This window comes from Somniosus microcephalus, chromosome 26, assembly GCF_052327205.1.
Source record: "Somniosus microcephalus isolate GS21.2 chromosome 26, FLI_Smic_1.0, whole genome shotgun sequence".
NCBI lineage: Eukaryota > Metazoa > Chordata > Chondrichthyes > Squaliformes > Somniosidae > Somniosus > Somniosus microcephalus.
Window position 1 is genome coordinate 7,210,186 of NC_141012.1, and position 260,557 is coordinate 7,470,742.

The 260,557-nt window shown below is 48.6% G+C and overlaps 5 protein-coding genes across 12 annotated transcripts in view; all 5 read left to right on the plus strand.

The window, feature by feature from the left end:
• Positions 1-41,078, plus strand: part of nlrx1 (NLR family member X1) — a 50,515-nt gene extending 9,437 nt beyond the window's left edge. For 2 of the 3 annotated variants that reach the window (XM_085967733.1, XM_085967732.1), the window contains exons 2-8: positions 21,388-21,516; positions 24,456-24,540; positions 25,776-25,867; positions 27,196-29,206; positions 34,808-34,894; positions 36,532-36,783; positions 40,121-41,078. In XM_085967733.1, coding sequence (XP_085823859.1) covers positions 21,429-21,516; positions 24,456-24,540; positions 25,776-25,867; positions 27,196-29,206; positions 34,808-34,894; positions 36,532-36,783; positions 40,121-40,433 — 2,928 coding nt within the window. In that variant the 5' untranslated portion in view covers positions 21,388-21,428 and the 3' untranslated portion in view covers positions 40,434-41,078. Of the gene's footprint in view, positions 1-7,506; positions 7,704-21,387; positions 21,517-24,455; positions 24,541-25,775; positions 25,868-27,195; positions 29,207-34,807; positions 34,895-36,531; positions 36,784-40,120 lie in introns of those variants that run through there. The other variant, XM_085967735.1, reaches the window with a different exon arrangement.
• A 56,846-nt stretch (positions 41,079-97,924) lies between these two features.
• Positions 97,925-160,137, plus strand: nherf4b (NHERF family PDZ scaffold protein 4b). The gene is given in 13 exon segments (XM_085967736.1): positions 97,925-98,291; positions 100,254-100,334; positions 116,095-116,122; positions 127,245-127,309; positions 129,730-129,941; positions 135,882-136,083; positions 141,133-141,269; positions 147,050-147,254; positions 150,763-150,864; positions 150,867-150,958; positions 152,881-153,129; positions 153,978-154,310; positions 158,782-160,137. Coding segments are annotated over 13 exon segments (1,749 nt in total). The 5' UTR covers positions 97,925-98,284; the 3' UTR covers positions 158,818-160,137.
• Positions 160,138-164,872: 4,735 nt separating this feature from the next.
• Positions 164,873-221,475, plus strand: ube4a (ubiquitination factor E4A (UFD2 homolog, yeast)). 2 transcript variants are annotated; one of them, XM_085967737.1, is made up of 20 exons: positions 164,876-165,013; positions 173,833-173,994; positions 176,843-177,025; positions 178,879-178,991; positions 183,601-183,753; positions 184,236-184,395; positions 185,522-185,724; positions 187,823-188,014; positions 191,081-191,414; positions 196,238-196,364; positions 197,428-197,735; positions 199,548-199,680; positions 203,529-203,716; positions 208,733-208,833; positions 210,558-210,671; positions 212,320-212,494; positions 215,037-215,217; positions 216,115-216,262; positions 217,770-217,927; positions 218,083-221,475. In XM_085967737.1, the coding sequence occupies exons 2-20, from the start codon at positions 173,871-173,873 to the stop codon at positions 218,213-218,215; spliced, it is 3,228 nt and encodes a 1,075-aa protein (XP_085823863.1). In that variant the 5' UTR covers positions 164,876-165,013; positions 173,833-173,870; the 3' UTR covers positions 218,216-221,475. The 2 variants fall into 2 exon arrangements, with proteins under 2 accessions (XP_085823864.1, XP_085823863.1); XM_085967738.1 differs by lacking the exons at positions 215,037-215,217; positions 217,770-217,927; positions 218,083-221,475 and having other exon boundaries at positions 164,873-165,013; positions 216,115-216,229.
• Positions 221,476-234,915: 13,440 nt separating this feature from the next.
• Positions 234,916-241,725, plus strand: atp5mg (ATP synthase membrane subunit g). Its single transcript, XM_085967739.1, has 3 exons — positions 234,916-235,039; positions 237,657-237,817; positions 241,542-241,725. The coding sequence occupies exons 1-3, from the start codon at positions 234,976-234,978 to the stop codon at positions 241,638-241,640; spliced, it is 324 nt and encodes a 107-aa protein (XP_085823865.1). The 5' UTR covers positions 234,916-234,975; the 3' UTR covers positions 241,641-241,725.
• A 9,191-nt stretch (positions 241,726-250,916) lies between these two features.
• The window catches only part of kmt2a (lysine (K)-specific methyltransferase 2A), a 187,196-nt gene continuing 177,555 nt past the window's right edge, over positions 250,917-260,557 (plus strand). For all 5 annotated transcript variants that reach the window (XM_085967740.1, XM_085967741.1, XM_085967744.1 and 2 more), the window contains exon 1: positions 250,917-251,152. In XM_085967740.1, the coding sequence (XP_085823866.1) occupies positions 250,970-251,152 (183 nt within the window). In that variant the 5' untranslated portion in view covers positions 250,917-250,969. The remainder of the gene's footprint in view (positions 251,153-260,557) is intronic.

The window sequence follows — 260,557 nt, forward strand, 5'->3', positions numbered from 1 at the left end:
GAGACCAGACACTCCGCTGTTGAGAAGGAGGCCCAGGCGATTGTGGAGGCTGTGCGTCATTGGAGGCACTACCTGGCCGGAAAACGATTTACCCTGCTCACTGACCAGCGTTCAGTTGCTTTTATGTTTAACAACAAGCAGAGGGGCAAAATCAAAAATGACAAGATCTTGAGGTGGAGAATCGAACTTTCCACCTACAACTACGAGATCTTGTACCGGCCCGGGAAGCTAAATGAACCCCCGGATGCGCTATCGCGTGGCACCTGCGCCAGCGCGCAGATCGATAGACTACGGGTCCTCCACAATGACCTCTGCCACCCGGGGGTCACCAGGTTCTTCCACCTCATCAAGGCCCGCAACCTGCCTTACTCTATTGAGGAGGTCAGGACCATGACCAGGAACTGCCAAGTCTGCGCTGAGTGCAAACCACACTTTTATAGACCAGACAGGGCCCACCTGATAAAAGCCACTCGCCCCTTCGAGCGCCTGAGCGTTGATTTTAAAGGGCCTCTCCCCTCCTCCGACCGCAATGTGTACTTCCTCAATATTATTGATGAGTACTCCCGTTTCCCGTTCGCCATCCCCTGCCCGGACATGACCAGTGCCACGGTCATTAAATGTCTGAACAACCTCTTCACCCTGTTCGGCTTCCCCAGCTATATCCATAGCGACCGGGGCTCATCGTTTATGAGCGACGAACTCCGTCAGTACCTGCTAACTAGGGGTATTGCCACAAGCAGGACCACCAGTTACAACCCCCCGGGGGAACGGACAGGTGGAAAGAGAAAATGCGACAGTTTGGAAGGCCGTCCTGCTAGCCTTAAAGTCTAGGGGCCTTCCAACCTCCCGCTGGCAGGATGTGCTCCCCGATGCGCTCCACTCTATTCGGTCACTGCTCTGCCTGCCACTAACGCCACCCCTCATGAGAAAATGTTTGTCTTCCCAAGGAAGTCCACATCAGGGACATCGCTACCGCCATGGCTGACGTCCCCAGGGCCGGTCCTACTGAGAAGACACGTGAGGACCCATAAAACGGACCCCCTGGTCGAGAGGGTCGACCTCCTCCACGCCAACCCCCAGTATGCTTACATCGCATACCCGGACGGGCGGGAGGACACAGTCTCCATAAGAGACCTTGCACCCTCGGGGACCACAGTAACCCACTACCCAATACCACCCCCCCCCCCCCACGATCCGATATCCAGCCCCAGCAGACGGCAGGCCTGGGCCCCGCGACCCGCTCGACATCTACGAGGACGACACGCCTGTGCCACAGCCTACGCTGGACTCGACGCCGGAAGCTTCACTACCCCTGCCGTCGCCACGCCGATCACAGCGGCAGACAAGACCTCCGGAGAGACTCCAATACACTAACTTTTAATACACTTCACCCCGCCGGACTCAATTTTAAACAAGGGGTGAATGTGGTAAACCACTGTTTGTATTCCTGTTTGTCCTGTTTGTATTCCACTGTGTACATGCCTGGACATGCCTCGGCTGACTCCTCCCACAGGTCCTAGTATAAAGGTGACTGTTCCCCAGCCTTTGTATCCTGGACCGGTCGACCACTCGAGGCAGACCTCCATTCTGTTGTTAATAAAAGCCTTTAGTTACTCTTCTAACTCTCAGTCTTTTATGAGTAATTGATAGCGCATCACCCCCCTCTCCTTCCCCCCTCCCCCCCTCTCTCCTCCCCCTCTCCTCCCCCCTCTCCTCCCCCCTCCCCTCCTCCTCTCCTCTCCCCCCTCCCCTCCTCTCCTCCCCCCCTCCTCCCCCCCTCCCCCCCCTCCCTCCCCCCTCCTCTCCTCCCCCTCCTCTCCTCCCCCCCCCTCCTCCCCCCCTCTCCTCCCCTCTCCTCCCCCCCCTCTCCCCCCCCTCTCCCCCCCCTCTCCCCCCCTCTTCCTCCCCCATCCCCCCCTCTCTCCCCCCTTCCCCCTCCCCCCCTCTCTCCCCCCCTCTCTCCCCCCCCCTCTCTCCCCCCCCCTCTCTCCCCCCCCTCTCTCCCCCCCCCTCTCTCCCCCCCCCTCTCTCCCCCCCCCTCTCTCCCCCCCTCTCACCCCCCCTCTCTCCCCCCCTCTCTCCCCCCCCTCTCTCCCCCCCCTCCCCCCCCCTCCCCCCCTCTCTCTCCCCCCCCTCTCTCTCCCCCCTCTCTCCCCCCCCCTCTCTCCCCCCCTCTCCCCCCCCCTCTCCCCCCCCCCTCTCCCCCCCCCTCTCTCCCCCCCTCTCCCCTTCCCCCCTCTCCCCTTCCCCCCTCCCCCTTCCCCCCCCCTTTCCCCCCCTCTCTCCCCCCCCTTCCCCCCCTCCCCCCCCTTCCCCCCCTCTCCCCCCCCTCTCCCCCCTCTCTCCCCCCCCCTCTCTCCCCCCCCCTCTCTCCCCCCCCCTCTCTCCCCCCCCCTCTCTCCCCCCCCCTCTCTCTCCCCCCCCTCTCTCCCACCCCCCCTCTCTCCCACCCCCCTCTCTCCCCCCCCTCTCCCCCCCTTTCCCCCCTCCTTCCCCCCCCCTCCTTCCCCCCCCCTCCTTCCCCCCCCTCCTTTTCCCCCCCCCTCCTTTTTCCCCCCCCTCCCCACCCCTCCTCCCCTCCTCCCCTCTCCACCACCTCTATCCCGTTCTCCCCTCCCACCTGTCTCCTCTTCCTTTCTCCTACCTCCCCTTTCCTCTACTTTGCCTCCTATCTCTCCCTGCTCCGAGGCAGGATACGTGGGACTAGCTAGATACGGCTGAAGTCTGCCCCTTGCCTCCATTAGGCCCCTTGTTCCTCGGTGCCTAAGGTTTGAAATTTGAGCATATTGGGCGCTGGTCCAGGTCCAGGTCCAGGTCCTGTCAGTGCAGACGGCTGTTCCCATTTTTTAACGGCCATTGAGGCTGTGTACGTCTTTAAGGCTGAAATTGGATTTCAACCCATTGAACAAACCCAGTTACACTTAAAACACAACAGCAGCTCAAAGGAATTGTATAGAAATAAACAAAACTGCCAATCACTGGCACGATGTTCAATTCATTGCTGAACCTACACAATAGTTAATGTACGGAATGAGTTCCAGGATGTGTGTGGGCACGTTGAGCTGAAGGTACTCACGTCCAGGTAAATAATAGGAACATTGGAATCTCTAGACGATAAAAAGACCACGGTCCATCGAGTTCGCCTTCTAGCGGCCCGGCAGTCGCATGATACAATGATAATGGAGTTGTTGACTAATCACAGCGATCAATCTCTATCAATGAGTCTACAACAGACCCAGACACGAGGTGAGGAAAACCCCCAGTGGTGGAGAGCTTTGGGAACCACAGGTCCACAGTCACCCGTTGCTCCCGAGCCCGCCACACTCCCCACACCTCCAGGGAGCCCGTTCCACAGACTGACCACTCGCTCACTGAAATATTGTTTCCACAGATTAGTGTTGAATTTACCTCCCCCCGCCCCCCCCCCCGCCAGCCCTTCAAGCGCAGGCCGCGTCCTCTATTTCTACTGATCTGAACAAGGTGAAATGTCTCGTCATGGTCGATATCTGGTTATTTTTAGAATCCTAAAAGCAGCGATCGGACCACCTCTTTAGAAAGAAAGACTTACATTTATATACAGTAGCACTTTACAGCCAATGAAGTACTTTTTGAAGTGTAGTCACTGTTGTAATGTAGGAAACGCAGCAGCCAATTTGCGCACAGCAAGCTCCCACAAACACACACCAATGTGATAATGACCAGATAATCTGCTTTTAGTGATGTTGGTTGAGGGATAAATATTGGCCAGAACACCGGGGAGAACTCCCCTGCTCTTCTTGAAATAGTGGCCGTGGGATCTTTTATGTCCCACCTGAGAGCAGGCGGGGCCTTGGTTTAACGTCTCATCCGAAAGACGGCACCTCTGACAGTGCGGGCGCTCCCTCAGTACTGCCCCTCCGACAGTGCGGCGCTCCCTCAGTGCTGCCCCTCCGACAGTGCGGCGCTCCCTCAGCGCTGCCCCTCCGACAGTGCGGCGCTCCCTCAGCGCTGCCCCTCCGACAGTGCGGCGCTCCCTCAGCGCTGCCCCTCCGACAGTGCGGCGCTCCCTCAGCGCTGCCCCTCCGACAGTGCGGCGCTCCCTCAGCGCTGCCCCTCCGACAGTGCGGCGCTCCCTCAGCGCTGCCCCTCCGACAGTGCGGCGCTCCCTCAGCGCTGCCCCTCCGACAGTGCGGCGCTCCCTCAGCGCTGCCCCTCCGACAGTGCGGCGCTCCCTCAGCGCTGCCCCTCCGACAGTGCGGCGCTCCCTCAGCGCTGCCCCTCCGACAGTGCGGCGCTCCCTCAGCGCTGCCCCTCCGACAGTGCGGCGCTCCCTCAGCACTGCACTGGAGTGTCATCTGGAATTATGTGCTCAAGTGTTTGGAGCGGGACTTGAACCCACAAACTTCCAACTGGGAGGAGAGATTTCTACCTACTCCCTTCTTCTTAGGCAGTCCCTCGGAACCGAGGATGACTTGCTTCCACATTAAAACTGAGTTCGCAGGTGACTGATGAGTCCAATGCGGGACCTACAGTCTCTGTCACAGGTTGGGCAGACGGTGGTTGAAGGGGCGGGTGGGTGGGGAGCTTGGGTTGACGTGCTCTCCTTGCGTTGCCTGCGCTTGACTTCCACTTGCTCCCGGCGAAGAGACTCGAGGTGTTCGGCGCCTTCCCGGATGCTTCTCCTCCACTTTGTGCGGTCTTGGGCCAGGGATTCCCAGGTGTCGGTGGGGATGTTACACTTTTTCAAGGAGGCTTTGAGGGTGTCCTTGAAGCTTTTCCTCTGCCCACCTGGGGCTCTCTTGCTGTGCCGGAGCTCCGAGTAGAGCGCTTGTTTTGGGAGTCTCGTATCGGGCATGCGGACAATGTGACCCGTCCATCGGAGCTGATTGAGCGTGGTCAAAGCTTCGATGCTGGGGATGTTGGCCTGAGCAAGAATACTGATGTTGGTGCACCTATCCTGCCAATCGATTTGCAGGATCTTGCGGAGGCAGCGTTGGTGGTACCTCTCCAGTGCTTTGAGGTCGACAGTAGGCACCCGAGGTATGGAAAGTGGTCCATGTACTGAGCCCCGGCTGACACTCAAGAACATGCCCAATTTGCATTATGTTCAATGAGAGGCAGACTGCAAGTTAATTCCTGAATGAAGATCCGCCCCGCTAGAGGTGGAGTGAGTGCTGACACCTCACAGTGCTGTACTAAACCAATAGATGATAAAATCCCAGGTGCAGTTCCTGCTGATCTAGCTGACCTTCGCTAGGGCAGCATCTGGGAGGAGGCTACAGTTATCCTCGGTGCTCCTGGACAAGGGGCGGGGGAAGGATTGGATCTACTTGTTAACACCTGCTGTAAAGTGTGTGTTGGGCGACAACACGACCGAGCTTGACTGGGATGCATGACAGGACCCAGTAACACGCCAACCCTCGCTACCCAGGTGAAGCATCGGCACGTGAGTGAGGTATTCCAGAGAGTCGGGGAACTGTGCCCCAGACACAGGCAGCAGCTTAAAGGGAGTTGGGGACAAGTTTGGAAAAAGACAATTAGATTCGGTTGTGCTAACTTGTAGAAATGCTGCAACTAAAGATCGCTGGTGTATTAATGCTGAACTAGGCTGTGTGCCCAGTGACTGATCCCTTTGTGTCACAAGTGCTATAATGCCGTGTGGAAAACTATTTTTGAAGTTATTTTTAGAACTTTGCCGCTTTTAGAAGAAAACAAACTTCCATACGGCTTTATCACAGTCTCCGGACAGCCCACGGTGCTTAACAACCAATTAACTATATTAGAAAGAAAGAACTTGCATTTCTCGACCTCAGGATGTCCCAAATGAAGTACTGTTGGACGTGTAGTGGCTGTTGGACGTGTAGTGACTGTTGGACGTGTAGTGGCCGTTGGACGTGTAGTGGCTGTTGGACGTGTAGTGGCTGTTGGACGTGTAGTGGCTGTTGGACGTGTAGTGGCCGTTGGACGTGTAGTGGCTGTTGGACGTGTAGTGGCCGTTGGACGTGTAGTGGCCGTTGGACGTGTAGTGGCCGTTGGACGTGTAGTGACCGTTGGACGTGTAGTGACCGTTGGACGTGTAGTGACCGTTGGACGTGTAGTGACCGCTGGACGTGTAGTGACCGTTGGACGTGTAGCCACTGTTGGACGTGTAGTCACTGTTGTAATGTATGAAACACGGCAGCCAGTATGTGCACAGCAAGATCCCGCGAACAGCAATGAGATAGTGATCAGATCATCTGTTTTCGTGATGATGTTTTGAGGGATAAATACTGGCCATGCCATTGGGGATATCTCCCCTGCTCTTCTTCGAATAGTGCCATGGGATCCTTTATGTCTACCTGAGAGAGCAGACGGGGCCTCAGCTTAATGTCTTATCCAAAAGACAGCACCTCCGACAGTGCAGCGCTCCCTCAGTACTGCACTGGGAGTGTCAGCCTGGATTTTATGCTCGTCTCTGGAGTGGGACTCGGAACCCACAACCTTATGACCCAGAGGCGAGGGTGCTACCCACTGAGCAACGGCTGACATATTCACTGTTGCTACAAACGCAGCCACTAGTCTGTGCACAGCAAGATCCCACAAGCAACAAATGAATGGTCAGTTAGTCTGTTTTTGATGGTGTTGGTTAAGGGATGAATGTTGGCCCGGTCATCAGGAGAGCGATGTCCGAACAGTGCCAGGGATCTTTAACGTCCACCTGAACCATTGGAACAGGCAGATGGAGCCTCCGTTTAACATCTCGTATGAAAGACAGCACCTCTGACAATGCAGCACCCCTCAGTACTGCGCTGAAGAGTTGGCCAGATTAGCAACTTAAGTCCTGGAGTGGGGCTTTTTTTTAAAGCGTTCCTGGGATGTGGGCATTGCTGGCAAGGCCAGCATTTATTGCCCATCCCTAATTGCCCTCGAGAAGGTGGTGGTGAGCCGCCTTCTTGAACCGCTGCAGTCCGTGTGGTGAAGGTGCTCCCACAGTGCTGTTAAGGATGGAGTTCCAGGATTTTGACCCAGCCACGATGAAGGAACGGCCGATATATTTCCAAGTCAGGGTGGTGTGTGACTTGGAGGGGAACTTGGAGGTGGTGGTGTTCCCATGCGCCTGCTGCCCTTGTCCTTCTAGGTGGAAGAGGTCGCGGGTTTGGGAGGTGCTGTCGGAGAAGCCTTGGCGAGTTGCTGCAGTGCATCTTGTAGATGGTGCACACTGCAGCCACGGTGCGCCGGTGGTGGAGGGAGTGAATGTTTAAGGTGGTGGATGGGGTGCCAATCAAGCGGGCGGCTTTGTCCTTGGGCCCACAACCTTCTGACTTGGGTGAAGGTGACGCCAACAGAGACAACATAGGCTTGAAGTTACTACCTTGCATTGAAAGAGATCACAAAAAACATTTACAGTGCAGCATATACACTAGATTTTACGGTACTTGCAATGGCATCTGTGGTGAGATAAGTATGCGACAAGCTTGCATTGCAACCAGTTGATGTGCCTGTGTGTTCTGTTACTGGTTGCTGCCAAAATAGAACAGTAGTTGCGAAATGTTTGAACGCAAGAGCTGTAGCCTTTCACGTCACGGATTGTAGCCGAGATTTCGATTCTCGTGCCAGTGATTGTTAGACACAGAGTTGGCACCCTGCTCACTGCTCATCTGACCAGCCCGGAGCAGGGAGCGCTGTCCAATACTGGCTAAAGACCACTCGAGTGGAGGAGTTTGACAGCAACAGCGACATCAAAGGTCGGTCTCTAAATGTGTGATAGTGCGGGACGAAGGCCATGGGCGGATTGGGTGCTGTTTCTTTCTGCAGAGTTGAGGCCGAGACCTTGTGGGAAGTTCGCAAGTGAAAGGGGGTGGGGTGGTCAGTTTGGATTTTCGCCACTGCCTCTGTACTTCTGCTCTGCTTTCATGAACATCTAAAGGTTCAAGTGGTCCTTGAATTGGGGCCCAAACAACAACTTGCATTTATACAGCACCTTTAAACGTAGTAAAACGTCCCAAGGTGCTTCACAGGAGCGATTATCAGACAAAATTTGACACCGAGCCACAAAGAGATATTAGGACAGGTGACCAAAAGCTTGGTCAAAGAGGTAGGTTTTAAGGAGCGTCTTAAAGGGAGGAGAGAGAGGTAGCGAGGTTTAGGGAGGGAGTTCCTGAGCTTAGGGCCTCAGCAACAGAAGGCACGGCCACTGAGGGAACTGGCCAAAAAACAAAATACTGCGGATGCTGGAAATCTGAAATAAAAATGCAAGTGCTGGGAATACTCAGCGGGTCAGGCAGCGACTGTGGAGTGAGGAACAGAGTTAATGTTTCAGGTCGATGACCTTTTATCAGAACTGGAAGATACTCGAGATGAACAGTTTTTAAGCAAGTACAGCGGCAGGGAAAGAACAAAGGGACAAGTCTGTGATAGAGTGGAGGGCAGGGTTGCTTAAATGACAAAAGGGATGATGGTGCAAGGCAAAAGGAGCTGATAATGGGACAATAAAGAAACAAAAGATGGGTCCAGAGGAGGTGTAAATGGTTACAGAATATCCAACAGAACATTGGAGCGTTGACTGAAATCTAAGGATGTTGAGCCCGGGAAGCTGTCAAGTGCCTGGTGGAACGATGAGGTGCTGTTCCTTGAGCTTTATTGGAATAGTGTAGGAGGCCGAGGACAGAGAGAGCAGAGTGGGATAGAGAATTAAATTGGCAGGCAACCAGAAGCTCAGGGTCAAGCTTGCGATCACCCAAGCGGCACGAATTAACCCTTTCATGGCAGTCATCAAAGAATAAATTCGGACAACAAAATCCTGAACAAACATAAGAACATAAGAAATAGGAGCAGGAGTAGGCCATTCGGCCCCTCGAGCCTGCTCCGCCATTCAATGAGATCATGGCTGATCTTCTGCCCCAACTCCATTCACCGGCCCTATCGCCATATCCCTTGGTGCCCTTACTAGTCAGAAATCTATCGACTTCTGTTTTGAATATACCCAATGACTGAGCCTCCACAGCCCTCTGGGGTAGAGAATTCCAAAGATTCACCACTCTGTGAAGAAATTTCTTCTCATCTCAGTCCTGAATGGCCTACCCTTTATCTTGAGGCTGTGGCCCCTGGTTCTAGACTCCCCAGCCAAGGGAAACATTCTCCCAGCATCCACCCTATCAAGCCCTGTAATAATTTTGTATGCATCAATGAGATCCCCTCTCATTCTTCTGAATGCAAGAGAATACAGGCCTAGTTTACTCAATCTCTTCTCATACGACAGTCCCGCCATCTCAGGAATCAATGTCGTGAACCTTCGTTGCACTCCCTCTATGGCAAGTATATCCTTCCTTAGGTAAGGAGACCAAAATTGTACACAGTACTCCAGGTGTGGTCTCACCAAGGCCCTATATAATTGCAGTAAGACTTCTTTACACCTGTACTCAAATCCTCTTGTAATGAAGGCCAGCATACCATTTGCCTTCCTAATGGCTTGCTGCACCTGCACATTCACTTTCAGTGACTCATGTACAAGGACACCCAGGTCCCTTTGAGCATCTGCATTCCCCAATCTTTCACCATTTAGGAAATACTCTGCCTTTCTGTTTTTTCTACCAAAGTGGATAACTTCACATTTATCCACATTATATTCCATCTGCCATGTTCTTGCCCACTCACTGAGCCTGTCAAGATCCCCTTGAAGCCTCTTCACATCCTCTTCACAACTGACACTGCCACCTAGCTTTGTATCATCAGCAAATTTGGAAATGTTACATTTAGTCCCCTCATCCAAATCATTGATATAGATTGTGAATAGCTGGGGCCCAAGCACTGATCCTTGCGGTACCCCACTAGTCACAGCCTGCCATCCTGAAAAATACCCGTTTATCCCTACTTTTTGTTTTCTGTCTGTTAACCAATTCTCAATCCATGCTAGTATATTACCCCCAATTCCATGTGCCCTAATTCTGTTCACCAACCTCTTGTGTGGGAACTTATCGAAGGCCTTCTGAAAATCCAGATACACATCTACCGGTTCCCCTTTGTCTACTCCACTAGTTACATCCTCAAAGAACACCAACAGGTTTGTCAAACAGGATTTCCCTTTCATAAATCCATGTTGACTCTGCCCAATCTTATTAGTTTCTAAGTGCCCAGTTATTGCATCCTTTATAATAGATTCCAGCATTTTCCCAACTACTGATGTGAGGCTAACAGGCCTATAGTTCCCTGTTTTCTCTCTCCCTCCTTTCTTAAATAGCGGGGTTACATTTGCTATCCTCCAATCTGCAGGAACCGTTCCAGAACAATTGTTTATTAACCTTTGAATCATGGTCAACAGCACTTAAACATTGAGTAAATAAATAATATTCACCTTGCGCACGGATTGCAGTCTCTGAGATAGTTTACTGTAGTTCTTTGCCAACAAAGGCTCTCACGCAAGTCTAGTCAAGGCAGGGCATGCTTATGTCTCCCTTAACAAGCCATTTACTAGCTTATTCCAGATCAGAACTCGCTGCGTTTATTAAAAAAAAAAAAAAAAATGTTTCCTCATCTCCCCCTCTGGTTCTTTTGCCAATCACCTTAAATCTCTGTCCTCTGGTTACCCACCTTCCTGCCACTGGAAACAGTACCTTATTTACTCTATTAAAACCGTTCATGATTTTGAACACCTCGATCAAATCTCCTCTCCACCTTCTCTGCTCTAAGGAGAACAACCCCAGCTTCTCCAGTCTCCCCACATGACTGAATTAGTAGTGGAAACTCTGGTAAATGTGTCAATCATGCATGCATACATACATGACAATCACAGACTAAAGACTAAATAATGCCAATACATTCCGATAAATAAGTAACGTAACCAATATAATTCTATAAACAAGGACTGGTGCAGTTAATATACTCCACTCCGGAGTTTGTGTATCTGAATGGAGACCGAATCCAGATATACTGTCGGCTATTAAATGAAAAGGCCAGTTCTCCAGGGTGAACTCTCATATTCCGAAACACATTAAAGAAAGACTTGCATTTCTATAGCACCATTGATGACTACCGGACGTCCCAAAGCGCTTTACAGCCAATGAAGTACATTGGAAGTGTAGTCACTGTTGTAACATAAGAAACGCGGCAGCCAATTTGCGCACAGCAAGCTCCCACAAACAGCAATGTGATAATAATCAGATAATCTGTTTTAGTGATGTTGATTGAAGGATAAATATGGGCCCCAGGACACCGGGGAGAACTCCCCTGCTCTTCTTTGAAATAGTGCCGTGGGATCTTTTACATCCACCTGAGAGAGCAGACGGAGCCTCGGTTTAACGTCTCATCCAAAAGACGGCACCTCCGACAGTGCAGCACTCCCTCAGTACTGACCCTCCGACAGTGCGGCGCTCCCTCAGTACTGCCCCTCCGACAGTGCGGCGCTCCCTCAGTACTGCCCCTCCGACAGTGCAGCACTCCCTCAGTACTGCCCCTCCGACAGTACGGCGCTCCCTCAGTACTGCCCCTCCGACAGTGCAGCACTCCCTCAGTACTGCCCCTCCGACAGTGCAGCGCTCCCTCAGTACTGCCCCTCCGACAGTGTGGCGCTCCCTCAGTACTGCCCCTCTGACAAGTGCGGCGCTCCCTCAGTACTGCCCCTCTGACAAGTGCGGCGCTCCCTCAGTACTGCCCCTCCGACAGTGCAGCGCTCCCTCAGTACTGCCCTTCCGACAGTGCAGCGCTCCCTCAGTACTGCCCCTCCGACAGTGCAGCACTCCCTCAGTACTGCCCCTCCGACAGTGCGGCGCTCCCTCAGTACTGCCCCTCCGACAGTACGGCGCTCCCTCAGTACTGCCCCTCCGACAGTGCGGCGCTCCCTCGGTACTGCCCCTCTGACACTGTGGCGCTCCCTCAGCACTGCACTGGGAGTGTCAACCTAGATTTTTGTGCTCACGTCCCTGGAGTGGGACTTGAACTCGCAACTTTCTGACTCCGAGGTGAGAGCCTTGCCCACTGAGTCATGGCTACATCCATGGTAGTGAAACACTGTGCTCCCGTCTGACTAGTTAAGTTTTGATTCACGTTGGCTGGTGTGACAAGGGGACATGGCGATTCAATTGTCTCTAGTCGACTGTAATTCTCCACTTGGAGTTCTGCTCTTAAACCATGGCCTTAGTTTTTTTAATTCTTTGATGGGATGTGGGCATCACTGGCTGGCTAGGCCTGCATTTAGTGCCCATTCCTAATTGCCCTTGAGAAGATGGTGGTGAGCCGCCTTCTTGAACCGCTGCAGTCCATATGGTGTAGGTACACCCACAATGCTGTTAGGAAGGGAGTTCCAGGATTTTGGCCCAGCGACAGTGAAGGAACGGCGATACAGGTCCAAGTCAGGATGGTGTGTGGCTTGGAGGGGAACTTGTAGGTGGTGATGTTCCCATGCGTCTGCTGCCCTTGTCCTTCTAAGTGGTAGAGGTTGCGGGTTTGGAAGGTGCTGTTGAAGGAGCTTTGGCAAGTTGCTGCAGTGCATCTTGTAGATGGTACACACTGCAGCCACGGTGCGCCGGTGGTGGAGGGAGTGAATGTTGAAGGTGGTGGATGGGGTGCCAATCAAGCGGGCTGCTTTATCCTGAATGGTGTCGAGATTCTTGAGTGTTGTTGGAGCTGCACTCATCCAGGCAAGTGGAGAGTATTCCATCACACTCCTGACTTGTGCCTTGTAGATGGTGGAAAGGCTTTGGGGAGTCAGGAGGTGAGACACTCGCTGCAGAATTCCCAGCCTCTGGCCTGCTCTTGTTGCCACAGTATTTATATGGCTGGTCCAGTTCAGTTTCTGATCAATGGTAACCCCCAGGATGTTGATAGTGGGGGATTCAGCGATGGTAATGCCATTGAATGTCAAGGGGAGATGGTTAGTGTAATGTATATACCTTTAAGGGGGGAACTATGTTTTACAGCTCATGTATACTGCAGTACCGGCAGTGACCACACCTGTATATAGCACTGAGTAGTAATCTGTACAGATCAGTTGCAGTGTGAGCCACGTTGAGTAAACACCTGTTGTACCGTTCTCCACAGTCTGTGTCTTATTATACACGGACGCATCATTGGCGACACGGACGCATCATTGGCGACGAGGCAGGTTCGAACCTACCTGCAACTCTGCATCACCTCCTGGGGATTCGTTCCTGGAGATCAGTGGATTGGAGGTCAAGGCCAGAGACTCGGGCGTCGACCACGGGCAACCGCCCAGTCATCCAGCAGAGACTCGAGAATTTCGGGGGAGGCTGTCGAGAGCCAGGCTTGGCTTTCCAGTCGAGGTGGTCCAGCGAAACGGGCTGGCAACAGGTAGTGCGCAGAACCTTCCCGGACAGCGGCGGGCTAGAGCCCGACCGAGCGGCACAGCAAAGGGCCGAGCAGCGTCGACGGGGGAGAGAGAGGGAGGGCAGAGCGCACAGGGCGCAGCCGGTGTTCAGGGGCCGAGCAGCGTCGGAGAGAGGGAGAGAGAGACGCGCAGAAACCCGCGAGGCGCCGCCATTGCCACGAGGACCGGCGTTGGCAGCAGCGCAGGAGAAGCGCGCGAAACCTACAGGGCGCTGCCATTGCCACGAGAACCGCCGGGAGCGGCGTTGGCAGCAGCGGGGGGGGAAGGAAAGCAAGGGAGATGCCATTTTAAGCCATTGGGAGACGCCATTTTAAACCACACCCAAAATGCCGAAGAGTGGCAGTATCACCGCATTTGACAATGAAGTCGAAGATTGGACTACATATGTCGAACGAATAGAGGTGTACTGCAAGGCAAATGAGGTGTCAGATGACAAGAAAGCGTCGGTATTGTTAAATTTAATGGGTGCAAAGACGTATGGTTTATTACGAAATCTAGTAACCCCAACGAAGCCAATGGAAAAGAGTTTTGAAGACATAGTAACGATACTAAATGAACATTTAAACCCCACACCGCTGCTGATAACAGAAAGATTCAAGTTTCACAAACGGAACCAGCATAAGGATGAAAGCAATGCTGATTATTTAACAGAACTGCGCAAACTATCGAAACACTGCCAGTTTGGAGCGGGACTGGCAGATACCTTGAGGGACAAGTTTGTGTGTGGGCTTCAAAGTGAAGGAACCCAGAAATGGCTTTTATCTGAAAAGGACCTTACGCTGGAAAAGGCTTTCCGCATTGCGGTATCATATGAAGCAGCAGCACGGGGCGCTGCAGAGATACAACAGAGACCGCAAGAATATGGCACAAACGAAATGTCATATGGAACAGAGAAGTGCTATCGCTGCGGCAGAACAACACACGACCAGAATGATTGCTGGTTCAAAGACAAAGTGTGCAGACAGTGTGGAAAAGTAGGACACATAGCACGAGTCTGCAGGTCGGGAAAGAAAACCAGCAATAAGAAACCTACCAAAGGAAAGTACAAGAAGGTACATAAGATGACGGAGAATAGTTCAGACGAACAAAAGAGTGATAACGACTCCGAAAGCAGGGAACTGAGTTGTCTGAAACTACATAACGTGATCACAACGGAGGATCACCGAACCATTTGGGTCACTCTCAAGTTAGCAGGAGTCCAGGTAAAGATGGAACAGGATCAGCCCTAACAGTCATAAACCGACGGGACTACAAAAATTATTTTGAGAGACACAAAAATTATTTTGAAGACGTACACGGGGCAAAAAGTCTACCCCAAAGGAAAAATAAGGGTGACCGTTATATATAACGGTAAGGAAACACCAAAACTAGACCTGTATGTATTGCAAGATGGAGGACCACCATTACTGGGACGTGAATGAATCCGGAAAATACAACTGGATTGGCATTCCATACAGGCACTGACTGTGGCTGACAAAAAGGATAACGACGTCACACCTGGGCGACTGTCAAAGATCCTAACTGACGCGAAAGAAATGTTCCAGCAAGGACTCAGAACACTAAAAGGCATGACAGCGACGGTTAAAATTGAAGAAAACGCAAGCCCAAAATTTTTTAAGGCCAGACCGGTACCTTATGCGATCTGCCCAGCCATCGAAGCAGAGCTGGAGAGTCTGGAACGTTCAGGTGTACTGTCCAAGGTAGACTGGAGCGAGTGGGCTACACCCATCGCCCCTGTGATGAAAAAGTCGTTGAGCAGCACGCCTGGGGAACCAAGGAAGGTTCGCATCTGTGGGGACTTTAAGGTAACAGTGAACCCGGTCCTTCACACCGTACAATATCCACTTCCACGGGTTGAAGATATTTTCGCCTCGCTATCTGGAGGGAAACGCTTCACTAAGATTGATCTGGCCCAGGCGTATCTGCAAATGGAGGTAGAAGAAGCATCAAAAAAATACCTCGCAATCAACGCCCATAAAGGTCTCTACCAATACAACCGGCTGGTATTCGGGGTAGCATCAGCTCCGGCTATTTGGCAGAGGGCAATGGAACAAGTCCTGCAAGGGATCCCAGGGACCCAGTGTTATTTGGACGACATCCTGGTCACGGGCGAAAATGACAGTGATCACTTTGCCAACCTGGAGCAGGTGCTCACTAGATTGCAGGAATATGGGCTCCAAGCTAACCGCCCCAAATGCGAGTTTTTTAGAAAACAGATCTCATATTGTGGCCATGTTATCGATAAAGAGGGGTTACATAAGTCCCCAGAGAAGATTGAGGCAGTAGTCAAGGCTCCAGCACCGGAAAATGTGTCACAACTGAGGTCGTTCCTCGGGCTGGTAAACTACTACCATAAGTTCTTGCCAAATTTGTCTACAATACTACACCCACTGAACACCCTACTGCAAACTAGGGTGCCATGGAAGTGGAGTGACGAATGTAGACGAGCTTTCCAGAAGAGCAAAACACTAATCACATCGAAAGAGGTATTGGCCCATTACAACCCGGCATTACCAATTCGGTTGGCATGTGATGCGTCACCCTACGGCATTGGAGCGGTGCTGTCGCACAAATTCTCGGACGGCTCAGAGAGGCCAATAGCCTTTGCGTCACGATCACTAACCTCAGCCGAGCGTTACTACGCCCAGATTGACAGGGAGGCCCTCAGCTTAGTGTGGGGAGTGAAAAAGTTCAATCACTATCTGCACGGGCAGAAATTCACCTTGCTGACTGACCACCAGCCTCTTGTCTCCATTTTTAATCCGAAGAAGGGCGTTCCGATGATGACTGCGCAACGACTACAAAGATGGTCACTTTTTCTAGGGGCGCACCACTATGAGATTGAATATAAGGGCACGAAACAGCATGGAAATGCTGATGGGCTATCACGCCTGCCACTGCCTACTGCGGAGGAAGCACCAGCAGTGGATCCTGTCGAAATATTCCATTCGACTATAGTTGAATACCTACCGGTAACTAATGCTTGTATCGAAAAGGAAACCCGAAATGACCCGACACTGTCTCGGGTATATGATTTGACGGTGAAGGGATGGCCAGCACATGGCGACTCACTGTTGCCAGCATTCTCGACAAGGAGAGAACAGCTGTCAGTGTGCTGGGGGACGTTGATGTGTGGATCCCGAGTGGTAATTCCACCCAAGTTAAGGGATAGAGTGCTCAATGAGCTTCATGAGGGTAATCTGGGAGGGGTAAAAATGAAAAGCCTAGCTAGGGCTTATGTGTGGTGGCCGGGAATCGATAAACAAATCGAGGACCTGACTAAGAGCTGCTCAGGATGCCAGAAAGTCCAAAATGCACCACCACATGCCCCTCTACACCCATGGGAGTGGCCCTCATCTCCATGGCAACGGGTGCATATTGATTTTGCTGGTCCATTCATGGACTCAATGTTTTTAATAGCCGTGGATGCGCACTCGAAATGGCCTGAGGTCATCAAAATGTCCTCCACCACCACGGAGAAAACTATTGCAGTCCTACGGACCATTTTTGCCAGGAATGGCTTGCCAGAACAGATTTGCTCCGACAACGGACCACAGTTTGTGTCCGAAGAGTTCCGGAGGTTCTTGAAAAAGAATGGGGTAAGGCATTACACATCCGCCCCGTATCATCCAGCCACAAATGGATTGGCTAAGAGGTTCGTACAAACCTTTAAGAAGGCAATAAAGGCTATGTACAATGACAACATTCCGCTGCAGCACAAGGTGGACAATTTCCTGTTCGCCTACCGGAATGCGACACATGCAGTCACCAACCAGGCCCCAGCCATGATGTTCTTTAACTGAAGGTTAAGATCTCGCCTGGATTTGCTCAGACCAAACGTACGAAGAGATGTTGAGAGTAAGCAATTCCAGCACATCCATGAGAAGCCAACAAGGAGCTTCAATGTAGGGCAACCAGTCTTGGCCCGCGACTACCGAACAGAAAAATGGCAGCCAGGAACGATATGCACACGGCAGGGCCCACTAATGTACACAGTGGATGTTGGGGAGAGCATCGTGAGACGCCATGCTGACCAGATCCTAGAGTCACAGGAACAAGTCAACCCCATGCCTTGCCCATATGTACCTGGTGATGAACCCGATGTACAGGTCGCATCTACCCCAGAAACAGTAGCATCGGAAGCTGATGAACCAACCGACGACAGGGGGCCAGAATCGCCTCCGCACCAAGAGCAAGACACTCGGGAAAGGCGCTATCCAGAAAGGATCAGGAAGCCTCCCCAAAGACTGAATATATAAATAGACTATTTTCAGCTGATGTTGCATGTTAAAAGTGTTAATTGTAATTAGTTTGGTATTTAATTGTTAAATGAGTGTTATGGTACTGTTAATCTAAAAGGGGAGGAATTGTAATGTATATACCTTTAAGGGGGGAACTATGTTTTACAGCTCATGTATACTGCAGTACCGGCAGTGACCACACCTGTATATAGCACTGAGTAGTAATCTGTACAGTTCAGTTGCAGTGTGAGCCACGTTGAGTAAACACCTGTTGTACTGTCCTCCGCAGTCTGTGTCTTATTATACACGGACGCAACAGTTAGAGTCTCGCTTGTTGGAGATAGTCATTGCCTGGCACTTGTGTGGTCCGAATGTTACTTGCCACTTGTGTGAATTCCTACTCCTAGTAGGTGTGACCCACCTTCTAGCTCAGCCCAATACATTCAGTGTCAAAAGGGTGATCTTCTTGGCCTTGTGATTGGGAGCCTGAGTGCCTCACTATATCCCTCTCTTTGTTTGCCCTGCTATCTGTCCGGTTGTGCATGATCCCCCTCTGCCACCTGCTGTCTAAAGGAACCTGTGGGGTGGACAGCGCCAGAGACCCGGGTTCGAATCCGGCCTCGGGCGACTGTCTGTGTGGAGTTTGCACATTCTCCCCGTGTTTGCGTGGGTTTTCTCCGGGTGCTCCGGTTTCCTCCCACAGTCCAAAGATGTGCGGGTTAGGTTGATTGGCTATGATAAATTGACCCTTAGTGTTAGGGGGATTCAATACGTGGGGTTACAGGGATAGGGTGGGATATGTGTTGGTGTAGGAGTTACGGGGATCAGGTGGGATATGTGTCGGTGCAGGCTCGATGGGCCGAAATGGCCTCTATCTGCACTGTGGGGTTTCTGTGATTCTGTGATTCTGTGAAATGGAATATATCTCTTCCGGTGAGCTTTGTTTCTCTGATTTAAAGCAATTGTTATGGTGAGTACTGGTCGCCCAAAAGCCTTGGGCTTTCCATGATGATATAATTGGAGGCTACTTCCTCAATATCGAGACTGATCTTGCCCTGTATCTCAGTTAGCAGGTTATTGCAAAACACTTGGGCAATGTTTACATCATCCGTCGGTTGGCATATTCTGTAGACTTGTGCACGCATGTATCGAGATTAAATCAATTTTGCTGTAATCCTGTTTGAAAAAGAGCAGGAAGTTCTCCTGGTGTCCTGGGTAATGTATGGGTAGGTCACATTGTCCGCATGCCCGATATGAGACTCCCAAAACAAGTGCTCTACTCGGAACTCCGACACGGCAAGAGAGCCCCAGGTGGGCAGAGGAAACGCTTCAAGGACACCCTCAAAGCCTCCTTGGAAAAAGTGTAACATCCCCACCGACACCTGGGAATCCCTGGCCCAAGACCACACAAAGTGGAGGAGAAGCATCCGGGAAGGCGGCGAACACCTCGAGTCTTTTCGCCGGGAGCAAGCGGAAGCCAAGCGCAAGGAGCGCACGTCAACCCGAGCACCCCACCCACCCGCCCCTTCAACCACCGTCTGCCCCACCTGTGACAGAGACTAGGTCCCGCATTGGACTCATCAGTCACCTGAGAACTCATTTTTAGTGTGGAAGCAAGTCATCCTCGGTTCAGGGGGACTGCCTAAGAAGAAGAAGGGCCCTCAAACAACATCACGTCCAAAAACATCTATCTCGCTGCTGTTTGTGAGAACTTACTGTGCATAAAGTGGATGATATGTTTGCCAACAAAGCATTGCAAAGTTTCTTGGCTGTGAAGCAGTTTGGGATGTCTTGAGAATGTGAAAGGCCTGAGATACTGACATATCTTTATTTATTAAGTTGCATATATTCCAAGCTGTTGATTCCAACAGATCTTGGGTGTTGTGATTTAGTGCCCGTTCACTAATGAACCAGCACTGTCCTTAGAAACCTACCAAACAATTCAAAGAGGACATCCCAGCAGGTCAACAATAGGCTGCACTGTGGAACCAAGGCAGTGCCAAGTGTTCCACAACAATCCTCTTGCTTTAGACAGACTGAGCAGAAACACCCATTCTAAACCCTGCGATGGGTCGCAGTCTAAGAGTGTCAGGAGTAACAAAGTACAAAGGTCGCGCATCATCTCAACTTTGGAACTTGTATTTAAAGTGGGCGGTTGTTGCGTGAAGAGTCGTGGATTTTATCTGATCCACGTTGCTTCCTTCTTTATATCTTCCGCTGATAAGTAGATTAAAAATTTGCCAGCTCAGAGCGTTTGTGTAAACCTCCACGTCTCCCTCCCCCGAGGAGTCCCGATGTTTGTGGTCTTGGGTGGGGGAGCGGGGAGAGGGCATGAGGATTGCTCAGGCGATATTGGGGTGTGCCTGGCCGGCCTCCCATCTTTCACCCTCCAGAACTTAACCTTATCCAAAACTCTGCCGCCCCGTGTCCTAACTCACACCGAGTCCCGTTCACCCATCACCCCCTGTGCTCACTGACCTACACTGGCTCCCGGCTAAGCAACGCCTCGATTTTAACATTCTCATCCTTGTTTTCAAATACCTCCATGGCCTCGCCCCTCCCTATCGCTGTAATCAAATTCAGTCCCCCGCACCCCCCCCCCCCCCCCAGATCTCTGTGTTCCTCCAATTCTGGCCTCTTGTGCATCCCCGATTTTAATCGCTCCACCATTGGTGGCCGTGCCTTCAATTGCCAAAGCCCTAAGCTCTGGAATTCCCTCCCTAATCCTCTCCGCCTCTCTACCTCTCTTTCCTCCTTTAAGACGCTCTCTAAAACCTACCTCTTTGACCAAGCTATTGGTCACCTGTCCTAATATCTCCTAAAATGTGGCTCGGTGTCAAATCTTATTTGATAATCGCTCCTGTGAAGTGCCATGGGATGTTTTACTATGTTGTAGGTGCTGTATAAATGCAAGTTGTTGTTGTGATTTTGGGGTGTGCCCTTGATGGTAGAATACTTCCCTGGTGCTGAGCTGAGCTGTAATCCAGTCACTCAGCACCACCCAAGACTAAAAAAAATGGATCAAGCTGCACTGCCTCGCGAACTGTTGGGGCTTGCAATGTGCAAAAATAACTATTAACATAGAAGAACAAAGTAGGAAGCTCCATACTTCCTGAATGGACTTCCTACATGCCTGTGCATCTCTATTTTGTGCTGATCCTGATGACTATGCAAATAGACCCGAGCAATATTGTTTCTCGATTAAAGTTTGATGGACTCAGGGTGCCCTTTGAATGTCCCCATGGTGAGTAGTGATGTGACAGTACTCTATGTCACAAGGCCACTTTCCCGACCCCTCTGTGCCCCATGTGAGGTCGAGCGTTGTATTGTTGTGGTTTCAAGATCCTCTTTCTTTCTTGGTAAGCTCAAACAAAGCAAGTTGTTGAATATTTAACTGGGATCGTGTGATGCACCATCACAGCAGAGCATTGTTTCTGGAAGGGGTGTTGGGTTTTCTGGTTCTCTTATTTTCTCCAGCGGGTGCTGCCTGATGCCGGAATGTGGTCCCAATCATCCTCCAGTCCTTGCCAAGTGGCCGTTGCTCTTGTGTGAGCCTTGATTGGTGAGTGTTCGAAGCCAATCAACTATGGAGATCATCATGGCCAATCCAGTCTTGCCTGCACTTTCCACCGGGGTCACTGGATCGTGCATTTCTATAGCGCCTTTCATGACCTCAGGATGTCCCAAAGCGCTTTATAGCCGGGAGATGGAATTGCAGCTAATTCTATTAAGAATTGTTGATGACCTGTTGTGACACTATCACCGGATCTGTCTTGTATTTATTTATTTACTTGCAGGGCCGTTTTGTCTTGTACGCAGAGTGTTGTATGTTCTTGTGTCTCTTTTCAGGTGTTTGGGGGTTCTGTGCGCGGGCCCCTCGCTGTGCCAGAATGCAGTGCCTGAAGCATCTACCCACCGGCGTAAAATGGACCTTAATAAAGCACCGGACATCGAGCACCGCCGTATGTCCTTTCACCGGTAGGTGCTGAATTACCGACAGAATTGTGCACCGTCCAACCGCCAACCCCAAGAGTGCTCCTTCACTGCACTACAGCAAACTGGAGTCTTTAAATGTGATAGAACAAGACGTGGACAGTCTATGCTGCTATTGCGCTGCACATGTTGTGTAACACTAAATGTTAAACCAAACAATGTGTTTCAGGGAACTGGGTAATGTCTGCCTCCATCTTCACTTCTCCATCGCTGCTGTTGAAACCCTTAACCCCACCTCCATCATCTCCAAGTTCAACTTCTCCAACACTGGTTACCCGAGCTCCATCCAACATCAACTCCAACTTGTTCACAGCTCCGCAATCCACATCCTATCCACGCCCTCCCCCACCACGCATTAACTTGAAAACCCGCCTCCTTATTTACCCACTCATCCATGACCTCGCTCCTCCCTCACTTTGCAATCAATTCAATTCAAATCGCTTTATTGGCATGACAAGGTACATCTTATGTTGCCAAAGCATCGAAAAACATTCATGGTTGTACACAAAAATACAGATCTATCCATACATATCTCCTCCAGCCCTATGTCCCACACTCCTCCGCTCTCTGACTCAGACCTACTGTGCTTCCAGTTACCACATCCTCATGGCACTCCAGCATTCTATCTCTAACCCCCTCCAACTATGTGTCTCCACCTTCAAAAACTTCCGGAAAACCCAGCTCTATGACCATGCGTTCGGTCACGTCCCCGAACTCCTCTAGTCTTAATTAGTACCCGTTCCCCCCCGTTGCCTTGAGGACGTGTTGCTCTGTTAAAGGTTCTGTACATGTACAAGTCATTGGGTGGCACTGTCCCTTCACCTGTGCGACACTGAGGCAAATATAGCCCAGAAAAGGTAAATAAAAGTCACTGCTTTCTGTCAGATGTAAAGCTCCTAAGTTTTTGGAAAGTCTCATCCAGTTATTAACTGACAGCAAAGAAACTGCTCAGAATTCATCCCAGTTACCACTGTTGGTGCTCCCAATGAAAGATTTCATAAGAATAAGGAAAGAATTTCCATACCATTCCATGGGCTTCGATAGGGTAGACGTAGAAAAAATGTTTCTGCTTGTGGGGGAACCCAGAACTAGGGGCCGTAAATATAAGATAGCCACTAATAAATCAAATAGGGAATTCAGAAGAAACTTCTTTACCCAGAGAGTGGTGAGAATGTGGAACTTGCTACCACAGGGAGTGGTTGAGGTGAATAGTATCGATGCATTTAAGGGGAAGTGAGATAAACACACCAGGGAGAAAGGAATAGAAGGCTATGTTGCTAGGGTGAGATGTGGAGGGGTGGGAGGGGGCTCGTGTGGAGCATAAACACCGGCACGGACCAGTTGAGCCGAATGGCCTGTTTCTGTGCTGTAAATACTGTGCACTAGCCCAGTAGGGAGTGCGTTAGGGCAGAATTGGGGCGACCTTTAATCTGCATTTAACAGTTGAGCTTATATTCGCTGGAGTTTAGAAGAATGAGAGGGGATCTCATTAAAACTTATAAAATTCTAACAGGACTAGACAGACTAGATGCAGGAAGGATGTTCCCAATGGCGGGGGAGTCCAGAACCAGGGGTCACAGTCTAAAGATAAGGGGTAAGTCATTTAGGACAGAGATGAGGAGGAATTTCTTCACCCAGAGAGTGGTGAACCTGTGGATTTCTCTACCACAGAAGGCAGTTGAGGCCAATTCATTAAATATATTCAAGAAGGAGTTAGATATATTTCTTAAGGCTAAAGGGATCAAGGGATATGGGGAGAAAGCAGGGACAGGGTACTGAATTTGGATGATCAGCCATGATCTCATTAAATGGCGGAGCAGGCTCGAGGGGCCGAATGGCCTACTCCTGCTCCTATCTTCTATGTTTCTATGTTTGTTGCTGCTGGAACATCTACAGATGAAGTTGAGAGAATCCAAGGAGTTGTGGGCTTGATGTTGAACCTATCCAACCCATGCAGAGCAGCAAACAAAATGTAAAACCATTGAATGCTGAACTACAATAACCAACACAGTAGAATGTAGTCACAAGAAGTCATAACAAAATAGTAGCACGCTTTGGACAGACCAGTACTGCGCCCAGTTCTGGTCACCAGGACACAAGGGACACATTCAGCACTGGAGAGAAGAGCCACAAGACTGATCCCTGGTGTAAGAGGTCTGAGAAAAGGCTACGGTACGTTGGGCATTTCATTCTTCAAACGAGGTGGGGGTTGGTTTCATTTATCACACGCATCGGCCGATGGCACTAGCGAGAGACCCCAGTCATGTTTAAGGTCATAAATATAAGATAGCCACCAATAAATCCAATAGGGAGTTCAGGAGAAACATCTCTACCCAGAGAGTGGTGAGAATGTGGAACTTGCTACCACAGGGAGTGGTTGAGGCGAATAGTAGAGATACATTTAAGAGGAAGCTGGATGAACACATGAGGGAGAAAGGAATATGTTGATCGGGTGAGATGACGAGGGGCGGGAGGAGGAGACCCATGTGCAGCATAAAGACCGGCACAGACCAGTGGGACCAAGTGGCCTGTTTCTGGGCCGTAGACTCGATGTAATTCTATACAAGACCGGGCCTCATTTGAATGTGATCGAGGAACAATCAGTGCTGGCAGGCAGCTGGCCAATCGGAGGGTGCAGGGAATCCAGTGGCGCCTCCGCAGAGCCGGAAGTATTCACTTCAAAGGTGGTGGTTGGGGTGAGGAAGCACAGAAGGACTGGTAGGGAGCTAGAGGATTATTGTGGGGGCAGAAGGAGCATTCAACGCGATCTCCTGGTCCCTCAGAAATCATTTTGAAAACTTACCTGCAATGTTGTCATAGCAGCCTTTACTTTAAGTTCACCTTCCGATTTTTTTGAAACTCCTCTGTTTCTGATACCCAGGTGAAGTAAGGTAACCTTTTACTTCATTTGGTTTTTCTTCCAGGTGCAGGTGCGACCAGCTCGGTCGGGTTTCACCGTCGCCACATCCCGAGCTCGATGTGGATCGTTGTCGCGATGATCAGGAACATGTGAGTACTGACGTGGAGCACAGTCTGTTACGACGACGGGTTTAATGTCAGGTGCTTGGGGGTCGCACACATTCATCATATTGCACAATGCTGAACCCCCAGATGTTAAACTTGATGCCTCTCCCGCAGCAGAGTGCGGTCAGTAACTCGCTACGAGGGAACTAGATTGATTGCTGGGACGAGAGGATTGTCCTATGAGGAGAGATTGAGTTTGGAAGAATGAGCGGGGATCTCATTGAAACATATAAGATTCTGAGAGGGATTGACAGGGTAGATGCTGAGAGGTTGTTTCCCCTGGATGGAGAGTCTAGAACCAGGGGTCACAGTCTCAGGATAAGGGGTCGGCCATTTAGGACTGAGATGAGAAATTTCTTCACTCAGAGGGCGGTGAATCTTTGGAATTCTCTACCCCAGAGGGCTGTGGAGGCTCAGTCGTTGAGTATATTCAAGATAGAGATCGATAGAGTTTTGGACTCTAGGGGAATCAAGGAATATGGGGATAGGGCGGGAAAGTGGAGTTGAGGTTGAAGATCCTTAGATGAGCTTAATGATTGGCAGAGCAGGCTCGACAGGCCGAAATGGCCTACTCCTGCTCCTAATTCTTATGTTTCTTAATTACATAGAATTTACAGCCCAGAAACAGGCCATTCGACCCAACTGGTCCCTACCAGTGTTTATGGTCCACACGAGCCTCCTCCCACCCCTCTTAAGATTCCCTCTGCCTGCTCAGTATAATAAAATCTAAAGCCTATTTATAAAGAACTCCGTTACAATTTCACTGCAGCTGCGGCGCATGCTAGGCAAAAGCACCCAGCCCAGCCCAGCACTGTCTGGCATTCTCTGGGGGACCATTGTGTTGAGCTATTGTGCATGATCTAAAACATCTCCAGAAGAATCCTGCTATGAATCTTATGATCCATGAAGAAAGACTCATGAAATAACACTGGACGGCCAGCTGGTGGCACCGTCCAAGGAGTATAAATACTCGGGCGTGAGCCCAGCTTGCCCAGGGAGGGACATTTTGTAAGACAAGGAACTAGTGAAGTACAACTAGACCTCCATGTTTTGAAACAAGTTGATTAAAGCCTTGCTTTATACTCAAACCAAGTGTGTAGTGAGTTTTATTACGTCAATCCCCACTCAGAACCTATGTGCTGTTTCGTGATGGAGCAGTTATTTATCAACAGTGTCATCTGCTAAAGAAAAATTCATCTTTTATTTCCTTTCTCTTCTAGAAGTCCGAATCGCTTTGGGAGGCCTGGATTCTTACAGCATCCTCAGCGCCTGGTCCAGCAGAGCAAGGCTCTGAGCACCAGCTCTACTCAAGGTAGGACTACTCGCAGGAAATAGGAGTTGTTCTCTAGTACAGCTGGTGTGGAAGGATTGAACCTAACACAAACAACAACAAGTTGTATTTATATAGCGCCTTTAACGTAGTAAAACGTCCCAAGGCGCTGCACAGGAGTATTTTTAAGACACAAAATTTGACACTGAGCCACATAAAGAGAAATTAGGGCAGGTGACCAAAAGCTTGGTCAATGAGATAGATTTTAAGGAGCATCTTAAAGGAGGAAAGAGAGGTGGCGAGGTTTAGGGAGGGAATTCCAAAGCTTAGGGCCCAGGCAGCTGAAGGCACGGCCGCCAATGGTGGAGCGATGGAAAGGGGGGGGAGGCGGGGGCGATGGACAAGAGGCCAGAGTTGGAGGAGCACAGACATCTCGGAGGGCTGGAGGAGGTTACAGAGATAGGGAGGGGTGAGGTCATAGTTAACCTGCACTGACAGTATTCTGTGCAATTTTGAGAATCCATTCTAGGAAGGTAGCATAGGTGTACTGGGATGTTACCAGTGACGAGGAGTTACAGTTGTGAAGAGACTTGAGAAGTTAGTGGTGTCTTGACCAACATTGACCCCTCAAGCAACATCACTAAAACAGATTATCTGGTCATTATCACATGGTGTTTGTGGGAGCTTGCTGTGCGCAAATTGGCTGCTGCGTTTCCCACATTACAACAGTGACTGCACTTCAAAAAGTACTTCATTGGCTGTGCAGCGCTTTGGGGCGTCCTGAGGTCGTGAAAGGTGCTATAGAAATGCAAGTTCTTTCTTTTTACTCCATCCTTCTGCTAAATGTATTGTGTCATGGTTTATTTTTGTCTATGGTGAAGTTAGTGTAACCGAACCCGAAATGCGAGGGTACACCTAACGGGAAAGGATGAACAGGCTGGGTCGCTTGTCTCTTGGAAAAAAGACTGAGGGGTGACCTAATAGAGGTCTTTAAAATTATGAAAGGTTTTGATAGAGTAGATACAGAGAGAGTGGGGAAGAGCATAACTAAAGGCCATCAATATAAGATAGTCACCAAGAAATCCAATAGGGAATTCAGAAGAAACTTCTTTACCCAGAGAGTGGTGAGAATGAGGAACTCGCTACCACAGGGAGTGGTTGAGACGAATGGTATAGATGTATTTAAGGGGCGGTTAGATAGCATATGAGGGAGAAGGGAATAGAGGGTTACGCTGAGAGTTAGATGAGGAAAGACTGGAGGAGGCTCGAGTGGAGCATAAACGCCGGCATGGACTGGTTGGGCCAAATGGCCTGTTTCTGTGCCGTATATCCTCTGTAATCCTATGAACCAGTTTCCTTCTATGTTGTAGCAGATCCCATTGAACAGCACAAGAAGAGACTGAGAGATTGGTTCAGTCATATGCCCAATGAGGAGAAACAGTTTGGGTCATTCTCCATGGAAAATTGGCATGTAGATCCAGTGATCGCTGACAGCTCTCCCGAAGAGAACAGGGAACTCACCGCAAGATTGGGAGTCTACAGTCACATCGAACCTAAAAAATCCCAGATCATAAAGGTCGATAAAGTCTTCACAAGTAAGTCCGATGAGTCCCCCATGAAGAACGTGGTTTTGTATGGGATGGTGGGAATGGGGAAGAACACGGTGGTTAGGAAACTCGTCTTGGACTGGTGTGATGGGCGGCTCAATCAGTTCGATATAATCCTGCCGTTCTCCTGTGAAGATTTGTCCTCGCAGAATCAACCCATATCTCTGAATAAATTAATCAGTCGAAAGTATATCCAGCTCAAGTCCATTGTGCCTCAGATTGGGTCGGGAAGACAAGGGAACGTCCTCTTCGTTTTCGCCGGCCTGGAGCAGGTTAAGCTCGACTTTCGTCTCTCAAAGACCGAGCTGTGCAACGATCCAAACGAGCCCCTGCCGCCCAACACCTTGTTGGTCAACCTGCTCCGAAAGTACCTGCTCCCAGATGCCACCATCCTGGTCACCACCCGACCATCGGCCTTGGAGTCAATCCCGACCATATATGTCGACAGGTATGCCCGTATCTGTGGCTTCACCGACGTGGAGCAGCAGTACCTGTACTTCAGGAATCGGCTGGACGTGTCCGGGGATGAAAAACCCCACGAGGATTTGATGAAGATGCTCTACAAGAATTTGCAGAGACAAAGCCAGCTCATGGCCGACTGCTTCTTGCCATCTTACTGCTGGCTCATCTGCGCAACATTGCATTTCCTCCATTTCACCACTGCAAACATGCCCATTCAGACACTGACCGGCCTCTACACCAGCTTCCTCAGGTTAAATTTTGGTGGCCAAATCCTAGATGCCAGCAGTCAGCAAAACATCTCAATCATGCGGTACATTGCCAAAACCGTTGGCAAGGTAGCCTACGAGGGGATAGAAAAGAAGAAGATGTTCTTCAGCGAAGAGGACCTGCAGAAATGCTTTGGATTGGACACGAAAACAGAGGAAGAGTTGAACCAGTTGACTGCATTTCAGGTTGACACGTTGGGGTTTTTTATGTCTCCCACTGCCCAACACAGCTCCGAGCCTCTTCTCCGGTTCACCATACCCGCAATGCAAGAGTACTTGGCTGCCCTGTACGTTGTCTTGGGCGAGAAGAAAAGTGTCTTGGAGCTAGTTGGAAGTGCAGTGTCGGAGACCATCGGAAGAGCGAATGAAGACCTGACTGCCATTCTGTCCATTGTGTCGAAACTGCTGCCATTCAGAATTCTGACATTTGTGAGGCTCATAAATATTTTCCCACGGCTCTTCAGAAAGTTCAGCGGGAAAAGCAAGAAGGGCATCGCCAACACCATGGTCTTTGAAATGTTCAAACAGGAAGATGAGGTCAACAGCGACGTATTGGAGCAGATAAATGCCAGCATTCTTGGTGAAGAGATGAACGGTAACAGCACAGCGATCGGTGGAAGAATAGACACTCAGTGCTTCGAGCTCTTCCCAACTTTCATGGCCGGTTTGCTGGCCCAGAAGAACCGCCACCACCTAGATCAGCTTGGCTGCACGATTAAGAACATAACGGTGCGTGAAATAGCGAACAATTTGAAGAAGCATCTCAACAGCGTGATTAAGAAGCAGTTGCCTCCGTCCGAGCTCATGGACTTTCTGTTCTTCCTGTACGAGTTGCAGAATGATGCCTTTGTAGGGGAGATCAGCAAGTCCTTCAAAAGCTTGAATTTGTCCCAAGTTAAGATGACCTCTTTGAAGTGCTTTGTGATTGCTTCAGTAATAAACACATCCAGCCACTCAATTGAGGAGATGAACTTCAGTTTGTGCAACTTGAATGAAGACTGCTTGAAAATCCTCCGACCAGTTCTACTCAGATGCAAAGATTTAAAGTGAGTTTTCCAATTTTTTGTTTTTCCTTCCTGTCTTTCTCTTCCCCGCCCCCCCCTAAACCGCTCTTGTTCTTCTTGGGCTTACATAAGAACATAAGAAATAGGAGCAGGAGTAGGCCAATCGGCCCCTCGAGCCTGCTCCGCCATTCAATATGATCATGGCTGATCTGATCCTAACCGCCAATCTACTATCACAGAACCATCTCCTGAATCTAACAGAATTAGACACACGAAATAGGAGCAGGATCGGGCTACACGTCCCCTGGGCCTGCTCCGCTACCCACAGGGCCATGTCCGATCCGAACCTAGACTCATGTCCAAATTCCTGCCCGCTCCCCGTAACCCTTAATTCCCTTTACTTCTAGGAAACTGTCTATTTCTGTTTTAAATTTATGTAATGATGTAGCTTCTACAGCTTTTTGGGGCAGCATATTCCATGGACCTACCACCCTGTGAGTGAAGTAGTTCCTCCTCATCTTAGTTTTGAAAGAGCAGCCCCTTATTCTAAGATTATGCCCCCTAGTTCTAGTTTCACCCATCATCGGGAACATCCTCCCCGCATCCACCCGATCCAACCCCTTCACAATCTTATATGTTTCAATAAGATCGCCTCTCATTCTTCTGAACTCCAATGAGTAGAGTCCCAATCTACTCAACCTCTCCTCATATGTCCATCCCCGGGATTAACCGAGTGAACCTTCTTTGTACTGACTCAAGAGCAAGTATGTCCTTTCTTAAGTATGGACACCAAAACTGTACGCAGTATTCCAGGTGCGGTCTCACCAATACCTTGTACAACTGAAGCAATACCTCCCTATTTTTATATTCTATCCCCCTAGCAATGAAAGCCAACATTCCATTGGCCTTCTTAATCACTTGCTGCACCTGCATACTAACCTTTTGAGTTTCGTGCACCAGGACCCCCAGATCCCTTTGTACATCAGTACTTTCCAGTTTCTTGCCATTAAGATAATAACTTGCTCTACGATTTTTCCTGCCAAAGTGCATAACCTCACACTTTCCAGTATTGTATTCCATCTGCCAAATCTCTGCCCACTTACTTAGCCTGTCTATGTCCCCTTGAAGGTTTTTTATGTCCCCCCCATCTTCGTATCATCTGCAAACTTTGATATGTTACACTCGGTCCCCTCCTCCAAATCGTTAATATAGATTGTAAAGAGTTGGGGACCCAGCACTGACCCCTGCGGAACACCACTTGTTACTGAAATAACAACAGAAAATGCTGGAAAAACTCAGCAGGTCAGGCAACATCCGTGGAGAGAAATTTGAGTTGACGTTTCAGGTCGGACCCTTCTTCAAAACTGGAAAGAAAAGAAACTAGATCGAAGGCAGGGCTGCGATCGGACAAAAGAATAAAAGAAACAAAAGAAGTAAAAGAGATTAGAAGCTAGACGAGATGGTAATAGGCTGGGATTAGGTGTAAAGTGTACTGGCAGGGAAGCTCAACGTAAACTCGAGGAACAGCACCTCATCTTCCGATTAGGCACTCTGCAGCCTTCTGGACTCAATATCGAGTTCAACAATTTCAGATCATAAGCTCGGCCCCCATTTCATTTTTTCTTGTAATTGTTCCACTCCTTTCCCCCACCCCCCCTTTCCTTTCCCTCTCACACCTGGCAGCTATCTTTTGCCCTGCCAGTACACTTTACACCTAATCCCAGCCTATTACCATCTCGTCTAGCTTCTAATCTCTTTTACTTCTTCTTTTGTTTCTTTTATTCTTTTGTCCGATCGCAGCCCTGCCTTCGATCTAGTTTCTTTTCTTTCCAGTTTTGAAGAAGGGTCCGACCCGAAACGTCAACTCAAATTTCTCTCCACGGATGTTGCCTGACCTGCTGAGTTTTTCCAGCATTTTCTGTTGTTATTTCGGATTTCCAACATCTGCAGTATTTTGCTATCGTACCACTTGTTACTGATTGCCAGTCTGAGAATGAACCATTTATCCCAACTCTCTGCCTTCTGTTAGATAGCCAATCCTCTATCCATGCCAGAATATTACCCCCAATCCCATGATTTTTTTATCTTAAGCAATAATCTTTTGTGTGGCACCTTGTCAAATGCCTTTTGGAAGTCTAAATACACTACGTCCACTGGTTCCCCTTTATCCACCCTATATGTTACTTCCTCAAAGAACTCCAGCAAATTTGTCAAACATGACTTCCCCTTCATAAAACCATGCTGACTTTGTCCTATTAAATTATGATTATCCAAATGTCCTGTTACTGTCTCCTTAATAATGGACTCCAAAATTTTACCTACCACAGATGTTAGGCTAACCGGTCTATAGTTTCCAGCCTTCTGTCTACTGCCCTTTTTAAATAAGGGTGTTACATTAGCAGTTTTCCAGTCTGCCGGGACCTTTGCCGAGTCCAGGGAGTTTTGGAAAATTATTACCAATGCATCCACAATCCCTACTGCCACTTCCCTGAAGACCCTAGGATGTAAGCCATCAGGTCCAGGTGATTTATCCGCCTTGAGTCCCATTATTTTACCGAGTACCACTTCCTTAGTGATTTTGATCGTGTTTAGCTCCTCCCCCCCCCTTTAGCCCCCTGTTTGTCCGGTGTTGGGATATTCTTAGTGTCTTCTACTGTAAAGACTGATAAAATATTCATTCAGTGTTTTTGCCATCTCCATATTTCCCACCATTAATTTCCCGGTCTCATCCTCTAAGGGACCAACATTTACTTTAGCCACCCTTTTTCTTTTTATATAACTATAAAAACTCTTACTATCTTTTTATATTTTTTGCTAATTTACTTTCATAATCTATCTTCCCTTTCTGAATCAATCTTTTTGTTATTTTTTGCTGTCTTTTAAAGTTTTCCCAACCCTCCATCCTCCCACTAGATTTGGCTACCTTATATGCCCTTGTTTTTATTCGAATACTATCCTTAATTTCTTTACTTAGCCACGGATGGCTGTCTTTTCTTTTACACCCTTTTCTTCTCAGTGGAATATATTTTTTTTGGAAGTTGTAAAATAACTCCTTAAATGTACACCACTGATCATGTATCGTCTTACCCTTTAATCTATTTTCCCAATCCACTCCACTCAATTCCGCTCTCAAACCTTCATAGTCTCCTTTATTCAAGCTTAGCACGCTTGTTTGAGATCCAACCTTCTCACCCTCTAATTGAATATGGAATTCAACCATGTTATGGTCACTCATTCCAAGGGGATCCTTTACTAGGACATTTTTAATTAATCCTGTCTCATTACACAGGACCAGATCTAAGGTTGCTTGCCCCCTGGTCGGTTCAGTTACATTGTGTCCACAGGGACAGCGAAACATACTCAGCGACCATATCCAGTGCAGTTCTTCGGTAACTCATGAGGAGATACACACCTGCTAGCGAGAGATGACTCCCTTTGTCTTTCTCATTGTTCCGTCTTTACTGGGGTGCATTTGAGATGTTGGCCTGGCGGAGGGGAGGGTCAAGCCAGTCATCCACCACTTTGTCGAGCTGGGGCTGCAATCGCCAAATCTATGAAAGCTAGAGGTGGTGGCTGTTGGATAATCCCTCCCTCATCCTTTAAGTAGCTTCGTACAGCTCGAGACAGTAATATGTTTGATAATTCACTTTGTTTGTTATCAACAAAACTTGAATCTTAAACACCCTCACCAAGAAGAGCCCACGTTAGCGACCAAAACTTACTGTGTGCAGATTTAATAAGAAATCGTGAAGATGGCTTCTCCAAGGCTGTTCACACCCCAGGGTGTTGAATGTAGCTTTCTTCTTTCTAACTAAGTAAAACACGTCATCTGTCTTATAGCCTCTCAGTTTATTGTTCTCCGCCTCCCCAATGCAACCTTTACCTCATGATTCACAACGACCCATTTGTTTCAAATAGGTAACCAATTGGAGATGAGAAGCCTCATAACCTTTTCACACCAGACTGTTGCTCCCTATTTATTTCCCCCTCCACCCCGCTAAACCATGACCTTTTGTAAACCATCCTCTGATGTACGCACTCATGGCACGCCCTGCTGTGATAAAAGCATGCCTTTCAAAAGCTTTTCTTATCAGCAATATTGAGAGGGGCTTTTGAGAACTTGGCAGAGAAAAGACTGGCTTTTTCCAGAACATGATTTGAACAAATCTTTTCCAGATTATAGTTTTGTTCTGTTCGAAACAAAAGCAATGTAAAAACATGGCGATATTCTTACAGTGACGCAACATGTTGGTGTGATTATGATTTGCACTGAGCATTGATTTGGGTCGGTGCCTATGATCTCCCCACCTCCTGACCTCGGCCAGCTTGCTGTAGACGGGGACAGGTGTTAAACAGAAAGAAAGAACTCCCATTTCTACAGCACCGTTCACAGCCTGAGGACGTCCCAAAGCACTTTATAGCCAATTAAGTACTTTTTGAAGTGCAGTCACTGTTGTAATGTAGGAAACGTGGCAGCACATTTGCGCACAGCAAGCTCCCACAAACAGCAATGTGATCATGTCCATTTTATTGGTTGAATGATCAATATTGGCCCCAGGACACCGAGGATAATTCCCCCTGCTCTTCTTCATAATAGTTCCATGGGATCTTTTACATCCACCTGAGAGAGCAGACGGGGCCTCGGTTTAACATCTCATCCGAAAGACGGCACCTCCGACGGTGCGGCGCTCCCTCAGTACTGCCCCTCCGACAGTGCGGCGCTCCCTCAGTACTGCCCCTCCGACAGTGCGGCGCTCCCTCAGTACTGCCCCTCCGACAGTGCGACGCTCCTTCAGTACTGCACTGGAAGTGTTGGCCTAGATTTTATGCTCAAGTCTCTGGAGTGAAACTTGAACCCACCCACAACCTTCTGATTCGGGAGTGAGGGAGCGAACAGCTTGGCACTTTAAGATGCTTCAGTGACATGCAAAGGCGGTATAGAAAAACAAGTCGTCTAACATAAGAGGAGAAGGAATTAAAAGGAGCTGATTAAACAATCACTTGTCAGTGCTGCTCTGGTGCTAGGCTATCTAATGGGAGTGCATCCATTTCCCATATTAAAATGCGTCGGGATGGTTCCAGGCTGGTCATGAGATGCTGTTTTTTCCCCCTTGGTCTACGATAGCATTTTAAGAGGAAGTTAGATGAGCCAATGAGGAAGAAAGGAATAGAAGGATATCCTGATAGGGCGGGAGAAGGCTCGTGTGGAGTATAAAGGCTGGCATTGGGCCGAATGGCCTGTTCCTGTGCTGGAGACTCGATGTCGCTTTTCTGTTGCATTCATGTCCCAAGGCAGAGCTGCGTGTTGCTGGGAGGCCCCCGTGGGCAGGCCCGGTATCGGTTTGCCTGTGTCAGCCTCCTCGACCAACTCATTGACCAACACTGACTCTCAGTGGGTGTGGGATAGAGGGTGGGTGTGGACCCTGTGGACCCAGCAAGAGTCAACACATTTAGGAGAGAGGAGGAGGAAATTGGAAAGGAAAAAAGGCAAATTGATGGACTGTGACACCTCCCCCACTCTGGGTAGTTTTCACCCATTGGTTGCACCGATTGAAAGTGCCACGCTGGTGCCAATTTTCTTGGGTTTGAGATTCCACGTTTGAAATGGAATTAAAAATTTCTGTTCTCTTTTTTTTCTTGCAGTTTACAGTTTAACAATCTCGGACTTGGTGCCTGGCAAGAGATTAGCAATCTGTTACTGGATCCTAATTGTGCAGTTGAGAACTTGTGGTAAGGCAAAGTCTTAGTTTAAAAACAAACCTCACCTGTTTGCCTTCTGTGATGCGAGTTTTTTTTTAAAAACAGCTATTGCCAAAACTGAAAAGTTTCCAATGTTTTGTGATCCGCTTGATTGGCACCCATTCACCGTCTTAAACATTCACTCCCTCCACCACCGGCGCACCGTGGCTGCAGTGTGTACCATCTACAAGATGCACTGCAGCAACTCGCCAAGGCTTCTTCGGCAGCACCTCCCAAACCCGCGACCTCTTCCACCTAGAAGGACAAGGGCAGCAGGTGCATGGGAACACCACCCCCTCCAAGTTCCCCTCCAAGTGACACACCATCCTGACTGGAAATATATCGGCCGATCCTTCATCGTCACTGGGTCAAAATCCTGGAACTCCCTCCCTAACAGCACTGTGGGAGTACCTTCACCACACGGACTGCAGTGGTTCAAGAAGGCGGCTCACCACCACCTTCTCAAGGGCAATTAGGGATGGGCAATAAATGCTGGCCTTGCCAGCGACGCCTACTTTCTGAGAATGAATAAAATAAACAGAATGATGGCGCTGTTTTGAATTTCTAGGTTCTTTTCCCTTTAAGGCCTCAAGTCGGACTGATGGACCGTGGTCAAAATATGAAAATCACAGCCTGAGTCCCTGGGCTGTGCTGAGTTAGCTGATAAGTTATTTATTATTATTAGTTTATAGTGAACATAATAAATAGGAGCAGGAGTCGGCCATTCAGCCCCTCGAACCTGCTCCGCCATTCAATAAGATCACGGCTGATCTTCGACCTTAACTCCACTTTCCCGCCCGATCCCCATATCCCTCGATTCCTCTAGAGTCCAAAATAAGATTGGTCCGTGTGATCTCCTGGCCTGGCTTCGATCGCCTGAGGGGGTCGGAGAGGAATTCTCCAAAGTATTTTTTCCCCTTATTGACCCTCAGTTTTTTACTTCGTTTTTTTTTTTTCCTTGTCCGCGAGATTACATGGCTGTGAAGTGGGAGAGGGGAAGAGGGAGGGAGGGAAGGAATGTTTAGTCATGATGCTCGGGCCATCATGAATATGGGGAGGGTTTGATGGACCTGCTGGCCTTTTCCTGCCCGCCAGTTTCGTGTGTTGGTATGACGAGCGTCACGACAAGTAACTAGTGAAATCGGCTAAATTTCCCACTCCTGATCACAGTCCAGTGACACCCGCTGGGAATCCCAGGATCTATTTTACGAGTATGCCCCCCCCCCCCACCCCCGGTACCGAGTCTCAACCTCCGGGAACACATGTTGGGAAACCATGGACGTATGGGGAAAATGGTGGGGAGCGTGCCTGTAGTTTTTAGACACGTGTTCCTGGTGGGTGAGGCTCCACATGGGGAGCACGCATCCAAAAAATGTACCCGCACGTGCGAGGTCGGCATCGGGCTTGACTGCGATGCCCTCCACAATCAAATAGTGGTCCAACCTTCATTGTCTAGGATCACACACGAAGAGGGGCCGAGTACAGGAAGAAAGCGGAAAGTCTCGCTTTTCCTCATTGAGACCATTACCCTTCTTCACCCTGACCAGTCGCAATCCACAGCGTCTCGCGCTCCTCCCAAATCGTTTTGCAGTGTGATAAACTCGCAATTTTTGATGCTTTATTTTCAGGCTTTGTGACAACGCTTTGTCAGAGGCTGCGGTTAACCATATCGGACCCGCCATCGCTCACAACCGATCCGTTTCCCAGTTGTCGCTGCTTAACACGTCCCTTGGAGACAATGGTGTGAGGATGCTTACACCGTACATCAGGGATAACGCTCACCTGAAAGACATCAACCTCGCCAGTAATCGCATCACTGAGGACGCTGCCATGGCCCTTGTGGAGATGGTTAAGAAGCATCCAACATTGGAAAAATGCCAGTGAGTAGCACCAATGTTCTGGGATAGGATCCACCTTCATAGAATCATAGCATGATACATAACAACATCAGAATCAGGAGCAGGAGTTGGCCATACGGCCCCTCGAGCCTGCTCTGCCATTCAATACGATCATGGCTGATCAATCGACCTCAACTCCACTTTCCCGCCCGAGCCCCATATCCCTTGATTCCCTTAATATTAAAAAATCTATCGATCTCGGTCTTGAATATACTCAACGACTGAGCCTCCACAGCCCTCTGGGGTAGAGAATTCCAAAGATTCACCACCCTCTGAGTGAAGAAATTTCTCCTCCTCTCAGTCCTAAATGGCTGACCCCTTATCCTGAGACTGTGACCCCTTGTTCTAGACTCTCCGGCCAGGGGAAACATCCTCGCTGCATCTACCCTGTCAATCCCCCTCTAAAAAATGTTATATGTTTCAATGAGATCACCTCTCATTATTCTAAACTCCAGAGAATATAGACTCAATCTACAGCACAGAAGGAGGCCATTCGGTCCATCGTGTCTGTGCCGGCTCTTTGGTAGAGCGATCCAATGAGCCCCACTCCCCGCCCCCCCCCCCCCCCCACCCTGCTCTTTCCCCATAGTCCTGTCATTTTTTTCCCTTCAAGTATTTATCCAATTCCCTTTTGAAAGTTACTATTGAATCTGCTCCCACCGCCCTTTCAGGCAGCGCAGTCCAGATCACAACAACTCGCTGCATTAAAACCATTTTTTCCCTCATCTCCCCTCTGGTTCTTTTGCCAATCACCTTCAATCTGTGCCCTCTGGTTACTGACCCTTCAGCCACTGGAAACAGTTTCACTTTATTTACTCTATCAAAACCATTGATGATTTTGAACACCCCTATCAAATATCTTAACCTTCTCTGCTCTAAGGAGAACAACCCCAGCTTCTCCAGCCTATCCACATAACTGAAGTCCCTCATCCCTGGTACCATTCTAGTAAATCTCCTCCGCACCCTCTCCAAGGCCGCGACATCCTTCCTAAAGTGCAGTGCCCAGAATTGAACGCAGTACTCCAGCTGTGGCCTACCCAATGATTTATAAAGGTTTAGCATAACCTCCCTGCTTTTGTACTCTCGACCTCTAATAATAAAGCCAAGGATCCCGTATGTCTTTTTAACATCCTTCTCAGCTTGTCCTGCCACCTTCAAAGGTTTGTGTACGTACACTCCCCGATCTCTCTCTTCCTGCACCTCCTACCTTGACCTTAACTTCATCACTAATAATAGTATCACTAGTAATAGTATCATTAGTAAACTCACCAATTATGGCTTATTCACAGAAATCACAGAAACCCCACAGTGCAGATAGAGGCCATTTCGGCCCATCGAGCCTGCACCGACACATATCCCACCCGATCCCCGTAACCCCTACACCAACACATATCCCTCCCTATCCCCGTAACCCCACGTATTTAATCCCCCTAACACTAAGGATCAATTTATCATAGCCAATCAACCTAACCCGCACATCTTTGGACTGTGGGAGGAAACCGGAGCACCCGGAGGAAACCCACGCAAACACGGGGAGAATGTGCAAACTCCACACAGACAGTCACCCGAGGCCGGATTCGATCCCGGGTCCCTGGCGCTGTGAGGCAACAGTGCTAACCACTATTGACGGCGAGTAATTTGCCAGCCTAGGTGTCAGCTTGGCTCAGTGGGCAGCACTCTCACCCCTGAGTCAGAAGGTTGTGGGTTCAAACATCACTACAGACCCTGAGCGCATAATCCAGGCTTCCAGTGCAGTACAGAGGGAGCACCGCACTGTCAGAGGGGCAGTACTGAGGGAGTGCTGCACTGTCGGAGGGTCAGTACTGAGGGCGTGCTGCACTGTCGGAGGGGCAGGACTGAGGGAGTGCCGCACTGTCGGAGGGGCAGTACTGAGGGAGTGCTGTACTGTCGGAGGGGCAGTGCTGAGGGAGTGCTGCACTGTCGGAGGGGCAGTACTGAGGGAGCGCCGCACTGTCGGAGGTGTCGTCTTTCGGACGAGAAGTTAAACCGAGGCCCTATCTGCTCTCTCAGGTGGATGTAAAAGATCCCACGGCGCTATTTTGAAGAAGAGCAGGGGAGTTCTCCCGATATCCTGGCTAATATTTATCCCTCAACTAAAACACATTATCTGGTCATTATCACATTGCTGTTTGTGGGAGCTTGCTGGGCGCAAATTGACTGCCGCGTTTCCCACATTACAACAGTGACTACACCTCAAAAAGTACTTCATTGGTTGTAAAGCGCTTTGAGACTTCCTGAGGTGGTGAAAGGTGCTATATAAATGCAAAACTTTCTTTGTTTGTTCTTTTAAAACTGGTTTCGCAAAAAATTGACAGATGTGTCTTCACAATCCTAAAAGTTGCAAGACAATCCTTTAATTGACAGGTGTGGTGTTAAAATCTCGGTTTGCATTCTTTATGCCCACATCAAGCAATGGTCCTCTGCTTCTGAATTAAAGGTTCTTTGTCCGTGGGTTTACTGCATCAGTGCATGTCTTGTTTGGTCTTGTGTCCCACACCTAGTTATTACCAGTTACAGAACAACAGGTATTAGAGGGTTAGGGTTAGGATTAGGGTTGTTAGAGAGTGACTGCTGCCCGTGTCCTAACTCGCATCAAGTCCCATTCACCCATCACCCCCTGTGCTCGCTGACCTACATTGGCTCCCGGTTAACCAACGACTCGATTTTAAATCCTTGTTTTCAAATATCTCCATGGCCTTGCCCCTTCCCTATCTCTGTAACCTCCTCCAGCCCCACAACCCCCCCCCCCCCCCCGAGATCTCGGCGCTCCTCCAATTCTGGCCTCTTGAGCATCCCCGATTTTAATTCTCCACCATTGGCGGCTGTGCCTTCAGCTGACGAGGCCCCAAGCTCTGTAATTCTCTCCCTGAACCTCTCCGCCTCTCTCCCCTCCTTTTAAGATGCTCCCTAAAACCTATCGCATCTGCCCTAATTTCTCCTTCTGTAGCTTGGTGTCAAATTTTGTCCAATAACGCTCCTGTGAATCGCCTTGTGACGTTTTACTACATTAAAGATGTTATATATGCACAAGTTGTTGTTGTAGCAGATATTTGTAGTGTCCGAGTATCAATAATACACGGACTGCAGGAGAACAATAAAACAGGTATTTACTGAACAGAGGGTAAACGTCAGACTGAAGTACAGAAGCCTGCTAGGGCTTTTTATACAGGTGTGGTCACTGCTGGTACTGCAGTATAAAATCAGTTCTTCTCTTAAAGGTACATACACAATAATATTTTGAGTAAATATCGATTGTTGCACTGAATAATGTTTGTGCGCTGTGGTTTTTTTTCCCCAGCCTGTATTTAAATGAGGTCAGTGACGGCGGGAAGCAGAAGCTGCACATGCTGACACAGGAGCAGGACGGAGTGAAGGTTCTGGTTTCTATCACGGAAGGGTCGAATCTCTCCGTCTACTGGATGCTGATCCTGAAGAACATCGCGCGAAACGTGGCGAACAGGGAAAGTGTCGCGGACTACCTGGCCCTCTTCCAGCGTGAGCTGCACTTCAGCCGGCGGCAGACGGCAAACCCCTGGAAAAAACTGAAACTGCTGCAGGTGCAAAATCGGGTTGAGAACTTGTTGAAACAGATTCAGCAGGAAAAGCAGTAGCGTGGGCTTTGGCTGGCTTTTTCACCCCGTGGGATTGGAAGGAGACGGGTTTGCACTGGTTGCTTTTTTTTGATGCCATTCCACATATGACGTGCTGTCTGCCACGCTATGTGGTGCTGGCGTTACCTGGCTTTAGGGGGAAGCACAGTTCTTGCCTTCTAAGGTTTAGGGTCTGAATTCTTGGCTGCTCTCTTCAGTGGCTGCATCCAATGTTCTGACCTGCCCTCCACTCGTGCACAGAGTGGGGTGGGGGGGGGAGGGTTTCGGAGTCACAGGACAGCCACTGGTTGTGTACCCTCGCCTCCCGATACCCGAACCCACAGTGTAATAAAACCTCACGTAACAGACTGAACCAGTGCAAGATCTGGGGGTAGATTTTCAGCTGGGCGTCCGGGTCTATAACTGACGCTGAATTCCACCTGCCCCTCTATCGATGGAAAGGAGAATCCAGGCGGTTTCTAAAACCGATTCGCAACACAAAGCTGAGAATCTCACCCCCGCTCACACCCACCCACCCTATCAGGTTGCCAACTCTCCAGGATTGCCCTGGAGTCTCCAGCAATTGAAGAGGAATCTCCTGCACACGGCTGGGAGAAAATCACAGGGACATTAAAAATAAATTGTGTTTTTTCTTTTTTCTTTCAACACTTTTTGTTTATTAGTCATAAAAATATTGGAGATGGAGAAAAAAAGTGCTGTTTGACCGGGGCGGGTCATGTGATGAAACCTTCAGGGCTCCATCCAGCCAGAGTTGGCAACCTGAACCCCCGTCTCGCTAGGGTTCAGGGAGCCGAGTGTTTAATAGCAAAATACTGCGGATGTTGGAAATCCGAAATAACAACAGAAAATGCTGGAAAAACTCAGCAGGTCAGGCAACATCCGTGGAGAGAAATTTGAGTTGACGTTTCGGGTTTGCAAAGTCACAAACCGCGCGGTCCCCCCCCCTCAGCCGGGAGCCTCGACAGCACAAGCGAAGAGCATGAATCGGGGGCTCGGGTATTGTCGACCAATCTCCCGGTCCACGCTGGTGTCGAGCGAGGTCCTGGACCAGCAGGCGAGCCGGGCAACTTCAGCCCCTATTGGTTCCCCCTCTGGTGAACTCCCGCACACATACCTGCCCGACTCCAATTCTCTCAGACAATTCCTGCTCGGGACCAGCCCCCTGCACTCTTCCCTTTCCCTGGCTCGTCTCTGGAACCCCACAGCAGGGATTCGAAGCAGAAATCGCGAGTGCTGGTAATCGGTAATAAAGCAGAGCATGCTCGATGTTGTAAGAGCCCTCGCTGGGAAGACGACATGAAAATGGGAGTCAAAATGAATCACGCGGAGATCCTGCTCCTGAAACCTCTCGGGATTCCCTGTCCACGTCGTTTGGTTTGGATTTATTGTCTCCTGTTCCTTTGCATGCTCGTGGTCTCCCTGCTCCTTCAAGACGATGACCCCCCTTGGTGGGGCGACACGCAAGTGACCACTATTGATGCCCGAGCCCCCATCCTTTCCTCCACCGAGGACCCGCACCCACGGGCAATCCAGCGTGCGTCTCCGGGCAGTGAACAGGAGCCCCGGCCGAGATTCCCCTCCAAGTCCAGGGGGGCTGCTGAGACCGATCGAAACGCCCCTTACGGATACCCCTGGGGGGGGGGGGGTGATTGAGGTAGCTCAGACCAGGGGGCTGGCTCCTGGGACCCTCCTAGACTGTGTGGCTCAGCTAGCTGCTGTCTAACGGGGACACTGGCGGAGGACGGCAACTCTGCTTTGGTTTTTGTTATATCCGTGTATCTTAATGTTGTGTCCTTCAATAATCAGACAAAGACTGCAGGGAACGATCAACAGGTGTTTACTGAATAAGGGTTCAAACTGCAACTGACTGTACAGATCACTACTCAGGGTTTATATACAGGTGTGGTCACTGCCGGTACTACAGGATACAGGAGCTGTAAAAAGTAGTTCTCCCCCTTAAAGGTACATACATTACAGTTTTGAGAGGTTTTTGAACAAAAAAAATAATCATCTTGTCCATTTTATATCGCAGGGGTGCTCCCACAAACACGAGACGTGTTAACCCTTTCAAAGCACGCAGACCCCACTCATTAGTATCAAGCACTTTGGAGCGGTTTAAGATTTGCACTAGGATTCCTTGCGGGCCTTTAGTGAGTGTTCGATCGGTAACAGTGGATGTTCTGATGTGTTACACTGCAACACAACTGGGAGCTGATATTGAAGTAAAAAGAAAGAGTTGCATTTCTATAGCGCCTTTCACAACTTCAGGACGTCCCAACGCACTTTTTTGAAGTGTAGTCACTGTTATAATATCAGAAACGCAGCAGCCAATTTTGTGCACAGCAAGCTCTCAGAAACAACAATATGTTAATGACCAGACAATCTATTTTTAGTGATGTTGGTTGAGGGATAAATATTGGCCCCAGGACACCGGGGAGATCGCCCCTGCTCTTCTTTGAAATAGTGGCCATGGGATCATTTACATCCACCTGAGAGAGCTGACAAGCATCACTCAGTCTCCTGTATCTCGCCCAAGGAGCCAGCCTTCATGTCTGAGCCTAGACAATGAGTGACAGCAGGATATTCAACTGTGGAGGGCCTCAGACACGAGCCCAGTCGTGTTCCCAGCTAACAGCCGCACATTGCATTGCACAACAAGGGTCGCTGAATATCAATCTGCAGTGCAACACCTGGCTAATTGTTTTTTTTTAACCCCTCCCCTAGCCCAGGGAGACTGGGGGCATTGGCAGCACCCCTGCTAACCCAGTACAGACTGGGGGTGGGGTCTGGGACCATCTGTGGTTGGTTCATTACCAAACCGACCAGCACAGTTACGCACTAAACCCTTCACATCATTATTGACCAGTATCAAATCGTGTACTGAACGCTCTCTGGCCGGCCCCCCGCATTCCACCCTACATAAACTGGAGCTCATCCAAAACTCTGCTGCCCCGTGTCCCGACTCGCACCAAGCGTGCAATAAGAGCACAGCTGTCATCATAGGTGACTTTAACTTACATATAGATTGGACTAGCCTAATCAGTAAAAATAATGAGGAGGAGGAATTCCTTGAGTGTTTAAGGGATGGTTATCTGGATCAATATGTCGAGGAACCAACTCGGGAACAGGCTATATTGGACTGGGTACTGTGCAATGAGAAGGGACTAATCAGTAATCTTGTTGTACGGGGACCCTTGGGTCAGAGCGATCATAACATGATCGATTTCTCACTCGAAATGGAGAGCGAAGAAATTGACTCAGAGACTAAGGTCCTGAATTTAAACAAGGGGAATTATGATGCCATGAGACGGGAACTGAGTAGGTCTGATTGGACAACGTTCCTGAGAGGACTGGAGGTAGATAAACAATGGCAAACATTTAAAGATAGAATGACAAAATTGCAAAAATTGTTTATACCAATCTGGCATAAAAGGAAATCTAAAAAGGTGACTCAACCGTGGATAACAGGGGAAATTAGAGACAGCATAAAATCCAAAGATAGGGCGTATAAAATAGCCAAAAAAAGCGCCAGAGCGGAAGATTGGGAACAGTTTAAGATAGAGCAAAGGAGGGCAAAGGGCATGATCAAGAGGGGCAAAATAGCTTACGAAAACAAGCTGGCGGAAAATATAAAAACTAACTCCAAAAGCTTTTATAAATATATCAAAAGGAAAAGACTGGTGAAAACCAAAGTTGGTCCATTGCAGTCAGATACGGGGGAATATATAATGGGAAATAAGGAAATGGCAGATCAACTAAATGCATACTTTGGGTCAGTCTTTACGAAGGAAGACACAAAAAACCTCCCTGGGATATCGGGAAAAATAGGGACATTGGCAAAGGAGGAACTGACGCAAATCAATATCTCTAAGGATATGGTGTTAAGGAAGCTAAAGGGATTGAAGGTGGACAAATCCCCAGGGCCTGATAACATGCATCCTAGGGTACTGAAGGAGGTGGCCCTAGAGATAGCGGATGCACTAAGGATGATTTTTCAGAATTCATTAGACTCGGGAACAGTGCCGATGGATTGGAGGGTAGCTAACGTTACCCCACTATTCAAAAAGGGGGGTAGGGAAAAAGCAGGTAATTACAGACCTGTAAGCCTTACATCAGTTGTGGGCAAAATGCTGGAGTCCATCATTAAGGATGAAATAGCGGAGCACTTAGCAAATGGGGACAGGATAGGACAGAGTCAACATGGATTTACAAAGGGTAAATCGTGCTTGACTAATCTATTGGAATTTTTTGAGGGAGTAACTGGTAGAATAGATGGGGGAGAGCCAGTAGATGTGGTGTACCTGGACTTCCAAAAGGCCTTCGATAAGGTCCCACATAAAAGATTAGCATGGAAAATTGAGGCTCATGGGATAAAGGGGAAAGTTTTGGCGTGGATAGGGAACTGGCTGTCAGATAGAAAACAGAGAGTTGGAATAAACGGCTCATTTTCTGAATGGCAGGCAGTAACAAGTGGGGTACCACAGGGATCTGTCCTGGGCCCCCAGCTGTTCACAATTTACATTAATGACCTGGATCAGGGAGTCGGATGCAGCATTTCCAAATTTGCAGACGACACTAAACTAGGAGGTGGGGTGGGCTCAGAGGAAGAGACCAGGAAGCTCCAGAGCGATTTGGACAGACTGGGCGATTGGGCGGATAAATGGCAGATGCACTATAATGTGGACAAGTGCGAAGTTATCCACCTTGGGTGCAGGAACGGGAGGGCAAATTATTATTTAAATGGCAATAGATTGGGAGAGGGGGAAGTACAGAGAGACCTGGGTGTTCTTGTACACCAGTCACTGAAGGCGAGCATGCAGGTGCAACAGGCGGTCAAGAAGGCAAACGGTATGCTGGCCTTCATAGCAAAAGGGTTAGAATACAGGAACAGGGATACCTTGCTGCAGCTGTACAGGGCACTGGTGAGACCACACCTCGAGTACTGTGTACAGTTTTGGTCGCCTCATCTGAGGAAGGATGTTCTTGCCATGGAGGGGGTGCAGCGGCGATTCACCAGGCTGATACCAGGAATGGCGGGAATGACCTATGAGGAGAGACTATGTAGTTTAGGGATGTACACACTGGAGTTTAGAAGATTGAGAGGGGACCTCATAGAAGTGTATAAAATTCTGACAGGTCTAGACAGACTGGATGCAGAAGGAATGTTTCCCTTGGCGGGTGAGAACAGAACTAGAGGACATAATTTAAGGATAAGGGCTAAACCATTTAGGACAGAGATGAGGGGGAATTTCTTCACTCAGAGTGGTGAACCTGTGGAACTCATTGCCACAGAGGGCAGTGTACGCCAGCTCATTAAATATATTTAAGAGGGAATTAGATATATTTCTACGGGCAAAAGGGGTTAAGGGTTACGGAGAGAAGGCGGGGACGGGATACTGAATTAAAGGATCAGCCATGATCTCATTAAATGGCGGAGCAGGCACGAAGGGCCGAATGGCCTACTCCTGCTCCTATCTTCTATGTATCTATGTATCTATGTAAGTCCTGTTCACCCATCACCAATGTTCCCTTTCATTTTTTTTTTGGGTGCACGGCCCATTCAAAATACCACGCATGCGCGGTTTGTCCTATTTAAAAGCCAATGAGCCGCCTATGCGGCCACGCAGCTTGTGGGGAACATCACCCATCACCCCCTGTGCTCGCTGACCTACATTGGCTCCCAGTCCGGCAACACCTCGATTTCAAAATCCTCATCCTTGTTTTCAAATCCCTCCATGGCCTCGCCCCTCCCTATCTCTGTAACCTCCTCCAGCCCCACAACCCCACCCCCCTGAGATCTTTGCGCTCCTCTAATTCTGGCCTCTTGAGCATCCCCCGATTTTAATCGCTCCACCATTGGCGGCCGTGCCTTCAGCTGCCTGGGCCCTAAGCTCTGGAATTCCCTCCCTAAACCTCTCCGCCTCTCTACCCTCCTTTAAGACGCTCCTTAAAACCGGCCTCTTTGACCAAGCTTTTGGTCACCTGTCCTAATATCTCCTTAATAACAACAGAAAACACTGGAAAACTCAGCAGGCCAGGCAGCATCCGCGGAGAGAGAAACGTTTCAGGTCAAAGACCTTTCGTCAGAACTGGAAAAAAACAGGAAAAGGGATAGATTTTAAAGCAAGTTTAGGGGCTGGGAAAAGGGGGAGGGGATGAAAGAACAAAAGGGATGGTCAGTGATAGGATAGAAAGCAGGAGAGATTGAGAGACATTAAGAGATATTCAAGGCGAGAGGAGGTGGTAATAGGATTAATGTCTTTTAATCTCTCCTGCTTTCTATCCTATCACTGACCTTCCCTTTTGTTCTTTCATCCCCTCCGCCTTTTCCCAGCCCCTAAACCTGCTTTCCATTTCCTGCTTTAATCCAGTTCTGACGAAAGGTCATCGACCTGAAACGTTAACTCTGTTTCTCTCTCCACGGATGTTGCCTGACCTGCTGAGTTTTTCCAGCGTTTTCTGTTGTTATTTTGGATTTCCAGCATCCGCAGTATTTTTGCTATCCTAATATCTCCTTATGTGGCTCGGTGTCAAATTTTGTCTCTTTACGCTTCCTGTGAAGCGCCTTGGGACATTTTACTGTGTTAAAGGTGCTATGTTAATGCAAGTTGTTGTTGTAAACTGAATAGCACTTTCAATGAATCAACAGCAAACAGCAGGTGAGAGAACAATGATCATGTATTAATTGTGTGTTAAGAGAACATGGAAATAGCCAACATCCCCCTGGAGCTGGAAGCTAGAATACCACGCGCAGCTGCAAGGAGCTGTTAGCGTTTTGAAAGAGTCAGTGCCTTTTATAACAAATCTCTTATTAAGGTATTAAGGGATATGATGGGGCAAAGACGGGTATATGGAGTTAGGTCGCAGATCAGCCCTGATCTCATTGAATGGCGGAACAGGCTCGAGGGACTGAATGACCTCCTCCTATGTTCCAAAATCTCTTTGTTCATTATTCCTTTCAATGAGCATTTATGCAAAAAAAAATATTGCTGAGCCATTCAGCAAAACAAGAGCACTTTTATAAAGTAATAAAATTCACTCAGGATGAAGGGTTTTGATATTGATGGGGAGAAACTGTTCCCAGTGGCAGGAGGGTCGGTAACCAGAGGACACAGATTTCAGGTGATTGGCAAAAGAACCAGTCAGGAGATGAGAATTTTTTTTGCACAGCAAGTGGTTGTGATCTGGAATGCGCTGCCTGAAAGGGCGGTGGAAGCAGATTCAATAGTAACTTTCAATAGGGAATTGGATAAATACTTGAAGGGGAAAAATTTGCAGGGCTATGGGGAAAGAGCCGCGGGGAGTGGGACTAACTGGAGAGCTCTTTCAAAGAGCCGGTACAGGCACGATGGGCCGAATGGCCTCCTTCTTGTGCTGTGAGATTCTATGTCTTAATTGTTGGCCTTGTCCCATTGCTCATTCTGTACCACAAGATGTGAATTATTTTATTAAGAAAAGGAACGTGTTTTGAGTCCTTGCTAGGGTTCAGTTCCACAGGTGCTGGCGGTACGTGTACTGGGGCTATTTCATATCTGGGGGGGTTTCCCCATTTACACGTGATATATTAACCCTTTCATAACATAGACCCGCGCACACATTAGTATCAAGCACTTTGGAGCGGTTTAAGATTTGCACTAGAATTCCTTGCGGGCCTTTAGTGAGTGTTTGATCGGTAACAATGGGCGTTCCGATGTGTTACGCTGCAACAGGACTGAGAGCTGATTTTCAGGTACAGCGTGTCGCCGGGAGCATTAACCAGCTGGTGTTCCCTCAGTCTATAACGGAGAACTTTGGGTGTTCTTTGTTACTTGTGGAGTAAGTTTTTTTTAAAGGATGTTGCTGGGTATCGGCAGCAGTTCCACTGATGATCGAATGGTTAATTCCATTTAATCGGTGTTATTACAGTCAACGCGAAGAACATTAGTTATTACTGCGCACTTAGAACTTTCTCCAGTTTTTAGCCGTTCACTCCGGAAGGCGCTGGGGTACAATCCCCCCGCCCCCACCCCCCCCCCCTGCCCCCACCCCCCCCCCCCCACCCCTGGGTGCAGACAACCCTCCAGAATCTCACCCGAGTTACTCATGTGGGAGTCGGGGCAGGGAGTGTCGGAAGCTATTTATTTATTGCCCATCCCCTAGCTGTCCCTAGCGGTGGTGAGCCGCCGCCTTGAACCGCTGCAGTCCGTGTGGTGAAGGTACTTCCACAGTGCTGTCAGGGCGGGAGTCCCAGGATTTTGACCCAGCGACGATGAAGGAATGCACGATCTGTGTCCAAGTCAGGCTGGTGTGTGCGACTTGGAGGTGGTGGTGTTCCCTTCCCTTGCCCGCGCTGCCCTTGTCGTTCCAGGTTGGTGGAGATCGCGGGTTCGGGTGATGCTGAGCCTCAGCCTGGCCGTACCCAGCAGCCAGCAGGGGGCACTAAATAGCCATCAGGGGCAGGAATCCTGACAGAATTATTTCCCCTTCCGTTCGGGGGAGATGTGAATTTTATCTCCATCTGTTTTCACAAATTGAAACTGAAGGTAACTCTTTAACCTCAGTGAACTCTTTGTGATGTAATAAAGAACTTACATTTCTATAGCGCCTTTCACAAACTCAGGAAACACTTCTTCACACAAAGGGTGGTGGAAATCTGAAACTCTCTCCCCCAAAAAGCTGTTGAGGCTGGGGGTCAACTGAAAATTTCAAGACTGAGATTGATCGATTTTTGTTGGGTAAGGGTATTAAGGGTTACGGAACCAAGGCGGGTAAATGGAGATAGGATACAGATCAGCCGCAATCTAATTGAATGGCGGATCAGGATCGAGGGGCTGAATGGCCTCCTCCTGTTCCGAAGTTATTCAAAGATTAGGCTTCGCCTGGAACCTGATTTAGCTGCAGTGTGAAAGGGATGCCCCGCGGAGCTTACCATTAGTCCCGCAGATTGCATTGACCAAGAGAGATATTCCTGGGGGTGTTTACAGTCATGTTTGGACATCTCGACCGCCGCCTTCAGGTATGGAATAGCTTAGACTCGCCAACTCGAGTTGGACGTATTCTGGAGGTTTCATCACGTGACCTCCTGCTGCCAACCGCCCCGCCCCCGCACTCCCGCCATTGGTCGCCCGACACGTCCATCCTCGCGGGGGGCCCGCCCCCACACTCCCGCCATTGGTTGCCCGACACGTCCGTCCATCCTCTCGAGACCCCGCCTTCCCACGGCCAATCAGACAGCGAAGACTCTTCATTACCCGATTGGATGGTTCTCGACTGTCGGTCAACCAGAACCTTTTTTTGCCCCGTTTCCAATATTTTTATAACTGATGAACTGAAGTGTTCAAAGAAAATTAAGGAAAAAAACGGTGATGATTTTTCTCCCGGATTCCTGACGCATTAATCTTTCATTCCTGGAGACTCCAGGGCCGCTCTTATTCAGCTGTGAACAATGTTCCCTTGAAGCTAAACGGCCACGCAGCGCTGCAGGGGTTCCGCGCAGCCGGCGAGCCGGTTTTTAAATTGAAAAACCGCGCATGCACAGAATTTTGAATGGACCACGCGGCCCAAAAGAAAAGTACTGTAAACTTTGGCTGTGGCGTGCCTGAGCTGAGCTTCTGTGAGGTCAGGATGCCCGGTTCTTGGTTTTAAACGTATCTTTGTTCTGCTGGTGCCGGTAAACTTCACTCTTTTTTGCTTTTTTAGTTCTAGGAATGTTTTTGTTCTCGAAATCCTTTCTAGTTTTACATGTAGTCTCGTATCTGGACCTTGAGTTTTTAGTCTTGCTGCTTTTGAGGTCTGCGGAATAAGTTTAGTCCGAGGTTCCAGGCTAGGTTTACTGACCTCTGCCCTCTGGGAATTCGGGGTCAGTGGCCCCCCCCTGGGTTTTACTTCCATTTGTTTTAGGAAAACCCTGTGGGATTCATTGACCTCCGCGGTTACGTCAGGTGGTCCGAGGTTTGGGTCGGGGGTCACGCAGTCATAACATTTAAGCTTCAGTCTGATTGCGTTTTTTAGCTTTTAATTTTTAGTTTTAGTCTGGCAGAAACATATTATCACATTCAGTTTTTGTTTTTCCATATTCTCGTCCCGGTCTTTCAGAGACTTTGGGCAGGATTTTCATTGGGCCGTGGAGACGGGATTGGAGGCGTGTGGGGGGTTAAAATCCAGAAATCGGGGGGCACGAACCCATCCCGCCCCCAACCCACCTCCATGCCAGTTTCAAAGGAGGCGGGTACCCGACCTGTGCTGGGACCCGCCTACCCGAGGCGGGAAGGGGATTAGTGCCAATTAACTGCCTGTTAACAGGTAGTTAACAGGCAGTTTTTAGCCTAATCCCTATTTTCATTGGTGAAGTGTGAGATTCCCGACGGCTCCAAACCACGCCAAGTTAGTGAGGCGGGCCGTCTGGCTGAAGGGCTTGGAGGGGTCGAGATGTCCGGTGTTCAGGTGAGTGATGGGTGCATGAGTGCAGAGGTAAGTGTGTTTGGTGTGTGTAAAGTGTTTAAAGAAGTTCTACTTACCTTTACAGCCTTCCTTCCTTCAGGTCTCGGGAGTCCCTCATCTCACCGGCACAGAAAGCAGAATGGCCGCGATCTGTCAAAAATTGCAGCATTCAGCTTTCTGTTCCGGGGAGATCTCTAAATCATCCTGAGAGGAAGGAATTAACCTGGAGTACAGATTGTCAGTGTTTGACAGCTTCAAACAGCTGTGAAACGCTGATATTTCATCTGTCAAAAGGTCTTGACAGATGAAATGTCAATCTGTGACGCCACCTGTTGCCGGGTGGCCCTTAATTGGCCTGCTGAGCCCGCTGGGCAGGCTCAACAAGGTCAATCAAGTCTAAATCGCGTGGGTTGGCTAGAACTCGATGGAGGCGGGACTACAACCCCGAAAGTTGTAGTCCTGCCTCCTCAATGAAAATCCAGCCCTATGGTTCAAAATTTCTGTTCAAAGCGTTGTTTCATTTATCGCATCACTCACAGGACACGAGAAATGTTGAGTAATAATAAACTGGGGCTCTAACGGCAGCGGAAAACTTGCTCCGTCCGATTCACTTCCCAACATGAGTTCCAAATGTCATGGACGACTGACACGTGTTGGTCAAGTCCCAGAAATTACTTCAACTTTCCTTTTAATCTCGTCGCCTTGTTTGGAGTTTTGGAGGGGGAAAATTTGACTTTTGGGGGATTGTGTAAAATGGGCGATACCGGATCAGCCTCCCCGTGACGCATCTCTCACCAATTTCCATTTCCATTTGACTTCAGTAGAAATCCAGTAGGAAGATTTCAGGAGAAACTCCTTTACCCAGGGAGTGGTGTGAATGTGGAACTCGCTCCCACAGGGAGTGGTGTGAATGTGGAACTCGCTCCCACAGGGAGTGGTGAGAATGTGGAACTCGCTCCCACAGGGAGAGGTGAGAATGTGGAACTCGCTCCCACAGGGAGTGGTGAGAATGTGGAACTCGCTCCCACAGGGAGTGGTGTGAATGTGGAACTCGCTGCCACAGGGAGTGGTGAGAATGTGGAACTCGCTCCCACAGGGAGTGGTGTGAATGTGGAACTCGCTCCCACAGGGAGTGGTGAGAATGTGGAACTCGCTCCCACAGGGAGTGGTGAGAATGTGGAACTCGCTCCCACAGGGAGTGGTGTGAATGTGGAACTCGCTCCCACAGGGAGTGGTGAGAATGTGGAACTCGCTCCCACAGGGAGTGGTGAGAATGTGGAACTCGCTCCCACAGGGAGTGGTGTGAATGTGGAACTCGCTCCCACAGGGAGTGGTGAGAATGTGGAACTCGCTACCACAGGGAGTGGTGAGAATGTGGAACTCGCTCCCACAGGGAGTGGTGTGAATGTGGAACTCGCTCCCACAGGGAGTGGTGAGAATGTGGAACTCGCTCCCACAGGGAGTGGTGTGAATGTGGAACTCGCTCCCACAGGGAGTGGTGAGAATGTGGAACTCGCTCCCACAGGGAGTGGTGAGAATGTGGAACTCGCTCCCACAGGGAGTGGTGAGAATGTGGAACTCGCTCCCACAGGGAGTGGTGAGAATGTGGAACTCGCTCCCACAGGGAGTGGTGTGAATGTGGAACTCGCTAACACAGGGAGTGGTGTGAATGTGGAACTCGCTCCCACAGGGAGTGGTGAGAATGTGGAACTCGCTAACACAGGGAGTGGTGAGACTGTGGAACTCGCTCACACAGGGAGTGGTGAGACTGTGGAACTCGCTCCCACAGGGAGTGGTGAGACTGTGGAACTCGCTCCCACAGGGAGTGGTGAGACTGTGGAACTCGCTCCCACAGGGAGTGGTGAGAATGTGGAACTCGCTCCCACAGGGAGTGGTGAGAATGTGGAACTCGCTCCCACAGGGAGTGGTGTGAATGTGGAACTCGCTCCCACAGGGAGTGGTGAGAATGTGGAACTCGCTCCCACAGGGAGTGGTGAGAATGTGGAACTCGCTCCCACAGGGAGTGGTGTGAATGTGGAACTCGCTCCCACAGGGAGTGGTGAGAATGTGGAACTCGCTCCCACAGGGAGTGGTGAGAATGTGGAACTCGCTGCCACAGGGAGTGGCGAGAATGTGGAACTCGCTCCCACAGGGAGTGGCGAGAATGTGGAACTCGCTGCCACAGGGAGTGGTGTGAATGTGGAACTCGCTGCCACAGGGAGTGGTGTGAATGTGGAACTCGCTCCCACAGGGAGTGGTGTGAATGTGGAACTCGCTCCCACAGGGAGTGGTGAGAATGTGGAACTCGCTGCCACAGGGAGTGGTGTGAATGTGGAACTCGCTCCCACAGGGAGTGGTGAGAATGTGGAACTCGCTCCCACAGGGAGTGGTGTGAATGTGGAACTCGCTCCCACAGGGAGTGGTGAGAATGTGGAACTCGCTCCCACAGGGAGTGGTGAGAATGTGGAACTCGCTCCCACAGGGAGTGGTGTGAATGTGGAACTCGCTGCCACAGGGAGTGGTGAGAATGTGGAACTCGCTGCCACAGGGAGTGGTGAGAATGTGGAACTCGCTCCCACAGGGAGTGGTGTGAATGTGGAACTCGCTCCCACAGGGAGTGGTGAGAATGTGGAACTCGCTGCCACAGGGAGTGGTGTGAATGTGGAACTCGCTCCCACAGGGAGTGGTGAGAATGTGGAACTCGCTCCCACAGGGAGTGGTGAGAATGTGGAACTCGCTCCCACAGGGAGTGGTGTGAATGTGGAACTCGCTCCCACAGGGAGTGGTGAGAATGTGGAACTCACTCCCACAGGGAGTGGTGAGAATGTGGAACTCGCTCCCACAGGGAGTGGTGAGAATGTGGAACTCGCTCCCACAGGGAGTGGTGAGAATGTGGAACTCGCTGCCACAGGGAGTGGTCTGAATGTGGAACTCGCTCCCACAGGGAGTGGTGAGAATGTGGAACTCGCTCCCACAGGGAGTGGTGTGAATGTGGAACTCGCTTCCACAGGGAGTGGTGAGAATGTGGAACTCGCTCCCACAGGGAGTGGTGTGAATGTGGAACTCGCTCCCACAGGGAGTGGTGAGAATGTGGAACTCGCTCCCACAGGGAGTGGTGAGAATGTGGAACTCGCTGCCACAGGGAGTGGTGTGAATGTGGAACTCGCTCCCACAGGGAGTGGTGAGAATGTGGAACTCGCTCCCACAGGGAGTGGTGAGAATGTGGAACTCGCTCCCACAGGGAGTGGTGAGAATGTGGAACTCGCTCCCACAGGGAGTGGTGTGAATGTGGAACTCGCTCCCACAGGGTGTGGTGAGAATGTGGAACTCGCTCCCACAGGGAGTGGTGTGAATGTGGAACTCGCTCCCACAGGGAGTGGTGTGAATGTGGAACTCGCTCCCACAGGGAGTGGTGAGAATGTGGAACTCGCTCCCACAGGGAGTGGTGTGAATGTGGAACTCGCTCCCACAGGGAGTGGTGAGAATGTGGAACTCGCTCCCACAGGGAGTGGTGTGAATGTGGAACTCGCTCCCACAGGGAGTGGTGAGAATGTGGAACTCGCTCCCACAGGGAGTGGTGAGAATGTGGAACTCGCTCCCACAGGGAGTGGTGAGAATGTGGAACTCGCTCCCACAGGGAGTGGTGAGAATGTGGAACTCGCTCCCACAGGGAGTGGTGTGAATGTGGAACTCGCTCCCACAGGGAGTGGTGAGACTGTGGAACTCGCTCCCACAGGGAGTGGTGTGAATGTGGAACTCGCTCCCACAGGGAGTGGTGTGAATGTGGAACTCGCTCCCACAGGGAGTGGTGAGAATGTGGAACTCGCTCCCACAGGGAGTGGTGTGAATGTGGAACTCGCTCCCACAGGGAGTGGTGTGAATGTGGAACTCGCTCCCACAGGGAGTGGTGTGAATGTGGAACTCGCTCCCACAGGGAGTGGTGAGAATGTGGAACTCGCTAACACAGGGAGTGGTGAGACTGTGGAACTCGCTCCCACAGGGAGTGGTGAGACTGTGGAACTCGCTCCCACAGGGAGTGGTGAGACTGTGGAACTCGCTCCCACAGGGAGTGGTGAGAATGTGGAACTCGCTCCCACAGGGAGTGGTGAGACTGTGGAACTCGCTCCCACAGGGAGTGGTGAGAATGTGGAACTCGCTCCCACAGGGAGTGGTGAGAATGTGGAACTCGCTCCCACAGGGAGTGGTGTGAATGTGGAACTCGCTCCCACAGGGAGTGGTGAGAATGTGGAACTCGCTCCCACAGGGAGTGGTGAGAATGTGGAACTCGCTCCCACAGTGAGTGGTGTGAATGTGGAACTCGCTCCCACAGGGAGTGGTGAGAATGTGGAACTCGCTCCCACAGGGAGTGGTGAGAATGTGGAACTCGCTGCCACAGGGAGTGGCGAGAATGTGGAACTCGCTCCCACAGGGAGTGGCGAGAATGTGGAACTCGCTGCCACAGGGAGTGGTGTGAATGTGGAACTCGCTGCCACAGGGAGTGGTGTGAATGTGGAACTCGCTCCCACAGGGAGTGGTGTGAATGTGGAACTCGCTCCCACAGGGAGTGGTGAGAATGTGGAACTCGCTGCCACAGGGAGTGGTGTGAATGTGGAACTCGCTCCCACAGGGAGTGGTGAGAATGTGGAACTCGCTCCCACAGGGAGTGGTGAGAATGTGGAACTCGCTCCCACAGGGAGTGGTGTGAATGTGGAACTCGCTCCCACAGGGAGTGGTGAGAATGTGGAACTCGCTCCCACAGGGAGTGGTGAGAATGTGGAACTCGCTCCCACAGGGAGTGGTGAGAATGTGGAACTCACTCCCACAGGGAGTGGTGAGAATGTGGAACTCGCTGCCACAGGGAGTGGTCTGAATGTGGAACTCGCTCCCACAGGGAGTGGTGAGAATGTGGAACTCGCTCCCACAGGGAGTGGTGTGAATGTGGAACTCGCTTCCACAGGGAGTGGTGAGAATGTGGAACTCGCTCCCACAGGGAGTGGTGTGAATGTGGAACTCGCTCCCACAGGGAGTGGTGAGAATGTGGAACTCGCTCCCACAGGGAGTGGTGAGAATGTGGAACTCGCTGCCACAGGGAGTGGTGTGAATGTGGAACTCGCTCCCACAGGGAGTGGTGAGAATGTGGAACTCGCTACCACAGGGAGTGGTGAGAATGTGGAACTCGCTCCCACAGGGAGTGGTGAGAATGTGGAACTCACTCCCACAGGGAGTGGTGAGAATGTGGAACTCGCTCCCACAGGGAGTGGTGTGAATGTGGAACTCGCTCCCACAGGTTGTGGTGAGAATGTGGAACTCGCTCCCACAGGGAGTGGTGTGAATGTGGAACTCGCTCCCACAGGGAGTGGTGTGAATGTGGAACTCGCTCCCACAGGGAGTGGTGAGAATGTGGAACTCGCTCCCACAGGGAGTGGTGTGAATGTGGAACTCGCTCCCACAGGGAGTGGTGAGAATGTGGAACTCGCTCCCACAGGGAGTGGTGTGAATGTGGAACTCGCTCCCACAGGGAGTGGTGAGAATGTGGAACTCGCTCCCACAGGGAGTGGTGAGAATGTGGAACTCGCTCCCACAGGGAGTGGTGAGAATGTGGAACTCGCTCCCACAGGGAGTGGTGAGAATGTGGAACTCGCTCCCACAGGGAGTGGTGTGAATGTGGAACTCGCTCCCACAGGGAGTGGTGAGACTGTGGAACTCGCTCCCACAGGGAGTGGTGTGAATGTGGAACTCGCTCCCACAGGGAGTGGTGTGAATGTGGAACTCGCTCCCACAGGGAGTGGTGAGAATGTGGAACTCGCTCCCACAGGGAGTGGTGTGAATGTGGAACTCGCTCCCACAGGGAGTGGTGTGAATGTGGAACTCGCTCCCACAGGGAGTGGTGAGAATGTGGAACTCGCTCCCACAGGGAGTGGTGTGAATGTGGAACTCGCTCCCACAGGGAGTGGTGTGAATGTGGAACTCGCCACCACAGGGAGTGGTGAGACTGTGGAACTCGCTAACACAGGGAGTGGTGAGACTGTGGAACTCGCTCCCACAGGGAGTGGTGAGACTGTGGAACTCGCTGCCACAGGGAGTGGTGAGAATGTGGAACTCGCTCCCACAGGGAGTGGTGTGAATGTGGAACTCGCTCCCACAGGGAGTGGTGAGACTGTGGAACTCGCTCCCACAGGGAGTGGTGAGACTGTGGAACTCGCTCCCACAGGGAGTGGTGAGAATGTGGAACTCGCTCCCACAGGGAGTGGTGTGAATGTGGAACTCGCTCCCACAGGGAGTGGTGAGAATGTGGAACTCGCTCCCACAGGGAGTGGTGAGAATGTGGAACTCGCTCCCACAGGGAGTGGTGAGACTGTGGAACTCGCCACCACAGGGAGTGGTGAGAATGTGGAACTCGCTACCACAGGGAGTGGTGAGAATGTGGAACTCGCTCCCACAGGGAGTGGTGTGAATGTGGAACTCGCTCCCACAGGGAGTGGTGAGACTGTGGAACTCGCTCCCACAGGGAGTGGTGAGAATGTGGAACTCGCTCCCACAGGGAGTGGTGTGAATGTGGAACTCGCTCCCACAGGGAGTGGTGAGAATGTGGAACTCGCTCCCACATGGAGTGGTGAGAATGTGGAACTCGCTCCCACAGGGAGTGGTGTGAATGTGGAACTCGCTCCCACAGAGAGTGGTGTGAATGTGGAACTCGCTCCCACAGGGAGTGGTGTGAATGTGGAACTCGCTCCCACAGGGAGTGGTGAGAATGTGGAACTCGCTCCCACAGGGAGTGGTGTGAATGTGGAACTCGCTCCCACAGGGAGTGGTGTGAATGTGGAACTCGCTCCCACAGGGAGTGGTGTGAATGTGGAACTCGCTCCCACAGGGAGTGGTGAGAATGTGGAACTCGCTACCACAGGGAGTGGTGAGAATGTGGAACTCGCTCCCACAGGGAGTGGTGAGAATGTGGAACTCGCTCCCACAGGGAGTGGTGAGAATGTGGAACTCGCTCCCACAGGGAGTGGTGTGAATGTGGAACTCGCTCCCACAGGGAGTGGTGTGAATGTGGAACTCGCTCCCACAGGGAGTGGTGAGAATGTGGAACTCGCTAACACAGGGAGTGGTGAGACTGTGGAACTCGCTCCCACAGGGAGTGGTGAGACTGTGGAACTCGCTCCCACAGGGAGTGGTGAGACTGTGGAACTCGCTCCCACAGGGAGTGGTGAGAATGTGGAACTCGCTCCCACAGGGAGTGGTGAGACTGTGGAACTCGCTCCCACAGGGAGTGGTGAGAATGTGGAACTCGCTCCCACAGGGAGTGGTGAGAATGTGGAACTCGCTCCCACAGGGAGTGGTGTGAATGTGGAACTCGCTCCCACAGGGAGTGGTGAGAATGTGGAACTCGCTCCCACAGGGAGTGGTGAGAATGTGGAACTCGCTCCCACAGTGAGTGGTGTGAATGTGGAACTCGCTCCCACAGGGAGTGGTGAGAATGTGGAACTCGCTCCCACAGGGAGTGGTGAGAATGTGGAACTCGCTGCCACAGGGAGTGGCGAGAATGTGGAACTCGCTCCCACAGGGAGTGGCGAGAATTTGGAACTCGCTGCCACAGGGAGTGGTGTGAATGTGGAACTCGCTGCCACAGGGAGTGGTGTGAATGTGGAACTCGCTCCCACAGGGAGTGGTGTGAATGTGGAACTCGCTCCCACAGGGAGTGGTGAGAATGTGGAACTCGCTGCCACAGGGAGTGGTGTGAATGTGGAACTCGCTCCCACAGGGAGTGGTGAGAATGTGGAACTCGCTCCCACAGGGAGTGGTGAGAATGTGGAACTCGCTCCCACAGGGAGTGGTGTGAATGTGGAACTCGCTCCCACAGGGAGTGGTGAGAATGTGGAACTCGCTCCCACAGGGAGTGGTGAGAATGTGGAACTCGCTCCCACAGGGAGTGGTGAGAATGTGGAACTCACTCCCACAGGGAGTGGTGAGAATGTGGAACTCGCTGCCACAGGGAGTGGTCTGAATGTGGAACTCGCTCCCACAGGGAGTGGTGAGAATGTGGAACTCGCTCCCACAGGGAGTGGTGTGAATGTGGAACTCGCTTCCACAGGGAGTGGTGAGAATGTGGAACTCGCTCCCACAGGGAGTGGTGTGAATGTGGAACTCGCTCCCACAGGGAGTGGTGAGAATGTGGAACTCGCTCCCACAGGGAGTGGTGAGAATGTGGAACTCGCTGCCACAGGGAGTGGTGTGAATGTGGAACTCGCTCCCACAGGGAGTGGTGAGAATGTGGAACTCGCTACCACAGGGAGTGGTGAGAATGTGGAACTCGCTCCCACAGGGAGTGGTGAGAATGTGGAACTCACTCCCACAGGGAGTGGTGAGAATGTGGAACTCGCTCCCACAGGGAGTGGTGTGAATGTGGAACTCGCTCCCACAGGGTGTGGTGAGAATGTGGAACTCGCTCCCACAGGGAGTGGTGTGAATGTGGAACTCGCTCCCACAGGGAGTGGTGTGAATGTGGAACTCGCTCCCACAGGGAGTGGTGAGAATGTGGAACTCGCTCCCACAGGGAGTGGTGTGAATGTGGAACTCGCTCCCACAGGGAGTGGTGAGAATGTGGAACTCGCTCCCACAGGGAGTGGTGTGAATGTGGAACTCGCTCCCACAGGGAGTGGTGAGAATGTGGAACTCGCTCCCACAGGGAGTGGTGAGAATGTGGAACTCGCTCCCACAGGGAGTGGTGAGAATGTGGAACTCGCTCCCACAGGGAGTGGTGTGAATGTGGAACTCGCTCCCACAGGGAGTGGTGTGAATGTGGAACTCGCTCCCACAGGGAGTGGTGAGAATGTGGAACTCGCTCCCACAGGGAGTGGTGTGAATGTGGAACTCGCTCCCACAGGGAGTGGTGTGAATGTGGAACTCGCTCCCACAGGGAGTGGTGAGAATGTGGAACTCGCTCCCACAGGGAGTGGTGTGAATGTGGAACTCGCTCCCACAGGGAGTGGTGTGAATGTGGAACTCGCCACCACAGGGAGTGGTGAGACTGTGGAACTCGCTAACACAGGGAGTGGTGAGACTGTGGAACTCGCTCCCACAGGGAGTGGTGAGACTGTGGAACTCGCTGCCACAGGGAGTGGTGAGAATGTGGAACTCGCTCCCACAGGGAGTGGTGTGAATGTGGAACTCGCTCCCACAGGGAGTGGTGAGAATGTGGAACTAGCTCCCACAGGGAGTGGTGAGAATGTGGAACTCGCCCCCACAGGGAGTGGTGTGAATGTGGAACTCGCTCCCACAGGGAGTGGTGAGAATGTGGAACTCGCTCCCACAGGGAGTGGTGAGAATGTGGAACTCGCTGCCACAGGGAGCGGTGTGAATGTGGAACTCGCTCCCACAGGGAGTGGTGAGAATGTGGAACTCGCTCCCACAGGGAGTGGTGTGAATGTGGAACTCGCTCCCACAGGGAGTGGTGAGAATGTGGAACTCGCTCCCACAGGGAGTGGTGAGAATGTGGAACTCGCTACCACAGGGAGTGGTTGAGGCGAATAACACAGGTAAGGGGAAGCTCAAAAAGTGCATGAGGGGGAAAGGAATAGAAGGATTATGCTGATCGGGGTCGATGAAGAGGAGTGAGAGGAGGCTCGTGTGGAGCATAAACACCGGCACGGACCAGTTGGGCCGAATGGCCTGTTTCTGTGCTGTAAATACTTTGTAATTGTATGTAAATGAGGAGAGATGTATAATGAACAGCTGATCCGATACTGTCCTTCACACAATCGCACAAAGTCAAAATTACTCCCTTTAGCATCAGCCTTCCTAAGAAATTTAATCGATGATCCCAACAAGGGGGGAACAACCGTTCCCAGTGAATGTATGTTGGGATGTGACGTGTGCGGAGCCCGGCGATTTTACACCTCGTAAAACTGATGAGTACAAGATCGCGGCCGACGCCACGATCTCCTGAACGGAACTCCCTGTTGGCATCACCCCTTTAAACCTAATTTTGATCTCGCTGACAAAAAATACAATTATATTTGTCGATGAGTATTCAACTAAAATAAGACGGATATCGAAAGGGACAGCACGGTGGGGATTTCCCCAACTGAAAAATTCCGACTTGTTACCTTAAAATTACGGGTGTTATTTCCTGAGGTTGCTGAGCTCATTCTTTCTTGTTGTTTATTTAAGGTACAAAAACCGTTAAAACATTTTTTAAACCACAACAGATTAAAGGACCAATGGCTCTAGATACAGGTGTGGAATCTGTTTTTAATGTATTTTTGTAAAACCCAAAAGTGGGTCTGTAGCAATAATCTAAAGGGCTGGAACTGTGAGTCTAGGCCCGAGCTGACAGAGTTTAGTTTGGGATTTAATGACATAACTTTGGAATTAAGGCACTATTCTGCAATACACGGGAGAGAGAAAAATAAAACAATTAAAATAAAATTCTGTTTATGCGTCAGTTTTCTTTCTCGACCATTTTGTCTCCACTCCAGACTCGCCCTAAATGAATCCACCCAAGAGGGTACTCGTCCCGTGTCAGCCTGGGTGTGGGGGTTATTCCCATTTAGCCGGACTCCATTCCCACACATGCTATTTTCCAGCAGGGACTATAAGAAGCCGGATCCCTGGCTGATTTTTTTCCCCCCTTACCCGAGGCGATACTGCGGCCAAATGTATTCCTATTAAGATTGAAACTCCCTCACCACAAAGTATTTTTTGCCCCTCGCCCTGTCTTCTGGTATCCGGGGATGAGCCTGTCTACTGAAATGGGAAACTATACCAAACTTTGAAATGGCTCTGATCAATTTCTTCCTCAGCACCTCCCAAACCCGCGACCTCTTCCACCTAGAAGGACAAGGACAGCAGGCGCATGGGAACACCACCACCTCCAAGTTCCCCTCCAAGTCACACACACCATCCCCACTTGGAAATATATCGCCATTCCTTCATCGTCGCTGGGTCAAAATCCTGGAACTCCCTCCCTAACAGCACTGTGGGAGCACCTTCACCACACGGACTGCAGCGGTTCAAGAAGGCGGCTCACCACCACCTTCTCAAGGGGCAATTAGGGATGGGTAATAAATACTGGCTTTGCCAGCAACACCCACATTCCTAAAATAACAGCCACTACACGCGACAAGATGTGACGACTTCCCTTCCTTTACATACGCACATACGAATTAGGAGCAGGAGTCGGTCCCTCGAGCCTGCTCCGCCATTCAATAAGATCATGGCTGATCTGATTACTCCACATTCCTGCCTACCCCCGATAACCTTTCACCCCCTCGCTTACCAAGAATCTATCTACCTCTGCCTTAAAAATATTCAAAGACTCTGCTTCCACCGCCCTCGGAGGAAGAGAGTTCCAAAGGCTCACGACCCTCTGTGAGAAAAAATGCCTCCTCATCTCTGTCTTAAATGGGTGACCTTTTATTTTTAAACAGTGACCCCTAGTTCTAGATTCTCCCACAAGAGGAAACATCCTCTCCACATCCACCCTGTCCAGTCCCCTCAGGATCTTATATGTTTCAATCAAGTCACCTCTTATTCTTCTAAACTCCAGTGGATACAAGCCTAGCCTGTCCAACCTTTCCTCATAAGACGACCCGCCCATTCCAGGTGTTAGTCTAGTAAACCTTCTCTGAACTGCTTCCAGTGCATTTACATCCTTCCTTAAATAAGGAGACCAATAACTGTACACAGTACTCCAGATGTGGTCTCACCAATGCCCTGTATAACTGAAGCATAACCTCCCTACTTTTGTATTCAATTTCCCTCGCAATAAACAATAACATTCTATTAGTGTTAAGTCTGTGTGTTATAGTGAGAATTACTACACAGACCACAAGAGTAAATTCAACAGGTCTTTACTGGTTGGAGGTCGGACTATACTGAATACAATATTATTACACTGTGCTTATATACCGGTGTGGTCACCACCGGTATTACGTATACAGCAGCCAAAGAAAGTAGTACCTTTCTTAAGGTGGACCAGGCTTAAGTTCTCTTAAGGTGGAACAGGTTACATACACCACAATCCTCCCTTTTTAGCTTAACAGTCATATCCCCAAATAAACATAACATATATACATATATAACTTCAGGTATAACAGTTCAAAGGTTCAGTCTCTCAGGAGGCTTTCTGATTCGGCTTGGATAACGCCTTTCAGTGGTCTCTGATTCTTGTTGTTGAGGTGCCTCCTCTAGTTGGTTGCCAATGTATTGGGTGTCACCATTATCAAATACATTCTCGGCCGAGGTAGATGCTTCAGGTTCATGAACGTCTTCCACAGCTGTCTCTGTCACAACCATGGGTTCGACCCTTGCTCTCGACTCTACCAGTTGATCTGCATGACGCCTTATCACATTATGACCAATATCTACGGTGTACATCAGAGGTCCTTGTCTGGCCCGGATTGTTCCGGACTGCCATTTGTCATTTCCATAGCCCCTTGCCATCACTGGTTGTCCTACGTCGAAAGTTCGAGTGGTCTTGCTGTTAATATGCCGAAACTGTTTGTTTTCCACTTCCCTCCGCACATTTGGTTTTAACAAGTCCAACTTGGACCGCAACCTCCTGTTATAAAACATCATAGCAGGACTTTGGTTAGTCACGGCATGATCGGCGTTTCTATATGACATCAGGAACTTATCGACCTTGTGTTGCAGCGGAATCTGATCATCATTCATGGCCTTAATAGCCTTTTTGAATGTCTAGACAAACCTTTCAGCCAACCCGTTTGTCGCCGGATGATATGGGGCAGAGGTATAATGTTTAACTCCATTCTTCTTTAAGAATTGTTGGAATTCTTCCGATACAAACTGTGGTCCGTTGTCCGAACAGATCTGTTCTGGCAATCCGTTCCTTGCGAATATTGTTCTTAACACCGCAATTGTCTTTTCTGAAGTAATGGTATTCATCTTGATGACTTCTGGCCATTTGGAATGTGCGTCCACCGCGATTAGGAACATGGAGTCCATGAATGGACCAGCAAAGTCAATGTGTACGCGTTGCCATGGGGCTGAAGGCCATTCCCATAGGTGTAGCGGTGCTATCGGAGGTGCATTTTGCACTTTTTGACACCCAGCGCAGCTTTTCGTTAACTCCTCAATCTGTTGGTCAATACCCGGCCACCATACGTAAGCCCTAGCAAGACTTTTCATTTTAACTCCCCCCAGATGACCTTCATGTAGTTCTTTTAAAACTCTTTCCCTTAACTTGGGAGGAATAATCACTCTTGTCCCGTACATCAAAGTACCATGGCAGACGGACAGCTGGTCTCGCCTTGCCGAGAATGCCGGTAACAGAGGATCACCCCGTGTTGGCCATCCTTTCACTGTCACCTCGTAGACTCTGGACAGTGTCGGGTCGTTCCTGGTTTCTCTTTCAATACTTGCGTTGGTGACAGGTAAACACTCGATAATGGTCGAATGAAATAACTCAACAGGGTCAACTTCCGTCGTGTCTTCATCTTCAGGTAATGGCAGGCGCGACAGGCCATCAGCATTGCCATGCTGTTTCGTACCTTTGAATTCTATCTGATATTGATGTGCCCCTAAGAAAAGAGACCATCTCTGGAGACGCTGTGCTGTCATCACCGAAACACCCTTCTTAGGGTTAAAAATGGACACCAACGGTTGATGGTCCGTCAGAAGTGTGAATTTTTGGCCCTGTAGGTAATGATTAAACTTCTTCACTCCCCATACAAGGCTAAGGGCCTCCCTATCGATCTGCGCATAGTTGCGCTCAGCGGAGGTCAATGATCTGGATGCAAACGCGACTGGCCTTTCCGTGCCATTTGGCAATTTATGTGAGAGTACTGCCCCAATACCATATGGAGAAGCATCACAAGCCAACCGAATAGGCAGTGTCGGGTTGAAGTGAGCCAACACTTCCTCTGAGGTGATCAATTCTTTGCTTTTGCGAAATGCCTTCCTCCAGTTTTCGCCCCAGTCCCATGGTACCCCTTTCTGTAAAAGAGCGTTCAACGGATGCAGCACCGTGGATAGATTTGGCAGAAATTTATGGTAATAGTTAATTAATCCTAGAAACGACCTCAACTGAGAGACATTCTCCGGAGCGGGAGCCTTTACAACTGCCGTTATCTTGTCAGGAGACTTATGAAGCCCCTCCCGGTCAATGACATGACCACAGTACGAGATCCGCTTCTGGAAGAACTCACATTTCTGCCGATTTACTCTAAGTCCATACTCTTTCAGTCTGTTGAGCACCAGTTCCAAGTTAGCGAGATGCTGTTCATCACCATCACCTGTGATCAGAATGTCGTCCAGGTAACATTGTGTGCCTGGAATTCCCTGTAATACCTGCTCCATGGCCCTCTGCCAAATTGCTGGAGCCGATGCCACACCAAAAACCAGCCTATTGTACCGGTACAACCCTCGATGCGTGTTGATCGTGAGGTATTGGCGTGACTCTTCTTCAACCGCCATCTGCAAGTACGCCTGCGCCAGGTCTATCTTGGTGAAGTGTTTCCCACCAGACAGTGAAGCGAAAATATCCTCAATCCGTGGAAGCGGATACTGCACCGTGTGAAGCACCGGATTAACGGTGATCTTGAAATCTCCACAGATGCGAACCTTCCCTGGATCTCCTGGCTTATTGTTCGCAGGACATTTCATAACGGGAACAATGGGCGTAGCCCACTCACTCCAATCTACTTTAGACAGTACCCCTGAACATTCTAGTGCTTCCAGCTCCGCTTCAACCGCAGGTCGTATCGCATAGGGTACCGGTCTGGCTTTAAAAAATTTTGGTTGTGCATGTTCATCAATCTTGATGTTTGCCGTAATTCCTCTCAGTGTTCCCAGTCCCGGCTGGAACACCTCTTTAGCCTCATCCAATATTCTGGACAATCGTTTAGGTTTGACAGCTGTTTCCCCGGAATCTACCGTTAGTGCTTTCAAGGAGTGCCAGTCCATATTCATTTTCCTAATCCACTCCCGTCCTAGTAGTGGTGGACCTCCTTCAGGTAGCACATATAAGTCCATTACTTGGCTTCCTTCGCCCTTGTGGACCACTTCTACCTCTATTTTTCCGATGGGGTACACTCTTTGCCCCGTGTACGTTTTCAATATAATCTCCGTATCCTGTAAGGGAATATGTTGGAATAACCTTCTGTAATCTTTCTTATTCATGACCGTCAATGCCGATCCAGTGTCCAATTCCATTTTTACTTGGACTCCTGCTATCTTAAGAGTGACCCAAATTGTCTGGAGGTCTGTATCCTTACCAACGTTGTGTATTCTTAAGCTATCCAGTTCATTACTGCTAGCGTCTGAATCTGACTTCTGTTCGGTCAAACTGTTCTTTGTCACCTTGTGTACCTTTGCATATTTTCCTTGCGGTGACTTTTTATTGCTGGTCTTCTTTCCTGACCGGCATACTTTAGCTATGTGGCCAAGCCTGCCACACGTTCTGCATTCTTGGTTTTTAAACCAACACTGGTTCTGATCGTGCGTTGTCTTTCCACAACGATAACATTTGACAGAACTCAAACCCAATTTGTTTGTACCGAGTTCCGGTGGCCGTAGCTGCATTACTGCCGTGCCTCTCGCTGCGGCCTCATGTGCTGCTGCCATAGTGACCGCCTTCTCGAGAGACAGCTCATTCTCCTCGAGCAGTCGCCTTTGTGTATCCTGTTTAAATAAACCACACACAAATCTATCTCGAAGTGCCTCTGTCAGTCCCGTTCCAAACTGACAATATTTTGCTAGCTTACATAATTCCATCAAATATTCAGCATTGCTTTCATTTTGCAGCTGTCTTCTATCGTAAAATTTAAATCGTTCCGCTAGCATCAGCGGCGTGGGGCTAAGATGATTTTTTAGGACAGTAACAATCTGTTCGAACGTCTTATCCGCCGGTTCATCTGGTGATAACAGGTGTTTCAATTGCCCGTATGTCTTCGCACCCATTAAGTTTAGTAATGTTAGTGCTTTATCTGCCTCAGGAATTTTATTTGCCTTACAATAGTTTTGTATGCGTTCTACATACATAGCCCAGTCTTCTATATCACTGTCGAAGGCATTAATGTTCCCATGTTTAGGCATCGTAGCAATTTATCGTATTTTTAATGTTATCTAAGATGGCGGCTTCCCGCTCTTGCCGTCGTCCTCCGCCCACAAAATGGCGGTTTTCCCGCGCTTGGCGGTCTTCACCCGTCCCCCGACGCTGTCTCCGCTTCACCGCGGCTCTCGCGCCTTCAGTTTCCCCAGACGCTGCGCCTCTAGCCCGAATGCGGCCCTTATCTCCAGTCGCGATCGATGTCCCGCGCTGCGCCTCTCGCTCGAAAGCGGCCCGGCCCTTATCTCTGGTCGCGATCGACCTCACCGCCCTTATTCCTCCGTCTTCCCAGCCCCGTCTGTACAGCCAACGCGGTTGACTTTCTGTCGCGTCGCTGCCCGGCTTACCCACCACGAGGTAGTAGAAGAAGCTGACAGTCGCTGATGGAGGCTTCGAGGTCAGGATGTCTTCTGCACTCCGGTTGCTCGATGCCTGCCGCTCGACGTGTCTTCTCGTAGGTGATGAGGGTGGAAACCTCTCTTCGACGTCCTGTCTGTGGACGAAGTCGCCGTGGAAATTACTGCAGCAGGGTAAGAATCGGACTCGTCGCCACTGTTAAATCTGTGTGTTATAGTGAGAATTACTACACAGACCACAAGAGTAAATTCAACAGGTCTTTACTGGTTGGAGGTCGGACTATACTGAATACAATATTATTACACTGTGCTTATATACCGGTGTGGTCACCACCGGTATTACGTATACAGCAGCCAAAGAAAGTAGTACCTTTCTTAAGGTGGACCAGGCTTAAGTTCTCTTAAGGTGGAACAGGTTACATACACCACAATTAGCTTTCCTGATTACTTGCTGTACCTGCATAGTAACCTTTTGTGATTCATGCACTAGGACACCCAGATCCCTCTGCACCTCAGAGCTCTGCAATCTCTCACCATTTAGATAATATGCTTTTTTATTCTTCCTGCCAAAATGGACAACTTCACATTTTCCCACATTATACTCCATTTGCCAGATCTTTGCCCACTCACTTAACTTATCTATATCCCTTTGTAGCCTCCTTATGTCCTCTTCACAATTTACTTTCCTACCTATCTTAGTGTCATCAGAAAATTTAGCAACCATACCTTCTGTCCCTTCGTCCAAGTCATTTATATAAATTGTAAAAAGTTGAGGCCCCAGCACTGATCCCTATGGCACACCACCTGTTACATCTTGCCAATCAGAAAATGATCCATTTATGCCTACTCTCTGTTTCCTGTTAGCTAGCCAATCTTCTATCCATGCCAATATGTTACCCCTTACACGATGAGCTTTTATTTTCCACAATAACCTTTGATGTGGCACCTTATCAAATGCCTTCTGGAAATCTAAGTACAGTACATCCACTGGTTCCCCTTTATCAACAGCACATGTTACTTCCTCAAAGAATTCCAATAAATTGGTTAAACATGATTTCCCTTTCACAAAACCATGTTGACTCTGCCTGATTACTTTGAACTTTTCTAAGTACCCTGCTAGAATGTCTTTAATAATAGCTTCTAACATCTTCCCTAGGACAGATGTTAAGCTAACTGGCCTGTAGTTTCTTGCTTTCTGTCTCCCTCCCTTTTTGAATAAAGGAGTTACATTTGCTATTTTCCAATCTAATGGAACCTTCCCTGAATCTAGGGAATTTTGGAAAATTAAAACCAACACATCAACTATCTCACTAGTCACTTCTTTTAAGACCCTAGGGTGAAGTCCATCAGGACCCGAAGACTTGTCAGCCCGCAGCTCCAACAATTTGCTCAGTACCACTTCCCTGGTGATTGTAATTTTCTTGGGTTCCTCCCTCCCTTCCATTTCCTGATTTACAGCTATTTCTGGGATGTTACTTGTATCCTCTATAGTGAAGACCGATGCAAAATACCTGTTCAATTCAACTGCCCTCTCCTTATTTTCCATTATTAATTCCCCAGACTCACTTTTTATAGGACCAACACTCACTTTGTTAACTCTTTTCTTTTTAAAATATCTATAGAAACTCTTACTATCTGTTTTTATATTTCTAGCTAGCTTTCTCTCGTACTCTAATTTTTCTCTCCTTATTAATCTTTTAGCCATTCTTTGCTGTTTTTTATATTCTGTTGTTGTGTCTCAAGGGGTTTTATACCCTTACCTATATAACAATTAAGAAGGACTCCGGGGTGGAGAGTTTAGTTAACGGCCATTTTATTTACAATGTGCTTCTTCACTCAATGCACTACATTTCCCATAGTGCATTGCAAATCACCACTACGGTATCCCATGTGGGACAATTAGAGTCATAGAGTCATAGAGTTATACAGCACAGAAAGAGGCCCTTCGGCCCATCGTGTCTGCGCCGACCATCAATCCCTGTCCAGTCTAATCCCATTTTCCAGCATTTGGTCCATAGCCTTGTATGCAATGGCATTTCAAGTGCTCATCCAAATGCTTCTTGAATGAGGGTTCCTGCCTCTACCACCCTTTCAGGCAGTGAGTTCCAGATTCCAACCACCCTCTGGGTGAAAAAGTTCCTCCTCAAATCCCCTCCAAACCTCCTGCCCCTTACCTTGAATCTATGCCCCCTTGTTATTGACCCCCCTACTAAGGGGAAAAGTTCCTCTTTATCTACCCTATCTATGCCCCTCATCATTTTGTACACCTCAATCAGGTCCCCCCTCAGCCTTCTTTGCTCCAAGGAAAACAACCCCAGCCTGTTTAGTCTTTCTTCATAGCTGAGGCGCTCCATCCCAGGTAACATCCTGGTGAATCTTCTCTGCACCCTCTCCAAAGCAATCACATCCTTCCTATAGTGAGGCGACCAGAACTGCACACAGTACTCCAGCTGTGGCCTCACCAGCGTTTTGTACAGCTCCATCATAACCTCCCTGCTCTTATATTCTATGCCTCGGCTAATGAAGGTAAGTATCCCATATGCCTTTTTAACCACCTTATCTACCTGTTCCGCTGCCTTCAGGGATCTATGTACATGTACACCAAGGTCCCTCTGACCCTCTGTACTTCCTAGGGTCCTACCACTCATTGTGTATTCCCTTGCCTTATTTGTCCGTCCAAAATGCATCACCTCGCACTTTTCAGGGTTAAATTCCATTTGCCACTTTTCCGCCCATCTGACCAACCCGTTTATATCGTCCTGTAGCCTGAGGCTTTCCTCCTCGCAATTTACCACCCCGCCAATTTTCGTGTCATCTGCAAACTTACTGATCATACCTTTTACATTCTCATCCAAATCATTTATGTAGATCACAAACAGCAAGGGTCCCAGCACCGATCCCTGAGGTACCCCACTGGACACAGGCTTCCAGTCACAAAAGCAACCTTCGACCATCACCCTCTGCCTCCTGCCACTCAGCCAGTTTAGGATCCAACGCGCCAAGGCACCCTGGATCCCATGGGCTCTTACCTTCTTGACCAGTCTCCTATGCGGGACTTTGTCAAAAGCTTTACTGAAATCCATGTAAACCACATCCACAGCATTTCCCTCATCCACACACCTAGTCACCCCCTCGAAAAATTCAATCAGATTGGTCAGACATGATTTACCCTTGACAAAGCCATGCTGACTATCCCCGATTAATCCTTGCCTCTCCAAGTGGAGACTAATTTTGTCCCTCAGAATTTTTTCCAATAATTTCCCTACCACAGATGTTAGGCTCACTGGCCTATAATTCCCTGGTTTATCCCTGCTACCCTTCTTGAATAATGGTACTACGTTAGCTGTTCTCCAGTCCTCTGGTACATCCCCTGTGGCCAGAGAGGTTCTGAAAATTTGTGTCAGAGCCCCTGCAATCTCCTCCTTTGCCTCACACAACAGCCTGGGATACATCTCGTCCGGGCCTGGGGATTTATCCACTTTTTGGCCTGCTAAAACCGCTAGTACCTCCTCCCTCTCGATGCTAATATGTTCAAGTATGTCACAGTCCCCTTGCCCGATTTCTATGTCTACATCGTCTTTCTCCATAGTGAACACAGATGCAAAAAATTCATTTAAAACCCCGCCTACATCATCTGGCTCTACACACAGATTGCCACTTTGGTCCCTAATGGGCCCTACCCTTTCCCTGGTTATCCTCTTGCCCTTAATATACTTATAAAACATCTTAGGATTTTCCTTTATTTTGCTCGCCAGTGTTATTTCATGGCCCCTCCTCGCCCTCCTAATTTCTTTTTTAAGTATGCCCCTGCACTTTTTATACTCCTCTAGGGCTTCCTCCGTCTTTAGTCTTTTGTAACTGCCAAAAGCCCCCCTTTTTCTCCTAATGCATTTTTGTATATCCCTTGTCATCCAAGGTTCCCTTTGCTTGTTGGTCCCACCCTTGACCTTTACAGGAACATGTTGGCGTTGTACTCTCTCTATTTCCCTTCTGAAAGTCTCCCACTGCTTTGATGTGGATTTTCCTATAAGTAGCTGCTCCCAGTCCACTTTGGCCAGATCCTGCCTTATCATATTAAAATCAGCCTTTCCCCAATTTAGAACCCTTATTTCCGGGCCGTCTTTGTCTTTTTCCATGACCACCTTAAATCTCACCGAATTATGGTCACTGTCGCCAAAATGCTCTCCTACTGACACTTCCACCACTTGCCCGGCTACATTCCCTAGAATTAGGTCCAGTACCGCCCCCTCTCTTGTAGGACTTTCTACATGTTGGCTCAAAAAGCTCTCCTGGATGCACTTTAAGAATTCTGCACCCTCTAAGCCTTTCACACTCTGACTATCCCAATTAATATTGGGGAAGTTGAAATCCCCCACTATTACTACCCTATTATTTTCGCACTTCTCTGAGATTTGCCTACATATCTGTTCCTCTATCTCCCCCTGACTGTTCGGGGGCCTATAGTACACTCCCAGCAAAGTGCTTGCCCCCTTTTTGTTTTTAAGTTCTACCCATATGGCCTCATTAGAGGAACCCGCTAATATATCATCCCTCCTTACAGCAGTAATTGATTCCTTAATTAATATTGCAACACTCCCTCCCCTTTTACACCCCCCTCTGTCTCGCCTGAAGATTCTATACCCGGAATATTGAGCTGCCAGTCCTGACCCTCCCTCAACCATGTCTCCGTGATAGCAACAATATCGTACTCCCATGTGTTCAGCAACAACTTCAGTTCATCCACCTTATTTGCAAGACTCCTTGCATTAAAATAAATGCCTTCCAGCCTTGCCATATTCCCTTTTGCCTCCACATATTTGCTCTGCCTTCCCAGCTGACTTGTTTTTTCCTCCGTATTTGGCTGTAAATCACCCCCTACTATAGTTCCACTCTGTATCCCATCCCCCTGCCAAGTTAGTTTAAGCCCCCCCCAGCAGTGCTAGCAAACCTCCCCGCAAGGATACTGGTTCCCCTCTGGTTCAGGTGTAAACCGTCCGACTTGTACAAGTCCCACCTTTCCCAGAAGCAGACCCAGTGATCCAGGAAACTAAAGCCCTCCCTCCTGCACCATCCCTTTAGCCACGCATTCATCTGTTCTATCTTCCTATTCCTATACTCACTAGCACGTGGCACCGGGAGTAATACATATTCAAAATACAACATATTTTCTCCCCCTTAAAATAGAATGTCCACAAAACAGAATAACTGAAAATGACTATAACTTTGGAAGAGAGGGTAGACTGCCTCTACATTCCGCTAACCCTAGGGATTATTCTGCCCCATGCACACAGGTTAGCACTAACTGTAACTAAGGCGCTCTGGAGGCTGCCTTTCTCTTTGGGGGTAACGCCTAGTCTCAGGAGCAGGCTCTGGCTGGCTCTCCCGTGACCCTGCAGGTGTGGCTTCCTCCCTCGATGGCACAAGAGTGGATGGTGCCACCGTCTCAGGGTCGGACGACCAGTTCCTGCTGGAGCCCCCAGCAGGTCCTTAATCCTCTGTTTCTTGGGTTACCTGTGGCGACTGTCTTGGCAGTAACTGGTCTACATGCCGTCTCCATGTTCGGTCGTCTCCGCTGCGGACACGGTATGAAACGGGGCCCATCTTTTGAATGACCGTAGCCGGGACCCACCGCTCCGGGGTGGTGTAGTTACGTGCAAGGACTTTGCCCCCCACCACAAAGTGTCGTTCTTTGGACCTCTGAGCTCGTCTGCTGACTTGATCCTGCTGATTGGCATGCACCACTGCTTCTGTGGACGTTGGCCTCAGCAGGTCAAGGCGTGTCCGTAGCTGCCTTCCCATGAGTAGGTAAGCAGGAGATGCTCCAGTCGTAACATGAGGCGTGTTTCGGTATTTCAGCAAGAAAGCATTCAGGCGCTGCTTTAGAGGAGCATCACTTCTTGCCGCTTTCAACGCGCGTTTCAGCGTTCTGACAAATCTCTCCGCTAATCCATTCGTGGATGGATGTTAAGGCGCGGAGAACGTGTGCTGGATTCCATTGCTCTTGAGGAACTCCTCCATCTCCTGGGATGTGAACTGTGTTCCATTGTCGGTTACGATCTGCTCCGGCAGACCAAATCGCCCGAACATCTCTCTCAGAGTCTCGATGGTTTTCTCCGTAGTGGTAGTGGACATTACTGCAAGCTCCGGCCATTTGGAATGGGAGTCCACCGCAACCAGGAATATCGTTCCTTCCACTGGCCCTGCGAAGTCCAGATGGATCCGTTGCCACGGTGTCGCCGGCCATTCCCATGGATGCAGTGGCGCTGCTCTTGGCGTATCCCTGGTTGTCTCGCATGATGGGCATGATTTCGCTTCAACTTCAATTTCATGATCCAGACCGGGCCACCAGAAGTAGCTTCGTGCCAGCTCCTTCATCCAGACAATACCACAATGTCCTGAGTGCAGCTCGTTGAGGACATGTTTCCGCAGCTTTGGTGGTATGATCACTTGCATGCCCCAAAGGAGGCATCCTGACGTGACAGACAGCTCCTTCCCTCTTGACAGGTAAGGTAAGAGCTCAGGTGGTGCGTCTGACACCCGTGATCCGTCTCCTCGCATCACCCGATCCAGCACCTTGGATAGCGTAGGGTCCACTCTGGTCTCTTTCTTGACCTGCCGGGCCGTGACAGGGGCATTGCTCACCATGTCAAAGTAGAAAATCTTCTGCTCACAGCCTCCAGAGGGCACAGGCAGCGGAAGTCTTGACAATCCGTCCACATTGCCATGTGCTGCTGACCTCCGGTATTTGATGTTGTAATTGTGAGCGCTTAACATCAGCGCCCAGCGCTGCACCCTGCACGCTGCCAGGGAGGGTATTCTTGTGTGTGGACCAAAGATCGATGTCAGAGGACAATGATCCGTCAGCAAGGTGAGTTTCCTTCCGCACAAGTAGTGATGGAACTTTTTGATTCCAAAGATGATGCCCAAAGCCTCTTTTTCGATCTGCGGGTATTTCACCTCCGCCTTGCTCAGGGACCTTGACGCGAATGCAATCGGCTTCTCTTTGCCTGAGGGAAAGATGTGGGACATGACTGTGCCGACGCTATAAGGCGACGCGTCACAGGCCAGCTGAATCTGCAACGACGGGTCAAAGTGCGTCAACACTCTGGGGTCAGTCAAAGCTGCTTTGGCTTTCTTGAATGCAGCTTTGCACTCCTTCGTCCACTCCCAGGCCTTGCCCTGACACAGCAATTCATGTAATGGCTTCAACAGTGATGCCAGCTGTGGAATAAACTTTCCGTAATAGTTCAGGAGACCTAAGAATGACCGCAGCTGGCCGACATTTGTAGGTGCAGGAGCGTCGGCAATGGCTTTCACTTTCGACGGTGCTGTGTGTAGGCCGTCGGCGTCGATGACATGGCCTAGGTACTCCACTGATGGCTTGAAAAATTCGCATTTGTCCTTGCGAACGCTTAAGCCATATTCTTAAAGTCTTCCCAGTGTCTTCGTAAGGTTCTGCAGATGCTCATTGTCGTCCTTTCCTGTGACAAGGATATCGTCGAGATAACATTGTACCCCTGGAATGCCGCTTAAGATCTGGTCCATAGCCCGCTGAAACAATGCTGGTGCTGACGTTATACCAAAGGGTAGGCAGCAGTACCTGTAGAGGCCCTTGTGGGTGGTGATGGTGAGATACTTCTGTGAGTCCTCTTCTACATGCATCTGCAAGTAGGCTTGGCATAGATCAATCTTGCTAAACTTCTGACCGCCTGCTAGACCCGCGAAAAGATCTTCAATGATGGGGAGGGGGTACTGTTCAGCTGAGAGCACAGGATTCACTGTTACTTTGAAATCTCCACATAAGCGAACCGCGCCATCACTCTTCATCACTGGTACCACGGGCGTGGCCCACTCACTGTGCGAAACCGGCACCAGGATCCCTATCTTGACCAGACGCTCCAGGTCAGCCTCCACCTTTGGTCTGAGGGCGTAGGGAACGTTCCTGGCCTTCAGGAATCATGGCTAGCTGTCAGGCTTCACCTTGAGTTTGACCATAATCCCCTTCATACTCCCCAATTCTCCGTCAAAGACAGCCACATGCTTTGTCAACACTGTCGCTAGCCCCGCCTCTTCGACTGACACCGCATTCACTTTTTTCCAATCCAGATAAATTTTCTCCAACCATGGCCTGCCCATCAGGAATGGATAGTCACCCTTGACCACGTAAACTGGCAGCATCACGGTTTGTCCATTAAGCTCCACCTTGACCTCCATCTTACCCAGCATTGGGACTGTTTCCCCAGTGTAGGTCTTTAAGATGAGCTTGGCCGGCGTCAGTGATAGGTGGTTTAGCTTTTCTTTGAATAGCTTCTCTGAAATCAAGGAGACAGCGGCCCCCGTATCCAGCTCCATTTTGACCGGTATTCCCTCTAGTAGTGGAGTGACTCCATAGCCTGATGAGCCTCCATTCACCGTTAACACATAGAGATTCAGCTCCCCATCAGAGTCTGTGTCACTGTCTTCCTATTCTTGTTTCACCATGTATAGGTTTTTCTTTTTAGAACGCCAGTTGGATGTGTTTCCTTGTTTGTTTTTGTGTGTCTCTGTGTAGGATTGTTTGCTTTGCCCTTTACACACACGTTCAATGTGTCTTTTCTTTTCACATTTCCGACAGGTCAGGTCTTTACACCAGCAGTCAGGTGGCTGATGACCTGACCTTCCACATCTGTAACACTCTCTGGCGCCCCTTGCATGCTTATCCGGTGTAGCTGCTACCCTGTGCACTCTTGTTGCAGCCCCCAACAGCTGTGCATCTTTAGCTGCTAACTCCATAGACACAGCGAGCTCCACTGCTGATTTAAGCATCAGTTTGTCAGTCGTGAGCAAGTGCTTCTGTGTTGCTTCACATCTTAATCCACACACAAACCTATCACGGACAGTGTCATTTAGAGTTTCACCAAACTCACAATGCTCAGTTAGCTTCTTTAGCACTGCAACATATTCGGCTATGGACTCACCCTCCCCTTGGTTTCGTTTGTGAAACCTGAACCTCTCGGCAATCAGCAGCAGCTTGGGTGCAAAATGTGTTTCCAAAACTTCCACAATCTGATCATATGTCTTAGCGCCGGGCTTATCTGGGTGCATCAAACTCCGTAACAAGCCAAATGTTTTTGCTCCAATCACACTGAGGAACGTCGCCACTTTCACGTCATCTTTAATGCCATTTGCAGTCGCGAAAAATCCAAAACGCTCTGTATAAGCCCTCCATTGCTCCGCCGTTTCATCAAATGGTCCAAACGCTCCGGTTAGCATAGCCATCTTGTTATCTTTTTTTTTCTTTACAGCCCTTTTCCTCCACTTTTTAAAATTTATTTTTACAGTCCTTTTTCCTCCACTTCGTTTCACTGTATCGTTACTCTCCCCCTTCTTATTTGTGTAACACACGAACCGCCACCTTTACGAGGTGATTGCATCAGCACTAAACTGCGGGCGCGCCATTAAGAAAAGACAGGAACTTCTTACTTTAAACATCGCCGATTCCAGTGCAAAGTGATGCGCAAGTCCGTCGTCCTCGTCGCCAGTTTTGTTGTGTCTCAAGGGGTTTTATACCCTTACCTATATAACAATTAAGAAGGACTCCGGGGTGGAGAGTTTAGTTAATGGCCATTTTATTTACAATGTGCTTCTTCACTCAATGCACTACATTTCCCATAGTGCATTGCAAATCACCACTACGGTATCCCATGTGGGACAATTCTAATACACATTCAAAATACACAACATCTGTCCAATCTTCTGACCTGCCACCCATCTTTGCGCAATTATATGCTTTTCCTTTAAGTTTAATACTATCTTTAACTTTTTTACTTAACCACAGATGGTGGGTCCTCCCCTTGGAATTTTTCTTTCTTGTTGGAATGTATATATTCTGTGTATTTTGAAATAGCCCCTTAAATGTCTGCCACTGCATCTCTATTGACCTATCCCTTAACCTAATTTGCCAGTTCACGTTAGCTAGCTCTGCTTTCATGCCCTCATAATTGCCCTTATTTAAGTTTAAAATACTAGTCTCTCAAACTGAATGTAAAATTCAATCATATTATGGTCGCTGCTACCTAGGGGCGCCTTCACTATGAGGTCATTAATTAATCCTATCTCGTTGCACAATACCAGGTCTAGTATAGACTGCTCTCTGGTTGGCTCCAGAACGTGCTGTTGTAAGAAACTATCCTGAAAACATTCCATGAACTCCTTATCTATGCTACCTTTGCCCATCTGATTTTTCCAGTCTATATGCAGATTAAAATCCCCCATGATTATTGCCATACCCTTCTGACAAGCTCCCATTATTTCTTCCTTTATACTCCATCCTACCATGTGGTTACGGTCAGGGGGCCTGTACACCACTCCCACAAGTGACTTCTTGCCTTTATTATTTCTCATTTCTACCCAAACCGCTTCTACATCCTGGTTTCCTGAACTTAGGTCATCCCTCTCTATTGTGCTAATACCATCATTAATTAACAGAGTCACCCCTCCACCTTTTCCCACCTTCCTGTCCTTCCTAAATGTCGTGTACCCTTCAATATTCAGGTCCCAATCTATGTCATCCTGCAGCCATGTTTCTGTAATGGCTATCAGATCGTATTTATGTATTTCTATTTGCGCTATCAGTTCATCTGTTTTGTTTCGAATGCTACGTTCCTTCAAATGCAGAGCCTTTAGTTTTGTCCTTTTATTATTTTTGTAACCTCTAGCCTTATTGATTTACTCTTAGATCTGTACTCTCGATCCCGTCCTGTCACGGTCTGTTTATCATTTCACATATTAATACCTTTCTCTATTGCCTTGTCTCTACTCTTTGATTTACCACATTTTCCCAAATTTGATCCCTTGCCCCCACTATTTAGTTTAAAGCCCTCTCTACCGCCCTAGTTATATGACTCGCCAGAACACTGGTCCCAGCACGGTTCAGGTGAAGACCGTCCCAACAATACAGATCCCACTTTCCCCAGTGTGGTGCCAGTGCCCCAGGAATCGAAACCCATTTCTCCCACACCAGTCTTTGAGCCACGCATTTATCTCTCTAATTTTATTTACCCTATGCCAATTTGCTTGTGGCTCAGGTAATAATGCAGACATTATTACCCTTGAGGTTCTGCTTTTTAATTTAGTCCCTAGCTGCTCATACTCTCTCAGCAGAACTTCTTTCCTAGTTCTATCTATGTCATTGGTACCTACATGGACCATGACCACTGGCTCCTCCCCCTCCCACTGCAAGTTCCTCTCCAGCCCAGAGCAGATGTCCCGAACCCAGGCACCGGGCAGGCAACATAGTCGCCTGGACTCTCGCTCTTGGCCGCAGAGAACAGTATCTATCCCTCGACTATGCTGTCCCCAATTACCACTACATTCCTATTAACTCCCCCCACTTGAATGGCTTCCTGTACCTCGGTGCCATGGTCAGTTTGCTCATCCACCCTGCAGCCACCGCTTTCATCCATACTGGACGCAAAAACCTCAAACCTGTTGGACAATTGCAAAGGCTGAGGCTCCTCCACCTCCTGGGTCCCCATACCTGCCTCATTCACAGTCACATCCTCTTGTCCCTGACCACTGACCAAATCAGAAAACCCTATCCTAAGGGGTGTGACTGCCTCCTGGAATGAAGTGTCCAGGTAACTTTCCCCCTCTCTGATGCATCGCAGAGTCCGCAGCACGGCCTCCAGCTCATCAACTCTGAGCTGAAGCTCCTCGAGCCACAGACACTTACCGCAGATGTGTTTGTCCTGGATCACACTGGCGTCCAGGTGCTCCCACATACTGCAGTCGCAACACATCACCTGCCCTGCCATCTTTATTGAGTCTTAATTAATTAATTTTTATTAATTAATAAACCCTACTACACCTAATAAGATTTATTACTGCTAGTAAACTAGTACTAATGAATCCTTACAATTACTAATAAATTTCCTGGACTTTAAAAGATAAGGGAAGTGAGCAAAATACTCGCCAACCAATCACTTACCCTTTTCCCTGTGATGTCACCTTTTATTTTTCTCCAGATGCGGTTGGGGGGTGTTACAGAACCGAACTCCCGCTGGTTCTCCGTCCCCTCTTGTGCAGCTTTTTAACTCCTGCTCTCCTGGAAGCTGACAAAGATAGAAAAAGAAAGGAACACCTCCCTCCCCAAACTCCCTCACTCACCAAACTCACAGCTTTACACTCTGTTCCAAGCTGCACTCTGTGACAAACTCAACTCTAGTTTGGTTTTGTTCCTTCTCTCCCGGTATGGCGTCTCCTCCAGGCCTTCCTGCAATGACATTCCTGAGATTGGAAGCACACTGCCTGGGGAGTCAAAGGCATCAAGGCAAGTTCTGGTGCTCTGTGGTGTTAGTGTGTTGGCGTGCTGAGTCTGCTGCCTGATGTTAGCGTGTTCGCGTGTTGAGTCTGTGTTCTGTAGTCTTAGCGTGTTGGTGCTGAATCTTTGCTCCCTGGTGCTTTAAACAAGAGCCTAAGGATGAAGAAGGTAAGGTGTGTTCAGTCCACGGGTATTTACTTTACCTACTTTCCCCCGCCCCCTTCCCCCACACCCCGTGTCACGCTCTCCATAGAGTACAGTGTTGTCCAGTGGAAATCACTGACTAACTACAGGTGTGTCTATGACGACACCATTTTAGCCACAAGCCCTAATTGTTGTTAGAAAATGCCTCACATACAGGTAAATGTACTTCACATGGCGTATTCGCTTAACAGACATCCACCACCATTCAGTAACCAAGGAAGTAAAGCTCTCACAACCATCATAAAACAGAGGAAGGAGTTAAGTCAGAAAAAGGGAAGGAGGAAGTGAAAAAGAAAGCAGCAGAAGAAAGAAACGAGTGACCGAGAGAGAGATTTCCCTCCCTAAACCTCTCCACCTCTCTCTCCTCCTTTAATACGCTCTTTAAAACCTGCCCCTCTGACCAGGCTGTCGGTCACCTGCCCTAATATCTCCTTATGTGGCTCGGTGTCAAATTTTTATCTGATAATCGCTCCTGTGAAGCGCCTTGGGACGCTTTACTGCGATGAAGGTGCTGTATAAATGGAAGATGTTGTTGTGTGAGGGGATTGGCTCGCTCTAGGTCAGTTGTGGCGCTGAGATTATTGATAAAATTTCCAAACAGAAGCAAGGAAATGTAAGACGCCCCTTCATTCCCTGTCACACAGTCTGCAGGATGTGAAAAACTTTTAACATGCATCCATTGCTTAATAAAACAGAATCAAAAGATTCATTTTATTTTTTCTGCAGCTGGTATTATGGGATGTGAATGTACAATTTTGTAACGTGTTTTATAAGGAGCTGATAGTCTGTTTCCACTGGCAGGAGGGTCAGTAACAGATTGAAGATAATTAGCAAAAGAACCAGAGGAGAGATGAAGAGAATTTGTTTTTACACAGCGAGTTGTTGTGATCTGGAACGCGCTGCCTGAAAGGGCGGTGGAAGCAGATTCAATAGTAACTTTCAAAAGGGAATTAGATAAATACTTGAAGGGGAAAAATTTGTAGGGCTCTGGGGAAAGAGCGGGGGCGTGGGACAGGCACGATGGGCTGAATGGCCTCCTTCTGTGTTGTATCACTCTATGATTCCCGGTAAAGTATCGGTGTGGCTCATCAAGGATTAAACAGGGGAGGATTGCTCACAGAGTCCGATAGATTGGGAGCTCGCTGGAATTTTCCAGAATCGGCTGGTTCCCAGAACTGACACAGGCTGTAATAAATCTTTCTGCTCGTGTTTTCTACCTGAGACACTTTGAGTACATATTCTGAAAGCTGCTCTCTGGGAGGGTGGCAACATTCACAGCTTAAACCGGCGGCAAATTAAGAAAAAAATAATTAATGCAATACTTTTCCTTCTGTGTCCTCCCTCCGTCTGAAGTGCTGTGTCCTTTGAATGGGGTACGGTGAGGGGGAGGGGAGCCCGCAGATACTGACTGCCCTCCCGCGTCTCACCAAGTGACCATTTCTTCATGTGTGAGCTCAGCCAGTGACAGAACGCAGGCTATCTGTAAGGGCTGAGCATAATCTTGTCATAAGAACCTAAGAAATAGGGGCAGGAGTCGGCCATACAGCCCCTCGAGCCTGCTCCACCATACGGCCCCTCAAGCCTGCTCCACCATACGGCCCCTCGAGCCTGCTCCACCATACAGCCCCTCGAGCCTGCTCCACCATACGGCCCCTCAAGCCTGCTCCACCATACGGCCCCTCAAGCCTGCTCCACCATACGGCCCCTCGAGCCTGCTCCACCATACGGCCCCTCGAGCCTGCTCCACCATACGGCCCCTCGAGCCTGCTCCACCATACGGCCCCTCGAGCCTGCTCCACCATACGGCCCCTCGAGCCTGCTCCACCATACGGCCCCTCAAGCCTGCTCCACCATACGGCCCCTCAAGCCTGCTCCACCATACGGCCCCTCGAGCCTGCTCCGCCATTCAATAAGATCATGGCTGATTTTCGACCTCAACTCCACCTTCCTGCCCCATCCCCATATCCCTTGATTCCCTCAGTATCTAAAAATCTATCGATCTCAGCCTTGAATATACTCAACAACCGAGCCTCCACAGCTCTCTGGGGTAGAGAATTACAAAGATTCACCACCCTCTGAGTGAAGAAATTTCTCCTCATCTCAGCCCTAAATGGCCGACCCCTTATCCTGAGACTATGCCCCCTGGTTCTAGACTCTCCAGCCAGGGGAAACAACCTCTCCGCGTCTACCCTGTCAATCCCCCTCAGAGCCTTATATGTTTCAATGAGATCACCTCTCATTCTTCTAAACTCCAGAGAGTATCGGCCCAGTCTACACAATCTCTCCTCACAGGACAACCCTCTCATCCCAGGGATCAATCTAGTGAACCTTCGTTGTGCTGCCTCAGTGGAAATAGAAATCAGGAGAGATGTGCAATGGGCGGCTGAATCATAGAATCAATTGTTTTACACAATCGCTCAAAGTCAAACCTACCCCCACGGTGATTAATCCAGTTAAAATGAACAGATGGAATCCAACGTTCCCTTTAAGCTGCGTGGGCCCACCGCGCTCTTGAGCGCTCGTGCAGGCGGCTCACCGGATTTTAAGTGGGGAAAAACTGCGCAAGCGCGATAGTTTGAATGGGACGCACACCCAAAAAAAAATGAAAGGGAACATTGATTGAATCTATGCCCCTCAAGGGGAGGGACATTGGTGCCGGGTAATAGCACATTGTCGCCGATGACACCCAGTGTTGGCATCAAGAGCTCCCAGGCCAGGCTCACTTAGAATTACGGCCACCACCAGCTTCTCCAGGGCAATCAGGGATGGGCAATAAATGCCGGCCTTGCCAACGACGCCCACATCCCAGGAACGAATTTTTAAAAAGCGAACTTACAGCACAGAAACAGGCCATTCGGCCCAACCGGTCTATGCCCGTGATCTTCAAGACTCCCTCACCAGGCACGTACAGCTCAGGTACACCGACGGTTAATCGCAGGGTTCCATTGATCTGTATCTTTAATTAAAACACACAAAACAAGTTTGGAAACTGCTGCCAAATTAATACAATTAGTTTGCATTTTTTTGCAAATCTGTCCTGTTCACATGCAGGGGAAACGATGCGAGCGCTGGAATTTAAACAAGGTGAAGTTCGTCAACCCTGATCCTTTCTAAATAACCCCACCCCAACCCCGCCCCTCGACCCCCCACTCACTTCCTACAACCCGTACATCCACCAACGGAAAGGAGCAGTAGACAATTACAGCTTGCAAGCCAAGAAAAACAGAACCGTAAAGGGCAAGGAGGAGTAGGAATCCAGACCTGGTGCGGCTGAGTGCAAGGCAGCTTGCGTAAGAGCTGATTACAGGTGGCGTTGAGACATACCAGGAAGGTTCTTGGGATTCACAAGCTGAGCTGGGCTGTGTTGGCGTGTCTCAGCTGTAGGCGAACAAAGAGAAGAAGGAGAAGAAGAAGAAGAAACCTTGTACAAAATCCCCATCCCTGACCTGCTGTGCTCAGGACTCGAGAAAGAATTTCCCAGAGTTTGTCCTGCAATTTCTCACAGGTACCTTTTGCTTCCTCTGTTTCCACCCCCAACTTCAGGAGTTCATATTCCTGGTGGCTGGGGGTTGGGTGGTGTGGGGTAGCTTCCTGCCTTTTTTTGTTGGCGATATTTTTGCACCACGCATTCTGAGAGAGAGAGAGAGACTTCTGGAGAGATTCAACGCTGTGTGAAGGAGTTTTGGGTACTGAGCAGCACTTTGCAGGTTCATTTTGATTTGCCCTTGTATCGATTTAGAAGAGACTGTGGGGGCTGCACTCTGAGCTCTTTCCCTGGACCTCTCCATTGTTCTTTCCAGCAGATTTGATGTACAGGTCTCTCCAGGCCAAGATTCAAGGCTGCAATGAGCAGGGTGTGGATGGAGAGCAAGATCGACCCTCCCCTTTAAGAACTGGCAGCGCCAGTGTGTCTGTGTTCCATTGCTGACTGACATCACATGAGCTTCGCCAGCGCTCTGAGGTAACGCCTCACTCCTCGGCGTTAGCGCCTTAAGAGAGGTGTGTAGCGCCTGATTTAGCGCTCCAATCACCTCCAGGGGCGATAGAAGCCAAGTTTGCCGTCGGAGGCGATAATTAGCGCCAGGCGCTAAACTTTGCGCCCGGCCGATAATTGCGCCCCAGGTCTTTCTTTTTATTACCCTCTCCTTTCCTGGCCCTGATCTTCCTGACTTTAAACAGTAGGCAATATGGACACCCGCCCCAAGCCAGATATTAGGACAGATGACCAAAAGTTTGGTCAAAGAGGTTGGGTTTTAAGGAGGAGAGAGAGGCGGAGAGGTTTAGGGAGGGAATTCCAGAGCTTAGGGCCCAGGCAGCTGAAGGCACGGCCACCAATGGTGGAGCGATTATAATCGGGGATGCTCAAGAGGCCAGAATGGGAGGAGCGCAGAGATCTCGGGGGGTTGCAGGGCTGGAGGAAGCTACAGCGTTGGGAGGGGGTGAGACCATGGAGGGGTTTGTACCCTTGGATGGGCTGAAGTTTACCGAGGGCGGAAGGTGCAGATTGCTGTGTTAACACTCACCGCGGCCTCGGGTATCACACTAACTCAGCACACATCAGAACTGACAGGGTCTATTGGCAATGATTTTTGAATTTATGAGACCAGTCTCACTCACTGGATGTTTCTGTTTATGGCTGCTGGTGTGCTGGATTTGTAAACAGGCGGGTTTATTTTTAACTTGCTTGTCTCCCCAGGCACAGGATCTGTGATGTTCCGACGGTGCGGCTACCCACTGTGTCCAGCCACCGGAGACCCAAGCAGCGGCAGCTCTTCTCGTGATGCTCACTGATGCGTCCACCGTCCACCGGTGAGTTTTGCAAACTGCGGTTCCAATGATGTCTTGTTTTGCACACTTTGTACAAAAATAATAAATTGCAGGACAACGGAGTATTACAGTTTAAACTCTTTTAACGAAGCATCAGGTCTGTAAGCTTTCTCAATCAATACAGCACCGTGTGGACAAGATGGAGTCAGGACCCTTGGGTCTTCTAAACAATAGCAGTCCTTACAGATGCCTGCAGGCCAATGACAACTCAGCATGTGATCACATGTGAATATAATAGGTATTCCTTACAGATGCCTGTGGGCCAATGATAAATCAATATGCAAATGTTACAGATGATACCCTTTTTTTTAGAAACAGAAAATGCTGCAAACACGCTGAGTAGTCTCCGGATCTGAGAAGAGAAGAAACTAACCTGTGAGAACAGAAAACCCTGGAGATACTCAGCAGGCCAGGCAACACCTGTGGAGAGCGAAACAGAGTTCTGACGAAAAGTCACCGACCTGAAACGTTAACTCTCTTTCTCTCTCTCCACGGATGCTGCCTGACCGGCTGAGTGTTTCCAGCGTTTTCTGTTTTAATTTCAGATTTCCAGCATCCGCAGTATTTTGCCTTTTGCAAACTGTGGAAACGCTGGCCTCCATTTTAACTCCTTCCGCCATTCGCAATCAGGCGGGGAGGGTGTGGCGGGGGCAGTTAAAATGGAGCATAGAAACATAGAAACATAGAAGATAGGAGCAGGAGTAGGCCATTCGGCCCCTCAAGCCCGCGCCACCATTTAATGAGATCATGGCTGATCATCCAAACTCAGTACCCGGTCCCTGCTTTCTCCCCATATCCCTTGATCCCTTTAGTCTTAAGAAATATATCTAACTCCTTCTTGAATATATTTAATGAATTGGCCTCAACTGCCTTCTGTGGTAGAGAATTCCACAGGTTCACCGCTCTCTGGGTGAAGAAATTCCTCCTCATCTCAGTCTTAAATGGCTTACCCCTTATCCTTAGACTGTGACCCCTGGTTCTGGACTCCCCCGCCATCGGGAACATCCTTCCTGCATCTAGTCTGTCTAGTCCTGTTAGAATTTTATAAGTTTCAATGAGATCCCCTCTCATTCTTCTAAACTCCAGCGAATATAAGCCTAATCGACCCAATCTCTCCTCATACGTCATTCCTGCCATCCCAGGTATCAGCCTGGTGAATCTTCACTGCACTCCCTCCATGGCAAGAACATCCTTCCTCAGATAAGGCGACCAGAACTGCACACGGGGATTTTCCCATCCCATTCTTGCCCCGATCAGCCTGCCTGCAATTTCGCAAGGGCCGCCCTCCCTAAGCCGGCAGGGGCCCCTTTAAATATGTAAATGAGCTCCGATGAGGTCATCAGGGCCTGGTCTGCCATTTTAACCCCAGGCCTGAGCGGGGGGGGATCGGCGACCGCTTCCCCACTGAGCCAAACCTGCCAGGGGTGGGGGGCCGGATCGAGGGCCAGAGGAGGCCATGTTACGTGAGTTTTGATTCATTTCGTCCAGCGGTGCCAGGAGGATGGAGCGGGTGATGCTCCGGGCCCCACGAGGAAACCTCGGGCCTCCCACAGACCGTTCCCGCGGGTCCCCCCGGCTGCGGCCTCCTGCCTCCCAAATCGCCACTCCCGCCCGCGGTGATTCCAGCCGGGAACGGGCAGGAGTCCGATCCCAAATATGGAAATGAGGCCCTGCGAGCGAGGCCGGCCTGAGGGAAAATGGCGCCCTGGACGAATTTGCATTTTGCCACCCTATGTTTGAGTTTAATCTGTGGTAGTTTTAGCGAAAGCTTCAGAAATAAAACTGTAACCTCAAAAGTTTTTTTATAATTTAAATATTAAATTATATGTCAAAAAACATAGAAACATAGAAGATAGGAGCAGGAGGAGGCCATTTGGCCCCTCGAGCCTGCTCCGCCATTTAATGAGATCATGGCTGATCATCCAAACTCAGTACCCTGTCCCTGCTTTCTCCCCATATCCCTTGATCCCTTTAGCCTCAAGAAATATGTCTAACTCCTTAAATAGCTAAGTGACAAGCACACTAAACAGTAAATTAAACAGTAAAATAATAAACAACAATTACAAATAAAAAGCTTTGATCACCAAGATATTTTGAGCTACATCATTCTCGATAGTCAGGATGGCCAGCAGAGAAAGCCTGTCGTCTCCCATGGCCAATCACAAATATGTTTTTATGAGCTTCAACTTTGAGAAGCTCCGTTCGCTGCTCGCCACCAATACGGGCAGGGTTAACAGGGTCCTGAGTGCAATCCATCGCCCCCGATACGGGCACAGTTAACAGGATCCTGAGTGCGATCCATCGCCCCCGATACGGGCATGGTTAACAGGATCCTGAGTGCGATCCATCGCCCCCAATACGGGCACGGTTAACAGGGTCCTGAGTGTGATCCATCGCCCCCGATACGGGCATGGTTAACAGGATCCTGAGTGCAATCCATCGCTCCCGATACGGGCAGGGTTAACGGGATCCTGAGTGTTGTCCATATGTTTGGGAACTTGCTCCTGAAGCGTGAAGTTTGCTCTTCTTGAGGAGTCCGACAGTCCATGGGAGGCAGACTTTGGAGCTAGCCAAGTTCTTCACAGATGTCGACGCCGTTAATATTGGACCCTCTTGACCACAGCGTCCCCTGACCACAGCCCCCCCTGACCACAGCCCCCCCTGACCACAGCATCCCCCTTACCACAGCATCCCCCTGATCACAGCATCCCTCTGACCACAGCCCCCCTTACCACAGCATCCCCCTGACCACAGCATCCCCCTGACCACAGCCCCCCTGACCACAGCATCCCCCTTACCACAGCCCCCCCTGACCACAGCATCCCCCTTACCACAGCATCCCCCTGATCACAGCATCCCTCTGACCACAGCCCCCCTTACCACAGCATCCCCCTGATCACAGCCCCCCCTGACCACAGCATCCCCCTTACCACAGCATCCCCCTGATCACAGCATCCCTCTGACCACAGCCCCCCTTACCACAGCATCCCCCTGACCACAGTGTCCCCCTGACCAGGGCCCCCCCTGACCACAGCACCCCCTGACCACAGCCCCCTCTGACCACAGTGTCCCCCTGACCACAGCGTCTCCCTGACCACAGCGTCTCCCTGACCACAGCGTCTCCCTGACCACAGCGTCCCCCCTGACCACAGCCCCCCTGACCACAGCGCCCCCTGACCACAGTGTCCCCCTGACCACCGCACCCCCTGACCACAGCACCCTCCTGACCACAGCCCCCTCTGACCACAGCATCCCCTGACCACAGCATCCCCCTGATCACAGCATCCCCCTGACCACAGCATCCCCCTGATCACAGCATCCCTCTGACCACAGCCCCCCTTACCACAGCATCCCCCTGACCACAGCATCCCCCTGACCACAGCCCCCCTGACCACAGCATCCCCCTGACCACAGCATCCCCCTGACCACAGCCCCCCTGACCACAGCATCCCCCTTACCACAGCATCCCCCTGATCACAGCATCCCTCTGACCACAGCCCCCCTTACCACAGCATCCCCCTTACCACAGCATCCCCCTGATCACAGCATCCCTCTGACCACAGCCTCCCTGACCACAGCCCCCCCTGACCACAGCATCCCCCTTACCACAGCATCCCCCTGATCACAGCATCCCTCTGACCACAGCCCCCCTTACCACAGCATCCCCCTGACCACAGCATCCCCCTGACCACAGCCCCCCTGACCACAGCGCCCCCCTGACCACAGCCCCCTCTGACCACAGTGTCCCCCTGACCAGGGCCCCCCCTGACCACAGCACCCCCTGACCACAGCCCCCTCTGACCACAGTGTCCCCCTGACCACAGCGTCTCCCTGACCACAGCGTCTCCCTGACCACAGCGTCTCCCTGACCACAGCGTCCCCCCTGACCACAGCCCCCCTGACCACAGCGCCCCCCTGACCACAGTGTCCCCCTGACCACCGCACCCCCTGACCACAGCACCCTCCTGACCACCGCACCCCCTGACCACAGCACCCTCCTGACCACAGCCCCCTCTGACCACAGCATCCCCTGACCACAGCACCCCCCTGACCACAGCCCCCTCTGACCACAGCGTCCCCTGACCACATCACCGCCCTGACCACAGCCCCCTCTGACCACAGTGTCCCCCTGACCACAGTGTCCAGCTGACCACAGCACCCCCCTGACCACAGCGTCCCCCTGACCACAGTGTCCCCCTGACCACAGCCCCCTGACCACAGCACCCTCTGACCACAGCGTCCCCCTGACCACAGTGTCCCCCTGACCACAGCCCCCTGACCACAGCCCCCCTGACCACAGCAACCCCCTGACCACAGCCCCCCTGACCACAGCCCCCTGACCACAGCCCCCCTGACCACAGCACCCCCCTGACCACAGTGTCCCCCTGACCACAGCCCCCTGACCACAGCACCCTCTGACCACAGCAACCCCCTGACCACAGTGTCCCCCTGACCACAGTGTCCCCCTGACCACAGCCCCCTGACCACAGCACCCTCTGACCACAGCGTCCCCCTGACCACAGCAACCCCCTGACCACAGCGTCCCCCTGACCACAGCCCCCTGACCACAGCCCCCTGACCACAGCACCCTCTGACCACAGCAACCCCCTGACCACAGTGTCCCCCTGACCACAGTGTCCCCCTGACCACAGCCCCCTGACCACAGCACCCTCTGACCACAGCACCCCCTGACCACAGCCCCCCTGACCACAGTGTCCCCCTGACCACAGCACCCTCTGACCACAGCAACCCCCTGACCACAGTGTCCCCCTGACCACAGTGTCCCCCTGACCACAGCCCCCTGACCACAGCACCCTCTGACCACAGCACCCTCTGACCACAGCAACCCCCTGACCACAGTGTCCCCCTGACCACAGTGTCCCCCTGACCACAGCCCCCTGACCACAGCACCCTCTGACCACAGCACCCCCTGACCACAGCCCCCCTGACCACAGCACCCCCTGTCACAGCCCCCTGTCCACAGCATCCCCCTGACCACAGCCCCCTGACCACAGCGTCCCCTGACCACAGCGCCCTCTGACCACAGCCCCCCTGACCACAGCACCCCCTGTCACAGCCCCCTGACCACAGCATCCCCCTGACCACAGCCCCCTGACCACAGCGTCCCCTGACCACAGCGCCCTCTGACCACAGTGACCCCCTGACTACAGCGTCCCCCTGACCACAGCCTCCCTGACCACAGCGTCCCCTGACCACAGCGCCCTCTGACCATGGCGCCCCCTGACCACAGTGACCCCCTGACCACAGCACCCCCCTGACCATAGAGTCCCCCTGACCATATCGCACCCTGACCACAGCACCCCCTGACCACAGAGTCCCCCTGACCACGGCCCCCCCTGACCACAGCACCCCCTGACCACAGAGTCCCCCCTGACCATGGCCCCCCCTGACCACAGCGCCCCCTGACTACAGTGCACCCTGACCACAGCGCCCCCTGACCACAGTCCCGCTGACCACAGCGCCCCCATGTCCACAGCGTCCCCTGACCACAGCGTCCCCTGACCACAGCCCCCCTGACCACAGTGTCCCCCTGACCGCAGCACCCCCTGACCACAGCATCCTGTGACCACGGTGCTCCCTGACCACAGCACCCTGGGCTGTTGCCCACACCCCCCACCCGTAAGGCTAGCTCTACCTGCATCATATCCAAAGGTCACCTCAATCTGGCTTTGGTTGTTGTCATGACTTCAAACACTTCCCTTGGAGGATAGTGTGAGGAGGTGGAAGGATTCATGGGGTGGCTGCCTGCTGGACAATGGCCCATGTGTGGGCGTTGGGCGAGGACAGGGTTGGGTTTGGATGTGATGCTGCCTGTGACTGAATAGCCTGCTGATGGTCACTGCCTAGGCTTACCCATTAGAGATATACTGGAGGGCTGCTCCTGTCTGTGGATTCGTACCCCAGAGTGAGCACCTTCACAGGAGAAGGGGAGAAAACTAGAAAGAAAGAAAAATGAACAGAACGATGTGCATTTTGTTAGTGGTAATGTGTCTTTCATTATTTGTTACTGTCATCACTATTCAGAACAGTTCGACCTCCTCACTGTCTGCAGGATCATTGTCTGTTTCTGGTGACTGGATAAGTCAAATTCACTTCTGATGCCTTGGGATCCTGGGATTGTTACATGTGTCTGGAGATCACAATTCCTGGTCCTGCCCATTCTAGCGTGAAAACCACAAACCAGCATCACCCATCACTGATGCTGTTTCTTTCCAAGCTCCATGGAGATTGGACAGCAACAGTGCAACGCCATTTAAATAATCGTGCGATGTGAATAATCGCAAAATGTGAATAATCGTGCGGTGTGAATAATCGTGCGCTGTGAATAATCGTGCGATGTGAATAATCGCGAAATGTGAATAATCGTGCGGTGTGAATAATCATGCGCTGTGAATAATCGTGCGCTGTAAATAATCGTGAGAAGTGAATAATCATGAGAAGCGAATAATCATGAGAAGCGAATAATCGTGAAATGTGAATAATCGTGAACTGTGAATAATCATGAAATGTGAATAATCGTGCAATGTGAATAACCGTGAACTGTGAATAATCGTGAAATGTGAATAATCATGCGATGTGAATAATCGTGAACTGTGAATAATCGTGCGGTGTGAATAATCATGCGATGTGAATAATCGTGAACTGTGAATAATTATGAAATGTGAATAATCGTGAAATGTGAATAATCGTGAACTGTGAATAATTGTGTGGTGTGAATAATCATGCGATATGAATAATCGTGCAGTGTGAATAATCGTGAAATGTGAATAATCGTGAAATGTGAATAATCATTCGATGTGAATAATCGTGAACTGTGAATAATCGTGCGGTGTAAATAATCGTGCGATGTGAATAATCATGAACTGTGAATAATTATGAAATGTGAATAATCAGGAAATGTGAATAATCGTGAACTGTGCATAATCGCCCGGTGTGAATAATCGTACGATCTGAATAATCGTGCAATGTGAATAATTGGGAAATGTGAATAATCATGCAGTGTGAATAATCGTGAAATGTGAATAATCGTGCGGTGTGAATAATCGTGAACTGTGAATAATCGGGAAATGTGAATAACCGTGAACTGTGAATAATCGTGAAATGTGAATAATCGTGCGGTGTGAATAATCATGCGATGTGAATAATCGTGAATTGTGAATAATTGTGAAATGTGAATAATTGTGAAATGTAAATAATCGTGCGGTGTGAATAATCGTGAACTGTGAATAATCGTGAACTGTGAATAATCGGGAAATGTGAATAATCGTGAACTGTGAATAATCGTGCGGTGTGAATAATCGTGCGATGTGAATAATCGTGAACTGTGAATAATCATATGATGTGAATAATCGTGCGATGTGAATAATCAGGAAATGTGAATAATCGTGTCGTGTGAATAATCGTGAAATGTGAATAATCGTGTGGTGTGAATAATCGAGAAATGTGAATAATCATGAACTGTGAATAATCGTGAAATGTGAATAATCATGCGGTGTGAATAATCGTGAACTGTGAATAATTGTGCGGTGTGAATAATCGTGAACTGTGAATAATTGTGTGCTGTGATTAATCGTGCGGTGTGAATAATCGTGCGGTGTGAATAATCGGGAATTGTGAATAATCATGAACTGTGAATAATCGTGTGGTGTGAATAATCGGGAAATGTGAATAATCATGAACTGTGAATAATCGTGCAGTGTGAATAATCGTGTGGTGTGAATAATCGTGAACTGTGAATAATCGTGTGGTGTGAATAATCGGGAAATGTGAATAATCATGAACTGTGAATAATCGTGCAGTGTGAATAATCGTGTGGTGTGAATAATCGTGAACTGTGAATAATCGTGTGGTGTGAATAATCGTACAGTATGAATAATCGGGAAATGTGAATAATCGTGCGATGTGAATAATCGTGCGGTGTGAATAATCGTGAACTGTGAATAATCGTGAACTGTGAATAATCGGGAACTGTGAATAATCGTGAGGTGTGAATAACCACAGTGTAAATATCTCATGGATAGAGTCTCTCCACAAAACCATTGTGCATTTAGCAAAGGAGCAACCTCCATTTTAAACTCTCGTGTTTAAAGTGCATTTAGATACATGAGCCGATCAAGACTAGAACTCTATTTTTGTCACTCTTAGAGGTTCTGATAAATTGGTAAACAGGAAGTGGCCATGAACATAACAGGAAATGCGGAGCTCTGAGCATTAACATGATAGCAGGAAATGCCTGCTTAGAAAGATCACACTGGGGCGCTCTCACTCCAAGCAAAGCTTGCAATCTCCATCCAAAACATACATACTGCTCCTATATTTTGGGAGGCGCTTTGCAGTTCATCACACACACCATCCTGACTTCTCCGATGTCGCTGGGTCAAAATCCTGGAACTCCCTCCCTAACGGCACTGTGGGAGGACCTTCACCACACGGACTGCAGCGGTTCAAGAAGGCGGCCTATCTCCTGCACCTTTACTCTGTTGAAATCAAGATTCATTGGGATCTAGGTGTAACTTAATGGTTGATAAGATATTGGCTGAATTGGAAGCAGCGGATACTGGTTAGGGGAGTGATGTGGGGCTGAGGAGACGTACTAATGGGAGTGTCCCAGGGATCAGACCAGGGACCCCGAGTGATTCTAATCTCCTTAAGCTTCTGAAACGATATTAAAGCAGTGGTGGTGGAGGGGCTGGCAGCAGAACAGTTTTAATCTGATGAGGTGGCCAAGCAAACCAAGCGAGTGAGTAGAAATTGAGCACAGATAAGCAACAACAAAAACAACATTGACTTGCATTTATATAGCGCCTTTAATGTAGTAAAACGCCCCAAGGCGCTTCCCGGGAGCAATTATCAAACACAATTTGACACCGAGCCACATAAGGAGATATTAAGACAGGTGACCAAAAGCTTGTTCAAAGAGGTAGGAGCGTCTTAAAGGAGAAGAGCGGTAGAAAGGTTTAGGGAGGGAATTCCAGAGCTTAGGGCCTCGGCAGCTGAAGGCACGGCCGCCAATGGCGGAGCGATTAAAATCGGGGATGCTCAAGAGGCCAGAATTAGAGGAGCGCCGAGATCTGAGAGGGGGTTGCGGGGCTGAAGGAGATTACAGAGATAGGGAGGGGCGAGGCCATGGAGGGATTGGAAAACAAGGAGGAGAATTTTAAAATCGAGGTGTTGCCGGACTGGGAGAAACTGTAGTTTTGAAGAGAGACCTGAGGCACTGCTGCAATTTCCGCAGGAGCAGAGAAGGCCAAGAGATTTAAATTGAGCTTTTAAAAAAAATTATGAAGTGTTTTGATAAAGTGAGTAGGGAAAGACTATTTCCTGCTGGTTGGGGAGTCAATGACAAGCGGCGGGGGTGGGGGGGATCATCAATATAAAATTACCATTATCATTTACTCAGAGGGTTGTTGGAGCACGGAATACTTGGCCACAGGGAGTGGTTGAGGCAAAGACCATTGCATCTTTTAAGGGACAAATGGGTAGATATTTGAAGCAGAGGAAGATACAAGGCTACGGGTGGCAGTGGGATTAGTATTGGATTGCTCTAGCACTGACACGATGGGCTGAATGGCCTCCTTCTGTGCTGTAAACGTCTGTGGTTTCTACGGTTTTAGTGTTCTCTCGGACACAGCGTGTAACTGTCCCCTTAGTCTCCAATAGGGTGACAACTCATTACATAGAATAGCACAGGTTCTAAATCATTGGAAGAAAAATGTGGGATATCACGAGCTGGCTGGGGGTGGGTGGAGGCTGAAAGAGAGGCAAGAGATTAGGGGGAGTGGATTGACTGGATTGCTCTTCGAACGAGCCGGCGCATGACTCGATGGGCCGAATGGCCTCCGGTGTTGTACTATTTGATGTTTCTATGATTCTAAACTTATTGCTCCTAGAGCGGCCATTACAGAGGAACCATCTGCACAGCAAGCGGAATGCTGAGCGATATTGTCAAATCCGAAGGGTGTGGGCTGATTTTGTGCTGCTTGGTCCCTGGGGTGTGTCTATTTCCTGGGTGCAAAGCGGAGGAAGGTGTTGACTGTTCCTTGGGGGGCCCTCAGCAGCCATCTGGCTGCTGCTTAAGGAACAAAAAGGCTCTAAAACCTGAAAAAAAAAACCACCAACAACTTTTTACAAGCTCACTCCAACTCCCTGCAGTAATTGAGCAGCCAGCGGCACCTGCTCACTCCTAGCCCCTCCCACCTGGAGAGTGCCACCCACTGAGCTGACATGATTTATCGTTATGCAGTACTTCCTCTTTATCCAAAAGCTGCATCACTACAGTGGTGCGTGAGAGACGTTAGTGAGAAACGCGGATGGATCCAGCAGCAAACTGTCTACAAATATTTTTACTTCCAAAGAGAAAAGTTAAAAATTAACGTCTGCACTGGGAACCAATAAATGAGGAATTCCATCACTTTTATCTGATCAGGTAGGCTATTGTTAGGCTGGTTTGACCCTGACCTTTACCCGATGCCGGCACCACTGGGTGTTCCCATTCATCAAACCGAGGACCACAGAAGCAATGGAATCTGTGGGTCTTTAAACGAGCATCTAATGTTGGAAAAAAGCATCGTCAATACGCACGTAAGATCTGATTTTAACCCCGTCCAACGAGAATGGTACGTGAAGGGGGTTAATCTGCTCAAAGTGGCCGACTCACCCCATCCTCGTTGGCTTAACGCCACCCGCCATTATAACAGGCACGTTCGGGCCAGACTGGGAGGTCCTTGCACCAGGCAGGCGCAGGGTTACCCACTCTGATTGGACATATTCCTGGAGGTTTCATCACATGACCTCCTGCCGCCCACCCCCCACACTCCCCCGATTGGCCGCCAACCAGCCTGACGGCATTGACACCAGGTTCAGGCGGGAGTCGGCCCGGGCCATTTAAAAGATCCGAGAGTTCAAATGGCCCGGGCTTCACACCTGGCACTCGCCCCTCGCCCCTCGCCCCTCGCCCCTCGCCCCTCACTCCTCACCCCTCGCCCCTCGCCCCTCACCGCTCGCCCCTCGCTCCTCGCCCCTCACTCCTCGCCCCTCGCTCCTCGCCGCTCGCTCCTCAACCCTCGCTCCTCACCCCTCGCTCCTCAACCCTCGCCCCTCACCCCTTGCCCCTCGCTCCTCACTGCTTGCCCCTCACCCCTCGCCCCTCGCTTCTCACCCCTTGCCCCTCGCTCCTCACTGCTTGCCCCTCACTCCTTAACCCTCGCACCTCAACCCTCGCCCCTCGCACCTCAACCCTCGCACCTCGCCCGTCGCACCTCAACCCTCGCCCCTCGCACCTCAACCCTCGCACCTCGCCCCTCAACCCTCGCACCTCAACCCTCGCACCTCCCACCTCAACCCTCGCTCCTCAACCCTCGCCCCTCGCTCCTCAACCCTTGCCCCTCGCTCCTCAATCCTTGCCCCTCACACCTCAACCCTCGCTCCTCAACCCTCGCCCCTCGCTCCTCAACCCTCACCCCTCGCTCCTCAACCCTCGCTCCTCAACCCTCGCCCCTCGCCCCTCAACCCTCGCACCTCAACTCTCGCCCCTCAACCCTCGCCCCTCAACCCTCACCCCTCAACCCTCACTCCTCAACCTTTGCCCCTTGCTCCTCAACCCTTGCCCCTCACCCCTCACTCCTCAACCCTCGCCCCTCGCTCTTCAACCCTCGCTCCTCAACCCTCGCCCCTCGCTCCTCAACCCTCGCTCCTCAACCCTCGCCCCTCGCACCTCAACTCTCGCCCCTCAACCCTCGCCCCTCAACCCTCGCCCCTCAACCCTTGCCCCTCAACCCTTGCCCCTCAACCCTCACTCCTCAACCTTTGCCCCTTGCTCCTCAACCCTTGCCCCTCACTCCTCAACCCTTGCCCCTCACCCCTCGCTCCTCAACCCTTGCTCCTCAACCCTCGCTCCTCAACCCTCGCTCCTCAACCCTCGCTCCTCAACAATTAGCCGGCCCTCGCCACTCACTCCTTTCCGTCACCCCTCACCCTCAGTGGAATGCAGAGCTATAATATATAATATAATACATGAGTATACATTATTCACTATCATATCCAGTAGGGAATTCAGGAGAAACTTCTTTACCCAGAGAGTGGTGAGAATGTGGAACTCGCTACCACAGGGAGTGGTTGAGGCGAATAGTATAGATGCATTTAAGGGGAAGCTGGATAAACACACGAGGGAGGAAGGAATCGAAGGATATGCTGATCGGGATGAGATGAAGGAGGGTGGGAGGAGGCTGGTGTGGGGCATAAACACCGGCACGGACCAGTTGGGCCGAATGGCCTGTTTCTGTGCTGTAAATACTGTGTGATATGTAATTCTGTAATCTTACAAGATCACTTTACCATGACTGGGTAAATAGTGATCAAAAGTGACCTGAGATCCAGCGTTCTTCCCTGCGCCCTCCCAACCACGCCAATTAGGCGGTTATGAAATGGGTCTTTTTAAACTCACTACACCGACCGAGGAACTCTCGGCGGGTTTTGTGCGAGTACAGTGAGCTGTTCGCTCGTTCTTCCACATTGTGTGTGTTTGTGACGGGCCATTTGTTTCAATATTTGTTGCTTTGTCATTTTCACTTTTGCTGGTCTGTTGCCTTTGGCTTAAGATACAGAACAGGTGAGGCAGAAAGTAGATCGATAAATCTTCTGTTGTTGAAATAGTTGGTACTTAAAACATCGACAGCCTTATGCTGCCAGCGGATAAAGAAAAAGAAAGACTTGCATTTCTCCAGCGCCTTGCACAACCTCAGGACGTCCCAAAGTGTTTTACAGTCAATGAAGTACTTTTTGAAGTGTAGTCACTGTTGTAATGTAGGAAACGCAGCAGCCAATTTGCGCACAGCAAGCTCCCACAAACAGCAATGTGATAATGGCCAGATAATCTGTTTTAGTGATGTTGGTTGAGAGATAAATATTGGCCCCAGGACGAACTCCCCTGCTCTTCTTCAAAATAGTGCCATGGAATCTTTTACGTCCACCTGAGAGAGCAGACGGGGCCTCGGTTTAACATTTCATCCGAAAGACAGCACCTCCGACAGTGTAGCACTCCCTCAGTACGAGCGTCAGTTGGGAATTCATGCACGAGTCTCTGGAGTGGGACTTGAACCCACGACCTTCCGACGCAGAGGACACTGTGAGTGAGTGAGTGTTACCCACTGAGCCATGGCCGACACCTGCTGATATAATGCCAAACCTGCCTGATCTGGAAGCGGTCACGACAGGGCAGGAGGCTGGTGCTGTGCTGTGTCGAGGACAGAAGTCCGATCTGGCAAGTCGGCGGGGGGGTGGGGGTGGGGGAGACTCCCGTTCACGTAACAGGGGTGGCGAACTGAACTCTTACGTAGTGCAATAGGGGCAGAGGCCTGCTTGCTGGCTTGTGAGCAACCTGGAAGTCATTGCGTGTAATGAAATCACAAGGAGGGTACTGCCAGTCTCAAAGACGGGGTTCTTTTACAGCTCATGAGCAGCACGCCGTGGCAAAGCCAGCAGAGGAGGTGTAGCTCTATTGTGCGAGACCCAGTGTAATCTGATGGTGTTTAAACATTAAACATCCTGCAGTAGGACATTAAACTTCGCTCTATTCCTGTGATAAGAGGTTCCTTTATAACCGAACTGTACCTTCACCCTCCCGGATCCAGTAACCTCTCAGAAAGCAAGGTCCAGGATGAACGGTATGTACGGAATCTTTATTTTTTTAAATTCAGCGGCACTTGTATTTTTAAAAAAGATTTGTGAATACTTACTCGGTGGCAGTGTGCGTGGGCAGCTAGCAAGGCGAGCTGGACCGGGGAGACAGAGACCATCGAGCGCGGGAGGAGAGAGGGAGAGACGGGCTGGTTTTCATTTTTTCCCCACCCCCCCTCAAAAACGCTGATCTCGTTACATTCTAGGATTCAATCTGAACTATTTTTTGTATTAATAATTAACAAAGACGCAATAAAACGCACATTACTTACTTTCCAAAGAGAGCACAAGTGTTCTTCTCTCCCCATTCAAAAGTTGCTCACACGGAACGCTCCCATCACACGGTGTAAATGGATTTATTCTGCACCAGCTCAGATGGTCGCAGTGACGCCACGATCGATTCCTGTAATTAGTAAGTCTCGGATCAAAGTGCGGACAATGGCCTGCACGGGGATATTTTCATGTACAGCAGGGCGCATGTTATAAAACTATGGAAGGGTTATCTCTGAGCTGCAACCATGGATAAAGAAGGAACTTTAGACTCATGGCCCCCTCCTGAAGAAGAATCCAAAAAGTTTTAACATTGAGTGACATAGACTTAGGACACCGATGGTTTGAGGCTCCTTAATGGACAAGTTTTTAAGGCTGCTAATCATGCTTTATTTTTACACAGTATATAGTGCAATTAATGGAAAACAAGAAGTAATAACCATCATTGTATGTTTAATACAGAGCCAAGTACTGGATGAATCTGTAAAAACAAAGTAAAGTTACATCTAGGTGAATCCACTGAAGCAGGATGGAGGAGTCTTCAGCGACCCACTGCTCCCAACACTGGATTGTCCTGTTTACCGCCCCCCCCCCCGCCCGCCCCCACACACACACACACTACACACATGCCACACACACACACACTCACACACACGCCACACACACACCAAAACAGCACACACACATACACATGCCACACACACACACACCAAAACAGCACACACATACACACGCCACACACACACCAACGCAAAACACAAACACACACACAAACTCACACCACACATACAAACACACACACACACACACACACGCACATGCCACACACACACCAAAACAGCACACACACATACACATGCCACACACACACACACACCAAAACAGCACACACATACACACACACCAACACAACACACAAACACACAAACGCCACACACCAACACAACACAACACACACCGCACACACACCGCAAACACAACACACACAAACACACACACGCCACACACACAGGCCACACACACGCAAACACAACACACAAACACACACACGCCACACACACGTGCAAACACACACCCAGACACAGCCTTTTTTAAGTGATTGTTTGTCTGTTATGTCATTTTGCTTATTTTGAAATTTATTGATTGAATTGAAATGCTTTAAGGAGCAATGTTTGAGATCAATATGAGAAGGTTTATCTTCCAATTCTTAAGGTGACTGAGAACATGAGTCACACTGCACAGGGTGCTTAAACTATTAATAGATACATTAACCGCACAGGTACAGGGATTAACCGCACAGGTACAGGAATTAACGTACTGATAGAGAGATTAACAGCATTGCTAGAGAGTTTATCAATACTGGTGTAGAGATTAGAAACACCGGTAGAGACATTGACGGCACTGCTCACTTGTTTTCGGGTGTCGGGAGAAAGAATTTAGTGTCTTAAAACACTAGTGAGGGGAGTCCATGATGAAATAATCAGCCATGATCTCTGGATGGAGTGGGTCTGATGAGTTGAATGCCCTCTGTTCCCTCTAGACTTGCTATGACTATAGCATGAGATCTAAAAGTGGCGGTAACATTCACATTGGTGTTTTAACCGTCGCAGAACTGAGGGAGGTGAACAGGACCCAGGCTAAAGAGATTGTAACTCAAGCATTTTATTTGGACGCTACAGGTGACCCGCCCTATAAGGCACTGGTTGTCAGGAAGAGGGAGTGTACATCGCTGAGGCGATCAGCGAGCCATCTTTCACCAGGTTTGTAAACAAAGACGAAATGGCGTCATCCAATGGCTTCATCCTGCGGCTAACTGTTTCTTCTCTGACAGGCGTTGTTGTATATGAAAGAAGGTGGACACCTTTTTATTTTAATAGGTGCCAACGGGGTAAAATAAAAATCATCCACGCCCAAAACCAGGCGGGCGCACCATCCCATTTCCAGCCCATTACATCTGTGGTCGGATTCACATCCCACCCAGACACCAGCGCAGCAGATTGCGAGCAGACTTCTCCAACCCTGCACTTCCCCTACCCTCAAACACTTCCACTTTATTCTGATGTAAAGCTGCTCGGTATTCTGGAATTTCCAGAACAGAGAGCTCCTCAACTGGGGTATTGTGTCCAATTCTGGGCCCCGCACTTTAGGAAGGATGTGAAGGCCTTAGAGAAGGTGCAGAAAAGATTTACAAGAATGATTCCAGGAATGAGGGACTTCAGCTGCATGGATAGACTGGAGAAGCTGGGGTTGTTCTCCTTGGAGCAGAGAGGGTTGAGAGATTTGATAAAGGTGTTCAAAATCATGAGGGGTCTAGACAGAGTAGACAGAGGGAAACTGTTCCCATTGGCGGAAGGGTCGAGAACCAGAGGACACAGATTTAAGGTGATTGGCAAAAGAACCAAAGGCGACATGAGGAAAAACGTTTTTACGCAGCGAGTGATTAGGACCTGGAATGCACTTCCTGAGAGGGTGGTGGAGGCAGATTCAATTGTGGCTTTCAAAAGGGAGGTGGATAAGTACCTGAAGGAAAAAAATTTGCAAGGGCGGGGGAGTGGGACTGGCTGAAGTGCTCTTGCAGAGAGCCGGCACGGGCTCGACGGGCCGAATGGCCTCCTGCTGTGTTGTTAACCATTCTATGATTTGATGATTCTAGGCTATACCTATCAGGAAAGACTGATCAGGCTGGGGCTCTTTTCTCTAGAAAAGAGAAGGCTGAGGGGCAACCTGATCAAGGTCTTGAAAATTATGAAGGGGTTCGATAGGGTAGACGTAGAGAAGATGTTTCCACTTGTGGGGGAGACCAGAACTAGGGGCCATAAATATAAGATAGTCACTAATAAATCCAATATGGAATTCAGGAGAAACCTCTTTACCCAGAGAGTGGTGAGAATGTGGAACTCGCTACCACAGGGAGTGGTTGAGGCGAATAGTATAGATACATTTAAGGGGAGGCTGGATAAACACATGAGGGAGAAAGGAATAGAAGGTTATGCTGATAGGGTGAGATGAAATAAGGTGGGAGGAGGCTCGTGTGAAGCATAAACACTGGCATGGACAAGTTGGGCCGAATGGCCTGTTTTTGTGCTGTAAATTCTAAGTAATACTATGTAATAAGTTGTCACCCTATTGGAGACTAAGGGGACAGTTACACTCTGTGTCCGAGAGAACTCTAAAACTGTAGAAACCACAGAAGTTTACAGCACAGAATGAGGCCATTCAGCCCATCGTGTCAGTGCCAGAGCAATCCAAAACTAATCCCACTGCCACCCGTAGCCCTGCTTCGAATATCTACCCATTTGTCCCTTAAAAGATGCAATGGCCTTTGCCTCAACCACTCCCTGTGGCCAAGTATTCCGTGCTCCAACAACCCTCTGAGTAAATGATAATGGTAATTTTATATTGATGATTCCCCCCCACCCCTGCCACTTGTCACTGACTCCCCAACCAGCAGGAAATAGTCTTTCCCTACTCACTTTGTCAAAACATTTCATAATTAAGATAAAAAGCTCAATTTAAATCTCTTGGCCTTCTCCGCTCCTGTGGAAATTGCAGCAGTGCCTCAGGTCTCTCTTCAGAACTACAGTTTCTCCCAGTCCGGCAACATCCCAATTTTAAAATTCTCCTCCTTGTTTTCCAATCCCTCCGTGGCCTCGCCCCTCCCTATCTCTGTAATCTCCTTCAGCCCCACAACCCTCCCAAATCTCTGCGCTCCTCCAATTCTGGCCTCTTGACAATCTCCGATTTCCATCGCTCCCCATTGGCGGCCGTGCCTTCAGCTGCCGAGGCCCTAAGCTCTGGAATTCCCTCCCTAAACCTCTCCGCCTTTCTTTCCTCTTTTAAGGCGCTCCTTATAACCTACTCTTTGACCCGTCCTAATATCTCCTGATGTGGCGCGGTGTCAATTTTTGTCTGATAATCGCTCCTTGGGATGTTTTACTACGTTAAAGGCGTATCTCAATGCAAATTGTTGTTGTTTCTCAGTCCTAGTATCCTCATACTGAACTCAGACTGATGAGTCATGGCTGCTGTGCAACAATATCTACTCAACAACAGAAGGATTGTGCAATGTGTTGCAAACACCTCTCCATACAGTCCACACGGAATGAAGGCTCAATTTTAGTTTCAGTGTCGAGTTAGTGTGATTGAGGCCTGCTCCCAGCATATAAGGGCATTTCAATTATTTTTTTAAAGTTCCCACAGTCTAATGGCTTGGTTTTGCTTGATTCTGCATCTCCTTACCATTGCCGAGAGGCTCTGGGGCACCCTTGCCATTGCACCTATCATCTCCATGTGCATGCCCATCACCCTTCTTCTAAAGGCCTCCCCATCGAGGTCCTCATCTGAGTCCTGTGCAGCAGAACTCGTGCGCGAACTCGCCCTCCGGGGAGCTGGCCCCCAAGTTACCCTTTCCCCCCGGCCTTGCTGCAGCCCACTCATCCCCAGTGCATCACCCTGTGCAGATCCCGCTACTATACTAGCCCCTAAAGAATGCGTAGTGCAAGTATCTGAGCTGGTGTCTGCGGGTGAAACATGCAGTGACGCGGTGTGTTCCTCCTCCTCCTCTTCTCCCGCCTCGCTCTCAACGGTGCCCTCAGGGATAGGCTGCTCAGGTGCTTGCTCATTATCTGAAAGCATAAAGGCACAAGAGACGGGTTAAGGTGAGGGAAGGGAGGCAGGAAGGGAGAAATGCATGCATACAGCATGATTAGCTGGAAGGTGCGAAACACTTGTGGGGTGAGGGGGAAGTGGATGTGAGAAGAAGGAGTAGGGATGAACATCCTGTTATAGTCCCCAAGGGGGTCAACGTCACCAGTGGCCATGGCGCCCACCACCTGGTGCCCAATGATCTCCAAAACTCTATTCTCCAGCTCAGACAATGGTTGGGTGTCGGCTTGTCCCCCGCCTGTGCGCTCCTGCTCCCTCCTGTCGTGAGCCACCTTGGCCTGCAAGAGAAAGGAAAGTGTGTGAGTGAGTGTGGAGCAATGTGTCTGAGTGATGTGCCTGCCATTGTTGAATAGCTGTCATTGTGTGCAAGGTGTGAGATGTGGGTGTGAGTGTTGGTAGGTGGAGATTGTTGGTGGGTGAGTGCTGGGGGTGTGGTGCTTTGGGCAGTGTGTGCAGTCTGTGGTTCAGATGGTGGTATGTAGCATTTGTGGGTCGTGGGGACCACAGTGCTGCCCGAGGCCTGATAGGCAAACCTCCCTCCACATGGTGCAGAAAACTTATGGCGAGGGCCTCCTGCCACTTGCCGAGTAGAGCACCGCCCTCCGTCTCTCCACAGCGGACACCAACTCCTCCAATGCTTGGTCTGAAAATCTACGAGCTCTCTCCCTGGGGCGTGGATCTGCCATCATGAAACCTGCTTGAGTCGTCCGGCTCCTTGGGCTTGGCCTGCTCTTGCCTGCTGACACAGGTTCACAGGCAGCAATGCTGAGAATGAGGTTCTGCCAGCCCTTTAAGAACTGGAAATAGCCTGTGGCAATGATGACTAGCGATTAGACTGCACCTGATATTGGTTAGCGCTTTGAGTGTAACGCCACTGAGCTAGGCCGTTAGCGCTTGATTTAGCGCTCCCATCCTTTCTTTGAGTGATGACAATGAATTTTACGTGCAGCGAGATTCATTAACGCCTGGCGCTGAGTCTCAAACTTTTCCAGAGTCAGTGCCCACTCCTTGGGCGATAATGAATTTCTCACCCGTTGACTATAAAAGCAAAGAGATCAGGCTGGAACTTTACAAATCACTGGTTAGGCCTCAGCTGGAGTATTGTGGACAATTCTGGGCCCCACACTTCAGAAAGGATGTAAAGGCCTTAGACAGGGTAGAGAGGAGGTTTACCAGGATGTTGCCAGGGATGAGGAACTTCAGTTATGAGGAGAGGTTGGAAAAGTTCGGACTGTTCTCCTTGGAGCAGAGAAGGTTAAGAGGTGACCTCATAGAGGTTTTCAAGATGATGAGAGGTTTTGATCGAGTAGACAGAGAGAAAAACTATTCCCCTCTGGCGAGTGGGTCAATCGCCAGAGGTCACCGATTGAAAATCATCGGCAAAAGATCGAGAGGGGCGATGAGGAGAATTTTTTTCACTTGGGAAGTTGTCGGGATCGGGAACGCTCGACCTGAAAAGTTGGCGGAAGCTGATTCCATCAATAATTGTAAAAGGGCACTTGAGAGGATGAGAAGCTCAGGGATAGAGCCAGAGGACACGGCCTGCGCTGGAGAGTAAATTCAAAACTAATCCGCGGAAACAATACTTCAGTGAGCGAGTGGTCAATCTATGGAACAGGCTCCCTAGGGAGATGGTGGAAGCAGTTAGTGTTAATTCATCCCAATGCAAATTGGACAGATTTCTTTCAGAAAATAACACGTTGGGATCCGGTATCTGAGTAATTGGAGACGTGACGTGTGGTGAGTGTAGTGTGCTCGGGAGGAACGGGTGACTTTGGACCTGTGGTTCCCAAAGCTCTCCACCACTGGGGGTTTTCCTCGCCTCGTGTCTGGATCTGTTGTAGACTCACTGATAGAGATTGTTTGCTGTGATTGGTCAACAACACCTTTATCATTGGATCATGCGAACTACCAGGATGTTAGAAGGTGAATTCAACAATCTTTTTACCATCCAGCAATTCCTGCCTTCCTATGAAATTGTGCTCCAACTAACAATTGACACCTTCAGGAAAGGAGGGGAGGAGAGAAACATGACAAGACACAAATTATTTAAAAAGAGCAGCTCGTGCAAACACTCTTAGTGGTTTGCTCCAGTAGGCTGTGATAGTTGGTGGGCACCTCGCCGTGCTTGCCCTTGGTTCCGTTGCTATGTGCTACTCTATCTCTGTGTTTCCTTTTTGATTTGCTTTGTGCCCCTCCATTGTGGTGTTTTGTTCTACGGGGATGGTGTTGATAAGGCTGCTGTCGGCTTTCTCTTTATTCCCTGGCTTCCTTCACCGTACAATAGTGCTGCTGATGGCAAACCCGACTTGGGCTTGTACTCGCTGGAGTTTCGAAGAATGAGAAGGGAGCTCATTGAAACTTATAAAGTTCTAACAGGACTGGACAGACTAGATGCAGGAAGGATGTTCCCGATGGCGGGGGAGTCCAGAACCAGGGGTCACAGTCTAAGGATAAGGGGTATGCCATTTAGGACAGAGATGAGGAGGAATTTCTTCACCCAGAGAGTGGTGAACCTGTGGAATTCTCTACCACAGAAGGCAGTTGAGGCCAATTCATTAAATATATTCAAGAAGGAGTTAGATATATTTCTTAAGGCTAAAGGGATCAAGGGATATGGGGCGAAGGCAGGGACAGGGTACTGAATTTGGATAATCAGCCATGATCTCATTAAATGGCGGAACAAGCTTAAAGGGCCGAATGGCCTACTCCTGCTCCTATCTGGTGTGTTTCTGTGTTTCTATGTTGGGCAGCATTGTTATGAGATGGCACTGCTGCCCACAGAGGCTCTGCGACCCACCCAAAAATGGTTTTCTGCTGCCCTTGGTTGGCAAGTGTAAGGGGTGCCTCCTCAGACAGAGACCACCGCTTTTCTCCAGCTGCCAGTGCTCAGTTCGCCTGTACAGGGAGAGATGGGTGATCTCATCTCTGAGTCAGAAGGTTGTGGGTTCAAGTCCCACTCCAGAGACTTGAGCCCATAACCCAGGCTGACACTCCCAGTGCAGTACTGAGGGAGTGCTTCTCTGTCGGAGGTGCTGTCTTTAGATGAGACGTTAAACCAAGGCCCTGTCTGCCCTCTCAGGTGGACGTAAAATATCCCACGGCACTATTTTGAAGAAGAGATGAGGAGTTCTCCAGTAGTCATCCCTCAACCCTTTAAAAGTTGGCTTATAAAGCGCTTTGGAACATCCTGAGGTCGTGAAAGGCGCTATATAAATGCAAGTTATTCCAGAAGTTTCTCCAGCCTTTCCCCATAACTAAGTTCTCTGATGCTAGGGATCAGGACCAGTGCTCTTCCTTACACTGCCCCAGGGCTTCAACATCTCCCTCGTGACCTCGTGACCAGAACTGAGCACACTCTTCAAGGAGTGGTCTGACCAGAGCACTGTGCAAATCAGGCATGACTTCCTCTGACTTTCTTTGGTTCCAAGGGCTTTTGATTTGGTTTCCAGGCAAGACGCTTGACACGACACGTACACACACACACACACACACACACACACGTACACACACACACACACGTACACACACACACACACACACACACACACACACACGTACACACACACACACACGTACACACACACACACACACACACACGTACACACACACACGTACACACACACACACACACACACACACACGTACACACACACACACACACACACACACGTACACACACACACACACGTACACACACACACACACACACACACACACGTACACACACACACACACGTACACACACACACACACACACACACACACACGTACACACACACACACACACACACACACACGTACACACACACACACACACACACACACACACACGTACACACACACACACACACACACACACACGTACACACACACACACACGTACACACACGTACACACACACACACACACACACACACACACGTACACACACACACACACACACACACACGTACACACACACACACACACACACACACGTACACACACACACACACACACGTACACACACACACACACACACACACACACACACACGCACACACACACACACACCCTGCGTCCTTATCAAAGCTGGGTCAATGCATGTAAATTTCAGGAGCGCAGCGTGAATATCTGGCTTGTTATTTTATGAGTACAGAGGCCCTTTTGTACCTTGTAAAAGGTCAGGACCACAATTCATTTCAAGCTCATTCATACCCGTGAATTGCAGCCAATCCGTCAATAGTCAGCGGTGCTCAGAGCAGTCACTGCACAGGCCAGAGAAGTTACAGAAGTTGTACAACAAGGAAATGCTATCGGGTCCAACAGACTGCTCCATATTTGATAGATCAACGCCGTCCACCTTCTCACCATTACCCCAACCAATGTTCCCCGCAAGGTCAGCAGCCGTGTGGCCGCGCACCACTCGTGAGGTCCCGCGGAGGCCGTTCACCAGCACTGCCGCTGGAAGAGATCCCGCACAGCGGCCGCGCAGCAAGTTTAGAGGGCCCACGCAGGGGGAAAAAAATTAGAGGGAACGTTGCCCCCACCCCACCCTCTCACCATAACCCCCACCCCCCTCTGACCATAACCCCCACCCTCTCACCATAACCCCCACCCTCACCCTCTCACCATAACCCCCAACCCCCGCCCCTCACCATAACCCCCAACCCCCCCTCACCATAACCCCCACCCCCCGCCCCTCACCATAACCCCCACCCCCCCTCTGACCATAACCCCCACCCTCTCACCATAACCCCCACCCCCCCGACCATAACCCCCACCCTCTCACCATAACCTCCACCCCCCCCGACCATAACCCCCACCCCCCCTCACCATAAACCCCACCCCCCCTCTGACCATAACCCCCACCCTCTCACCATAACCCCCGCCCCTCACCATAACCCCCACCCCCCTCACCATAACCCCCACCCCCCCTCTCACCATAACCCCCACCCCCACCCTCTCACCATAACCCCCAACGCCCCCCTCACCATAACCCCCACCCCCCTGACCATAACCCCAGGTTCGAGGGGCCGAATGGCCTACTCCTGCTCCTATCTTCGATGTTTCTATGTTTCTAAACCTCTCCGCCTCTCTCTCCTCCTTTGAGCGCCTCCTTAAAACCGACCTCTTTGACCAAGCTTTTGGTCGCCTGTCCTAATATCTCCTTCTGTAGCTTGGTGTCAAATTGTGTTTGATAATAGTTCCTGTGAGGCGCCTTGGGACGTATTTACTGCGTTAAAGGCGCTGTATAAATGCAAGTTGTTGTTGTTGTAGTTGGATGTTATCGGGACCCGATGTGCGTTTGTTTGGAAAGACCCCCGACATCTTTAGCCTTGCTGCCTGTTCAGGTGAAAATCAAAAAACCATTGGCTCCTGACAGCTCCAGGGAGGATAAGTAACATGGGCGATTTTAACTGCCCGCCTAACCGGTTAGATTTAAAATCACCCCCAGAGTGTCGGAGTTCAGGGCAGTTTCTCAGGGCGGTTGGAAGTGGGTAGCAGTGTCCACGGGGCAATTTTCTACAGACTGCTTTGTGTGCTTTGATGATTTGGCGGGAATGGTGTTCACTGATACAGTATTCCCGAGGGGATCCTAGCAAGTTAGGAACAGGAGTCGGCCATTCAGCGCCTCGAGCCTGTTCCGCTAAAAAATGCATCTTAAAAGAAATGTCCTTTGTAGGACAGGTCATGGAGTCAGGGGAGAAATTTGGTTGTTAGCGCCACCGATTAACGCCTAAAGAGGCCGAGAAGTGGGGCGCTAGCCAATTTCCGGGCGGGTGCAAGGCGCCTAGCGCCTCGCCCCATATTGAGCATGCATTTAGCGCCCGCTCATGGGTGCAGGCTGATTATGACGTCATTTGAGTGCGCAATGCCTTTTGGGTGCCCCGGACCAGAAATTCAGTGGCGCCCCCCCTCCGTAGCGCCTGGCGCTAATAGTGACAGCTTACCTGGGCCTTACCAAGTCGCTCTCGGGCTGGAGGAGCGTTATTTAAAGGGGACTGGTGTGGTTTAAAAGCGGCAGCCATTTTTGTATCACAATTTCCTCGAGAGCTACAAAGAGTTGCTGAGCTGCACACTGAGAGCCATTTGACCACTGAGCCAGCGCAGGCAGACGATCTTCAGCCTTCTGACCATCACCTTGCTGTTGGTGAGCCTTGACAACGGGGAACCTTCCTGTGGGCACTTATTATGGGGGCTGCATTGGAGGGAAACGTCCCGCTGCTGAATCATCTGGAAAGGGCACTGAGACGCAGGGAGAGGGGGGCGGGCATGGCCAGACGGAGGAGGGCCAACAGACGTCGCCACAGCAGACCTTACGCTGGCAGGGTTATCCTGTAGTGTATGTACCCGTCTACCTTTAAGGGAACTATTGAATGTAACCGTTCACCTTTAAGAGAACTACTTTAGGTGTGGCACTATTTGTTTGGCTTCTGTATACTGTAATACCGACAGTGACCACACCAGTATATAAGTGTTGTGGCAGGGTAACTGGGGCAGATTCGCCCTGACCTCTGAATAGTAAAGACCTGTTTGTTTGTTACTCCTGAAGTCTGTGTCGTTATTAACTGTACAACCCACAGACTTTACAGTGGCGACGAGTCCGATCGTACCCTGCGGCAAGACTACCAAAGCAACGAAGAGCGTCGAAGAGAGGCAACCGCCCTCGTCGTGCTGCTGAAAGAAAACACGAGGCTGCAGCAGGAGGAAGGAGGAAGACTTTAGCAACAAAAGCTTCCATCTGCAACAGGCACTGACTACCCTTCTACCACGGTGCGGAGTGAGCCGATCAGCAGGGAACAAGGCGGCCGCGGAGACTGTGAGTAGGGGAAGGTGTAGAGAATATCCGGAGGATAAGGGCAGAGCACTCGACCTCGGTCGAGGGGGAGCTGAGCCGGTCAGAAGTCGGGTCCAACGGCGTCGTGAGACAGTCGGACCTCGATCGGCGGGAAAAGCCGGGCAGCGACCGCAGCCATGAAGCGCTGAGACTGAGAGTAGGCGCGGGAAGAGAAACCCAGCCGCAGCCGGGGAGGGAAACACCGGTCTGCGAGAGGGCTGGGAGGCGAACAGGAACCGTGCGGGTGGGAGAGAGAGCGACAGAGCCGAGCAAGGGGAGAGAGACTGCGCGAGAGCCAGTCCAGCGGCTGAGCTGTTCTCCACCAACGGGGTACCCAGAGCCGGTAGAACCGAACGTGCGGGAGAGAGAGAGACAGAGCCGAGCAAGGGGAGAGAGACTGTGCGAGAGCCAGTCCAGCGGCTGAACTGTTCTCCACCAACGGGGTACCCAGGGCCGGTAGAACCGAACGTGCGGGAGAGAGAGCGACAGAGCCGGGTATGGAGAGAGAGACTGCGCGAGAGCCAGTCCAGCGGCTGAACTGTCCTCCGTTAACGGGGTGTACCCAGCGCCGGTAGAGCCGTGCGGGCGGGAGGAAAAGACAGAGCCGAGTAAGGGGAGCTGTGCGAGAGCCAGCCCAGCGGCTGAACCTGTCCGCTGTGGGGAAAGCGTACCCCTTCCACCAGGAAGATACGCGGGAAACCGCCATTAGGCGGAGGAGATGACAGAAGCGGGAAACTGCCATTGAAGTGGGCAGGGAGAGAAGGAAAGAGCGGGAAACCGCCATTTTCGCGGGAAAACCACCATTTTAGAAATAAACAGATAATAAATAATACTTAAAGAAATACTGTGCTGCTCCAAGGAAAGGAAGATGCCTAAGCGAGGGAATATTAACGACTTTAATTCTGAAATAGAAGACTGGGCCACGTACGTGGAACGCATAGAGATCTATTGCGAAGCCAACAAAATAGAGGAAGACGACAAGGCGATAACATTGTTAAACTCGATGGGCGCAAAGACATACGGGCTCTTGGAAGGATTTACTAGCACCAGCTAAACCGGCGGATCAGTCTTTCGAAGAGATTGTGGCTGTTCTAAAGGACCACTTGAACCCCACACCGTTGATGTTGGCTGAACGATTCAAATTCTATGCAAGAACGCAACGGAAAGACGAAAGCAACGCAGAATACTTGGTTGAACTGCGTAGGCTAGCGAAATACTGCCAGTTCGGAGGGAATCTGACAGAGGCACTGCGAGACAAGTTCGTAGGCGGATTGTCCAAGGAAGGGACGCAAAAGCGCCTACTCGAAGAGAACGACCTTACACTTGACAGGGCTGTCCTTATAGCCGCATCACACGAAGCCGCAGCGAAAGGAACGGCGGAAATGCAACTAAAGGCGGCGGCACTCGGGGTGGACCAAATTACCTCGAGTACAACCAAATGCTATCGTTGTGGGAAGACAACACACGACCAGAATCAATGCTGGTTTAAGAACCAAGAATGTAGGAAATGTGGCAAACTGGGTCACATCGTTAAGGTATGCCGGTCAGGGAAGAAGACCAACAACCAAAGGAAGCCATCACAAGAAAAGTACAACAAGGTATACAAGGGGGCTGAGAAGAGTTCAGACGAACAGAATCCAGACTCAGATCCAAACGGCCAGGAGCTGGGTAGTCTGAGTATCCACCATGTGAGTAAGGAAGCTGACCTACAAACTATCTGGGTCATGCTAAAAATAGCTGGAGTCCAAGTGAAAATGGAGTTGGACACTGGATCAGCTGTATCAGTCATAAATCGAAGGGATTACCACCGGCTATTCCCACACATACCCTTAAGAGATACCAAGTTCGTATTGCAGACATACACGGGGCATAAAGTATACCCCATGGGAAAAATAAGAGTCAAGGTGAGAGATAGGGGTAAAGTACACCCAAGAATGAACTTGTATGTACTACCTGAGGGAGGACCACCACTTCTAGGACGGGAGTGGATCAAGAAAATAGACATGGAATGGCACTACCTACAAGCAATGACGAGTGAGGACTCGGTGCAGACAAGCAGCTCAGACTCTGAGCCGGAAGACGATAAGTCCAGCCCACGTATGAAAAACAAGGTTAACATGAACTCACTGACTAAGGTTGGAAAAACGATGGCGTGCATAAAGACAGAGAATTCTGAGTCTGTTCAAGTTACAGACATATGCATTACGGAGGAACACCGGGCTCGAACTCAACGTTATTTCAAAGTACGACAACAATTAGAACAATTAAGTTACCGTCTCGTACAAGAGATGAAAACAATGAAAAAGTTCTATGACACCGAATGGGAGAGTCTGGAAAGACAACAGAACCTGCTGGCTCAAGCAGAGAGCGACCATAGAGCCATCGTGACCAATTACCGATCACATCTCCCTTATGATGTTCAGGAGTTAGAATATTTGCATGATCTAGAGATACAGCATAAAGGCAAACCACGCTACACTGAGGATTTTGTTCTGCAATTGGAGACGGAGCTAGTGCAGGCAAGGTTAAGAGAAGCTGAATCGCAGTGTGCACTTAAAGAGATGCAGAAAAAAATCTTGGACATGGAAAAGAGAAACGCTTCTTTACCTGATGTGAATAATGTGGCCATGTTGCAAGAGGAGCTTATAGGGGCGAAACTGAAAGAAGCTAAGCAAAGGATGTTGGAACTTGAAACACAGAACCAAATCAGCAGTAACCAGCTATGTCGAGCAGAGAAGGAGTGCTATGGTCTACATGAGAAGGTGCAATATCTCTCAGCCCAGAATAAGGGTCTACTCACTCAGTTAAATGAAAGTAAACGGAAAATGGCTGAGATAGACTGCAAGAATAAAGAAGATTTGATGGCAGTGAGACTTCAAGAGGCAGATAGCATAGCAGCCTTGGCTGAACTCCAACAGGAAATTGCGAAAGAAGCAAATGAAGAGGAATCTTCAGGAAGCCAGGATTTTATTCCAGTTCTTCTCTACGACTCCTTACAAGCAGAGTGTGAGAAGTTGAAAGAACAGTATGAACAGGCCCAGGCTACAATTCTGGAGGGGATTAACTCGGCAACCTCCGAAAAGCTAGTTTCAGTAGAAGCATATGAACAACTAAAGGTTGAACATGAGCAAGAAGTCCAAAGGCTGCAGGAAATTCTTGATGAGCTCAAGGCCAAGACAGACTCATCGGTAGAAGTTCCATCCATAGATGAGAATTTAGAGGTGAAAGACATGGCAGAACATGAAAGACAAGATGTCCAAGAACTCATAAAAATATTGAAGGAAACCCAAGTCAAATATGAGGCGGCAATGACCGAGGTTCAACGACTTGAAGAACAAATTCAACTGGGAATCCTTTCAGTGGAAGGAAAGGAAACTGTAAGAAACACAGAGACTGTAAGAATGGGCCCTGAACATGAGCTAGGGAGCATCAAGGCGCAACTTCTTCGAGCGCTTGAAACCAAAGTACAAGAGGAAAGGAAGGTGAAAGCATTGGAGGGAAAGGTGGATGAAATGGAGAAGGCTCTGATCCACAGAGTCCCCGTGGAAGAGTTAACGGTCAGCCAACTCCTTCACATGCTGAGAGACAAGACTCCACAATGGGAACACAAGCTTCAATCTTCAAAGGGAAGGAATTCGGAGCTCCCAAAAGTTACGGAAATAACTGAGATGGCAACACAGATTTTGTATTACAGTTTACTCTATGAAGAGTTCGTTGAATCATGTCAATGTGAACAGAAGAATGTTGAAACAGCTGCTTCAGTAGAAGGATTAAATAGCCTGATAACGCAATCCCCGATGGAAGGGAAGGTATTGAACTCACAAATGAGGTCAGTAGTGAAGGAATGGCAGACAACCCAGGAAGAGCGGGATGAATATGAATGTTTGAAGAAGTCTTTTCAAGAAAGATGGTTAGGGAAGGAACCACCGTCGGCTAACGTCCAGATGGATAAGAAGGAAGTAGAAGGGCCTCTCACTGGCCTAACTCAGGACGACCCCGAATATTACCATGACCTGTTGAGTGACACTGAATATTACGAGGATCTGGTCTGCTCAGTTTGTGATGAAAACTCCCAAAGTGCTGAAATCCGGATGAAGCACTTAAGGTCTAAGGAACATAGAGAGTTGGTGGCGCTACAGCTGGCAGCCGAGAAAGGAGCTCCGAGAGTTTCAAAAAGGCAGAAAAGAAAAAGAAGAAGCAGAAGATAATAACTGTCTAAAATATTATCACTTCTACCATCTCAGGCGGGACACTACGAAAGGAGCTAAATTAGTTGAAAAACCGGAAATTATCAAGACAGCCAGTTGGTTGTAAAAGTCCGCACTGCTGGTTCAACAGGACGAAAGTTCAAGCTGTTACGTCAAGAAAAAGGCTATGGAGGAGTCACGCTAGCCATGTGAACCGGCTACACCAAAGAGATGCTGTTCGGAACGAGTCAAGATCAGAGACTGAATCTATGAACTGTTCCCACCGAGAGTATATCTGTAAATTGTTTTATATGAAGTTGAAGATATGTATGTTTAACGGGGACTCTGTAAGTAATAAGCTAAAAAGGGAGGATTGTAGTGTATGTACCCGTCTACCTTTAAGGGAACTATTGAATGTAACCGTTCACCTTTAAGAGAACTACTTTAGGTGTGGCACTATTTGTTTGGCTTCTGTATACTGTAATACCGACAGTGACCACACCAGTATATAAGTGTTGTGGCAGGATAACTGGGGCAGATTCGCCCTGACCTCTGAATAGTAAAGACCTGTTTGTTTGTTACTCCTGAAGTCTGTGTCGTTATTAACCGTACAACCCACAGACTTTACATATCCGACAGCAGTTTTCCTACATGAACATGCCGGAGGAGCAGTGTGTCAGAAGGCTGCGATTTAGAAAGGAGGTGGTGACTGAGCTGTGCCAGCTGCTTCAGCCAGATCTGCAGCCTCAGATAAGGTGCAGGACATCTCTGTCGGCGGCTGAGAAGATGGCTGCTGGCCTGAACTTCTACGCGAGCGGCTCTTCTCAGGCTGCACGTCAGAGGCTGATCAGAAGTAGCTTCTAGGCCCCTCTCACGGAATGCTTGCTGCCATTCCAAGAACAGGAATGGAACCGGTCTGATACCCCCAAGCCTGTGAAGGGCAAGATGCATGTAAATAGCAGGCATGGCCATTGTAAATGAAGAAAGTGTTTCATTACACAAAATGTGGTTCCTTCAAACATGAGAAAGCTATGGCAACAGAAAGCAAAACTAATACACTGACACATAACTGCCTCTCACACCCGGGAGACTGTCCAAAACATAAATCACATTCCGACCATCTTCCTTGGCTTTGATTCCACTGCGCCAACCAAAGCATCCAATGCCCCATCAGTGAGGCGTTCCGCCCTCTGCCTCACCCTTTCCATGTCTTGCTAGGCTGGTGCGCCACAGGTAGGCTCCCAGCGCTTTGAAGGCCTACAAGGCAGTGAGTGTGTCTGGTGATGCCAATTGACCTGCCCCTTTAAGAGCTGGCCGGTGCCACTGTGCCTCAGGGAAAGTGATTATTGACAGCACCCTCGCTGCGCCCCGCAGCTGCGAAATTGGGTTGTGCCGCCGGGTTAGCGCCTTAAGAGTAGCGTGCAGCGCCTGATTTAGCGCCGCAATCACCTTTAGGGGGCGCTGCAACCTAATATCGCGCTAGGTGGTGCTAAATTGCGCCTGGCGCTAAACTTTGCGCATCGCCAGGACTAGCGCCCCAAACGTGGCTATACCGAATTTCTAGGCCATAGAGTTATACAGCACAGAAAGAGGCCCTTCAGCCCATCGTGTCCATGCCAGCCATGAAGCCCTGTCTATTCTAATCCCATTTTCCAGCACTTGGTCCGTAGCCTTGTACGCTATGGCATTTCAAGTGCTCATCTAAATGCTTCCTGAATGTTGTGAGGGTTCCTGCCTCTACCACCCTTTCAGGCAGTGAGTTCCAGATTCCAACCACCCTCTGGGTGAAAAAGTGAAAGAGGTGCTGCAACTCTTTCTTAAATTTCTTTTATTTTTCTTTCCAGGTATCGAGGACACAGCAGCATTATCCCCGTAAGTACTGAGTTCTCATTGATTGTTATATACTGCACTGCATTAAGAGAGATGGAAGAGGTTGGGAGCGTCGTGTCAGACGATCCAACTCAGGGCCCCGTGACATCACCGCGCCGAGGCTCAGGCTGGTGATTTGCTCCAAGTGCGAGGTCCAAAGGTCAGTCGCCTCGCGGGGAGCGTGGGAACCTGCAGGATCGCTATATAATGGAGTTTAGAAGAATGAGGTGATCTCATTAAAACGTATAAAATTCTTAACGGGCTTGACAGGGGTTGGTGCTGGGCGAAAGGCCGGGACTTTACTAACCTCGGTGGGTTCGGGGCGGGCGATGTCGGTGGCGGGTTGCGACCCCGCTGCTGGCTCCAGCCCGCTCTGTAAAATGATTTTCCCTTGATTGGGCTTCTTAAACCCACTCAGCGCGTTTCCCAGCAAATTAGAGGAAGTGGGTCTGGTGACGTCATTTGATGATGCGTCATCAGCTGGTTTCCTTAAAGGGACCTTGGCCAATTTTAATTTGCCATTTGTGCTGTCAGTGTTCTACAGCATTGAGGTGCTGCAAACACTGACAGGCACTGCACAGAGGTGCACAGCTGCACCCAGGCTCTCCCATGACTCCCTCCGTATGCTTATAGAAGGAGTTACAGCACGCAGGGAGGTCCTCTTCCCTTCCCGTTGGTGGAAGGGACCTCCCCAGGAGATCGACACAGCCTGGTTGCACATTGCAGAGGAGGGCACAAACAGGGTGTGGTCAGGAGGACCTGGGTGCAGTGCTGCAAACCTTTCAATGATCTCAGTAGATCACGAAACGTTAGTACAAAGCCACACTCAACCTCATCCTGCTGTGCCTCTCATCACTTCCCCATCACTCTGCCTTCCATACCCTATTCCTGCACATCCTTACTCACACCAACTTACCTTGCACCTCCACCCATCACTCTCCATCTACATCATCAATTCCCCATCTCACTAGCCACCCCTCACACACACCCTCATCCTAGTGCAATCATACCAACTAACAAAACGCAAGGGTGGGCACTTGGGTGTTTTAAGCAATGTTCATGTAAAGTTTCTGTTAATATGCTGTCACCCATTGAAACCTTTATTTTCAACACTTTGCAGTCTTGGACAGATTTGTGTGCACCTTTGGAAGTGGCTTAGTGAGTTGCAGTGAATGATGAGACATAACGGTACCCCCTGCAATAGTGATGAGTGTGAAAGGGATGGCTTGGGCATTGTAGGGATGCTTTATGGTGCTGGTGTGGGGTGGTGCCAACCTGGTGCATCATGTGGCAGCCAGGGTGTGTAGCGTCAAGTGAAGTAAATCTGGCCATGGTGAGGCCATCCCTGGTGTCCCGGGCAGCAATGTGCTCGGGTGCTGATGCCCTCTGTCCTGTGCAGCATCAGGTGATTGTGGAGAAGGTTGGTGTTGTTGTTGGTGTGCCTGGTGCTGGGGCTGATCATGGTGGGATTCTGAGGACCAAGGTGAGAGAGTATAAAGGGCACCCATGTTGATGGAATAGATGGCAGGTGAAGTAGAGATGACAGAAGTGATCTGTCAATGGTGAGAGAGTTAATAAGGTCACTGGATGGAGACTTGTGGAAAGACTTGCAGCATCCTGAATCTGTTGTGGAAATGCAGTGAGGAAGAGCTTGTGGCTGAGGGAAGATATCTCTGAAAGGTGGGAGCTTTTACTGCACATTTGAAGCTGTCAACTCAACAGCTGATTTAATGGCCACTGAACCCTCGGTTCAGCTTGACAGACATGGTCCACGACCAGCAAGTACCCCCTGGGCGAGCACGTAAAATCAAAAGGTGAGCTCAAATGTATTCTTAATGATCTCTAAACAAGGTCATAATGACCTGAATTGGGTCCCCCACCGCAGCGTGTCGGGTCTGCTCAGCGCTGACAGACCCGACATTGGGAAAGGCACGTGGCGGCGGGCTCACAGCGGGGTCCCGACCCGCACGGGAAAAAAAACACTTTCCAATCCGACCCGCCACCGATCATGCCCGGTGACCCCCCGGAAAATCTCGGCCGATGATTCCCCTGGTTGGGGAGTCTAGAACTAGGAGTCATAGTCTAAGGATAAGGGGTCGGCCATTTAGGACTGAGATGCGGAGAAATTTCTTCACTCAGAGGGTGGTGAATCTTTGGAATTCTCTGCCCCAGAGGGCAGTGGAGGCTCCGTCGTTGAGTTCGATAGATTTTTGGGCACTAAGGGAAACGAGAAATATCAGGCTCGGGCGGGAAGGTGGAGTTGAGGTCGATGATCAGCCATGATCTTATTGAATGGCGGAGCAGGCTCGAGGGGCCGTGTGGCGGAGCAGGCTCGAGGGGCCGTGTGGCGGAGCAGGCTCGAGGGGCCGTGTGGCGGAGCAGGCTCGAGGGGCCGTGTGGCGGAGCAGGCTCGAGGGGCCGTGTGGCGGAGCAGGCTCGAGGGGCCGTGTGGCGGAGCAGGCTCGAGGGGCCGTGTGGCGGAGCAGGCTCGAGGGGCCGAGTGGCGGAGCAGGCTCGAGGGGTCGAATGGCCGACTCCTGCTCCTAATTCCTATGTTCTTATCAGAAAGGACCATCAATCTTGCTGCTCTTGAAGTTTGTTAGATCCTGCCTACCCTCTGCCGCTTATGTCCCTCATGCGTGATTTTTATTTGGCAATGTGTATCCGGCTCGTTCTTGCTTTTAGAGATTTGTGTGCACACATCGTGTGAGGACAGGTTTGGGTATGGCTGCAATGCCCCCACAATATAACAGACTGCCAGCACTCACTGTCCAGGCTCATGTCTGTAAAATGGCCAGGCCACAGAGGTCAGTGCCTTCGAGGTATGAGTGTTTGAAAAAAAGAAGAATCACGCCTCAGCTCATCAGCTGCTGAAACCCTCAGTCCATGCCTTTGTTACCTCCAGACTCGACCATTCCAACGCACTCCTGTCCAGCCTCCCACCTTCCGCCCTCCATAAGCTTCAGCTCATCCAAAACTCTGCTGCCTGCACCGTGTCTGTTAAGTCCGTGAATGATTGAGACACGGACCAGCAGGAGTGAAAACAAACAAGTCTTTACTGGTGGAAGTCAATAGTGAAACTAACAAACAGAGGCTCTCTAGCGCCTTTTATACAGGGGTGGTCACTGCCGGTACTGCAGTCTGAGACCAGTTATTCTCTTAAAGGTACATACACAACAATTCCTCCCCTTTTAGATAAACAGTACATAACATTCATTTAACAACTAAATGATAACGAATTACAATCACAATTACTGTTGCTAGATACATTGGTTAAGTTTAAGCAATTATAAGTTCCGTCTTTGAGGAGGCTTCCTGATTCTGTCTGGATAACGCCTCTTTGGGGTACCAGGTTCTTCTGGCAATGTTGCGTCAGGATCAGTGTCTTTGGTTCATCTGCTTCCAATATTACCGGTTCTGCGGTAGCTGCAATTGGAACGTCAATTTCATTACCAGATGTATCAGATCGTGGTGTGGAGTTGACGTTTTCCAGTGACTCTAGAATCTGGTCAGCATGGCGTCTTACAATGCTCTCCCCAACATCCACGGTATACATGAGAAGTCCTTGTCGTGTACAAATCGTTCCTGGCTGCCATTTCTCAGTGCGGTAGTCCCGGGCCAAAACTGGTTGACCTATCTTAAAACTCCTGGTCGGCCTTTCATTCATATTCTGAAACTGCCTGTTCTCCACATCTCTTCGGACGTTTGGCTTAACCAAATCCAAGCGGCATCATAGTCTTCGATTGAAGAACATCATGGCTGGAGTTTGGTTGGTAACCGCATGTGTCGCATTCCGGTAGGCAAACAAGAAGTTGTCCACCTTGTGTTGTAGGGGTATATCTTCATTACACATTGCCTTGATAGCCTTCTTGAATGTTTGGACAAACCTCTCGGCCAATCCATTAGTGGCTGGATGATATGGGGCAGATGTGTAATGCTTAACGCCATTGTTCTTTAAGAACCTCCGGAACTCTTCAGACACAAACTGTGGTCCATTGTCAGAGCAAATCTGTTCAGGCAGCCCATTCCTGGCGAATATGGTTTGCAAAACCGTGATAGTTTTTTTCGTGGTGGTTGAGGACATTTTTATTACCTCTGGCCACTTTGAATGTGCATCCACTGCAATTAAAAACATCGAGTCCATGAAGGGACCAGCAAAATCAATGTGCACCCTTTGCCATGGAGATGAGGGCCACTCCCATGGATGCAGAGGAGCTTGTGGTGGGGCGTTTTGGACCTTCTGGCATCCTGCACAGCTCTTGGTCATCTCTTCGATTTCTCTATCGATTCCCGGCCACCACACAAACGCTTTGGCTAAGTTCTTCATTTTTACCCCACCCAGATGACCCTCATGAAGCTCATTGAGTACTCTATCCGTCAACTTAGGTGGAATTACTACTCTGGATCCACACACCAAGGTTCCTCTGCACACTGACAGCTGTTCTCTTCTCGGCGAGAATGCTGGCAGCAGTGGTTCGCCATGTGCTGGCCATCCCTTCACCGTTAAATCATAGACCCGTGATAGTGTCGGGTCATTCCGTGTTTCCTTTTCTATGTTTGCATTCGTCACAGGGAGACATTCGACTATGGTCGAGTGGAATAACTCCATTGGATCCACTGCAGGGTCTTCTTCTTCCGCCATCGGCAACGGTAGGCATGACAATCCATCAGCATTTCCATGCTGTCTAGTTCCTTTGTACTCGATGTCATATTGGTGTGCCCCTAGGAAAAGGGACCATCTCTGCAGCCGTTGTGCCGTCATTATCGGTACGCCCTTCTGAGGGTTGAAAATGGAGACAAGAGGTTGATGATCGGTTAGTAGAGTAAATTTTTGACCGTTCAGATAGTGATTGAACTTCTTCACCCCCCACACTAGGCTGAGGGCCTCTCTGTCAATCTGGGCGTAGTTACGCTCGGCAGAAGTTAACGAGCGTGACGCAAAAGCTATCGGCCTCTCTAAACCATCAAGGAATTTATGTGACAGTACCGCCCCAATGCCATAGGGAGACGCATCACACGCCAGCCTGATTGGCAGTGCTGGGTTGTAGTGAGCCAATACTTCCCTTGAAGTGATTAAGTCCTTACTCTTCTGAAAAGCACGCTTACAATCATCGTTCCATTTCCATGCTACCCCCGTTCGTAGCAGGGCGTTCAGTGGGTGCAGAATTGTCGACAAATTCGGCAAAAACTTATGATAGTAATTCACCAACCCGAGGAATGACCTCAGTTGCGACACATTTTCAGGCGCTGGGGCCTTAACAACCGCTTCAATTTTGTCAGGGGATTTATGTAACCCCTCTTCATCAATCACGTGGCCACAATACGATATCTGTTTCTTAAAAAATTCGCACTTCGGGCGGTTGGCTCGCAGCCCATGTTCCCGTAGTCTAGTGAGCACCTGTTCTAGGTTGTTAAGGTGTTCACTGTCATCTTCACCTGTTACAAGGATGTCATCCAAGTAACACTGAGTCCCCGGAATCCCTTGCAGGACTTGTTCCATCGCTCTTTGCCATATCGCCGGAGCCGATGCTACTCCGAATACCAATCGATGATACTGGTAAAGACCTTTGTGAGTGTTTATCGTGAGATACTTCCTAGAGAACTCTTCAACCTCCATCTGCAAATATGCTTGTGCTAGGTCAATTTTTGTAAAACGCTTCCCTCCAGACAGTGAGGCGAAGATGTCTTCTATCCTTGGAAGAGGATATTGTACTGTGTGAAGGACAGGGTTCACCGTCACCTTGAAATCCCCACAGATGCAAATCTTCCTTGGCTCTCCGGACTTATTGCTTAACGTTTTCTTCATGACAGGAATGATGGGTGTCGCCCACTCGCTCCAGTCGACCTTAGACAACACGCCCGCCTTCTCCAGATTCTCCAGCTCTGCCTCGACGGCTGGGCGAATTGCATATGGTACCGGTCTTGCTTTAAAAAACTTGGGAACTGCATTCTCTTCTATTTTTATCGAGGCGGTTACGCCTTTAAGCGTGCCCAGTTCTTGTTGAAATACCTCTTTGGCGTTAGCTAAGATTGTTGACAATCGTCCAGGAGTGACATCTTCATCTTTTTTACCGTCCACCGTCATTGCATGAATGGAATGCCAATCTATCCTCGTCGCCAGTGTTAAGTCCGTGAATGATTGAGACACGGACCAGCAGGAGTGAAAACAAACAAGTCTTTACTGGTGGAAGTCAATAGTGAAACTAACAAACAGAGGCTCTCTAGCGCCTTTTATACAGGGGTGGTCACTGCCGGTACTGCAGTCTGAGACCAGTTATTCTCTTAAAGGTACATACACAACAGTGTCCGAACTCGCACCAAGTCCCGTTCACCCATCACCCGCTGTGCTCGCTGACCTACATTGGCTCCCGGTCCGGCAACACCTCGATTTTAAAATTCTCATCCTTGTGTCCAAATCCCTCCGTGGCCTCGCCCCTCCTTATCTCTGTAACGTTCTCCAGCCTTACAACCCTCCGAGATCTCTGCGCTCCTCCAATTCCGGCCTCTTGCTCATCCCCGGTTTTAATCGCTCCACCATTGGCGGCCGTGTCATCAGCTGCCTGGGCCCTGAGGTCTGGAATTCCCTCCCTAAACCTCTCCATCTCTCTCTTTCCTCTTTTAAGACACCCCTTAAAACCTACCTCTTTGACCAAGCTTTGGTCACCTGTCCTAAGAGCTCCTTGGCTGGCTCGGTGTCAAATTCTGTTTGATAATCGCTCCTGTGAAGCACCTTGGGACATTTTACTACGTTAAAGGTGCTATATAAATGCAAGTTGTTGTTGATTTACTTAGTGAGTGTTACCAATCGCCCTCTCAGTAGAAATGGTTGATCAGATTTCTCGGCTTGTGTAGCTCTCTGAGCCAACACCGAGATCCTGATTGAGGTACGTTAACAATTCCACGTGTTCACAGTAGACGCAGCAACCTGCCTATCACCGTATCTCCTGTCCTGATCATACACAACTTAGCCTGAGCCAACCCTGAGCTAATTGAATATCATGAGCTATTTACTCAGTTGAATGTAAATGAACTGTAATTACATTATCCTCTCGGCCAACTGCACAAGAAACCGGACAGTCTGTAATTAAATCAGATAGTGGTGGTTCCGTTGGAGATAAGACAGATGTCAAAAATCAATGGCATTGATTTTAACTTTGGGACGCACAGGTCCAGAGGCAAAGATCCATTCTTAGCCCCCGACCTCACTCAAATGGAACCACCGAACTGCGGGGGCTGCTTGGGGCTCCCAACGCAGCTCAAGGGGTCTTGTGGGGATTGGTTGAAACAGTGGGTTAGATAATGTCCTTTCATCTTTGGGACGAGGTGTTACACTGGGTTAGCACAGTGTGCCCAATGCCCATCAGTCCCCCTCCGCCCTAAGCCCATCAGTCCCCCTCCACCCTAAGCCCATCAGTTCCCCTCCACCCCGAGCCCATCAGTCCCCCTCCACCCTGAGCCCATCAGTCCCGCTCCACCCTAAGCCCATCAGTCCCCCTCCACCCTGAGCCCATCAGTCCCCCTCCACCCTGAGCCCATCAGTCCCCCTCCACCCCGAGCCCATCAGTCCCGCTCCACCCTGAGCCCATCAGTCCCGCTCCGCCCTAAGCCCATCAATCTCGCTCCACCCCGAGCCCATCAGTCCCGCTCCACCCCGAGCCCATCAGCCCCTCTCCACCCCGAGCCCATCAGTCCCCCTCCACCCCGAGCCCATCAGTCCCGCTCCACCCTGAGCCCATCAGTCCCGCTCCACCCTAAGCCCATCAATCTCGCTCCACCCCGAGCCCATCAGTCCCGCTCCACCCCGAGCCCATCAGTCCCCCTCCACCCTGAGCCCATCAGTCCCCCTCCACCCCGAGCCCATCAGTCCCCCTCCACCCTGAGCCCATCAGTCCCCCTCCACCCAGTGCCCATCAGTCCCCCTCCACCCAGTGCCCATCAGTCCCCCTCCACCCTGAGCCCATCAGTCCCCCTCACCCAGTGCCCATCAGTCCCCCTCCATCCTGAGCCCATCAGTCCCCCTCCACCCTGAGCCCATCAGTCCCGCTCCGCCCTGAGCCCATCAGTCCCCCTCCACCCTGAGCCCATCAGTCCCCCTCCACCCAGTGCCCATCAGTCCCCCTCCACCCTGAGCCCCAGTCCCCCTCCACCCTGAGCCCACCAATCTCGCTCCACCCTGAGCCCATCAGTCCCGCTCCACCCCGAGCCCATCAGTCCCCCTCCACCCTGAGCCCATCAGTCCCCCTCCACCCCGAGCCCATCAGTCCCGCTCCACCCCGAGCCCATCAGTCCCCCTCCACCCCGAGCCCATCAGTCCCCCTCCACCCAGTGCCCATCAGTCCCCCTCCACCCTGAGCCCCAGTCCCGCTCCACCCTGAGCCCACCAATCTCGCTCCACCCCGAGCCCACCAATCCCCCTCCACCCTGAGCCCATCAGTCCCCCTCCACCCTGAGCCCATCAGTCCCCCTCACCCAGTGCCCATCAGTCCCCCTCCACCCTGAACCCATCAGTCCCCCTCCACCCTGAGCCCATCAGTCCCCCTCCACCCTGAGCCCATCAGTCCCCCTCCACCCAGTGCCCATCAGTCCCCCTCCACCCTGAGCCCATCAGTCCCCCTCCACCCTGAGCCCATCAGTCCCCCTCCACCCTGAGCCCATCAGTCCCCCTCCACCCTGAGCCCATCAGTCCCCCTCACCCAGTGCCCATCAGTCCCCCTCCATCCTGAGCCCATCAGTCCCCCTCCACCCTGAGCCCATCAGTCCCGCTCCGCCCTGAGCCCATCAGTCCCCCTCCACCCTGAGCCCATCAGTCCCCCTCCACCCTGAGCCCATCAGTCCCCCTCCACCCTGAACCCATCAGTCCCCCTCCACCCTGAGCCCATCAGTCCCCCTCCACCCTGAGCCCATCAGTCCCCCCCCACCCCGAGCCCATCAGTCCCCCTCCACCCTGAGCCCATCAGTCCCCCTCCACCCTGAGCCCATCAGTCCCCCTCCACCCTGAGCCCATCAGTCCCCCCCCACCCCGAGCCCATCAGTCCCCCTCCACCCCGAGCCCATCAGTCCCCCTCCACCCTGAGCCCATCAGTCCCGCTCCACCCTGAGCCCATCAGTCCCCCTCCACCCTGAGCCCATCAGTCCCCCTCCACCCCGAGCCCATCAGTCCCCCTCCACCCCGAGCCCATCAGTCCCCCTCCACCCCGAGCCCATCAGTCCCCCTCCACCCCGAGCCCATCAGTCCCCCTCCACCCAGTGCCCATCAGTCCCCCTCCACCCAGTGCCCATCAGTCCCCCTCCACCCTGAGCCCATCAGTCCCCCTCCACCCCGAGCCCATCAGTCCCCCTCTACCCTGTGCCAATGTCTGGTTATTGTCTCTCCTTTCCCTCCACCTGTTGATCCCACACAACACTAACGGACACATTTTCTGATGGTGCGTTTCTGCTGTGAGCCTCACCCGCTGGGAGCATGTACAGGAATTTCACATGCGCAACCTACACTGCTCTGGAATTGACTGTGCACCAGGAGCGTAAAATCAGAAAATTTACCCTTAAATCTCTCTATATATCCCCCACCAAAAAGAAATCAACCAACACTTTCAATACCTTTATAATTATGTTATGTTAAACATGTATAGAACCTTGGTTAGACCACACTTGGAGTACTGTGAATAGTTCTGGTCTCCATATTATAAAAAAGATTTACAAGAATGATACCAGAACTGAGAGGTTATTCCTATCAGGAAAGATTGAACAGGCTGGGGCTTTTTTCTCTAGAAAAGAGAAGACCGAGGGGTGACCTGATCGAGGTCTTTAAGATTATGAAGGAGTTCGATAGGGTCGACGTAGAGAAGATGTTTCCACTTGTGGGGGAGACCAGAACTAGGGGCCATAAATATAAGATAGTCACTAATAAATCCAATAAGGAATTCAGGAGAAACTTCTTTACCCAGAGAGTGGTGAGAATGTGGAACTCGCTGCCACAGGGAGTGGTTGAGGCGAATAGCAGAGATGCATTTAAGGGGAAGCTAGATAAACACATGAGGGAGAAAGGAATCGAAGGATATGCTGATAGGGTGAGATGAAGAGGGTGGGAGGAGGCTCGTGCGGAGCATAAACACCGGCACGGACCAGTTGGGCCGAATGGCCTGTTTCTGTGCTGTAAATACTGTGCGATACTTTGTAATAATTCTCAATCCTGCTTCTCAACCAACACTGACCCGGTTCCAAGCGAATTGAACCCAAAGCAACTTTCTTATAAAAACATGAATACATTTCTGAGGTTATATCAATCCCTCATATTACTGCCTGTTTTCAGTCCCTGGTATCCATCAATCTGGGTGCAACTCAACCATTGTCCCTATTTCTCATTCATCTCTTACTGAATCAAGGAGGTCAAAATTATCAGAGGTTTTGGTAGAGTTAATAAGGAGAAACTGTTTCCACCGGAATGGTTTGTTAACCAGAGGACACAGATTTAAGGTACAGGAAACTTTTGTTTAACCGGAGGTTAAATGTCCGGAAAGCTCTATCTACCGGCAAAATTCAGGAGTCGTTTCCTATAAATTTTTTTACTTCTCGTTGCTTTTTTTTTCCAGTCAGGCTCTGCAAGGTCTAGCTGAAGCTGTTGCTTAGCTACAGAGACGCTTTTAAGCTGCGGCCGACTGTTTTGAAGCTGTTGCTAAGCAACAGGGTTTGTTGATTCATACGGAGCTCAAAAGCTCCGTATGTTTTGACATTAGCGCTGGTTTGCACGGCAGTTTTGATGGTACGGCACCAGCTCGGTCCCGTCAGTGCCGGATATCAGAAAGTTTCCTGTAATTGGCAAAAGAACCGAAGGGAGAGATGAGGAGAAATGATTTTACGCAGCGAGTTGTTGTGATCTGGAATGTGCTGCCTGAAAGAGCGGTGGAAGCAGATTCAATAGTAACATTCAAAAGAGAATTGGATAAATACTTGAAAAGGAAAAATTTGCAGGGCTAAGGGGAAAGAGCAGGGGGGGTGGGACTAATTGGAGAGCTCTTTCAAAGAGCCGGCACAGGCACGATGGGCCGAATGGCCTCGGTGCTGTAAGACTATATGATTCAAAAGAATAAAACTGATGGGATTTTTAATCTTCTGTTTTGTTTTTCAGAAAATTTACTTTTAATCCGAAGGAAGGGATCGATAATCCTGCCCTGGTCATATGTGACGACCTCGGTAAATTAATGTATTTTATTGAAAGCACTTTTATGAGGTGCTGTAAATGGCAGATAAGAGATAAGCATTAACAATCCCCAGTGCTAAAGCTGAACGTAGCACTGAGTAACCCTCAATAGCAATGAAACCCTGTCCTGGGCGATGAGATCATTTCTGTCACTGAATCAAAGGCCACATTACTGAATCTGAAACCAAACAAATAAAAATCTAATTTCTGTTCTGGAAGATCCTGGTCAAAGTTAACGTTTCCATGGTGATCTGGGAATCAGAACCGTGCTGTGTGCTGTCCATGTTCATTAACACCAGGAATAATGGGATTAGGTGAAGAGGGGTGGGAGGAGGCTCGTGTGGAGCATAGACACCGGCACGGACCAGTTGGGCCGAATGGCCTGTTTCTGTGCTGTAAATGCGATGTAATACTATGGAAGATTGCCAAGAAAAAGCAGGAATATCCCAAAGAAAACTACTGGCCAGGGCACCCGGTTTGCAGTTTTCATGGCAAATTTCAGGAAATCACAGAATAAAAATAGGATTTGACTTATTCAGTCACCATCAAGCAGCACCTTCCTCCCAGGTGTCGGCCATGACTCAGTGGGTAGCTCACTTTCTGAGTCAGAAGGTTGTGGGTTCAAGTCCCACTCCAGAGACTTCAGCACAAAAATCTAGGCTGACACTCCCAGTGCAGTACTGAGGGAGCGCTGCACTGTCAGAGGGGCAGTACTGAGGAAGCGTCGCACTGTCGGAGGGGCAGTACTGAGGGAGTGCCGCACTGTCGGAGGGGCAGTACTGAGGAAGCGTCGCACTGTCGGAGGGGCAGTACTGAGGGCACACCGCACCGTGGGAGGGGCAGTGCTGAGGGAGCGCCGCACTGTCGGAGGGGCAGTACTGAGGGAGCGCCGCACTGTCGGAGGGGCAGTACTGAGGGAGCGCCGCACTGTCGGAGGGGCAGTACTGAGGGAGCGCCGCACTGTCGGAGGAGCAGTACTGAGGGAGCGCCGCACTGTCGGAGGGGCAGTACTGAGGGAGCACTGCACTGTCGGAGGGGCAGTACTGAGGGAGCGCCGCACTGTCGGAGGGGCAGTACAGAGGGAGCGCCGCACTGTCGGAGGGGCAGTACTGAGGGAGCACTGCACTGTCGGAGGGACAGTACTGAGGGAGTGCCGCATTGTCGGAGGGGCAGTACTGAGGGAGTACCGCACTGTCGGAGGGGCAGTACTGAGGGAGTGCCGCACTGTCGCAGAGGCAGTACTGAGGGAGCGCTGCACTGTTGGAGGGGCAGTACTGAGGGAGCACTGCAGTGTTGGAGGGGCAGTACTGAGGGAGCGCCGCTCTGTCGGAGGGGCATTACTGAGGGAGCGCCGCACTGTCGGAGGGGCAGTACTGAGGGAGCGCTGCTCTGTCGGAGGGGCAGTACTGAGGGAGCGCCGCACTGTCGGAGGGGCAGTACTGAGGTAGCGCCGCACTGTCGGAGGGGCAGTACTGAGGGAGCGCCGCACTGTCGGAGGGGCAGCACTGAGGGAGCGCCGCACTGTCGGAGGGGCAGTACTGAGGGAGCGCCGCACTGTCGGAGGGGCAGTACTGAGGGAGCGCCGCACTGTCGGAGGGGCAGTACTGAGGGAGCGCCGCACTGTCGGAGGGGCAGTACTGAGGGAGCGCCGCACTGTCGGAGGGGCAGTACTGAGGGAGCGCCGCACTGTCGGAGGGGCAGTACTGAGGGAGCGCCGCACTGTCGGAGGGGCAGTACTGAGGGAGCGCCGCACTGTCGGAGGGGCAGTACTGAGGGAGCGCCGCACTGTCGGAGGGGCAGTGCTGAGGGAGCGCCGCACTGTCGGAGGGGCAGTACTGAGGGAGCGCCGCACTGTCGGAGGGGCAGTACTGAGGGAGCGCCGCACTGTCGGAGGGGCAGTACTGAGGGAGCGCCGCACTGTCGGAGGGGCAGTACTGAGGGAGCGCCGCACTGTCGGAGGGGCTGTCTTTCAGATGAGACGTTAAACCGAAGCTCCATCTGCCCTCTCAGGTGGGCGTAAAAGATCCCACGGCACAATTTCGAAGAAGAGCAGGGGGTTATCCCCGGTGTCCTGGCCAATATTTATCCCTCGATTCACATCACTAAAACAGATTATCTGGTCATTGTCACATCGCTGTTTGTGGGATCTTGCTGTGCGCAAATTGGCTGCCACGTTTCCTACATTACAACAGTGACTCCACTTCAAAAAAAGTACTTCAGTGGCGGTAAAGCGTCCTGAGGTCGTGAAAGGCGCTGTAGAAATGCAAGTCTTTTCTTTGCTTCAGATTTCCAGCATCCGCAGGTTTTTTATTTAATCCTCATCACCTGCTCTGAATCAAAGTGCAAGCCTGAAGCAGGCACGGCAATGCTGTATGTTTATATATTTTTTTAACATATATATATCTCTCTTCAGAATTGCCAACCCCTCTCAAGCCCAGAGTCTGTGCCCTGACTAAGAAAGGCTCTGAAATATTTGGTTTCTACCTGCGAAGTGAGAAGGGGAAGCAAGGACACATCATCCGGCAGGTGGAGCCAGGGAGCACCGCTCAGCACGCTGGGCTCTCTGATGCTGACCGGGTGCTGGAGGTCAATGGAGAGTACGTGGATAACACCGCACATTTCAAGGTAAGAGCAGGTTTATTGTTTTTGGTCAGTTTTTTCGCCCCTCCTCTGCTGGGGTACAATTCCATAGGTGCCCTAACTGAGACGGTCGTTCTTCACGTGAAAACCTAGACAGTGAATGTCAACCACAAAGAGAAACAAAGATGAACTTGGTCCCGTCTTCATCTCATGTCCATACATTTTCCCACAGGAGCCCTGCAGACTGACTGTGTGCAGGAATCCTGGCTGATTGCTCCCCCCATCCCCTACGCAATATTCCCTCTAATTTTATTCTGGGTGGACACTCCCTTTAATTCAAATTTTCGCGCGTGCGTAGTTTCTTGCATTTAAAAACCAGCAGGCGGCCTGCGCGGGACCTTCAGACCGCTGCGCAGCCGTGCAGATTGGCGGAAACGTTGCCTCCACCCTTCCTTTGACAAGGTGTCAGCCGTGGGTCACACTCTGGCCTCGGAGTCAGAAGATCGTGGGTTCAAGCTCCACTCCACTCCAGAGACTTGAGCACAAAACTCTCGGCTGGTATATCAGTAGAAGACTGAGGGAGTGCTGCACTGTCGGAGGTGCCAACTTTTGGATGAAACATTAAACCGAGGCTCCGTTTGTTCTCTCAGGTGGATGTAAAAGATCCCACGGCCACTATTGAAAGAAGAGCTGGGGAGTTCTCCCCGGTGTCCTGGGCCAATATTTATCCCTCCGCCAACTCCTAAAAACAGATGATCTGGTCATTTGTATCATTGCTGTTTGTGGGAGCTTGCTGTGCACAAATCAGGTGCCACTTTTCCCATATTCCAACAGTGACTACACTTCAAAAGTGCTTAATTGGCTGTAAAGCTCTTTGGGATGTCCTGAGGTCGTGAAATGAGAATTCTTTTTTTTGACTGCCACCATCAATTGAGACCCGCTAACTGACCAGCACGGAGGTGGCAAATGTCTCCTTTGCGCACAGCAAGCTCCCACAAACAGCAATGACCAGATAATCTGTTTCAGTGATGTTGGTTGAGGGATAAATATTGGCCCCAGGACACTGGGCAGAACTCCCCTGCTCTGCTTCCAAATAGTGGCCGTGGGATCTTTTACGTCCACCTGAGAGAGCAGACGGGCCCTCAGTTTAACATCTCATCTGAAAGATGCCACCTCCGACAGTGCAGTGGTCCCTCAGTACTGCGCTGGAGTGTCAGCCTAGATTTTTGTGCTCAAGTCTCTGGCGTTGGGCTTAGAATGCACAACCTTCTGACTCAGAAGCAAGAGTGCTGCCCACTGAGCCACGGCTGACATGGTGGCATGAGGTGAACGCTAGCTCCCTCTGAACTTAGTTAAGGTTCTGAAATGAAGTAAATTTGTGAAGAACCCAATGCAGCTGCCAGTGAATTTAGTCGGACTACGGCACAAATTGCCCAGAATTCAGTATTGGACTACAACACCAACTTGCATTTATATAGCACCTTTAACATAACAAAATGTTCCAAGTTGCTTCACAGAAGCATTATCAAACAGCGAATCACATAAGGAGATATTAGGACAGGTGACCAAAAAGTGGTAGGTTTTAAGGAGTGTCTTAAAGGAGGAGAGAGAGGTGGAAAGGCGGAGAGGTTTAGGGAGGGAATTCCAGAGCTCAGGGCCCAGGCGGCTGAAGGCACGGCCGCCAATGGTGGAGCGATGGAAATCGGGGATGCTCAAGAGGCCAGAATTGGAGGAGTGCAGAGATCTCGGAGATTTGTAAGGCTGGAGGAGGTTACAGAGATAGGAAGGGGGGTGAGACCATGGAGAGATTGGAAAACAAGAATGAGAATTTTTAAATCGAAGCGTTGCCGTACTGGGAGCCATTGTAGATCAGCGAGCACAGAGGGTGATGTGTTAACGGGACTTGGTGCGAGTTAGAATATGGGCAACAGAGTTTTGGATGAGCTTCAGTTTCTGGACAGCTTTAGTTACACAACCTCACTCAATGGCTGCGAGGATGGAATTGACTGAAGTGAAAAATGTTGGGGCAGGATGGGGTGAGGTGGGGTTGTCTCATGTTACTGGGTTGTTCAAAATCTACTGTAATCTGCCTTTAACCTTTACTGTAACTGACCTGGGAAAGTTTAACATTGAAAGTGAAACGATGTGATTTCGGAAACCGCAGGAGATAACAGTAGCGGTATAACAGCCCGAAGCACTAGCTGGCTACAGACACGTTCCTTGTAGATTTAGCTCCAACCTGTTGTTGTGTTTCTGACTATTTGATTGAAGATAAATGGAAGAAAAAAGAAAGACTTGCATTTATATAGCGCCTTTCATGGCCACCAGAGGTCCCAAAACTCTTTACAGTCAATGAAGTACTTTTTGAAGTGGAGTCACTGTTGTAATGTAGGAAACGCGACAGCCAATTTGCGCACAGCAAGCTCCCACAAACAGCAAAGTGATAATCACCAGATAATCTGTTTTTTTTAGTGATGTTGGTTGAGGGATAAATATTGGCCAGGACACCAGGGAGAGCTCCCCCACTCTTCTTCAAAATAACGCCGTGGGATCTTTTACGTCCGCCCGAAAGGTTTAACGTCTCATCCGAAAGACAGATAACCATCGACATAATAATAATCATACATAATCTTACCACATTGAAACATCTCAAAGTGTTTCACTTGCAGTCAGGTACTTTTGGAGTGCCGTGGTTGCTGCCAGCTCCAGATGTTCCAGGGTAGGCACCTGTAATGCGAGTTTGGAACGGAGCGGAGTTGCTGGTATTACAGCTCCTTTTATACAGAAAGAAAGACTTGCATTTATATAGCGCCTTTCACGACCTCAGGATGTCTCAAAGCGCTTTACTGCCAATGAAGTGCTTTTGACGTGTAGTCACTGTTGTAATGTAGGAAACGCGGCAGCCAATTTGCGCACAGCAAGCTCCCACAAACAGCAATGTGATAATGACCGGATCATCTGGTTCTTTTTTAGTGATGTTGGCTCAGGAATAAATATTAAACTCAAGACACCAGAGGAGAACTCCCCTGCACTCTTACATCCACCTGAGAGGGGGCAGACGGGGCCTCAGTTTAACGTCTCATCTGAAAGGCGGCATTGTCTTTATATTGGGTTAGCCCCGTTGTGTCGCCGGCTCCTGACACACGAGCTCCAGTTTTAACCTTTCCCGCCCCCGGTGCGTTCGGCTGCGATCCACAGCATTCCTGACGCATTCTTGCCCGTCCGCCTGCCACCATTTTAACACCTGGCTGTTTGCCAGGCCACGGTCTCCCTCCGCAGAACAGGCAGGGGCCTCGGGGACCTCATTAATATTTAAAAGTCGGGCAGAAGAACCAAAGGCGACATCAGGAAAAACCTTTTTTTTACGCAGCGAGTGGTGAGGACCTGGAATGCACTGCCCGAGAGGGTGGTGGAGGCAGATTCAATCGCGGCTTTCAAAAGGTGAATTGGATAAATACCTGAAGGAAAACAATGTGCAGGGCTACGGGGAAAGGGCGGGGCAGTGGGACTAGCTGAAGTGCTCTTGCAGAGAGCTGGTACGGGCTCGACGGGCCGAATGGCCTCCTTCTGTGCTGTAACCAGTCTATGATTCTATGATTCTATTTACAGTCATGTCATTCGCGGATCATGGCCCGAGGAGACCCATCCTTATGGACCAGGAGCGCTTCTCCAAGCTCCACAAGCAAACCTTGAGCCTTCCCCACGCTCCCCACCCCAAGCTTTTCGCCCCTCCCCTCCCCCACCCGAGGGTTCCCACCCCCTCCCCCCACCGCGCTTTCCTCAGGATTCCACCCCACCACCCGACCACGTACTTCATTGCCAGGCACAGTTCCCTCAGACTCCCGGTGATGGTCTCCTGCCGTCCAAAGTCCTGCACCCACCCTCCGGCCTCCACTTCATTCCAAATCAGGATCAGGTGCGAGGCAGCGTGCCCACCTTTTTGTGAGGCTCCAGCCCTACCACCTCCGTGATCTCTGCGCTCCTCCGAATCTGGCCTCTTGCGTATCCCCCCACTCCCTTTGCCCCAATTTTGGCGGCCGTGCTTTCAGCTGCCTGGGCCCTAAGCTCTGGAATTTCCTCCTTAAACCTCTCCGCCTCTCTCTCCTCCTTTAAGACGCTCCTTAAAACCTACTTCTTTGACCAAGCTTTTGGTCACCTGTCCTAATATCCCCCTTATGTGGCTCTCTGTCAAATTTTGTCTGATAACGCTCCTGTGAAACACCTTGGGACGTTTTACTACGTTAAAGGTGCTATATAAATGCATGTTATTGTTGATTAAATGTAAGTGATTTAGGATGGAGTGCAGGGATACCTTTTTACAGAGAGTTGTGATGCTGTGAAATGAGTTAGTGACTGAAGCAGAGACCATGTGCACCTACCTCTTTGGCCCACCTGTCCTAAAAGGTCTTTCGTGCGGCTTTGTGTCAAATTTTGTTTGATAATCGCTCCCGTGAAATGCCTTGGGGCATTTTTTTACTATGTTAAAGACGCTGGATAAATGAAAGTTGTTGCCGTTAGAACGGCCCGAGCCTTACAATTGCTCCATCCTGGGCACCTCCCTCCTCCGCGCACCGTACACCGCACACCGCGCTCCGCACACCATGCACCGCACACTGCGCACTCGGCGTACTGTGCTCCACGCTCCGCACATCGCACACCGCACACACTGCGCACTCCACACCGCACTCCGCGCACTCCGAGCACCGCACTCCGCCCACCGCGCACCACACTCCGCGTACCGCGTACCGCCCACTGCACTCCACACGCCGCACACTCCGCGCACCGCACACCGCACTCCGCGCACCGCACTCCACGCACCGCACACTACACTCCGCACACCGCCCACCGCACTCCACGCACTCCGCGTACCGCACTCTGCACACCGCACACTCTGCGCACTCCACACCACACTCCGCGCACTCTGCGTACCGCACTCCACTCATCGTGCACCGCACACCGCACTCCGCGCACTCCATACACCGCACTCCGCACACTGCACTCCGCACACTGCGCGTACCGCCCACCGCACACCGCACTTTGCGCACTCCGCACACCGCACTCCGCGCACCGCACTCCGCCCACTGCGCACCGCACTCCGCATACCGTGCACCGCGCACTCCGCGTACCGCCCACCGCACTCTGCCCACCACGCACCGCGCTCCGCACACTCCGCACACCGCACTCCGCCCACCACGCACCGCACACCGCACTCTGCACACTGCGCACTCCGCCCACCACACACCGCACTCCGCACTCTGCCCACCACGCACCGCACTCCGCACACTCCATCCACCGCCCACCGCAATCCGCACACCGCGCACCACACTCCGCACACCGCACTCCGCCCACCGCGCACCACACTCGGCCCACCGTGCACCGCGCACTGCCCACCGTGCACCGCACTCCGCACACTGCCCACCGCCCACTGCGCACCGAGCTCCGCGCACCGCACTCGGCACACCGCACAACACACACTGCGTTAAAGTCCTGCCATGACACCAAAATAAAGTCATTAGGTTTGGTAAGGGCAGCCTTACCAGGGAAGGCTCATTCCAGTTTCTTTCTGGTTCATCCTTAATAAAAGCACGAGTGGGGTCGAGGGGTGGGGTGGTGGAGGTGGCAGACAGCGCGGGGGACAATTCGAGACTCCCCCTGTGGTGAGTTTGCGGAACTCGCTGTGCAGTGTGTTCCAGATGTAAACCAACCGCCAACCTGCAACTCAACATCTTGGAGCCACAGTGCGCTGCCCCAGTGCGCTGCCCCATTGCGCTGCCCCATTGCGCTGCCCCAGTGCGCTGCCCCATTGCGCTGCACCAGTGCGCTGCCCCAGTGCGCTGCCCCTTGTCTCAATTCTTTTCCCCTTTCCAGCGGGTGGAGTTTGAGTCCGTTAGGGCCACAAGGAAAATCCTTTGGGGCCAAGTAGAATAATTTTTTTTAAAAACAAGCACGGTGTTGATAATACATTTCTTATCCTCCCCGTGGAAGGTTGTGGAGAAGATAAGGCTGAGTGGGAGCAGGCTCACCTTCCTGGTTGTTGATGGGGCTGCCTATGAAGATGCAAAAATGAGGAATCTGAATATTGCGGAACTCGTACAGTCTGAAGACAGGACCCTGTATGGCAAACCTCGACTATGCTACGTGGAAAAAGGCCCCAACGGATTTGACTTTCATCTGTGCTCTTCTGAAGGTAATTTCCCCCCCAATGTTTCTCTTTTCCCCCTCACCTCCCCTTGACTGGTCCATTAAGAACCAATCTAGCATCGAACCAGCTGTTTCCTCCCCTTTAACTGAACTTGCTGTCCTATTTGACCCTGAGCCGAGCCTCCGCCTCCATATCCTCTCCATCACCAAGACCGCCTACTTCCACCTCCTTAACTTCCAGTTCCACGGTCTCCGCCCCGCCTCAGCTCATCCGCTGCCGAAGCCCTCATCCATGCCATTGTTACCTCTGGACTTGACTACTCCAACGCTCTCCTGGCCCGGCCCCCGACCTTGTGCCCTCCGTAAACTTGAGCTCATCCAAAACTCTGCTGCCCCGTGTCCTAACTCACACCACGTCCCGTTCACCCATCACCCCCCGTGCTCACTGCCCCGTGTCCTAGCTCACACCCAGTCCCGTTCACCCATCACCCCCCGTGCTCACTGCCCCGTGTCCTAACTCACACCACGTCCCGTTCACCCATCACCCCCTGTGCTCACTGCCCTGTGTCCTAATTCGCACCGACCCCCGTTCACCCATCACCCCCTGTGCTCACTGCCCCGTGTCCTAACTCACACCCAGTCCCGTTCACCCATCACCCCCTGTGCTCACTGCCCCGTGTCCTAACTCACACCACGTCCCGTTCACCCATCACCCCCTGTGCTCACTGCCCCGTGTCCTAATTCGCACCGACCCCCGTTCACCCATCACCCCCTGTGCTCACTGCCCCGTGTCCTAACTCACACCCAGTCCCGTTCACCCATCACCCCCTGTGCTCACTGCCCCGTGTCCTAACTCACACCCAGTCCCGTTCACCCATCACCCCCTGTGCTCACTGCCCCGTGTCCTAACTCGCATCGAGTCCCGTTCACCCATCACCCCCTGTGCTCACTGCCCCGTGTCCTAACTCGCACCACGTCCCGTTCACCCATCACCCCCTGTGCTCACTGCCCCGTGTCCTAACTCACACCCAGTCCCGTTCACCCATCACCCCTGTGCTCACTGCCCCGTGTCCTAACTCACACCCAGTCCCGTTCACCCATCACCCACTGTGCTCACTGCCCCGTGTCCTAACTCACACCCAGTCCCGTTCACCCATCACCCCCTGTGCTCACTGCCCCGTGTCCTAACTCACACCCAGTCCCGTCCACCCATCACCCCCGTGCTCACTGCCCCGTGTCCTAACTCACACCCAGTCCCGTTCACCCATCACCCACTGTGCTCACTGCCCCGTGTCCTAACTCACACCCAGTCCCGTTCACCCATCACCCCTGTGCTCACTGCCCCGTGTCCTAACTCACACCCAGTCCCGTTCACCCATCACCCCCTGTGCTCACTGCCCCGTGTCCTAACTCACACCCAGTCCCGTCCACCCATCACCCCCGTGCTCACTGCCCCGTGTCCTAACTCACACCCAGTCCCGTTCACCCATCACTCCCTGTGCTCACTGCCCCGTGTCCTAACTCACACCCAGTCCCGTTCACCCATCACCCCCTGTGCTCACTGCCCCGTGTCCTGACTCACACCCAGTCCCGTTCACCCATCACCCCCTGTGCTCACTGCCCCGTGTCCTAACTCGCACCCAGTCCCGTTCACCCATCACCCCCTGTGCTCACTGCCCCGTGTCCTAACTCGCACCAAGTCCCGTTCACCCATCACCCCCTGTGCTCACTGCCCCTTGTCCTAACTCACACCCAGTCCCGTTCACCCATCACCCCCTGTGCTCACTGCCCCGTGTCCTAACTCACACCCAGTCCCGTTCACCCATCACCCTCTGTGCTCACTGCCCCGTGTCCTAACTCACACCCAGTCCCGTTCACCCATCACCCCCTGTGCTCACTGCCCCGTGTCCTAACTCGCACCAAGTCCCGTTCACCCATCGCCCGCTGTGCTCACTGCCCCGTGTCCTAACTCGCACCAAGTCCCGTTCACCCATCGCCCGCTGTGCTCACTGCCCCGTGTCCTAACTCACACCCAGTCCCGTTCACCCATCACCCCCTGTGCTCACTGCCCCGTGTCCCAACTCGCACCAAGTCCCGTTCACCCATCGCCCGCTGTGCTCACTGCCCCGTGTCCTAACTCGCACCAAGTCCCGTTCACCCATCGTCCGCTGTGCTCACTGCCCCGTGTCCTAACTCACACCAAGTCCCGTTCACCCATCACCCCCTGTGCTCACTGCCCCGTGTCCTAACTCGCACCAAGTCCCGTTCACCCATCGCCCGCTGTGCTCACTGCCCCGTGTCCTAACTCGCACCAAGTCCCATTCACCCATCGCCCCCTGTGCTCACTGCCCCGTGTCCTAACTCGCACCAAGTCCCGTTCACCCATCGCCTGCTGTGCTCACTGCCCCGTGTCCTAACTCGCACCAAGTCCCGTTCACCCATCGCCCGCTGTGCTCACTGCCCCATGTCCTAACTCACACCCAGTCCCGTTCACCCATCGCCCGCTGTGCTCACTGCCCCGTGTCCTAACTCGCACCAAGTCCCGTTCACCCATCGCCCGCTGTGCTCACTGCCCCGTGTCCTAACTCGCACCAAGTCCCATTCACCCATCGCCCCCTGTGCTCACTGCCCCGTGTCCTAACTCGCACCAAGTCCCGTTCACCCATCGCCCGCTGTGCTCACTGCCCCGTGTCCTAACTCACACCCAGTCCCGTTCACCCATCGCCCGCTGTGCTCACTGCCCCGTGTCCTAACTCGCACCAAGTCCCGTTCACCCATCACCCCCTTTGCTCGTTGACCTACGTTGGCTCCCAGTCCGGCAACACCTCGATTTTAAAATTCTCGGCCTTGTGTTCAAATCCCTCCATGGCCTCACCCCTCCCTATCTCTTTAACCTCCTCCAGCCCCACAACCCTCTGAGATCTCTGCGCTCCTCTAATTCTGGCCTCTTGCACATTCCCGATTTTAATCACTCCACCACTGGCGGCCGCGCCTTCAGCTGCCTAGGGCCCTAAGCTCTGGAATTCCCTCCCTAAACCTCTCTGTCACTCTCGCCTCCTTTAAGGCGATCCTTAAAACCTACCACTTTGAACAAGCTTTTGGTCACCTGTCCTAATCTCTCCTTATGTGTCTCGGTGTCAAATTTTGTTTAATGACGCTCCTGTGAAGCGCCTTGGGACGTTTTACTACGTTAAAGGTGCTATATAAATGCAAGTTGTTGTTGTATGCTAGCCCCTACCTCCCCCAGGTGCTGACTCTTGCTGGGTACAGGTGCCGATGTCCCCTCTATACCTCACCTGGATGGCTGTCCTTCATGCTTGAGCCTGTGCAACGAGCATGAATTACCTATTTGATCATGGGAGGCCAGTTGCGGCTCTGCAATGTTCACACGCGCACACTTTGACTAGGGGGCGACCGGAATGGGAACTCTGGCTGACATCTTCCTTTCTCTAAGCTGAGAGGTGTGGAGGCTTATTTAGCACAGCACCGGACCCGGGTCAGCTAACACCAGCATCGATCCGTGGATTTACTCATTCGGAGGGCCCTCTGACACAAGGGGCTCGATTTTCCAAGCCCCGAGGAGGAGGGACAGCCGGTAAACTCGGAGAAAGTGGGGGCGGATGGCAAACCCACCCCCATCCCGCCTCCCTGCCCTTTTGCCAGGGGGCGGGAAGTTGTGCAGCTTCGGGTCCCGTCTCCTGGAGGCGGGAAAGGCTTTTAATCCTTTTAACTGCCTGTTAACAGTAAGTCAACAGGCAGAAAAAGGGATTAGTGCCATTTTACCTTCACAGGTGAAGGCTTCCCGACCTCGGAGAACCCCGCTGGGTTGGAGGAGACGTGGAGGAGGTCTGCACTGGTCGGAGGCACCTGGAGGTAAGGTGTAGAGGTGAGTGATGGGTGCAAGTGTGGAGTGGTAAGTATGCACGGTGAGTGATAAGTTTAAAAAAGTGTTCACTTACTTTTATTTACTTCTATAGCCTTTAGCCGTGCTGGATCGGGAGAGCGGGCACCCACCTTGTCAATTTCAGGTAATGTCTGATGCACCCTCCGATCCATCAGACATCTGAAATTTACTTTATTACAATGTTTTTTCAGTCCTCACCACAGAAACGAATCAAACTCAGGAGAATGTCAGTGTTTGACAGCTTCACAGAACTGTCAAACGCTGTCATTTCTTCTTTCAAGAAGTCTAAATGTGCACTCTCGGGAGCCGCAAGCCTACATTTCGTTGTACTGCACTTGTGCACTAACAATGACAATAAAGTTGATTATTATTATTATTATCTTGACAGATAGCACGTCTGACGTTGACGTGATCTGTCAGTGACTTCTTCCCTAATTGGCCTGCTGAGCCCGCCGGACAAGCTCAGTCAGGGGAAAATCCCTCTGAATGGCCAGGCGAGGCTGGAGGCGGGACATTGACATGACAAGCAGCAGTCCCGCCTCCAGGTCGCCTCCATTGACAAAATCCAGCCTAGAGTTTTTTTAACTTTCTGCCCATGTGAAAATATCGGCAGGGTCCCAGGGTCAGAATCCTGACCTTCGTGCTCCACTGACTAAGCTTGGAGCAGGGCAGGTGTTATGGAGGGTCTCCCTGCTGACTGGAGGACGACAGTTAGAGATAATCAACTTGTACTGGAAGGCAAAGGGGGTTATGTTAACTTTGGATGATGGTATAAAGTGGGCGACATTGAATTTGCTGCTCATTGAACGCGTCGTTGACTTGAAAAGTGTTGGATCCGTGGTTCAGTGGATAAATAATCACACGGATGCTGTACATTAACAAATAACAGGTCTTTACTGGAGGAGGGTAACCTCTAGACTGGGGTACAGAGGCATGCGCAAAGCTTATATACCGGTGTGGTCACTGCCGGTACTACAGTATACAGGAGCTGTAAAAGTAGTTCTGACTTAAAGGCACATACACTACAAAAAGAATGTAAAATCAGGCATGGTGTATAATGAGCGGCTATTTCGATATCGCCCACTTTACACCATCACCCAAGACTCTAATCTTCCCCTACCTGCTGAAAAATGGGAGGAGAAGTCAATCTGTAAAAACTATGAGCTTGTGTTCTCTTTTGGATGGATTGAGGTGCCCAGGGTCCGTTTACGTTGAGTGTCCGAGCTGGGGGAGCCGCGGAAAAGGGCGGACTGCAGTTGGATGACAGGCTCATCGAAGTTAACGGAGTCAATGTGGAGGATTGTACCCATCAACAAGTCACCAGAAAGGTAAGGGGCCACGGCCTTCTCCACGCCATTTCACCTGTTGGATGGCTTTGCCATTTCCTCGCTTTGGTCGCCAGCGATTGCGTGATGTGACTAACATGGGAGATGGAGGAAGACACGTTCTCTTCTTAAAAAAAACTATAGGATTCTGAGAGAAAAGGTCATCGGTTCAAGCTCCACTCCAAAGACATAATCTAAGATGACGCTTCAGTGCAGTACTGAGGGAGCGCCGCACTGTCGGGGGGTCAGTACTGAGGGAGCGCCGCACTGTCGGAGGGGCAGTACTGAGGGAGCGCCGCACTGTCGGGGGGTCAGTACTGAGGGAGCGCCGCACTGTCGGAGGGGCAGTACTGAGGGAGCGCCGCACTGTCAGGGGGTGGGGGGCAGTACTGAGGGAGCTCCGCACTGTCGGAGGCATAGTACTGAGGGAACACTGCACTGTCGGAGGGGCAGTACTGAGGGAGCGCCGCACTGTCGGAGGGGCAGTACTGAGTGAGCGCCGCACTGTCGGAGGCATAGTACTGAGGGAACACTGCACTGTCGGAGGGGCAGTACTGAGGGAGCGCCGCACTGTCGGAGGGGCAGTACTGAGTGAGCGCCGCACTGTCGGAGGGGCAGTACTGAGGGAGCGCCGCACTGTCGGAGGGGCAGTACTGAGGGAACGCCGCACTGTCGGAGGGGCAGTACTGAGGGAGCGCCGCACTGTCGGAGGGGCAGTACTGAGAGAGCACCACACTGTCGGAGGGTTAGTACTGAGGGAGCGCCGCACTGTCGGAGGAGCAGTACTGAGGGAGCGCTGCATTGTCGGAGGGGCAGTACTGAGGGAGCGCCGCACTGTCGGAGGGGCAGTACTGAGGGAGCGCTGTACTGAGGGAGGGGCAGTACTGAGGGAGCGCCGCACTGTCGGAGGGTCAGAACTGAGAGAGCACCACACTGTCGGAGGGTCAGTACTGAGGGAGCGCCGCACTGTCGGAGGAGCAGTACTGAGGGAGCGCTGCACTGTCGGAGGGGCACTACTGAGGGAGCGCCGCACTGTCGGAGGGGCAGTACTGAGGGAGCGCCACACCGTCGGAGGGTCAGAACTGAGGGAGCGCCGCACTGTCGGAGGGGCAGTACTGAGGGAGCGCCGCACTGTCGGAGGGTCAGAACTGAGGGAGCGCCGCACTGTCGGAGGTGTCGTCTTTCGGATGAGGTATTAAACCAAGGCCCCGTCTGCTGTCTCGGGTGGACACAAAAGATCCCACGGCCGCTATTTCGAAGAAGAGCAAGGGAATTAAATGAAGGCATAAGGCATTGGTGAGACGCCATCGGGAGTACTGTGTGCAATTATTGATCACCTTTAGGGAGATGTTCTGCCTCTGTGCTCTTCTTGTGTGCCCGAGCATGAATTGGGAAATTGTGTACCGCCCCCCCTCCCAATCCGTGAATTGACACCCATCAAAATTCATGGTCAGAAAATCATTGGCTGGGGCTGCGTGATGTCCTGGAAAATCTCCCCCCCGCCCCTTCACACACCCCGCCCCCTTTCACACACACCCCGCCCCTTTCACACACACCCCGCCCCCCTCACACACACCCCGCCCCCTTTCACACACACACCACCCCTTCACACACACCCCGCCCCTTTCACACACACCCCGCCCCCCTCACACACACCCCGCCCCCTTTCACACACACACCGCCCCTTCACACACACCCCGCCCCCTTCACACACACCCCGCCCCCTTCACACACACCCCGCCCCTTTCACACACACCCTGCCCCTTTCACACACACCCCGCCCCTTTCACACACACCCCGCCCCTTTCACACACACCCCGCCCCTTTCACACACACCCCGCCCCTTTCACACACACCCCGCCCCTTTCACACACACCCCGCCCCTTTCACACACACCCCGCCCCTTCACACACACCCCGCCCCTTTCACACACCCCGCCCCTTTCACACACACCCTGCCCCTTTCACACACACCCCGCCCCTTCACACACACCCCGCCCCTTTCACACACCCCGCCCCTTTCACACACACCCCGCCCCTTTCACACACACCCCGCCCCTTTCACACACACCCCGCCCCTTCACACACACCCCGCCCCTTTCACACACACCCCGCCCCTTTCACACACACCCTGCCCCTTTCACACACACCCTGCCCCTTTCACACACACCCTGCCCCTTTCACACACACCCCGCCCCTTTCACACACACCCCGCCCCTTTCACACACACCCCGCCCCTTCACACACACCCCGCCCCTTTCACACACCCCGCCCCTTTCACACACACCCTGCCCCTTTCACACACACCCCGCCCCCTTTCACACACACCCCGCCCCTTTCACACACACCCCGCCCCTTTCACACACACCCCGCCCCTTTCACACACACCCCGCCCCTTTCACACACCCCGCCCCTTTCACACACACCCCGCCCCTTTCACACACACCCCGCCCCTTTCACACACACCCCGCCCCTTTCACACACACCCTGCCCCTTTCACACACACCCCGCCCCCTTTCACACACACCCCGCCCCTTTCACACACACCCTGCCCCTTTCACACACACCCCGCCCCTTTCACACACACCCCGCCCCTTTCACACACACCCCGCCCCTTTCACACACACCCCGCCCCTTTCACACACACCCCGCCCCTTTCACACACACCCTGCCCCTTTCACACACACCCCGCCCCTTTCACACACACCCCGCCCCCTTTCACACACACCCCGCCCCTTTCACACACACCCCGCCCCTTTCACACACACCCCGCCCCTTTCACACACACCCCGCCCCTTTCACACACACCCCGCCCCTTTCACACACACCCCGCCCCTTTCACACACACCCCGCCCCCCTCACACACACCCCGCCCCCTTCACACACCCCGCCCCTTTCACACACCCCCCGCCCCTTTCACACACACCCTGCCCCTTTCACACACCCCGCCCCTTTCACACACACCCCGCCCCTTTCACACACACCCTGCCCCTTTCACACACACCCCGCCCCTTTCACACACACCCCGCCCCTTTCACACACACCCCGCCCCTTTCACACACACCCCCGCCCCTTTCACACACACCCTGCCCCTTTCACACACCCCGCCCCTTTCACACACACCCCGCCCCTTTCACACACACCCTGCCCCTTTCACACACACCCCGCCCCCTTCACACACCCCGCCCCTTTCACACACCCCCGCCCCTTTCACACACACCCTGCCCCTTTCACACACCCCGCCCCTTTCACACACACCCCGCCCCCTTCACACACCCCCTGCCCCTTTCACACACACCCCGCCCCTTTCACACACACCCTGCCCCTTTCACACACCCCGCCCCTTTCACACACACCCCGCCCCTTTCACACACACCCCGCCCCTTTCACACACACCCCGCCCCTTTCACACACCCCGCCCCTTTCACACACACCCCGCCCCTTTCACACACACCCTGCCCCTTTCACACACACCCCGCCCCCTTCACACACCCCGCCCCTTTCACACACCCCCGCCCCTTTCACACACACCCCGCCCCTTTCACACACCCCGCCCCTTTCACACACACCCTGCCCCTTTCACACACACCCCGCCCCTTTCACACACACCCTGCCCCTTTCACACACCCCGCCCCTTTCACACACACCCCGCCCCTTTCACACACACCCCGCCCCTTTCACACACACCCCGCCCCCTTTCACACACACCCCGCCCCTTTCACACACACCCCGCCCCTTTCACACACACCCCGCCCCTTTCACACACACCCCGCCCCCTTTCACACACACCCCGCCCCCTTTCACACACACCCCGCCCCTTTCACACACACCCTGCCCCTTTCACACACACCCTGCCCCTTTCACACACACCCCGCCCCTTTCACACACACCCCGCCCCTTTCACACACACCCCGCCCCTTTCACACACACCCCGCCCCTTTCACACACCCCGCCCCTTTCACACACACCCCGCCCCTTTCACACACACCCCGCCCCCTTCACACACACACCGCCCCTTTCACACACACCCCGCCCCTTTCACACACACCCTGCCCCTTTCACACACACCCCGCCCCCTTCACACACACCCCGCCCCTTTCACACACACACCGCCCCTTCACACACACCCCGCCCCTTTCACACACACCCCGCCCCTTTCACACACACCGCCCCTTTCACACACACCCCGCCCCTTTCACACACACCCCGCCCCTTTCACACACACCCCGCCCCCTTCACACACACACCGCCCCTTTCACACACACCCCGCCCCCTTCACACACACACCGCCCCTTTCACACACACCCCGCCCCTTTCACACACACCCTGCCCCTTCACACACACCCCGCCCCTTTCACACACACCCTGCCCCTTTCACACACACCCCGCCCCCTTCACACACACCCCGCCCCTTTCACACACACCCCGCCCACTTCACACACACCCTGCCCCTTTCACACACACCCTGCCCCTTTCACACACACCCCGCCCCTTTCACACACACCCCGCCCCTTTCACACACACCCCGCCCCTTTCACACACACACCGCCCCTTTCACACACACCCCGCCCCTTTCACACACACCCCGCCCCTTTCACACACACCCTGCCCCTTTCACACACCCCGCCCCCTTCACACACACCCCGCCCCTTCACACACACCCCGCCCCCTTCACACACACCCCGCCCCTTTCACACACCCCGCCCCTTTCACACACCCCGCCCCTTTCACACACACCCTGCCCCTTTCACACACACCCTGCCCCTTTCACACACACCCTGCCCCTTTCACACACACCCCGCCCCTTTCACACACACCCCGCCCACTTCACACACCCCGCCCCCTTTCACACACACCCCGCCCCTTTCACACACACCCCGCCCCTTTCAAACACACCCCGCCCCCTTTCACACGCACCCCGCCCCCTTCACACACACCCCGCCCCTTCACACACACCCCGCCCCCTTCACACACCCCACCCCTTTCACACACACCCCGCCCCTTTCAAACACACCCCGCCCCCTTTCACACGCACCCCGCCCCCTTCACACACACCCCGCCCCTTCACACACACCCCGCCCCCTTCACACACCCCACCCCTTTCACACACACCCCGCCCCCTTCACACACACCCCGCCCCTTCACACACCCCACCCCTTTCACACACACCCCGCCCCTTTCACACACACCCCGCCCCTTTCACACACACCCCGCCCCCTTTCACACATACCCCGCCCCCTTCACACACACCCCGCCCCTTTCAAACACACCCTGCCCCTTTCACACACACCCCGCCCCTTTCACACACACCCCGCCCCCTTTCACACACACCCCGCCCCCTTTCACACGCACCCCGCCCCTTCACACACACCCCGCCCCTTCACACACACCCCGCCCCTTCACACACCCCGCCCCTTTCACACACCCCCGCCCCTTTCACACACACCCCGCCCCCTTCACACACACCCCGCCCCCTTCACACACACCCCGCCCCTTTCACACACACCCCGCCCCTTCACACACACCCCGCCCCTTTCACACACACCCCGCCCCCTTCACACACACCCCGCCCCCTTCACACACACCCTGCTCACTTTCAACATGTGAAATTGGGGCTGGGGTCTAAAAATGGGTGGTGAATCCAATCCCGTCAGCTACCTGACAGGCGGATTGGGTTAAAATTGCCCCCAGTTGAGTCACGATAAGACAAGTGAGGTAAAATGTTAACCTTATAATGGGTTGCACCGAGCGTCCAGTGTAAGCAATGCCCATGTTTGCTGACAGATTGAAGAGAATGGAGACTCAGTAACGTTGCTGGTGGCGGATCAGAAGACAGATGCTTACCACAGAAACCAAGGCCTCAGGGTTGATCCCGCCATGGCCTGCTTCAAGAACTTGCCATTCAAGTTGAAAAAACTTTACATGGTGAAAGAGAGTTGTGGCTACGGATTCCTGCTAAAAACTGAGAAGACATTTTCAGGTACCCTCGGTAAGGAGCTGATTGTAGACGGGAAACTGATGGTGGAGCCAAGAATTGCGTAGGGTCGAGCCGCAATCATATTAGCAGGAATTGCACCTGTTTCCCCCTCCGCCTCCTACTCTCCCCTCTTATGGTTTAGTTTACGGTGCCAGCCGTGGCTCAGTGGGCAGCACACTCGCCTCTGAGTCAGAAGGTCGTGGGTTCAAGTCCCACTCCAGGGATTTGAGCACATAAATCTATACTGACACCCCAGTGCAGTACTGAGGGAGTGCTGCACTGTCGGAGGTGCCATCTTTCGGATGAGACGTTAAACCGAGGCCCCGTTTGCTCTCTCAGGTGAATGTAAAAGACCCCATGGCCACGATTTCAACAGAAGAGCAGGGGAGCTTGTCCTGGGGCCAATATTTATCCCTCAATCAACATAACAAAAACAGATTATCTGGTCATTATCACATTGCTGTTTGTGGGAGCTTGCTGTGCGCCAATTGGCTGCTGCATTTCCCACATTACAACAGTGACTCCACTTCAAAAGTACTTCATTGGCTGTAAAGAGCTTTGGAACATCCTGAGGCCGTGAAAGGCGCTATAGAAATGCAAGTCTTTCTACCCCTGTTCCCACTCATTCATCCACCAATACTTGGTTTAGAAATCGACTTTCACTCTGGCCTCGGCAATGCCGTTCTTTAAGCTGAAGGGTGCGCAAGAGCACTCCAGAATCTCGCCAGGATCAAGGCATCATCTTAAGATTAGAACTGGGCCATTTAGAAATCAGGAAGCATTTTTTTTTTACACAAAGGGTCGTGGAAATCTGGAACTCTGTCCCCGCGAAAAGGCTGTGGATGCTGAGGGTCAATTGAAATTTTTAAGTCTGAGACCGATAGACTTTTGTTGGGTAAGGCTATCGAGGGACATGGAGCAAAGGCGGGTAACTGGAGTTGAGTTACAGATCAGCCACGATCTAAGTGAATGGCGGAACAGGCTCGAGGGGCTGAGTGGCCTCCTCCTGTTCCTATGCTTTCTCAGCCACTCCCTCCTCCTCATATTCTCTGTATGTCAGTGCGAAGCACCAGGCCGTCGCTTGCTGTCTCACTCTGACGGCGGGGCTGAGTCGGGCTCTCAACGGGCGACCACTCAGGTGGACGTAAAAGAGATCCCTCACGGCACTATTTCGGAGATAAGCAGGGGGCGCAGTCCCCGGTCTCCTGGCCCAATATTTATCCCTCAACCAACATCGCTAAAAAAACAAGATGATCTGGTCTTATCACATTGCTGTGTTTGTGGGAGCTTGCTGTGCACAAATTGGCTGCCGTGTTTCTACATTACAACAGTGGCTACACTTCAAATAGTACTTAGTTGGCTGTGAAGTGCTTTGGGTATAATCACCAGTCTTTCTTTCATTCACATCCTACAAATCCATGGAGATACCCCTTGTGCAGTGATAACTGGACACTTTTCCGAATTTGTCAGTACGCTAAAGGGCAAAACATTAGTAAAACTTACAACCCACCTAGTTAAACTGATGGCAGCAGGAAAATAAGTCACTGAAGCTGGGCAATGCACCCACACTGCTGAGTTGTTCCTGATACCTGTCCTTCCTCTATCGTGACGCTTTTCTTTTAAAATGAAGAGGGGAGAATTAGGTTGATTTGCGCCTCCCGTTAACGCCAAATTCAGCGGGAGGTTAGCGGCGGCGGTAACCGTTAGCGGCCCGCGGCGCTACGCCTCCAGCGATGATGTCTAACGCCGTGCGCAGCGCCCCGCTTGCGCCTCAGCCACGGTCTTCGGTAGCGCCCCCTGACTTACTGCCAGACGATATGTCCAACAGGGTCAAGGGGGCCTACCTGCGGCCGGGATGGCGCAAATTAAAGGGGAGGTGCCGGGCGGTCATTTTTGTTTCTGGCCTCCTGCCATGGCCTGGCTCCATTGCTGTCCCTGGCCTCCTGTGAAGCCCCCCCCCGCCCCCCCCCCACCACTGTTTTGCCGGCACTCCAATTCCTATTGGCCCAGCTGGGCCTCGGGTCATGCTGCGCCAGGCCCCTCCCCTTTAACAAGGGCAGAAGGCCTGCAGTACCACGGCACGACGTGCCTCTTGGGGCACTACCAGTGAATTTCAGGAGCGGGGGCGCTAACTTTTTTGAGGTGCTAAAAGTAGTGCCCCGGCGAAGTTAGTGCCCCAAAGGGGGCGTTACCCAATTTAGCCCCCAAATATTTTGGGTGGGGGTTGGTTTCTGCTTAACATGAGCGCTCCCAGGTACAGCACGGGTTAGATACAGAGTAAAGCTCCCTCTACACTGTCCCATCAAACACTCCCAGGGCAGGTACAGCACGGGTTAGATACAGAGTAAAGCTCCCTCTACACTGTCCCCATCAAACATTCCCAGGGCAGGTACAGCACGGGTTAGATACAGAGTAAAGCTCCCTCTACACTGTCCCATCAAACACTCCCAGGGCAGGTACAGCACGGGGTTAGATACAGAGTAAAGCTCCCTCTACACTGTCCCATCAAACACTCCCAGGGCAGGTACAGCACGGGTTAGATACAGAGTAAAGCTCCCTCTACACTGTCCCCATCAAACATTCCCAGGGCAGGTACAGCACGGGTTAGATACAGAGTAAAGCTCCCTCTACACTGTCCCATCAAACACTCCCAGGGCAGGTACAGCACGGGGTTAGATACAGAGTAAAGCTCCCTCTACACTGTCCCATTAAACACTCCCAGGGCAGGCACAACACGAGTTAGATACAGAGTAAAGCTCCCTCTACACTGTCCCATCAAACACTCCCAGGGCAGGCACAACACGAGTTAGATACAGAGTAAAGCTGTCTCAATATTTCCCCATCAGTAACACCCTTATAATAATAGCCTTGAAATTAAAAAAATTAAAAATAGTTGGGCAGATACTTGTTTTTCAAATTACTGGCGTGCTTTTGTGTAGTATATTGCTCAGGTAACTAAATACAGTGTGGCATTTTTAATGAACACCTAGGAACTCTAAGAGATTGATTGGAGCCCCATTGTTTGAGGTTCATTTCCACTTCCAATCAATCCTCTATGGAAACAGTCAGAGAGAAGTATGTTGTCTGGTCTGTTCCCAAACTTAGAAGAGCATCTCAAACAACACCAATGTGACCCTTCCATTTCCACAGTGGCCATTCTATATGGTCTCTTTGAATCAGGTTCTCAGTTTAGCACCAGCCATCCAACATGAAGGCAAGCCATGGCAAGTGATTCCCAACGGTCCTCACCAGTGGGGTTTGCCTCGTGTCATGTCTGGGACTAGGATTGCTGTGATTCGTCAACGACTCCATGACCGTTCTATCATGTAGATGGTAGAAAGTGAACTTGATGGACCTTGGTCTATTTTCCTCTAACAATTCCTATCTTCCTAAATTGCCAGTAATCTTTTGTGCGTGGGTTTACAAATGATGGGAGACCAACCAAAGCTAGCTTGTTCTAGACTCCTGACGGCCATCGTGGTGTTGTGGTAAACATGCCTAAGCTGGCTTGTTTTTCCAGGTCAGTATTTGTGGGAAGTGGATGCTGGAAGTCCGGCGGAGAAATGTGGGATGAAGGAAGGAGACTGTCTACTGGCTGTAAACGGGGAGAGCATTGAAGGGCTGGGCATGACGTCGTGGTGAACAAGATCAAGCAGAGTGGCAAACAGACCACCCTCCTCGTCATCAGCTCTGAAGGAAATAAATACTTCACGTCTGTGAGTCTCCCGCTATGGTTTTTTTTATTATCAAGCCTTTCATCACTCAGTCTTTATCTACTGAAAGAGAGAGCTGTCACTTCTTATCCTCCACTGGATATAAAAAGAACATATTAAAGCAAGGCGGAGAGAACTAAATCTTCTCTCTTGATAATACATGAACTGCAAAGAGGAACGATGGCTGTAGTTATACTGCAGATACAGATTTCAGCCCTGGGAGTGTTTGATGGGACAGTGTAGAGGGAGCTTTACTCTGTATCTAACCCGTGCTGTACCTGCCCTGGGAGTGTTTGATGGGACAGTGTAGAGGGAGCTTCACTCTGTATCTAACCTGTGCTGTACCTGCCCTGGGAATGTTTGATGGGACAGGATAGAGGGATCTTTACTCTGTATCTAACCCGTGCTGTACCTGCCCTGGGAGCGTTTGATGGGACAGTGTAGAGGGAGCATTACTCTGTATCTAACCCGTGCTGTACCTGCCCTGGGAGTGTTTGATGGGACAGTATAGAGGGAGCTTTACTCTGTATCTAACCCGTGCTGTACCTGCCCTGGGAGTGTTTGATGGGACAGTATAGAGGGAGCTTTACTCTGTATCTAACCCGTGCTGTACCTGCCCTGGGCATGTTTGATGGGACAGTGCAGAGGGAGCTTTACTCTGTATCTAACCTGTGCTAAAGCTGGGAGAGCAGTTGTTAAGCAGTAACCACCACCCCCCCACCCCCTCAAAATTTAACTTTTACATTTTAAAAGAAAAAATGACTATAGAGGAATGGCAGGTTTGGGTTGCAAATTTACCAAAATATTTTCCCCCTTTAGTGTATAGACAAATTAAGAAAAGTATCCAGTTAGGGAGCTCCATGGATTTGTAGGATGTGAATGATCACCTGGTCAGTGCCCAACTCAGCCCTCCCCCTCCCTCCCCCCACCCCCTCTCTGTCTCTCACCCCACCCCCTCTCTCTGTCTCCCACCCCCCACCCCCTCCCTCCCCCCACCTCCCTCCCCCTCCCTCCCCCCACCCCCTCCCTCCCCCCACCTCCCTCCGTGATGTACTCAGTCACTTTACCAATAGCTACTCCTAGCATGCTGTCAATCTGAGAAGCAAAGGGGGAAAAATTCAGTTGTTTGCGCCTCCTGTTAGCGCCTTAAGAGGGCACTAATGGGGCACAAAGCAACTAGCGCCCGGGCGCGGTGATGTTTGCGCCACTCGCGAAATTAACTAGACATTTTGTGGCGGCGCTAAACACTACCGCCACGATCTCCTGAGCCCGCAGATCGTGACGTCAGTCGAGTGCACAACGCCCCGGTAGCACCCGGGACCGGATATTGAGTGGCACCCCCTGCCTTACCGCCTGCCGCTAGCAACGACAGGTTGAGGGGAGCGTTTTGCAGTCAGGAAGGGACTGGGGGAGCACTATTTAAAGGCGACCGCTTCCTGCCTTTTTTTGTTGGTGACATTTTTGCACCACGCATTCTGAGAGAGAGAGAGAGAGACTTCTGGAGAGATTCAACGCTGTGTGAAGGAGTTTTGGGTACTGAGCAGCACTTTGCAGGTTCATTTTGATTTGCCCTTCCTTGCTTCGCCAGCGCTCTGAGGTAGCGCCTCGCTCCTCGGCCTTTGCGCCTTAAGACAGGTGTGAAGCGCCTGATTTAGCGCTCCAATCACCTCCAGGGGCGATAAAAGCCAAGTTTGCCATCGGAGGCGATAATTAGCGCCAGGCGCTAAACTTTGCGCACGGCTGATAATGGCGCCCCGAACGGGGCGAGACTGAATTTTTCCCCCAAAGTCTTTGCCCTTTTAAAAAAAATATTTAAGAGGCACAATAATAAGTGGTATGAATATTGGTGAACACTGGACAACTAGAGAATGTAATATGAGGTGACAGCCCCTTTAATTAATTAGTGACACCTTTGCCCAACGCAGCTGGGTTTGTCCCCTTTAATTTGTGCCAAAGATGAAGATATTGAAGAACAAACGGAATTGAAACAGACAACAGAGGGTCCAAGTGAGGAACGTACGTCACCTCTGCAAGCTGGTCCTCCTCCATGCCAGCCTATAGCTCAACGAGAAACTGCTCCCACACCCAGGCTTTGCCATTTGGTGAAGGGCTCCACAGGGTATGGCTTTCAACTTTACAACATCACGGATGAGCCAGGATCTTATATCAACCAGGTTAGTTCTCCTCTTGCTGGTGAATGAGGGCTGGAAATTTATATCTGATGAAAAGCGTTGTTGGGTCCCACATTTATAAAGGCACTTGCAACAAGAATGACTAAGAGTGCTTCTGAATTACTTTTTTTAATTCTTTCATGGGATGTGGGCGTCGCTGGCAAGGCCAGCATTTATTGCCCATCCCTAGTTGCCCCTGAGAAGGTGGCGGTGAGCCGCCTTCTTGAACCGCTGCAGTCCGTGTGGTGAAGGTGCTCCCACAGTGCTGTTGGGGAGGGAGTTCCAGGATTTTGACTCAGCGACGATGAAGGAATGGCGATATATTTCCAAAACTCTGCTGCCCGTATCCTAACTCGCAGCAAGTTCTGTTCACCCATCACCCCCTGTGCTCGCTGACCTACATTGGCTCCTGGTCTGGCAATGCCTCGATTTTAAAATTCTCATCGTTATTTTCAAATCTCTCCATGGCCTCGCCCCTCCCTATCTTTGTAACCTCCTCCAGCTCTACAACCCTCTGAGATCTCTGCGCTCCTCCAATTCTGACCTTTTGCACATCCCATATTTTCATCAACCCACCATTGGCGGCCGTGCCTTCAGCTGCCGGGGCCCCAAGCTCTGGAATTCCCTCCCTAAACCGCTCTGTCTCTCTCTCCTCCTTTAAGACACTCCTTAAAATCTATCTCCTTGACCAAGCTTTTGGTCACCTTTCCTAATATCTCCTTATGTGGCTTGGTGTCAAATTTTTGTTTGTTAACACTCCTGTGAAGCGCCTTGGGACGTTTTTCTATGCTATATAAATGCAAGTTGTTGTTGTTGTTGGGTTGATTTCTCACTCTGTGACGATCCTTTAGGTTGTGCCTGAAGAAGTCGGATACAAAGCGGGAATCAGGGATGGTGACATAGTGATTGAGGTAAATGGAAAGAACATAGAGAAGGTCCGTTATGAGGATGTCCTCGTGAAGATAAAAGAAAACAAGGATGAGGTGACTCTTCTTGTCATGAATAAAAAAGAATATTGGCACTGTAAGGATAATGACATCCCAATTAGCCGAGAGCCAGCCAGTGAAGACAATGAAACCGGGAAAACCGAGAACGCAGAGAAAGGGATTGTCTCCGGCATTGACACCAGGAAAAAGACAAATAAAAACATCGAAAAAGACAGCAGTGCTCTTCTTGTTAACAAGGTAACTTCAACAAGACCATTGACATCAGATCATCTGTTTTCAGTGGGTAAATATTGGCCAGGATACCGGGGAGAACTCCCCTGCTCTTCTTCAAAATAGTGCGGTGGGATCTTTTACCTCCACAAGAGAGGGAAGAAGGGGCCCCGGTTTAACCTCTCACCTGTCCGACAGTGCAGCGCTCCTTCAGTACTTACGAAGGTGTATTTAATATCAGGCAGGGTGGTTGAGCTTCCTTGAAGTGAAGTCTTAATCTCAGCTGTAGTCCAAGTGCTTTATTTTATTAAGAAGTCAAGGTGAAGACCCAGGACGGGGAGCAGCGCAGATTCACCAGAATGATACCGGGGCTTAGAGCGTTAAATAATGAGGACAAATTGCATAGACTGGGCTTGTATTCCCTTGAGTATAGAAGATTAAGGAGTGATCTGATCGAGGTGTTTAAAATATTAAAAGGATTCAATTGGGTAGATAGAGAAAAACTATTTCCTCTGGTGGGGGAATCCAGAACAAGGGGACATATTGGGCCGGATATTCCGACCCCCACGGGTGCGTATGAGGTGTGTACGCACCCGTAGGGGCCTTGCAAGTGCCGGGTTTAGGCAGGCGAAACATGACGTAAGAAAACTACTAGGCACTCGGTCTAAGCGTTAAACAAAGCTTTAATCAACTGTTTTACAACATGGAGGTCTAGTTGTGTCCTTCACTAGTTCCTGTTAAGAATGTCCTGCGCAAGCTGGGTCCGTGCCCGAGTAGTTATACTCTCCCTGGGCAGCGCCACCCGTAGGCCGCTCAGTATTATTTCATAAGTCTTTCTTTCATGAATGACTGATTCATGTCAAAGCGCATGCGCTAAAACCGGCACTTGCGATCTGTCAAGATCTTGACAGATAATCCACCTGCCCGGGAGATGGGCCTCTGCGGGGGGGAGAGTTCCGCTTTCTGCACAACTTTCGCTCGCTGAAAACCTTTAAAAATCTTACGCCTGGTAAAAGCCTGCATAATGCCTGCTTTTACCAGCATAAGAGTTTTTAAAAAATAAAACATTTTCACTCATTTATAATTCAAAAATACTTTTTAAAAAAAGGTAAGTTTATTCTTAGCCCCATAAAAAACTTTAATTTTTTTTTCAAAATTAAAAAAAAAACTTTATTTAATGTTTAACTGTTTTTTAAGTGATCCCCATTCATACTTTTGACAGTTCTGTGCGTACAGACCTGTCAAAAGCGTGAAGGGGATCCCCTTCTTTGATTGGTTCCCCATGGCTCACGTGATCCACGGGGCGCTTGCGAACCGCCTGGGCCCCTGGGATACCAGGGCCTCTGCGCATTTCATAGTGGAGAGGCCCAGGATCGGAAGTCTCGGGATTTACGGAGCCAGCAGGTAAGTGCGTAGATTTTTTCCGATCGGAGGCATCCGCCCGTAGGAAGCCTCCGATCGGAAATTTAGGGCCATTATTAAAATTAGAGCCAGGTCATTTAGGAGGGAAATCAGGAGGCACTTTTTTACACAAAGGGCAGTAGAAATCTGTAATTCTCTCCCCCAAAAGGCTGTGGATGCTGGGACAATTGGAGCTTTCAAGATAGGGAGCAATAGATTTTGGCTAGGTAAGGATATCAAGGGATATGGAGTTGAGGTACAGATCAGCCATGATCTAATTGAATGGTGGAACAGGCTTGAGATGGCCGAGTGGCTAACTCCTGTTCCTAGGTCCCTAAGGCCCATAGCGCAGGACATCAGCAAGGTTGAAAAAGACCATGTAAATCGGGAAGTAGTGACACTAAGTTTGGGTTCCAAAGCCTGTATGTTGTAGGGGGCTGGGAGGACCGCAGGAGGTAAGGACCTCTGTAGGTTTGAGGTCCTGTGGCAGGGTAAGTTAGAGCCGGAAATGGCACGATGAGTCTTGATTTGAATACAGTGAGGATATATATAGTGAGGAAGAGGTGAGTCGGAGCGAGTAGAAAGTTCAAAGCCGCACTGATTATAGCCATTTCAGTAAAACAGAGAGATTAGTCTTGATGGGGTAAAAATCTCTTCTTTTTGTTGGCTGCTAAGGCCAACGTGAAATGAGTTTGTCTCAATCCAGTTCCTAGTGATATGGGCCCATATCACAAACCTGTTCCTCAGTCAGCACCATTCAGCATTAAGTTAACTATCTCACTAAGAGGGGGTCAGAGGATGAATATTGTGGGAGGTGGAAACAGTCACGCTGGTGCAGTGGGTGTTCCTCGGAGTTGGGTGGGGAGAAGGAGTTTTATGTTGCATCTAACCCAAGCTAGTTGTAACCTCAGAGAGATTAATGGTGACACTGACAGCATGAAATGCAAGATGTTCCATTCTTCAGCGCTGATATCCCTCACCTTGATAAGCAAAAACATTCACAAAGAGAAAATGAAGAGTTAAAGAGTTGTGCTGTTGGGGAACGAGGCAAGAGACGGGACACTACTGCACCACAGGGAAAGGGGAAAGAGTCCTACCACCACCATGGCTCAGTGGGCAGCACCCTCGCCTCTGAGTCAGAAGGTCGTGGATTCAAGTCCCACTCCAAGAACTTGAGCACAAAAATCTACGCTGACACTCCAGTGCAGTAATGAGGGAGTGCTGCACTGCCGGGGGTGCCGTCTTTCGGATGAGACGTTAAACCGAGTCCCTGTCAGCCCTCTCAGCTGGACGTGAAAGATCCCATGGCACTGTTTCAAAGAAAAGCAGGGGAGCTATCCCTGGTGTCCGAGCCAATCCCTTACAAAGTTGGCGGAGTACAGTTAGGCTGCATATGCCGACTCTACCAAGACAAGACGTCTATGCTGCTCTCAAATGTCTCCATTAACAGAGGCACCAGACCAGGTTAATGACCCGCCCTGCCACCAGGCATGTGGTCCAAGGCATCAGGCGACAAGAAGGGAAAGAAACTAATGAGCGTGAAATTATTTGTCTTTTTCTCTCCCCTTCTCTCCTGAAGCTGTTGCCGTGGCATAAAAACATAAGGAATAAGAGCAGGAGTCGGCCATTCGGCCCCTCGAGCCTGCTCCGCCATTCAATAGATCATGGCTAAGCTTCTACATCAACTCCACGTTCCCACACTAACCCCATATCCCTTGATTCCCTTAGTGTCTAAAAATCTGTCTATCTCAGTCATGAATATACTCAACGACTGAGCATCCACAGCCCTCTGGGGTAGAGAATTCCAAAGATTCACCACCCTCCGAGTGAAGAAATTTCTCACCTCAGTCATAAATGGCCGACTCCTTATCCTGAGACTATGCCCCCCAGTTCTAGACTCCCCAGCCAGGGGAAACAGCCTCTCAGCATCTACCCTGTCAAGCCGTCTAAGAATTCTATACATTTTAATGCAATCACCTCTCATTCTTCTAAACTCCAGAGAATATAGGCCCATTCTACTCGATCCTTCCTCATAGGACAACCTTCTCATCCCAAGAATGGGCACCAGCATCTGCTTGGGCATTACCCAAGGGGGGCGTTTTTCATGCATGAGCTGGGGAGGAGTCCCAGTGGGCTATCTGACTGTGGAGGTCTCATCCTGTGCTCACCCAATGTCCACATACACTTTTCCAGTAGAGTCATTGGACAGTGATCAGGAGGAGGAACCCTATCTGATATTTTCCCTTCCTAGCCCAGGGGGGACTGAAGCCCTCCTAGCGATTAGCATAGCTACATCAGCTAGCTCAGTACAGACCAGTGATTAGACTGAGGACACTCTGTGTGGTTGCAATCAAAAACTCCACTCGTGGTGAACTGCCTGAACTAATCCCAAAAGTTAACAGAAAAGAAAAGTTAACTTGTATTGAACCTTGGTTAGACCACACTTGGAGTAATGTGAACAGTTCTGGTCTCCATATTATAAAAAGGATATAGAGGCACTGGAGAGGGAGCAAAAAAGATTTACTAGACTTATACTAGAACTGAGAGGTTATAACTATCAGGAAAGATTGAACAGGCTGGGCACTTCTCTCTAGAAAAGAGAAGACTGAGAGGTGACCTGCTAGAGATCTTAAAAATTATGAAAGGGTTCGATAGGGTAGACGTAGAGAAGATGTTTCCACTTGTGGGGAAGAGCAATACTAGAGGCCATCAATATAAGAGAGTCACTAGTAAATCCAATCAGGAATTCAGGAGAAACTTCTTTACCCAGAGAGTGGTGAGAATGTGGAACTCGCTACCACAGGGAGTGGTTGAGGTGAATAGTATCGACGCATTTAAGGGGAAGTGAGATAAACACACGAGGGAGAAAGGAATATAAGGATAAGCTGATAGGGTGAGATAAGGAGGGGTGGGAGGGGGCTCATGTGGAGCATAAACACCGGCACGGACCAGTTGGGCCGAATGGCCTGTTTCTGTGCTGTACATTCTATGTAATACCCATTTTACACACAAAAAAAGTTTTTCCACCTTACCGCAACTTTCCCTCCTTGTCGAACTACTCACAAAATTATTTTTTCTTTTTCCTTTCTGATGCCAGGGCTCTAAGCTGGAGGATAGCAATTTGTTTTGCTGAAGCTACGTTTATTGATCAGACTATTCCAAACAACTGTCTCCTCCTATTCTAAAAGAGGCAGAGACAATGGAAAGGACATGTGGAGATCTCACTGCACTTTGTTAATCACCGGGATTATTTAGATGGGAGAATGCTGGATGATGCTGAACAGCCAGTGTTCATGTGATGAAAAGCATTTCGCTTCTCTAAATTTCTAAAGCACCCTCTTTAAAAGAACCGCAGATCATCACACTTCAGATTTGAGGTTTAATTTTCTTTTTAAAAAAAATTATTCAGTCTGGAAAAAAACTGCAGAGCCTTTCTTCAGACTGTTTGTGCACCTGCAGAATGATGATTATTGAGAAGGTAATGTGCCAACCTGCCGGTCATCGGGCGGACATGTGATCAGCGTTCTGGCTCCTGTCACTCTGCTCTTTGCTGGGGCGTGAGCAGTGATGTGGTGCATGACGTAAGAAAACTACTAGGCACTCGGTCTAAGCATCAAACAAAGCTTTAATCAACTGTTTTACAACATGGAGGTCTAGTTGTGTCCTTCACTAGTTCCTGTTAAGAATGTCCTGCGCAAGCTGGGCCCGTGCCCGAGTATTTATACTCCCCCTGGACAGCGCCACCCGCAGGCCGCTCAGTATTATTTCATAAGTCTTTCTTTCATGAATGACTGATTCATGTCAGTGCACTCTGATTTTGCGTTTGGCCTCTCTGCTGGGAGATCCCTACTGCCTGTTTGGCGTCACTCCTGACAACGTAGTCAAATTAGGAACCTGTGAGGGACGGAAGTGCGTGTGTGTCTTGGACCATTTTAATGATGCATCACCACTCGTTTTAATACCAGATACTCCATATGCAAATGTTAACTATTTCAACAATATGTATTAATCATTTTACATCTTGTAACATCGTGCTGGCCAGTATTTGACAAACCAGCATCACGATGAGGGAGAGGGGAATGTTAAGTTGCTGGTCCCATGGCATTTTTATTACTATGGAGGTTTACAGCACAGAAGGAGGCCATTCCGCTCATCGAGTCTGTGCAAGAGCCATCCAAGACTGGTCCCACTGCCCCGCTCTCTCCTGCCCTCAATTACTGCCCATCAACAAAACAGAAATAACAAAACATTCCCACGTGACGCTAACACACTGGACTAAGATTGTTAAAGCAGACGTGCCTCACAAAAAGATGGAATCTCAGCCTGCAATGAAGTCATAAGAAAGAAGGACCATCGCCAGCAGAACTGACCCTGAAGCCTTGTCACCCTGGGAATGGCTGTTACTAAGAAATTGTATAATATTTCAATAAAATGTTTAATGTTTTAAAAATTACTTTGGACCAAGTTCCTTTGTATGTTAACATTATGTGAGGAATATTTACCGACACCGGTATACATGGTTTATTTATTATAGAGAGTCGTATTGAGTAGTTACGGGTCTCTAACCTATGTTACAGCTCAGGCTTTTCCCAAAACACCTTTTATTTCTTTATACAGCTGGATGCCAGTTTGCAGAAATCTCTATAGAACCAAATCTGCATCTGTATACTCTGCTGTATATGGGTTAGCATAGCCTGGGTCTAACAGCTCACCCCGAATGGCAGAAAATCACCAACTTGAGACAGGAACCTAACACCATTAGACCATTATGCACAGGCTAAATCTGCTGTTCAGATTGTTTTGCAGATAAAAAAGTACACAGAAGCAGAAAGATTGGTGAGTCAGTGCAATAATCAAACTTATACTTTACTCAACTGGATAGGTTTAAAAACAACAACAGTGCCTGTAATTATTACAGCTTCTCTCAGCGAGTTCTTATAAACGGGCTTTGTTAGTAAGAAGAAAAGTTCATTCTTAGGAGCTCCGATTGCCCCTTTTATGTGGAGAAGCCAAACAATTAGAACGCTGAAGATCACAAAAAAGTCTCTGTTTTATAAATATAGTTTTCTTTGATCTAGAAAGAAACAAATAACTTGTATTTATATTGCATCTTCCAAAGTATCTTACGATTAAACATAGAAACATAGAAGATAGGAGCAGGAGTAGGCCATTCGGCCCCTCGAGCCTGCTCCGCCATTCAATGCGATCATGGCTGATCATCCAAATTCAGTACCCTGTCCCTGCCGTCTCCCCATATCCCTTGATCCCTTTAGCCTCAAGAAATATATCTAACTCCTTCTTGAATACATTTAATGAATTGGCCTCAACTGCCCTGTGTGGCACAGAATTCCACAGGTTCACCACTCTCTGGGTGAAGAAATTCCTCCTCATTTCTGTCCTAAATGGCTTACCCCTTATCCTTAGACTGTGACCCCTGGTTCTGGACTCCCCGACCATCGGGAACATCCTTCCTGCATCTAGTCTGTCTAGTCCTGTTAGAATTTTATAAGTTTCAATGAAATCCCCTCTCATTCTTCTAAACTCTAGCGAATATAAGCCTAATCGATCCAATCTCTACTCATACATCATTCCTGCCATCCCAGGTATCAGTCTGAAATTGTGTCCTTTATTCCACCTGAATAGGGAGATGGGGGTCTCGGTATACTGTTTCATCCAAAAGATGGCACCTCTAACAATACAGTCCTCCCTCAGTACTGCACTGATGAAGCCTTGGTGAAGATCGTCTTCAACAACCAGGATCTGGGCAGACTCACATCACCGTCAACAGTGTGTTGATGGTCCAGGCAAAGTGTCTCAACAAACAACAACAACTTGTATATTTATATAATGCCTTCAATGTAGTAAAACATCCCAAGGCGCTTCACAGGAGTTTTATAAGACAAAAAATTTGACACCGAGCCACAAAAGGATAAATTAGGGCAGGTGACCAAAAAGCTGGGTTGAAGTGGTAGATTTTAAGGATCCTCTTAAAGGAGGAAAGAGAGGTAATTAGGCAGACAGGTTTAGGCAGGGAATTCCAGAGCTTAGGGCCCAGGCAACAGAAGGCACAGCCGCCAATGGTTGAGCGATTATAATCAGGGATGCTCAAGAGGGCAGAATTAGAGGAGCGCCGATATCTCGGGGGTGGGGTGGGGTTGTGGGGCTGGAGGGGGGGTTACAGAGATAGGAAGGGGCGAGGCCATGGAGTGATTTGAAAACAAGGACGAGAATTTTGAAATTGAGGCCATGCTTAACCGGGAGCCAATGTAGGTCAGCGAGCACAGGGGGTGATGGGCGAATGGGACTTGGTGCGAGTTAGGACACTGGGCAGCCTCCTCACGTTGGTGTTCATAACATTTCAGCCAGCCCGGCTGTAACACCGGACATCTGTTGGAATTAACCTTTCTAATCATCCAGAGTAATTCACACAAGAAGCCTCTCCCTTAAAGAGACAATGGGCTGTACTTTGGCCAGACAGATGTGAATTGAGACAATAAGTAAAACCATTCAACTCTTTTAATTAAATAATTGACCAATAAGGAGACACTGGGTTGCCCCAGTGGCATCCAACAATATAATCTAACAGCAGAAGTGCCCCCTTCTTAATAAACACCCAAATCATTAAATTAAATACAGGAAACTCTTTTTTATCCGGTACCGACGGGACCGGCATGGTGCCGGTTTATCAAAAAGTCCGGATTACTGAGAGGTATAGTAAAAGGTACGAGAGCTCCGTACACAGCAACAAATCCAGGCTTCCCAACAGGTGCAGGAACCCCGGCCACAGACCAAGCATCCCTGTTGCTTAGCAACAAGTGCAGGAACCCCGGTTACACAGCCACAGATCCAGGAACGGCCACTAATATGAAGTAAAACTTACCTGAACCTACTCCTGAATTTTGCCGGTTAACAGAGATTTCCGGTTATTTAGGTGCCGGTAAATCGAGAGTTTCCTGTAAGAATATTATTCCCCTTATCGACAATACACTCCAGTCCCTGCGGTGCCCACCAGTCACGGAAGGCCTCAAGCATGCCGGTGGACACCACGTGCTTCTTCTCCAGGGCTAGCAGGGTGCAGATAAGTCTATGAAAGAAGCCAGAGAGACCTCTCCCCATAAAAACATTCTAGAGCAGATTTTCACATTGACGAGCTCTGATTGTCATGGAGCCAGTCACATGTATTGGCCACCTGTATACTAACTGCCACAGAACTAAGGTAACCTCATACAGACCACCTCATGACAGAGAGGCTGTGATTTTTAATTCAGATTTCTCACATCAAGTCACATTAACCCATCACCGGCATGCTCGCTGACCTACATTGGCTCCTGACCTTAAAGTTCTCATCCTCGTGTTCAAACCCCTTGGTGGCCTTGCCCCTCCCTATCTCTGTAAACTCCTACAACTCTCCCAAGAACTTTGCCTTCCTCCAACTCTGGCTTCTTGTGCATCCTCCCCACTTTGGAGAGGGTGCAGAGAAGATTCACCAGGATGTTACCTGGGATGGAGCGCCTCAGCTATGAAGAAAGACTAAACAGGCTGGGGTTGTTTTCCTTGGAGCAAAGAAGGCTGAGGGGGGACCTGATTGAGGTGTACAAAATGATGAGGGGCATAGATAGGGTAGACAAAGAGGAACTTTTCCCCTTAGTAGGGGGGTCAATAACAAGGGGGCATAGATTCAGGGTAAGGGGCAGGAGATTTAGAGGGGATTTGAGGAGGAACTTTTTCACCCAGAGGGTGGTTGGAATGTGGAACTCAATGCCTAAAAGGGTGGTAGAGGCAGGAACCCTCACAACATTCAAGAAGCATTTGGATGAGCACTTGAAATGCCATTGCATACAAGGCTATGGACCAAATGCTGGAAAATGGGATTAGACTGGACAGGGATGGATGGGCGGCGCAGACACGATGGGCCGAAGGGCCTCTTTCTGTGCTGTAAAACTCTATGACTCTATGACTCTATGACTTCCTTTGCCCCACCATTGGCGGCCGTGTCTTCAGCTGCCTGGGCCCTAAGCTCTGGAATTCCCTCCCTAAACCTCTCCACCTCTCTGTCCTCTTTAAGACACTCCTTAAAACCTACACCTTTGACCAAGCCTTTGGGCCATGTTCTGTCTGATAATCGCCGTGGGAACATTTTACTACATTAAAGTCTCTATATAAAGGCAAGAAATTCATCGCGGGCGGTGGCGTAAAATAAGCGATATCGGTTCAGCCGCCCGTTAAATACAGCGCCTGAATATCCAATACTGCCCGTTTAGTGCACCGCCCGAGGCGTATTTCTAGCCCAAGTTGTTGTAGTAAGGAATAAAGACAGAAACTGCTGGAAACACTCAGCTGGTCAGGCAGCATCTATGAGGAGAGAAACAGAGTTAACGTTTCAGGTCGATGACCTTTCGTCAGAACTAAAGAAAGAAAGTCTTGCATTTATCCAGCGCCTTTCACAACCTCAGGATGTCCCAAAGTGCTTTACAGCCACTGACGTACTTTTGAAGTGTAGTCACTGTTGCAAAGTAGAACTGACGAAGGGTCATTGACATGAAACGTTAATGCTGTTAATCTCTCCACAGATGCTGGCTGACCTGCTGAGTATTTCCAGCATTTTCTGTTTTTATTTCAGATTTCCAGCATCCACAGTATTTCGCTTTTGTATTGTTGTAGCAAGGAATGGTGGGTGTGAAGGCGTGTTACCTATTTACATCTCTGTATTGTTGTAGCAAGGAATGGTAGGTATAAAGGTATGACATCTCTTTAAATCTCATGACCGCTGCCCCTTTAAGGTGACCTGGTGTGAAGGTGTAACATCTCTTCAAATCTCATGGCCACTGCCACTTTAAGGTGATGTGGTGTAAAAGTGTGATATCTCTTTAAATCTCTGTATTGTTATAGCAAGGAATGGCGGGTGTGAGGGTGCGTTATCTCTTTAAATCTCCTGGCCATGGCCCCTTTAATAAGTTGACGCGATGTGAAGATGCGGTATCTCTTTAACTGTTCTGGCCATGGCCCCTTTAATAAGGTGATGTGATGTGAAGGTGCGGTATCTCTTTAAATCTCCTGGCCACGGCCCCTTTAATAAGGTGACGTGGGGGTGAAGGGTGCGGTATCTCTTTAAATCTCCTGGCCACCGCTCTACCCCTTTAAATAAGGTGACGTGTGTGCTGGGGCGGAGGGGGGGGGAGAAGAGAGAAAGTGTGAGTGACGTGCGCATCGCGTGCACGCGCACGTAAAGGAGGCTAGCCTGGTGGCGGACGCACGTACACACGCGGACGCGCACGCAGCCCGGGCCTGGGCGCACCGACCGCAGGCCGCAGCCCGCCAGCAACCCGCAGGTAAGCGCGGCTCGAGCGGGGGTCGTTCCCCCTCTCCTCCCCCTGAAGAGAACGAAACAATATTTACATATATATATTTATCTACAAAAAAGCCACCCCACTGTTTTATAAAATAACAATCGAAAAAACCCAATTCCCCTTCAGCTTTCCCCTCAGTGACCGGCGAAAAGCCGCCAGGTGCCCGGGCTTCGCTCACCCCCCATCCCCGGGCCCGCCCCGTACACTCCATTTAATTTAATAGATCTACATTCATTAATCATTTATTCTTTCTGTGTGATTTAAAAAAAAATTTGTTTCCCTCTTCTCCGTTGCGAACTTTCTGTGGTCGTGGGCAATTGGGTCCTGTTTTTAAAAAAAAATGTATATGATGTGACTAGTTGCTGTGAATATTTTAACATTTCCTTTTATTTTTTACAATTTTACTTTTTGTTTTATTTAAAGAGTTGCTCATTTTTTGTGCCCACCCTCCTCCTCCTCCTCCTCCTCCTGGTGCTCATTGAATGTGTGTGTTGTGCTGGCTGTGCCAGGCCCAGGGTTTTCCGGCAGCTTTATTTCTCTCACTGAGTCAGTCAGCCAGTCACTGGTTGTCTGACATCAGGCCAATTCCTTTTTCTAAATACAAAAGCAAACCCCGTGAGATTAACTCAGATTTAACTCTTGTTTCACTCCCCACAGATGCTGCCTGACCTGCGGAGTATTTACAGCATTTTTTGTTTCTATATTAATTCCTTTTTCTAATATTTTTTCAGATGGTGGGGGGGTTAAAATATATATTTTGCCCAAAGATCACCCTCTTATCTTCTCCCCCTGCCTGTGAGGTTGACTTCTAATACTGGCAGAGCAGCTCGCTGATTTCTGATGTGGAGTTTGTGCTGATGCGCCAAATTAAAACCTACAAACTCTTATCACCAGTTCTTTCTGATAAGCTTTTAAAGACCTTCGCGGAACATTGTTACTATGAATGAGGATGTTTACATTGTGATGATTTTTCTTCCCCCCCCCCCCCCCCCCTAAAAATCCTGCTTTGTTTAATCGCCCTCGCTCGCAGTGAGTCAGAAGATGTTGAATCTGAATAAAGGTTATTGTTTGCCCAGCGATTGGTAGGGGGTGATTGTATTGTGAGGAGCGGTAATGTAAACTGGGCATGTTCTCACTGGAAAAGAGAAGGCTGAGAGGTGACATGATTGCTGTTTTTTAGGATTCTAAAGGGTCTAGATAATCCGTGATATGCCATTTCACCTTGTCCAGAATATTCGAAGCAGAGGACACGGCTGCGCTTGAAGGGCGGGCGGTGGGGGGGGTAAATTCAAAATGAATCTGCGGAAACAATATTTCAGTGAGCGAGTGGTCAGCCTGTGGAGCAGGCTCCCAAGGGAGACGATGGAAGCAGTCAGTATTGATTCAAATGCAAATTAGATAGATTTCTTTTGGAAAATAACATTTTGGGATCCAGTATGAGTAATTTGAGGCATGATGTGTGGGAGGTGTAGCATGCTTGGGACTTTGGGCCTCAGTGGTAGCACTCTCGCCTGTGGGTTCAAGTCCCACTCCAGAGACTTAAACATAAAATCTAGGCTGACACTCTCAGTACAGTACTGAGGGAGTGCTGCACTGTCGGAGGTACCGACTTTTGAATGAGACATTAAATCAAAACCCCGTCTGACACCTCAGATGGACGTAAAAGATCCCATGGCACTGTGAAAAGAAGAGCGGGGGAGTTATCCCCGGTACCCTGGCCAATATTTATCACTCAGCCAACATTACTAAAATAGTTTATTATCACTTTGCTGTTTGTGGGAGCTTGCTGAGTGCAAATTGGCTGCCTCAAATTGTTTTTCTACATTACAACAGTGACTACACTTCAAAAGTACTTTATTGGCTGTAAAGCGCTGTGAGATGCCCTGAGGTTGTGAAAGGTGCTATATAAATGCAAGACTATCTTTCTGTGGTTCCCAAAGCTCTCCATAACTGCTTTTCCTTGCGTCGCGATTGATTGCTGTGAATAGTCAACAACTCCATGCGACTACCAGGATGGTAGAAGGCGTACTAGATGGATTTTGGTCTTTTTTTGTTTAGCAGTTCTTATGATCCTACATTCCTATTGAGCGTTGCATGTTCTTGATTTATTGTAAGCTTGATCAGGGGTTTGTAACTCATTCCTACTGTTCAAATGCTGTGTGGAAAATCAATGATATAAAATATAGGTCACAGACTCTGAGTGAGGGCACAGATGCCATGGTCTGATCTTGGTGAGGAAACAGAATGGAAATGTTCTTTTCTCTCCCAGGCATAATGAGGTAAGGTTCATTTGCCCTTCTAGCACAATTCTTTGTTTGCTTGCAGAGTGTGGGGTGGGCAGAGAATGGGGTGCCAGTCAGCTGCCCACTATTTCTTTCAAGGTAGTGTATAGTATGGGGTAAAATAGTAACTTGATGTATGGTATTGTGCCTGTGGTGGTTAAGGTTGTCAATTCTGGCTGGACCTATTCTGGGAGGTTTTATCGTACGACCTCCAACTGCCCTGCCGCCACGCTCCAGCCATTAGTTACCCTAACTCTTTGTTACCTGACTGGATGATTCTTGACTGTTGGTCAAACAGCCTTTTTCCCATCTCTGATATTTTTATAACTAATATGCAAAAGTCTTTGAAGATAATAGGGAAAGAAACCACAATTGTTTTTAATGCCCCTATGATATTTCTCCTGGGCTGCTCGCAGTCGTGTGTGCGAGATTAATCTTTACTTCCTGGAGATTCTTGGACTAACCTAGAGGGTATGCAGCCCTATTGGTGGTGGAATACAAGAGCTATTTCACCAGTGTGCGCACTTCAGTACAGGAAGCTTTTTTTATCCGGGACCGGCGTGGTGCCGGTTGATCAAGAAGTCCGGATTACAGAGAGGTATACTTACCAAGGTACGAGAGTCCCGTACACAGCCACAGGTGCAGGAGCCCCGGTTACACGGCACTTGTGCAGGAGTCCCGGTTACATGGCCACAGATCCAGGAGTCCCTGTTGCACGGCCACAGGTGCAGGAGCCCCGGTTACACGGCACTTGTGCAGGAGTCCCGGTTACATGGCCACAGATCCAGGAGTCCCTGTTGCACGGCCACAGGTGCAGGAGCCCCGGTTACACGGCCACAGATCCTGAAACCCCGGTTACATGGCCACTAATATATAGTAAAACTTACCTGAACCTACTCCTGAATTTTGCCGGTTAAGAGAGAGTTTCCTGTACTGGGGGCTCGATGTAGTGTTCCATATGTATCTGCGTAATGTGAACCCATGTTCACTGGTATTTGAAGCGACAAACATGTTTATGGATGGTACATGTGCTGAGCTAGATTTCAGAAGAGCTGATGCTAACTCCACTCATGGTTTAGTAGATATATACACTGCCCCAGTGCATTATTGAATCATACAGACCAGGCATATTCCAGATTCAATCCCCGCATCTGCTCAGTTTACTGGTCTTGGCTGGGACGGTAATAGGGTTGCTGCACTTTGACCTCAGTGACCCTGCACAGCGCTGATTAGTGAGCAGGACTTGGCCAGGATAAGATACGGGCAGCAGAGTTTTGGATGGGCTGAGGTTATTTCGGTCACACACTTGTGACCAGTGTTCCCTGTAAGCTGCGCTTTGTTCTGCGTGGCCTGTTTCTTTTAATGCACGGTCCCTTTAAATTTCTGCGCATGCGCGGTATTTACAATGTAAAAGCCGGTGAGCGGCCTGTGCGGGACTTTTCAGATTACGGTGTGACCGCGTGTGCGGAACATTGCTTGTGACCCGTTCCTGCATGATTCATTTATCGCAGATGGGAAATTTATTTGTTACAGATTGTTGTTTTGTTCAGTAGTGGGCTTCAAGGTGTACATATTATGGCAAGTGTACTATGTCAGTGACATTTTAGCAATCACTGGCGCAGTTAAAAATCCTGATTTTCCGTTTTTTTTCTTTTCCGAGTTGGTTGATCCCATCTTGGGCAACAGTGTGGGCACTACATTTGGCATCAATGCTCCAGGGCTAGGGAGGAGAAAAATCCGTGGGGATACCTGCTCCCAATCATTAACCAGCTCTGTTGAAAGTGTGCTTGTGTACATGGGCTGAGGCCAGGATCAGGTTGTCTGTGATACCCCTATGGTTCAATAGTCTGACTCTCAGTGCTCGGACTTGAATAATGCAGTTCCTTCGTCCGCATTAGGTCTGACATGTGGAAACCTGTCGCTCTGTTTCAGTGTCCAATTTAAACTACTGAAACATTACCATCCACTAGTACTGTTTCTATGTGTCCAATATGGATTGAATACTTTCTTCCCATAGGGATTTATCTCACTTACCTAATTACAGAAAACTTAGTTGTAAGTTGATAGAGCAAAGATACAGAAAGTACATTACCACCATTCTCCTGCCCACAGCGCTAGCATACACCACAGCCAGTACAGTGGTGTTCTAGTCTTGGTCTATATTCCCCCCTCCCTCCCCACCCTGCAGTTTCTAGATAGTACAGGAATTTCTGGCATGTAAGACCTGTTTTTGATGAGATAACCTTCGAATCATCCTCTGGTATCTGTTTGCACAAATGTAAATTCCGTTAAACCAGAGTTTATTGATGTTAAGAAGGGATAGAATCATCATTCTGCAATCTGCACTGAAAGTCTGCACCGCCACCAGAGGCAGCTAGTAAGCTTGAAACTTAATGCATAGCCCATACTACTCTGGCTCAAAATACAATGGCTTGCACGATGGCAAATTAATCTGAATATTGGTCACCAGATTTATATTCTGCGTTTTGTTATTGGATATTACTTTAACTTCTTTGTTCACTTGCGATTCATTCCTTGGTATTTGCTATTATATAGACATTACAGATCTCTAGAACCTTTTGAAAAGTGGCCTTCCCACATCTTTCACCGAAAAGCCTTCCATTCAACCATGCTTTCCTTTCCCACTTGATGTCCACAATTTTCTTCCACCTTGCAGAGTGCTTGGAGATATTTGTCTTTGTGAGCTGGCACTGTAGAAATGCAAGTTGTTGAGGGACCAGAATCTCGGGCCTACTTGTGGCTTCTTCACAAATAGACAGAAGTAAATATTTTTAAATGGTTTTATGCCTCCTGGAGCCTCTGAGCATCGGGTGAGAGGTCGCGGTTCGACCGTGTTTGACAGAGTTTCGAATGACCAGAAGACATTGTGCTTGTGGTTTGCGGTGTCGCAGTTGCTCCAGATCTCACTTTGCTGCCTTGCATTTTCACACCCAAGTTATTCTGAGTTCATGCGGCAGCATGGTTTCTGTTCCTAGCTGCATTGTTCTGCAGTGCAGTAATGCAGCTTGGTCAGAAGCACTACAATTCAGAAACAAGTTGTACAGCCACTCCAGGTGATTATTTACTCTGGTTACACTCCAGATATGTAAAGAAGCAAATTTTGGAAAGGATGTGCTTCTATCGCAGTCAGTGGAACAGAATATCCGGAGCTGTGTGTAACAGGCTGCTGATCCGGTACCGCCTGATTTGATCCATCGCCCGAGACAAATTTCTAGGCCTAAGTCTGTATGTCACTCCTTTTTTAAAAAAACCTGAAGTGATGAAGGATTAATTTACTTGGTTAATACGTACACTGGCCACTGTGGCACTGAGCCATATACTGTACTGACCAGTCCGGTGTCGGGTTCAATCGCAGGCCTGTGCTGTGTTGGCTGATCTCGGCTATGATAGCAATTGACGCGTTACAGTTGATCTCATTCCCTTGGCTTAGAAAGGGGAAAATCAGCCAGAGTTCATCCTCGTGATCCACTACGCAGTGACACCTGCTAATAAAAGAGTTCAAGCTATCAGAGAGCTGCAGGTGCTCTTGTAAATGTAGCCCAGTGTGTGTTAGCACCCTCGGGGGGGGAGGAGGGGAGAAAGTTGGATTTTTTAAAAATCCAGTTAATCATTCTTTATGAAATTCAAACTGTCCTATCTTTTTTGGCATGTTTTTATGTTCTTCTGGCCTTTTAGAAAGTCATTTTTAACATTTACAAGTTTTTTGCAGAGTTTGAGGAAACCACATTTTCACCGACGGTAGAAATTTATTTGGTGGGGGTACTTTAAAGGAGGTTCTTGGTGACAAAATGACAGTGCCTGCTACTGTATTTAGATAACCGTGGTCATCTAGATTTTTTAATGTAAAGAAAGACTTGCATTTATATAGCGACTTCCATGACCTCGGGACATCCCAAAGCGCTTTATAGCTAATTAAGCAGTTTTGAAGTGTATTCACTGTTGTAATGTAGAAAACACGGCAGCCAATCTGCAGAGCAATATCCCATCGAAATGTGATAATGACCAGATAATCTGTTTTTAGTGATAATGGTTGAGGGATAAATATTGGCTAGGACACCGGGGAGAACTCCCCTGCTCGTCTTTGAAATAGTGCCATGGGATCTTTTACGTCCACCTGAGAGGGCAGACGGGGCCTCGGTTTAACGTCTCATCTGAAAAGATGGCACCTCTGACAGTGCAGCACTGAAGTGTCAGCCTAGATTATGGGCTGAGGTCTCTGGAGTGGGACTTGAACCCACAATCTTCTGGCTCAGGTGAGAGTGCTACCCACTAAGCCACGGCTAACACCTGTATTAATGTTGAATATTTAGGTACTAGTCATTGAATGGATTTTGTAATGTACTGTAGAGGCTTGTTATAGATGGATTCAACACTGAGGCACTGTAGCACAAAAAGCAACTTGCAGTTATATAATGCCTTTAATGTAAAACAGGGTCCCAAAGTGATTCACAGAGGTGTAAGGAGAAGGAAGTAGAAAGGTTTAGGGAAGCAATGTTGGTGTGGGGGGCCTAGGTAGCTGAAGACACGGCCACCAATCGTGGGGGCGAAAAGAGGGGTGGGTGGGGTGGAGCGAGTGCATAAGAGGCTGAAGCCAAGGAATGGAGAGTTCGGGGTGGTTGTACAGCTAGAGGAGGTTACAGAGATAAGCCGTGGAGGGATTTGAACACCAGTATGAGAATTTTAAATGTAAGGCAATGGGGTACTGGGAGTCAGTATTGGTCAGTAAGCACGGTCGTGATAGGCAAGCCGGACTTTTTGTGGGATTGGATACAGGCAGCAGAGCTTTGGATGAACTGAGTTTACAGAACGCGGCATGAATCTGGTGGGTCAGAACATCGAACTGGACCTAGTGTTGTGCTTTATTATTGTCTTGTCAGATAGTTTATGAAGTAGTGGAGGGCTGAGGTGATTACAGGTGCTTGTGTGCATGAATGTCCCGAGTTTCTTGAGCAGCATGTCCGGGTGAGCAGCAAGGTTTGTAACTTGATGCTGGACAGCAATGAATATGTGATTGATTAATTATAGGATCCTCATAACTGCAGAAATACCTCTGTACTCTGCAGTACAGTACAATTGGCTGGTTCTGCAGGGGTCTGTGAGTGGGCATGTTGCAAGGGTATGTAAGTGGATAGGTTATTAAGTTTTGCAAATGTATAGTTTGGCAAGGTATTGACTGCAAGAAGTTGTGCATTTATCTCGGAAAGCGCTTTACACACAGTGAAGTGCAGTGACTTGTTATATAGGTAAACGCATGACCTAAAAAGATCAGCCATATAAATCACAAAATGCGTTACTTTTTTTTTCCTCTGGGACTGGCCTGATGTCAATTTCCATCTTCAGTGTCGAGAAGGGCAGGAGTTTCTGCTCGGATGTGCTGTTTTTTTTCAGCACAATTCGCGTGAAATCGACTGAGCCAGCAAAGATTGAGTAATTTCAAGTGCAAATTAAGTTCGGCGCAACTTGGGTTTCCATGATCTCTTGCGCTAGTTTAAAGAACATTGCGTTAAAAGCTGGTCCCGCCGACAAAACTGGCCACACCTCCAGATCGAATTAATCACCATGGCTAATTGTGCTCATTTGCGGGCCTTCGAGGAGGCTCTAAAAAATTCAGCTTTTTTTTTTTTAAGTGCAAGGGCACTAATTTTTAAAAGCTTTTATTTATTTTTTGAATGTAGTAAGAAACTGACTACTGTACACCAATGTAACGAGCAAATGGTTCTGTATAGCTTTTAAGTCATTTTCAGTCATTTTAAAATCGGGTTACTCACAGGTGATGGCCGAGAGACACCCTGATTGAAAATACTTACTTTTGTGATAAACCCATTTTCAGCTCTATTACTCAAACTGCCAATTAATTTGTACTTGGAAATTACTCAATCTTTTGTACTGGTTCAGGCGAATTGTGCTTGAAATACCAGCGCAACCGAGCAGAAACTCCTGCCCTCCTTGACACTGAAGATGGAAATTGACATCAGGCCAGTCCCAAAGAGGAAAAAAACAATGTTACCACTCTTGCATATATCAAGGAATATTTTTAATGCAAATTAAAAGAAAAAAAAAGTTACATTCTAAAAACGCTGCCCGATTGCGCCGGTTCATGGCAGGTGTTACGTTTGGCGATCTGCAAATAAGTTTGAGCGGAAACTTGAGGGAAAAAGAACACACCTCAAAAACTAGCGTGCCCGGATCGCCGATTGCGCTCAAAGCGGAAACTCTTGGCTCCCTGCAGTCGGTAGCCAGAGATGGTTGTGGATTAGCTGGAAGCAGGTTACTTTACTGAAAGCTTGTTTATTCAAAACAGAGCAGTGTGGATGATTGACTGTCATGGGTTATCACAGAGCGTCTGAATCTCTCCAGTAAAAGAGCGCACTGGGGCAATTTAGGGTTTGACTGTGCGGTTGTGTCGACATATTGTGACATGCCAGAATAGTTTGAAGTGTCAGCACTGCCTAGCAGCAGTGGGTGATTGATCTGCACTTTGTATTGTCTTCCTCACAGCCTGCTTTGGAGCTGGATGGAGCGGGTTTTGAAGAGAAATGACTGACCAGGAGAACAACAATAACATATCCAGCAACCCCTTTGCAGCTCTCTTCAGTTCTGTGGCCGATGCCAAGCAATTTGCCTCCGTCCAGAAACAGCAGTCCCTGACGGGGCCACAAGGTAAGCATACTTCCGAGCTTCCTCGGCTGTCTGCTTCCCAGTTACTAGCCGGTCGTTGATGGCAAGTTTTGCAAACACTAGGGTATCTCCTCCTTGCTAGTGAGCCTCCCTTTTTTTACCATCCTGGGGTATGTTAAGAAAGTAGGACTAGAACAACAGCCTTGAAAAATGCAGCAAGCGAGTAGGTTGCATAGCGGTTTGCATTTTAGGTGTTTGCTGTGAAGGTGTTTCATGTGAATGCCTGCACCAGGTGAGGTTCCAACATGTTTTAAATAGGACTTTGTTGAGATTTAAATTTTGCGAATCTGTCTTTAGTCTAAAATCTAAACATTGATTGGCAGTGTTTTTTAATTTCTCTAACAAAGGTGCTTTCATAGCACAGTACAGCACAGAAGGAGGCCATTCGGCCCATCGAGTCTGCGCCGGCTCTTTCAAAGAGCGATCCTGTTAGCCCCGCTCTTTTCCCATAGCCCTGCAATTGTTTTCTCCAAGTATTTATCTAATTCCCTTTTGAAAGCTACTATTGAATCTGTATCCACTGCCCTATCAGGCAGCGCATTCCAAATCCTAACCACTCGTTGCGTAAGAAAAGTTTGTTTCAGGGATCTGGGTAACTGTGGCTAGTCAGCATATATTGCCCATTCCGTGCAGCATCAATCACAGTGATTGTAGACCAGACTGGGTAGTGAACCAGTTGCATTTTTATAACAATCTGGTAGCTTTCCTGGTTACTTTCACTGGTACCAGCCTAAAATTACTAGATTTAAAAAAAGACACATTTCACAACTGGAATTTGAACTTCTGACCTCTGGCACCATACCCTCTACACTGCTGTAACTGTGGGGTCATTCGTTATCCTTTATCAGAGCCGACAGGCTGGGGATGCTCCATTTGCAACTCTTGAGAATGCAATCTTTATATTCGAGGGCACTGTCAACAGCGGGAAGAACGTGCGTCAGCTTTGGCTCTCTCCTAATGTAAAATGAATAATGGGAGACACTAAATATCACTGCCCCCATCTCCACGTTAAGTGACTGTCATTTTCAATTGTTTTAATTTAACTTCCTCATGTTGGCAAATTCTTGTTCACACATCCCCCTATTGTCAGCAGCATTCAGTGTTCAAAAGCGTTGCTGTAACACATCGTTTAAGAGATTCCAAAGATGCATACTCTTTAATCTAATGAAACCTCACGTGTTTCGCAGTACTAAGATTATTCTCACTGATTTGCAATGTGGTGATGAGGAAGCTGTGTTTCAGATGGACCAAAGCGAAATTCTACCCTAGTCTCTGGGTTACGACAGTTTAGCTCAGCGCTTCTGATTGTTGAAGAAATCCAAACCATTCTCCTAGCCTATTGATAGGTAAGGGTACATACCAGTCGAGTAAACTTCAAAGTTTGCATGGTTATAGCATGTGGAATTTTAAATATAATTTGTGGAGTCGGGGAGCTTATAATGAGGAGTATGACTAGAGAGAGAAGTCTTTACACAACTGAGAAAGGGAGAGGAGCCCTGTTAGCTCTGATAAGCACAGGAAGATTGTTTATGAATGCCCTTATCAGCAAGGAATAGTTTACTGAGGAATGTGGTGCAAGGATGTAAGAAGAGCTGTACCTGTCCCTTCAGAAAGGTACGATAGAGGAAGACTTCCAGCTTCTGCAGCGCAGCGGTTGAATGTTTGAGACGGTGGTTTTCCATGGGACAGATCATCATTGTGGAAGAGAAATCCTGGAAAAAGCAGAAAGAGATCTTGAGGAAATCGAAGGATCTGATCTACTCCCTAAAGTTCAGCCTTTGTTAGGAGTTTGGTCTTGTTCCTTGTCTGTTGTACTTGTTATGCTGAAGATCAAGCAGAAGATTAGTAGCTATTTGAGGAAATGGCTCGGGATGCCTAGAAATTTGACTAATATTACTATATACGGCACAAAGATAAAGCTGCAGTTATTTGCTTCATTATTGGCAGAGCTCAGGGTTGGTAAGGTGCAGTTGGGATCTATGCCCAAGAAATCCCAAGACCCAGTGACATGTAACAAAGTGCCTGTATTATGATCTGGCAGGAAATAGGGTATATGGGTAGCTATAGAAAGAGCAGTCAAGTGCAATACATGGGGTGATTGTGGGAGCAGAAGTTGTTGATACAGGAGATATGTGAACAATTTTAGAAAGTAGAAGTAAATGGGAGAAGAAAGGGCAAGGTGGATGAGAGGGGCTCAGATGATTTAGCAAAACACACAAGTTGGGATGGAATAGAGGATGTGAAGCTTTCCTGGCTGAACGTCTGAGGCAAGTCAGGATTTACTTAAAACGTACTAGCTATATTTCTGAACCTATCCATGTAGGGTTGAGTAATCTTGGATGAGACTCCTATGACTAGGGGACCACTCAGCCACATTTTTTGAGGGCTTGCCCTATTCCTCTACGATGTTGTCATGCACCTGAGGCACAACTAAAGTTTGAATGTAATGATTGGTAGCTACGGGGTGTAAAAGTTCCTGTAAAGGGAAACAAATTTGTATCTGTAGGAGGGAAGAGGAAGTAAGCCCTCTGGGGTGAGGCTACAACTATGCCTGACCTTGTGCTCACCGGGCATCCGCGTGCACAGTTTCTAGAAGGGGTCACCTGAGCAGGAATTGAGAGCCGGACTCTGACTGCTTTTTCCTCTCCACAACCACGAGTGCCACGGCCAATTGTAGCACCGAACCATCTGCCCAGGCGGAGATCAGCTAGCCCAGCACAGCAACAAACTTGGGAAAGGTTTAAACCGTCATTTGAGCCTCGTCTGTTTTATCTTGCTGTGAGCTCCCAGTCTTTGTGTGATTGTGTAAGTTCTTTGTGTTACACTCCAGAGTGTCCAGTATCTACAGAAGAAGGTTATGACAGTGAAGATTCGGACATCAGCAGTATTGAGAGCATCGACAATGACTCGATTACAGACGCCAATCGTGCATTCCGCTCTCAAAAGGAAATATGTGAACAGCTCAACATCAATCACATGCTTCAGCGCATCTTTCTTATTACACTCGATAACAGTGAGTATCCAGCATGTTTGTTTTTTTTGTTATAAATATTACGCTCCTCGAGGTGAGGGATGTTAGTGCCGACGAATGGAACAATTTCAATTTCACGCATCAGTGGCAGTACCAGACATTATTAGGCTAGGTATATCGTGGGTTAGATCCAGAGTAACGCTCCTCCACTCTGCCCCAGCAATGTGCTTCAGCTCCAATCCTCAGGCGAGCATCCACTACTGCACCGGTGTGTTATTTTCCATTTCTGACACCAGCCATTATGAGCTCTCGCTGAGCGAGGCTGCTGGTTTAGTGGCGAGTTAGGGACACTTTTGTGCTGTGCACCCGTGACCACTAGGACCAGTATGTTTTGAAGGTTGAGTAGTTTGCGATCCTGAAGCCCTAAATAAATTCCTTGCTGTGCAGAAGTTCTCCCGCTGTGTTTTGACTTTGAAGTGTCAGCCCTGGCTCAGTGGGCAGCACCCTCGCCTCGGAGTCAGAAGGTTGTGGGTTCAAGTCCCGCTCCAGAGACTTGAGCACAAAAATCTAGCCTGACACTCCCAGTGCAGTGCTGAGGGAGGTGCTGTCTTTCAGATGAGATGCTAAACCAACCATCTGCCCCCTCAGGTGGTTTAAAAGATCCCATGGCATTATTTTGAAGAAGAACAGGGGAGTTCTCCCTGCTGCCCTGGCCAATATTTATCGCTCGGTCAGCATCACTAACAGATTGTCTGGTCATTATCACATTGTGGGAGCTTGCTATGCACAAATTGGCTGCCGCATTTCCTATATTACAACAGTGACTGCACTTCAGAAGTACATCATTGGCTGTAAAGTGCTTTGGGGGCGTCCGGTGGTCGTGAAAGGTGCTATAGAAATGCAAGTCTTTTCTTTCTTCCTGTCTTGGTTCTCCAGCTTATGAACTGGGTTTTGGTTTAATGGCTTATTTCGTTATTTTCTTCACTAATCCGAAAGGATATATATCTGCTTGTCACCTTGTTCCTCGGCACTGGGGTGACTATTGCTGTCAATACCTAGTTCAGGGCCAATGTCTTGCAGCATATCTATAATGATACCAGATATCGAGATCACTCATTCAGAAAGAGCACCTTATGCCGCAGGAATGCTAAACAGAAATGGGAAAACTGTATATAAATCAGTCTAAAATTAAAAACAAAATGCTGGAAATATTCAGCAGATCAGGCAGCATCTTGGAGAGAGGAACAGAGTTAACGTTTCAGGTCGTTGACCTTTCAGTAGAACAGTAAATGAGTCTGTCTGGCTTAGTCTAATCTCAGTTTAAAAATAAAAATTTGAGACATGCCATACGGTAAGTATAGCATCCTTGGCTTGGACCCAAGCTCTCCACCACTGGACTTTCCGCAGGTCACGCTGGCTCTGTTGTTTACTAATTGATAGAGATTGAGTGCTATGATTAGTCAAAGTTCCATTATCTGTGCATCACGTGACTACCAGGATGGGAGATGGCGAACTAGATGGACCATGGTCATTTTTCATCTAGCAATTCCCATCTTCCTTAGAAGATTGGGGAAGTGCAGCACTGCAGCTTTTAAAAGTATATATTTCTTTTAAAATATATATTTAATAAAAATTCATCCAGATGAGCAAAAGAGATTCTTTCCAAAGTCTGAAGCAGTTTGTTACCTTTTTAGTGTTGCGCTTGACCTGCCTATTCCATCCTGCGAATGCTCATTTTTATTACTGTAATTTTTTTACTACTTCCTCCTTCTCCCCTGTGCACTTAAACTGTAGCAATTATGTTTGCCTAAGTCGACTCTACAAGGTCTGTAGCTCAGCTCAGACTTCTGATGAATGACATTCATATATTGAGGTATTCTGGATGGTGTTTGTAGGTGACCCCAATCTGAAGGGAGGGAATGGGATTCCACCACGCTGTGTTTTCTTGGAGGATATGGCCACAGACCTGGATGGACAGGACTGGCTTGACATGAACAACGTGGAACAGGTATTAATGTTTTCAAACGGCTGAAGTCCTTTTTATTGCCTGGGAGATATGGTTTTTAATTTCTGTGTTAAAGTTGGGGTACCCAAATGGATTACGACTCTGTAGTGTAGTACAGGAAACTCTCTTTTAACCGGCACCTAATATCTGGAAATCTCTCTTAACCGGCAAAATTCAGGAGTAGGTTCAGGTAAGTTTTACTGTGTATCAGTGGCCGTGCAACCGGGGTTCCTGCACCTGTGGCCGTGCAACCGGGGTTCCTGCACCTGTGGCCGTGCAACCGGGGTTCCTGCACCTGTGGCCGTGCAACCGGGGTTCCTGCACCTGTGGCCGTGCAACCGGGGTTCCTGCACCTGTGGCCGTGCAACCGGGGTTCCTGCACCTGTGGCCGTGCAACCGGGGTTCCTGCACCTGTGGCCGTGCAACCGGGGTTCCTGCACCTGTGGCCGTGCAACCGGGGTTCCTGCACCTGTGGCCGTGCAACCGGGGTTCCTGCACCTGTGGCCGTGCAACCGGGGTTCCTGCACCTGTGGCCGTGCAACCGGGGTTCCTGCACCTGTGGCCGTGCAACCGGGCTCTCGTACATTGGTAAGTATACCTCCCTGTAATCCGGACTTTTTGATCAACCGACACCACGCCGATCCTGTAAGTGCCGGATAAAAGAGTTTCCTGTATTAAGCCATACAGCCCAGAAGGACGCAGGCTTGTAGCACCTAAACATCTGGACTTAATTAGCTGATCGGGGCTGGGTAAGAGGGTGGGGGAAGAAGGCTTGATGGACCAGCTGGTATATTCCTGTCCGTCAATTATGTATGTTCGTATCTCAGTCAGTCCAGCAGCAGGAGCACTGCAATTTGCCTTGGAGCCCCTGGGTATGAGGGAGAAATCGTAAGCTCCCTACTCCTGACGTCCAGTCACCTCTCTTGGAAAGTCAGCTGAGCACAGGATCTGATTTAGCTGTGAGGTTTTCCATGGGCAAATAGCCTGCTAATATTCGTGCTCTCATGACTAATGGCATGGCAACTCACCGAGTATCAGAGGGTGCCCTTTACCTGTGGAACCATATCTCAGCATGAATCAAGTCCTTGGAGAAAATTGGGCAAAATGAAAACCAATTGGGTATCACTCTTGCATCATATGAATCCTTAAACTGGACAAAATGCTGGTTGTAAGAAAGTATAAATTATTGCTTATGTAGTGATTCACTGTCTCAGTTATTTACTGGTCTTGGGGCTATTAAATCTGTTTTAATGAATATTAGTGATGATTCAGTGATGTGTAATATTGCTTTTAGTAACATTTTTTGTTTCATAAGGGGAAATTAAAGTTGGCACATCTGTGTCCTGATGGTTCACATTCATCCTGGCCTGATTTAACTAGCCTTAATTGCACCAAGATGATGACTTGTTGCTAGGAGTATTTGACTAAAAGGTATAGATTATTTATAGGGTTAAGAGATTCCTACCATGTAAACTATGAAATGTACACCAATAAATGACAGAGAGCAGTAATAAGTGTAAAATATTTTTGGGAACAGACCAGAAAGTCCCTGGTTTGATTCTTGGTCTCTACTACATTAGTTGGCCTCACCTGGGGCAGCAATCATTAAAAAAAACATATGGTAACATGGTAATGCTTTACACAGAAGTTCATTCATCCATCTAGCCTACCATTCCATACCTGCCGTTAGGTTCCTTACTGTGATTCTGGAACTAATACCCCGTATCCCCTTTAACAACAGGAATTAATTCGGCTCTTTTTAAAAACTTGCCTTAGTTTTCTATTCCACCTCCCTTGCTGGTAATCTGTTCCACAATTCTATCACCTTCTTATTTTTATTAAAAAAAAAAGTTGTTTACATTTCCTTTTGATTCCCGTATTTTTAAACTGTATCCACAAGTGGTTGAATGCTGTGCCTGACATAAGAACTTCCCTGGATCCAGTTTCTCAATACTGTGAAATCTTAGGCCTGTATCAAGTCCGTCTCCCGCCCCCCCCCCATCCTTTTCTCGAGAGAGCAAAGTCCTAGGATAGGTGACCTTCCTCATAACTCAACCCTCAAATTCAAGAATCAACCGTGTAGCCTCCTCTGGACTCCCTCTAATAATTTTACATTCTTTCTGTAATACAGAGATCTAAACTGAACACGGTATTCTAGTTTTGGCCTTAAGGCCAGATACAGATATGAAAAGGACAGAAAAAGACCAAATAGGCCTCATGAGCCCACTTCGTCCAGACATGGTGCATCCACATACACCATGGGAGGAGCAAAAAACCTGAGGCCAATTCAGGAAGATTGCTGGAAAAATTCCTCAACAACACCTTAAGGCAGTCGAGCAAAGCTCCAGGTGACTGCAGTGGCCTGTGACTCCTCACACGCACAACTTACAATGTCCTCTTCCCTCGGGTCCTTACCAAGTTCCCTTTTAAAGGACTGCAGTGAATCCAAACCCACCACATGCTTGATAAACTTTTCCAGAGGTTGGTGACTGGAAAAGGAACATTTCCTGGCACGTAACCTAACTCTTTGCTTCTACATGCATGTCCTCCAATCCGATCATTCCTGTCTAACCAGATGAATTCAATCCCTTCGTTGTTTTAAATACCTCAATCATATCTCTCTCAACCTGTGTTTTTCCAAAGTAAATAGCCCCAACTCTTGGAGCCTCTCATAACTAAGAGCTCTTAGGCTTGATATTCCGGCCTTCTCCAGTGCATTGATCTCTTTTATCATGTATGGAGACCAAAAATGGACCCAATACTCTAAGTGCCGATGAGATACAAAGTCTTGTATCACCAGTCTGGGCTTGATTCTATCCTTGGTCCCAGAGGTAGATGGTTAGTGACAACTCATTTGTCCACCCAGGGCCCACAATTTATTTTTTTAGTGACAGCTAGCTGCCAGATAAACTACTTTACTGTTTTACATCTGAGAGAGACTTCAAGCTGCTTTCCTTCCCATCTTTTAGGTGCCCTTCCCCCTGCCTTACAATGTGTTCTACCCTATTTCATTTGATCAGGAGGAAATGCAGGTACAGTGCCTTGGCTTCTGCCTGTGCTATGCTGTTACTGACGGTCAGGCGGTACAGAAGAATGACCTGGGGTAATTTCCCTCCCACGCCCATGGAACTGCCTTGCCTCTGCTTTGAGAATCTTTCTTCACTCCCTCATAACTTAGTCTCAGTCAAGATACAGAACTTATTGTAACGTGGATTTGCAGTTGCCACTTAAAGTTTGTGTGTTCCATGACGCTGTTCTGTTAATTAATGTTTCCACATCTGTAATTTGACAATTGGCAGCCATCCAAAGTCTAAGTACTGTGCCACCTCTCAAAATTGGATTCCTTTTGGGGAAAAAACTGCTCGATAAGCATTTGCTGCTTACATTGATGGACAGTTAAATCACAAACACATCTAGATCTTGAATCTGGAAATTCACAAATTGCAGGTCAAAAATAGAACAGTTCGGTACTCCCATCAGGACCTGATGCATTTATCTGAAGTCAGTGATAGAATTCATAGAAACTTGCAGCACAGGAGGCGGCCATTCGGCCCGTCGTGCTTGTGCTGGCTCTTTGAAAGAGCAGTTGTGCTCAGTCCTGCATCCTCGCTTTCTATCCGTAACCCTGTAACTTCCTCATCCTCAAGTACTTCTCCAATTCTGTTTTAAAATTATTTATGGAATCCGCTTCCACCACCTTTTCCGGTAGAGCGATCCAGATCCTGAGAACTGAGTGAAAAAACTTCTCCTCATCTCCCCTCTAGATCTTTTTCTAATGATCTGTAGCAATCTTGTAGATTGTAGACCTTGTAGAAATCCTGATTAAAGCATAAAATGTTTCCTAGTTAGCATTTAGTACAGTTCAGTTGCCTGATGATGAACGTTAAGTTCTGATTTTTTTTTTTTTAAATCAGGCAACTGAACTGTACTAAATGCTAACTAGGAAACATTTTATGCTTTAAGCAGGATTTCTACAAGTCTCAGCTTAAAAAAATAACAAACTTGCAAGTCTCTGTACCAGTGCCACAGCAACTAAACAGCAGAAAAATCAATGAAACCAAGTCTAAAATATAACTTGTGTTCCTCCATTTTCAGTTTTTTTTTAGTAAAAAGTCTTGCTTTTACACAGCCCCTTCTCACATCTCCCAAAGCATTTCACAAAAAAAGGGTCACGAGGTTCCTGAAGCAGCTTATGGTTGAACAAAACCTATTAAAAAAATAATCAGAACTTAAAAGTTCATTAGTGGGTTTTGTTCACTGGTGCAGAGACTTGCAAGTTTGCTATTTTTTAAGCTGAGACTTGTAGAAATCCTGATTAAAGTATAAAATATTTCCTAGTTAGCATTTAGTACAGTTCAGTTGCCTGTCTACTGGCAGTCTTATCTAGAGACAGCCTTCCTTTCAAACTATATTTAGCACGTTGAGTATTGAGCAACATCGTGAGCTTGGATCAGCATTTTGCCTTTACTTGTGGATGGGGAATTCAAAACAATGGGAGCAAATGAGCAATGATTTTGGACTTGGAATTATGTACTCGATTGGGGCCTGAATGCATCTATCTGAAGTCGATGATGATGAATATGAAGTTCTGATTGTGGTTTACTTTTAATAGGCTTTGTTCAATCGGATGCTGATTCAGGAACCAGGGAGTCGCTTGATCTGCATGACAACAGGGAACGTTATTAATATGACGGCTGATCGAGATGCTGGAGAGAAGGACATCATTAGATACCTGTTTGCTTGTTTTCAAAGAGTAAAAGGAGAGGTATGTACATCTGAGGGCCCTGCCATTGTCTAGATAATTCTTCTGGGTTGATTATTTTTTTAGTCAGGTTTTTCTCCTTTCATCTGCTAGCGTATGAATCTATGGGCGCAAGAACCTTCCTTTACGTCGTTCAACTAACCATTCTTCATGTGTGTGCCTAGACAGTGAGTATTGGCAGAATTTTCAAATGAGAGGGGTGCCACATTCCAACCCTGGCCTCACTGACTGCCTCAGCTTACACATGAAGGCAGCCACGGTACTTGAGGCCACCTTTCGCCTATGGAATTGTAGCCCAGTAAGGAGCCTGCACCTTTAAAGAGGAGGTGAGAAAATTGATGATGATGGGGGAGAAATGAAAGTTGTAAGTTCTCAGTCTGAGAGTTAAGATATGTGCTAGTGCTATCATTTAGTGTGTTGAAAAATGTTGGATGATAAAAGTCCTTTCTCTAGTCCACAATTTATGAAATATATTTCTTCAACAGATTACAAAGGTCCCAGAAAACCTGTTGACTTATGCAGTTCGATGTAAGGTCCTGACTGTATCTAACGCACATACGGTCCTCCTCACACCCGAGATCTACGTCGATCAGAATGTCTATGAACAAGTAGTTGATTTGCTTCTTGAAGGAGTAAGTGGACCACGTAAGTAAATAATTCCAGCTGCAGTACTTCTCTGTATGCAAGATGCTGAATTGGTCTGAATTATATAGCGCTTATCGGAGGGGCGGGGGGGGGGGAAAGGAAATGGTTGTGCATTTTAGAATAAGAAGAACTTACATTTATACAGCGCCTTTCTCAACCTCAGATGTTCCAAAGTGCTTCACAGCCAATGAAGTACTTTTGAAGTGATCGGCCCCAGTGGTTGAATGATGTACTCAAAGATTGGTATTTTTATTACTTAAGTCATTATCTTTAGCAAGTAAGTACTGCATTTCTTTACGCAGTGGGTTGTTGGAGCATGGCATGCTTTGCTACAGCCAGTGGTTGAGGCAGCGACCATTGCATCTTTTAAGGGAACAGTACATAAATATTTAAAGCTGAGGAAGATACAGGGCTATGGGGAGTGGACAGAGCAGCGCAGCGGTTTGTTTTTGGCAGAGCTCTTGGAGTCTGCATAGACCAAAGGGAACACATGACCTCCTATTCTGCTGTAAGCTCTGTGTTTCTAGTGAGAATATCTAGGCGACCCAGACTTTACAGGGAGTCTAACAATTTTAGATGAAATTAGTCGCGGATGGATTTCTGACCAAACAACTCCGATTGCCTAAGTAAGTAAGTAGAGCCCTCTTTAACATCGTTGTTAGTATCGGGCTTAAAAAAAAAAAAAATTAAAAAAAATCCCCAAAGTACTGGCCTTTACATTGGCAATGTGTTCCCATTCAAACATGGCCAAGTAACACTTTAAAGGTCGTCGGATAGATACGGATGAGGAAGGCCATTCAGTCCATCTTGGCTGATCCATCCAAAATGAACCAAAGGTTCCCTCTCTCTCTTTCCTTCCCCCCCGCCCCACCCCCAATAAGAATTTCCAATGATTTCTTAAATAATTCCAGAGCCTTTGCCTCCACTACCCTACCCCGAAGCTATTCCATGTGTTAGTCACGCTTTGTGTGAAGAAAAAGTTTTGATATCCGTGCTGAGAAAGCCTTTTGCCAGTACAAACCTGGGGTTCTTGTCCTACTCTCCTGGATTGAACTTTTCTTTATCATTTGCCATCTTTTATATCGTCTGAGATACACGGTGTAATCTCTCTGTGTTACTTACGCAGACTTTGAAGACGTTACTGAGTTTATGGAGGAAGTGATCGCTATCTTAAAGGCAGATGAAGAGGTCCGGACATTCAGTGAAGTCATGTTTCCAGTGTTGGACATTTTATTGCGCCGCATCAATGAGTTGGACCTTTGCCACATAATGCTGTACGGCTACCTGGACATTCTTCTTTATGTCACCCGGCAGCCTGATCTGGCAGAAGTAAGACATTTCTGAACGTTTCTCCCTTTGTCCTGTTGTATATGCGCAGCTGCTGGGGGTTTCCTTTTTGATTGGTTTGGTATCTGACGCATGTGGAAACCCATCCAAACCGAGCTACGGAGAAACTCGCAGGTAGAGCTTCTGTTAGCTTGATATGGAATGTACAGTGTGTGCGCGTCCTACTTGGCAAAGCCCATAAAACTTACCAAGTTTGGGGACCATCAAGTGTGCTTCACTTCCGCTAGCTCAAATTCTGCAGTTTTAGTGCAGAACTTTTTTGATCGTCTTTCCTGGGATGTCACTGGCAAGGCCAGCATTTATTGCCCATCCCTAAATGCCCTTGAGAAGGTGGTGGTGAGCTGCCTTCATGACAATTGAGTGGCTTGCTGGGCCATTTCAGAGGGCTGTTCAGAGTCAACCACATTGCTATTGGTCTGGAGTCATATGGTAGTTACATGGTCACCGTTACTGATGCTGGCTTTTTCTAATTCTAGATTTATTTAACTGAATTTAAATTCCCCAGCTGCCGAGTTGGGAATTGAACTCTTGTATCCAGATCATTAGTCCAGGCCTCTGGATTACTAGTCCGGTAACGTAACTACCGTTCCCCTGTAGAACACTGGTAGGCTTTCTGGTACATGCCCTTCCCATTTAGGCATTCACCTTGAAGAGTTATCTGGAGCTGATTGGGACTGGCCCTCTGACAGATCTACCCCCTGAAGTCCCATCAATTATCTAGTTTGGCTAGCCAGTCATCAGCAATGTCCTTGTGTACTGAAGACCAGCTTGGATCAGGTATCGGATCAACTTGAGTCTGCCACTGGAGATCAACTTGGTTTCAATCTCCCATCACCAAGCGTATCACCTTGGAGCCAGCTGGACTCCAAAGGGACTCCGCTCCTCAGCTCCCACATCTCTTCACTACCTCCCCTCCTTGCCTAGGAGGGTTAGTCACGAGGCAATGGGAGCCATGCGTTGTGATGTGATAGGTCTCCATCGCTAAAGAAAAATTCTTAGCCTCTTCTGCCAACACAGTATGCTGCTTGTAGTGCCGTGGGACGCTCCCACCAGGTGGTGCAGGTAAAACCTTCTGAAAGAAGCTGGTTGAAGATAGCCAGATCACAAGAGTTTCTAACTTGGGCTCACCTGAAAATCAGAGCACAACCAACAGAGTGGCTGCTCTCGTGTTTTTAAATTGTGTTTAATCCTGATAAACTGAGGTTTTGGACCAGCAGTTAAATTCATCTCGCAGTGAGTATAGAAAATGTTCCCTGAGTACTACTATCATTAGTCAGTAAACCATCCCAGACTGCTAACCTAAGGCATAATTTTATGATTTTATGCTATCGGTGGGGAGCCTGGCCTACTGGGAGTGCATATCAGCAAGTTGGACATAAGCCGTTTTCTGATGATTAGCTTTAATGAATGGAAAACTGTGCTCAGCGCACGCGTGCACCTGAATTTCTGACCTGCCGTACTGCAGGTTCCCGTGCCTGCAGCGTAAGGTTTGAAAATGACCCCTTCGTGTGTTAACCATTAACGCATCAGTGCTTCACAATTAAACCAAAAGACTAACCTGTGTGACAGCAGGCTGCCCTGGAAATATAACTGAGTCAGCTTTCCGATATTGTTTTTTTCCCCTCCAGTTCTCTTCTCGACTCTCCTCCGGTTTGTGATTTGTATTGGGGAATGGTTCCCTGGCTGCCAATTGCCCTCTGGTTCTTTGCTTGGCTAGCTGTTTTCCATGTATGAAGCTGTATACTAGGGGTGCCTCACAACTGATCACGACCTTGCCCCCTCCAGATTTTACATATGCACCTTCCAGCAGGGTCACTGAATGGTAGTCAAGAGCAGAAACCTGATTAATTTGCACTCCTACCCTAATCTGAGGTAGAAATTAAGGCCATTTATCTGCACTGGGCATTTAGGAATTCCTACTCTTAATATACGTGTGTTTTTGTGCAACGGCTAATAATCTTATTTTTACACATTAAAAGTAAACACCGCAAGATTGAATATTTAAATTCCATATTTGATTTTTTTTTTGTTGAAACCTTCAGTTTCAATGAAAATGATTGCTGTTTATCTCTGTCAACAGGTTTTCTTGGAGCATATTAAACCAAAGGATCCAAATAATGGTAACCTGTACCAGCAGACCCTGCTGGGAACTGTCCTGAACATTTCTTGTCTGCTGAAAACCCCGGGGCTAGTAGAGAGTCACTTGTATTTTTTGAATCCCTCGAGGTCCAGTCCGCAGGAGATCAAAGTCCAAGAATCAAACATTCACCAGGTGGGTCTTGGGCAGGTTGGATTCTTTGAGGGGCTGTGGTGTGGTGTCATTTTCCTCCTCGTCTATTTTGTCTGGTCGTACACTGCCTCAGGCTCAATGGGTGGGCTGCACCCTGACCCCTGCCAGTATCAATCTTGTTCCCGCTGGCAGGAGGCTCAAAAGAGCTACGATACAGAATATTCAGAGGCCATCCATCAGTAAAGGAGTACTGCCTCCCAGTTTTTCTCCTTTTGCCTCCTTCCCCACCAACCCCAATCTAGCAAGAGTTGCTGTACAGCAGTCAGGTACCGGAACCCTAAGGGAATTTTATGTATCTTTCCACTGTTGACCAAACTCTTGGGTTCTGCGGTCAATTGTAATGAACCTGCCACTGTGAGATTAGATAAGACTCAAAAGACTGCATTGAACATGGGGGGTCTTTCTGCTCTGTGTAATTGTTGGGTTCCATACTGGACAGTACAGGAAGCTCTCTGTTAACCGGCAAAATTCAGGAGTAGGTTCAGGTAAGTTTTACTTCATATCTGTGGCTGTGTAACTGGGGTTCGTGCACTTGTTGCTAAGCGACAGGAACGCTTGGTCTGTGGCCGGAGTTCCTGCACATGTTGCTAAGCAACAGGGGAAGCCTGGATTTGTTGCTGTGTACGGCGCTCTTGTACCTTTTAAACTATACCTCTCTGTAATCCGGACTTTTTGATGAACCAGCACCACGCCGGTCCCGTTGGTGCCGGATAATAGAGTTTCCTGTACACAGTTTTTTTAAAAATCATTCACAGGATGTGGGCATTGCCAGCAAGGCCAGCATTTATTGCCTGTCCCTAATTGTCCTCGAAGGTGGTGGTGAGCCACCTTCCTGAACTGCTCAGATGGGTTGTGGGAGCCCGTAAAACCCTCCCTCCCGCCATAGGACTAACCACCCTAATGGCTGGTTCAAAGATGGTCACGGTCACGGAATGAGCGTTAATCACGGCCATAAATCCTTCCACCACTTCATACAGTTCCCCAAAGGGAACAGTGTGAGGATATGTACGATGATGACCTCTTGCGCAATGCACCTCCTTGGACCCTCAGTCGCAGATGCGAGGGGGCAAGTCATGCAATTGTTAAATTTTTCATTTTATTGACATGTAAAATGTTGGCCCAGTAATTCCCTTCCAAATGCGCGAGTACGGTCGGGGTACTTACGCATCTGGCTGGATGAAATGCCGGTTTTCAGCATGCACAGTGCATGTGGGGAAAACCGGCATTTCCTGTCCTCTGAACGAAGGGGTTCAGAGGCAGAACGCGTGCGACTGCACAGGCAGCGCGTGCGCAGTATAATTCGCCGCTTTCATTAATGCTTTCAGTGAGGTCAAGTCATTACAACTTACACATGAAAAAAGCATGGGTACAGTTGCTCCAGAGGCTGCGGAGGAAGATATTTCTTATCGTGGAGCTTCTGAAAGTATGTATGTCTGTATATATTCCTTTGTGTGTTATGTATATATTCCTTTACTTATGTGTATGAATGTATTATTTAATTATGACTTTCAGAGAAAGTAACTTACTGGAAAATCATAATTAAAAACATACATTCATACACATTAGTAAAGGAATATAAAACATACATACATATACGTAAAGGAATATATGTGGACATACATACATAACTCATTCTCACATTCCATTCACACAGCCACAATTGCTCCTTCTACCTACCGTTCTGAAAACTCTTTTTTAAAAAAAAAAAAAAAAAAATTTTAACTTTAAAACTTACTTAAAATTTCTTTAAATAACTTCCCTCCCTTTCCCAAACAAAAATATTGCATTTCAGAAGCTCCACGATAAAAATGTTTCTTCCTCCGCAGCCAATGAACCACTTTACACTTGCTTTTTTTACGTGTAACTTCTGAGGACTTAACCTCACGGATTTCATGAATGAAATCTACGAAGTTCACTGCGCAAGCGCTGCCTGTGCAGTCGCACGCGCTCGAGGTCTGGAAATGCCGGCGTTCCCCGCATGCGCTGTTCATGCTCAACGCCGGCATTTCCAACGGCCAGATGCGTGAGTACCCCGAGCGCACTCACGCCTTTGGCCGCGAATTTCTGGCCCATTAAGCTTACAGCATAATTAATACTTCATATTAGGCGATGGTTTTAACGAGGAGCTTGCAGCCCTTGGCCTCTGGAACCTCTCAGACGCAGATGATGTCGTCTTAAGTCTGTTCCTTTGTTCCCACAGTACATCTGTGTAAAGTTCTTTGAGTATCGAGGTTTTAACCCTTTTCCTATCAAGTTGGTTTGGCCAGTGTCCATATATGGTCTTTAACAAAATCACCTTTTTTAATTGGTTCTAATGGTCAAAATACCATTGTCACTCAGGTTAAGGCTAGTAACCAGGCCACTCCTCTTCCAGTACATTTCCACTAACTCTGCCCCGCTGTCGTGTTATCTTGTTTATAGCTTTTCACGCCATTGGAATTTACCATATCTCTTTCATTTCCTGCCTCCCTGGTACAAGGCCTTTATACCAAGGGCCCATATCAGCGCTGTTTCACTAGTCTTGAGGTATCCAGACTATCTCACTTTTAATCTACCAGATAAATACCTTAACTTCCATGATCTCTCTCATTTTATGTCCTTATACTAATTATCCTTTAAATATTGTTGCAATTAGTTTTGTTAAGCGAATTCTAAGTTCTATTCAGCATTATAATATATATTTTTTTAGCAATTTAACCTTCACTCACAGCCTGTGGTTGTTTGTTATCAGAACTTTTGGTCAATGGCGACACTTGAAGTTATTATTATACATATATGATTCTCGTCTACTAAATATCTCTGTTTCGTACGTAGATGTCTATATATATTTTTAGTTCTAAATCTTTGTCTCCCAATATTTCTGTTGTACCCCTTTCTCGTTCTGTCTACGCAAGAATTTGCAGTTAATGAGGATATTGGAGTGAGCAAAGGTCACTACCAATTGTGTGTTGGCTTTCCTGCCAGTTATTTCAGGTGTATTGTATTTTTTTTTGACACAATCTCATCTTGGGGAAGGATGATCAGAATGTTGTTGTTTTCATTTTGCAGTTCATGGTGCAATTTCACGACAAAATCTATCAGATTCTGCGGAACCTCATCCAGCTTTCCCCGGTTACCAAACATTGTACCCTTTCCTGGCTCGGGAACTGCCTCCATGCCAACTCGGGACGGACGAAAATCTGGGCCAACCAGATGCCCGAGCTCTTCTTCCAAATGTACGCATCGGACGCCTTCTTCCTGAACCTTGCTGCTGCTCTGCTTAAACTGTGTCAACCCTTCTGCAAACCAAAGTCTCCCAAGCTGTTGACCTTTAACCCTACTTATTGTACCTTGAAAGAGCTGAATGAAGAGGAGCAGAAAAGCAGAAACGTGCATATAAAAGGTACGGGCTGAGTGGTAGATGGGTGGCTTTTGTAATCGCTCCACCATTGGCGGCCGTGCCTTCAGCTGCCTGGGCCCCAAGCTCTGGAATTCCCTCCCTAAACCTCTCCGCCTCGCTACCTCTCTTTCCTCCTTTTAAGACGCTCCTTAAAACCTACCTCTTTGACCAAGCTTTTGGTCACCTGCCCTAATTTATCCTTATGTGGATCGGTGTCATTTTTTGTCTTTTAATACTCCTGTGAAGCACCTTGGGATGTTTTACTACGTTAAAGGCGCCATATAAATACATGTTTTTTGCTTTTAGTTATAAAAACACACACTGCTGGGAATACTCAGCAGGTCCGGCAGCATCTGTGGAGGGAGAAACCGAGCTAATGTTTCAGCTTGATGACCTTTCCTCAGAACTGGAAAAAGCTGGAGTTATAACCGGTTTTGAGTAAGTACAGAGGCAGGGAAAGGAGGGATGGGAGGAAAGAACAAAAGGGAAGGTCTGTGATGGTGGAAGGCAGGAGAGATTGAATGACCAAAGGCATGCTGGTGCGAGGCAAAAGGGGGTAGTAATGGGACAGGTAAAGAAACCAAAGATGGGTCTAGAAGAGGTGTAAATGGGAATGGCAGAATCATCAACAGCTGCCGTCTGGAAAAAGTGGGGCAGAGGTTATTGTCTGAAATTATTGAACTTCGTGTTGAGTCCGGAAGGCTGTAAAGTGCCTGATCGAAAGCTGAGGTGCTGTTCCTCGAGCTTATGTTGAGCTTCACTGGCACAGTGTTGGAGGCAGGGGACAGAGGTCAGAGTGGGACTGGCGTGAAGAATTAAAGTAACAGGCGACCGGAAGCTCAGGGTCTCCACAGATGCTGCCTGACCTGAGTATTTCCAGCATTTTCTACTTTTATTTCAGATTCCCAGCACCCGCAATATTTTGCTTTTAGTTGTCTAGTATTTCATAAGACAGAAGACGTAGGAGCAGGAGTAGGCCATTTGGCCCCTCGAGCCTGCTCCGCCATTCAATAAGATCATGGCTGATCTGATCTTGGCTTCAACTCCACTTCCCTGCCCGCTCCCCGTAACCCTTGACTCCCTTATCGTTCAAAAATCTGTCAATCTCCACCTTAAAAATATTCAATGACCCAGCCTCCACAGCTCTCTGGGGAAGAGAATTCCAAAGATTCACGACCCTCTGCGAGAAGAAATTCCTCCTCATCTCTGATTTTAAAAGGGTGCCCCCTTAATTATGCTCCCTAGTTCTAGATTCCCCCATGAGGGGAAACATCTTCTCTGCATCTGCCCTGTCAAGCCCCTTCAGAATCTGGTATGTTTCAGTAAGATCCCCTCTCATTCTTCTAAACTCCAATGTGTATAGGCCCAACCTGCTCAACCTTTCTTCATAAGACAACCCCTTCATCCCAGGAATCAACCTCGTGAACCTTCTCTGAACTGCCTCCAATGCAAGTATCTTAAACAAGGAGATCAAAACTGTACACAGTACTCCAGGTGTGGTCTCACCAACACCCTGTACAGCTGTAACAGGACTTCACTTTTATACTCCATTCCCTTTGCAATAAAGGCCAACACTCCATTTGCTTTCCTAATTACTTGCTGTACCTGCATGCTAACTTTTTGTGATTCATGTACAAGGACCCCCAGATCCCTCTGTATCTCAGCATTTTGTAATCTCTCCCCATTTGAATAATTTTTTTTTTTTTCCCACCAAAGTGGATAACTTTGCATTTTCCCACATTATACTCCATCTGCCAGATTTTTGCCCACTCATTTTTGCCTATCTGTATCCCTTTGAAGATTCTTTGCGTCCTCCGCACAATTTGCTTTTCCACCTATCTTTGTATCAGCAGCAAATTTGGCTATATTACACTCGGCCCCTTCATCCAAGTCATTAATATAGATTGTAAATAGTTGAGGCCCCAGCGCTGAGCCCTGCGGCACCCCACTAGTTACAGTTTGCCAACCTGAAAATGACCCATTTATCCCGACTCTGTTAGTTAACCAATCTTCTATCCATGCTAATATGTTACCCCCAACCCCGTGAGCACTTATCTTGTGTAGTAAACCTTTTATGTGGCACCTTATCGAATGCCTTCTGGAAATCCCCTTTATCCACCCTGCTCATTACATCCTCAAAGAACTCCAGCAAATTTGTCAAACATGATTTCCCTTTCATAAAACCATGTTGACTCTGCTTGACTATATTATGATTTTCTAAATGTCCTGCTATCACTTCCTTAAAGATAGACTCCAGCATTTTCCCAATGACAGATGTTAGGCTAACTGGTCGATAGTTGCCTGCTTTCTGTCTCCCTCCTTTCTTAAATAGGGGCGTTACATTTGCGGTTTTCTAGTCTGCTGGGACCTCTCCAGAATCCAGGCAATTTTGTTAGATTACTTATCCTAAGATTCGGGGCCGGGGGTTGCACTTGATGCAACACGCCATTTCTTTTGTTGTTAAAATATCTCTGGCTGTCTCTGTTGAAATCAACAGGACTGTGTACTTGCAACATCGAGAGCATGGAACTGAAAACTAGACCCAGCACTGGTTCAGGAGTTCCCTGTTGTGCGCCACCTGTCACTCCTAGTTCACAACGTGCTTTTTTCTCCAGCGGCCTGAGTGAATGTTGAGTAAAAATGAATTTGTGGTTTTCAGATTTTCCCATTTTGGGGAAGCCTCTTCAAATGTTGGCAAACTCCCACGGACTCCCTGCCAAAATTGGCACAGTCCTGAGACCCTCCAGTGTTAACATCTGAAAGTCTGTCCCGGTGACGCAAAGGAAATGGTGCCATCATTGCAGGAAGCTTTTTTAATATTTGTGTAGAGCAATAAAAATGAGGTGGGTTGTAGTTAAACACATATTTTTTAAAAAAAATACAGGATTCTGATCATAAATGGACAGCAATCTAGATGACCTTGTAGCATCCTGGCACCCGATTTGGACAACGCGCTGCAAAGCATCACTGCTATTGCCATATCTTATTTATTATTTAGGTGCCTCAGTAAGCTTTAACTGAAGCAACAATAAACGCTGATGTGCACATTACAGTTGAATTTCAAGATGTAGAAAGTGAGCTGTTCGGCACTTCCCATGAGAATCGAGGTCTGAGCATCTGCATGATCTTTGGTTGTGGTTGTTGTCTTTGTGTGTAATGATCGTTAAATGCTGTGAAATTCTGTGACAAATATTTCCGATGCTTCTCCTTTACCGAGGGTATTTTTGCATGACTGCGCACTATGACTAGCATTGGTGATGGGCATGCTGTGGATCAGCTTCACACCCATGCTGCAGTTACCGTGTTGGATCAGCCAGGACCTCATTGAATGGCGGAACAGGCTCGAGGAGCTGAATGGCCTCCCCCTGTTCCTATGAGGGGCTGAATGGCCTCCCCCTGTTCCTATGAGGGGCTGAATGGCCTCCCCCTGTTCCTAATGAGGGGCTGAATGGCCTACTCCCATTTCTATGTTCCTAAATGCAGCCTGAATCTGTCATAAGGGCTCGAACCGACACCAGAACCAAGCTGAATGAGACTCGCTTGCGGAGATCGTCTTGCTCTGTTTCACTTGAAAGTTGATTTGGGCACCCGATTCACACGCTAGTTTAGCAAAGGTGCAAAACCGTTTTAGCTTCTCGCAGGCACTAAAATCGTGGCGTGCAAATTCACCCATTGACGTAGAGTTTGATTAAACTTGCAATTAAGGGTAGTCCCAGATTCTTACTGGCTCCTGACTGTTATTTCACACTCTGCTGGGGGTAACCAATGCGCGACAGGTTAGTAGAGAGTCTCCACTGTAGGTAGTTCCAGCATGTGGTGAACCAGAACCAAATGTCAGCTTGGCCCAGTCACACCACTCTCTTCTGAGTCAGAAGGTTGTGGGTTCAAGTGTCACTCCAGTTCTGTGTCTTGGCCAATATTCTTCCCTCAACCAACATCACCAAAACACATTATAACTGGTTGTGCGTCTTATTAATGTTGGAGGGTTTCATGTGTGCAAAATGGCCGCTGTATTCATTGGCATAAGTTTCTCTACTTCGTACAGAAGTAGGAAGGCCCACCCAATATTGGGCCTCGGGCCTTATTTACATCAGACCGGTAAGCTGCAGGCGCCTGCTGGGAATCCCCAGACAGCTCGCCGGTGAAGACCGTTTGAATTTCAGGCTGTTGCATTGCCAGCAGTGGCACTCTGGTAGGTCTTGCAAGAGGGGGGAGTGATTGGGACGAGGGAGGCAACCAGGAGACTGGTCGAGGTAACGTGTGGGGGTGGATGGTGGTCGAGGCAGTGACCGAGTGGGGGGAGCAGTGGCAGGCAGTGGACTGTGGTTTTAACGTGGTGCCGAGAGGAACACGCCTGCTATTCTGGCTCCACATTCAGATAAGTAACAGGCTCTGTTCAGGCCCAACCCAAAGTGCCAATCAAAGAGGCGTTAGGCCCCCTATTTGCACATGCAAAGGGCCTAACAACTTTGTTTCAGGCGTGGGCCCTGGACACCTCTGTTGATGCGTATGGCAGGTGGCACGTTACTGGCTCAAAATGTGTGCACGTGCATCGTCTGTCATATTAGCTTCGGTGCCCATTTTAATGCCTGTAAAACAGGCGCAGCCTCATCGAATTTCTAGGCCATGATAACCAGCAGAGCCATTGGGTAAATTCTTAATGCTTCAATTTTGGATGGCTGTTCTGTACCTCCAAAGGGTTACATTTAATATCTTACGATTTTTATTTTTTAATTTATTTTTTTATTTTTAAAAAATTTTATATATAGAGGAAAATCTCTTTTTGCGTTTCTTTTTCTGAAGGCTCTTTTGTTTCTTTGCCTTAGGTTTGGACAAGGAGACCTGCTTGATCCCAATGCCACAGGGACTGGAGCAGACGTTCGCTGAAACGTACAACCTGGTCACGGAGAATTTGATCCTGACTCAGTTTGCCTTGCACTTGGGTTTTCACAGGTACTGAGAGCGTGCGTAGGACTGTACAGTAAGAAATTGCAGAGCAGAAAGCGCATCGGAAATGAAACTGGGTCGTGTCATCGACCGTTGTTTTTCCCCCTCTCCACAAAAAGGGAAGTTTGGCCACTCTGAAAAGGTTATGAAACGTAGTCCTCGGGGTGAAGCGGACGGCAAACTGTTGGACGCAGATATTCAACTGGCTGAGCTTAACGGTGCAGCGGTCAACAAAACTTTGTAGTTTTGTTTTTTAGTCAGGAACATGCGAGCTGATGCGGCCACAAAGGACGGCAGCAGTGTTGTATATTCAGGGATACGACACTTTCAGAGGTGCAGTACGCAACTCGCCATCACGCTCACAGTGATAGAATACAGTACGGTAGACCTGGATACTCGCTCTGTAGGGTAGAGGCATGTGCCCTGCCGTGACTGAAGCCTGGGGCCATGGGAGACGGCTCTCCCAGCGATCCATTGGTTATCTCCCAAGGGGAGCCTCTTTGGGAGGAGATAAGTGGGAATTTTTTTTTTTTTTTTTTTTTTAAGGTGGGTGAAGGTGTGGAATGGTTTGAGAGCGTGAACCCTCATTGGCTGAGGGCTGATAATTGTCAAAGTAGAGAGCTTCCTCAGTCATTCCCCTGATTCAGTCATTTATCTTCATTTCTCTTCCCTTCCCAATGTTTAAAATTGTAGAAAATCTCTTGCCACATCTTTTAAATGGACATTGATGTTTGAATGAACTTTCATACTTCTGAAGTTTGAATAACCCGCTGATGTGACAGGTAGCAGTGCAGGTGCTCATGCATTGTGTGAAACGTTGCTACGATTTTTTTTAGTGTCTTTTCAAGAAATTTGCAAAACTGTTCAATTTCAAGCATTGGAAAAATAGCCTTGCCTTCTCCAGCTGGCTTGCCAATACAGGGTCTCTCTCAACAGCCTACTTTTGCGGAGTGCCTCTGTGGGGAGGGGGTCTCTCTGTCGATGCTTTATCTCTCTGGGGTCTCTTTATCGTTGCCCCATCGCTGCGGGGTCAGTTTCGATGCTACAGCTGTGTTCTTTACTTTTACAGGTTACACGATCAAATGATAAAGATGAACCAGAGCTTGCACCGGCTGCAGGTTGCCTGGCGAGAGGCCCAGCAGTCCGCCAGCCCAGCTGCAGACAACCTGCGTGAGCAATTCGAGCGCCTGATGACAGTTTATTTATCGACCAAAGCAGCTGCCACAGAGCCGCAGATGCTCCAGAACTGTGTGAACTTGCAGATCTCCACCACAACAATACTGGTGCAGTTTGCCCTAGGCAATCGAGGAACAGACTACATGGAGTTGACCTTCCCTCTTCCGGACGTGGAGTACTGCATGCTTTCTCATGTCCCAGGTATATGGCATGCCTTAATGGAGGTTTGGGCACCTTGCAGATGATGACTGGATGCTGGGTCAGTTGAAATTTTCAAGACTGAGATTGCTAAATCAAGGGATATGGAACCAAAGCGGGTAAATGGAATTGAGGTAGCGATCAGCCATGATCTAGTTGAATGGTGGAAGAGGCTCGATGGGCTGCTCTTGTTCCTATGATGTACAGGGTGTGTGCGTCTTTGGACACTGCAATACAGTGCAAATATTTGTGGTTTTGTTAACTAGATAGAGTGGATAGGAAGGACTTATTTCCCTTAGAGATCAATAACTGGGGGGGGGGGGGGGGATAGATTTAAAGTAATTGGTAGAAGGATTAGAGGAGAGTTGAGAACTTTTTTTTAACCCAGAGGGCAGTGGGAGGGGTCTGGAACTCACTGCTTGAAAGGGTGGTAGAGGCAGAAACCCTCATCGCATTTAAAAAGTACTTGGCTATGCACTTGGTCCATAGCCCTGCAGGTTACGGCACTTCAAGAGCTGGAAAGTGGGATTAGGCTGGATAGCTCGCTTTCGGCCGGTGCAGACACGATGGGCAGAATGGCCTCCTCCTGTGCTGAAAATGTCTCTGATTCTATGAACTATCTGTTTGTATTATTATTCACTGCCAATGTATGTCATACTAAAGTGAGACTCTGGTGTTGCTCACCTGTCTGTGCTAACCATGTGACACCTTGGGCCAATAAGATCCCCACAATAACATACAAGTGCATTTTTTTTTTATATTCACCACCTTGTATTTTTGACTTTTTTGTTATTTTTATCTTTTCTTTTCCCTCTAAAATGTTTGTTCTCCTTTCTCCACTGCTCCCAGTCCCATCCCCCAGTTGCACCTGAGCACTGCCACAGACTTCAACTAAGTGTTTTATTTATAAGCAAATGCTGGCCTGTTTTATTTTTTACTGCAAGTGGAATTGTTCACCTGGTATTAGCAGCAGCTGCCAGTTGTTTTTCCAAATAGCTCTTACTGCCAGCGTCTTGCTGTTATGTGGCAGAGTTGGTGCTAATGTTTCCTTTAATTTTTTTTTTTTTGAGTGCATGGCGCCTTTTAAGGGGCTGAGCGGCCCATTCAAAATATCACGCATGCACGGTTTTTCCCATTTAAAAGGCGGTGAGCCGGCTGCGCGGGAGCTCAGCTTAAAGGGAACATTGGTTAATGCCCTGTGCTCATCTTCCGACCAATCTTGCAGTCCTGCCAACCAGGTCAGGTTACCTGCTCCTTTCTTCTTTCATGGTTCCTGTCATGTTGCCCTGAGGTACCAGCTCAATGATAACGCCTGCCCCCACTCCCCGGCCACTGCTTATCCAGCACTGAAGTGTGGCTTTCCCAAGTGGTAGCGGATTTGTAGGCTTTGGGTTGGCGAATGCTTTTCAAAGTATCTAGGTTCAGCGCCAGCGCGCCGTTTCACTAAACAATGCGCCTCAGCAGGGGGAGAATGGCGTGACCGTTTTCCGTTAGTTTATTTCACAGTCAGTTGCAGTGATGTTTTTTGGCAAATAGTTGGTTTTAGCAGACCGCCTCTGCATTGCAAATGGAAAAGACTCTCTCGTCCTCTGGATGAGATGTTGCACTGAAATTCGCATCCACCTGAGAGAGAGGGCATTAAAGCTGGTAATGGAATAACGATGGAGTTGGTATACTGGAAGGATGGGGTCTAATGGGCAAAAGGGCCTTCTTCACCGTGACCTAATTTAATGAGGGAGATTGTAATCCATTTTCTAGCTAATGGTGTGCACTGGTCCCTTTTGATGCAGTGACTATTTTATTTCCTTGTCACAGAGTTCTTTGCCGACAATCTGGGAGATTTTTTCATCTTCCTGCGAAGGTTTGCAGACGACATTCTGGAAACTGCGGGCGATTCCCTGGAGCAGCCTCTGCACTTTGTCACTGTGTTCATGGGTAACATAGAGAGGTAAAAGCTAGGAACTCACTGCAGAATTCACTGGCGAGCCTTGTACCACCCAGCGGCATGCGCAGGTGTTCGATGCTGCTGCGCCGTTTACATTGGGAATTTATATTTATCGAATTTTAAGGATGTTGGTGCTGGGGAGTGGCATGCATTCCCATTTAGGGCTGTCAGTAACGAGCCATCCTGGGGGAGTTGAAGTGTGGATAGATGCTGAGTCAAGCTCCCTCGACTCTGCCCCAAAAATGTACCTCGCCTCCATCCTCGGAAGAGCTCCCCTACTCCACCAGTGCGGCATGTTTACCATTCTCTCACCAGTCGCCCTTTAGCCTCTCGCAATGAGTTTGCCATTTATAGTAGTTCTGAATTAGGGTCCCTGCGGCTGATTGGATTGGAACTTCCCAAATTGCTTTTAGCTAAAACTGTTACATGAGGCAGACTTTTATTCAATCGATCTGGACCGGATTCAGACCCAGGTCTCGGGTGAAAGGCTGGTGTCTTAACTCTCTGCCTCCTCCTGAGTAAGGTTAATTATTAAAATATTTTCTGTCGGTGTCTCGGCAGCTACAATGCTACAAATGATAACTTAGAGACCCAGGATCAGCTCTCAATCTCAATTCTTGCTTGGGCTTCCCCATAGTTGCCTGATTCAGAAATATTGTCCTGAGAATTAAGTGCAGAGGGAATATATTGCTCAATTGCACCTCCTTGAGTATCAGTTAAAGAGTACTGTTGGTGCAATTGTGTGTGGGATGTGTTGACTTTTTTTTCTGGAAAATTTGCAGGGCTGTGGGGAAAGGGCAGGGGAATAGGACTAATTGGACAAAGAGCAGGCACAATGGGCCGAATGGACTCCTTCTGTGCTGTATCATTCTATGAAATGAGACTTGGCGTGCAGTGAATTAAGCTGCAGTATCTGTCTCCTCCCACTAGAGGAAGCCGCAGTTTGCAGCTCACTCGAAGCTCAGCAGTGAGAGAGCCCCTGTTCTGCAGCATTCAGTAACAGAGACTCTCTCGTGACATTGCCAACGACTTGCATGTTAACATGCTCCGTCCCTGGCCCAGTGAGTGCACCTTCTTCCCCAAACCTCTGGGACAGGCCTCGTAAAGTCAGTGAGAGAGGAAGCAATGCACTGAAGTTGAGAACAGTGAGCTCCTATCCATTTGTCATTTACATTTCTCCTAAATATTCCATGTAGAGTTCACTTGTGTTTTTGCATTTCTTGCTGACCATTATGGGGAAATTCAACCTTTGTTTCTCCTCATACCTGTGGATTTTTTTTGAAGGGTGGGGTGGCGGGGTGATACAGGAAACTTTTTGGTTTATCCGGAGATTGTATGTCCGGAAACCTCGATCTAACGGCAGAAATCAGCAGCCGTTTTGGTTAGGTTTTTTTTCTTCTCGCATTTTTTTTTTTTTAACAGTCAGGCTTTGGATAGCGTCTCTGTAGTTTAGCAACAGCTCCAGAGACGCTTCCAAGGTACGGGCCGAGTGTTTACAAGCTGTTGCTAAGCAACAGTGTTTCTTGTCCGATACGGAGATGAAAACCTCCGTATCCTTCAACATTAGCGCTGGTCTATCCAGAAGTTTTGATAGATCGGCAGCAGCTCGGTGCCGGATATCGCCATGTTTCCTGTAGTTTGCATTTCTATGTTCTCTCTTGCATTTCTAAGTTCTCTAGTTATGTGATGATTAGTCTAAAACTGTGCCGGTTTTCCCCTCTTATCCAGTCCCTCTGGCTCTGCGCACACCACAGTCAGAAGACATTCCTGTGAATATGTCTCTATAGATACAACTCGTGCTGCTGTAGGGTAATTGGTTTTGTACAAAAACAGACAACACCTCACCACCCCCCCCTCCCCCAGGTGGCTCTTCACTGCAGGTGATCATCTGGGATCAGCATTGCTCCTCTCACTGAGGATCCAGAGACCGCAGGCATTATAGATCAGGTCTCCCAGCTGGAGCCCCATGCACAGATACTCTGCCTACCGGGCTACATAATCATCATTTCCAAACGATTGGAAAATGTCCCGCTGCACTCGGGAAGCTGACTGACTGACAGACTTCGGTGTAAATAATTGCCCCTGTACAAATAACGTTGGCAGATAGTGACTGCTTTTAAGTGAGGAATGTGGCCAAAGGAATGGGCATTAATGCTCTGTATAGGTCTACGTCCCTAGAACACTTGGGAGCAACAACAGCAGACAAGTAAATAATATTCCAAGCAGTAAAGTTTGGAACATTGAGAGTTACCAATGTTTCTTTTATCTGTAATATTGGTCAGTGTTGTCACTAGGTTTTCAGTAAAGTGTAAGGTATGTCTTTTGAAATCTTTGTACTGTGGAAAAACAGCCAACACTGCAGTTGTAAATTCTGTGCTTCCAAACTTGGGATGCGTCTGGAAGGAACATTGGTTAGCACCCTTACACTGCATAGCTCAATGTTCCCTTTAACCTGCGCGGCTGTCTGGAGCTCCCGCGCAGGCCGCTTGCCGGTTTTACAATAGGAAAAACCACGCATGTGCAGGAATTTGAATGGGCCACGCAGCCAGTTAAAGGGGCAGTGCACCCAAAAAAAATTAAAGGGAACATTGATGCTAACCTCAATTGTTCAGTGGGTAGCTGAGCTGCAGAGTTGAGTATGGTCCCAGGTCTGATCCCCAGTCTATGCTTAATTAGCAGATCTTGAGCAGGGTGATAGTAGTAGGAGGAACTACAGTTGGCCTCAGCAATTAGGGAGGGGCGAACTGGGCATGGTTCCCATTCCCAATTTCCATCCAGTGACCCCCCTAGAAAGTGCAGGCGGAGTGAGGATGGGATTCGGCTCACCAGTGACCTTCTCTGGTAAAATAACCTGCCCACACTCGCTGTGAAGGGCCACATGTGAAGAATGGCCAGATGGGTGAGGAATTGCAACCCACCCCATGTGACCATTCCCCCGCTAGGGGTCAATGTCTTCAGGGTGGAGGGAAGTCGGAGCAAGGTGCAAAACAACAGCAACAACTTGTATTTATATAGCGCCTTTACCGTAGTAAAACGTCCCAAGACACTTCACAGGAGTATTATAAAACAAAATTTGACACTGAGCCATATAAGGAGAAATTGGGGCAAATGAAAAAGGTCGGTTTTAAGGAGTGTCTTAAAAGAGGAAAGAGAGGTTTAGGGAGGGAATTCTAGAGCTTAAGGCCTTGGCAGCTGAAGGCATGACCACCAAAAGTTGAGCGATTTAAAATCAGGGATGCTCAAGAGGCCTGAATTAGAGAAGCGCAGATATCTCGGGGCGGGTGAGGGGCTTGTGGGGCTGGAGGAGATTAGAGATAGGGAGGGGCTTGAAAACAAGGATGAGAATTTTAAAATTATGCGTTGTTTAAGCGGGAGCCAATGTAGGTCAGCGAGCACAGGGGGTGATGGGTGAACGGGACTTGGTGCGAGTTAGGACACGGGCAGCCGAGTTTTGGATGACCTCAAATTTACGTCGGGTAGATTGTGGGAGGTCGGCCAGGAGTGTGTTGGAATAGTTAAGTCTAGAGGTAACAAAGGCATGGATGAGGATTTCAGCAGCAGATGAGCTGAGGCATGGTAACAGCAGCTTGAAATGATGAATTACGAGTGTCACACAAAAAAAACATTGGCTGAAGTAAGATATTTTTCAGTAGTGTATTGATGGCACTACACCAAATAAACCCAGTGACAACTCTGTGATCAATTGATTATGTTGTGGGATTTTTCTCTTTATTTATATCGTTGTTCAATTTCACATCTTTGCAATCTGAGTCCTAATAGCTGGATTATGCTGAAAGATGTGTGTTGACTGACCATCAAGCCTCTTTCTTCCCCTCCCTGTGATGCCTCAGGATGAAGAACCCTCACCTTCGAGCGAAGCTGGCTGAGGTCCTCGAGGCTGTGATGCCTCACATGGAGCAGGTGCAGAACCCATTGATTAGCAGCATGTTCCACCGGCAGCGAGTCTTCTGCTCCTATCGGCATGCCCACTATCTCGCTGAAGCGCTTATCAAAGTGTTTGTGGACATTGAATTCACAGGTATGTTCAAAAGGTAGCTGCAGTGTCAGGTAAATACCACGTCTATTACAACAGTGACTACACTTCTAAAGTACTTCACTGGCTGTAAAGTGCTTTCGGGGCATCCCGAGGTCGTGCAAGGCGCTAGAGAAATGCAAGTCTTTCGTTTTATAAGATGGCACATGTGTGAAATTACACCCCTACTTTCCAGCCAAGCCGCCATAAAAAAAAAGTTACTCCCATCAATCGGCATGATTCCCCAGAGAGAATGAAATTTGATTTTGATGCACGCTGACTATCCCATGCGCTGTCGCTGCTGCACAGAAACCGGGAGCAACAGGCCAGGAGAGGGAGAGCGCAAGACAGGAGCCTGATGGAGACAAGTGGGAGACCAGAAGTCAGACAGGGGAGTGGTGCTGAAGTGTTCACAATATAGACGACCGAGTGGGGCTGGGTGTAGGCCATGAAGAGATGAGCGGGCCTTGCAGAGTGAGCTAGAGTATTGTAGGTTGCAGAATCGGGCGCTTCTAGATTTGCTTTAGGATTCCTCATGGTCATAAACGTTTCTCTCTCCCACGCACCCCTGCCCCCCCTGACCCAAAGAAGGAAAAAGAACACCTTGACTCAACTTCTAACCCCCCCCCCTTGTCGAGTTTAAATCTAGTATTGTAGGAAATACTTGGAAGGCGTTAAAGAAAAGAGCTGATCGTTAATTATTTGGCTCCTATTGCACTGGTGTTACCGAGCAGATGTGCTTCATGCGATTCCTATTTGCACGTTCAGATCTTTGCTAGAGGAGGATATGGCACTGCATGGTGATGCCCTGTAAATGCAGATTTCACAGGCAGTAACTGTAGAATCGCCTGTTGTGCTAAAGTTAACGCTTGTGCTTCTTCGTAGCATCGCCTTTTTGTAACTGAGGATCCCAGCTAAAGCCCTGGTCTCTGCTGAGACTGCAGCAAGGAAATTATAATTAGCTCAGCAACTCGCGGGGGCGGGGTGAAATCAGGCAGAATTGCTACTAGAAAGTGCACGCGTGGATCTTGGATGAGAACAGGGTTGGGCTTCATAGAATCGTAGACATTTATGGCACAGAAGGAGGCCATTCGGCCCATCGTGTCTTTGCTGGCTGATATAGAGCTCTCCAGCCTAATCCCACTTTCCAGCTCTTGGCCCGTAGCCCTGCAGGTTACGGCACTTCAAGCGCCTATCCAAGTACTTTTTAAATGTGATGAGGGTTTCTGCCTCTACCACCCTTTCAGGCAGTGAGTTCCAGACCCCCACCACCCTCTGGGTGAAAACATTTCTCCTCAACTCCCCTCTAATCCTTCTACCAATTACTTTAAATTGCCCTCTCTGCTAAGGGAAATAGGTCCTTCCTATCCACTCTATCTATACCCCTCATAATTTCAAGTCTTCTCTCAGCCTCCGCTGTTCCAAAGAAAACAACCCCAGCCTATCCAATCTTTCCTCATAGCTAAAATTCTCCGGTCCTGCCAACATCCTCGTAAATCTCCTCTGTACCCTCGTTAGTGCAATCACATCTTTCCTGTAACTCTGCTGCTGTCCGTCGTTGCGTAGCCCTGCAGCACTCTCTGTCTAGGCTACACTGGAGCCTGTGGAACTGTACCCCAGCAAGAGTTGGTGCCTTCAGAAGGGGGGGGGGGGGGCGCCAGAAATGTTTAATTTTAAGTTATTGCTGTTCAGATAAATAAAAAGAGCTAATTCTGTTATTGCTTTAATAAGCAGCATAAAACCGTAGTGATTTTTAATCCAAAAATGCAGCTGGCTCCTTCAAAAGGTTGAATGTTTTGGGTTAGAAAATGATTTTCTTGGCTGTTGCTTCCTTGGCAGGCTTTTATTTTTGGTTCTGTAAAATCACATGTTTTTTTATGTATCTTGGAGCTGAATAAGTAATTTTAGGGCCAACTATTGAGTCGTGTTCAGAAAGACATGAACAAGAATTCCTATTGAAGGTTTGTTTCTTTTTGAAAGGCTGATGTTCAATTCTTTTGCTGGTTTGTCAAATGATGAAACTATCCAGTTTTAACAAAACTGAACCGCACAAAGGGCTGTTTGCTGTGAAGTTCTTGTCTTCCCAGGTTGGATGAAACTTCGCCTGGTGAGCGATAGAGATGCACAAGATGGGAATTCTCTACCCCAGAGGGCTGTGGAGGCTCAGTTGTTGAGTATATTCCAGACAGAGAGCGATAGATTTTTGGATATTAAGGGAAGCAAGGGTTATGGGGATCGGGCAGGAAGGTGGTGTTGAGGTTGAAGATCAGCCATGATCTCATTGAATGGCGGAGCAGGCTCGAGGGGCCGAATGGCTGACTCCTGCTCCTGATTCTTATGTTCTTGTTAGTAAACAGCACAAAGAGTAAATAGTTACTTCAGATTAAACAGTTGAAAATAAGACACGGTGACACAGTTCCAAATTTAGAGCTGATGTTCACCCTTTATACTTGTGACAACACTTGGAATGGGTGTCTGGGCAGGATAGCAGTGACAAACCCTAGAATCATTTAAGAGCCAGTTGAACAGTATAACAGGTATGTTATTTCTGGATAGGTGAGCTAAGATGACACGAATGACCATCCACATCTGTAACTATCTTGCGATCATTGACAAATGTGTAGAGAACATGGTACAGGAAACTTTGTGATAGACGGGACCGAGCTGTTGCCGATCTATCAAAACTGCCGGACATACAAAGTTAATGTTGAAGCATACGGAGGTTTTCATCTCCGTATCTGACAACAAACACTGTGTTGCTTAGCAACAGCTTCTAAACAGTCGGCTGCAGCTGCAAGCGTCTCTAGCTGAAGCTGTTGCTATAGCTACAGACCTTGCAGTGCCTGACTGGGGGGAGAAAAAAGCAACGAGAACTAAAACAACTTATAGAAAACGGCTTCTGATTTTTGCCGTTAGATCGAGTATTCTGGACATATAACCTCCGGATAAACCAAAGTTTCCTGTATTGGAATAAATTGCATAAGTCAGGATCTAACTTTATTTTTCAACTGCAGTGGTTAGTGCCTGAGGGGCCAATGAGGTATAAAACTTAGGTACTGACCCACTTCACAGTAGGGGGATCTTGGGTTTTGAATGTCACTCTGTCAGCCTGTAAGATGCCAAATGAATGATGGTGTTTATTTCCTTTGCCCTTTTTCCGTTCTCGCTATACCCACCTTGATATTTGGATTGAGCTGCCATGCTTTGTTTTGTCACTGATTTACTGTTCCTGGTGGTGCGTACTGTTGCGTGAGTTGGGCTGTCATTTGAACTGGAATGCGTGTTTAAGGAATGAAACATTGAGAGTTTGAAAAATACTCTTTGCAGTTGCCCGTGAATCCATTGGTGTGAGCTCTTCATTTTTTATCCCTCGTCTTCCGAAATCATTTATTCCTTGCTGGGGCACTGTCCCATAGACATCCGGTGCCCTCGGTACAAGTGGCCATTCTTCAATTACATGCCTAGGCAGAGTATCAGAAGGCTAATTGACCCCAGGGCATCATAGCGTAGCCCGATTCTTTCTTCACTTACCGTCCGTACCCATACACATTCAGGAAGGGTTGCTGGATAGCTACCAGGAGTGCAAGCCATTTTCTAACCTGTGGCGCTGAGGCTAATTATACCACCTCCACCTCAATTCACTTTGAGTTGAGTGACCTCAAACACCGAAGATCAAACGTGGGACTTTTCTGATCTGTGCGGCTCAGCTACTGAATGGAAAAACTCGTTGAGACGGGGAATGGGGAGGGGTTCGTGGTGGTGGTGGTTGGGTGGGGGGGGGGGGGGAAGGGAGGAGTTCTGGGGCAAATTGTTCAGATGTATCTGGCAGTCTAAAAATGCCCAATCTCAGAAAATTACTGGTAAAAATCTCAGGCAGTTTCTGAAAATGAGTATAAATGACGGGGATGCAGTACATTGAGGTAGAGTGTAGGGTATGGGTTTATGCCTGAGTTTATGTACTGAATTTGTGACTGGGAAATTGCTGAGCATCAGTCGAGTGTTTCCGTACAGGTTAATGGAAAGGGAAAGTCCTCATTCAGGTATGCTCGAACCTCTCAAAGCAGCAGCATTGGCTGAGGCCTGGGCTGGGCGTGAGTGCCCTTTTTGGCTTCAGTTGATGTGGTAATGGGACACTAGAGAAACGGGGCAAAAATAATCTGGCAGGCAGATTGCATTAAAAGTAGTATTGGGACCAGCGATTACTGTGTTCAGTTCCAGTCACTGAGGCACAGAGACATTCAAGCCCGAGGCAGAGCAGTGTAGAGCCACAAGACTGATCTGAGGATTGAGTAACAAAGAAAGATTGGAGGAATAACAACAGAAAATGCTGGGAAAACTCAGCAGGCCAGGCAACATCCATGGAGAGAGAAATAGAGTCAACGTTTCAGGTCGAAACCCTTTGTCTTGACACTATTTCTCTCTCCACGGATGTTGCCTGGCCTGCTGCGTTTTTCCAGCATTTTCTGTTATTTCGGATTTCCAGCATCTGCAGTATTTTACTATCGAAAGATTGGAGGAAAGTTGGTTTGTCAGTCTTGAAAGGGAATGACTGAAAGGGGACCTCCTCTTTATAAGGTACTAAACAGTACAGAAAAGGTAAATCCAGAGCACTACTTCAAACTACAGTATGAAAATAGGAGAAGGAAACCCAGGGTCAAACTGGGGAAAGGCAAATGGAGGACTGATGTCCAAGTTCTTCACGCCAGTGATCAACATGTTAATAGACTGGTTTGTTCTGGATAGTGAGTGAGCATGGGCAGGATCTCATCCCTATCTCTGATATTTTGGTGAGTTGACAGGAATGCGAACATCAGATTAGTCAGTGCATCAGGTACCCAATACTGTATGGAACACTTGAATGACGACAGTATGTCTGAGCACTGTAAATGTTCCCAATCTCTGCTTTTTCCATCTGGCTCATATAAGCAACTCACCACTCAAGTTCGCTAACTCCTAAACAACGATAAAATAGATTTAATTCTGAAAGTGATCACTGTTGCTGACTTTTTCATCTGCTACTAGGTGACCCACATCAGTTTGAACAAAAGTTTAACTACAGGCGGCCCATGTATCCTATCCTAAAGTACATGTGGGGATATGATAACTACAGGCAAAGCATCAAGGTCTGTATTATTTTTATTTTGTGTGTTTAAATATATTGGCCTAGAAATTCACTGGCCTTAGCGCCGCTTTTGAGGCGCTAGAGGGCCTAGCGCCGAAGTTATGGCCAGTTTAGAAATTGACAGGGGCCCTAAATCGGCGTTAGGCCGGTAGCGCTGCGCCGGCACCGATGACGTCATCGGTGTGCGCAGCGTCCCGGTTGCCATGGTAACCCGCCCGAACTCGGAAATTGAGTTGCGGCCGCCTCGCCCGTGGCAGCCGCAAGCAACGTTCTGGCAGAGGTGCCTTACAGAACTTTGCGCCGGCGCATTAAAGGCCCCGCGGCGGCCGGCCGCTTTCCCGCCGGCCGCCTGGCCGCAGCTCCCTCCCCGGACTTCCCCCCCCCCCCCCCCCCCCCGGAACAGAAGCAAGCCCGGCACTTGTCCGAGGTGCCGGGCTCATTTTTAAAAAGATTATCGCGGGCCGCGGCCGGGTGCAGGCAGCTCCTCCTTAACGGAAGGAGGAGGCCTGCACTTCCCGAGCCTGCCGCAGCGCCGGAATAGCGCCGCAATGCGGCGCGTGGCGCCAGTTTTGAGGCGCTGAGACCCCTCAGTAGCGCCGGCAGCCGTTTGGGCGCAGCGCTACTGAATTTTTGGCGCGCGCAGGGGGACTTAGCGCCGGCACTAACTTCCGGCGCTAAAGCCCTCGCTGCGCCAAAACCGAATTTCTAGGCCATTGTCTTCTTGCCCTCCTCCACCTTCTGTACTAAATATCCTCAGTTCAACCCATTTAAAATATTTTAAGAACATTACCTTCAATGCTACTTCAAGAATATTTTTATTCTGTTGTCAATATGGAAGTGCGGTGTGGTAATAAACTTTATACCCAGAACAGCAAGCAATGGGTGCAGTTGAATAAATAATCTTAAGCGTATCTAACATGTGCTAGCCACTTATCTCACCTTTGCTAGTGTTCATAGTCAGCAAGCTGTAGCGGGCATAAAATAAATGGCACAGTGAAGGAGGAAATGAAGAGCGTGTGAAAATTACATGGGCCAATTGTAGCGAGGGATCATGTTTCACCACACTTGAATTTGCTATGATTGCTGGCTTTTCAGATCAGAATCTGCATGTTGAAGTGTGTGTGGCAACTTTTAAATGACTACAGTAACCACTGGAAATCACCTGGCAAGCCGTTTGCAGTGGTTGTTGTATGTGGGTGATGCAAAGACCGCTACCTGTCAAGTTTACTTTTAAAGGTAAGTTGGCTAAGGGTCTAACCAGTTTGAAGTTTGAACGCCGCACCCTTGGCTGAGTGACCCTGGGAGAGACTGTATGGCTGGTGTGGGAATTTGGAAAATGTCACTCTAATGCAGTAGGGGGTGCCTTCTGGCCTTGGGACTAAGGGATAATGTTGGTGCAGAGTAGAACAAGCTTTCCTCTGCCCCTAACTCTAACCTTGGAGTGCTTGATGCTGACACATGGTGCCTGAAATGGAAAATGTTGCATGCTTCAGCACTAATATCCCTTATCTTGATGAGACGCAAATTCAGATCTAATGGTGATGCTCTATAACCTTAACGTAGTGGTGAAGGACTTCCTCTGAAGTTCAAATCTACGATCGAACATCTGGTAAACCAATTCGCTTTTTTTATTTACAACACTCAACAACTCATGATGGCACGGTTTAAGTTGTTCTCAGTCATGCAGCTTTGAACTATTTCTCTTGTTTTCGGTTTGCCTTGCAGAAGTTAGCTGACTATGCGTGTGACAACTTGGAGGCAATGAACCCTCCTCTTTTTCTCCGATTTCTCAATCTGCTCATCAATGATGCCATCTTTCTGTTGGATGAAGCTATCCAGGTATCTTGTGTAGACCAGTTGATTTTATTACTGCGTTTTGTCCTATGAGGAGAGATTGAGTAGCTTGGGCCTATACTCTCTGGAGTTTAGAAGAATGAGCGGTGACCTTATTGAAACATACAAGATTCTGAAGGGGGATTGAAAGGATAGATGTTGAGAAATTGTTTCCCCTGGCTGGAGAGTCTAGAACTAGGGGGGTATAGTCTCAGAATAAGGGGGCAGCTATTTAAGACTGAGATGAGGAGAAATTTCTTCACTCAGAGGGTTGTGAATCTTTGGAATTCTCTGCCCCAAAGAGCTGTGGATACTCGGTCGTTGAGTAGGCTGAGATCGATAGATTTTTGGACTCTAAGGAAACGAGGGATATGGGATTTGGGTGGGAAAGTGGAGTTGAGCTCGAAGATCAGCCATGATCTTATTGAATGGGGGAGCAGGCTCGAGGGGTCCTAATGCTCCTAATTCTTATGTTTTTATTTCATTTCAGTCTGGTGCACGCTCTTCTCTCCTCCCCTTCAAAAAACAAGGGTGCAGAGTGAGGAGTTTAATTGCATATTTTTTTCCCACCTCTCTTCCCTTCCTCTTCTGAAGTTGCTGGGATACAGTTTCACAAGTAGCAGCAGCCCCTGACAAGTGGCAGTTCTTCATGAGTATCAACAGACTATTCAACTGTCAAGGGCATCACCGCCAAGCCCAGTCCTGTCCTGCTAGACATCCACACACCTGCACTTTCCAGTTGGGTTCCCCTGAATGGTGATCAGGCGCACGCACCCTGGCTGACTTTGTTTTTCTCTTCCCTCCCTAGCCCAGGGGCATTGAGGGCGGTGGCAGTGCCTGAAGTGGTGCCCTGTTTGAAATTAGCTAACAGCACAGACCAAGGGTTGCAGCTAAAATAACAGAAACTGCTGGAAAAACTCAGCAGGCCAGGCAACATCCGAGGAGAGAGAAATAGAGTCAGCGTTTCGGGTCGAAACCCTTCTTCAGAACTGAGAGAAAAGGCAGGAAATGAAACAAAAGGCAGTTTGGGGGCTGGGAAATGGGGGAGGGGATGAAAGAAGAGACATTAAGAGATATTCAAGGTGGGACGAGATGGTAATAGGACAGGTAAAGAAACAGACAATGGCTCTAGATGAAGTGTGAAATGCGCTGGCAGAGTGAGAGACAGCTGCCGTGTGGGAGAGAGAGAGGGGGGGGGGGAAAAAAAAGGAAAAGTCACAAACCAAAAGTGTGGATAAAAAATTTAATAGGGGCCGAGGTTATGATCTGAAGTTGTTGAACTCGATATTGAGTCCGGAAGGCTGTAAAGTGCCTAATCGGAAGATGAGGTGCTGTTCCTCGAGTTTGGAGCTGTTGCTTTCTGCCCCAGTAAAGCGGAGTACTGCACCACATGGTGTATTTATCCAATCAACTATCTGGGCAAGTGGGGAGGCTATAAATGTTTGCATTTCTGATTTGGTCTTTTCAAAAGGAAAGTCATTCAGTAGAGACTAGCAAGTAAGCCAATTGTAGAAAACTGCCAAGTGGTATAATAGGCCTGGGATTAATGGCTTTTTGTTTCTGTCTCTAAGCATTTTATAAGTTGGAAATTTGTGTCACGGGGCACTGCAGTTTGATATTTGAGGGTTTTAATTTTTTTTGTTAAACTTTGCAGTATTTGAGCAAGATTAAAATCCAGCAAATCGAGAAGGACCGAGGGGAATGGGATCACTTGCCTCCCGAGGCTCGCAGGGAAAAGGAGGGCAGCCTTCAGATGTTTGGGCAGCTGGCTCGCTTCCACAACATAATGTCTAATGAAACGATCGGCACCTTGGCGTTCCTCACTTCAGGTCAGTGCTCTTGAAATGTCAGCCACAGCAAGAGAAACCAGAATGAGCGGAGCTTTGGGATCTGATTTGGCGCTAAAGGTCGTGCCAGTTGGACTTTTGTAAACTCCAGCCGGGTTTGAATCTCCTGTTGTTACAGGCCCAAAGGCAGGTAAATCTGTAGGCGGTGTAAAATATGCCTTGTTTTCTTTTTCTTAAGCCGTTGGGAAGGACAAAATATGATGCAACGGAGTTATATTGTTTGGATTCAGACTCCGTGCTTGAATAACAACTTGCGAGTTGTTATGCTCTGGAATGCGCTGCCTGAAAGGGTGGAGGAAGCAGATTCAGTAGTAACTTTCCAAAGGGAATTGGATAAATACTTGACACGGGAAAATTTGCAGGGCTATGGGGAAAGGGCAGGGGGAGTGGGACTAATTGGAGAGCTCGTTCAAAGAGCCGGCACAGGCAGAATGGGCCACATGGCCTCCTGTGCTGTTTCATTGTATGAAGTTGGAAGGCAGGACAACTTTACAGTAAATAAGCCCTCATCCAGCAGAAAAGAAATGCCCTAAATGTCAATCTGAGCATGAAGGAAGCACGTTAGCATTAAAACCTGTCATTGCTAAGAAGCCCCAGGGGTCTGCATAGATTTAACTTACAACCCCTTCACCCCCGCCCCACTGCCTGATCTCCCTCAAGCTGAGTATGTGGTGTTTCCCAGGAAAATTGAAAGAGTTTGGCGCAGATTCCTCCTCCGTTACCAGTCTCGGGACAGATGGATAGGGATTTTTAAAAAAAGGGTAAATATGTAAAATAATGGAAAATACCCATTTTTTAAAAAAAAAGTTTATAATATCACCAATAAGAAGAAGCTGTAACTTAAATCAATTTCAAGCCTTACTTCTAGAAGGCAGGGCAGATTGTGTGAAGCTGTGCTCTCTGAGCAGTAGATGGGAGAACAAATCGGAGATCAATGTGCTCCAAATTCGCCAACCCCAAGTGTAGCCTCGTTGAATTTTCCCCAATATTTCTGAATAATTCTCCCCCTCGTGGGTTAATTTTTGATGCCCGAGATATCCCCATTCCAATTTTTAAAACCAACAACTGTGTTGACAATCCCCCACAATTTTGTTTTGAGAGTATAAATTAACATTTCGAAATCTGTGAGCATCGTGTGACCTCCGAGACGACCTGTGACTGACTTTAATAGACTAAGCAGCCGAGGAAGTCTGGGCTGGCAATCGTTGGACTGCTGAGACGTCACACCTCCGTGCTCCCGGCTTTCTACGCGCAAGGACAGGGAGAGAAAGTGGAGTCTGATTAGGAAGCCAGTCATCTGTGCATGCCAAAGGCACCCTTGCCCTCGAGTGTTAATCAACCGGAGTCTGATTTTATTTTAAAACTTGCAAATTTGCGGTTCAGTTCCAGGCCTCCTAATCTGAGCGCAGTGATTTGTTCCATTTCCGAGGCTTAGGTGTGGAAAGGTCAAGACTGAACGCTAATCCCTGACTCGCGCTGCTCAATGGGAAGCAAAGGCAATGAGAGCAGAGTGTGTGCAATGAAACATGCTTCTACACTAGAGAAGCGTGGCAAAGGTGTCCAGCCAGCAAAGCACTTATCCCAGTCAGCCTAGAGGCTGCTCCAGAATTTACAGATGGAAAGTGCCTTTGCATGTGAATGCTTGAGTATAAAATGTTATCCTAAAGTATTTTAATCAAAGTAAGTTTAAAAAAAAAAGTGATGGATTGTAAATTGGGATTGTCATTCCGGGGAATATTCCCAACGTATTGCCCAGAGTTCACTGTGACTTTGCCTTTTCCCCATGTTCTGAATTTGCTGCCACTAAGGTAAGTTCAAATTCCCACTTTTACTGTGGACCCATTCACGGTGCTGGCTCATTACTAATTCACTACACGTTGCTGCTGAACTACTTCTGTGTTAAGAACAACATCTGTACACTATCGAGCAATCTTTTATGTAGCACTGAAGTAGGACAAGAGGAACAGGAGGAGGCCATTCAGCCCCTCGAGACTGCTCGGCCATTCAATAGATCATTGCTGATCTGTACCTCAACTCCATTTACTCACCTTCGCTCCATATCTGTCGATATCCTTGCCCAACAAAAATAAGCCCACAAACTAGTAGGTCCCAAATTTAATTCTTAATCTGTACTGAATTAGCTGAATTCAGCCAGGGCAGCAGTTGGGGGGGATATTGCAACTAGGCTCCATGCCCCTGGGCTGGGGAGGGGAAAAATCCAGCAGAGTTTCTGTTCCTGACCACCATTCAGTGACCTATGCCGGAAGGTGGGCCTGGATGTTGGATGAGGACGGGACTGAGCTCGGCTGTGATGTCCCCAGTCAAGCCGTCTGCCGACGGTTGCACTGACAGCTGAACAATGGCCGTTTGGGCGTGGTACAGGAGGGGTGGTCAGTGCCCCTGGAACTCTGACCCAGCAAGGGTCAGCACCTACAGGAGAGAAAATTGGAGGAACATTTTTTTTTTTAAAAGCTACCAACAAACTGCGATTGGTTTAGTTACCTACCATGATTCTCTCTGGCAGAAATCAAGGCATTGTGTGTGCACCCCATCCTTGCTGAACGGATCATCTCGATGCTGAACTACTTTCTTCAGCACTTAGTTGGGCCTAAAATGGGTGCCCTCAAAGTCAAGGATTTCAGTGAATTTGACTTTAAGCCGCAACAGTTGGTGTCTGACATTTGCACCATCTACTTGAACTTGGGGTAAGTGACAACTGTTCAACAAAATATAACTTCTATCTCGCAGTGAATAGCTGGAACCTGATTCTCTGAATTGGGGTATGCCAAGTTGATGCTTAATTACTAAAGACTGAAAGGAGGGTTCTGATAGCTGAGAATGCTGTAAAATACAATGGGTGGCCTGTTACTTTATCCATGGGACCTTTTAGTCTACATCAGAGCTGTTACTGCAATTAGGATTCAAGGCAATGGAAAGTACAACAAAATACTTCTCTTCCCCTCAAATCCTTTCAGTCTCTTTGTACATATCCTTGCCAATTGTTGGGTTTGATTTCCTCTGTGTGATTTGTGCACTATTTTAACATACTTTAAATTATCAGGGTAGCATTTGCTTTGAAATTGGACGGACAGTGGGGGTTGGGGGGGGGGGGGCGGTGTTGTTCATGCGAAAATCCAGTGCGTTTAAAAATAATGCACAGAGGAAATTTAAAATCATGAGCGAGCAGGCAACTGATCTTCTCCCAAGTCTCTGTCAGTGTTGTCTGTATGGCACCTGCCAGTGGAAGGCGTGTAGGAACAAAGCAGAATGACTACCTTCAAACACACAAGATCTTCATTGGAATTGACTTCTTCAACAAGAAGAGCTAGTCTCCATGACACTGGCTGGATTTTCTGCTACCTTCAGCATTTTCATTCTGTTGATGGGACCTCCTTTGTTTAAAGGGACCTCCTTTGTTTAAAATGCACTAACTTGCATGCCATAACACGCCACGTCTGAATTTTTGTTTTAATTACTGGTCGCGAATGCAAATACAATGAGCTTTGCTTGATATTTGTGATTGAAGCCAAGCAAAACATTTCAGAATGATTCAGTTGCCGCAGCTTCTAGTTCTTAACCCTGCCCTCCTCTTCCTCCACCAGAGTGAGAGAGAGTTTCTGTGCCACTGTGCCAAAGGATGGGCGCTCCTATTCCCCGATGCTGTTCGCACAGACTGTGAGGGTGCTGAAGAAGATCAACAAGCCTGGCAACATGATCATAGCCTTCAGTGACCTGGCTGATAAAGTAAAGGTAGGTCGCAGGAAGATCGTGCGTCCTCCGCGAGTCCTGTGGGTAATTCATTGGCTGGACTGTCACTGAGCAGCGAAGGCACAGAGGTCTTCAGATGGTACAGTGTCTGGTGGACGAAGAGCCTTTTTGGGGCCTCGTTGAGGTTGGCACGCCACACTCCGATACCAACTGAGACAACATCATGCGGCAATGGGATAGCGTTTTGAATTTTCCACTCTGTTGCATTCTTAATTAACTGTCTGTGAGTAGATACTGGTGGACTCCAGCACCAGTCCCTGTGGGAAGGAGAAGGTTGTAAAGGTGTCGTCTTTTGGATGCCTACGATTGGCATTGGAAGTTGCCTCCTGGCCATAGAAGATGTTAGGCCCAGGACAGACTAGTAAAGGGATGGGAGGAGAGGATAATATGCATCTCGCTGGAGGATATATTGGGTAGAGGATAATTGAACTGCAAAACTTTAATCATCAAGAGTTGGCAGACGTTCTGGAGCAGAGTTGGCGCAGTGTATATTTGTCACCTAAGCCCTGCGATTTAATGGGAGTACTTTCATCTATCGCTGTGTCTGTCGATAATGATCTTTCCCCAGCTCCTTTTTTATGTGACTTTGAAAGTACCGTGGAGGTTTTTTTTTTTTGACAATAGCGTTCACTAATTTGTGTTTTTAGTCCTGATACATAATATTCCTAAATTTGGTGATCACGTGAATGGCTTTAGTGTTTTACTATTCATAGGGCAAAGCCAAAATCGGTGGAACGGCCTTTCTGATCTGTATCATTCTTGTGACCTCGAATGCTGACTTTCTGCTCCACCTTTGGTACTGCATTGGAGCTAAAATTGCAGCCCACTGCAGCTGGTGTTGGTGAAAGCTAGACTGTCACTCATCTTAGCGTTGCATCGGATGCATTAACAATTCTGCTGGCTATAAATTCTACCTTTTTTTACAACTTAGTTCCAGAATTATTATTTTTTAAAAGCAGCCACCTGTACTGCCATTCTGTTTTTAAATGCCGGCTAAGCCATCTAGTCACCTTTTTTGGTAAAACAAACCTCAGTAAGCAGAGCTGCCTGTGTACGTTGGAGCCACAGAATCAGACGTTCGCCACCCACCCAGCTCACACCACAGCAAAGCCAGCAGGCAGTATAACTCATGCACTGAACTAGTAGGTGTGGTGTCTCAACTGGATAAGAAGCTACTTGAGCAGTTAAAATGAGCTGTATGTGGTGGTTTTTGATGAGACCAAGTTCTAATTTAACGGAATAAAATTGGGGGGTGGGGAGGGCCTGTTCAAGGGATTAAGTAGTGATTCATAAATCATGTTTGCAGTTTGATCCTGTGAACAGATTGGTGGTGATACTCTCTTTCTGGCATCAATCTTTCCTCCGAGTCTCCAGAGCCTGCAGCTCCAAAAGAAGCTATATTTGGGCGGTGCATGAGTCCGGGGATGCTGCCTCCTCTTGCTATGGTACTGTTCTTGACCGCAAGTAACATTGATACTCTGCCAATCAGTCTCTTGCAGACCTGCAACAGCAGGAGGAGGAGACGTTCGTAGACGCTCCGGATGAATTTCTGGATCCGATAATGAGCACAGTGATGACCGATCCCGTTATACTGCCCTCCTCCCGGGTGACAGTCGACAGGTCAACCATAGCTAGGCATCTCCTCAGGTAAGGGATTCCAGTGCCGGGAGGCAAGTTAATCCCAGTGCACCGCTGATGGCAGTATTTTAAGGCAGTGAATTTCATTTGCATTCTTTGCCCTCTTGTATTTTAAATCCACTCTCAGCATAATTTTTATTTTTTGTTTTGTTCTGTTTTTTCAGTGACCAAACCGACCCATTCAATCGTAGCCCACTCACGATGGATCAGATCAAAGCAAACTCGGAAATAAAAGAGAAAATTCAGAAGTGGCTGGCAGAAAGGAAACGACAGAAGGATCAAAATGGGCAGACATAGAGTGAAAAACCAAAAACAACAAATGAGAGCGTACAGTTATGGAACATTCACTGCTGTCTATACCTGCCTGCTGTACCAGGACTATCCAGGGACTGTACCTTAACGGCATATCTTAATCCATCGTCGCAACCCCTATTCATTACCGATCAATGTAACAAAATGTTCTTGTCGTAACTGCAGGAGGTTGGTCCAGCACAGCCCCATTTTTGCTCTTAAGCAGCCAGCTGCCAACATTAGCGCCTGGTATTAAGTATTTTTCTATCGATGTAGCAGACTGGAAGTCAGAACTGTGAAGACTTGGAAATAAGTCTACCAAGTGAGGAATTCACGACTGACTAGGTGGTTGTTTTAAAGTTGCTAAACGTTTAGTGGCTTTGAAATGATGCTGTGCAGTATTAATGTACGAGCACTTAATGTGCTTCTGTGAAATTCCTTTTTTCTGCTGTTTTAACAGGCACGTTAACTTGCTTATTTTAAACGGGTTAAGGACTCCACTTAAATAGCAGACAAAGGAATTTGGTACGTTACTATAGCACAGTATCATTCCCAGAACCTGTGTGTTTTGTTAACTCATCAGAGCCATTTTTTTGGAGGCCCTGGTTGGACACTGATCTTCACTTAGCTATCTGGCTGCAAGGGTTTTAGAGGTCCTGTGTAAAGTGGGAAGCAACTAATGGTTACGCAGCTGCATAGGTGAGCTTGATCTCCACAACTATTGTGCATGCGCTAAGGCCGGTACCATTGTGGTGTTGCTGTGACGTTACTCTGCGATGAGTCCTGAATGGAAGAAGGGATAGCTTTTGTTGTCGCTTACTTGGTAAGGAATCAACTGGTATTGACTCTTGCATAGAGAAGCTTCTGGGAAGTCTGGTACACCAAGAATCCCTTTTGTGGTGCTGTCCACGACACCAGTTGTGTAGGGGGAGTCCCTGCAAACATTGGCGGGTCCAGGACATCTCCTGCAAGTATTGCCACCCCCTTGGGAACCCAACCCCTTCTCCACTCTGTTGTCGACCTAAAGGAAAACCGAATATTGCAAGAAAGTTTGGGTTTTTTCATTATTAGTTTACAGCAACAGAACTAATGCACTAGTAAGCCATCAAATAGTGAAGAACAGGATGCAGAATTTTCAACAACGTAAAAACTGTATCCCCGGCCCCAGACAGACAGAAACCCAATGACCTTCGTGGATCCCCTTACAGATCCCAGTTTGGAAACCTATGTGCTGTACCAGAAAACCTCAAACAACTTGTGTTGGCTGTGGCTGCCTTATAAAATGTCTCCGTTATAAGATGCTTTTTCTGGAACTCCCAAAGACCACAGTATAAAGCGTAAAGGCTTCCCATGTGTCTAAGACTCTCGACACCGTTTTCTTACAGAAAGTGCTGTTTGTGTGCAAGGGAATGTTGTTTTTTGCAGTTTCCTGCTTTTTCCTCTATCCTTCTCCAGCACACTGACCTAAAAGATTGTACTGTCAGTGACCACCTGTATTTCCAAGTCTTGGATTAACTCCTTTCCTTGCCCCCTTTTCCTGATGCAGATGAGAATGGATACTCTATTGGTTATGTAAGTTTGTACTGGGTTGATGCAAAGTGGTATCCGGGATGTGGACGCCCAAGTTTATGGAAACCTGGTAATCTGTAGCAACTGCAAAGTATTTTAAGGCTATGTGAGGGTACAGTTGTTGAATTTATTTTTTCAAATAAACAGCAACTCGACTAATAACCCATGAGCAGCGAATCTAAAGGAATGGTGATGGTCATTTCATGCATTCAGTGGTCTGTATTCCGAGAGGTGCTATAGATTTTTATTTTGTGAGTGCCACCAAATAATAGCACTTTCAACAAACAATTCAAAAAAATATATAAGTCTTTGAATGGACTGGTACTTGGGTGGTGTCCAGTGAAGTTTGAGGCAGAGTAATGTATTGATTCCTGTCTTGTTCACTGGGCCTTTGAGGGAGTGTCCTCTCTGGCCATTTGCATCAAGTTTAATTTTGCCTTCTTTGGGAATTGTTCATCTCTTGTACCAACTTGTGTATGCATGTTTTAAAACCACTGCCCCCTCTCTCCATGCAGTACCTTACTGGCTGTGGGCTGTTACAGGCCTCATGTTCCATTGAGTTTGACCACACCACTCTCTCCATTTGTGGACCATCTAAGAAAGATTGTTGGAGATTTTCTTTGAGCCTTATCCCACAAAAGTTTATGGTTTTTATTTTCGGTTTTTCCACAGGGATTTGCGGAGAGATGCTAATTGTTGTGAGGGAGGGAAGAGGCATAGAATGTGAACATTTGATTTGCTGCTATGTTCAGCTGCAGAGGATCTCTTGCTTAGTGTAGGATTAAGAAATGGCCATTACTATCTTGTCAAAGTGAACTTGATCTCATTTCATTCTTAACCAACTGGAAACAGCAGAGCTATAATACGGAACCGATGTAGTTATAGTTCAAATTCACACTGACAACTTAATCGACACGTTAACTAGGCATGACTCCCCTTTCTGTCTGAGATTTAAAGCTTTGTGCTGTGTACTTTTATGGTGTCACACTGTGACAATGGATGTCAGGTATTTTCCCTGTGAGCATTGTATTGACTTCCTTCATTCGTACTGAAATGGTTGATTTCCACTTGTTTGGAGTTGCGAGACTTGAACAGACGTAAAGGAATTTTTAGAGGAAGTTTATTCCCAAATTGTAAGAAGTTGCTTGTTTTGAAGGTCTGAATTGCATCGAGGTGAGCTAAACTTTCTCTCTGCTTTTCTATTTGTTCTGCATCCTGCTGTCCTCTGGAGTCTGGCATTACTGTAGCCTTGACATTACGCTGAATGGCACGAGGACTGGGATTAAACTCCTCCGGGTGTGACTTCAATGCTCTAGCTCTCTAGTTACTTGGCTACGCTGGTGTCTAAACTTTGATGTTCTGGTATCCTACTTCACCATAAAGGCTTGGAGAGCAGCCACTGTGTGGGATGCAGGAGGGCTGTAGGGCTGAATAATCCATCACTGCTGCTGATCTTCATGCTGCTGTGGCGGGCACTACATTGTTTATTCAGAAGGGAAAGGGGTATTTGTTCAGCATTTCAGCAAATCTTAACACTCCCGATTCCTTTGGGAATATTGGGGCACGTGCACAGAGATGCTTTTATTTTCCCTGTGTACTTGAAAAAAATTCATAAATTGAAGCCAGTGTACATTAAAAAAAACTTGATTCAACATTAAAACTCCAAAGGAGATCAATATTATCCTTTTTTTTTAAAACTATTTTTCTTCGTGCCTTTATTTATTCTTCTTGTCACTTCCCCCTCCTCCCTCGCCAAAGCACGACATCTCCTTGACTGGGAATATGGACTGACGGCATGGTCTTGCTCGTGCTGGTCTTGGACTGCCAGTGGGGTAGACGCACAACAGCTGCTGTGTCCTCTCCTTGGTAACTTCTCCACGCAGTGTTCCTCCTCACTTGGTCCCATTGGGGAAACCACTCCATGAGCAAATTGTTGAAACATACAGCGGCTGAGACCAGTTCAAGCATTTGGAAGAGTGGCATGCTTTCTGCCCACATCTGATTTACTGGGGTCTTTACACTGGCTGGAGAGTGACATATCCACAAGCTGAGCTGAGCTCCCAGTCGAGTCTTTTTACTTGTGTTCATTAAGCAGGTTTTACGTTCACCAGAAACCTGCTACTAATTTTTTTTGCAATTTGGTTCTGTAACCGGATGCAAAGCATAGCATTTCAAAGCTCCTTAACAGTTCCTACCCCTTGGAGCAAGGTAGCTGTCAGGATAACTATTTTTCACTGCAACCTGCATTTGTGTCTCTGAATCTCCTTTTTGGAGTTCCATTTTGTAAGACCCAGAATGTATTCCATATGTTGTGTTAAAGCCGCTGGTGATGCCACAACGGTTTATCTAGGAGGACGACACTTGGCTTCTTTAACGGCGTTTTTGCAAAGTGTAGTAATAACAATGCAATGCAAAGGTTATCAGATTGCAAGATAAATGCGCACGTATAACCATAACCTTGCAGCCCAACTGAAAATGGACCAAAATCACTACTGACTATTATAAGAAACTGGATGTACTGCAAAAGGATCCCTGTAGCTGATGTAATTGGGGAGGTGTCCTCATTCTCCTTTGCGTAGTTTACACGACTGCAGGTGAGTTCAGCCCTGGCTTCCACACGCTGCGCTTTTTCACCGTCAAGAGTAGCAAACCTTTTGTGTATTTTGTTCTCTCTTGCCTCTACCCCTGGGAAATACTGTAGCCAAGTGAACCTTGCCACTCCCACTACCCCCACTCTCGCCTAAGATCAGTTAATGCGGCACGGATTTGGGAGGTGGGTGCAGGGGAGCAGTTTTAACTTTGGTCGAGCGTGTAAAGTGGGTGATACCGGATCGGCTGCCCGTTGTACATCTCCCCCCATTTACATTTCTGTTGAAGTCTGAATGGAAATGAAAATTGGGAGATGTACAACAGGTGGCTGATCCAATATCGCCCATTTTACACTATCGAGAGATTAGCCCCATAAAGTATTGATGCTGATTGTACTGCACCAAGTGGGGCATTTACCTGTGGAGCCATCTGAGGGAGATGGGGGTTTATTTTTAAAACTAGGGTGGGGATGAGCTATCCAATAGGGAGTATCAGCCCGCAAAACTTTCTTCATTAACCCAGTGTGAAGCAAGCCTCTGTACCCAAGACGCTGCCATTAATTGATCTTGCCACAATTTGGGTGTTTTTAAGGCTGTTCTTGAACGTCCTGCCGTTTCAGACATGTAGCCCTGTGCAACTCTGGGCACTATAGCACCACACTGTGCCGGGTGGTGGCATCCAACACTTGCTGACCATGAGACCAGTGAAGATGTCTGGAATTCCTTGCTTGCAAGCGTCTCTGGCAGAGTGTGGGAACACCCAAATGCCAGAACCGGGGAGAGTGAATTTGTAGAAAAGGTTTCTGTAGAAACGGGGTTGTACACGCTGAGAATATTCTATGCATTTACATATTGGGGGACAGTACAGGTGCGTACCAGTAGGTTAAATGCTGACAAGCTCAGTGTATTAACGAGGTGCACTCTGGATGTGGCAGCGTACAGCAGGCACCTGCGATTCTCCCAAAGGGCGAGGACAAACCCCTACTCAAGTTAGTGCATTTTCTGTAAATGGCATAAAATCTTCGAGCAGTTCACTTCCTATATATCTTGTATACCTCCAAGGTATTCCTCAAATACCAGCTCACGGCTGTAAAGCAACTCGTTTTTCAAGTGTTTCCTCATTGCTCAATCCTCCAACACCAGGAATCAGCCTCAACACTCTCTGCATTGCACTGAACGCTTCCCTTGCACCATGGCCATCCGAGCTGGGCACGTCACTGCACAGATCTCTCAAGATCGTCTCAAAGTTCTACAGGACCTGTAAGAGGGGAGAACCTAACTGAAACACTATTGGAAAAACAGCTTTCAATGAGTATTTAGTGGATCATTCTGAAGTGGGGACTAGGTTGGATGATTAGTAATGATGAGTGGGTGCGCCCTTCACCAGTGTGAATGGGATTCTCTCTCTGGGTGTACAAGGCTAATGGAACACAAAATTCTGAACACGATTAGCATTCCACACTTGATTTCTAATGCTGCATCTGTTTTAACAATCTGGTATAACAAGTTGGGTAATCAATCTGGGCTTTGATGTTTGTTAAACTATTAAAAGTAAAATAAATAAATAAAATACTGCATTAAGCTCAAAAGGTCTAAACCATTTCCTGATTGTCCCTAAAATTCTGCATCCGAAGTGGGTCAATTATTCGTCCTGAGGGTCTAGCTCCGCTGTCTTGGAGCATGCAGTTTTGTGACAGGCTGACACCAGTGGCGCCCTGGTGCCTTATTGTGCAGACGCCCTGAATATGTGCTTGGAACTAGATTTGTCCATAAACGACAGTCATTCCTAACCCATCTCTCTTTTTCCCCCCCCCCCCTCCCCTCGCCCTTTGTAATAGGTGTATCAAGTGACCTGTTTTGATACATGATTGACCCAAGAGTCTTGTTAGGCTTGTGTGATTGTCAAATAATGTAAAATAGTTTTCTATGGTTAAATTATTGGTTCACTGGTTTAAATGAGAAAATTCTTTGCTTTACCTACACTGCTGTGATGCAGTGCACTATGCATTAGCTGCACCAGCCCTGTAATGATCTGCTGTTTAGATCTGACTAGAAAATAAATACATATTAAAGATAGTCAGAAACTACATTAAAATGGCTACTGTGCATTTTAATGCCTGTGGATTGGAGTTGGTCTCTTTCGGAAGACTGGATGATGCCCTAAATCCTGATTCCCTGCTCCGGGAATTGTGCACTCTACCGTCCCACTGTACGGAGAGGGGTGACTAGTCACCTCATTAAACTGGCTTAAATTTAGCATTCTACTGCATTGGTTGTGGGTTCAAGTCCCACTCCCGAGACTTGAGCCCATAATCTAGGCTGACACTCCAGTGCAGTACTGAGGCGTTAAACCGAGGTCCCATCTGCCCTCTCAGGTGGACATAAAAGATCCCACGGCACTATTCGAAGAAGAGCAGAGGAGTTCTCCTCGGTGTCCTGGCCAATATTTATCCCTCAACCAATACCTAAAACCGATGATTTGGTCAATATTTAATTGCTATTTGTAGGAGCCGCACTCTACTAGAGAGAACACAATCTGGGCTGCTGCTTTATTTTATTTCAGTTTCCTCCCCATCTCTCCTGAAGGCGTGAACTCATTCTACCTCCCTCACTGGCTGTGAAGCTCTTTGGGATGTCCAGAGGTGGTGATAGTCGCTATATAAATGCAAGTTCTTCAACTCGTGTTGGGATATGGATCAACTGGCGTTGGCAGCTGTATGGTTCCTCGCCCTGCAGTCTTCCTTCATGTGTGAACTTAGACAGTATGTATTGAAAAGTATTTACAGCACAGAAACAGGCCATTCGGCCCAACAGGTCTATGCCGGTGTTTATGCTCCACACGAGCCTCCTCCCACCCCTCTTCAACTAACCCCATCAACATATCTTTCTATTCCTTTCTCCCTTATGTGCTTATCTAGCTTCAACTAATCCTTGTGGTAGTGAGTTCCACGTTCTCACCACTCTCTGGGTAATGAAGTTTCTCCTGACTTCTGTACTGGATTTATTAGTGACTGTCTTATCTGCATGGCCCTCTAGTTTTGGATTCCCCCAGAAGTGGAAACATCTTCTCTACGTCTACCCTATCGAACCCTCCCATAATCTTAAAGACCTCCATCAGGTCACCCCTCAGTCTTTTTTCTAGAGAAAAAAGTCCCAGCCTGTTGAAATATGTAACGAGGGCCAGCGCTGTGGTGACTTGGCTTTCCTGCTTTTACGCTCGCACAGCACTTGGGCTAACTTGCAGTGAGACCTTTAAGGTGCTGCTGTTGCCACATCAACTGAGACAGGCGGCACTGAGGAATTTCTGAGCCCAAAGAGAGTGGCGTCTTTTACGCAGCTGGGAGCAGCTCTGTGCGGCAATTTCTTTTTGCTTCAGACTGGGAGATTTCACCCACCCCCGCCTCACAGTGAGGTTTCCTGAATATCAGAGTAGTCAGCCATGGCTCCGTTGGTAGCACCCTCCCCTCTGAGTCAGATGGTTGTGGCTTCAAGTCCCACTCCAGAGACGTGAGCACAAAAATCTAGGCTGACACTCCAGTGCAATACGGAGGGAGTGTCACAGTGTTAGAGGTGTAGTACTGAGGGAGTGCTGCACTGTTGGAGGTGCCATCTTTCAGATGACACATTAAACTGAGGCTCCGTCTGCCCTCTTAGGTTGATGTAAAAGATCCCATGGCACTATTTTGAAGAAGAGCAGGGGAATTCTCCCCATTGTCCTGGCCAATATTTATCCCTCAATCAGCATCACTAAAAACATAATCTGGTCATTATCACAGTGCTGTTTGTGGGAGCTTGCTGTGCGCAAATTGGCTGGTGTGTTTCCTACATTACAACAGTGACTACACTACAAAAAAAAAGCACTTCATTGGCTATAAAGCGCTTTGGGACATCTGGTTGTGAAAGGAACTATAGAACTGCAAGCCTTTCTATCCTTATCTAACTAAAATCTGTCAATCTCAGTTTTGGAATTTTTAATTGACCCCCAGCCTCAACAGCATTTTGAGGGAGTGTTCCAGATTTCCACTACCCTTTGTGGGAAGAAGGTGCTTCCTGACATCACCCATGAATGACCTCGCTCTAATTTTAAGGCCTCTTCTGTGTAACACGGCCTACCTTTGACACCAGAGCTTTTCCCTGACTTTAAAATAAAGGAACATTTCCCCCAATCCAGTGCCCATCCTCCAACATGCCAACACATGCTTGATACAAGCACAAGGATGTCTTGCTGCAGTTGCACAGGGCCTTGGTGAGACCACACCTTGAGTATTGTGTGCAGTTTTGGTCGCCTTATCTGAGGAAGGATGTTCTTGCCATGGAGGGAGTGCAGCGAAGATTCACCAGGCTGATACCTGGGATGGCAGGAATGACGTATGAGGAGAGATTGGGTCGATTGGGCTTATACTCGCTGGAGTTTAGAAGAATGAGAGGGGATCTCATTGAAACTTATAAAATTCTAACAGGACTAAGACTAGATGCAGGAAGGATGTTCCCGATGGCCGGGGAGTCCAGAACCAGGGGTCACAGTCTAAGGATAAGGGGGTAGGCCATTTAGGACAGAGATGAGGAGGAATTTCTTCACCCAGAGAGTGGTGAACCTGTGGAATTCTCTACCACAGAAGGCAGTGGAGGCCAATTCATTAAATATATTCAAGAAGGAGTTGGATGTATTTCTTAAGGCTAAAGGGATCAAGGGATATGGGGAGAAGGCAGGGACCGGGTACTGAATTTGGATGATCAGCCATGATCGCATTGAATGGCGGAGCAGGCTTGAGGGGCCGAATGGCCTACTCCTGCTCCTATCTTCTATGTTTGCCCCTACCTGACCAAGTCAGTAATCACACAATTGAATAAATCAGCACCAAGTGAGTGCACCTTTTCCTGTATGACTCTAAACTCGTAGAATTAGTATTATACCGCACAGAAGGAGCGCATTCGGCCCATCGTGCCTGTGCTGGCTCTTTGAAAGAGCTCTCCAATTAGTCCCACTGCCCTGTCCTTTCCCCACAGTCCTGCAAATTTTTCCCCTTCAAGTATCCAAGAACTCCATGAATAACAAAATGCAACATCAGTACACATTCTATTTTACAATAAACTCCAACATAAACACAAGCCAACATACTCTTTCCAAACAATGCTTCCCCTGGGTGGCTACACAAGTCTTTCTATCATCCATTCCATCCCAGGTACAATCCAAGGGCTGTATTGTGAGAGATGGTTGGCTGCTCATAGGATTACATAGGATATACAACACAAACAGGCCATTCGGCCCAGCCAGTCCATACCAGCGATTATGTTCCACTCGAGCCTCCTCTAATCCTTCCTCATCTAACTCTTAGCATAACCCTCTATTCCCTTCTCCCTCATACACTTATCTAGTTTCCCCTTAAATGCATCTACACTATTCGCCTCAACTACTCCCTGTGGTAGCAAATTCTACGTTCTCACCACTCTCTGGGTACAGAGTTTCTTCTGAATTCCCTACTGTATTTTTTTGGTGATTATCTTATATTGATGGCCTCTAGTTTTGCTCTTCCCCACAAGTGGAAACACTCTTTCTGTGTCTACTCTTATCAAAACCTTTCATAATCCTAAAGTCCCCTATTAGGGTCATGGGACTGAGGTGGTCCTTCCCTTAGGGTAGCTGGCTCCATCTTTGGAAGCCCAACTCACCCATTACTCCTGTTTTCACTGACCAGCCTGGAACCGCCTCCATTTTAAAATTCTCATCCTTGGTTTCAAATCCCTCCATGGTCTCACCCGTTCCTATCTCTGTAACCTCCTCCAGCCCTACAACCCTCTGAGATCTCTGCGCTCCTCCAATTCTGGCCTCTTGCACATCCCTGATTTTCATCGCTCCATCATTGGCGGCCGTGCCTTCAGCTGACTGCTAACCAAAATGAGAGTGCGTGGAAGGCAACCTCTTGACATGAGTAGAAAATTGGTTAGGAGGTAAGAGACAGAGAGCCAGGATACTGGGTGACGTAAGAAAACTACTAGGCACTTGGTCTAAGCGTTAAACAAAGCTTTAATCAACTGTTTTACAACGTGGAGGTCTAGTTGTGTCCTTCACTAGTTCCTGTTAAGAATGTCCTGCACAAGCTGGGCCCGTGCCCAAGTATTTATAACTCTCCCTGGACAGCGCCACCCGTAGGGCACTCAGTATTATTTCATAAGTCTTTCATGAATGACTGATTCATGTCACTGGGTATGTACACAAATTGGCAGGATGTGACTAATGGTGTCCCCCAGGGATCTGTACTGGGGGACACCATTCGTGCCAGATTCAAGGGGCTGAATGGCCTACTACTGTTCCTATGTTCCTTCACGTGGAGCCCATTTTACAGGTGTAAAACAGGTGCCATAGCATCCAATATGGTGGGTGGCGTTCATGTCCACCTGCTGAGCTGGACGTGCCACCTGTCATATTGGAATAGGCATCAAAAGAGGCGCGCAATGTCCATTCCTGAAACTTGCATTAGTCCAGGAAAACCCGGTCTACATGCGGGCTAACTAGTGGTCCTTAAAGGGCCGCGACCACCAAGGTCATTAAAATAAATACTTACTTGACTAGAGACAGGAAGTGCAGGAGTGCTCCTCCTCATCCCACACTAAAACCATGGATCGCTGCCAGCCACAGCTCGCACCTCCTCCCGATCGTCGTCTCGACCCTCCCTCTCCCGGTCGATGCCCCCTTCTCCCAAGAGGTGCCTGACAGCAGCTGCCGGCGACGCAGTGGACCAAAGTTCCAATGGTCTTGGCCAGCAACCTGCCTGGGCTTGCCGAGCGGGTGTCCACAGCTCTGATGTAAATGAGGCCCGAGGCCCAATATCAGGTGAGCCAATTTCTCGGCTAGCATGGTGTGGAAGCCGCTATGTCAGCCATGGCTCAGTTGGCAGCACTCTCGCCTCCGAGTCAGAAGATGTGGGTTCAAGTCTCACTCCAGAGACTTGAGCACAAAAATCTAGGCTGACACTACAGTGCAGTGCTGAGGGAGTGCTGCACTGTCGGAGGGGCAGTACTGAGGGGGCGCCGCACTGTCGGAGGGGCAGTACTGAGGGAGCGCCGCACTGTCGGAGGGGCAGTACTGAGGGAGCGCCGCACTGTCGGAGGGGCAGTACTGAGGGAGCGCCGCACTGTCGGAGGGGCAGTACTGAGGGAGCGCCGCACTGTCGGAGGGGCAGTACTGAGGGAGCGCCGCACTGTCGGAGGGGCAGTACTGAGGGAGCGCCGCACTGTCGGAGGGGCAGTACTGAGGGAGCGCCGCACTGTCGGAGGGGCAGTACTGAGGGAGCGCCGCACTGTCGGAGGGGCAGTACTGAGGGAGCGCCGCACTGTCGGAGGGGCAGTACTGAGGGAGCGCCGCCCTGTCGGAGGGGCAGTACTGAGGGAGCGCCGCCCTGTCGGAGGGGCAGTACTGAGGGAGCGCCGCCCTGTCGGAGGGGCAGTACTGAGGGAGCGCCGCACTGTCGGAGGGGCAGTACTGAGGGAGCGCCGCCCTGTCGGAGGGTCAGTACTGAAGGAGCGCCGCACTGTCGGAGGGGCCATCTTTCGGATGCACCGTCAAACCGAGGCCCCGTCTGCTCTCTCAGGTGGACGTAAAAGATCCTACGGCACTATTTTGAATAAGAGCAGGAGAGTTCTCCCTGGTGTCCTGGCCAATATTTCTCTCTCAATCAACATCACTAAAACACATTATCTGGTCATTATCATATTACTGTTTGTGGGAGCTTGCTGTGCGCAAATTGGCTGCCACGTTTCCTACATTACAACAGTGACTACACTTCAAAAGTACTTCATTGGCTGTAAAGCACTTGGGGACGTCCCGTGGCCGTGAAAGGCGCTATAAAAATGCAAGTCTTTCTTCTTTCTTTCTCCCCTATTGCTGTTAGAGCTGCAGTCTGTGCTTCATTGGAGGTGGAAGCACTAACTGGTCCCAGGCCGCTTCTTAGCTGGGATCTGCTGTAGGATTCGGTGAAGATGTCACGCGCTCCATTAGTGCCTGCAATGAAGAGAAACCTTCCCTGACGTTGCTGTAGACTCGAAGGTCACACCTTTCAGTTGCTTGACGTCCTGGGAGACAGACCTCAGCACGTAGGTGTGATGTTCCTCAAACATCCTTCTCGTCAGGCGACTACCCATGGGATCTGGTTCCCACGATTCTGACAGCTTGTGCAGCCTTGCCCTCGATCTTTGCTGGGAAGGTGGCACATCTTCACCCATTTCCGACTCCTCTGTCTCCCTTGTGCTCTGTGTATCATCCCATGTCACATCCTCACAAACGCCATCTAATTCCCTCCCGGTTCAAGTATTTGAGCTTGTGCATGGGAGTGAAGAGTCATGCAGGAGTTGAGGCAAAGGAACAGTGGGCAGGAGGTCTCTGTAGGAACTCAAGGGTGGGCTGGGGTACGACTTCATCCATCTCTTTCCTCATCATCTTCTTCGTCTTCCTCATCATGATAGTTCACATAGACATAGAAACATAGAAGATAGGAGCAGGAGTAGGCCATTCGGCCCCTCTAGCCTGCTCCGCCATTCAATGCGATCATGGTTGATCATCCAAATTCAGTACCCAGTCCCTGCTTTCTCCCCATAGCCCTTGATCCCCTTAGCCTTAAGAAATATATCTAACTCCTTCTTGAATATATTTAATGAATTGGCCTCAACTGTCTTCTGTGATAGATAATTCCACAGGTTCACCACTCTCTGGGTGAAGAAATTCCTCCTCATCTCTGTCCTAAATGGCTTACCCCTTATCCTTAGACTGTGACCCCTGGTTCTGGACTCCCCGGCCATCGGGAACATCCTTCCTGCATCTATTCTGTCTAGTCCTGTTAGAATTTTATAAGTTTCAATGAGATCCCCTCTCATTCTTCTAAACTCTAGCGAATATAAGCCTAATCGACCCAATCTCTCTTCATACGTCATTCCTGCCATCCCAGGTATCAGTCTGGTGAATCTTCGCTGCACTCCCTTCATGGCAAGAACATCCTTCCTCAGATAAGGCGACCAAAACTACACACAATACTCAAGGTGTGGTCTCACCAAGGTTCTGTACAACTGCAGCAAGACATCCTTGCTCCTGTACTCGAATCCTCTCGCTATGAAGGCCAACATACCATTTGCCCTCTTAGCCGCCTGCTGCACCTGCATGCTTACCTTCAGTGACTGGTGCACAAGGACACCCAGGTCTTGTTGCACTTCCCCTTCTCCCAATCTATTGCCGTTCAGATAATAATCTGTCTTTCTGTTCTTGCCACCAAAGTGGATAACCTCACATTTATCCACATTATACTGCATCTGCCATGCATCTGCCCAATCACCCAACCTGTCCAAATCGTACTGGAGTTTCTCTGCATCCTCCTCACAGCACACATGCCCACCCAGCTTTGTGTCGTCTGCAAACTTGGAGATATTACATCTAGTTCCCTCGTCTAGATCATTAATATATATTGTGAATAGCTGGGGTCCAAGGACCGATCCCTGCGGTACCCCACTAGTCACTGCCTGCCACTCGGAAAAAGACCCGTTTATTCCAACTCTTTGCTTCCTGTCTGCCAACCAGTTCTCTATCCAAGTCAGTACCTTACCCCCAATCCCATGTGCTTTAGCTTTACACGCTAATCTCTTATGCGGGACATAGCTGTGTCTCTGTTCTTCATTCTCCTCATCAGCATTGTCATCTTCCTCCTGTGCGCCCTGTTGCTGTGGTGAATGTGGAGGAACCAAGAGTTCAAGCTAAGAATGGGTGAGCATCAGCCCCAGGATTAAGGAGATTGTGAAGGAAACTTGTGGCTGTTTGCTGCTTCACAGGGATGTCAAGGTAACAGTGTAGCTGTTCAGTCACTAACCTGGCACCAGCAATACGCTCCTGACCTCGCCATCTCCCACGGCATGAACAGAGACCCCTTCCCAATGAGCTCCATGCCCTTCTCCTCATAGGATGTGAGGTGTTGAGAGTTGGGGATGCTCCCTCTGATGACCTGCTTTTTTACCCAGAGAGTGGTTAGAATGTGGAACACGCTACCATATAGAGTGGTTGAGGTGAATAGCATAGATGCATTTAAGGGAAATCTAGATAAACACAAGGGAGAAAGGAATAGAAGGATAATAATGACACATTTTAAAATTGATTTATATTCTAAATCATTCATCAAAAGATAAAAAGAATGATTAATAATGACTTATTTATAATTGTTCTTCTTAGAGCAGAGAAGGTTAAGGGGAGATTTAATAGAGGTGTTCAAAATCATGAAAAGTTTTGCTTTCACTAGCAGAAAGGTCGGTAACCAGAGGACACAGATTTAAGAAATTGGCAAAAGGACCAGAAGGGAGACGAGGAGAATTTGTTTTACACAGCGAGTTGTTGTGATCTGGAATGCACTGCCTGAAAGGGTGTTGGAAGCAGATTTAATAGTAACTTTCAAAAGGGAACTGGGTAAATACTTGAAGGGAAAAAATTTGCAGGGCTGTGGGGAAAGAGCAGGGAGAGTGGGACTAATTGGAGAGCTCTTTCAAAGAGCCGGCACAGGCACGATGGGCCGAATGGCCTCCTTCTGTGCTGTAAGATTCAATGAAATGAATGATTAATGTTTCATTTTTACTTTTGAAATAATTACTAAGCATTGTTTTTTATTTTTGATGATTAATTCAAAATATAAATTAAATAAAAAAAGTTAATATTGGTAATGATTTAGATTTGTATTTAAATTCATTAAAAATATTTAGATTTGTATTTAAAGTCATTTAGATATATTTAATTTGTATTTAAAGTCATGTAGATTTATTTAATTTGTATTTAGTCATTTAGATTTATTTAATTTCTATTTAAAGTCATTTAGATTTATTTAATTTCTATTTAAAGTCATTTAGATTTATTTAACTTATATTTAAACCTAATTAAAGGTATTGAGATTTATTTAGAGTTGTATTGGGAAGTGTTTGGGTTGTAGTGGGATGTGTTTAGGGTTGCATTGGGATGTGTTTGTGGTTGTATTGGGATGTGTTTGGGGTTCTATTGGGAAGTGTTTGGGGTTGTATTGGGATATGTTTATGTTTGGGGTTGTATTGGGATGTGTTTGGGGTTGTATTGGGATGTGTTTGGGGTTGTATTGGGATATGTTTAACGTTGTATTGGGATGTGTTTGGGGTTGTATTGGGATATGTTTGGGGTTGTATTGGGATGTGTTTGGGGTTGTATTGGGATGTGTTTGGGGTTGTATTGGGATGTGTTTGGGGTTGTATTGGGATATGTTTAACGTTGTATTGGGATGTGTTTGGGGTTGTATTGGGATATGTTTAACGTTGTATTGGGATGTGTTTGGGGTTGTATTGGGATATGTTTGGGGTTGTATTGGGATGTGTTTAACGTTGTATTGGGATGTGTTTGGGGTTGTATTGGGATATGTTTAACGTTGTATTGGGATGTGTTTGGGGTTGTATTGGGATGTGTTTGGGGTTGTATTGGGAAGTGTTTGGGGTTGTATTGGGAAGTGTTTGGGGTTGTATTAGGATGTGTTTGGGGTTGTATTGGGAAGTGTTTGGGGTTGTATTGGGATGTGTTTGGGGTTGTATTGGAAGTGTTTGGGGTTGTATTGGGATGTGTTTGGGGTTGTAGTGGGATATGTTTGGGGTTGTAGTGGGATGTGTTTGGGGTTGTATTGGGATGTGTTTGGGGTTGTATTGGGATGTGTTTGGGGTTGTATTGGGATGTGTTTAACGTTGTATTGGGATGTGTTTGGGGTTGTATTGGGATATGTTTAACGTTGTATTGGGATGTGTTTGGGGTTGTATTGGGGTGTGTTTGGGGTTGTATTGGGAAGTGTTTGGGGTTGTATTGGGAAGTGTTTGGGGTTGTATTGGGAAGTGTTTGGGGTTGTATTGGGAAGTGTTTGGGGTTGTATTGGGAAGTGTTTGGGGTTGTATTGGGATGTGTTTGGGGTTGTATTGGAAGTGTTTGGGGTTGTATTGGGATGTGTTTGGGGTTGTAGTGGGATATGTTTGGGGTTGTAGTGGGATGTGTTTGGGGTTGTATTGGGATGTGTTTGGGGTTGTATTGGGATGTGTTTGGGGTTGTATTGGGATGTGTTTAACGTTGTATTGGGATGTGTTTGGGGTTGTATTGGGAAGTGTTTGGGGTTGTATTGGGAAGTGTTTGGGGTTGTATTGGGATGTGTTTGGGGTTGTATTGGAAGTGTTTGGGGTTGTATTGGGATGTGTTTGGGGTTGTAGTGGGATATGTTTGGGGTTGTAGTGGGATGTGTTTAACGTTGTATTGGGATGTGTTTGGGGTTGTATTGGGATGTGTTTGGGGTTGTATTGGGAAGTGTTTGGGGTTGTATTGGGAAGTGTTTGGGGTTGTATTAGGATGTGTTTGGGGTTGTATTGGGAAGTGTTTGGGGTTGTATTGGGATGTGTTTGGGGTTGTAGTGGGATATGTTTGGGGTTGTAGTGGGATGTGTTTAACGTTGTATTGGGATGTGTTTGGGGTTGTATTTAAAGGATGGGGTTGCGCCTGTTTTGAGTGGCTGAGCGATTTAGGTGTCTATCCGAGCGCCTGCCGGGAGTTTGCGAGGACCCGGGCGAGGCGCGGTGCGGGGTGACTTTCTGGTGATGGCGGAGGCGGCGCGGCGGCTGGTGCAGCGGGTAGCGAGCGGCGGGCCGCGGCTGGCCGGGGGTAGGTGGCGAGCGGGGGGCCGGGGCTGGCCGGGGCGAAAGGGAGTTAGTCAGGGGTAGGTACAGAGGGAGACAGGACAGGCCGGGGACTCGACAAGGGCCCAGGCCCCGGAGCCATAGTAACCCTGGCCGGGCGCTGAGCAGCCCCAGGCTGGCTGCCATGGTCCGGGCGGTGGCGGCTGCTGCCTGGGTATCGGGGAGCCCGGTCTCGGCCTCTGCCCCTGACCGCACCCGCCTCCTCCCCCATGTGTGCATTCAGTGGCCGCTTTCTGTCTCCCTCTCCCCGCTGTATTTTAACCCATTCTGCAGCATTCAGTCTATGCACAAGTGTCAGACAAAATGGCCAACAGCTCCTCCTGGAATTAACAGACCCAACTCGTGCTGACTGAATCAGTAAAATTATTTTTATTATAACTAAAATGCTGGAAACATTCAGCAAGTCAGGTTAAGGGGGGGGGGCGCACTTGTGGAGAGAGAAACAGAGAACATTGATCTGATCGAAATATATAAGAGATAACATTGTTATGTTAAAAATCTTATGTTTTTGGGAAAGGTCATTGACCTGAACATCAGAAATAGTTGCAGGAGTCGGCCATTCAGCCCCTCGAGCCTGCTCTACCATTCAGTAAGATCATGGCTGAACCTCAACCTCCACTCCATTTTCCCGCCCAATCCCCATATCACTTGACTCCGAGAGTCCAAAAGTCTATCGATCTCGTCCTTGAATATACTCAACAATTCAGTATCCACAGCCCTCTGGGGTAGAAAAGTCCAAAGTATCCCAACCCTCTGAGTGAAGAAATTCCTCCTCCTCTGTCTTAAATGGCTGAGACCCTTATCCTGAGACTGCCCCCGTAGTTGACACTCCAGCCAGGGGAAACCGCCTCTCGACATCGACCCTGTCAATCCCCCTCAGAATCTTATGTTTCAATCAGATCCGTGTTCTCTGTTTCTCTCTCCACAGATGCCCCCTGACCTGCTGAGTGTTTCCAGCATTTTTTGTTTTATATTTACAATTTTTTTTTTGCTGATTTTAGTCAACACATGACTTGGGTCTGTTAATCCTAGGAGGAGCTGTTGGCCATTTTGTCTGGTTCCTGTGCAGACATTGAATGCTGCAACAACACGGCAGAATACTGCAGCTGTTTTCAGCTGAGTAGCTGGACACTGAGATGTCAGGATTGGTGACCCCAAGGACTAGTACTGGAGGGAATTTGTGCCTATAAGATCAGATAAAATTGGTCTCTGTGCAGTTGAGTTCTCATGCCCTCTAATATTTGTAAACTGTTCTGCAGTCTGAAGGTCAAAGCTCTTTCATTGAATTAGAACATTGGTGACTGTTGCAATGCAACTGCTACGGTGAGGTCTTTAATTTATGATTAGTAACATGCTTTACATTACAGAGTGAGAAAGTTGTGAAGGAAACGGTAGCGTAGTGGTTATGTTACTGGACTAGTAATCCAGAGGCCTGGATTAATGATCTGGCGATGGGAGTTCAAATCTGACCACGGCAGCTGGGGAATTTAAATTCAATTAAATAAATCTGTAATCAAAAGCTAGTATCTATGAAACTACCGGATTGTTGTAAAAAACCCATCTGGTTCACTGCTGTCCTTGTATGTGACTCCAGACCCACAGCAATGTGGTTGACTCTTAACTGCCCTCTGACATGGCCTAGCAAGCCACTCAGTTGTTCAAGTGCGATTAGATGGACAATAAAAATGATGCCCTCATCCTGTGAACGAATTTTTTTTTAAAAAGTGAGACCTCTAACTCCAAGTAGCCTGTGGTCACTTACCCCTTATTTAAAAAAAAAAGGTCTGGTGAGGGCTTGACTACTCCTTAGTGCCTCCATGTTAGATTGGCAGCAACAGAAGCATAGTGCTGTACCGTGTCACCTTCTCGCTTATATCTTTACCATGTAGTGGTTGGTAGCTTCAGAGGCTCTGTAGTTCCCTGATGGTTCATCGATTTTTAAACAAGCACCTGGCGTGTCACCAGTTCCATGTGGTCTCAAGTTAGCTGAGCACTGCTGTAGTTACGGCAGGGCTACTTCTGTTGGTCTTCATTTACCTGGGCTGGAAACATTAGCAAAGGTTCCCATTCCTGAAGGGTATGGGGAGTGATCAGAAGAGTGGGATTAGACTCTATTCATGGAGGAAAAACATCAGCACAGACTGCTGCTATGGGGAGAAGGTAGGGACAGGGTACTGAGTTTGGATGATCAGCCATGATCTCATTGAATGGCGGAGCAGGCTCGAGGGGCCGAATGGCCTACTCCTGTTCCTATCTTCTATGAATCTATGCTTGCTGTCTGTACTTGTGTAAGGGAAATAGCCACTGGTTGATGGCACCTTCAGGAGGGGAGGGGAAAATGTCTGAATGATTGAATTCACTTATCTGACTGCATCATGTGTAGGTAGCTTTTCACTTCTAAATTCAATTGCAAGTGTGTTTCAGGTGTCCTTGATCTTTCAGATGATAACTGGCCTGTACATTTCCAGTTTTATTTCTGCATTTGTGGTTTTCTATTTCCTTTTGTCTTTTCGCTGGCGTAATTCTATCCTACCAAAGCTGTTGTACATACGTTTATGAATTATGTTTTTTTTCTCTTCCAGCTGTTGTTCAATACTCTCGGCCTCGTCTGGCTACCTTCTGGAAATATGCTCGGGTGGAGCTGAGCCCTCCGACCCCTGGAGAGATCCCAGTGGCAGTGGACAGCTTCAAGGGCCTTGTGGCATCATTTAAGGCCGGGAGTTACAAACAAGTAACCGTGAAGGTAACCCGGAGTCGAGATTTACTTTTTGCTCGTGACAGTTTCCAGTTTGCATATCTATTAATAAAAACACATGTTTGTTGCTGTGAATGGATCTCTCTCCCTTATCCAATTGGCTTATACAAAACTGGTTCAGGAAAGTATATCTTGGCTCCAGCAGTCCATTACCTTTATAGCCTCTTAACTGATGACTGGTTCCTAATGAATAAAGCCCATTTCATAAAAAATTTTCTTGAGATATTCTTAAGTTAGCAATTGCTCTTTAAAATTAATTCGCAGCCTCTGGATCGTCAAAAAGCCACGTGAACTCAAACTTGATTTTTGTTCTGCTGCAGGTGGTCGTGACTGATGCTGGGCTAAGTTTCCTCAGGCAGTTAATCCTGTAGTACTTTGCTCAAGTCATTTAAGGGTGGTGGGAGTGGTCAAGTTATTTAACTGGGGACATTACAGCTGAGCCCGGTCCTCTGCCCATCTGACTCCCAAATGTGCACCTCCGAGGCGACACTGTTGATGTCCATTGTGAGCAGGAACCCTTGCTATTTTCTTCTCTGCCCCAGCAGTCTGAGAGCTGCCGAGACCATTTTATAAAATACCCTCAATTTCTCAATAAATCACTGGATTGCTTCACGCTCTGTATTTTTCATAGAATGATACAGCACAGAGGAGGCCATTTGGCCCATCATGTATGTACTGGCTTTGTGAAAGAGCTTTCCATTAACCCCACTCTTTCCCCAGAGCCCTGTAATTTTTTTCCCTTCAAGTATTTATCCAATTCCTTTTTGAAAGTTACTATTGAATCTGCTTTCACTGCCCTTTCAGGCAGTGCATAAGAGATCACAACTCCATGTTTATATAAATAAAAAAATTCATGTCATCTCTGGTTCTTTTGCTAATTACTTTAAATCTCTCTCTTCTGGTTAATGACCCTCCTGCCACTGGAAACAGGTTCTCCTTATTTACTCCATCAAAACCCTTCATGATTTTGAACACCTATGAAATTTCCCCTTAACTTTTTCTGCCCTAAAGAGATCAACCTCCGTTTCTCCAGTCTCCACGCAACTGAAGTCTTGATCCCCAGTACCATTCTAGTAAATATCTTCTGCACCCTCGCTAAGGCCTTGACCGCCTTCCTAAAGTGCGGTGCCCAGTATTGGACACAATACTCCAGCTGAAGTCTAACCAGTGTTTTATAAAGGTTCAGCATCACTTCCTTGCTGTTGTACTCTCTGCCTCTATTTATAAAGCCAAGGATCCCGTATGTCTTTTTTAACCATCTCAACTTGTCCTGCCACCTTCAGTGATTTGTGTACAAACACCCCCAGGTCCCTCTGTTCCTGCACCCCCTTTAAAATTGTACCATTTAGTTTGTATTGCCTCTCTTTGTGGGATCCCACTGAAAATATCAGAAGGAAATGCATTTTTTTAAAAACTTTTGGTGATCAAGTGGTATATGTGTAGAATTAGGTGTGTATTTTTTTTAAATTTTGTTTGGAGCCATAAAACTATTTAAGCCTGGAATGACAGGCAACCTGCTCTCCACCCTATCCCTGCCACTAGAGGTACCCCTAAGACCACTGGAGTAACATGCTTTCTTTGAATTCTCTCTTTCCTCCTGAGAGATGCAGCAGGCTGCTGTTCTATCTCCCTGCTCTCTTTTTTTCCCCCCGCCCCCAGATAATCTGGTCAAGATTGCGAGGTCCCGGAAGTGTATGAACAGATAGATTACCATTCTGTGGTGCTAGTGTTAGTACGTGAGTGTACTTCCAGCTGCTTGTGTGATGGTGATGTTTCTTTTTTTTGAGGCCCAAACTACAATGTGATCGTGGGAAAACCTGACTACCAATATTAGCAATATCTTAAACTGTCTCGGTAAGAATTGCAAGCAATAGATTGGCTCAGCAAATGAACACTTAGCTTGGAAACAAATGCCAATTCTCTCTTCCCTTTTACCCAGCATGAGCTCGGGCATGTCACTTCACTGACGTGTTCAGCTTGTTCTCACTTCTGGTTTTTAGAAAAGTAACATTCTCTTTTGTGAAAAGTCTTGTCTTCAGTGGCCCAGTGGATATCTGCACCATCCTTTGTTGGACTGAGGCATAAGAAGCTTCCAATCTCGATTGCTAGGTTGTGCTGAATTAGCTGACCTCTAAGTAATGGCATGATGGTGTCCCTGGGCTAGAGAGTGGGGGATCTGCCAGCATTCCTACTCATTGTTATTAAATGATCCTGACTGGAAATTGTGTGTTGGGTGAGGAAAAAAGAGGGGTCTGACTCATGTCCCTGCCCCCCTCTCTCTCTCTTTCCCCCCCCCCCCCCCCCCAACCCCACTCCCCCAAATTATCAAGTAGCTTATTGACACTCCTTGTCAGCGCGCACGCACACACACAGACTGTTGAATTGGGCTAGATACTGATTGCGCTACTGATGCCTTTGGAAAATTTCTTCTTTAAAGTGGGGGGGGTATGGGGGGAGAGATGACTCAAACCTCGTGGTCTTTGTATGAAGATTCATGATGCTGCCTCTGGCTTTCCAATTGCTGCACACGGGAATGTATGAAAATTTGTTTCAGAAGACCATTTAAGCTGTTTAATTTAGTTGCATTTCATTAGTTCCCACCTAGTTATATTTTTTGTCAAATGGATGTATTCCAGGTAGAATGAGTGCGCATAAATATGGGAGATATTCAATGTAAATAAAACCTTTTGTGGGAACTATGGAAGTTGAAACCCAAGTGTTTAATGTTTATGAAATGCAATCTCTCAGCCCAGGCGTTCTGATGTAAGCCTCTTTATTATTCAAAGCTGCCTGACTCCCATAGTTATTCTAACTGCTATCAATAGTTTTCCCCAAACTCGAGATTAACCTGAGAAAATTGCAGTGACATTCCTTTTCTTTGAGGAGATATTATTTTTCCGAGTTTGTAGTCTCTCATTGTTGTCTCTCTCATTCATATGTAAATAGTCTGTGCCATCTGCTCTTGCCGGCTGACTTTGCAGGTCCCAGAATGAGAACTGGTTAAATGAACTGTATAAGTAGTGAAATTTGGATCCCTTCCTCTGCAAGAACATTGGAAGATGACAAATATAGGAGCATTTGACTTTAGGATTTTGAGGTTTTATGGCTACGCTGTTCATTTGGGGCCAGTGCTGGGTGAATGAGTCAAAACCGGTCTGATTTTTCTCTCTCCCTCCCACTAATAATTGCACTGTAGTCAATTAAGTGTTTGTGTCGGGAGGGGAGTCTTGCTTTTGGCTTTTTTTTGCACACAGCTGTTTCCCCTGATTCTGGGATCTACACAGTGCTGAGAGACCAGCTGGAGGGGTTAATTTACATATGAATTGAGATGTTAACAATAGACAACACAAAGTTTAAGGATTGAATCGAACTCTTTAAGGACAGTCTTGCGTTGGAAAGCACCATAAATGAGAATCCTGTTAAGTTGGGGTGAAGTCTTCAATGCAGATAAATATGGGAAGGGGTAAATTAGGAGATCACCAGCGTTCAGGAAACTTGATGTCCACTGTTCTAAGCTGCAGCTGTGTTGACCTACGCATTTTTCATCCTCGCCGTGCTAAAATCAAGTTGTATTGCACTGTATCGTACTCTAACTCATTCTTTCCTGGCACCCGAGAACCTCAAGTTTCTCCTCCATTCTGCAGTCTTTGGGCTTTGAACTTTGCTGCTCCTAATGACTGCCTCCAGTTTTACCATGTCTTCTCTCTCGCAGGATGCCCTGAGGAACACACTGGTGGCCACCGAAATTGTGATGTGGTTTTACATTGGCGAGGTCATTGGCCGAGGAAGCCTGATTGGATATAACGTCTGAACTCTGTCCTGTGTTGACCCAGCATTCCGTTGTACATGAATGGATAATATTTCAAATTAAATAAACCCATTACTAGGACTTAGAACACTCTGGTACTGCCTTTTTTGTTTTATGCATTGCAGTTTTGTCATTTTCGTAAATCATTTTGTGCCGTCAAGATAGAGGGGTGTCTGTAGTCGGCTATTTTTCCACTTCTGGCACTCATTGTAGCACTACAGGTTAGACACAGTAAAGCTCCATTTATTTCACTCCAGTTGTGTCTAAACCATAACGTAACGGCAGCCAGTGCTGCACTATTGTGATCCCCAAGGCTTTTTTTTTTGAGATTGCCAATTTGCACCAAATTATGGCTGTTCTACTCTAGGTTCACGAGGGACTGGGTTGAGATTGCTGAAACTCATTTCACATGGAACCCGTAATAGCCGTTGTGGAAGAGGTGTTTTTTGCCCATCCATTTCAGTTTGAAATCCAGCTCAAGTCTCAAAAGTTGAGCAGTTGCCTGAATTTTTAAACCTCTAATTTGTGACTAAACAAGACTGAGTTTGCACCACTGGTCTGCAGTGGTTGCACAGTGATGTGCTGGTGGATTCTGCTGCTGTTAATTCAATAATTTGCCTTAAATGTAGTACTTGGTCCAGTGGTGGAAATGCCATTGTTCCAAAAAAATAGGTTTCTTTACAGCTTCCAAGTGAGTGAGAAATGTGGTCTGGAGTTTTATGCATCTAATTGTCACTCTTGAAAGTTCTAGGAGAGGGAAGGATATTTGAGCTCCAGTTTTATCTTTGCACCCTCTCCGCCGGGCCTTGTTTAACTGGAGTTGCTGCGAGATCAGGTAAGGATCCCTCTCTTGGGATTGTGGGGACTGGGAAGCAAAGAATTCCACCTTGTGGCCTGGCTGGGAATTGTTGGAACGACCTCGCGTGAAGTGGTGGGGATAAGATACTGGACAAATTTGTGACTCGCTGTTGCCATTTATTTCTAACGGTGTAAGTTAATTGCTGAAACTTTGAGGCAAACCTTTCACTTCCTCTGTTGTGCATCAATATACAAAGAAGTTTTTCCAGGAAGATGCCTAAGATGGGGAGGGAGAAAAAAAGAAATGGACTACTGATGTGGAAATGTACAACTTTTGTGTTGGGTGAGGCCGAATTGTGTTCATTGCGCTTTTTAAGTTTGCTTTAGAAGCCTGAACTACCATTATTTACTGCTATTGTCTTTTTTGGATTGCGGAGGGTCTGATGGTCAGATAAAGGGAATGGAGGGAGGGGCGTGGTGGGGTGAAGGAAAGAGAGGAAGAGTTCTTGCCTTTTGCTGAGCCATGCACATCCTGTGGCTAAGAGCTTGTAAATTTCTCCAGGTATTTGGTGCTGGCTAAATCTATTTACATTATAACTTATTTTCCCCCCCCCCCAAGACCTAAGATGAATGGCCAAAAACAAGTTTCAAGGTTGAAAAAGAGCAGTGGAGATGGTGGAGTGAATTTTAGAAGTAGTGATTGGGTGACGTCAACTTGAGTTTTAAAAGCCTATAGGTTGTAGGAGGAAAACAAATGAAGGAGATAAGGAGTTCTGCAGTTTTGTGGTCTTGGGAGAGTTAGGGTAGGATGCTATCCACTGAGTTGATTTCAAACATGTTAGAGCATGCAAGATGGTTTCTGTGCTTAGGAGGAACAAGGGAATAAAGGTCAGAGAATCGCTGACCAATATAGTAATATAGATTAAAGGGACAGAAGAGAGATTGGAGGTGACGGGGATCTGTTAGATGGTGTTTTCCTGCCCAAGAATATGGGGAGTTAGAACCTCTTGCATACCAGGGGGCTTTATAGCGAGCAGAGTTGAGGGGCAAGTGTTTGGCATGTTAGTGAATTTTTCTGGAGATGATGAGGTCTGAAGAATGTAAGCGGATGAAGGACTATGGGTGGATTTATCAATGGTGAATGGGGGTCGTTGTTTGAGACTTGCAAAAAAACATGAATAAACTGTCTTTGAGGCGAACTCGTTGCCCCATTGAGGAGTATGGAGACGATCCCAATATCGTGATTCAGCCAGTCCACCAAGAGGATTGGAGGATGTCCGCTCTGAGGGAGATGGATAAATTGGATTTAGCAAAAATGATTAATTGAGCTTGCATTATTGCTAATTAGTAATATATTTCTAATGTAACTGCTGTTATATTCTTCGGAATTGCTTTCAGTATTGTGTTGGCACATTAGAAATTTGCAGGGCTATGGGCAAAGAGCAGGGGAGTGGGACCAGTTGGGAAGCTCTTTCCAAGCCACGATGAGCCGAATGGCCGCCTGTGCTGCATGATTCGATGATCAGACGTTGATCATCTTGCTTGCCATTTTGATGGAATTACCTCACTAGGTTCCCCAATCTTCAGATTATTACCAGTGTATTCAGTCTTGTAAAATGAATTCTGCAGCACGGGGTGTGGTCTTGACATCTGCATCATCCTGTCAGAAAGATGAGATGCTGTGATCTACAGCTATCTCTAGATGTTGGACTCCTCTACCCAGCTGCCAAGTACTCGAGTGATCCAGGAAATCTTGTCACTTACCCTCGTTTTCCTTAGACAAGCTGCTTGTACCGTGAAAACTGCCCTGCTGAGAAAGCTAAATGCAACTGTCAGTCACGATTGGATTAGCTGCCATTCTCCAGTGTATATATGGCCTTTCTGTAGCTACCATTGTACTGCATAAGATATTTCAGCTGTTTCAGCAAGTGGGCTGGTTTATCAATGGATCTGGTATTAGAACTGTAACTTTCTGACTAAATGTAGTCTACAGGTGGTTGGGCAGTGAATTACAGATGTGTACAATTGAGTTGGTTTCGGGCCAGTACAGAAATCCTTCGTATAGCCAGTTATGCACGTGCTTTGAGTCAGAAGACTGCTCTCCCATCTCATAAGCCCATGAACAATGTGTAATTTGTCCCTGATTGTTCTTTACTGTAATGCAAGCTCTTTCCTCTGACTAACTTTTGAGCCTGGAGGCTAGTTTCTCCCCCATGCACCACATCCAGTTTTCTCCTGCTGAAGATGCTGATTTCAGGATGCAGTTCCACAGGTGTTGGCAACCTGACTCAAAGGGCCATTTTTTAGATTTTAAATAGTACAGTAACAGGAGTAGGCCATTCATTCGAGCTCCCTCTGTTCAGTTACACTGACAACTGCCAGCAGCCATGGAGGTAGGGGAGGCCGTTGAGGCCAATTCATTAAATATATTCAAGAAGGAGTTAGATATATTTCTTAAGGCTAAAGGGATCAAGGGTTATGGGGAGAAAGCAGGGACAGGGTACTGAATTTGGATGATCAGCCATGATCTCATTAAATGGCGGAACAAGCTCGAGGGGCCGAATGGCCTACTCCTGCTCCTATCTTCGATGTTTCTAAGCAAGCTGAGCCCAGTCCTAACCATTTGTGTATTTTACACTGGGACCATTGGACAATGATGGGGAGTGGAAGCCCTGATTGATTGATTAATTTTCCTTCACCTACCCTGCTGCCCCCCCCCGGCCAAAAAATAAAACTCCCTTGGGCAGTGAGTATTGCAGTATTCTTATCCACTGATAAAGATTGAACATCACGAAGTGGAACCTTCGTGGTCTACATGACTCCGATCCACACCAGGTTGTACATTTACCAACTGAGTAATTCTGCTTGAACAGCTGTGTCACAATCAGCAAATGCAACGGGTTTAAAATTGAGATTTATTGCCTGAGCCCCTTGATTGTGTAAATCTAACCTAACTGTTTGTTCATTATTCACCCAAGGTTCTGGCTCCTGATCCTTTAGGTTTGAGCCTGGAGAGTGAATGAGTGATGAGCTATTCAACTATGAGGACCATTACAGCTGACTACATGCTATCCTTGGCCGTGTTTCTCCCCCGGTCTGGAGATGGTTTTTTAAGGCACCTTCGCGACTGCCCTGGCCGAGATTTTCTAGTTCCGTGCAGGTCCGCGATTAAACCTGGGGCTGCCTTGGTTTGTGTGGTTCAGTGCTGCATCAGATATTGCAGTTATCATTGAAGGATTCTGGATGCTTTGAGAATGCTGTTTGAAAATTACTTTTCAATGTTCAAATATTTGCGGATTCAGGCCCCATCCGGAACTTGATCTCACAATCTAGGCTGATTCTCTGGTGCAATACTGAGGGAGTGCTGCATTGTTAGAAGTGCCATTCTTTTCAATGGAATATTAAACCGAGGTGCTATCTGCGTGTTGCGGTTCGGGTCAACATTAAAAATTCGATGACACCACTCAAAAAAAAACAGATTTCTCACTGGCTGGCCTGAAAAACAATCGACTGATATTCCCCCTCGTAACTATTGGTTGGATCCTGCTGTGTGCAAAATACCTGCTGCAGTTACCTACTTGAATCTCTGCACTGCAAGGTATTTTGCTATGTATGGATGGATGGATGGTGTGCTTTAAGGGGCTATATAAATGCAAGTTTATTTTCCATCTGGTTTGGAACTTTAGGATGAGGTGTCGTCTAAGTAATCAGTGGATTGTAGGTTCAGAACCAACATACTTAGCCTACAGCTAAGGAAGGAGGTGCTGTCATTCAGATGACGATAACCCTCAGCTGAATGTGGTTCCCTGACCAATATTTCCCCTTGGTACCTAAACTTCCTAAAGCAATGCGGCCACCTAATTGTACTGCTCCGATTTGATAATCTTAAAATATAAAATGAGAGGTTGTAGAGCAAGTGAGCTGCATGAGGTCTCTGAATAAACGTGAATTGGAAAACCTCTTGGATGACTGCATACATTGTGTGCATTATTGCTATGGAAAGTTATGGAGATGCTATTATCAGCTTTAGTCTAGGCATGGTTAATGCACCATGTAGAAATGCATGGCATGTGTGTTCCATACAAGTGACGCAAGTCTGTAATCACAGCAGATTGCCATGGTTGTTTATGGTTGAGTATCATCTTTGCCTCCAGGCAGTATTGTAGGTACTGCTGATGCCAAGTTCCTATTCTACAATAGATTCTGATGAAATGTGACCCAGGTGAGAGATGACTAAACATGGTGCAATGCTCATTGGCTTGAATTTAAAAATACCATTACTGTGTAAGGGACAAACGAGTATTTAGTGAAGCTTGCCTTAAGCTGCAATCTGCTTTCTCTTAACTTGAATATAGATTTTCCCCACTCCCCTCCCTCATTAGATTAGGTAGCCTGAGTCACACAAGTGAATTCAATAGTTATGGATTCTCCAATCACTCAATTTATTTCCCTGCTCACAATTTTCTCTACTCCTCCTGAATGTGCTGAATCTCTTGCTGGGGAACAGTTCCATGGGTCTGGCAGCCTTCCATTACATTGCCTAAATGCCCATTCTGCATGTGTGCCTAGACGGTGGCTTTTTAAATTGGCGAGGGAAGAAAGCGAATCACAAGGGTTCTTTTTTCTCTCCTGGTCTGATGTCCACGTACACTTTCAATCAGTTCTCGCTGGGTTCTGATCCAGGACACTCGCTACTTTTTTTTTTTCCTGCCTCCTTATCTTGGAAACATTAAATCTTAACTGTAATGCTCACCCTGTCTGAGACCCAACTAACTACACACAGACCAAGGTTCAAAACCGGGGCTTGTTTGGCTCAACACAATCGTGTATTTACCTGCTGAGCTATGGGTGGGGATCACTTGCATATTCTGGTGCATGGTTTCTTGCCAGTGTTGGCTCTAATTTGTATTTTGGGTGCGCGGTCCCTTTAAATAAGCTGTGTGGCTGCTGCAAATCTCTTTTGCCGCTCCCCCGTTGCTTTGCTGTTCCAGTCAGTGTGTGTAGTTAAACTGTATATTAATGAATTGTATGTGTTTGTATTTCTCCTCTAGCTCATACTGAATTAGATTCTTGTGTTCCAGGACACCTTTCCCATACTGTCAGTGCTATTATATGTACATCCACACTTGTCCTAGTGGTCAACTCCTGACACACGTACTAGTTCTGGAATTCCAGGTTCCACACCTTTCCACTGTTAAACTCTATTCTGGAATATTTACAATGCATACCTGAAATTGGGACACCATATGGCACTGTCCCAGGACCAGACGCTATAGTGAGAATGAAGCCAAATATCATCCTCTTTAGCAAATAATGTTGTGTATATAATTTTCCTAGGTTTGATCCTGGCCTGTGCTGTTGGCTGTCCTCAGTAGGGGTAACGGTAGGGTTGCTTCAATTGGTCTTGATGCCCCCCCCACCCCCAAGGCTTTGGGCAGGGAAAGGATCATGTGCCAAGTTCCTGCTCATTATCTAGATGATTTTTGATGGAAGGTGTGTTGCTGGGTGAGAACAGGTGGGTACTTTGTTGTGATTGCTTTTCCTCCCCCTGTGATTTAGCCTGCTGCCATTTACTGATCATTCTTGCTCATGAAGACATGACTGAGGCATGTGAAGGTTGTTGATGCCCACAGAGAATTGTACTGCGGCATGAAGTTGGTTTTCCTCTCCGCTCCTTGATGGGTGGAGTTGGGAAGTATTGTGGTTTTTTGCAGGTACGTGGTGTGTGGAAACCAATTGCCATAGAGAAATTCACATCAATTTTCTGTTTGCCTGTTGGGGAATGCGCACACATTTCCTGTAGCGACAACTTGCTTCTCAAATGTAGAGAATGTACCTGCAGTTTGGCAAGAGCCAAGATTTGGGGACCCTCTAATGTGCATATGAATACTAGTGTTTCACCAGCTACAACTGTATCCTACCAGCACAAAAGTGGTTAACTTCCCACTTCTTGTCCAGTCCTTCCTACTGTATACAGTTTTGGTCTCCTTACTTAAGGAAGGATATACTTGCCTTAGAGGGAGTGCAACGAAGGTTCACTAGACTGATACCTGGGACGATGGCGGGGGTGGGAAATTGTTCTATGAGGAAATATTGAGTAGACTAGGCCTATATTCCCTCGAGTTTAGAAGAATGAGGTGATCTCGTTGAAACATATAAAATTCTTAAGGGGCTTGACAGCGTAGATGCTGGGAGGCTGTTTCCCTTGACTGGAGAGTCTAGATCTAGGGGTCATAGTCTCAGGATTAGGGGTCAGCCATTTAGGACTGAAGACATTTCTTCACTGAGGGTTGTGAATCTTTGGAATTCTCTACCCCAGAGGGCTGTGGAGGCTCAGCCGTTGAGTATATTTAAGAGAGATCGATAGATTTTTGGATACTAAGGGAATCGAGGGACATGGGGATAGTGTGGGAAAGTGGATTTGAGGTAGAAGATCAGCCATAATCTTATTGAATGGGGGAGCAGGCTTGAAGGGCTGAATGGCCAACTCCTGCTCCTGTTTCTTATGTACCCTTTAGGGCATTGGCTTTCAGGAGGGTAATTGGAGTTGATTGGGAAGAATTCTAGTCTACAGCTGGCTGGTAAGTTATGAGTGGTGTCCTGGGTAACTTTGGTTTCATAGTGCTATATTTCACTGCCCTTGTGCTGCTTTTAGGGTGAAGTTTTTTCCCCTCACTCGATTTACATACTTATCCCCTAGTTTAGAGTAGGTTGAGCTAGTCAGAAATGCGTGATTCAGCCTGAACTGAGACCTTGTATTGAAGGTGCAGTCTTCAATGAAATCTTGAGGTCATCGAAAACTCGGCTGCCCATGTGCTAACTTGCACCAAGTCCCGTTCATGGCCTCGCCCCTCCCTATCTCTAATCTCCTCCAGCCCCACAACCGCCCCCCCCCCCCCCCTCCCCCCAGATATCTGCACTCTAATTCTGCCCTCTTGAGCATCCCTGATTATATTGGCAGCCGTGCTTTCTGTTGCCTAGGCCCTAAGCTCTGGAATTCCCTCCCTAAACCCCTCTGCCTCTACACCCCTCCTCCTTTAAGATGCTCCATAAAACCTACAGCTTTGGCCAAACTTTTTGGTCATCTGCCCTAATTTCTCGTGGCTTGCTGTCAAATTTTTTGTCTTATAATACTCGTGTGAAGCACCTTGGGATGTATTCCTGCGTTAAAGGCGCTAAATACAAGTTGTGTTATGAAAAAAATTGCATTTGCCTTAAAACATATGATATCACTGTTTAGATGTGCCCCCTACCCGGGCAGCAATATGGATGGCATGATACCGTTTAAATGTTGACTGCCATTTAGAGTCTCCCAGATTTCCAGTGACAACAGAAGGTGGTCACCTTGCATTCAATGGAAAATGTAAACTGTTCTTCCCACGCTGCGTCCAAACTCTCTACTTTTCAATAGTTGGGGGGGCCCTTCCATCTGTTCAGCTTTAAAGGCGTCTGCGTCCCAATTTACATGTTAACCCAACCCTATTTCTCCCTCTGCGTCTCATGCATTTCAAGTTGCGCCACAGCACACCGGCAGCTGGAGTGCAAGTACCACAAGTGTTGCAGTTGGGGGACTGCTGCTGCTAATACTGCTTTAACTGACTTAATAATTAACAGCAAAGAACTTCTGTTTGCACTTCTACAGGGCACGTTTGCCCCGTCTGTGCCCGCTTCAGAAAATGGTCTATTTAACTGCATTCTTAATTGAGAAACATGCAAATGTTGTATTTAAAATTCTGACTCTTTTTGCCACGTCGGCTGCACGCAATGTTTCTAATTTTGCTCTTTTTTTATTGCTTGCATTCGTTTTGTTCATGCACTTTGAGCAGATGCATTTAATATTTTCTTTTTTTATGCTTGCATTTTGCTCGAGTTATTCAGATTCCAGAGTGCGCGCTGGACCCCGGACCCTGGTTAATGCAGTATTAGATGTTCTACGTTATTCATTTGCGATAACGATGTCGTAATATGGCTCAGTGCCCGACCCATGTATATTAAAAGTGCACCTATTTACAAACGCTAAGCTGTTGCTGAAATATGCTGATACAGGGTTAACAGCGTCTGAGCCCCAGCTCCTGGTTATTACATAAGTCGGTCGACATCGCTTGGGAAATTAGTATTTATTCAGCTTTCTGGGTTGCTTTTTCATGAACTAGCCTGGGGCCCGGGAGGCTGAATTTTAACCTCCTCGTAGCAACAAGTGTATCCCCAGGGCTTCAATTCATAGGCCGGGGCCGGGTGCGGGATGCCAGCTCCCGCCCACCCTCACCCCGGGACCGTGCATAGTGCAATTTCGACAGCTCCAGACTCCGACGCTGGCGGCGCTGAGCTATTCAGGGCGCGGGGCGCCCGGCCTGCTGCCGCGCCGCCCCCATCGGCTCCTCCCTCCCGCCCAGGAGCGCGAATGCGGCAGTTTCCCTCCCGGCGGCGGCAGCTGCGCGGCTGCTGCCTTATTCAGGTTGCGGGGCGGCGCTCCTTCCCCCCCCCCCCCCCACCCCTCCCCTCCCCTACACACACACACAAACAGACTCCCTAAAATGGCGCACACAGCTCGGACCCGTTTCCCAGCTCGGCCCTGGAAAAAATCAGGACGGTCGCGGTCGCTGGGCTCGGGAAAGGATTTAAAACACGGATTCGACGCCGCCTTGCCCGTCTCCGCCGCCATCGGCAAAAACCTCCACAAGTTCCACGACCTCTTCGGAGAAAGCAGCAGCAGTGAGGTAATTTTTTTTTGGAGGTGGGGGGGTGGGGGGGGAGGTGTTGAAATTAAAAAAAAAAATTCTGAGGTGAAAAAGGTGGAAATAAATGTGTGGGGATGAAGTATTTCCTGGGGGGGGATGAAGCTGGCATTGAGCAGCACCGGCCTGTCTGACAGATCTGACGTCCAGGGACCGAGAGGGGAGGTGGTCGAGTTTTTTTTTGGGCACACACAGCAATAAAAAAAATGAGTTTTTTCCCCTCAGGATTTCAATCCTAAAAGCAAGTTTTTTCCCCAAATAGGTTTCTCTTTTTAAAAAAAAAATCAAATATATAAAAATTGCCCTGAGCTGGAGTTGCAGCCCCGGCTCTTTTTTTGCATTTCTAATCACCTGTTTGGCGGGCTTTCCTCCAGCGACCGCCATCATGCTCATGATGGATGTAAATTCAGCCCGGTTTCTATCGCCCTTGCTCACCTCTTCAGCTCACTTACTTTCTGTACATATGTGCATTTTTTAAAAATTTGCACCATTACTTTCTTTGCATATATGCAAAGGTGCATTTTTTATTTGCCCCATGACTTTCTGTCTGTGCATTTTTTTATTTGCACATTTAGTTTTTTATGCAACTTAATTGCATTATTTGCAGCTTTTTAAAATACATATATTACAAAAAAAGAAAGACTGAAGAAGCTGGGGTTAGAGCAGAGAAGGTTCAGAGGAGATTTGATAGAGGTGTTCAAAAATCATGAGGGGTCTGGGCAGAGTAGACAGAGAAACTCTTCCCATTGGGGGAGGACACAGATTTAAGGTGATTGGCAGAAGGACCAAAGGCGACATGAAAAACTTTTTTATGCAGCGAGTGGTTATAATCTGGAATGCACTGCCTGTGGTGGAGGCAAATTCAACTGTGGCTTTCAAAAGGGAATTGGATAAATACCTGAAGGAAAAAAATGTGCCGGGCTACAGGGAAAGGGCAGGAGATTGGGACTAGCCGAAGTACTCTTGCAGAGAGCCGGGATGGGCCGAATGGCCTCCTTCTGTTTTGTAACCATTCTAGGAAACTACTAGGGCATTAATCAACTTTCTTTACAAGTTCATGGAGGGCAGGGGTGGTTGAGGAATAAGTCTCATTAACCGTGACTCTTTTGAATTGTCAGGGAGTAAAGTTTGCCTTTTTAATAATTTGGTGAATTCTCAGCAAACCTTTCATTTAACCACCACCCTCTGTGTGCTGTGTCCAGTATTTCAGGGCCTGAATGATTCATTCATTTTAGTATACTGTTATTACTCAGCTTGGAAAATCATTCAAACCTGAGTAATTTTGAGTGTCGTGGTTTAATAAAAATAGCCCCTAATGGCAATATATGAAAAGCACATTATTCCTAGCAAGTAGTTGTATTGAGTGGTTAGCACAGTACTGCAGGTACATAGAAACATAGAAGATAGGAGCAGGAGTAGGCCATTCGGCCCCTCGAGCCTGCTCCGCCATTTAATGAGATCATGGCTGATCATCCAAACTCCGTACCCTGTCCCTGCTTTCTCCCCATACCCCTTGATCCCTTTAGCCTTAAGAAATATATCCAACTCCTTCTTGAATATATTTAATGAATTGGCCTCAACTGCCCTCTGTGGCAGAGAATTCCACAGGTTCACCACTCTCTGGGTGAAGAAATTCCTCCTCATCTCAGTCCTAAATGGCTTACCCCTTATCCTTAGACTGTGACCCCTGGTTCTGGACTCTCCCGCCATCGGGAATATCCTTCCTGCATCTAGTCTGATAATTTTTTGCAGAAAGTGTGTCCTGTTGAATTACCACTTAATTACTGTACACAGAATTGTTTCTGGGGTTTTAAGAAGTATGGCTTCTGAATGTGCAGTACAGTTATTGCCCTTGTGAAAGGGCAACTTCTGCATCCTTGAACCTCCTGTGCCAGATCATAGATGTAGGGGTAGTTTGTGACAGATTATTAGTCTTTAGGAAGCAGCACTTACAAAATGGCAAGCATCAAAACCCTTTCCATGCTTAGCATGTAAACACTCAGCATATTTGCCTTGAGGTGCACAGATGGGTCTTTTTGGTATGTGTCTGTACCACAGTAACATTGAATTTCTTAAAACTTGTTCTGACATCAAAACTGCACAATTTTGATTTTATAAATTTGTATAATTCAGAGCTATTAATATAATTTATTAACTGCTATATTTGTGATTGAACCTTAATTAAAAATATGCCTTATATCTACTATCTACCCTCCCTTTAAAGAACAGGGTGATTTATAATATCTCCTACGACCTACTGTTGATGGAATCCCCCCCTATTTTCATTCTTTTGCAATAACTTCGACCTCTAAAGTGACACATGTGTGAATTAGGGTAAACTATCCCATATATTTCAAGCTTGAAATGAAATGAAGGCCAGTATGTCAGCAGTTGAACATTATGAAGATATTTCAAAAATGATTTTTTTTTTGTTAGCTAAGTAGATCAGGTGCAGAAACCCTCGTCTGCTTTTCCCACCCTTAATCCAGGAGCACTGGGACCAGTTGTATCATTTCTACAGCTATGGCTGAGATCCTCTAACTCAACACAGACCAGGGGTGGAACCTGGGACCTCCTTCATCTGTATGGGAACCATACCCAATGGCTGAACTCCTTGAACTATCAGGGGAGGTTTGAACATTAATTTGTTAAAAATTACACCCGCACCATCGAATATAATCATCAGTTTGACCAACTCATAAAATAAAACTTATTTTATGGATATTGTTGTGTTGCATTTATAAAGCTTTTGGATGCAGTTTTTCAAGACGATTGTTTTGATACCTCTGATAGTGAATGACCATTTAAAGATGATCAGTCATTGCAGATTTGAAACAGTTTATGCTTCAAATTTTTCTAAGGCTTTGGAGACCGTTTATATATAAAAAAAAAAAAAATGCTTTTTCTCACTGGAGCCCAATCCTACTGTTGTCTGATGTCCAGAGTCAGTGATCAGGAGCAGAAATCTAGGCTGATTTTATTTTTCTCTTTTTTTCCCGTCCCCCCCCCCCCACCCCTCGGTTGCTCAGCAATATTCGGGCCAATCGTAGCCACCTGAACTGTGTTGCTCTGGCTGCGATCAGCTCACTTGCCACGATACTGGCGATCAAACGTGGGACCGTTGGATCGGTACGGTGCGGCCCAACATTGGGCAGTCTATTGAATAGTTTGCCCACTAGGCTAGCTTTATTAAAAATGAAGTTGTGATTTCAGAAGATACAAATAGTATGTGAAATTAATACCCTTGTTCTCACTGAACCTTTTGCATTTTGACAGTGCATTTTAAAAATAACATTGATTTACCTTCTGTCCCAGTATTGATGCTGAAGTACTTTTCAATTAGGGCTCTATCTAAAGCTTCTGCTGCAGTGACTCGGGGATATTTCTTTTGAAAATTGAGATCAATTTATTGATCTGTAGTCAATATATTCTAGTTGTGCATGATGTAGTGAGTGGGCTTTTGTCATTTAATGCAGCAGTGCATTGGAGAGGGGAGTCTAGATTATTAATGTAATTATAGATGGTTTCATCAGTGTGTTAAGCTACTTCATTGACCACAGAATTCTTTGACATACCTCTCCCCAGGCACACTGCCCTTTTTTGGGAACAGCTACGGTTGTTCTCTAAATAGTGCAGCTTGACAAATAGATTCAATCTTGAGGTGAAACTTTGTTAAAACATGTTAAAACTTTTCACCCAGGAGTTGGCGATACGGAGCTAAAGATGAGGCACTCTGGCCTGTTGTAAGGTGCATGCCAGCCGAAGGGACTCTGTCCTTATATTGCCAATGTCTACATCCCTAACCCTTCTGATTACGGAAACTCAACTTCATTTTGAGTGAAGCTCTTCATGTTGGAGTCAGCATGGATCTGAGCAGGTGGGAAGTTGAGCAAGACTGGCCCAGGATAGAAGTGTTGCTCCATACTTTCAACAAGATAAAACCATTGGTTAAGCTCAAGGCAGAATTTCCAGTGAAACTTGAGTGTTCCCAAATGCAGTACCATATTTCATTACAACATGGGCTTGCACCTGACTTATTTGGTCATTTGCTAACACAGAAATGAACTGGTGAGTGTTGTTAATCTGCATGCTGAGCCATGGTATGTGCCCCACCCACTACTTGACACTCGAGGCCTTGCTAAGCTTGCATACACTAAATTACCGGGTTAAGAAACCAAATTGTGCCATAGCAGGCCACAATTTCAGAAATGTGTTCCATTCTTCAGAATGCCCCTGCCCAGTTCTCTCTCCGTTCTCCTAAAGGTGTTAACCTATTACGTTTGCCTCCAGGAGTGCCCTCTGGTACATCAGCCAACTGGCAGTTTTTCATAGTTGGACCTAGATGGGGAGTACCAGTAGGCTCCTTGACTGGAAGACATCACAGCTGTTTCTCCCCCCGCATCCTCCCCCCTCAGCTGTTTCTCCCCCCTCAGCTGTTTCACCCCCCCTCAGCTGATCCTCCCCCCTTCCCCCTCATCCTCCCCCCCCCCTCAGCTGTTTCTCCCCTCTCATCCTCCCCCCTCACTCTCTCCTTCCTCGCGCCACCCCCCCTTCAGTACCTTGCTCAAGTGCCCACTTTTCAGGTGTGAAGCTGGATGATGAGTGTTGGCAGAGTGTTTGGCCACAGGCGCATCACAGTAGAGCCTGATCTGTCCTTAGCTGACATTTACGCATGTGTTTTCCAGCAGGGGTGGCGGGCGGTCACTGGACAGCGATCAGGTTGGGAATGTTGGCTGATTTGCCCATTCCTAAGTCCAGTAATGCTATTGCTGTGGCTGAGATTAGAGATGTTGACTTCAGTGAGCAATAATGAAATGTTTTGCTATTGGTTTGATGGGAGGTGTCTTAACATTGGAAATAAAAAGGTATATAGCAGTTTTCATCTGTCCAGTCCCATGATATTAAGCAACAGTTTGAAATTGCAACATGAACTTCAGTATTGTCTGAAATGAATAACTGTCATTACTGCATAAGCGTTTTGTAATACATTTTAGACCATGTCGTATTTTGTTACATAGTACCTGATGTCTTGCAAACTTTTTGTGGCCATCTCCCCTTTACTCTTGCCCTGAAAGTGGTGACTAATGCTGGAGTATAGCTCTGAGTGTCCTTTGATACCTCTGCACTTACCTATTGATTAATGAGTTAAGAGTATTGATGGGTTATTTGATGGTGGAAGGTGGGCCTATCCTTATCCAGTGCCCCATGACTTGGCTCCTCCAGTAGAGGGAGCCATGTGTCTCTGTCTGTGTCTCATACTGAAGCTAATTGTTCTGACCTGCCTGAGATTGGGTAACTCGGCATAAACATGGCAGCTTTATAGTCTGCAAGGCTCAGTACCACACTACAAGGCATTTATGCACTCAACTATTGGGGAAAACCCCAATTCTGCAATAGGACTCCTCCCATGGAACTTTGTGAATGTTGAGCTGCCACAGTGTTAACTCAGTGAGAGTAATGAGACAGCAAGACCAATTTTTAGAACAGAAATAGGGTGCTTTCATTCTAAGCTTGACTGACTTATCTTGTTAAATTTCTATGACTGGCCTAAAACACGTGTTTTGGGGTAGTGAGGGTAACATTCATTTTATTTCTTTTGAGCCCCTCGCTGCATTCAATGTGACTCCTGTTTGAAAAAAGAAAGACTTGCATTTCTATAGCGCCTTTCGCGACCACCAGACGTCCCAAAGTGCTTTACAGCCAATGAAGTACTTTTTTTGTTTGAATCATAGAAAGTTACAGCATGGAAGGAGGCCATTTCGGCCCATCGTGTCCGCGCCGGCCAACAGAGCTATCCAGTCTAATCCCACTTCCCAGCTCTTGGTCCATAGCCCTGCAGGTTAGAGGTTGAAGTGTAGTCACTGTTGTAATGTAGGAAATGCTGCAGCCAATTTGTGCTCAGCAAGCTCCCACAAACAGCAATGTGATAATGACCAGATCATTTTTTTTAACTGTTGATTGAGGAATAAATATTGGCCAGGACACTGTGGATAACTCCCCTGCTCTTCTTCGAAATAGTGCATGGGATTTTTACGTCCACCTGAGAGAGCAGACGTGGCCTCGGTTTAACGTCTCGTCCAAAAGACGGCACCTCCGACAGTGCAGCACTCCCTCAGTACTGCACTGGAGTGTCAGCCTAGAATTATTTTGTGCTCCAGTCTCTGGAGTGAGACTTGAACCCACAACCTTCTGACTCAGGCGAGGGTGCAACCAACTGAGCCACTGGCTGACACTTTTGTGATAGAAAGTGTCAGCCTTGGCTTAGTGGTAGAGCTTATGCCTCTAAGTCAGAAGGTTGTGGATTCAAGCCCCATTCCAGAGATGAGCACATAATCTATTTTGTCACTTCAATACAGTACAGAGGGAATACTGTGCTCTCAGTGGTGCTGTTTTTCAGATTAAGCAGAGGCCCTACCTACCTGCTCAAGTGGACATAAGATCCAATGGCACTATTTGAAGATGAGCAGGGGAGTTCTCCTGCGGTTCTGGCCACCATTTCTCCCTTCACCAACATCATTAAAACAGATTAACATTTATCTCATTGCTCATTTCTGGGACTTTGCTGTGTGCACATGGGCTGGCACGTTTGCATACATTATAACACTGACCGACATCCGAAAGCAATTTGTTGACTTTGGAGCGTTTTGTGATTCCTGAGTAAGTGAAAGGTGCTGTATAAATGCAAGTTATCTTTTTTCCATCAAGGTGAACTATTTTCCACCATGGGCATCTGATTTCAGTATTGAGCACTTCAATTTTGGGTATAACACACTCCGAGGCAGAGTAAGGCTCCTTTTTAACATCTGTGCCATAACTCTCGCAGAAGAGTACCCCCTGCTGAATAAGTATCTGGTTAGAAATAGAGACAAGGGGATAAATGTAGACTGAAATGATCAAATACTCCTGAGCTGTTGTTTTGTGTGGGGGATGGAGGTTGTCATCAGTTGAGGAGTGGGGAGCAGGGCAGCATTTGTGCATAACTTTCCCTTAGAAGATTAAACTGGTGGAATAGAATCCATAGGTAGTACTTGGTCTGCAGAAAGAGCGGTCTGGATGGGCCCAATTGCCTTAAATCATTCCAAGCTTTCTTATGTCCGTTATTACATTAAACGATGAGTTGAGCTTGTCCACTTTTGATCTTGTATAGTAGGACCCTTCCACATGGCAGAAAGTGGAGATTTTCAACTAATTAGTCGGGGTTGGATTGAAACCCACATTCCAGAGTGAAAGACAACTATGTTGACCCACTGTGCTATATTTTCTCTCTCTAACTCTCCTCTCTCCTGAAGGTGGTGATTCATGCTGGTATAGTTTCATGGGAGATAGTGGCCCTCTCCTATCTCACCAAAGTTGAGAGTCTGGACAGCAGTGATGGGATGTTTAACAATGGAAGGTCGGAGGAAGAGCAGTGCGTTCGAGTAAATAGCAGAAGCACGTATTGTTTACTTCTTACACTTTTTTTTCTTTCCGCACCCCCCATCTCCCCTCAATAAAAACTGGAATGCTGAGGCCAGTCTGCGATATGGTGATTTAATAGAGACCAATTATTGGTCATAGAATCTTCTTGGCCTGTACAACTCCGTACCATACCGTATGGTGCATTGACCCACAGAGATATGAGGGCTGCATATTCACATATAGGTTAAACCTATGTGATGCACAGGGTTTAAAAAAAATGGTGGTCTTACTGCACAAGGATGCAGCAGTTTTACTGCTTGACTCATAGAAGGAGGTGCTTTTTTTTTAGTAGCGTGTGGTGTCCTAGAGTAGTGTTGCACCATAAGACATTGTGTTATGTTTTGAGATTGTACCAAATTCACAAAGTATACAAAATGTGCAGTACAACAGAATGGGGTGAAGACAGGATTGCAATCGAGAGAGATGATTATAATGAACTCAGCTATGCGCAGCTGACGAGCCTAAAATGAGAGTTACAATTTGCAGAAGCATCTGAACTAAAACGCGTTAAATCCTAGTGCAAAATAAATGAATGCAGTACATATGCAAAAGTAATATGTGCCTAGTAGGCTTGCGAACTAATTTACACATTCTACTACACAAAGCCAGCAGCGGGCGTTCAGGTCCAACCTGTCGGATGGCAGAAGCTGCACAAGCTCACCTGGAGCACTAGAGATGACAGTAAAAAGGGTTGTGCTCTTTTTATAAAGTAAATTGTGAAGTTTTACTTGGAGCTGGTGCACCTGGTCACAGCCTATGTCTCTTTTGACACGGCGTGCTTGGCCAGCTGTCTGGGCAGCAGCAGCCGCATAGCGGCCCGAATCTCCTTGGAGCCAATGGTTGAACCCTTGCTGTAATGGGCTAGGCGGGAAGCTTCACCTACTACGTGCTCGAAAATATCATTCACTAAAGAGATTGTGATGCACATGGCCTTGCAGGGGATGCCAGTGTCAGGGTGAACCTGCCTTATCACTTTGAAATGTAGAGCGAGTAACTCGCCTTCCTCGACCTTCTCTGCCTTTTGCATCCCTTTGCTGTGACTAGTCATGGTTTTCTTGGCGCCCTTCTTGGGTGCTGGCTTCCGCACCTCTGGCATCGCCACATTCACTTTCAGATACAAAATGCAGTGACAGAAAGACCTGTCATAGTGTTCAGATCCTTTGATGTTTCATCGTCTGCTTGGTAATGAAATTTTGTGGTGCCAAGATTTTGAATCTAGACTCTTAATCAGCTGTGTATTGTAATATCTGATCTGTACCATGTGTATTTGTTTGTGCTTTTGACTTGTACATTAAATTTTACAGTAAAAAGTGGTCCATCTAGTGGATGGTAATTAATGCTGCATATTTCTGCTTACTCAATCTGCTCCATGGTCTTTACACTTTTTTTCTCCTCTAGCGAAGGCAACAAGGTACAATTCCATAGTAGTCCAAACTTGCCCATCTGGTTATTTTTCCTGTGTTCTTGGCGAGTGACTGTCTACTTGGTGAGGGGAATCAGCCGAGCCTGGTCCTGCCCACACCCACGCACTGTCTAGCAAAGGTTACTGGACTGGAGCAGAATCCTTTGCTGATTTTGATTCCCCCCCCCCCCCCCCCCCCCCCCGGTCCTGAGCCCGTGGGTGCTGAGACCAACTGTAGGACCACCACAGCTGTCGTAGCTGAGCACAGTACGTCAGCATGGACCAGACTAATATTCTGTATGTCAGACCTTAAAATTCAACTCTGGATGTGCGGGGGTTCTTACTTTCAGGTGGTAGCTCTCTCCCCTCTGTCAGAAAGTTGTGGGTTCCATCCCACTCTAGAGACACTTGAGTACAAACATCTAGGCTGACACACCCAGTGCAGTACTGAGGGAGTGCTTATCACATTGCTGTTGGTGGGAGAGGAGAGGGGGGAGGAGAGGGGGGAGGAGAGAGGGGGGGGAGAG

Bases quoted from the DNA above. Each gene is read 5' to 3' on its own strand.
- ube4a (XM_085967737.1), top strand. From the start codon at position 173,871: ATGACTGACCAGGAGAACAACAATAACATATCCAGCAACCCCTTTGCA. The intron at 173,995-176,842 runs GTAAGCATACTT...GTTACACTCCAG, and splicing joins GTCCCTGACGGGGCCACAAG to AGTGTCCAGTATCTACAGAA. The intron at 217,928-218,082 runs GTAAGGGATTCC...CTGTTTTTTCAG, and splicing joins ATAGCTAGGCATCTCCTCAG to TGACCAAACCGACCCATTCA.
- atp5mg (XM_085967739.1), top strand. From the start codon at position 234,976: ATGGCGGAGGCGGCGCGGCGGCTGGTGCAGCGGGTAGCGAGCGGCGGG. The intron at 235,040-237,656 runs GTAGGTGGCGAG...TTTCTCTTCCAG, and splicing joins CGGGCCGCGGCTGGCCGGGG to CTGTTGTTCAATACTCTCGG. The intron at 237,818-241,541 runs GTAACCCGGAGT...TCTCTCTCGCAG, and splicing joins ACAAACAAGTAACCGTGAAG to GATGCCCTGAGGAACACACT.